The sequence below is a fragment of the Cygnus atratus genome, chromosome Z (genome assembly GCF_013377495.2).
Source record: "Cygnus atratus isolate AKBS03 ecotype Queensland, Australia chromosome Z, CAtr_DNAZoo_HiC_assembly, whole genome shotgun sequence".
Lineage (NCBI taxonomy): Eukaryota > Metazoa > Chordata > Aves > Anseriformes > Anatidae > Cygnus > Cygnus atratus.
The window spans coordinates 21,883,520-22,127,312 of record NC_066396.1 but is presented as its reverse complement, the minus strand read 5'-3'; the positions used below and the strand labels follow the sequence as shown (position 1 = coordinate 22,127,312).

Below are 243,793 nucleotides of genomic sequence, written 5' to 3'. Positions count from 1 at the left end.
CTCTGATATGTTAGGATTTTAGTATGATAAAATATCTATAGCCATACCTTCTCTCCAAAAACCAGCATATACAAAAATACAATAATCTCATAAATATTAAATAATACTAAGAGTTCTTGGACAGTGGTTTTAGTTACATTTAACTCACAGAACATACTCAAAGTAGCCTCAGAAAGCTCTTGCTGCCTTTCCAATACTGAAATGGGGTATTTTTCATAACTACAAACAACATTTGTTTTCTAGGAGCTGGATTCATGAAAGACCAGGATTAAGAGGGCTCAGGGTATTGCCATACTCAGATCTTCAAGTTAGGTATTTGCCAAGGGTACTGAAATTCAAAGTAGGGCTGAGATTCCCTCTATCCAGAAGAGAGATTAGATCCAGAAGGATGTGATACACTACAGTCATACAGTCATACATACATAAGCTTAGTATTTGCCACTTTTCCCCTTCTTGCATATACTCCCAGCTAAAGCATGTACCTTAAACATTGGATTTCTGTGAAAGAGGAACATAGAAATTCCATGTACTGGACTTGATAATGTATTTAAATACAGATATTAATATCTTTCTTTCATTTGACAATAAAGTGTTGCTACAACCTCATGTGCCTCCATAATCGCTTAGTGGTTAGGGCATTTGGTCTGGACAAGGGAAGCTTTGGTTCCAGAAGGATGTGTTTAAATCCTTTTCCTCGAAGTACTCTGGCCAATAAACTGTAGAAAAAAGAATACTGTGATCAGTGATAAGTACATATAGTAGATATTGCTGTTAGGGGAGTGCCAAGGACCTTGAGAGGATCAAAGTCTAATTCATTCTGCATTACAGTTCCTTCTGGGGAATAAAGGAGGAATATTTGGAGCAGCCACCGAATTCACACTTTTTGTAGCAGTCACCTCAAGTCTGTTCTGGCAGTGCATGGTCAGTTTGCATGGCCATGTGACAATGCTCCCTGCCATCTGTCTGATTTCCTAATGCCAAGTGGTTCTGCATGGAGCCAGCTATGCTGGCTGTTATCCCTGTGAGGATTCCTGTGCTGAAAGGGGAGTGGAGCACAAGTATCAGGTGCAGTACGGCTGGTGCAATGGTAGAAAAAAAAGATTAGCAAGAGATAGGATTTGTCCATAGCAGCAGGTTAAATACAAGGGCCGTTGACAACTTTTATTACTGAATCAGGACTTAATCCTTTCATTTGGAAGATTTATTTTCTAGGACTTGACATTTTCTTACTCAGCTTCTTGATTTTAGGTGCACTCTGACTCCTGTTACCGTGCTTTATCTTTCATGAAGAAACACACAGGAATTGTTGTTGCATCTGAAGATTTAAAAAACAAAACAAAACAAAAGCAACAATTCCGTTCATTATGTTTGAAATAATGCTAGCCTGCTTTTGAAATCTACCCACTGCTAATCTCTAAAAAAGTGAGTCATTTCAATACATTTAAAACAATTTTTTGTATTCAATTCATATCTCAATTGCACTGTCTTTCTAAAATAATGCAGTGTTATGCTTATTATGTTTTTCAAAGAGAGCTCAACAGTATTTACAAGCATTCTTTTGTACAAAAAAAGAATTGTATGGCTGCTATGATCACATTGCTGATCACTGATGATAATGATAATGGAAAGGTTTCTTGACACTGGATTGCTTTGCTGTATTTTATAAAAAGCCTAGATGTGAAATGAACTAATCTTTCCAGTGAGTGAAAAACATAATCAATCAAACAAAATGATAAATCACACTGTAATTTATATTTTGTTGCTCATTGTAACATACTGTCTACTCCATTTGAAGGTTTAGACATTTTCTCCTCTTTCTACTGAGGGTACTTGGCTAAGCAATATGTGGAGCAATGCTGTTAGTGGAAATCTTCCAGAAATCTCCTCCTTACCATCATCAAAAAATCCTGAAAAACTTTTAATATTAGAAGGATATGCTACAACAGTTTATTTTTTTTTTTAATCTATAAAAGAAGGTAGTTAATAACTGCATAACACGTGTAATTGGCTGTACTTTGACTTAAGTTATGATAATCATAACTAGTTACTGTTCCCCAAATATGTTAATTTGAATTTGATATCATCTTGCGCTTATAAAAGTGCATTTCAGTTAAGAAGCTCCAAGTGCTTTGCATGTTGAGCAATATTACTACTAAAATCCTCATAGAAAATTCTGAAGAACTTGTTTTTAGAGATTCAAAATAATGAGAACTCAGGCTGTAAATCACTCTAAAAATCAGGACATTGAAATAATAGGCATTGAATATCAGAATAATAGGTAAGGAAAGTGGAGGGTATAGTAAATTATGCTATTGTTACCATTATACTATATTTCTGTCTTAAACAGAATTAAGTAACTGTACCAGTACAGCTTTGTAATTTAATGGCATCATGATAGTTTTTGTAGTTCAGAATTTAGGTTATTTCTCAGGGGACAAACAGGTATGGGTCTGTGAGTATTAACTCCTAGGTGAGTATAATGCAGATTTATCAGACAATTTTTTTAGGTCATGCTATTGTTTTTAATGAAAAAATGAATTGTGTTCATGTGTAATATCTGTGCTCTTTAAGACATTACAAATAATTATTAACTTCTATGTTCATTTAACTCACAAGTCTTTAGAATAATAAAAAGTGGGGTACACTTCTTGAAGATGGAACCAGATAGGGCTATAAATTGCCTGTAACATTAACTTCTTGCAAAAATTTTCTACTTGATAAGATATAAAAGAAAATTAACATATTCTTCCTCCCCTGAAGTCTAATTCAAATTATTTTAGAACTAGTTTAACTTCTGACAGATGAAATGCATACATTAGCTAGCTAGAGCCATCTGCAAGGCAAACACTTTCTTACCTCATATGTTTCTAATTGGAATGTGTTGTCTTTCAGGCACCATCAGATGCCATACTATGACTGGTAATGTATTCTGGAATCATGTACATCCCAAAGGATTTATAATCACCAAGAATATAATCACCAAGGACAGGCTTTTGTGAGTTTATTATTTTCGCACTTGGATTGCAAGTCTAAACACTATTTCTTGAACAGCAACCTAATTATTCAAGGAGTTAGCATCCCCCAAACAGGGATTATTTTAGGCAGACTAAGATTACACAGGATTCTTTAAAGTATTATTTTTCACTTATTCATTGAGCAGGATCATTAGGTAGATTTTTACGTCAATATCTAATATCCTTTACTTTATACTAATGTAGTGTGGCTACATGCAAATTTCCCTTCTGCTCAGTTTAAATTCCTTTCTCCATCTCAGAAACAGAGGAGTACATTTCACCATTAAAATTTTAATATTCATTTTTTTATGACAGAGTAAAAAGAATTTTATATAATTAATTTTTAATACTTGTATCAATATCAAATGACTTACTATGATCTTTTTATTGATGGCATTTACTCTTTCTGCTTTATCATCTTGACTGAGGATAAAAGATTACATGTGCAATATATTTTAAGTAATTGCCTGATTATATTTTAATGCCTTACCAGAAATGTAGAAAAAATTAATCTGAAGAAAATGTTTGATGGAAAATGAAATATGACTATTCTTAAGTTAAAATGGTATCTAGTAAAGAGTGAGAATATAATTACTTCAGTTTTCTCATCCTAAAACCAAGCTGCAATCTTAAGCCATCACTAATACTGGGTAGCACTGAGTAGCAGCTATCACTGCTATACCAACTCCCATTGCACTGGGTAGCAGCTATCACTGCTGTACCAACTCCCATTGATTCTGTTGGAATCTATATCAATACTGAAATTTATAATAAATATGTGTATTTAAGGTTTATCAGGCTTACAAAGGTGATCTTTAGTTTTTCTGCTTCAGATTTCTTTTAAAAGAAGGCCTTATGTTGAGAATGCCAAATTAAATCACCCAGAATTGGAAATTTGTATATAACATCTTTACCTGTAAAAAGTTAGATTTTAGACTTTAACAAATAATAACACAAAAGTCAGTTTAAATTATAAATTCTGAATATCTATTTCCAACAGTAAGATGAATTGTAGTGGAATAATATAACTTGATTTCTTTTGAGTCTTTCCTTATTACTCGTCTGAACTTTGCTCTTAGAGAACTGCAGTAGCTACAGATTTCAGTAATTATGTGAAGAAAGATGATCCCTGAAAGTTTGAACTGGTACACAAACAGAGATTGATCATATTGACTCAAGATATGAGCGAGAGAAAAAAAAAATACCATGAGTTATTACAGCCAGAGAATTAAGGGTACAGAAAACAACAGAAATGAACCTAAATGTGGGCCAAATTCTTCCAGCATTATATATTCTACCCAGAACTGTTCGATTGATCTGTCCATTTTTGAAGGACGTAGTACTGGTCCTCAACCTTATGTAATAACTTCACAGAATTATTCATGTGTGAGATTCTCCACTACTTTCACCATCTTCATGGCCTGTTGTTGGACTCTCTCCAGTATGTCCCTGCCTCTCTTGCACTGGGAAGCCCAGAACTGGACAGAGTCCTCTAGGTGTGGCCTCACCAGAGCTGAGCTGAGGAGAAGGATCACCTTCCTTGAGTGGCTGGCAACACTTCTCTTAATGCAGCCCATAATACCATGAGCCTTTTTGCTGCAAGGGTGCACTGCTGGCTTATGTTCAATGTGGCGTTCACTAGGAGGACACCCAGGTCATTTTCTGCAGAGCTGCTTTCCACCTGCTCAGTCCCCAGAATGTACTGGAGCCAGGGGTTGTTTCTCACCAGGTGCAGGACTTTGCACTTCCCTTAGGTAAGCTTCATGAGGTTCCTGCTGGTCCATTTTTCTAGTCTGTCCAGGTCCTTCTAGACAGCAGCATGACCCTTTGATACATCAGCCTCCCAGTTTTGTGTCATCATCAAAATTGCTGAGGACATGTGCTGGCTCATTATCCTGATCATCACTGGAGATGCTGAACAGGATAGACCCAGTATTGGCACCTGGGGTACACTGATAGTTACTCACATCTAGGTAAACTTTGTGCCAGTGACCACAACCCCATAAGCCTGGCTGTTCAGCCAGTTTTCAGTCCACCTCATTGTCTATCAATTCTGTCTGTCTTATTACTTTTTGCTAAGGGCGTGTCCAAGGAGGGCTTGTTATAATGCTCCAAATCTAGCCCAGACCAATCCCCAGCATGTCTTGCCTCCTTTCTCTCAGTATATGCTGGGCTATGGGGCTGAACACCAGCAGAATACTCTCGTTGTCCTAGCTTCACATTTTCCTGCAGTCTGCATCTCCCCATGTACAGAGCTGGAATTCCCCATAAGGACCTCTGAAACCTTTGTGGGCAATCTTCTCTTCTTTATCAAAGCTAAACCACAGGATATTTCTTTTCAGCCTGCTGTGTCTTCCTTGAAGGATATGAGACATAACCATGTAAGTAGGATCTGCTGTTTAAACCAAGAAATGTCTCCTGCTACATCTGCTACCCCTGCTAGTGCATGGTGATGCTGCTGTCATGAAGGCAGAAATGAAACAGGAGCATCTCCATGTCATGGTCATAGAATTTTACTTAGGAAACAAGAGCCTTCTCACTCTGAAGGCAAGAGTGCTGCATTTAGGCTTTTTCTATCTTACGTTCATCCTATCCACTGTGCATTAGTGAAAACAGTCCTGTCATCTAACATAACTGGTACATCCTTGCAGGAGTATCCTTCAGTTTCCAAAGCAATGCTAAGGTGCGTTCTGTTTTTTTTTGCATACACTGTAGCACCAGGAAAATAGCAAATGTGTAATTTCAGTCTTCTCTCCTTTCCCCCTCTAACCTTTCCCTCTTACAGGGATTAACGTACTAATTTCACGTACTAATTTCTAAGCTATGAAGTAGTTGGAGTTGTCAAGGACAAAAGATGCTGAATATAAATTCACAAAAGCAGTGCTATGCAATGAGACCATTACTTGTCATGATAGCTACAATAGTTACTCTTTCTCCCAAAGATTCATGCTACCAGCTCTACTTTTCTCTAAAAATGACAAAATAAAACTAAACTCTGCTTCTTCATCAACCTTTTTGATCCCAGAATCAATAACTGTGGTGTAGTGGGTTTACGTGGCAAGGTTTTGGTAGCAGGGGACCATGGGGATGGCTTCTGAGAGAAAAATCTAGAAGCTGCCCCATGTTAGGTAAGGGCCCCACTGCCGACCAGAGCAAAGCCAATAAGTGATGTTGTCTGCGCCTCTGTGAGCGCATATTTAAGACAGGGAAAAAAAAAAAAAACAAAAACAAACGCTGCTCCTCACAGCAGCTGGGAGAGTGAGAGGAGTGCGAAACAGCCTTGCAGGCACCAAGGTCAGTGAAGAAGGAGGGGGAAAGGTGCTCCAGGTGCCGGAGCAGAAGTCCCCTGCAGCCTGTGGTGAAGATCACGGTGAAGCAGGCTGTCCCCCTGCAGCCCATGGAGTACCATGGTGGAGCAGGGTTCCATGCTGCAGTCTGTGGAGGAGAACACGGTGGAGCAGGTGGATGGACCTGCAATGACGGAGGCTGTGGCCTGTGGAGGACCCCCGCAGGAGCAGGTTCTGGGCTGGACCTGTAGCCCGTGGAGAGGAGACCACACAGGAGCAGGTGACCTGGCCAGAGCTGCTGCCCGTGGGGGATCCAGGTTGGAGCAGTTTCCTCCTGAGGGATGGGCCCTGTGGTACGGAGCCATGTGGGAGCAGTTCTTGAAGAGCTGCTGCCTGTGGGAAGCCCACGCTGGATCAGTTCATCAAGGACTGCATCCCGTGGGAGGGACCCCACAGCACAGGGGATGAGAGTGACCGAGAAGGAGCGGCGGAGAAGAAGCGCTACAGACTGACCATAACCCCCGTTCTCCCATTCCCCTGCGCTGCTCGGGGGGAGGAGGTGGAAGAGGGCGGATGGGGGGAAGGTGCTTTTGCTTTCTTTCCTTTGTTTCTCACTTCTCTAGCTTGTTCGTAACAGGCAATAAATCTTACTATCTCCCTATGCTGAGTCTGTTTTGCCCGTCATGACAATTGTTGAGTGATCTCCCCGTCCTTATCTCAACCCTTGAGCCCTTTGCATCGTATTTTTCTCCCCCTTTCCCTTTGAGGAGGGGGAGTGAGATAGTGGTTGTGGTGGAACTCGGCCGCCCACCTGAGTAAAACCACTACACTGTGGTAATACTGTTACTGACATACATAAATATTTCAGGTGTATATGCAGTGTACTGGTAAAGGCTTACTTTAGATCTCAGCTTTTGTGGGAAGGTACATGGTTGTGAAAGGATCTGTTGTGCTTCACAAGTACTACTTCCTGTGCAGATATGGTGCAGAGATTTTTAAAAAAAGCTGTGGATGACTGGGCCTCTGGCAGAGCTACAAATATACCCACTGCTAGGCAAGAAACTCTCACACTTCTGAGCGTGTACACAGTGCCTTTGCCAGTCATAGGCAGATTTATCAGTCTTGTCCTGCATTTATGCTGCCCTCAACAGTCAATCAGTCTGGACTAAGCACCAGCACTGAATACTCTGCATTACCAGAATGTGTAAAGATCCACACCTTGCCCCAAGGTAATTTCTGACAAAACCTGACCATTCTCTGGAAAGTACTGAAAAAAAAAAAAAGGCTGCTAATATGAAAAGAGGTAATCATCATAATAAAAGTTCAAAAGACCCCAGCTGCACCCCAAATAGAACAGACAGGACAGCAAACCAGACATTGACTGAAAAAAATATTAAAATTTAATTCCACCAAGCAAAAGCTAGTACATGGCTGCAAAATATTACAAACAACACAAATTTTATTGCAAACATTTTAATACCATTGTAGATAAGAAAGACAAGATTGCAGAGCAGCGTCTACTTGACCAGAAAATTGCTTATAGAAGACCTGCTCTTGCTCCCACAGATATCAACAACATTTTACAGGCAGACTTCAATGAAAACCAGGTTTGAACCTCGGAATTATTATTGTATTTTTACAAAAGGTATGTAGCTCAAAAGAGCAGTAAAAGACAAAAAAATGTGCCTCCTTTCTATGCAGTCTAGTTTTTTTATTTTATTTTTTTATGTCCTATGGAGGATGTCTCAAAGTTGCAACAGTCTTAACTATGTGCATTAACCCTTTAATTAAAGTTTAATTATTTAATTAAAGTAATCATCCCCTGGAATTAATAACAAACAATATGAAGTGAAACAGTATAGCCCAAGAAAGAGTTCACTGATTAGGTCTTAAAGAAAGGTACTGCTACACGGTTAGAAATGTCATAAAAAACTGCCACTCCTATTAAATTTAGGAACATGCAACCACTCCTCAGTCATCAACTCTTGCTCGTACAAAAGGGGCCAATATTACCTTGGATTTTTGACTCATCTTATTGCCTTTGTCAGAATAAATCCGTGGTAGCATGCTATTAAAAATTATATAAGTAACTCCTTTTTACATTATTAATTAGTATCTATATTATGTTTCTTATGTCTCAATATATTTCAAAATATTTACTTAAGGATATTTCTTTAGCAGATATCCAGGTTAAATTATTTTAATTTAAAATATTACTTCAATTTCAGACTACGTCAGTTAAGTTAAAGTAATTTTTCATTACACATCTCTTTATTCTAGTATATTCTGAGATCAAAAGGTAGAAGTAATTTTGGCTTAGCAGGTAAATCAGTCCCTCCCTTTGCTGAGATAGGCGCATGAAGTTCGTAAGATTAGAGACAAACCAAAAATGTAGGTAGAATCCCTGTCCTGGGATAGATGAGAATACTTTTAAAAATTACTGATAACATTTCAGCATACAGACCTACACATTTGCATAAAGCAAAACAGGAGCCTACGACCAAGGAAAACCTAGCTTTTTAAAGGCTTGTTTATATCAATACAAAGGGGGAAATTTACTGAGTGCTTTACTACAACCTTAAAGCTTTTAAAATGGTATGCCTAATGCCACCAGTAATAAAGCCAATCATTTTTAGGTAGAGATCAAACCTTAGGTTAAGATCAAACTAAGGGTACTGCAATTGTAGAAAATTTATTTCTGTGACGACCTTGTCTACATGGTGATGGTTAATTTCAACTATTGCATCTCCTTAAGCTTGCATATACTGTAGTTAGACTTGTAATTTTTAATTCTACACATATATTCTCAAAGATATGAAGAAATTATTTTATGCAGCCTGTAAGAAAACTAAACAGTAGTAGCTGTTAAAGTTTCTGGTCCTGATCACTGTATAAACTATAAGAGACTGAGCACGACGGCCCTGCTCCAGCAAAGATGCATAAGCACATGCTTAATGTTAAGCACACTGTTAAAACCTCTGATTTCATTCCATTCCATCACATTTGGCAGATGGCACCTTCCATAACACATTTTTCCTTGTTCTCTGCTAGAACAGGGGAGTACACCACCTACTGAAAAAAACACAGGTCTCCCACACAACTCCTGATACCAGAGCAACAATATACATGCTTTTTAAGATCAAACTACAGTGTGCTTTGTAGATCATGCCCTTAGAAATAAGAACTTCCTTGTACCTTCCTGAAAAGTAAGCCCTTTAACTACCTTGTACCATTCTTGGGCACTTGATTCCCACAATAGTTTATAATATCCTCCCTGTAATTTAATAGATGCTCTTTCACTTCCATTTGAAAATATTGTGTAGAGCAGCGAGTACAGAATGACTGCTGAACTCGCTGTAGCTTGGTACTGAAAAACAGCAATCTCTACATGGAATAGCTATAAAGTGCTTTATAATTCTTTTACATGAAAGGTGCAAATAAATACTGTGTCCTCTTACATGGTCTCCTTGGAGACACATAGTACTGATGAGCCCACACTTAAAGAGTATCCTGAAATTGTTACAGTCATTTAATAATGATTCAGTCACAGCTAGGTTGAATTACAACTGGAGAATGCTCCATTTCCATTATTTCACCATTATTTACAGGGCATCACAGTTAGCAGACCTGCTGCTTGCCCTCAGTAATTGTCTTGCTTGATCCATATGCACTCATCTGAATGGATACAAAAGGTACAGTGCTACTCTGGGAATGTGCGCAAAAAAGGTCCCTTTAATGTGCAGTAGTAGGGTTTGTTAGTCGATTTCTTCCGATTGCCATTTGCTGAAAAGATGAATTGTCAGCATGTGGTGCAGTATCATTTCTCTTTTTGGTTGATAGGCTCAAAATTTCAGGCACTAAATACATCACATCCCCACAGCAGAAAGCTGACAGTTCCATCAATTGTCAAAACTTTCTAGAATTTGGATTATGCCGGTGAAATTGCTCCAGTAAATATCTATATAATACATGGTGCAGCACTGCAGTGCTTATCCCCAACAGATCTGACTATAAAAGGCAATTTTTTTTTTTATATATATATACAATGAATTGAAGCACCAATGAGTGAGAAGACTTTCTTATGGTTACAATGTGTGTCAATATAGAGTCAACCCCCAAAATGACTCTATGGATCATATTCTCTTATAGTACACAGAGCTCTTCTAGGAACAAAAAGTACTGAATAATTCTACGGAGTAATTATTTTATACATTAGCAGTAAAATGCTGTTCCCACCAAAATCAAGGCAAAGCTCCCACTGAATGAAGAATGATCTGGATTTCACATTATTTCTAGAACCAAACTTGACTACTTTGTCACACGCAGCAGAAGTATCAAATAGCCTCACAGCATGCTTGATGCAGTCTATTACAGTTCTGAATAATAAAAATGCAACATCAAACAAACATTTTGCCTTCTTCAGTTTTTTTTTTCTATTCATATTATTGTATTCACAATTGTTGTTTTCCTTAAGTGTGATTTTTACAGACTAGAAAGGGAAAAAGAAATAACAAAGAAAACAGAACACAATAAATCCTATTACCCAGTTGACTGAATAAATGTAGATTATCACCATGTCCATATCAAACCGCCATCCACGGCTATCATCTTCAAAGTCCATGTAGTCCATCCTGTGAGCAGCATGTGGGAAATGCCTCGTTACAGTATCTGAGCGTCTTCGAAAACCTGCTGAAAAATACACCATGAGATAAACATCATCATAAAAGCGACTAGATTCAGTAGGACAAAAATACTCCTGACTGGGAGTATTTGCAACTCCTTCTCCCAATTATTTACAAATCAAATGGAAGCAGGAAATCTCACACCTCACTGCTAGGTTTTCTCACTTTGCTGGACAAGATGCTCCCCGTGGACTTGACTTTGAAAGATTTAAAAGCCAACTCCTGTCTTCCATGTCTGACAAATAATATGTTTGTCTGGATTTGGTGCTCCCTACTATTGTAAGGTAGCTCTATAGGCTTATCTCATCCAGATCTACGAACACCTCTCTTTTGGTGCCTTCTTTCACTGGATATGATTCAGTGATCTAGAAGTGAAAGGCTCCAAACACTGTAATTCAACTTGAGTAATTTATCTCTGGATTCCTTAAGTCTACTTCTGAGAATTCTTCAGGAATCTAGCCACATCCACATATGTACCCACACAGTTCAACAATGCAAATATATTTGAATTCCAATTTCTAGTATTTGAATTTATTTTCAAAACACTCTTCAAAGAAATCCTGCTTGCTTTAATACTATGTCTCTCTAAGATGCATACAAGAAACTGAGTTTTTACATTTCTGTTTGTGCCCATAGTAAAAGTATAGACGCAGATACAAACGCAGCTTTTCAAGTACAATTAAAATCCCCGTGTGAAAACACAAAACTCAATATACTTAATAAATCTAGACACACACTTCTAATTTTAAACTTTTCTGTTGTGAGACCAACCTATGCTAAGGAATCCACATAAAGATCAGCATCCAGCATGCCACTAGGAAACCAAATTCCTAATAATAAAATTTTAAGTAAATAACTCATTTGATTTCATGTTTTTGAGTTAGATTAAACTGCTAAGTCATGTATAACTTTCTTTGTAACCCACACTATTTTTGTAAGCAATTATGATAACTGTACTGGCAGAACTAAAGTAGAGAGGACATCCACAATGAAAAAATACAGGGACTGGTATACCACACCAGACCAGTGGTATGCTCCATCCAGCTTCTCTTTGTAACAAGTAACAAATGACACAGAAAGGTGTAAACAAACCTCTGTTCAACAGTTACACAACAATCTGATCTAATCTGAAAAAATCTAATTTGAAGAAAGTTGATTTTTATCCCCAAAACAAAAGGCTTGCTGTGTGCTCAAACAGGATTTCTGTGTAGTTACCCTTGGTTTTTAAAAAGGTTTTAAAAAGGTTACTTGTACCACACTTTCAAATATGCAAAGATGCAATCATAGTTTGAATTCTGTAAAGCTCTTAATGTCAAAGCTCTGAAGAATCAAGGGCTGGATGAGCAGAAAATGCTAGTTGAACATAAAATGTATTTCATCATTTAATGCTTTTTTCCTAATATCTTTGAACTTTTTTGAACTTTACTAGAAATATATTAAAAAGAAAAAAAAAAAAAAAAGGCAAGTCATGGTGGCCCATCCATTTTGCAGGTTTCATTACTTTGTCTACAATGTCAATCACTGCAACTTTTCTCCAAAGAAGGACTTTTCCATGTTTGATCATCTTTGCTGCATGTCTCCATGAAAACCCTCAATTTCTCTCTGTCACTTTGGAGACGTGTTATGAAATCTAAGCAGCTGAGTTAGAGACCTCCCAGTATTTCACAGCCTCCGTGATACTCCAAGAACATCTTCATTGCAGGGCCCTGTCAAATGGTCATTTCTTTCCATTCCTCCTGACTTCCCTATGTAGTAAGAGAAATACTATTTAAATGTATTACGTGCATACCCCAAGATAAGCTGCTCATGAGTTTAAAGAAGCCTTTAACCATCTGTGTGAGACATCAGCCTGTGGCACAGAAAAGAGTGTGGGATGTGAGTTGTGAAGGCTGAAGAACTGGCCCACCTGTGAAGGACAAGGAGGCAAGGCAGCTCCTGCTTGACTTGTTCTGTTTTCAGGTTGCTCTCAATCATTATGACAGGTCTTTGTTAAGCTGCCCAAACTCTTCTCCTCTAAACAGATGTTGGTTAGTGAACAACAGGGTATCTGCCAATAGAGCTGGCCCTGCCCAATCAAAGCTCTTACTGATCACCTTGTAGAGGGGAATAAATTCCCTGTCGTGCACATCAAGAACATGCTGGGGAAGACCACTTGGGTTATTCCTGCCTTGGGCAAAGGCAACACCATCTGTGGGATTGCTTTTGCTCAAGGACCTTGGTGCACTTGGTGGGTAATGTGGAAGGATGGGGAACTCCAATGTATAATACCTCATGGGGATTTGACATTGGGTGAGAATAGCCAATGATTTGAATTCTGTGATTCTGTGATTCTGTAATATTAATTGCTACATAATGCTCTATGTCATCACTACTATGGTTGGCATACGTCACATCAATGGTATTACTGTAGGAGTCACCCAGATTAGTGAAAAATGAATGTTGATGGAACCAAGCAAAGTGCAGTGGCGCTAGGACTGCTTAAGTGCAGCGGCAATGAAACCAGAGCTGGCCTCAGCATGCAACAATCCATCACCAAACACCACCCCTCCTGCCCTGGAGGACTGTTATGACAGACAGATCCCAAAGTCATGAACTAAGTGTACTCAGCAGACATTTTAGAGGGATAGCCCATATTCCCAGACTAAGGGAATGATATCTGTGTGTATATATCAAAGGACAGGAGGGTGGTGGTGATTAATTGGGATGTATTACAAAACATGAGACCTGGGCATGAGGGCATTACATAGATGGTATGGAATAAGGGGTGGGTATTGTCCTGGGTTCAGATGGAATTGAGTTAATTTTCTTCCTAGTGGCTGGTATGGTGCTGTTCTGGATTTAGGATGAGAATAATGCTGATACACTGATGCTCCAGTGGTTGCAAAGCAGTGCTGAAAAGTTAAGGACTTTTCTGTTTCTCATACTGCCTTGCCAGGGAGGAGGCTGGGGGTGCACAAGGAGCTGGCCAAAGGGATGTCCTATACCATGTGGCATCATGATGAAGAATAAAACTGGGGCTGTTGGCTGGGGGGAGTAAGTGGATGGCTGTGTGGTACTTAGTTGTCTACTAGGTTAAACCAGAACAATGTCATAAAATTCCTTGTTTTTTAACGTTATGATATAGATTATGTTAATTTCAAATTATGTTAATTTGAAATAATATCTTTGATTAATTAAAAATAATATTAGCAATTCAGTAATTGAATTCTGAAAAATGTGAGTCTTCTTTAATTATCTGTCAAGATGTAATTCACTTGAAAAATACTCATTAAAAAAACTGTCTTGATTTCAGTTTTCCTTAACTTCTTTTCTAACACTCGTTGAACATTATTGTAAAATACAAATGTGGATTTATGTTGTTCTATTTTATTAAAATTTAATTTGCAAATGACATTAGATTTTAACACTAGTGCTGTATCATTCGCTTTCCCTTTTACACACCAATTTTAGTGTATACTATCCTCTCTGGAGGGTCTTAGTCAAGACTGCTACCCGTGATTTCTTTTTATTTATTTTTATACTTACTGTAAAGATAACACAAAATACTGGAGACCGTTTTTGGATCAACAGTTTGGGAACATCTCCTAATCAGGGGAATTATGTAAACATGTAGCTGCATTAGTTTTGACGAGATATTCCTCACCTTCTAGAGGATTTAAACAAACAATATCCTTGATTTGTATGTCTGTGCAATTCACCTTAAGCAAACATGCACTGAGTTTATCATGGATTAGACTTTGTAATGTAATTATTCTACATTCAAGAACAGCAGTTTCAGTATAGGAAACTAACTATTCTCTAATTGCTCTTGCTATAGAAAGCCACAGAAAAACTGCTGGTGCTCTATTAAAGATATGTATACAGTCAGTAGCTGCTTAGTGTACAAGATGTGTAATCTCTGTGGTTTCCATAAATGTGAGTAAAGCTATTGAATGTTGACAGCTGGTTATATGGATAGATTTTAAATCTATTTACCATCTATTAATTGATTAAAATTCAGGTGAAAATGTAAATAGTACAACTCTTCTGTAAACTGAATTCTTGAACTTAACAGAGGCTAACAAAGGACAAGACCTTTCTTTATCCTGAATTATATTACAAAAAAATCTTAGCTACAGTACTGAAGCAGGTCAAATTTAGAAACCCTATATGATCATGCACAAAGTTTACTGCAGACATGATGATCCATACTGTGACTACTGTCTTCAGTAAGTTGTGACATGAAAATTACCTTCAGATGTCTCTCTCTCCAGCTAGAGTTGAAATATGCTGTCTCTGCATCTCATTCTAGCCATCTGCAGATAAAAACTGAGAGCTGTAAAGTTCCTTATAAACTGTAAAGCAACATGTAGTATGGGGTTGAATAAGGAAGCAGAAGAGCTGATAGAGATCCAAAACACTCCTAACATATTTTCTTCTTTTTTAAAAAGCAAACTCTACCCTATTTGGCAATTACATTCCCTAAATCATTTCTACATAGGCATATATTTATTAAAACATACACCTTCCTTAATTTTTTGTGCATGCCTGTGTTGCTATATCCTGAACAAGAATGTCCAGTCAAATCACATGCATATGCATGCACAGTGTCCACAGAGTTTGACAGACTGCTAGTGGAAACCTGTTGCTGGATAACAAAAGCAACAGTGTGCACATCACACTTTTATAATGAAAGTGTGCATATCAAAAAGGATTTTCACCAGAGCATGAACAGGCACATCTGTTGCATGTGTCACTGATGAAGTTTTTGCAGAATCTTGTTGAGGTACTAGCTCAAAATAAGGCTGCAAACAGTTTAAAATATCCTCCTGGTTTTATAAGCTGGCAGAACTCAATTTGCTATGACTGAAGAAGGTAAGATGTGAGAAGGAAAAAATTTACTTTAAAAGTGTGCATTTATAACCTGCAAGTTACATTAACCTTTTATCTTGTAAGTGCTCATGTAAGATTAAATTACCTGAGAACAAATGTATCAAATACCAAAGTCATTTTAACCCAGTCTCCTACTTCTAATATGACCAGCAGCAAACAGACAGATCTTCTGATAGGCTAAGAAAGAAGGCAAGAATGGATTGACACCTTCCCCTGTGCATCCTTGCAGAAACCAGCAGCTTAGGGCCCCAGTACTTCAGAAGTTGTGCTCAGAACAATGCATTAAAATATCATTGACAGGACTTTCTTTCCTGAAATGCCTGAAAGCATATGAGTACTTTTCAACCAGATCTCGCATTGACCCCACTTACTGCACTTTTTGTCCCTTAGCAGAGTAATCTCAGAGCAAATAAATTGATTTCACTTTGGGTGAAACTCAACCAGAAGATGAGCTCCAGGAGCTCTGATATGCACTGGTAATGTGCTCCAACCACTAATGGGCATTCATTCCATGGGATCAGAAGTAAGCAATTCCTCTCTTCCCTAAAATGCAAATGTAGATGTATGGTCCTCAGTGACAACGGTTTTGCCCTATCTATTATGGCTGATTTAATTGCAAATGTAAGAACACTTCTGAGACAGTGAACAATCTCTCCTAAAACATCTTTATGCCATTCATAATTTTAGAGACCTCTTGAACATTTCCTGTAATATCTTTTCCAAATGAAAAAGTTGAAGACTTCCTCTGCATGGAAAAAGCTTTCAAAATTCAGTGCATTCTTTCTGTATTATGCCTCACTCTGCATTATCCTTCAAGATAATGGAATTCAAAATTATATCCAAAATTAGAGATGTGGGATCACCACAAATCTAGGTAACAGCACACTGTTTTCCATTTTGTTATGAATGTAATAATTCCTATTTGCTTTCTGACTATGGCTATGCATTGAATGTTTTCAGAAAACTAACCACAACATTAACCAGATCTCTCAAAAGGCAATACTTTATTTACAGCTCAAGAGACTGCATAGCCTCTGCAGGCAGCTGCTCCACCACTCAAATGTCCTCCTAGTGAAAACATTTGTCTTAATTGCAGTCTGAACCTCTCATGTCCTCATCCTTCTGTCAGGCACCACTCTGAAGAAGTGGCTCTGTCCTCATGGTGGCCTTCTTAAAGGTATGGCAGTGTTGCCTTGGCATACCCCTGAAAGCCCTCCCTTTTCCAAACTAAACAACCCCAGTTCCCGCAGCCTCTCCTTGCAGGCCAGTTTGCTCCAGCCCCCTGAACAACTTGGTGTCCCTCTGCTAAGCCTGCTCTAATTTATTAACTTCCTTCCAAGGAAGGTTTCGTGCCCAACTGGGGGCACCAAAAATGCAGTATTGTAGGTGTGGCCTGCTGAATAGCGGGGGATAACAACTTCCCTCATCTATTGGCTATGCTCCTGTTTATACAGCTCAGGGTACTGTTGGGGTTCTTTGCTGCCAGCGCACACTGCCAGCTGGTGCTCAGCTTGCTCTCCGACAGGACGACCAGGCCCTTTCCAGAGCACAGCTCCTCAGTGAGTACCCAGCCTGTCTCATTGCCAGGGGCTTCTCCCTCGCAGGTGAAGGACAATGCATTTGTTGTTGAATTTCGCAAGGTTCCTTTCAGCCCATTCCTTCAGCCCATCTAAGTCTCTCTGAATGGCAGCCCTGCCTTTGAATCTGTCAAATGGTCCGTCAATTTACTGTCATCTGCAGACCTGAAGACAGGGCATTCTGCTGCCTCTTCCAAGTCACTGATAGAGAAAACTCTTAGATGTCAAGTTCCTATTTACTTCATCGGTGAACTACACAATTTTGTATCACAAGTAAACTTTATCAATTCACTCTGTATTCATTTTCAAAATCACCGATGAATGTCCTGAACAAACTGCTGTGGGATTCCAATAATCCAGTGCAGTTTGATATATTCTTCTATAGCATATTTTTCATCTTCTGTCTTGGTCTGTTTTACTTTCTGTGTGCTCTGCCTGAAAGAGGACTTTATTTCATGAAGCATCTGCTTCTGCTTCACCGTTTCCCACATGAAATTTCTCAGTGTTAGCCCTGTACTTTTTTTTTTTTTTTTAAGGATACAGTATTTTTATCTGCTTTCACAGATGAGGTATCATCCCAAACTTCTTACATTCGTACCAGCCTTCTCCCATATGCATGTGATGCAGTTTCATATTCTGGTTATAGCTAGTATAATAGCTAAATTGTAAGAATAAATTTAAAGAATTGTACTACTTAAAATTAGCGATGAGTTCTGTATTTCCAGTAAAGAAAAGAGCATGTATTGCTAGAGAGGTTTATGAGAAGATGGCAGTCATCCTGTGTAAATGCCCACAAGTGTGTCCCACTGACTCCCAATCTCATCTCTCAGGCTCTAAGTCAGTCAACCTCAACACAACATTTAGTTCCTTCTCCAAACCAAGGCCACTCACCACAATCATCATACTTCTCAGATCCAGAGTTTTAGGTTTTCCTGCATGAAAAGCTTGAACTTCCATACCTTCCTGCCTGAGATATTTCAGCTCTGCACACCTGTTGTCTCAGAGGTCAAAATATCATTCTTTTCTACAGAAAGCCCTTGAATTCCAAACTCCTTGTGCCCCAGGATGCACACTGGAACTTTTGATTTCCTACACTAAAATTTCTACCATCCTGCTTCAAGGCTTTTTTCACTGCTAAGTCAAATCATCTTCCCCAAACTCAACCCAATCTTACTCCTACCTTCCTCTCACTTTTCCTTTGCTCTCTTTTAATACTTCACTGCTCTTGCCCTTCTTTTCACCTGTGGGCTCTCACTGGCTGCCGCACCTTATGCCTATGTGTGACTGAAATTTTATGATGGCCTAAACATCCTGAATCAATCCTGTTCCATCCTGAAAAAACAAGTCCTGCTTTCTGCTTGCATCTGGGCTTTAAAAAACCTGGAAATAAGCTATACTTAAGCTGGACATAATCCTTATCTGAAACCATTTTTATATTCACTATGATGTCTGTCTTACTGGCTGTAGGGCTTTTATAGAGCTTTTGGTTTAAATGCTGAAATCTGTGACAGTCCTAGACAGATAAATTGTGTGTAAGCAGTTATATGCACATCCATAAAAGCTGATTTATTGAACCCACTTTGCATGTGATGCACAGTTCTTCCGTACACAAACAAATCAGCAGCATACAGGCAATTTAGCAGGCAGTATACAGTAACTACTTTTCAAGATGTCCAAAATCTTGTCTGCCAAGGGTATGGAAAAGAACCAATTACTGTGAAAGTCTGAAAAAGCTGTGGACTTTCACAAGGGACATAAGATTTCATTGTATAGTGAACACTCCTTTTTATAAGTCTGAGTGGTTAGGAACCACCGTTATCTCTCCACTGTTGTAACTAGATTTTTTTTTTTCTTGTGACTTTCATAAGTCATTTAGTATAAGAAAAAGAACACCATGTACAGACAAAATTGTGCAGAAATCCCAAAATGATCTGTTGGAGCAAGAAGTTTATATAAACTGTTGTCCTACAGAATCAATCTCCCGTCAAATAGTGTTCTTGCTGATTAGTTACTAGTGTAACTACTGACACTGCTATCTAAGAATCCTTTGTACTCTCTTAAAACTTTATAAATCCTACATGGATCTGGAAAAAGAATATACACAAATGAACCAGACATTACTTAGCACTTAGAAGAAAAAATAAACAAAATAATTTATAGAAGTTCTTGTAGCATTACATTTCTTATGAGTATTTCATGCTGCTACACCTCTCAAATTTTTTCTTCAAAATTCAAAATATGATAATTTATTCTTTTTTTTTTTAAGCTATTCTCTGACTTTTTATACAGATATATGTAATCTAGATAAATTAGGCTCTAGATAAACCTAGGCTCTAAGCTTGTATACTGCATATTAATTCTCAGAAGCCCTGCTTGAATTCAGCATTTCTTTGGACCATTTATTGTTAATCACTGAAGGTAGCACCTCTCAGGCCTTTTGGACAGAAAGGAAGAAATATCTCATTTAGAGTATTTTTCTGGTTTGAAATACTGTAAGTTTCATTCAATCAAAAATTACAAATATTTACACATCACAGAGAGATCTTACTCTGGATAGGAGTAGGAGAGGATATATATATATATATATATTTCCATTAAAATAAGGCTTATTGGAATTTGGTGGATATTATTTACAATTTAGGTTTTTTGCATAGCTACTCTTCATACCATTAATTTGAGTTGAAATATATAAATATAGTGCCTGTGTCATAAATTAACACAAATATTCTGAACCAAATTAAAAATCATGATGACAGTTACCTCTTACTATTTTATAGATAAAGAATTCAGCTCTTACCAATTAAAACACAAACCATAAAGCTAGCTGGTATATCTAATCAAATAATCAAATTATTGGAAAGTAAAACAAGAAAAAGCTCTAAAAACTAATAAGAAAATCCATAAAGCCACATTAAATGAAAGCAAACACATTTTCACATTGAGTATTATGGATAACTAAGATTTTTGTTAATTTTTTAATTTATTCTATTTACCAAATTTATGTAAAATATTCAACAACTACTGTGCCCAGTCACCTTCCTAAAAGCAAAGCTAGAATAACTTGCATTGTCTATCTTGGGGTGTTTATTTCCCTGGAAGTAAATGAATCAAGAAGCAAGAAGATTGTGGGAGGGCAGAATGATCTTTGAAAACATAGTCTGTCTCTGTCCAGACATCTGTGATTGTTCAGTAATTACCAATACTCACAAATACAAGCTAATTGGCTAGTCTAAGTGCTGGGATGCATACTAAAACAGTGGCAATTGATCTCACACTTCACAATGTAAAAGTCATTTGACTGTGTGAGTTGTGAAGAAATTTTGATAGCCAGTCTGCAAGCAGATTTTTTTTAAGTCAATAAATTCTTTATTTACTTGCTTTTTTTCCTTCCCCTAAACCATAACAGACTAAGTATCAAACAGGTAGGATATCATACATACAACAGCTTTTTAAAATGATTTACAGCAAAACCCACCCTCCTACTTTAAAAACACTTTATTTCAAAATTCAATTAAGGGCAATGCAATAAAAGTAATATGCAGTAATTGAAATGTATGTCCTTGTTTTTCAAGGTGCAACCGAGCTCTGTAAAATGAATCATTGGCTTCTTTAACTTCCTTTCCCTTCACCATCCTGGTACTTCTGACTGCAATCCATGCAGTCTTTGTAACCAATACCAAGAAATGAGGGTGTACGCTGTCTCTGTGAGATGATGTTATGGATCTAAATACACAGTTTACATATATTCTGGACCCAAACCAACATCTTCCTTTAATTTTAAAGGGCACATTTTCAAAGTAAGCTTAGATGTGTAGTTTTAACATACATATGATAGTCACCGTAATTTTTATATATTTGCCCTTAAGATGGGTATTCTTAATCCTTTTTTTTTTTTTTTTTTTTTTTTTTCATTTTCATGTAGACAAACTGTATCTTAACAGTGAGTTTAACTTGTGGACAACCTCTCTTCTTGCCATGACAGTGCAGACAACCCAAAACAGGGAATGTCAAACAGCAATTTGTAACATTTAATTTTCTGAGCATACGTATCAATAAACAACATGAGAAATTTATTTTAAAAAATTCAGAATATTCTGACTCAATAGAAATTTTCTTATAAATACCCTTGTATCTGTTGTTCATTTCTCTTCCCCTGTCTCTTCACAGTCTCAAACGCTGTTCATTGTTGGCACTTTTTTGCATTGCTCCTACTTTCTTATCACTGAACAGCTCCAAAAATCATATTGCAAGGTTTTTTTTTTTTTTTTTTGGCCACTTTTGTCATCTCCCCAACTGATAAAATACTATATTTCAGATATAATCAACTCTTGCTAAATTATTATAAGGCTCTTCAACCTTTTACATCATGTTGCTGTAATGATATCACCTTCTGCTAGTTTCACCCCTCCTTCCTCATTAGGTATAATACTAAAGATCATTTAATATAAACTTTGAAAAATTTTGTTATATACCGCTGTCCACAGGCTTTTCAGTGCTTAAGGCTTCAATGTTTTAAGCCAATTTTATTGGAAGACAATGAGGTAACAGTAATGCAAATACTTTCTTATAACAAGGTAATGAATTGGCTCTACTTGTCTAAAGACAGGGTTGATCTGACAGCAAAGGCCAGAGGCAACATAGAGTGTAGGCATTCTGGAGCCTCACCAAACCCTGCTTTAAGACAAAGCGTATATTTATGCAAAGCCTTTAGTTTATGTTCACAAATCTAGCTGTCTGGCAGCATGCCTCCCATAATTCCTTCAGACAAACTGGTGAATGACCTATCTTGGAGCCATGCCATTGTCTTCAAGCAGATTTATATTCAGTTTTATAACCAATGTCAATTCAGAAGATTCGTAATTCTCATTTGAGCAAACAAAAGCAATACTAATTTTTACAGAGAAGGAAAAATACACAACACGAGACCATATCTTGAGAAAGCTGGCGTAGTTTTCTGGAACTGAAAGTTTTCTGATACTGGCATTACTTAACCACTTTTTAGAAAGCTGGCCAAGGTTTTAAAGAACTAGCTGTCTGAAAAGCCACCATATTTATTCACTGGAAGATTAAAAATAAATTTTCACAAAGAGAAGTTACCTAAAAGATTATCAAGAAAGAAACTATTTAAATTTAAAACAGATAAACTCTTTATGAACTGTTGAAAAATTCTTCCTTTAATCCTTCACTAAATGTGCAATGGTAGTTATCTCTGACTTTTTCTGATGCCATTTCAAATACCTATCCTCATCTACTCAAGAAAAAGTATCTATCATCCTTATCTACTCTATCATCCTTATCCATTCTACATCCTTATCTACCCAGACTCACCAAAAGTCTCTGAGATATCCCGACTTTACTGTGCTGTTTGATCATCTCTTGCTCCTTGGAGAAGCTCCTTATCCCAGCTCTGATCTAATCTAAATATTATCACTTTTTTTTTTCTTATTATTCTCACTCCGCCTTGATTATTTTTGTGTTTCCTCTTTTGTACCTTCAACAAATTCAAATCTCAACTTTTGTTTTCACTTGTAGGGATCTACAAAACTCTGCCTATCCAAAAATATTTTGTTTCACTTCATATAGTTATGCTATGCACATACCAAATTCCTCCAGAAATCTTAACAGCTTTCTGTTTCTTTCAATAAGTGCTCTAGGATCAATCTGAACTCATATTCATGTCTAAATTTTGGAACAGAGTGGAACTGTCTGTTCCACTGTTAGAGAGGCATGAAAAAGAAATCAAGGGCATGTTAGGTAGCAGAAAAAGGTACATGTTCATACTCGTTTGTTCTCTGATAACTGAATGGAACAGGTTGCCCTGAGAAGCCGTGGATGCCCCATCCCTGGAAGTGTTCAAATTCAGGCTGGATGGGGCTTTGAGCAACCTGGTCTAGTGTGAGTTGTCCCTGCCCATGGCATGGATTTGGACTACATGATCCTTCAGGGTCCCTTCCAACCCAAAACATTTTGTGAAGCCATTCTCTACAACCTTTTGTCAGCCACAAATTCTTTATTCTTAAAGTAAATGGGATTTCTGTGTGGTATCAAATCAAAGCTCTGAACAGTGAGCAAACATAACTTTCAAGATGTGTTTACACCGGCAGATCTTCGACTCTTTAGGAGCTATGTCATTACAAACTGCTCTACTATGCAGTACATTTTAGTGCTAACTGAACTAGGGGAGTATAGTGGGGAAGCATGTTTGACATAACCACTACTAAACATAATTAGTTCACAGCTAATTATGAAGAAAATTAATTTTACTGGTCATTGTTCAGTCGTAACTATTTTTTATCATTCTACTAGGCAAAGCTGGCCAGGATCATTCTCCACTTCCAGTAAAATGCACATAAAGATACTTGCTAATTCCTGTTGGTGATGAAGACAGAAGGCATCTTTGCTTGCACTTGTTCACAGAGGCCAGTCGTAAACTGAACTGGTCTCAGCGGACTCCTATGCAAGGCATGAAAAGTAAGCCCATGAAATATATTATGCTCTAAACAGGCTCTGTGATGAAAGAGTACCGCTGCAAAAAACTAGTAGTTCCAAGTTTGGCTAGGGTGGTTTAACCAGGATTATGTACTGTTCTCAATTGTCTTTAAAGGACAAATATTAAATATTTATGTAAACTTATTTGATAAATACATGAAATCATTTTATGATGCCTAAATTAAAATTGTAACTGAAGATCCCATTTTCAGCAAATTATAAGATATCTCATAAGATTAGGTGTACTGGAATAGACTGAAGGTCTATCCTCCTATTATTTTTTCTCTGACTAGGTTAAACAATGAGGAATTGATGAATGGTGATGAAAGAGTATTAGAACAGGGCAAGCATATTGCTGTACTTTCCTGGTATATTCTCTCAGCATCCATAGACCTGTGGTTCAATGATATCTGTGGGCAAATGTGGTATCTTTGAGTTTACTTGACTTTACTGTATTTTTCTTCCAAGAATCTGATGTTAATTAAACATACTCTGTAAGTTTACACACTTTTTATGTGCCAACCTGGAACAGTAAGTTCCAGTGTCTGATTACAAGTCTATAACATTATAAGTCTAAAGATTTCCTTGACTTTGAATATGACACATGATAATTTTATTTAATGTTCCCTAGTTCTTTTATTATGAGACAGTGAATAGTAGCAGCCCATTCACTTCTGCCATCTCTCATGATTTTAATTAACTCTATTGCCTTCCCTCTTAGTCATCTCTCGTTCTGACTGAAGAACCCTAGTCTATTTACATACCTTCTGACTTCTTTATTTCTCTTCTCTCTACCTTTCCATTTTATTACTTTCTTTTGTGATGAAAGGAAAAGAACGCAAACATTGCTGAAGATAACTCAGTATCATGACACCCTTATGCAACTGCTTGCAGTTGGCTTTCATTTATTATCCTGAGTATTTTAATACTGTAAGCAAATTTGAACACCTCCATTTCTAGTTGCAAATAAGCTGGATAGTGCAAACTGTATGACAGCTGTTCTAGGATCAGACTGTGAATGTTCCTCCAGAGAGAAAACTGAATAATTTATTTCTATCCTTTATTGGTTATCCTTTAACCATCTACTGATGGCTGAGAGAACTTTCCCTCTTACTCTAAACACAGTTATGTTTTTTTTTTCAAACATCTTCAGAAAAAATCTTCCTCATTGTTTGACCTATGTCAGAGAAACAACAATAGAAGGATAGAACTTTGGTCTATTCCAGTACACCTGTTCTTATGAGATATCTTATAATTTGCTGACAATGGGATCTTCAGTTACAATTTTAATTTAGGTATCATAAAATGATTTTATGTATTTATCAAATAAATTTACATAAAGTCTTTTGGAAGTTAAGATCTGCAAGGTGAAAATCATGATGCCTCTAACTTCATATGAGTTCAGCTGGGTACCTCCAGTGCAGCTGTGGGACCACAACTGGATAAGAGGTCTAACTTCTTAGCTTGTCTTACAGGTGAGTAGAAATACTTGGTTTCCTGTGCAAAGTAACGATGCCACTCTAACACCCATTCAGAGACATGCCAAGAAATATACGAGGAAAGACTAAGGTATGGGATTGTGTTACAGCCATTCTATTACAGTCCTTGGTGTATAATTATACCTATTGATATTTCTGGCACAGCAGTCTTTCGATACCCTGGTTATAGGTAAACAAGTAACTCTGATGACACGTATAGATGACTTAGAGTTTGATTCTCTTTAATGCACTAAGACACCCTCAACCAGCAATGCTTGGATCCTGTGTTTTCTGTCTTGGTGTACTCCATGCATAGCAGAGGCTCAAAGACAACATTTCCCAGTAACGTGTGTCTCCTTAAGACAGAAAATTCACTTGCTGTGAAGACTGTACATTGTAAATTCATCTGGTGAGAAATGCATGTATGCAAATTGGCCTTCTGTGATTCCACAAGCTATACTGAAAAATCTGATGGATCCTGGCTAAAAAAGGCAAGCCTTCTGGTCAGGAAGCATTGCATGGTCCCACAGCTGCAGTCTTGAGTAGTATGACAAAGGAACAAACAACTTCAAGAAATGAGGAAGAAGGAAATTAACAGAAAGAAAACAGTACATTAAGAAAGGACACAGTAGTAGGACTGGGGGAAAAATAGCTTCTACGGTTAAGAGGAACAAAGGATTGTATAAGCTGTGCTATCAGACCAGAATAACTCTACAGAGACTACTGAAGTCTAGAATGTCAGCATGTTGAAAGCCATCAAAATGAGAATGGATGTGTGATCATTGCTTAAAAACAGAATATAATTTCCTGTCCTGTCCTGTCCTCTCCTTTCTGTACTTCAGCAGCAAAGGCAAATAGTTTATGAAAGTCTGAATAGTAATATAAGGATTATTCTAAGACACTTATACTCCAACATTATTATTTCTGGCTAAAATAAATGCTGCACCTTCTATTTTTAATAACATCTCTTTAGTTTCTATTCTCTGTAGATATCACAGAATCAGTAACTTGAAAAACAGTATCAATTTTTTCTTCTTCACTTTAAACAAAGAAATATGATGATTTAAAACCTAGCTGATATAATTTGATGGACATACATTTTTACAGCTGTTTAACATCCTTCCTTTATCATCTAACTGAAATCACAGTAAGAACCTTGAATCAAGAAAGTAGCTTTTAAAGTGTTGTACTCCAGTGCACAGTTTTAAAGAGAGAGATAAAAAAAATCTACCAATAGGTATTATTAAAATATTTCACAATATTTCTATTTTTTGTAAACTACATAGGAAATTGAGTGCCCTTTTCTTTAGAGAATGATTATGTAAGAGGACATGGTAGATGTGACCTGCTGTGGCAATAGGAATTTCCATTGGTATCAGAAGGAGCTGAAGACACTGTTGTGTCTTGCAACCCCTGCTTGATGCAGAAGCCAATAGCTTTTATTATGTTACTGAACAGATGAGACTAGTAAGAGATAGCACAGATTTCACTGTACGCAACACTGGGGGAATATTTTCTAGATTAAGCATTCAAAAAATATTTCTAAATTGGCTTTCCAATTTAATGATTATATTTTAAATAAAAATCTTAGCACAGGAACACTTAGAAGGAATTTCCTATTTCCTTGGCAAAACCTGTATCTTGAAATAGTCATCAAGGGCTGTAACTTCAGTGGTTTTGTAATTTCCATCTCCCATTCTGAACACCATGTGTGTTCATCTTCAGGCTTATCAAAAATATTTTTCTCTAATGAGGCAGCTTGCACCATTTTACAACATTAACATCACTGTCTTGATTATATCCTATTTCTCTGGTTTCACTAATGTATTTCTATCTCAGTTATATGCCAAAGCTTTTGAAATAACCCTTTTAGGCCCCATGCACTAACTGTCTCAGTCTGATTTTGATATTCCTGCTCTTGGCTACAGCAAATTCCCTATGTCGTATTATCATATCCACAATTTAAATGAACTTTCTCGCTGATTTTTTAATTCACACTTCTGGAATCAAATTACTTTTGGAGATTTACTAATTTTAGTTTATAGAGTGAAACTCCGGTTTGGCATTGCCTGCCAAAGGCTGAACTCATGATGTTATTAAACCCTAAGTGTTAGAAAACAAACTCCAGTGAGGCATATTTGCTACCTAACTATCCTATCCAAAATACACCATGTATTTTAAAAACTATTTAAGGAAATTATTATTTTCAGATGTTATTTTTATTGTGCAATTGCATTTTTAATGTTACTAATATTCAAGCAATAAGTAATGTAACATCTTTGTTTCTTTCATAAAAAATAAAAGACATTTTACAGGCAGACTTTAAATTAACTTGTTAACTGTCACATATATTAAGTATCTGAAAGGTAAAAGATGATTGGCTTTCATTCTTGAATAGCATGTCTGTTTTATCATTAATGTATCCTTGACCAAACAGAGCAATGAAAAGCAATGGCAATGTAACATTTATGAAGCAAATGGGCATTCTGCTACTGATTTTAACTGGGGAAAAGAAAAAAAAAAGGATAAACTATTCTGAATTAATTTTCATCAACTTAAAGCAAAGAAGTGCTACTGTGCTGTTGTTTCTTATTTTCTTTATAAAAACTCAGAAGCTCCGGATTTTTTTTTTTTTAAATTAGAAGAAAATATTACATTCCTTGTGGCAATTTTCATAAGAGAGAAGACCCATTTATTGATTAGAAAATCTGTCTTGGAGAATCAGTTTGGAAAGAAATTAAGGAAAAAGATGCTTGATTTTATCCAGCAGTCCTACTATATTCAGAAAGTCTGACAAATCTTCTATATAATCTAAGCTTTTCAACAACCATCTTTCTCTGCTTGCACCCAATCTAATTCTGAGTTCTAATTTTATCAGGTCTCACACCTCTAATGAGTGGTTTGTATGTTCAATATCTACCATTTTTATGTACAGAATGTTAAAAAAATATTCTGGAAATGCTCTTATCATGTGGAAAACTTGAATCATATGAAATCTGAAAATAGCTATCAGATTCTTAGTGACTGCTACACCTGCTGGATATGAACCAGAGAAAAGTGGATACGCATTTCTGATAGGGTCATTTTTTTTTTTTTTTTTTTTACAATGAAAGAATATGTTATAAAGAAGCAGTTATCCTCACATTTGAAAATTATGTATTTTCATCTCTTTCTAAACACTGTAATCATGTTCTTTTCTCTCCAGTCACTCCACTCATGTCACCTACCCTTTCAGCTCTTCTTTCTGTGTAGTATCTTTTGCCTTCAACTCTCATGTCTTACTACGCTGTCACTTTCCTAATGAAGCAAAAATTAACCTAAGTAATTTCTTTTTCCCTACTGTGATAGGGATACTTTTTTCCTCTCAGTGATGTTAGGGTTTCCAGTTAAAATGGCATCTATTATGGTCTCAGCAGGCTGTTGCTCCCAGTATGCTCAGCCTTCTAAGGCTGTAAAGTCCCCAGGAGCCTCCTGAGGCAGGGACCACAAGCGAAGTTAAGAATACCAAATATGGAGCTTTAGATGGTGCCAAGTAAAATTTAGATGCAAGACTAAAAAAGCTATCCAGTGAGAAAGTATTAGACACTTGCTTTTTGAACTAACACAAACCTTCCAGTAGCTTTTATTCAAATAAAAAGTCAGAGGAAAGATGTGGTTGTGACAACTGTATTTAAGAAGGCAAAGATAAAGTTTCAGAAAGCTACGTGATTTGGGTTTCCTATTAACTAGATCTAATTGTGTTCCTGTTCAGTGTGTGGGATTTCTAGGCTCTCATTTGGAGACACCTAATTCCAAGCACTCTAAATTACCACTGTGGAACAAAATGCCTTATATGCAAATAGTACCATATTTAAGCTGTATGACCTCTCCAGATTTTCCTTTTATTTTAAATTATTTTTAGTTTGTAAAAAGCTCAACACAGTAGCTTTTCACAAATATGAAAGACATAATTCTTATGATGTTATGGCACATGTATCAACTACGTCACATATATAAGGGAATACTACAATAAAGCAATAAGTTCAATATGAAAATCCAAACTATTTTAACTGCCATTAGAGAAAGCAATCATTCGCTTTTGTTTTTTTCTGCCAGAAACTTCAATTTCTGAATGATATCAAAGATGATCTGCCAGTCCTCAAACTTCTCAAGTCTGATAATTTTTGATAGCTAGGAGTATTTATTATTTTCAGCATCAAATCACCACCATGTGGGACACAGTTTTATAACTGAAAGATGTATCAAATTTGACCCACGGAAAGGCCTGAGTAGACTCATAAAAGGAATATAAAAAAATGTCCTGTTTTATTTTTTTTTTCCATGTACTTGTAGAAACAATCTATATTGTTTTTATAAACAGGAAAAATACATGTTATCAAGATGCAGGACTACAGAAAACTCCTATGTAAGTAAACATAAGAGGGGGCTTAGTGAAAAAAGGCCATTAGATTGAAAACAGTGAAACTTGAGTAAACAGTGAATCCCACATTTCTGTGCTCTAACTTAAATGTGTTTCAGTTAATAATCAATTAATAGCCATAGAAACACTTAAGTCATAAACTATCAAGAAGAGAACTAAGCTTTCTTCCTATAATAAACAGGAAATAAAGGAAAGCTAAAAAAAAACGCCTTTACTGCATTTCATATGTATAAAGCAAGCAATACAGAATAATATATACAATATTTTTCCAACTTTTATATGACTTTATCCATAAAAGGCTGATTCTGATTTTTTTTGGGGGGGACAGTCTTTATTGACAAGATTCAGAACTGGGTACTTTTTATCTGGTCATTTTCTTTCTTCAGCTTTTCAGACACATTTTTTATTTTTATTTTTTTCTAAACAGTAAACTACATAGAATTATCCTGATAATGTGCACAAAATTAAAGATTTAAGTATAAATAAAAAGGTATACACATAAACTGCCTTTTTACAATTTGCAGTTTATGTTTACATTCAGAGCACTGTGTATGAATCATACAAGGAGAATTTTACTCTCTTTTACTCCAATAATCATCCACCTCTGATATCCTATGACATGGACTAGCTAGAGACTAGTGTTCTCGAGTACTCAAAACAGAATAAAGTTTAGGAAAAATTTCAATAAATACAGATAATTAAATCTGAAAATTATTCTTGTCCAAAATATACATAAGTGATTTTCTTACCTTCAAATACTCTGAAAGCTTTCTTGCAGCTTGGTAGAGGCCATTTAGCAGAATTTGATTTTTGAAAACTTTCTTGTAACTTCAAATATTCCGTAGGGAAAAAAGACTTGGTAGAGTTGTTCAATTCTACAATAATTAATGGAAAAGAATGTTTGCATATAATTTGCATATGGCTATACTGCAAAACATAATGCCTTATCTACTATACAACACATTTTCGGATTAGAACACCTCTTAAAGATTTTTAAAATTCAATAAAAATAATCTTTTCCAGATGTAGCAAGAACAAGTCTTAAACATGCTCTTTTGATTTGATTCCTCAGAACTAAAGCATTTAGAAAAGATGATGTCAAATGCTAACAAAATGAAGTACATTATAAATCAGGCTATTTAATTTACAAGCCTATGATGACCTCTATGAACAAAACAACATCTATCAGTCTGACTGTGGAATTAATTCTCAGTTCATGTCGTTTTTTGTTTTAACACTGTCACTCAATAGAGAGGGGAAAAGTCTTACAATTATTTTGAAGTATTTTTTTTATACAGTGGATTAACTGGCTTTAAGAAGGTGTTCATAGAATGATGAATGATAGATTGCAGGATTTGATAATAACCTATAAATTGCAAGAACTCATTAGCTCCTCTGGATATAATTTGGACAGCTACTCAAAACTGGGAAAATTAACCTGTCCATAGCAATACAACAATGGCAAACAGAGCTTAGTAGTAACTATATTTTCCTACCACAGAAAAGAATTGATTTGATGGTAACAGGCAGAGTAGCCTAGTTAGCAGTTAGCGTTGGAAACTCCAAAACCCCCAGTTTTGCTTCTCCCTTCTAATCGTCACAGCTCCAGATAAATACTAATAATGTCAGCTGCTACTGCAATTTCTTGTATACTTCAAAAAGAAAGAAAAGACCCTTCACAGACCTTTGAATAGGCTTATGTATTATTACTTTACTTGTTTCATTGCAATTTTACATACGTTTTCAATTATCTGGATTTTATGAAAGGGACAAATCTTTTTCTCAAACAAATCTGAGAAAATTCACTTTATATAAACAGGCTCCAGAAAGAAAAAAAAAATTGCAAATGCTCTTTGGTTGCAGTATCTTTTTCTGTGTAACAGGAAGATGTTAAAAAAAATATGCTGGCCTCATTCTAAAAAACTATTGGGTGCTTTTTTGTATTTCACCATGTCAGAATGCAGGTGGAAGTAGTCTACAAAAGACATACAAAGCACAGAAATCCCCAAATCCTTTTGTCTCATGTGAGAACAACACTATTACACCAATAACCCTCTGTCAAGTGAATGGAAACAGCTATTTTTTCTCCTAAATGTAAATGGAACAAATTTTGTATTTTTCACTCATGTTTTTTAAGTTTTATAGAAGAACTTCACATGCTACTGAACATATTTTGATTAAGTACTATTCGTGTTCAGAAAATAGCCTCTTGCCTCTGACAGTATCAACAGAGAGTATTTTAGTTTTAGTTTCCTTCTACAGGCCTAAAAATTGACTCAGCTCTTTCAGCTTTATTGTTCAAATTTAAACACTGAATCCTCTGCTGAGGCATTGAATTCCTGTTTTTTTTTTTTTTTTTACTTTCTTTCCTGAAGAAAAGGTAGATGGGAGAAGGGAAGAAGGGCTTTCAAGAGTCTACAAGAAGGATAGGAAGTTCACTCTCAAGGTAACCAATAGAAAAGACTCACTTGATATGGGCAATAGGACAGAATAAGTATCCTTATTGGATCATGTTTTGACATATCCTTTGTGGATAGTTGATCTGTTTGCCTTCATCATTTTTGAGATGTTATGTGTATCCTTCTATTGTAGTTAGGTTCAGTTTGCAAAACTGTACAAACTAAAAAGTTATCTTCTTAAATGTTTTGTTTTTGAGATATCCTTGTGAAATAAAATGCAATTATACAAAAGGAACATTGCAGAAAGCATACAGAATAAATTAATGAGGGAAATGAGACATCCAGGCTGTAGCTATTAGAGAAGTAAATATAGAATACTAGCAATTCTGCTTCCTTAGCTACCCAAACCTATAACAACAGTGACTTTTGCATAACTTTTAAAAGGATTAATAAACCTCCTGAGTTAAAAAAAAAATTCACTACTTCTTATATTGGTCCAGCATCATCCATCTTCCCTAATGTGTTGATTTTATTAATTTAAGGATAAATTAAGGATTAATTTCAGGACATAGTTAAGGATATGGTATCATCATAGTGCGTGATGTTGGTAGTAGGGTGATGGTTGAACCAGATGATCTTGAAGGTCTTTTCTAATCTCGATGACTTTATGATCATCAATATTTCTTGGTTGACTTAAAAGCAGCCTGACGTGTTAGGCACTGGGAAATTACAAAATATTTTTTTTAGTATATAGTTAATACTAAACACATCTCATATACTGTTATTACTACTTACATTAGACTCTCTCTGTATAACACTGTATTTACACTTCAGCTGCATAAATCCATTTCCTCAATAAGACTAAATAACTTTTACATATTTTGACAGAATGGGTTAGGTTGGAAGTCACATCTTGAGATCAACTAGTCCAACCCAACTGCTCAAGCAGGGTCAGCTACAGCAGGTTGCCCAGGTGTGTCCAGTTGGGTTTTGATTCTTCAGGTGGAGTTTCCACAAAGTCTCTGAGCAACCTGTTCCAGTGCTTGGTCATCCTCACAGTGGAAAAGTGTTTTCTTGCATTCAGATGCAATTTTATGTGTTTAAGTTTGTGTCCATTGCCTTCTGTCCTGTTGGTGGGCACTACTGAGAAGAGTCTATTGGTCTCTGCTTTGCTCCCTCCCATCAGGTATTTATACACATTGTACATTAAGAACTCACAGACTATAAATAATCCTGAAATATTTCACTTAAACAAAAATACCTCAAAGATGTTTAAAAGTTTTCCAGATACATTTTAGCAAGTGTCCATTTCCCTCTTTGCACTCTCCCAGTAATATTTTACTGCAACAGCTCTGTTAAATAGCTTTTCTTTACTTAAAATCCCCTCAATAACTATAAACAATTATCTATTGGTGAAACACACTTTATCTCTAAATCAATTCCAAAGGAGCATCAAACATTAAGCAAATGAAATGAAATCAGCCTGAAACCTCTGAACACCAGCTAGGCATTTTCTTTACTCATGTTCTTCTCTGCTGCAGTGCTGGCTTAGTCAGTCCTTATCCATGGCCACCACCAACTCGCCAGTGAACCATCTTGTGGCAACTAGTTCAGCTGAAAAAATGCCTCCTTCCCATCCAAATAACTTTTTTTTTTTCCTTTTTAGTCCAGACAGTTCCTCAAACTCATCTGTCATAAAATTATATAAAATTGTGCCTGTGCAGTGGAGGAGTCTGTGTACAACCAGAAATACAAGCTGGGCAGCTCTGCAGATCCATGGAAAATCTCTCTTTAATCTACATCCCCAACCTGTCATCATCACAGCACTCACTCAGTTTAAATAGAATAGCTGCATGATCTCTGAAGCACACAAAAATAAACATTTCTGCATAGCTGAGTTATTTCCATCATTTTGTGACCAGTATATGCACCGTTTTAAGTGCTGTGAAGGGCCTAGCTCCAGTCATCACTCATATCATAGTGGAATTTTATTGTAGTGGAATTTTATCCATATGGATATCAATATCAATTCATAAATTTTATGAATTTACTTTTTATAGTTCCAGGTATAAAAGAGTGACTCATGCTATTCTAGGTAAACCACCTATGGCACTCTCTCCTATTCCTATATAGTTTCTGACATCAAAAAACACTTACTGACCATGTTTTCCTACTGCTTAAAGTCAGGAACACTAGAGATGAGGGTGGAAGAGGCCAGGAAAGAAGAATTTAAAAATAAGATTAGTTAGCAGAATTCTATAGTACTGCCAACCTTATTTTCAATTATAGCTGAATTAAAGTCACAAACCCAAAAGGTTTATTTTTTGCTAATTAAGTTAGCCATTTAAAAAATGCTATTCTGGTGAGATATTTTGAGAAAATGTATGTTTATAATGCTTGGAATTTGTAATTATTTAGCAAGAGAAAACCAAAAAATACAAAATATCAGAACCTCACTTCAAATGTCAAAAAGTTTTAAAATACATTCTCAGAATAGTTTCTTACAACTTAAGAAAGCTTGTGTGGCACAGCTCTAGAAAGAATCCTAGCAAATAATTCCTCACAATGGATAACAAGACTAAATTTTAATCTCTATGGATTCTGGACATACTTGTTGTACATTATTATTTCTTTGGACAAGAAACTAATTTTATGACTGTATTTGGTCAGCTTGGATTTACTATACTTTTAACTACATATTTATTCAGACCAGAAATACAGGAATGAAAAGCTAGAAAAATTTGTCTATATTATAAAAACTTTAATTTTTATACCTGCTTGGAAAAAGACTCTGGCTATTGTAGTACGACATAGTGGACATGGAGTGCTGGCTGGATTGTCTTTGGCAAGCATCCTTAAACAAGGTTCACAAAAGATGTGGTGGCATGGATAGCACATGTAAGGATTGAAATAAACATCCAGGCATACAGCACAGAGATAGCTTTCTTTATCTCCTCTGAGTTCAGGCTCATCTTCTGTATGCAGGTTATCATTTGCAGTCTGCAAGAAGAAAAAGAAAAAGAAAAAATCTCTTTACAGCTCATAACTATTTTGGATAAAACAATATGTAGGAAGGTGTTTTTAAATAACACGTTAAGAAGTCAGTACACACTGGTGATATTAATTTTTAATACAGGTTACTTTTAATGAGATGATGAAACATACAGGTTAGAGAGGAGTGCCACAACAGGCATGGGAAGGAGAACAAATATCATATGAGACAGTAAAAGAAAGAAATAACAAAACCAAAAAGGTTGATTAAAATGGTACTCTGGTCACATTTCTTAAAATAAACTTTACAATTTCTTTGTAACTTTGTTACCAAAATAACTGGTTACTTTCCTATGAAATGCAGAAGATAATAACAATCCCTTAAAATAACCTGTGGGTTGTTCTTCCTTTGAAAGGTCATTAGTGAAATACATGTTTCAGCATGAATAATGATTCACAATTTGATACAAGCCACAACTTTATTACTATAATGCAGAACCTTAGCCTTAAAGTAGACAGTCTAGGAAATCCTAACACTTTTGGAAAGTGCTTGATTTTGCCAGCATGTATGCTTTAAATTTCCTTGCACTGATATATTTGTAGGAGGATATAGCTGGACTTCCTGTATAGTGTTCATGCCATACGAACATAAGAATCTGGATATATTACCAGGTTCCTGCCTTGCTGCTGTAGGATGACTAAAACTTTCCATGCAATCTGAAGATTTTATATGAAAAGCAGCTAGTGTTCTTGGCGTAAAGAAAAAAGTATTCTTTTCATCTCTAAGAGAGCCACACAAGACACATTGGCCTTGCTGTAGTTCCTCTATCCCTGCTCTGTTTCACAGCTAAAAATCAGAACCCAACATATACCAAAATCCAAGAGACTCACCAGTTAACAACCAAGAAAGAGGAGGGCGTCAGACACTGCTGAGTGACAAACCCTTCCCTTATGCCCCTTGTTCTGAACTCCCAATCCTTGCCTAATGATCCTAATTTAAGCGTCTTATTTCTAAGCTCTTTAGTAGTATCAGTGACTTCTGGCAGGCTCCAGCATCCATACTTAATGCCTCTTGCTCAACCTGCTCTGTATATACCTCCTTGCTAGCCCTGCATGAGTCCTTACATGTTGACATTAAGCATATCTCATGATGCATTTCTACCCCATAAATACTACTTGTGCTAGAGCAGCTGCTTGATTTGCATATAATTTGCATGACTACCTGTGGAAGATATATGAATTGTATGTATGTTATGCAGGACATTTTTGACACTTGTAGGCTATGGCAGACAATGACTGCCTGATGCTGGTATACCAAACATTAATTATAATGTTACTCTGTGCCTACTGTAGAGATGGAAGTCTCTACATCTGTTTCAGGGATGATTACATTTCTAGCATCCTGGCTTGGATTTCTGTTGTCTCTTGTTAGTATTAGTCTGCTGCTGCCTGGGATACTAAACACTGCAAATAATGAATAAACCCTAATATGATAGGTATGGAATGCATTTAAAAACACAGAGCAGAAATATCTTTCCAGAATTTACTATTTCTGTATCAACACTTGTCCCACCAGTCTATCTCAGCCCAGGTATCACACTTTCGTTGCCAAAAGGGCTTAGAGATTCTGGCCTGCTGTGACTCAGGTGCATGCAGACAGCTTGGGTTTAGCACTGCATCCAAACATAAGCTCTTGTGCACCCCAGATTGTCAACACCTATGTGGCTCTTGTAGCACTTACCTCAGCAGTTATTACTCCAGCTCAGTTTTCTCCATGCCAGATCTGAGATAAGTCCAGAAAGCTTCAGTGTGTACAGAAATTTACTGCAGAGACACCTAGCTTGTCCTGACACAGTCAGTGTAGTCTGCCTGGGACTAGGAGCTTGTAGCTCCATGCTGCAGGAAAGCAACCATGTAATTTTTTGGGGCAAGCTTGCCCTGGAAAGAGTGTTAGAGCAGCACTGGATTGCAACAAATCAATAATTCTCTTTAATGCACTGTCTCTGCACCTATGGAACAGATAACCCACACCAGCACAGCGTGGTAAAAAGTCACTGGGAGTTGACCTAGGTAACTGTAGAATGAAGGAAGCCTCAAAATCATTTTGGACAAAAAACCAAACCAAACCAAACCAAACCAAAACAAAACAAAAAAAACCCTGCACCCGCACAGAAAGCAAGAAAAGTAGTCAGAGCTTGATACATGACTTCAGCAGAAACAGTGCAACCCTACTACATTGTAACAAAAATTTCCTCTGCCCCCACCACCTGCAACTCAGCCATGTAAGGACAAAATCATAATTAAAAGCTAGCACAAAACCAAAAGATATTGGGTTCAGGCAAGTATTTGCTGACTGGTTTTGATGAGTACTGACTGTAAAGGAAATACCTAATGTTCAAAGAGGAGCTGCCTCTCTTGCTGGCTGCAAGTTAAACATTTTCCGTGAGCCAGTTAAGCAAATGAGGGAGCTAGAGGCAAAATGGCTGAGAACTCAAGAGTAATTGTTAGTTCTGAGGTAGGTTTGTAATCAGGATAAGATGAACATACAGGACAATCTCAGAGCCATTTGCAATTAGAAGGCAGATCAAAATTATTCTAATGTGCCAACTAGACTCCAGTTACGAGTAATTTGATTAGTGGATCAGAGAAAGACCTATCATTTCTACAGCTTTGCACCCCTCCTTAAAAGACCTATCTGTGCACACTTCATCATTTAGTACTACAAAGTACTACACTAGTACTAGTACACTAGTACACTAGTACTACAAAGCTGATATCAGTGCAATTCCCTTATGCAATAAGATAATGCAAAAGATCTTAAACGGGTATTATTTTTTATCTGCAATTAAGCAGTGCCTGAATATTCCAATCAGAAGCAGAGTTTCAGTGCTTCAGAGCTTTACAAACATAAAACAGACTGTTCCTCTTGAAGAATTATAGTACAGACAAAATTGAGAAAGGCCATGCAGACACTGAGGACGGTGACAGGAGGAAAAGATAGTCCAAAACGAACAGCAAAACCTTGAAAGCAAAGCAAAACTATTACTACTAAGAAATGAAAGAAAGCTGGAGAGTCCTCAAAAGGTTTCATCTTTCCAAGTCACTTGGAAATTGCTAAAACTGACTTTATCACCTGACTGTAATCACTGATATTTCACTGGGTAGATGGCAGAAGGATGTTATCAAAACCAACCAACCAACCAAAAAAACCAACAACAAAAACCCAACACAACAGGGGAACAAAGGATCAACTTTTGCTTGAAAAGTATATGAATAATGTTAACTAACAGAAGGAGTCTAATGTAGTTTGGCCAGACTACATGAAAGTATTTAATTCAGTTTCGCATTCAGAGAGATCACAGGCACCAATGAGTAATATGGCATTTACTGTAAGATTTACCTTACACTATAAGCATGTAAAATACCTCAAAGTAGTGGATGTAGACATTACCATGAAAACTTTCTGTATGTGTACTGCAAGTAAAAAGAAGTTCAGAGTAAGATGTGGGAGTATGATCAGAACAGCACACCTAAGATGTGCACCAAGATGCCAAACTATGAAAAAGCCTTGCCAAAAACTTCATGTTAAACTCACCAATTCAGAATGCTTTCTAAGTTCAAAAATGTCCACAACTAGAGGGTTTGATAACCAAGAAAATACTAGTTCTGTAATTCATAAGATTACCTTGCAAAGATAGCTGCCCTGAAATAAAACTCAGAAAAAATACGTAAAACTGTACTTCATAGAAATATTAAGCCAGCAAAGTTTAATGATCAAAGGTGGATTTTTTTTTTTGAATGGCCCTGAAGTTAAGTAAATATCAGAGAATGTTTGCCATATATTTCACTTTTTAATCAGAAGAATGAAAGCATAAAGGTATGTGTGTATGCAGAACGCAAACATAATTCCAAGTTAATTAGTAGTTGACTTATTATTAGGGCATAATAATTGTACCAATACTTTGCCCTGAAATAAGAGTAGAATATGACAATAAATGCCTCATATGGCTGCATTCTCTAAGTCTTCCAACCAGGTCTTGAAACAGAAGAATGCTGTGGACTCTGCTTTGCAATCTAAATGAAATTGGTGTAAAGGCAGAACCAGGGGTAAGCTGTTCAGCCTTGACATGCCTTTATCAGGCAAGTGCTTTGTAGTGTTGCGTTGCTAATAATGAGAAATAATTTGTATATGGGATGTAATACACAGCATAGTGCTGTGCAATATGGAGGACTAGAGAAACACCTAGCAGTGTAAAGTGCTGACTTGAGTTTTAGAAATGTGCGCTATGAAATAGCTGGGCATTAAACACTGCATGAGATGGTATAGTAAATTGTGTATGAGTGATGGAGAGCCCTGTGGAACAGAGACTGGGAAAATATTACAGGTACATTAATACTGTGTGGCCCATCAAATACATCCAAAAGTTCTTGTGAGTGCTTAAAATGAGAAACATTCTTCATCCTTGCCATAAAACTCTGGAGACCCCATTCCAGACAGCATTCATAATATAATGGTGCTCCACTGGATAATGATCATCTTTTTCAATTATTCCTTACTAAAAGATATTGGCATATATGCTGATCAGAATAGATATTCTCTTAGATGCTACACAGATTGGCTAGGAGGGGAAAAATCTCTTTCTGTTCTTGAACGCTTAATATAAGAGCGGATAAACTTTACTCTCTTTGCAGTCAACACCTTCACTGCTCTTACACTAACAGTACCTCAAACAGCACCTCAAAATTTGAGCAGTGGCGTGGGAGGCTCAAGAATACATAAAGCCACATTTTCACCCTGACAAACCAGGAGGAAGATGTGATTTGCTGCGCATTTGGGTACCTCACATGAAAGGGGGCAGTATGCATATTCTCCTTTGTTATCCTGGAAGCTGCCCCTTGGTAGTCTCTTCCATGCTATTCACAAGCTGTACATAAATGATACAAAAATTGATTCACAGCCCTAAAATAGAAATTAAGCCTTCAGTTATATTATATAGTCAGAACCATACACTACAGGTCTGAAAATTTTGAAAGAATGAATATAGATCCTGTTTTGTAGAGACATGGATCAGGAAGACATAAATACTTCCTGCTTGCTGCTGGAAAAAATCATCAGTGGTTTGAGCCTTATTTCCTACAGAAATGCAGCTTATGAGATTGCCATGTCTATCCATCTGTCAGGTGGTCCCACAACAGCTTTGGAACCCATTAGTCAATTGTAACCAAATCTGACAGGATGGTTGAGAGAATTATATTGGCTTCCTGAAAAATTCATAAAAATTGACAGTTAGATTGAGTAGAGAGACTGAAGTGAGTGCCATCACTTTAAAACTATTAGAGAGTGTCCAAAGGAGGGCAACAAAGATGGTGAAGGGTCTAAAGGGCAAGACCTATAAGAAGCAGCTAGGGTCCCTTGGTTTGCTCAGCCCAGAGCAGAGCAGGCTGAGGGGAGGCCTCATGGTGGCCTGCAGCTCCCTCAAGAGTGGAGTGGAGGGGCTGGAGCTGAGCTCTGCTCTCTGGGGACAGTGACAGGGCCTGAGGGAATGGCATGGAGCTGGGACAGGGGAGGGTCAGGCTGGGTGTTAGGGAAAGGTTCTGCACCCAGAGGGTGGTTGGGCACTGGGGACAGGCTCCCCAGGGCAGTCAGTGGTCACGGCACTGAGCCTGCTGGAATTCCAGAAGCATTTGGACAATGCTCTCAGACATCTGGTTTGATTTTGGAGTGGTGCTGCGTGGAACCAGGAGTTGGACTCTATGATCCTTGTGGGTCCCTTCCAACTCGGGATATTCTATGATTCTACAATCACTATGGGAACGTCTGCAGAACTTGGAAGAGGAAACTGGGGAAAAGTGGAGTACTGTACGAAACTTTAACATCTTTAAATAACAGCTGGGACAGTTAGTGGTAAGGAAAGTAAAGAATGAGAAGAAAATCACAGAATAGGCATAAATATGGTAGTTATATGATAGGAAGAAATAGAAAAGCAGGGTCTACTTACTTGCATAACAACTTCTAGTCGTTTTCTTTTTCTTTCAGGTTAATGATACTGGTAACTACTGATGATAACAGTAGTAATATGTTGTTGGTTTGATCACAAATTATCTAGCCTGATTTCTGCAGACTAAGTTGGTGACTTCTGGAGTTTTACAAGCAAACAGAAAACAAATTCATGTACAATTTTAAACTGCAGTAGAAAAATTCCCAAATCTTTGCTAACTAATCTAGAAGTTTGTCCAAATCAGGCCATAGGGTCCACTGGGCTTTGTATGTCTTTAAGCACTCTGGTTTTGTTGACTGATATGATGAATGCAAAAGGACTTCTTTTCAGGCTTCTGGCAAACCTTGAAACATATAAATCATAATATGGCACTGGCACCAATGCCCATGGATTAAATATTTGTATAAATCAATAATTCACTCTGAACTACCTGCACTCTAAATTTCTCTCTATACAACATTTCAAAAAAATCCAAAAGCAATCTAAAAACTAAAAAGCATAGCAAAGCAACTTAAGCAGCTCTCTGGAGCTACCTACTGCTAGAAGCCATGTCCTCTCTTCAGAACCTCTCTGCTGCACTTGGGTTAGATAAATTGCTCAAGGGAAAAACAACTGAAGGACATTTTCTTCCACAGAGAACTTTTCTTTAAAGAGAACAGTGTATTTATTTTTATTTTGTGTCATTTAGAGGTAGCTTTAGGCAATGGAGTTATTCAACTCCTGTGATGAAGTGCTTTGCAGACCCTAGCTTCTAAGGCTAGGTACTGATGAGACACCTTTTTTGAGTACTTTTACTATATGAGGCTCTAAAGAGACAACAATAAATGAATAAGCAATAAAAATGAAAATTAGAATATTCTGAACAGATATTTGCACTCTAACCTCCAGTTAGCCTCTTCCATGTTCCAGAGAAAATAAATTATGTATCTTCCTTCTTTTCAGAAAAGATATCCTCCTTAACACTCAAATTCCCCTTCCTTTTCTATTTGTTTTTCTGAGGTTATGTTTATTCATGAAGGCTACTACTACACTGACCTGAAAAGATATTTTGACTCTCCATTTCTTTTTTTGCCATGTTCTAGCAGCCTGCCTAATCAAATATGCTTCATTTGATTTGTCTAATCAAATATATGTACACATACTAACTTTATCAATCTCAAATTGTTTCTGTCTTCATCTAATGATGACTACAACAGTAGACTACAAACTTTTCTTAATCATGAATGATCTCAAAAAAAATAAAACACAGGAAAATTAAATTACTTACCCAGTTGAAGTTCACTGAATTATTATGCACAGACCGTGGCTAAGAAACTAAAATTTTTAATGCTTACTATATCCACACTTTATACATCTGCAAATAGATCCATGTCAGTAAGTGTAAGTTTTCACTGAGATTATCATACTCCCGCCCATGATAATAACCAGTCCAGTATTTTGTTACCTGAGTACTTCACCAGTGCAACTCATGAAAGATTGTATGGTTAGCTGAAATTACTTTCTCTAATATGCGTTAACAGTTTTTGTACTTGTTTATTGTGACTGTACTATTGCCAGCCTACTCAGCTATGACAAATTCCTGAAGTTCTGCATAGCATTGTTTGGGCTTGACTGGGTGACTGCCTTTGCACAGGTCACTGGTGAATCTTTAAAAGGTCCAAGTCTGTTAGCCACAAATTAAAACACAAGATGAAAAACTGGATACTGTACAGAAAAGAAATGGGAGATTAAGTAAGGATAGCAGCCTGATGAGCTCTTCCTGGAAAGAAAGTAATATTTGCTATTTAAGAACCCTAACACATGAGCTGGCACTGGTACTGTTTTCCTCTGCTCAGGTGTACAGTATGACACAATTAGGAGCATGGATCAAAGGTGCTGACAGGGCTCTGCAAAGCAACAGCTCTTTGAGAGATTCTCTGAGTTCACTTCTCTCCTCTTGAGTTCAAAGAAGGTCTATTGTGCACCCTGAAATCCAAGTAAGTCTTCTCATATGCTGACCAGGAAACTTGCTATGGTTATAATCTCACTGGTGTTACAGAGATGTGGTATGGAGGTCAAGGGCAGCCTTGGCTGCAGTGAACATGAAATGGTGCTGTTCAGGATCCTGAGGGCATAAAAGATGGAGCATAGCAAGCTTGCTACCCTAGACTTTAGGAGAGCAGACTTAGGCCTCTTGAGGGATCTGCTTGGTAGAGTACCATGGCCCATGAAGAGGGGTCCCAATTAAGCTAGTTAATATTGAAGGATCACCTCCTCCAAGCTCAGGAGTGATGCATCACAACAAAGAAGAAGTCAGCCAAAAATGTCTGGAACCCTGCATGGAAGATCAAGGAGCTCCTGGCCAAACTCAGGCAGAAAAAGATCTACATCAGGTGGAAGCAAGGACAGATAAGCTGGGAGGGATACAGAGAAATTGTACAAGCAGCCAGGGATTAGGTTAGGAAAGCTGAAGCTCTATTAGAATTAAATTTGACCAGGGATGTCAAGGACAACAAGAAAGGCTTCTATAAGTACATCGGTGGTAAAAGGAAGACCAGGGAAATTGTGGCCCTTGCCAGAAGGAAAGAGGAGACCTGGTTACCTGGGATACAGAAATGGCTGAGGTACTCAATGACTTTTTTTGCATTAGTCTTCCCTGACAAGAGCTATGGTAACATAGACCAGGTCCCAGAAGGCAGGAACCAGGAAAATGAAGAACTGCTGTAGGAAAAGATCAGGTTTGAGACCAGCTAGGGAACCTAAAGGTGCACAGGTCCATATGACCTCATGACATGCATCCAAGGGTCCTGAGGGAACTGGTGGATGTAGCTGCTAAGCCACTGTCCATCATATTTGAGAGGTCATGGCAGTCCAGTGAAGTTCGCATTAACTAGAAGAGGGTAAACATAAGCCCCATTTTTAAAAAAGGGAAAAAAGGAAGGCCTAGGGATCCACAGGCCAGTCGGTCTCACGTCTGTGCCTGGCACCCTGGAGCAGATGCCATGGAGCAGATCCTCCAGAAACCTATGCTAAGGAACGTGGAAATAAGGAAGTGATTGTTGACAGGCATCATGGCTTCACTAAGGGCCGATTGCACTCGACAAAACTGGTGGCCTTCTATGATGGGTTTACAGCATTGGTGGTGGATAGGGGAAGAGCTACTGACATCATCTACCTGCACTTGTGCAAAGCATTTGACACTGTCTCACATGATATCCTTTTCTTTAAGTTGGAGAGGTAAGGATTGGTGGGTAAGGAATTGGATGGATGGTCACACTCGAAGTGTAGTGGTCAATGATTCAATGTCCAAATGGAGATAAGTAATGAGTGGTGTTCCACAGGAGTTGGTATTGGGACTGGTGTTATTTTACATCTTTATCAGCGACATGGACAGAGGGATTGAGTGCACCCTCAGCAAATTTGCTGATCATAACAAGCTGTGTGGTGCTGTTGACATGCTGGAAGAAAGGGATGCCATCCTGAGGGACCTTCACAAGTTTGAGAGGTGGCCTGTGCGAACCTCATGAAGTTCAACGAGGTCACATGCAAGGTCCTGCATCTGGGCTAAGGCAATCCCAAGCACAGGTACATGTTGGACAGAAAATGGATTGAGAGCAGCCCTGAAGAGAAGAACTAGAGCATGTTGGTTGATGAGGAGCTCATCTTGAGCCAGCAGCGTATACTTGCAGCCCAGTAAGCCAACTGTAACCTGGGCTGCATCAAAAGAAGCATTGCCAGCAGATCAAGTGAGGCAATTCTTCCCATCTGCTCTGCTCTTGTGAGATCCCGCCTTAAGTAATGTGTTCAGCTCTGGGGCTCCAGGCACAAGAAAGAGGTGGAACTATTAAAATGAGGCCAGAGGAGGGCCACAAAGATGATCAAGGGGCTGGAGCACCTCTCCTATGAAGACAGGCTGAAGGAGTTGGGTTTGTTCAGCCTGGAGAAGAGAAGGCTCTGGAGAGACCTTATAGTGGCCTTCCAGTACCTAAAGTGGGCCTACAGAAAAGTAGGAGAGGGACTCTTAATCAAGGAGTGTAGAGATAAGAGAAGGAGCAATGGCTTTAAAGTAAAATGAGTGAGATTTAGATTAGACTAAGGAAAAAATTCATTACTTGGAGGATGGTGAGGCACTGGCAGTCCCTACTGGCAGTAGGGTTGGAACCAGACAATCTTTAAGGTCCCTTCCAACTCAAACCAGTCTATGATTTTATGAAAATTCTTCTATTATTTATTGAATATCAGGATACCTTCATACCCACAGGATAAATGTGCATATAGAAAACTATTTGAAGAAAATAGCTTGTACCTACCCAAAAGGAGTGTCTTCTCTTATTCCTTACACAAGTTGATTTTAAAGGCTCTCCTGAAATTTAGTACAGGTTGTTACTGAGACCTCTTCTAGAATAAAATAGCTAAGTCTAAGCATCTACAATTTAAAATTGACATTGAAAACCAGAGAGGGCACAATGTATGCATTTAACAGCCTAAAATACACCTTACAACAGAAGGCAAAGGAATTCAACCAACCTGAATTTTTAAAATCTACCATAAGAAGGAATAAATGAGATACCACATCTTATAGATGCAATTAACACCTCAAAGTTAAAATAAACCATAAATTTTAAATGAGAACAGTAATAATTTTAATGAATTATCAACATGTCATTAAACTCTTCTCCACTTACAGGCTTCGTACATGGACTATTTTTTCCAAAACAGCTAAACTCATGGCCTATAAATTGATGGAGTAAGTATAAGACATACTGAGTGCAAAGCTTCTAAGAGGCTGTTTTTCAGTGGATGAACTACAGCCCAGCTGCATTCAGAAGTTAACTAAGAGATAATGGTAGCACTGCAATTAATGTATTAATTCAGCACTCTATGGAACATCAAGCCCATTTACTGCCGTCTAAGTAAGTTCAGTCTGCATTTTTCTTCTCTGGAGAAGCAGTTATCCTCAAAAAATATCAAGGTGATCTGGCAGTATCTTGAAGGATGTTGATATTTTAGAACAGGTCCAGAGGAGGACCACAAAGATGATCAGAGGGCTGGAGCACCTCTCCTATGAAGAAAAGCTGAGAGAGCTGGGACTGTTCAGCCTCAAGAAAAGACGGCTTTCGGGGGACCTCACTGCAGCTTTTCTGTGCTTAAAGGGTTCTTATCAAAAAGATGGAGAGCAACTTTTTGCTGAAGCAGATAACGACAGGACAAGTGGGACTGGTTTTAAACTAAAAGAGGAGAGATTTGGATTAGAGGTTAGGAGGAAATTCTTCACTCAGAGGGTGGTGAGGCACTGTCACATGTCACCCAGAAATGTTGTGGATGCCCCATCCCTGGAGTTGTTCAAAACCTGGTTGAATGAGGCCCTGGGCAACCTGGTCTAGTGGGTGGCATCTCTGCCCATGGCAGAGGGGTTGGAACTAGATAATAAGGTCCCTTCCAACCTGAGTGATTCTATGATTCTGTAATTCTATCTGACTTTCATAGACCTAAAACTATTAGGAAAAAAAACACAAACAAAACCAAACCAAACCAACCAACTAAACAAACAAAAACAACAACAACAAAAAATCCATGGCTGACCCAGAATAAATTTGAAGTTTTAGAGGGTGTATTTATCTATTCTGATTGTTCAAGGAACCATGAAACATGTCATTAAGTCTTACTCTTTCTACCAAAGTAATTAATGAACATTATTTAGACCTTTTAAAAAACTTCAGGTTAGAAATCTGTTTAGAGTTATAGAATCATAATAACCTCAGTAGCTTCTTAATGACAAACATTATGTAATGTTAGTTAAATGACCGTGAATGTGATTTCTTTTAAGTAGAAGGACAATCTGAGGACATGACTAGATTATGTTAAGAGAAATAAATTTATAAAATGGCTTGATACATGAAAAGTTAACCAGTTTGTCTCATTGAAATATTTTTACTTCAGCAGAGAGTTAGTCTTATTAATATCAGGAAATAGAGGATTATTTTATGGAAAAAGTGAAAAAAAAAACACCTCACAAATATAGGTAAAGGAGAAGAAAAGGATGCAATGCCTTCACTTTTTATTCCCGCAAACACCTCACAGAACTAGTAAAGTAATTAATATTTTAATGTATTACTGACTCATACTGTTTTCATCAGGTTGCAACAAGCCGCACAGGACAGAATAACCCTTGTGCTAGATACTGTGCATAGATACAGTATACATATCCCCTTTTTTACCAAGCATCATATATATTTCAGTTGCCTGTTATGATGGATTTGAAATTGTTTACACATCTTTTATTAAGCAGCTTGGATGATCTCTACAGTTCTTTTTATGGAATAATTGAGCTGTTAAGCTTTTGGAATATACATCTACATTGGCAGCTCTAGATATTATTACCCTCTTGGAAATTTTTCCTAGGAGAATCACATTTATTGTTAAAGGAACACCTGCAAACACAGCTTTTATGAAGATCTCTTGAAAATAATAGCAATTACTTCATTCAAAAAGATTTTTTTCTACTAAAATAATTTAATTTCCAAGATGAATTCAGATAGGCCACGGGAATAAATATTACTCAAAGTACTTGAATGACAATCACTTTAATGCTTGAATATTTATACTCACCCCTGAACTAGTAGAGAAGAAATGTGTCATGTTGCAAGTCTATCTTCATTTTTACTTTGATTTTGCATCTAATGAAATACACACATTACCGATTCAGGCATTTAAGCAAAGAGAATAATGTAGGCATTACAGATAAATTGGCAAATGAAGCTTCACAGCAAAAATTAATATGCAGAGAACATCCAGGCACAGCTATTAGTTAGGCTACACCTAACAATAAAGCAAATTTTAATAATAATTCATCATTATAACAGCTAGTATTTCAAACAATAAGGGGGAAAATTAATTCCCAGAGGTCTGCAAAAGCTTCTGTGAATTTCCTAGAGCCTTGATGCAATGAATAAATTACAGATAAAAGGCTGGGCTGGACCTTCTGGTATGAATTCCATGCAGAGAAAACACAGACTTTTTTTTTTTTTTTTTAAAAAAAAAACTTTTTGCAGAATCCCTTTGCACTTTGAAAATTAAAAAGTTACAGAACTGGCAGTAGCACATGTGCTAAACCTACTGTTGAGGTTAACAGATGCATTTTTGCTGAGAGGTTAAATGATAGACCTGAAACAGTAAAAAGGCTGTAAGCACTAAGACTGCCTTCTGCTAGATCAAAGCAATCACTATTTACATCTGAAAAGTTCTCCTCTGCTAGTCTGAAACATGGTAAAAAGAAAGAGTCCTGTTAATTCACATGTATAAAGAACTAGAAAATCAATAAATTATTTTTGTTGATATATTAATGTTATTCCTGTAAAAACTTTTTTTTTTTTTTTTTTTTTTAATGGATTTGCAGCACTGAAATAACAGACAATTGTATGTATTTATTTTTCCATTTTAATTCTAGGCTTTGTGGGAATGTATATAGTACTACCCTTTCGGGGCACGTGCTCTTAACAAAATGCCTATAAAGGGATGTCCGGAGCAGTGCTGCTATGTTTTGACAGCTTTGAATAAATATAGTCATTGCATATCAAACAATTCATCTGAAATTCTTCTTCAGCCTAAATCTAAAGCAATTTATAGTGAAGCATGACACAATCCCAGTTAATAGATAGTGTACAAAAGGCCCTTTTCTGCACAACTCCTATTGCTGTCATTAAAATAGGTCTCTTCTCCAGCACTGTATGGCAGAACATGGAGAAGACAACATGGAAAGAGATCTGTCTGGATAGAGCGTTCCACTTCTGTTCTGAACAGCATTTACAAACTGTTTTTATCTCCAATGTATCTCCACTTCTGGGACATAGCTTTATAAAAAACAACATCAATTGATAGACTTTAATTTCCTACCAATGTTTCACTGTTCATAGGATTTGTCAGCTCCAAGTGGCCTATGTAGTTGTCTACAGCCTATAGTCTCTCTCTCTATATATGTAGACTATATATTTTATTGCTTATATAATCTACAGCAACTGCAGAGTCATCTGCAAACAGCTATCAAAATAACAACACAATGAAAGCTACACAGATTTTCTGGCTTGGTTATATATGATGTTCACATATATATGAATATATTATACAATGATAGATATTACATGATATATTATATAGAATATATAATATACATTATACAATATATATACGAATAAATATGATATGGATATATAAGGCTTACTGATGTTTTGGACAGAAAGATGGGTTTGATAAACTTAATTCTCATCACAAGCTCTTTTAAGGAATTACTTTAAATAAATTTTACACAAATTCTACAGTCTTTTCATTCTTTTACATAAGCATGACCTTCCCTTCAGTCATTAATTGCAGTGTCTCTAATTTTATTGTTACAATGATAACACAGACTTCCAACACAGACCAGGGACAGGAGTGAGAAAGTTCTTGCATATAATTCATCAGATAGAAAGTAATTTAGGTAAGAACCATCACAACACTGACTTGAAACAGAAATTTAACCAATATGCATTAATCCATGCCTCTGCCTGCATTTACCTGGATGTGCATTATGGTATGCCCCAACCATAACCAGCTGGGCACCTGTTGAAATGTGACATGCTTCCAACTGGGCTGGTAGCCCAGGGTGTCGTTTCCATTGGGCTGGGGTATATCTACCTCTCACCCCAAAATCAAGATACAAACAGGGCACCTAGATTTATGAATCTGCTAGTACCCTTGGTTTTCCACAGTCAAGGCATAGCTTGTGACATATTACAGTAAAAGAAAGATTCACTGAGTGAGATGAATTGATTTAAAATATGTCATCCTAAAATTAGGAACCTATATCTATATTTAGACAATTAAATGACTGTTCCAGTTTTCAAATGTTTCCTTACCTGGATGGAGGAACTGGCGATTATTTTGCTTAGAACAATCAGGCCACCTATTTAAAGTGTCTTGCCCGAGTTTCTTAAACTGGATTTAATTATTTATTACATAAATAGACTCCATCTGCAAACAGTGTTTAAAGTAAAACATTCACTTACACTGAAGTAAAATAAAGGCAAGTGAAGCATTTTGAATGAGACTATATTTAAGAAACTTAGGTGAAATTTAATCATCTTTAATCACTCTTGGTTAATTCTTTATGCACAGTAAGATCACTACTGAATAATCCTAACTTTAGTAGCCTCGAATCTTTGAATTCACTTCTCACATAGTTCAGGAACAAATTGACAAAATCATAAAGAGTTTTTCCTTAAAATGCAAACAAACAAATAACTGAAATATAAAAAAAATATGTTTTTACTTCAACAACATCAGGAAAATTAAGGTAGATACTCTGTTACTACCAATATGCAAGGCCAAATCTCTGTGATTTCCTGCAGATCTTGTATTGCCTTCATGAGATTTTCAGTTGTAAATGATACTTTGAAAAGCATAGTGATTTAGGTTTAAGATACTAGGACTTAAAACCAACAAACATACCTGTAAACAGGCCAAGTTTTTAGTTATTTAGTTATTTTTTAGCTATTCCGGCTCAGCAAAATTTGAAGTTTATAATCCATCTGAAGTAGACATTTCAATACAAGATGAAGACAATAAACCACCAAAAATATAAAAGTGTTTTAGATGTCTTCATGTATCAATTGAAAAAAAAAGTTCCTTTTGTTTTTTCTTTTCAAGCATCCTTCTGAGTGACACTGAAATTTGATCCTGCTCTTAAAAAAAAAAAAAAATCTAGCTTGATCTGCAGTAACAAAATGCAATTCAAATATTCCATATATTTCTTTTTTGAAAAATTGAGATTGAGATATTAAGTTTGATTAACCAATCTCAACTGATTTTTTTTATAGTATTTGATCAGAAAATGTAAATTATGGCTCTGTGATGGCAGCTGTCAGCAATAAGCACTGTATTTATTCCTTGGAATTTTATTCAGTCGTATCCAAAGTCATCCAAACTGTGCAAAAGCTTGTTTAACCATTAAATATCCCAGTTTGAAAATGCTGAACATGGATATCTTCAAAGGGGTCAGTTGTCAGTATGCTGGTACTTAAATAAATCCTCTTTCCAGATACTCTAAACAGCTGCTATCCAAATCTTTTCTGTCTGATAAACAGAGCAGAAATTATTGCCTATTTTAATTTCTCAATATAAGTGGAAAATCTTGTATACATGCATGCACATTTTTTTGTAATAATTAGTAATTTAATACACAGTTCCATACAGAGCAAGCTACACTTCCTGTACAGGTATTACAACATTCATACTTTATTTTATGTAAAGGTGGATTATCTGTGTTGTGTAATCAGCATGTTGCATTCTACTTCATTTTCCCCATAAGTTATTTATAATGATGATAAGAACATTTTATACTTTAGGATGACAACTCTTCTCTTCTTGTAAGCTTTCCTTCAAAAGCCTTGAGGGGACTGAATAACACACTATAACAATTTCAATCTTTTCTCGTTGCTGTGATTTAACATTGCAGAGTTTTCTTCTAGTGATGTCTCTCACAAAGCTTCTCAGAAACCAAATATGAAGATCCGCCTTCTCAACCCCCCTCCAGAGAAAAATCTCAGAATTTAAAGCTCTGCTTTGGAGTGACAGAATGATGAAACAGAAAAATGGAGCTGAACATCTGCTATTTCACTATTAATGTTGGTGCAACATACTCATCAACAGAAGGATTTAAGAGTTACTGTGCTAAAGTGTATAACTGACTATAAATAGGATTAGTAGCAAAATGAAAGTACTACTAGAAACCTCAAAGTGGTTGATAACTATATGAGAGCCTACAGATAAAAAAAAAAAAAATCATTTACCTGTGGCCATCATTTCTCAAGCACCATTTCCTTTGCCATAACTTATTTAAAACATAAACTATACAAAAGGTCTAGCTAGTCCACAAATAGTAGCTTTCTGAATTTTAAGAAGCAGACTGATGACAAGGAGATCTTGTAACAAGCACTGCCAGCTTTCCACCTCTCTTGTAGAGATCTCTTCACCTCTCTGCAGTGGGCTAGGCATAATATATGTTACTTCTGTAACTGGTAAAAAGATGTTATGTGCAGTTTTATTTATGATACATATGCTACTCTGCTAATTGTCATGCCTTAAGTTTCTGTTTAAACAACACATTGCTACAAGACTGGGCCTTTTGATTAAAAAATTTAAAAGAACAACAATGCAAGAAGACTCTTTTTTCTGCTTGCATGGCTGATGAAATTTTATTAGCAAAGGAAACAAACACTTGACTATAGTTGCACAGGAATTATTATTTTTTTAAATCAACATTTCACTTGACTTAGCGTGAAGGAAACATGGTCCTGAATATGACACAGACATGGCAGAAAAAATCTTTCAAAGAACCAGATGGATGAAGAAACATGAAAACCTGCCTTGGCTCAACCATTCAGGGATGCACTGACAGGCAGTATTTAGGAGGTAGAATGAGACCTCCCTGTGCTTAGGAGATCTTGGACGCTCAGGTGTGATACCTCTCTTTTAACATCAGTTTCAGTCTTGATAATATCCACATCCACAATTCCATTGACCAAACATAATTCTTTTTCCCTAAGGAAATATCACAGGATATGGAAGAAGCCATTTGGCCCAAGACGTGCTCCCAAGTCTCTATCTTCAGAGGCGATGTGATACACAAAGACATGAAAGGGGGAAAAGTCACCATTGACCACTGCTATTGCAATGCTCAACAAAATTACTTTTCTGGTGGTCTTTTTGCCTGAACAACACTAACTTGCATTCTGATCAGCTGCATAGGACAGTGGTAAGAAATGTTTCTTTATTTTTGAGAAAGTGAGAATAGTATTAAGTTATGATTCTGCAACCATGTGTGTTCTTTCAATCAGATGCATTTTCTGTCCTTCCTGTAACATTTACACTCATACTGCACACTTATCTGGAATATATCTTTCCATTATTAGCAAAATATAAAACAGCAGTGTATGTTTTTATTAAAGGAATCTATACAGAAATGTTCCATGTTCTCGTTTTCACCTATAAGTTACTCTTTTGATAGTGTAATGAAAGAAAATACAGCTGATACAACATAGTAATAGACAGAATTTGAAAACAATGGTTGTACTTTTGGCTGTCACAGACAGAGAATTAAAGTAAATAATTTGGATATTCAGTTAACCAATTAGCTAGAATCTACAGAATATGTTAGTCAAATGAAACTAGCAGCCACACACAAAGTTAAAAAGTTAAAAAAAATGGAATTAACTTTGGGAAAAACAAACAAAAACCTTTATGGTAGCTATTGCTAAATATAACACGCTTTCCTCCTTCCCTCACTCTCTCAAAGCCCATTAAAAAACAAACAAACCACCACCAACAAAAAAAAAAACAACAAACCACAACAAACAGACAAAACCCAGAAAAGTCAAGTTTCTTTCCACTGCAGAGTGCCCTAATTTGGTCTTCCATATGGAAATGGTAATTAAGGAGCCCAAAGCAGTAATCCATGTTAGCACACTGCTGTGTACAAGCTAATGAACTTTTCCTCTCAACAGGGATAATTAGTGTGGGCAAAAGGCAGTACTAGTATGGCTAGAATAATTGCTGTTCCACAGATAAGTTGCGTGTATCTACACTATATTCCATTGTGAATTGCAGTCATAGTAAATGACATTTGCTCATGGTAGCTCCATTAACTTTTTTCAAGAACTTCGTAATACAGAAAAAGCTTTTCTTATGTAGGTGAACAGGAATTTAGCATAGAAGACTGTATTCAGACTTAATCACTATATAAAGCAACCTGCTACAAAAAGTTTCTTTCAAATTTTGTAGATTTTCCTCAGCAGTAGAAAAGTTGAGTAATTATGCATAATATCCCTATTCTTTTTAATACCAATTCAGCTTCAGTGGGCCTAGAAATTTCATGAAATCCATTTTAACTGGACAGCTTCTATGATTCAATGGGAGCTAAAGTCAAGTGCAATGGTGACTGTAACTGTCCTGATCAAGAACTCTGACACCAACTTAAAAAATAATTACTGCCAGTCGCTCTTATACCTTGGCTTCTTGTGAAGTCAGCATCTCTAAAGATGCAAGAGACACGCAACAGTGGGAATTTGCTCTGACTTTCTATGCTGGTAAAATGATCATAGGAAAATGCTGAAAATGCTGTGAAAGTACAGAAAAGTATGTGTACCAAAGAAACAGAGAAAGATACTGTAAGGCGTTTCAATAATAATTTAAAATTACTCCTGTTCTTTCATGAGAATTTAACCTGCATCACTGCAGAAGACAGGCAATGATGAGCCGCTGCCTGAGAAAGGGATACAATTCACTCTATTGCTTACATTCATTTCACATTTTTATTCTTTTTGTTTGTTTGTTTTTGTTTTGTTTGTTTTTGTTAATGAATTTACTGGGAATCTACTGGTCAAAAAGCACTTTTTTAGGAATATTAAAAAAATCATATTCAGACAATCTCTCACAGGAAGAATCCACTTCAGAGCCATGTTACAAATGAGCATTTTCATAGTTAAGAAGCAGATACAATGTCCATTGGGATTTTTTACTAATTGCCTATCCTTCAGGGCCCAAGAGGATATGAAGGAAATAATTTATTAGAACAGAAAAAAAAAAATCTTTTATTGCAAAACTGAAATGCAATTTAGAATGAGACTACCAGAGACAAAATGATTTAACTCCACCAAACAGCAAACAAGCTCTTCTGTAATTATAACAATGCATTTTAAAGCCATGATACTTTTGGCACTTTGGTGCCGATAGGGTGAAACCAATGTCCAATAAAGTCACCTGGACAGGTCTAGGATTTTGTTCTGCTGCATTAGTTAAGATGACATTACCATGAGTTTATTGCAGGAGTACAGTTTGCACAAATTTGGAACTAGTAGAAAAATGTGTATTTATAAATATATAGGTTGCAGCTAAAAAATTATGATATAAACAGAGGCATACAGTAAGTCTTAGCAATTAGTGATCTTTCGAAAAAGCAGAATTTTAACATAAAAAATTATTTGTGATCATTAGATGCAGGCTAAGACTCTTGTTTAAGTATTACAATTTTTGCAGTCCAGGAAAAAACACATTAAACATGACCATCTTCTTTCATCTAAAATGGATCACAAGCTTTTGAAGTTATCTCAGCACCAGTACACCTTATCTAAAAAGCTTAAATTTTCATGCAGCAACCCTCTCAAATATATATATTCACTAAGAGTCTCAATATATTTGGATTTACAGAAGTGAACACATTGCCCTACAATTCACATATTTGACTTAGCTTAGATATATGACAAAATAAATAGACAGATCTGGCTATGGTAGACAATATACAAAACAATTCATCATTAGTAGACAAGGCATCTCAAAAATTCACTGCTGCCAGCCTAAAAGTTCTTGCCAGACTAACACTAACAAGGTAAAAGAGAATTTGGAAATTTGTAGAAATATAAACAAACAAAATAGAAAACAGAGCTTACAATATTTTTATTAGAAGAACATTTGAAAATATGTTCAAGGAAAAAAAAGGAACATCAGAAAGGGTTACTTATGAATCATTGCTGTAAATTATACAAGATGAACTTTTTTTTTTTGCAAAGCACTGTATTTTAGTTTGAAATCAGAATACACATAATCCTTTTTGAAAAATTCAATAGATTTCAAATTTGAATGTGATAATCTAATACTGCCCACTAGTATTGACATTAGCTAAAGATGGTTTTATTTTTAATTATCTATACTGAAATGAAGAAGTGACTCTATTACCTACCTTGCATCTTGTAAAACTGGGGAGAAAAGAGAAAAAATCAAAATAATCTTATTAAACTTCAGCAGAGGACAGATCTCATATAAGAGCACCCCACATTACTCAAGACTCTCAAGCGAGGTCTTGCAAACTTTTTTATTTTAGCTAAATAAGAGCACTGAGCAGTGTCCCAGGATATATCACAGTTGCCTAGTTGTTTTGGATATGACTGCTGTGACACAGCACACTGGGACCTACTACCCACCTCACTCTTCCCCACATAAGACCCCAAAAATCAGCAATGAAAGAGAACTCTCTGGTGACCAAAAGAGGCATTCAGCTTCAGAAGCAAGGCTTTTGCTTAAATAGAAATACCAGGCTCCTGCCTGAGGTATATTTGCATTTTTTTATTTTTGATGAGTAGATGCGTTCAGAGTCTTGGTAGCTGAATGAGACAGGGCTTCCTTTGCTGGGAAAAGTCACTCTTTGATGCTGAGGTTAATGCATAAAATGAACCCTTCTTTAGTTTAGCATATTTTAAATATTTTAAACATTCTTAACCCTCCTAGATTTGATACATAAATGTTCTAATTTTTTTTTACAGAATAATTTGACTTATGTCCTTAATGCAGGCAGCATCCTGTGACCTAGTTTAGTAGAATGGAAAAAATCTTTCCTGATAAGGAAATGTAACAGTCAAAGACAAAAGACCCAGTACAGCAAAGCACACAAAGTAAACCAATGCCATTTAGTTTGATTGTGATAGGTTGGTTGCCTCCTTAATGTAAGTTTGTGGCTGATAAACTGTGATCATTTTTAGATGGATTATTTATGTCAGTTCCTCAGGCAAAACCAGGGCATGTTTGGAGCAATGAAGCTCACTTTTATGTTGTTCAAAGACCTGGCTATCTTAAAAGAATAAAACATGGTAACCTACATTTTATTTTATGGTTTTCACAGTGAATTCAGTCGGAGGCTGGTACTTTATTTTGGTTCTTAAAAGCCCTACAGCAGAAGATCCAACACAAAGCCTTTGTGAAGGGTAGAACGAGCATGAATACTTAGACTGCATATGACAAACTGAAATCCTCTAGCACCCAGTGTTTTGTTACTAAAAAGTAGTTCTTACCCTTGTTCTGCAGAAAAACCTTCAAAAATAATCAAATTTAACTGGTGGAGACAACCTGAAAGAAAAACTCAGTGATGCGAACTCTGCCCCTCTTAAGCCTGACTGCAATATTAGCTCTGAAGTCCATCAATGTCAATTTAAGTCACTTAATGACCGAAGTATGGGGTATGAAATGGTAACGAAACAGACTCAGATCTCAATTAGAGTTGCTGCTGGGAAGAAAATGCATAGAAAAGCACAAAGGTGTGTCAAACTACCTATCAGAGAAAAAATGAACTCTCTCTTTCCCCTCCACTGCATTTAGGTTGGATATGGGCTTGAGCCTGGGAGAAGACTTAGCCAAAAGAGATGATCCATACTGACCAAAGGTATATTCCACGTTACAAGACATTACCCTTAGTAACAATAGCTCAGGGAGAGGATGACGAAGTAGTGGCATGCATAGTTCTGGTATTTGTTTTTGCCAGCAACCGTTATAAGTGCTGAGACCCTGTTTTCCAGGCAGCAGATGGACATCTGCCTGATGATCAGAATTAGTGAGTGAATTCCTCTTCTGCTTTGCTTACATTTGCAGCTTTTATTTCCCTAATTAAACTGGCATTATTTGGTTCCATAAGTCTTCTTGACTTCCTTGTATTTTCTCTCCAGAGAGGTGAGAGGGGAGTGAGAGAGAGGCTAGGTGGGTGTTTGGCTGTTGACCAGGGTCAACCCAACGTAGCCCTGAAGGTACTAAGCAGGTATTACCAAGTAAGTATTTAATTATTCTTCCAATGGCAGTACCCTGTCAGGATCAGGAAAGCCTAAAGATCATAAAAAAATATATTAAAATATATGTATCTATCTATCTATATATATATAGAATCAAACAAAAACATGGCACCTGTTACATAATTGTGGAGGATAATCATACAGAAGATGAGAAGATAAGAAAGATAAATGCCACTTTCACACACTGAACCTTACATTACTATACGCACACTTCAAGTTTCGTCGGCTATTTTTTAAATACCAGAAGAGACCACTTAATATTACGGACAAATTACTTTAAAATATTATTTCAAAAGGTCTTGTAAGAGGCCCAAACAAATCCTAAGATGAAATAACTGTAAGTTTTATGCAAAATATTACTGTAAGCCCCCCTCAAATGCTGTTCTTAATTCAGTATCTCATAAACATAATCATCCACCTTTAAAAACTACAAGAAACTGTGAAAACAATTCTTTTGTAGTACCTTTGCACAGCTGCAGCAGAAAACTACAGAGTTAAACTACTTTCACATTCAGGGAAAGGCTGCCAGAAGTGACATACTATATACTACTAAAGTAATTTTCCTAAGTGGTAGAAAGTAGTATTTGTTAACTCCGAAGTATATATATATATGTATATACTCCTAGAGTAAGTGTATATATATATATACACACTCCTAATGCTTTATTGATTTTCAAGTATTTCTAAAAAAAATATTCAGAGTAGTTAAAACTATACAGCAACTGAATATTAGTTTGTTAGGTAATACCATACAAATGAAGTCCATATAGCAGCTCACTTTATACATCCCATGCTTCCAGTTCAAAACACACAAGCTCACTCTGTAAGACTTTATACAGAAATAATCAACATATAATGACTGCATAAAGTTGCCAACCAAACATAAAAAAAAAACACTGAAAAAAACTAGACAGCAATTAAGATAGTTAATTGCAAATATGCAAAGTTAGTTTAATTTGAAAAATCAAGATATAATAATTTATAATACCAAATATATTAGTTATATATCACCAGTTCTAAAAAGCTCAAATGTTACGGTATCTTCATGTGACAAGTGTTTAGGAGCAGTACATTCTGAATGTATATATTAATGCCAGAATTAACCTATAGGTAAATAAACAAAAAGAAATTGCGGTAAGAAAGGTAGTATATGGGAAAGGAGAGAAAGATACACCTTCCTTTACATAATTTAAGGTTTTGCATCCTATATGCTCAGGTCTTACTCTTAGCTATGCAATACCTACTCACAGTTTGATGTTGTAAAAATCACTGCACTGATATGCTGTGGAACCTGTAGTCCTTATATCAGTTCAGAGACTTTGAACTGACAGAGGAAACATCCAAGACCTGATTGCATCTTCAGACTGTGGTGCACCAGTTGGTTCTCTGACCCAGAGCCAAGCGATTTATAGGAGGGACAAAACTAGCATTCTCTGGGGGAAAAGAACTCTAAGCAGAGAGCACAGGACCATGGCTTTCCGGCTTCACATGCACGTTTCCTAAACCACATTCCAATATCCTGAGACAAATTTTAAATTTGTACTGAAAGGCAAAAGCAAAACCAACAACCTAGCAAACTAAGAGGAAAGAAATCAATGACAGATATAACTGGGCAGTATGAACTTGTCCAGAGATCTATATATACACCTGCATCCACCAGTTCAACGTGTGAAAATTTTTTTCCTGGCACCAAATCTAGTGATTAGGTTTACTCCTGGGAATACAAACACAGCATGTCAACCAAGCATCTGAGAACTTAATGCCAAAACACTCTGTCTACATCATCTCTAGCTGTGGCAAATTTGCAATGCTTGGTGACCTCCTAAGAGCCTAAGTCTTATACAAACAAAAACTAAAATCCAGAGGTATAAAAAATAAGTTGTGCAGAATGGTTCTTTCCTACCTCTGCCATGGTAAGAATGATAGTCTGAAAAGACAGGTTAGAATGGTTAGAAGGACCTCAGACATTGCCTTTGATAAAAGGTTTATTTAGCATACAAGATGACTTTACTCTTATTTTTCACCTCATGAATGCTTAATTTTCTGTATTTACAAGAAAAGCACATAACCTGACATTCTGAATGACACAATTTTCTTGCTTTGTATTTCAAAAGGACAATCTTGTAGAAGAGTGAAAGGCACGCACACTAACTTGAAGCAGATGCTAGTGTTTCATTTTTCTTCTTACAGAAGATTACCCTTTTAGAGCACAAATACCACAATTTAGTGCTTTACTTGTTGTATCAAAGGAGATTTGAGATCAAGATCCTGAACATTTTAATGGAAAATAACCCTGAACTATTGGTTTCACAAAATGTGTAGCTGTACACATGCTTGAATGGCAATTTAATATAATTCCTTGTAATAGAGCTGCAATTCTTTTGAAAATCCAAAGGCTAACATGATCCTTAAATTAACTATAACCTAACATTTCTGTTAAAATTGCAACAATTTTTTGAAGGCATCAAGATATTCTGGTCAAAAATCCAGGAAGAGTCTTCAGAGAACACAATAATTACCTCTGTTCTCCCAGGTTTGAGCATGACCTGTTTTAACCCCAGTTTTCAGTACAGCAAGAGAAATGTACTTTACCAACAGAAATTGCTTTTCTAGACAACTGCTGTAAACTGTGAATCTGTTTTAACCACCTTGAAAAAGGTTCATTATTTTTCAGTTAATTAAAGCTTTGTATGTATCTACTTATCCCAAAAATCTGCATCAGAACAATTCACCTCACAATCTCAACTCCGTTACCCAAACCAGAGCTCCTAACTACTTCTGATTTTTATGACAGTTTTCAGACAACTGTCCTTTGTCAAGCAGGCATTTTGAGTTTCAGATTATGCTCTGTTTTCGAGCATACTGATTTATTCAGACTTAATATTAAATATTCATTAATATCTTTAAAACATGGATAACAGCTCTGTAAAAGCATATATCACCTTTTATAACAAAATCAATTAAGAATTATTTTACCTGCCAAATGAAACTCAATGAATAATTCAGACTGCTCCATAATACCACAATCAATACAAGCTTTTAACTCAACTTAGAAAAATACTTTATAAGACTATGATCTGTTATATCGGAGATGATCTGTGGTTTGTAACAGGCATATACATGTATATGTATATACATACACATACATTTACATGTAAAATTTTTGCAACTAGGAAAGATGGTCATGTAAGAAAACAACAATTACCCACATGCCTTGCAAAGCAAACATGTAACTACTCTATGAAATTTAACCTTTTGTAATATTCTAACACTGGAAACACCTAATGAAAAATCACTTGCCACTGTTTGCTGCCATTGTTATATGGGCTAATCTTGCATTCTGCACTGGCAACCATCTGTTTCTGGAATGTCTGTCTGGATTGTGATTAATTGTCATCAGTGCAAAGACAAAGACTCTTTGCACATTCATTTGTATCTAGCACGTCTCATAGGACATATCGAGAATCACATGAAAGGTTATCTTAAGCTTTCAGGGCCAATTAGACATATGAGCAGTCTAACCACTTGCAGTCTAACCACTTTCATATGGTGTGAAGAAATAAAAATAGCATACCAGAAATGCTTCTGTGCAATGTTAACTCAAATACTTCTGCTCAATAGTCCCAGAAACAGGAAGGTATGATGAAGAAACGTATGAAGAAACTTAGATGTTTCCATCACATGCACTTTCTTGACAGTGCAAAGTCATGGCATCAACTTGTATGTAGCCCTCACTGCACTCATGCTAATTGTCCTGTGATACAGGAAAGGACAGTAAAGGAACTGAGGAACACTTGCAAAATTCAGCTTACTCCTGAACAGACTAACTTCTCCATACTGGAAAAAGTGACATGCTTAGTTTTGCATCAGATTCTATGAAAATCTGAAGGCATGGGGAAGCTCTGACTGCCCCTAGCATACCTAACCCCATGTATTGTATCTCACAGCACCTGGTTTGTCAGTGTTTCTAGCCTGAACATAGGATGTCTTTTTTCACCCACAGGTCTATAAACACTATAAAACACTGCAACCTCCAGAAATTATCTAACCATTAATCACCACAGCACCTACTTCAGCCACAATAACTAAAGAAAAAACAATTTATTTCTAATGTTGTTAACTAAATTAATTTGGTCATGTGCTTCTTGATATGCTATGTTTTGCTGAGAATTTCATTTTATTTCTCCAATTTTCATTTTTTACTTCAGCTGATCTTCAGCCTTCTAGCTGAATCTTCCACTGAATCATTTCTGAAGGTAAACTGCACGCCCTTGAGGCAGCGATTATTGATTTTACCTACAATGAGAAGTATCTAACACTTCTAAAGTTCTCTGAAACAAATAAAGATGTTAGCATACTCTACCTCCTAAAGCCTTCGTTAGAAAATGCTGCAAATCAATTCTACGGAAATGCTACACAACTAAATGGATGTTGTTTACTAACCAAATGATTTAGTATACTTAGCAATATTAAACTTACCAATATTAAAACTTAGCAATATTAAAACTTAGAACTTAGCAATATTAAAAGTAAATGGTATAGCAGTTCTTTGCAGTTCTTACATTCTTAGTCTCCATAACTGTACATTTAGAATGACTGCACACTGTACACAGGTAAATTTCTACATTTAACTTCATTTCTATCCTTCCAGAATGCTGAGTCCTTTTATTCCAATTTGTAAGTAGCAAATGCATGCTTATGTACCTCAAGAAGTAATGAATTTTGTGGGCTACAAATCATCTGTGATGACAGCTAGTGTCTTTTCCAAAACACCACTATTGAAAAAAAGAATATGAAATACTTTTTATAGTCTTTGGAAGGAATATATAATGCAGTATGAAGAAGCTAAACTAAGCCAGGTCCTCCTTATGGAGAGAATGAATCAAGCACAAGAATTAGCCTTAATGTACTGGCAAACTTTTTACTTTCAATTGTGTAATTATTGGTATCCATATATTTGGCATCATTATAATTTGACATTATTGCTAGAGCAATATTCTGTGAAAACTATGCACTATTGAAATAAGTGCTGTATACTTTTTACTAATCTATCAACAAATGTACTGCAGTGGATGATTTTTTTTTTTTAAAAATGTGATATTCCTAAGAAAAAAAACAACAGCAGGAAAAACTTTCTTACTGCTTCATATAACACAAGACTACAGCATGCTACTATGCAACATAATTAATGAGGCAGTGCAATAGCTGAAGTTACGCTAGTATTCCCAGAACACATTTGTACTTTCAGAGCATATATTTCTTTTTTTTTTTGAGATTCCTACATGGCATAAAAAATCTCCTAGAGATAAAACTAAAATGCCACTTAACTGAATTCCTCTACAACATGGATGAACTTTTTTCTGTTATCAAATGACCAAAATATAACTCTTGTAATTTCAGGTCAGTTTTACAAATATTGGTAGCAAGTAGTTGATTGTAACTATGTTTATGATGTACTGTCTTATTCAGTCAGGCTACATGTAGCTATCAAAACTAATAAGGCCATGTTTTCATGTTATAGCTCAGCTGACCTACTGGCTACCATTTCTTTACCTCTAACCACACAGTTCTACCTGTCCTCTTACGTTGGCTGTAGCAATCCACTGAACCCAGTGTGAGCTGACACTGCAGAAAGATCAACAAAGAACCACTCAGTTTTTGTTTTGTTTTCCACTCTGAACAGGGACACTGTGGAATCAGATGAGACAAGAGAAGTAGACAGTTGTGTCCAGAATCATAGGGGGATTCCTTTTCACCCACTGCAACAACTAAGCACTAAGTTGCCAAATCACACTAGCATTTAAAATAAAGATAATTAGGTACTGGAATATTTTGGTACTGGCATGTGGTTCTTTGTTTCTGTTTTGTACATAGAACTGTGCAAATTGCGCAGAAAATCATTCATAAAATTATGTGGCAATAGTATATCACTGACATGGTGATTCATATACCTTCCTTGCTGCTCATGCTTGGAAAAAGGAAAGCATGAAAAAAACCTGAAAAATTCTGGTTCAGTCACCAATCCAGTATGTCAATCCAGCAGTTCTGACAGGCTGGTGTTCTTAAAACGGACTAAACAAAGTCAATAGTAAGAGACCTGCAGAAAGGCATATGACTCAGTATTGTACAAGTGTCATACCTTTTGCTTTGTCTTGTGCCAAAAATTTAGCTCAGTTTGTAAGCTTGTCAAAGGGGCAATCCTATAAAGTACCAGGTACCTTGAACTGCTAGCAAGTTTCCAGCAGAACATGCCAGATAAGCTGCATCTTGCATCAACAGGGTCTAAATCAGGAAAGGTGAACTACTGGCATTGATAAAAAGTTAGAACATCAGCAAAAATTTTTGTTGAAACGATGTTTCAACATTGTTGAAACGATATTTCAACGAACCAACATGTATGTTTCTCTGAATAAATCAGGCACCATATAATAATAAAAAATGTTCAACATTACTGCATTACACTGGATTAGAGGTACTTCTTTAATGAAACTCCTAAGATTATACGAAAATACAAAATATGTTCTTGGATACACGTTGGAAATTGCTGCAATTTGCTTTTTAACTATATGTTTTAACTCTTTCTTAAAAAGAGAAATGCAAAGGCAAATGAATAAAAGATGCTCTCCATTTTGTGTATTCCACATCGTCATATCCTGCCCTCCTCTACCTCCCCAATTCTTTGCATCTTTCTTCAACATCCAAATTACAAGCATGAGTTGAGAGGCCTCACTTGTTTCCATCTTGCAGTAAGTTTGCAGATGACACCAAGCTGGGGAGAAGTGTCGATCTGCTGGAGGGTAGGAAGGCCCTGCAGAGGGACCTGGACAGGAAGGATCAATGGGCAGAGGCCAATGGGATGAGTTTCAACATAGCTAAGTGCTGGGTCCTGCACTTTGGTCACAACAACCCCATGCAGCACTACAGGCTTGGGGCAGAGTGGCTGGAAAGCTGTGCAGAGGAAAGGGATCTGGGGGTGCTGACTTATGCTCACCTGAACATGAGCCGGCAGTGTGCCCAGGTGGCCAAGAAGGCCAATGGCATCCTGGCTCTTCCCTTGAGGGAATGGCCTCAAGTTGCACCAGGGGAGGTTTAGGTTGGAAATGAGGAGACATTTCTTCTCAGAAAGAGCAGTCAGGCATTGGAACAGGTTGCCCAGGGAGGTGGTGGAGTCACTGTCCCTGGGGGTGTTTAAGGAAAGGCTGGCTTAGGGACATGGTTTAGTGGGTGACATTGGTAGTAGGGTGATGGTTGGATCAGATCTTGAAGGTCTTTTTCAACCGTAATGATTCTATGACTCTATTTTCTATTTACATTTCACTTCTATGTGTCTATAGAAATATTCTATAGCATAATAGAAGCAGAGAAGACGTGCATTTGCACTTCAGCTCCACCACTTTTTGTTATGCTTCTCTCACCTCCAGTTACAGTCCTATCCAACACAGCACTAGCATGATGAGACAACTGAAGGAAAAAACAAAACTTGTATTTTGCCTGCTCTCTTAGACTAAACAGTTTCTCTCTTGGACTCAAGATTCATAGTTTGTCAGAGAAATTCTCACTACACACCAGCCAACTGAGGTGTGCCTGGTCTGGGCCAGGTCTCTTTCCTTTCCATACAAAAAGGGTCCCTATAAATTAGTATCTGAGGCACACAGGAGTGCAGAAGGTCACATGAAATCTAGTTATGGCCCACTCAATAGCATGTTTAGTGCATATTCCATTTGGCTAGGAAAATACTGACAAACATTTCTTACACTGTCCATTCGCAAGTTTACCAAATGTTTTCTTCTATTGTGCTCAGAATCTCACTCTCTGCCTGATTTTCATGAGGAATTACTTGAACAGTTGAACTGGCAATAAATGACTGTAAAAAGCATATAGCATACAAAAATATAGCAAGTCTGTTCTCAAAAGACATGCACACCCGTATTTGAAAAGTGAAAAAGATTGATAGAAGATAAATAGGAAAAAAATGTTTTAGGGTGAAAATAAGCAAATGAAGATACGATGATGAGAAAATGCACATGAGAATTCATAAAAAGAACTGCAAAGATGCCAAACGTTTTGATTTGGTAACACGTGGAAGGGCAGAAGAGACAAAATGCTGTCAAGAGCCCAGGGAAAAGATTAGGTAGAGAAACTTGGGACAGACAAATGGATAATCTGAATCTCCATCTACCTGGAGCACTGGATTTGTAGAGATTCAAAATGCTGAGCAAAAGCTGCATTACAAGAAAGAAAAATGTGTCTTTGTAGCTGAAGGTGACGAAAAAGTGGTATAGATGAAGTTAAACAGAGAACTCGTACAACATGCTGCTAGAGATCAAATCCAGTAACACATTTCATTGCTATTGCCCAAGACAGGCTTAAAAGAGGTAAAGTCATGGACTCATACAATAGCCTGACTTGGAAAGGACCCACAAGGATCACCGAGTCCGACTTCTGGCTCCACACAGGTATACCCCAAAATCAAACCAGGTGTCTGAGAGCATTGTCCAAATGCTTCTGGAATTCCAGCAGACTCAGTGCTGTGCCCACCGCCCTGGGGAGCCTGTCCCAGTGCCCGACCACCCTCTGGGTGCAGAACTTTTCCTAACACCCAGCCTGACCCTCCCCTGTCCCAGCTCCATGCCGTTCCCTCGGGTCCTGTCGCTGTTCCCAGAGAGCAGAGCTCAGCGCCTGCCCCTCCGCTCCCCTCATGAGGGAGCTGCAGGCCGCCATGAGGCCTCCCCTCAGCCTGCTCAGCTCTGGGCTGAACAAACCAAGTGATTTGGGAGAAAAAGTGAAGAACAACTGTGAACCTATCCATAGGAGCCTGTTTGAGCAATCACCTGTTACATCAGCTCTCCACTGAAAAGTGAGACTACATGCTATGCATAGGGTAGTGACAATACCATTACTCCCAGAGACCCTCATCATATTCTTTCCCCACAGTCACAGGTCACATATTGTACTTTCCAGCATACCTCTCTAAAATTCAGTTCTGCTCATATAATTGTATAAAAGTAGTTTCAGTCAATGCTACATTTATATTTGAACTAAAGAGAAATAGGATATTTTTAGAACAAAAGAAATACTGAAGACAGACATCTACACAGTGGTTAATACCATCCTAAATACGTATATATATTCCATAGATTAACAGATTTCAGTCCAGAAAGATTCATCTAGTAGTAATTCAAATCTATTATTTATATCCTCATAAAACAGCTTACTGTTAGAAACCAGATTGGTCTGTTGTGCTGGAAACAACAACATATTATCACAGTGACTACAAAAATGGTGTTCTGCTTTTCAGTTTAGTAGTTCCCTGTACAAGAGCTTTGATCATCCAGGAAAAACCTGTTTCTGTTCACTGTTTATTTTAATGCATAGAACCAATATTCACTTTGCTAGTACGCCAAGATGAGAATTTCTTTTTATTGTAACAAAATTAACATTCTTACTTCGATCTTGATTTTGGACCCACCTCAAGGGGACCACTGCTTAATTAATGTGTCATTATACAGCCAAGAGCAACTACCATGTCTGCCTGTATCTAATCTTCAAACAGTCTCTGTACATTTTCACACACCCGTGCTTTTCCTGTAGCGAGACTGAACACTGAACCCTCCTAAAAGAGGAAAAAAAATAAAAATAAGAATTACATACAATTGCCAATATGCAATGCTACATTTTTTATTGCCTATTCCAGAAACCTACTTTTCCAATGTTAAGTAGACAAAACATATTGAGGAAATATGCCAAAATGAAGAATGTAAGTTTTGTTTCTATATGAATGATTGGCACATGGTTTTCACCTTTTTCCAGAATCTCAGGTCTAATATTATTTTCTAAACACCTTTTTATTTTGTTTTATTTATTTATTTTTTACAACAAACCTTCTGTTACTACCAACTGGAAAACATTCAGAATGCTCCAAAATCATGTATTTATGCCAGTTCTGGGAACCCAGTGAATGTAATACTCCACATTGCATGTTTTCTTTCACTGTTCAGTATTTTTTCTTCCCCCACCATGGCTGCAGTCGTGCCCTTTTTAATATTTTAAAGTGCTTTTTGCTCTGATCCTTATGAATTCAATAGCTTTCTGTGTCTTTTTTTTTCTTTACCAATGGATTGCTTTGTATGAAAATTAACAAGACAAGAATGATAGTGGAGTAAGTATGCAGTTGGAGTTTTGTTTCTTCAGTGAAATGCATTTCAGAGCCGCACTGTATTTTTAACTCTCCTCTTCCTGAGATATACTAATTTTAATCTGCAAATGGAAGTTGACATATTCTAAATTAGATCTACTCGGATCTACTTCTAATTTCACATTTTAAAAAAAGTACACGGAATTGTTTTTTATTTATTTAAAAAAAATGTTTTTTCATCTTCTATACAGCTTTCACCAAATGATGAATTAGAAATTTTACATTTATGGAAGAGGTTAAATTAGAAAATCATCATTCTTCACCAGTTGCTTCTTCATACTCTCTCTTAGCTAAGATCATATTTTAATGCAAAATTTGCTAATTATTTGCAATTTGCTTCAGAATCTATATTAGCACTGCACCATAGCAAATAGTCTAAATCACAATCAAAACCCAAAATGGCTTTCAAAAGTTGGGAGAAGAATCAAATGGTTTATTTCTCTAAGTGTTCATAATGTCAAATACTTATTTGATTTTCCACACCTACAAAATTGGTTAGTAAAAGTAGTGCAAGCTCTCCTCACCCTGTATGTAGAAGAAAATAAGATATACAAATTATGAAAATAAATTTACTTACAATTTTTCAACATTTTGAGCTACAAAAGATTAAGATTTGATTAATCCTCTGTCAAACTGCTGGATTTCTTTTTAAAGATTTTGGGGAGGAAGCCTTCCTTAATGAGGATGAATTTGTTTCTTTCTGTCCAATAGTATTTTCAAAAATGTGAGATCATTACTAAATCAGAATGTTTCTGCTTTTCATGCCCACTGTGTCTAAATGTTGTATTGTTGATTCTCCAGTACTCCAGTCTTTAGAAACAACATATCTAAAATCCTAATGATCAAATGGAAGGTGAAACATTCAAAATTTAGAAAACTAAATTAAAAAAACCCTAAATTTAGAAACTTCTTCAGCTATAACCGTAGATGCCATCTTTCCTTACATTTATTTCTGAAATGCAGCTACCAAAAAAAATCTCTTGAGTACTATATATAACAATTAATTTCACTATTTTTTACTTTACTTCTTCTATTTCTTAATAAAATCACTGAGAGCTTATCAATTTCAGAAATGGTGAGGTTGTATTAAATCTTTTCTGCTCTATTCTACTTGTGTGATATCTTTGTGATGCTTAGAGTGACTTCTCAGTGCATGCCTACAGTTTTACCTAAAATAGTTGAAAAACTGTAGAAAAAAAAATTCAGACAGCATTATTTTCTTCCATATGGATATGTGAGAAAAACAACAACAACAAGAACAAAACAAACAAGCAAGCAAACAACCCACTTAGATGCTTGATAGCATAAAATTGAAGAGGGGTTTTGAATGAGAAAAATTCATCGATACCTTGACCACTACATAGCATGAAGGATTAGATCTTTTAAAAACAAACTAAAAAATAATAATAAAAAACAAACAAACAAACAAACAAAAACCCAACTGTATGGAGATTTAATATTCCCAGATGTGAGGAACTTCTTTCCTGAAAAAAAAATATTTCTGGATTTTTAGACTCAAGCTGTGCTCTCTACTTAAAATTTCTACTTAAAAATACAAGCCTCTATTTAATTTGCCTCCATTTATATGTATTCAGAGAGTTTAGTAACATGAAAACCAATTAGAAATACAAAACTGACTCAAATGCATAGTCAGCAAGTCATTAGCAGAACAATTTTTAGAAGTGAAGGATTACAGGTCTAGGGCACAAAATTGTATAACAATTCATTCTTTTCCAATATAAAAACTAATCTTAAACTCTCTCCTTACTGTGCATGTGGTGTGGTCCTTCTGGTAATCCACAGTAAATCTCATAAATATGAACGTACTCCTATATTCTTGTTCATACCACTGTTGAACTTTGATTTTTATCTGCCATGAGTCATCCTACTTAACTGCACAATTTAGTCTGCTTTTCACTCTGTGTAATAAAGATCCACACTGGAATTATGGCATGCACCTAGCTGCACACCAGTATGACTTACCTCCATGAAAGAGCCATTGTCATTTTTAGTCAAGGGAAAGCAAGTCTCATGAATTGTTATTATCTAAGTTGTCTGTGGGCTTCTAGAAAAACTAAAATAAGTAGCAGATACCCCCCCACCCCGTCCTCCCCCCCCAAATGAGCATTTAACACAAAGCAGCTCAACTGTGGACTTGGCAGTGCTAGGTTAAAGGTCAGACTAGGTGATCTTACTGGTCTTTTCCAAACGAAATGATTATATGAATGTATGATTTCTGCTATGCCGAGGTTACTCTGCAGCAATTGTATATTCTGAAAGTATCTTATAGACAAACAGATTAGTCATATGTATTTCACTTAAATGAAGAAAAATATTCACAACACAGCTGACTACTTTGGCCTTCAGTAAACCTATATTACAACAGTGTACCTACATTAAATTCTACTCTATAGATTCTAGCTTCAAGATAATCATAAAAAAAATAGGATACATACTGATATACTGAGACAACCTTGATTTGTTCTGTTTGTCCAGTAGCTGCATGAGTAATTTTACACAGAGAGCACAACTGCAATTTAAAGAAGGGAAGTTACAGATTTTGGCATGAATCCAACATTGTCAGTACCACCTTGTTACTCTGGTTTATAATCTGTGACAGAATTAAACTCCTAATTACAAAAATCACCAGATAAGGGTTACAACCAAATCAAAAGCAAAGATAGACGAGCTTTGGCTCAGAAGCTACTCAGGTCTAAAATTTCCTAGCTAAATAAAGATACCGCCTCATGCTTAAAACCATGTAGCCTTGTAACACAGTATTGTTGCTGCTAGAAACAGACCATCAGCTTTGTACTTAACCTGCAAGGCCTCAGGGCTGAGGCTTGCTCTGCCTGAACTTTTCTTGACCTGCCTGCAGCTTTCTTGTACTTGGTTTAGCAGTTTCTCTATCTGACCAGGTATCTGCAGCCAATATGTTTCTTTACCTTTGCTATCTTTTTTATTTTTTTTGTTATCTTTGTACGGTGTAATCACAGATAGCCATAACAAGCAGTTATTCCATAGAAAATGTGATATTTATGACTGTAATTTAATGTAGTGTAAAGAAATACAAGCCTGGTAAGATAGCAGAGACCTTGCGAAACAGACACATGATGCAGTTGGGATGCCCAGTAGTATGTTTTTTGGATGGATCAGTGTCATGGTTGGGACAGAGTTATCATCTTCGTAGAGGTTCATACAATGCTGTGCTTTGGATTTTTGATGAAAATAGTGGTGATAACACACTGATGTTTTAGCTGTTGCAAAGCCGTGCTTGCACAGAGCTCAGGACAATTCAGCTCCTCGTGCTGCCCTGCCAGCGAGGAGGCTGGGGGTGCACCAGAAGCTGGAAGGGGACACAGCCAGGACAGCTGGCCCAGGATGGCCAAAGGGATGTCCCATACCATGTGGTGCTGTGATCAGTAATAACAACTGGGGTAAAGAAGGCGAAAGGGAGGGACATTTGATGATGTTTGTGATGGTGTTTGTCTTCCTAATAAACTGTTACTTGTGATGAGCCCTGCTTTCCTCGAAGGGGCTGAACACCTGTTTTGCTTCATCTGCATGTGTGGCTTACCTACGAAGCTGTCTATATCTCAACGCATGAGTTACTGCACTTTTACCTTTCTGATTCTCTCCCCCATTCCACCTGGGAAGAGTGAGAAAGCAGCTGTGTGGTACTCAACTGCCTGCTGGGGTGAATCCACAACAATCAGGATGATTTCCAAGAGGATACCACAGTTTTGAAGCTAGCTATATAGACTTCCTCTATGTAAAATGATTGTGAACAGAAACAAAATAAAACAGGAGGAACAACAAATTATATTTCTGCCTTTCATGTTTCAGAAAATTCATATGAGCTTTAGACCCTAATAAACAATGCAAATGTAACAAGATGTACACAAAAGAGAGTTTGTAATGTAAATCTTCTTAGCTATAGCAGCAATTACAAAAATGCTTATTAACACTGGCAATTCCTAGACCTAAGTACTTATTATTATACCCTACCAATATACCAGACAGCTAGAAATCCCCCATGAACACAAGCATGCACACATACGTGCACACAAAACATAGGTATCCTCTCCAGGCTTTAAGAGCTTTCTCTTGCAGAGCAGTTAGAGGAAGCTTGGGTCCCTCTGCTGTTAGCAGGGTATCTCATCTCAGTCCTGCACCTACTCCACAGAGACAGCATAAGTGCAAGGGCAAATGCAGGTAAGGAGCTCATAGAACTGTTCCTATTTACAATTTGAGGCTTATATACTTCAGCTTCACTACAGTGCGCATTCTGCCATGACACAACATTCATAGGCATATTTTAGTTTACTTAAAGACGGAAGAACAACTTGACAGATAGTTATCATGCTACAAAATAAACTGGGCTTTGCATTTGCAAAGCAAGTCCAAAGTCTGAAAAGGTCTCTCAAACTGCTCTTCAGAAAGGCTTTAATTAAAGATAAAAATAAGTTATACAGTACTTTTAACAGAGAGAACTTAGAAGAGATTTACTCCACATCACAATTTTGCTGTGTTGAACTGCCTCTTGAAAGAGCACTTAAATAAAACACTACCCAGTGTCATTTATCAAAACTCTTTCACTTCATCCAATCAGACCTTTAAGCTTCCTTTTTTTTTTTTTTTTGTGAGGTTTTACTGTCTGATTACTTTAGCACAGATAATAAGTATGTTGGAAATCATGGTTACAATGAGTCCCATAGCTCATCTTCCCATTCTATTTCTAAGCTGCACTATAATAATATGTATGTATTTACAAAGAAGGGTTTCTGAGAGCCAAAGAAAAATGGAGACAAAAGGAACTTGCAAGAGAAGGGAGGATACCTACGCTGGAAAAGCAGCAAGTAGTCTCTGGCAAAGTAGCATCACGTCCTGTGACACTGTCGGACTGTAGAGGGGATGTGATTTTATGGTCCACATTCTCGTGGGAAGGTATTTACAGTGATGGGAAGTGCAACTGCATTAGCCACACATGCTGACAGACAGTCTGAAAAGTATGGGTTTTTACGCTCTTTTTAATATTCCATGCCAAGGTCATAGACTTTCAGCACAAGTAAAGAAATCAATGTCCTTCAGGGAAACCAAACTGAAATAACTACCCCTCAAAACTACTATTTAAACCTGATTATTTATTTCACATACCTCTTAAACATATTCTGAATGCGTAAATTGTATGCTTGCTGATTAGACATACCAGATTTAACAACTGTATTCATTTTTAAAATTTGATATAGCAAATTCATGTAGCGGAATAGATAAGGCATTGTTCAACAAGAAGAACATTTGAAAGTATATTTTTTCTTTCTTCAGCTACCACAAATTAGGAAAATTTGTACAACATTTTACTCTTGAAAGTAGCATCTGGAGACACTGCAGATGACATGACTGTGCAAATGCTCATATAAGCCAGGCTTTTGCGTCCTTATTTCATTCAAGAAAAATAATATAGACCTGGAATTTTTAAAGCCATTTTAGGGATGCTGACATCTAATAATCTTTAAACTTAGTAGAAAATAGGCATTCAATATTAAGACATCCACGTCTTGGAAAGGTTCTTTATTCTCAGTATCAGTGAAGTATTTTACAAAATCAGATTTCCAAATATGACAAGGCCAATTAAAACCTCTCTTTAAATTAAACAAAAAACCTTCCCAAAGATAAAAAAAAAAAAAAAAGTCTGGTATACTAAAAAGTCTTATGATACTGGGTCCCCAGACCCAGCACATTCTCAAGTTGGTTCTTAAATTTAATTAAGAGAGACAGCCTCCAGGTAACTATCTCTTGATCCTGAATTCAGTGCTCTGCCTTTATTCTGTACTATATTCTAAAGGTTCTACTGGCAGTATGTAGGAAAGAGCCCAAAGCCACTCAACGTCTGAGCATACTGGAACTGTAGGAGGTCAGTGGAATATTAAGGGTGAAAACCATTTATGTACAACAGACTAATGCAAGATTCATACATGAACCATTGGTATCCTATTTATTAAATGAAAACCAACAAAAACGGTTTAATACCTAAGCTAAGCATGGTCTGTTAAAACAAGATTGGGATTTCTCAATAAAGCATAAATATCAAATTAAACTTTACTGATACCAAATGCAAAACAATCACATAAAAAATACGTATCTGTGAAATAAGGCTTACTGGAGCTTTGCATGTCACTGCACTTCACAATGACATACCTACCTAAAGTGGGAATGATTTCTGGAGTAGATATTACTTCTCTGGTGAGAGTATGTTTGCTCTCTCTAGCCACACGGTATTTTATAGCAGGAATTGTATGAGGAGGAATTTTCTTTTAAAGGTATACATATCATCAACCTTTCTAATTAATTTCTGAGCAAACTATAACTGTTATTCATGTAAAGATATACTCCCAGTCTCTGCCCCCCTCACCCTTCCAAATTTGCATGACCATCTATAGTCTTCAATTTTGTTTCATTCTGTTCTTCTTTAATGGAATGAAGAGGGAAAACATAGCGGTATAACTGAGCTGTATAAAAGCTTTATAAAAATATGTAAGTTTTTTTTCTAGATTAGTAGACAAAGTATTTAGCTACTAAAGCTATAGTAAACAGCAACAATCAGTTCTTTACTCAAAGAAAAAAAATTAGTTTTACAATATAGTAAATGCAAACATCTTTAAAAAATATATATATATTAATATATATATTTATATATTTTTATTTATATATTTACATTTTATATTTTATATATATTTTTATATTAAAATATATTTTTTTTAATGCAAAGATAACCCCAAATCTCATTACTTAATAGCTAAGAAGTTCTGAAATGCTACTGTTTCTGATTTAAAAGATTTGTATATTTAGGCCTCCTTTAATCACATTGATTAAATTTTACCTTCTGTTTCAGATTTGTTGTTACATCACAACAAAAAGGTCAACAGAAACGAGTTATGTATATCTACGAAGATCTGATTTTAATACACCAAAAAAAAAAGATTGGGTTGAATTAGAAAAATTACATGCAGGAAGAAGTTGCAATACCTTGTGAGAGCATCAAAAACTAAAAATTATAAAAGCAGGCAAAACAAAAAAAAGTAGCACAATTCACTTTAAGCACCTACTTGCTTCTGTAGCCACTGTTCTTGCCTCCTTTGTTTTCTCCTTAAGCTTTTCAACTTGTTTCTTTCTCTCTTACTCAGTTTTTGGTTGACGTAAGTATTTGTAGGCTGCACAAGACCAACAAGTGCAATGTATTGTTCCTCTTCTACAGCACTTGCAGATGAAGAAATGTTCATCACAAAAGGTGACCTGTCAGCAATGCCACTCCCAGAAGATTGTCCAGCAGCTTCAAAATCACATTCACTCTCTGTGCCTCTATGTACCAATGTGGTAAAGGAAGTATCTCGAATCCTCTTCTGCAGTTTGTCAGCATTTGACCTATATTGTTCCTGAAAAGCACTACTGTTGGACTCTAACTGCAAGCCACTTTGTGTGTAAACAGGTGGATTTTCATTTTGTCCATTCGACCATTTCATATGGTAAATAGTTCCTGTACTGGAAGTTTCAAATGAAGGTGACAAAGCAAGTCTCTTGCTGACATTTAAATCCCAACTATGTGATCTTCTGTGGAAAGGTTTTAGAGTGCATGCATCATTCAGAAGACAGGAAGCAGAAAGGTTTCCTTTTTGATTTAATGCCTTTAAGGGATGCTTTTTACTTTTCATCTCCAATCTGGGAGACCTTGCTTCGAGATAAAGTGCTTCTGTTAATCTTTCAGTATTATTATTTCTGGCCATGTATGAAAGCCTTTGTGGTTTGATTTCCGAAGTTGCTGTTACCACTTCTTGGTGGTTATCAGTGCTAAAACCAGACTTAATTTTGCAGAGAGGTAAGTGTTTTCCTGATGATTTTGCCAATTTAACAGAGAAAGCTGGCTGATAGTCAGTTCGACTTTTGCAGAAATGTATGTTTACTAACTGTCCACAGGAACACTTTGTGTTGCAGACAAAGTTAAAGCCCCCTAAACGGGCCTCACAAAACGGACAATGCAGTTTTCCAATTGTCCACTGTGCCTATTAAAAAAAAAAGAAAACAAACTGACATCCAACACATTCATTATAAATCAATGATTAAGAAATCATTACCAGATTTACTTTTCTCCTTTAATAAAAGGGCTTGTTTTTTGTTTTTCAAACACAAGAAAAGAGACTGCACAGCAAAAAGAAAATCCACCATAGAAAATGTTCCAGTGAAAACTCTGCTAGATGAAGTGAAAATTATTTGTAAGTGATAACTATCCTAAATCTAAGAAATCTAGAACTAACACACATTTCAAGATGTAGAGGCTTTAAAGTATTTTAATTATTTGTCCACAGATAGAATAATGCTGCAATGCCAACGAAAACATTAGATCCTTTAAAATAGTGAAATCAATTTACCATGTTAATCTGGAATTGGCAAGCACAGTTTCTCAGCTGAGTTTTCTGAGTGCTAATACATTTCTTGCATACTAAGTACAGTGGAAGGAGATTTCTCACAAAGAGAATATAGCTTTTACTTTGCTTACCCACAAAAGGTTTAAAATGGTACTGGCATTTTGATTTATGTAGTATTACAACATAATCTGTGTGCAAATGCCATCACAAATCTTTAATACTGTATCATTAGGTACACACTTATTTACATTATCTGCATTTTTACGAATCTCATATCAATCCTAAAGTCACTCTTTGAAAATAAAATACATATCAGACAACTATAAGCTCCTACATACTTGCACAACTATTACTGTTTTTACTAAACATATTAATCTGTTCAGCAGAAACTTTTTTGAGGATTAAAGTCATGCGAGTGTTCTCATGATCACAGCCCATAGGAAAAACAACATTATAAACTCCAGTCACAGATTACTCACTAGTGTGCCCAGTGTGGGGTTAAGGCATGAATACAGAAGCTATCCAACGTTTCTAGCATTGCTTTCAGTTGCAAATGTCTTTGCAAGGTAGTTTGGGAAAATGATTCTATGACTGATGCTCGTCTGAGTGAATGCTCTGGAAAGTTTCAGTAAGACCACTTTTGCAGTTTCAGAAAAATGCTGGTGTGGATGAAAGGTTATATTCCACATGCAATACTAGAAAAAGTTCTGGAAACACTTCTATAAGAAGCTTACGTGTGTGTTGTGGGTTAAAAACTCAAAATTTCACAAAGTATCAAAGATGTGCCTCTCATGGCACTTATGAGAATCTGTTTAAATCCGGACATGTTACTAACTTAGAGAAAAAGAAATCTGTTTACATATGCCCCAAACACTTTAAAATCCCTGAAAACTCCTTAAACACACATAGCCTTAGTTTGTAAGGCTGACAAATTTGTGTCTATGCCATTCCCTAAGAAATATTAAGCTGGCACAGAGGTTTACTCTAAATCTCCCACACTCTGTTTCTCAGATGTTATGGACTAGGCACTAAAATTCAGGAATAAGCACTTAGTGTCTTTAGTGAGTCTTGCAGGCACTCAGCCACTATGGAATAGTAACCTAGATTGCCAAAGGGGGAGGAAAAAATATCCACAAAAGCTGGGGAAGAAGGCTAACAGTCTGGTAAACTGGAACACAAAAGGTTCCTCCTGAACATCAGGAAGCACTTCTTTACTGCGCAGGTGATGGAGTACTGGCACAGGTTGCCCAGAGATGTTGCAGTCTCCTTCCTTGGAGATCTTCAAAAGCTGCCTGGACATTGTCCTGGGCAACCTGCTCTGGGTGACCCTGCTTCAGCAGGAGGGTTGGACCAGAAGGACCCTGAGGTTCCTTCCAACCTCAGTTGTTCTGTGATTCTGGCAAAAATGGGAAAGCAAGAGTTTGTAGGGAAGAAAAAGGACAATGCTACACCCTATGTGCAGAGAGACCAGGCGATGAGCTGCAGTACAAGGAAGTCTGGGATTGATTTAGTATGAGCTTGGCAAGGGAGTGTGGAAGCACTGATTCAGGATAAGAAGTAACAGCCTACTAGTGGAGGTGGTGGCAGCGGGAAAATCGGCTAGATCTGAAAAGAAGCTGAGGGTACACAAATTTAATGATGGTGTGCATAAAGAGGCAAAACTAGGAAGGGTTAACTAAAGAAGCTAAATCAAGTGATGAGTAATGGGGCAAAGAGAATGCAAGTCAATAAAGGTCACTAACAGCGCTAGCTAGGTATTTATAATTACCAAAGATTCTCTATACACTAATTTGTGCATGAAACCCAATGAGATTGGTTAAGAACAGGGACAGATGGCAAAAAAGAACTGGCTGGGAAGCAGTGGGCTGTTACAGACTGCAAATAGACTTTGTGCTTATGTAAAATGTTTTAGCCTTTGATTCAGGAGTCATACAGGAGAAAATAACACATGATCACAAAATTATTCAGAGCCCAGGAGGATCTGGGGACAAGCCAAAATTGTTTAAAAATGCCACACATTTATCCGTAAACCTGCAGCATCTTTCCAGAGAAGTCAGAAGTGAATGAGAAAAGACTTCCCAGGACACGAAAGGATGAAACAAACATTATGACACTGAAGGCTTTCAAAGAGTGTTGTACTCTCTGCCTCAGCCACCAGAGGAGCATTGGTCTTCTGCAATCTTGAGAAATATGCTAAGCCTTTTCTTAGCAGTCACTGTCTACAGGTTTTTTATCTCACAGGTTTCCAACTTGACCTTTTAGGCTTTCAAATGCATAAGGCAGGGCATTTACAGCTAAAGGTGAAAAGAGATATACTAATATCAACATTAACTCCAATTGTACTGAAATAATATAACAAACTACTATAAAAACTGTGTATTCATGATCAGGCATTCAAGATTCTGCAATTCTGTAAAGCAGGAAAATAACTCATCACCCCTATTTTCTCCTCAAAGATTAGTATTTCTGCAACAGATACACTATTCTGTCATACACTATTGTAGTCTCCTGTAGATCTGTAGATCATTAATTTTCAGAAGGGCTTAATTAATGTTTAACAAAATAAAATATACAGCAAAACTCCGAAGGAAGATGAAAAAAATTTTCGTAATTTTTGAATGATTAGTTTTACAGTCATATTTTTTTTTCTTTGTGTTGTCATTTTCAGAGTGGATTTGCTTAGATCAGAAGTTATTTGCAGTATAGAATAGAACAGAATAGAACAGAACAGAACAGTTGAAAGAGACCCACAAAGATCAGTTCCAACTGGCTGACCACTTTGACCACTTCACAGCAAATCTAAAGTACATATATATACATATACATATATGCATATTCTTTTGTATACAGTATATAGTAAAACTTAGACACAAACCTAATTAGAAAGCAATGCAAAGAGCATTTGCTTCTCAAAATCAAACACTAATCAGAGGAAATCTGTAAGGCAAACATTAACCACTGTTGCTGCTTGTTATATCCATGCCATAACATTAACTTCTAGCCCTAAAACAAAGTATATACTCAACAGAAGCAATAATTTCAACAGGAAAGTTGTGAGATGCTTTGTAATTTAAAATGGGCAGTTAAAACTCAAAAGCAGGGACACCAGCTTGTCATCAGATGTTTGAATCTGCAAGAAAGCAACTATTTTCTAGCCACGTGCCAAAACCATCATAGAATCATAGAATATCCTGAGTTGGAAGGGACCCACAAGGATCATTAATTCCAGCTCCTGGCTCCACACAGGAACAAGCCAAAAACAGACCACGTGTCTTGAGGGCGTTGTCTAAATGCTTCTGGAACTCCAACAATTTGGTGCCGTGACCACTGCCCTGGGGAGCCTGTCCCAGTGCCTAACCATCCTCTGGGTGAAGAACCTTTTCCTAACACCCAGCCTGATCCTCCCCTGTCCCAGCTCCATGCCGTTACCTCGGGTGCTGTCGCTGTCCCCAGAGAGCAGAGCTCAGCGCCTGCCCCTCTGCTCCCCTTGTGAGGGAGCTGCCGGCTGCCATGAAGCTTCCCCTCAGCCTGCTCTGCTCTGGGCTGAAGAAATTGAGGGACCTCGGCTGCTACTCAGATGTCTTTTCCTCCAGACCCTTCACCATCTTTGTAGCCCTCCTTTGGAAACTAATAGTTTTATGTCTTTCTTATATTCTGGCACCTAAAACTGCACGCAGTACTCGAGGTGAGTCTGCACCAGTGTAGAGCAGAGCAGGACAATCCCTTCCCTCCACCAGCTAGCAGTGCCGTGCCTGATGCACCCCAGGGTACAGTTGGCCCTTTTGGCTGCCAGGACTCACTGCTGACTCATGTTCAGCTTGCCATCAACCAGAACGCTCAGATCCCTTCCCACGAGGTTGTTCTCCAGTGCCTCGACCCCCAGTCTGTATGCACATCCAGTGTTGACCCATCCCAGATGCAGAATCAAGCACTCGCTCTTGTTAAACTTCATATTATTGATGACTGCCCAACCCCCTAATTTGTCAAGATCTCTCTGCAATGCCTCTCTACCCTTGAGGGAGTCAACAGCTCCTTCCAATTTAGTGTTGGCTGAAAACTTACTTTGTATGCTTTCAAGTTCTGTATCCAAGTCATTTATGAAAATGCTGAAGAGAACTGGCTCTAAAACGGAGGCCTGCAGAACCCGTCTAATGATTGGCCACCAGCCTGATGTTACTAGGACCCTCAGCCAATTGTTCACCCATCATATTATGAATTTGTCTAGCTGTATGCTGGACATTTTGTCCAGAAGGATGCTGTGAAAGACATTATAAAAAGTTTTGCTGAAATGCGAAAAGATTACATTAACTGGCTTCCCTTGGTCAACTAGCAGCGTGACCTTGTAATAAAAGGAAATTAAGTTTGTTTAGCAGGTCTTTCTGCTCATAAACCCATTCTGACTGTTACCAACGACTGCACTGTCTTTCAGGTGATTTTCAGTAACTCCCAGAATAATCTCCTCCACAATTTCACCAGGCACTGAAGTGAGACTGACAGGCCAGGGTCTTCTTTCTTACCCTTCTTGAAAATTGGAATGTTTGCTAGGTTTCTTTTGACTGGGACCTCTCCAGACTCCTGAGACCATTGTGAGAGAGGTCTCACAATGGCATCTGTCAGCTCTCTGAGTACCTTGGGAGGAGTCCCATGAAGCCCCATACACTTATATGCACCCAGCTGGAGCACCAAATCCTGCACAAGTTTGGGGCTGGCTGGGAGTTTATTGTTAGAACAGTCATAGTCCTCTAACTCAGGGCTCTGGGGGTCCCAAAGCCCACCACTGGTGTTGAAGACAGAGGCAAGGAAGGCACTAAATCATAGAATCATAGAATGGCCTGGGTTGAAAAGGACCTTAAAGATCATCTAACTCTGCCATAGGCAGGTTTGCCATAGGCAGGTTTGCCAACCACTGGCTGCCCAGAGCCGCATCCAGCCTGGCCTTGAACACCTCCAGGGATGGGGCATCTACAATCTCTCTGGGCAACCTGTTCCAGTGCCTCACCACCCTCTGAGTGAAAAACTTTCTCCTAATATCTAACCTAAATCTCCCATCTTAATTTAAAATCATCCCCCCTTGTCCTATCACTATCAACACATGTAGACAGAAATAAATATCTCTGCTTTGTCTAAGTCCCTATTTATGAGGTGACTGTCCCCAACAAGAAATGAACCAATGTTATCTCTGGTCCTTCTTTTGCTGTTAACATATTTTAAAAAGACCTTTCTATTGTCCCCCACAGTACTGCCCAGCTTCATCTCTGAGCTTTGGCTGTATGAATTTTCTCCCTATAATGGTAAACAGCATCTCTGTAGTCCTCCCATGTCACCTGACCTTACTTCCAGTGGCCACACACTTTCTTTTTCTGCCTAAGCTCTAGAAGAAGATCCCTGCTCAGACAAGGCAACCTTCTGCCCTGCCTGCCTGACTTCCGACATTTCGGAATTGCCTGTTCCTGTGCTCTTACAAGGTAGTACTTAACATGTGACCAGTACTGATGGAGCCCAATGCTTTCAAAAGCAGGTTCCCAGGGGACCTTAATAATGAGTTATCTGAGCAGCCTGAATTCTACTCTCTCCATATCCAGGGTTGAAGTTTTGATGGCACTTTTGGTGGCATGATTACCAAAGATTTTAAACTTAACTACTTTTTGATTGCTATGGTCAAGATTGCCACCAACTGCCACTTCACCCATGAGACACTCTCTGTTCACAATCAACAAATCCAGGAAAGCAACTTTTCTGGTCACCTCCTTTAGTATCTGTACCAAGAAGTTATCATTAAGGTATTTTAGGAATCTCCTGGACCTGTTTGTATCAGCTGTATGGTATTCCCCGTTCATGTCTGGCAAGTCACCCATAAGGACAAGGGCAGCTGATCTACAGGTATCTCTCAGTTCCTTAAAGAATAATTCATCAGTGTGATCATCTTGGATAAGTGGCCAACAGCTGACTGCCACAACAGCATCCACTTTATTTGTTTGTCCCCTATTCCTTACCTAGAGGCTTTCAACTGTTTCATTGCCATCTGCAACCTCTGTACATTCAGGCCCTACTTTACATACAGTGCCACCCATATCATGATATGTAAAAGAAAGACATCACATTGTATTCTAGCAACTGATCTCTAATAAACCTTCACTCCAGTCTTAGAGAAGCATTTTCTTTACTGTTAGTGTCAACATATGTATTAATACTGCAAGATACAATACTCAAGACAAACCAAAACCCAAAGCCTAGATAATTCATGTAATTTTAAGTATTGTCAAGATATGCAGTGTTGCCCTTAACAGTCATTTGGACAAATGTATATACATTCATCTATAAATGGGCAGGAACAGAATTCATCAATTCTAGGTTTTGAACACACGTTTAAAAAAATCAAAAGGGGATAAAGATTCTACGAATGGTAATAATAAAACCTACTGACAAAAATTCTCTCAATTACAAGGTCTCTGTAATATATATGGACTATGTCAGAAAGGTACCCTTGAAATTTGTTTGCCTTACTAATTTCACATTTGCTTGAATGATAAAGATGTAAGGAAAAAAAATCTACCTTCTCAATGACGCATTTCACCCACTCTGGAATGGCTTCTAAGTTCACATGCCATACATTGCAAGACTCCTGAGCAGCAGCTGAAGGTTGTGATGTCTGTTAAAAAAAGAAATATTGTATTGATATTCAACATTCATGTAAACTTCTGTTGTTTGAACATATCTAGAAATCAGTCTCCCAAATTCAGTAAATATTTTTATTAATAAATGGTAAATCTCAATGTTGTTGGTGCATTCTTTAAGCCAAAAATCAGGTAGCTGCTGTCAATAATACTCTATTTCTGGATCTAAAGACATTGGACAGACTCCACTGTGGAGATGGAGGCGTTTGGAGGTGTTTTTGTTTTGTTTGCAAGAACAGAAAGTATGCAATGGCTGATCTTCAAGTATATTAGGAAACTGATTTCACAAGCACTATCACCTGGCACAATTTTCCAGTAAAGACAGTAAAAATTTAAGTTCTAGTTTATATGAAGACTGTGGTCAGTACTGGATAACTATTCCACAAATAGTTTTAAATTTATTTTCTAAAATGTTTGTTAGAAAAACAATCTGAGAAACCAGGGACTTTTAGGATTTTTTCAATTTTAACTGCAATTGTGTGACCAAATGAAGACAAAATAAATCTGAAAAAGTTGTTAATTAAGAATAGCATAGCATTTCAGTAACTGATACTAAAATAAATAAAAATATCTAACTTCCCTTTAGCACAGAAGTGATACAAGTGTAATTAAAACCTTTTAATATAGTTTAGAATGTCAGTAAATTTATAAGGATGGCTACAACATACGAAAACTCTGTTGAGTGTCAAAGTCTTAAAATCAGTTGTAAAAAGTGATGAACATCAAAAAACAAAAAACAAACACTGACTCCTATGTTATGGAGCTCATGGTAGGAAAAATTTTATTATTATGAAAATTGAAAGGGGGGCTATATACAGAAGACAGAAACTTCCAAAAATTTTCCACTTAATGACAGAAGAACTTAAAATATACAGATAGATTCATTTATCATACTCATGCCACATCTTCCTCCTGTCTATGGAGACTGCCTGTACTCCAAATTAGATATAATTCTGATATAAATTTTTGATAGTGCATTCATAACTTCAACATTTGTCTTTTCGGTTTCTTCTAAGAACCTTCTTTTACTCATAGTCCAGCTACATCTTTGATTGCAAGTAAAAAATCCAACAGTGAAAAAAATATACTAAAAACATTACTCTTCTCATCTGAGTACATTCTTGCCTCCCACTGCCTTAGAAAGCAGCACTAAGTTACATTTTTTATCTTTTATCTACATAATTAAAGAGCGCTTTCAGTCCTGTGCACAAGGAAGGTGGCCCTCTGCTAGCAACTAACGTTCAACCACATTCTTCCATGAAAGGATTGAAAATCCTCCCCAGTAAAAAACAAACAAACAAACAAAAAAAAATTAAATCATGCATAAAACAAACAAACAAAAGTGTTAAGCATGAAAAATATTCCAGAACCTCAAGCTCTGTAAGCAAAGGGAGTGCGCTGTTAGAAATTCAATCATTAAAAAATGTTAAAAAATGGCAAGGAATTCATCTTCTCTCTAACAGTATATATAGGTTAGGACATTTAGATCACATCTGTTATTATGGGTACCTGGCTCCACCCATGTTAACCATAAATCCTGAAATATAAGACAGCATAAAGCAGTGACAACTGAGTCACCTTGGACCTACAATAGCATATGCATGTTGGTACTGAATGTACAGCTCTGCTTGACAGGTGTGTCTTACTACTTCGATAGTGTGCCACAGGACCCCCTGGAACCAACTGAATGTGTCTGCAGAGCTATGATGGTTTAGGAAGTCTACACTAGACTTGATTTCCCAAAGACATCCCCTTCTACAAAACAAAATAGAAGGTGAAAAAAATTGCAACATGAACTGAAATTGAAAATACAATTTGTGTACTTTGCAATCTGAGGAAGACAAGAGCATATTATGTGAGTTATTTTAATGACAATGTGTCCCCATAGCCTGTACAGAAAAGTGGAGATTTCTAGTATGTATACAACAGGTCAGTCTTTGCCTACCCTCTAGTAGGTACCTTCTCGCATGCAGGCATGACATCCACTGACATGTATGATCTCTGTAAGAACAGTGATGTACTGGAACTGAAATGTTTTTAAAAGTGGGCTTTCATTTTACAAATGGAGTAAGTCCAGTAATAAGGCACTTAGCAATTATACTATTTAAGTACAAGTTCAAACAAAAAAATTAAATGCATTAAATGTGAAAAGATTTTAGTTTAAATAAAGTTATTCTTGTCAAGAAATATCTGCAGTTTCAGATACTTAAGTTTTCAGGTGGTATCTATGTATTTGTTAGGTCCAAATATTGCTGACTTTGATTGCATTATTTATTCAAAAGGAATAATATTACTAATAAACTTTTGCTTCAGAAATTTTACAAAACCATTTAAAAGCTTTACTTTTGTATTGTAAGAGAGTTACATAATAAGTAGGGACACTACATTTTAAGAAAATGGAGCTTTTAACTTTAAAATAAATATTATTCTGTACGATCATTTCTCTCTTTATTTTAATGATCATGATGTGAGTCACTAAGTCCTATTTTAACCTGTCAGGGCATCCCCCATCATGGCAGGCAAATCTGAGTGATTTATGTGCACAGACTATCCCCCATTTTTTTAAAATAAGTAGCAAGAGTATCTGAAGTAGGTAACACTGTACATATTACAGGAGCTAGTAGACAAATGAATACCAGTCTTCATGTTGCAGAACGTAAAGGTGATTGTTTCTTACTTGGCTTCAGTAGCATTACTGCTTACATTCTTCTCTATATTTTAACTACATATATTTTAATTTCTCCACAGGAAAAATTAAGTGAAGGCAAATCTAATAGTTCTCCTTTATTTAAAACCAATGGCACTGGAAAAAAAAAAGTAAAAAAAAAAAAAACAAAACAAAACAACCAACAACAAACTACAACAGACATTATACTTACATTGGATGGTTCTTTTCCATGACATTTTGCAAGGCAGTTAGAATTTGCTATGTATTTTCTACATCTCCAGCAACGTAGCACGTCAGTCTCTTGGCTATTCATTTCCACTTCTGATTCTTCAGCTCTGTTTGTCTAATTGAAAAGACCACAAAAACATACAATTCAGTCACCTGTTAAAATTACGTATGGTTTCGTCTTGCAACCTCAAAGTCTATCAGTCATCTCTTCACGATGGATGAGACCAATACTCTGTTTATAAGCATTCTCTAATCATGTACAGCACACCTTCTAAACACTTTAGCTAGCAAACAGAAACATCTGTTTTTGTTTTCAGGCTGCACGTGAAACTGAAAAAAAAAAAAAAGCCTAGAAAATAAACCAACTTCCTCAGTGTTTACACAAAAGACGAGAACTTCAGCCTTCCCATTTAAAATCGCCTCTTCCACAATATACTACTTCCCAGCCTATGTCCATAGAAACAAGTCATTGTTATCCCACACATTTAATACACACACATACACAGTTACGTGATGTCACATAACAAAAGTGAATGTTGACATAAAAACAAAGGTTGTTTACTCAGGATGTCCCAGGAGGCTTGCTACAGGGAGGTGGGAGAATCAGTGCTACAGCTGTAACAGAGCTTTTCACAGACCAGAATCAACCTTCTTGTAAAACAGATTCAAATTAAGACTTAAATTAAGAAGGGCAAGATGAGTATTTTTCTTTCGTTGTGCCTTGCTATGTTCCAATGTTTCTTTGGTCTACTCTAACCTTTTTCCAAAGCCTTCTCTTTTGCCATGCTTTCTCCAAATGTCCCCCTCTTTTCCACATACTTCTTTCTGTTCCACCCTCTTGTGCTAGCTACATGGAAAAAAGCTAAAAATAGCTTTACATATACACACTCAACTGGATGGGTATGCCAACTCACAGTGCTAAATTGCACCGTCCTTACTAACAAGGAGGCAGTAGCATAAAACTCAAACCAGTATTAAAAGAATCTCTATTCTTCTATAGTCCAAACATCTGGTTTAGAAGTTCTTTCAACAATTTCATTTTATTATATTTTTCACTGAGGTCATCAACACCAGATGCCTGTACAGCTATGTGGCTTATACACATAAATCTGTGCTCTTCCCCATTTCTGTCTTGCCTTCTCCTGCCTTGTTTTCTGAATGGAAGACTAGGAAATGAACACACACATTGGTTATTCATTGTTTCTCATTTATATCTGAGTTCTTTTCTCATGGGATATCCTACTTTTTCTAACTATGCAGACGGTCTAGACGGTATGGTTTGACAAGGAAGAGCTAAAACATCACATGCATTCAGTAGACTCTTAGGTCAATGTACACACAACTTTTTGTAACGAGATCCACACTAAGCTTAGAAAGTGAAACGAGGGCAATCATTAAGTCTTTTCTTGCAACGTCAAAATAAATTAAGATGAAATTTTATCAAGATTCCATTTTTCTTCCTTTCCAGATACATAAACATACGTAGTTAATGTAAGTTAAGATGGCCAAGCAAAAGATCATGGACGAGACACTTGCAGAAAAAGCAGAATTTATGCTAGAAGCCTGTCTTGTTCATGACAAAAATTTGATGATTCATATGCCTTAAGCAGAATCTCAACTTTTTATTAACCTTGCTCTGTGAAACACTGTGAAAGTGAGTAACATTAAAAAAAAAAAAAAAAAAAAAAGGACAAATTTAGGCTCTGAAAGATTTTACAGGTAGTGTGCATCACTTTACAGTGATAAATGCAGCATTAGACTTCACAGGTTATTGAAGGAGTGATTACCAGTTATGAGTGTGTATCACTCCCACACCTGTAAAGCTGTTGTAATTAATTTATTCTTGGCAGTTTCATAACATACTTCTAAAATTCATTTAATCTTATAACAGCTCAGTGGGAACCTCAGATCTAAGACCAACAAGGAAGGCCAGACAGACTTTTTGCCTAAGGCTTGCTCAAATAGGCATTTCAGGTACAGCCGTATCCCCATATGCCTGTAAAGATACTGCAGTTAGTGACATCCATCTCGTATACCATATATCCTGTGTATTCAAATGGTATATATTTAAGTCTCTGTATATAGCCTGTTCTCCTTATCATAACTGTTCTAGAAAAAACAAACAAAAAACCCTGCTTTGCTATCTGTTCAACAGCTGCTTCATTTGAGGCTAGTGATGCTTTCTGGGTGTGAAGTGATCTGATTCAGATATCTGAAGATATCTGAAGTGATGTAAACATCTCCCTTTCCTGAACATTATCTAGCAAGCAATCACTGTTATACTGCAAAATGAAAGCTCCTTTGTTTTTTTGATAAACATTTTAAAAGTATTTTCTTAGTTCTGCATAAGGCTTTTATTTAAAAATACATTTTAGTAAGAGAAATGAATGTATAATGTATTATAGATACAATAATCTGCATACCATGGGTTTCATTTTGTATGACCAAAAATGCTGACAGTGAACTGTATGAAAAAAAAAATCCTTAAAGTGCAAATACTTTTTAATACAATATTACAGTAGGCTTAGGTATTCTTCTGGCCTAGCAGAATTTAAAAAGGAAAGTTCCTGTTGGTCTATTAAAATTCTGCATTTATGTGCCCTTTTACAGGTCTTACCGAGGGCAGAAGAAATGCTATAATTGTACATTAACACATTACAGAGGTTTCTACAAGCACCATGTTAGAAAACAGCAAATGAGACATTTCTGATTTTTTACATGAGCGTTCATTCCTCTTTTGATTTGCATATAATTTAAACTGGAACTCAAATGAAGGCGCACACACAAAGAATTGTGAAGTGTTTTTATTATTCAAATGCAGTTTAACCATAGTGTTCTGGATGTATTTTAGCAAATTTTCATCTCTCGCAGTTTGCATTTAGAACTGTGAAAAGGCATATGGTTCTCACTTTGGGTCGTCTTTCAGCAAAAATGCCGACATAAAGGCCAGAGATTCCATTTTGAGAGGCAAGCATGCAGAGACTAGATAGCGTCACTCTCAGCAGGCCTTTTCAGCTTGGCACAGGGCCATGTTTGTTGTGGCTGTACTGCTTTCAGATCAGTTGCCTTGTGAAAGCTCATGTTTTCCTCCAAAATAGCATGCAGACATATACGAGTGTAAAAAAGCCTACTCTGTTCTGTGGCTTGTTTTACGTCCTTCAAACTTTTTATGTACTTCAAACTCTCCTGTCATTATAGCCTTTCCCCTTATATCTAACCTGAATTTTTGTGCAATTTAAATCTTACTCTTTCTCTTATTTGCTGTGAATGCAGAGGACAAAATGTCTCCTTTTCTTCTGTGCAGCAACATTTTACAACTTTGAGCACTCACATAGCTTCTCTTCAAGCTTGTCTTTGGGCTAAATAAATTTAATTCTTTCACTTTCTCCTCACAGATCATGATTTCTTGATCTCTGTCACTACTATTCAGCTATTCAGTGAACTTTTTCAAATGGGTCAGCTATTCTTGCACAGCAGTGTTCAAATCTGGCTGCAGAACACAAAATGAAGTAGTACTAGCCCTGAATTGATCATACAGATGATAAAAATTTCCATGAGGATAAAAAAAAGAGAATGCTTTTTTTAGGGTTGAAAATAATACAAAATTCACCAGATCTTTTTTAAAATGTTGTTTCTTACATTTATAAGGACAGGAAATACTGTAAGATTAAATAACTATTCCAATCACAAGTAAATTTCACATGCAATCTCTGCATAAGATCTTCAAGATTTTCAGATTCATACATGCTCATCAATATGTTAAGGGAAGAAGAAACAATAATCACATTTTTTCCTTTCTCTCACTCCATCTGGAAAACTTATGAGCAACAACATCGAAAGCTAGTGGGACTATTTGCAAAGAAAACACTAAAAATGAGGTGAAGGATCAAGTGGCAGACAGCAATCAAAGAAATGGCACAGAGCTGATCTGCTTCCTGTTTACTTATTTCATGAATGGGATGCTTTCCCTTTTGGCATCTTCTCGTAAGTAGGAAGTCCCCTTTGATATCTATATCTATACAATTTGGATTGTGTTAAGAAACAATGTATTAAGCTCTGACCATTTATAACGAAAAAGATTGCTGAAAAATATGAAGCCTCCCCCCCCCCACCACGTTTTTCAAATGTGCAAAGTGAATGACTAAACATAAAAATATATTTCTGTTGAAAGCCTGTTCAAGGATTTCTCTGCAACTAGCTTCACTCACCTCTCAAAAACATAAAATTAAAAGAATGGATAGAGCAGAACACATGTTTTTTGATGCTTTTTTCTTCAAAATCATCTATGATCCCTTCAGGATGCCACAGCCACAAGGATGACAATAATAATTAGGTTGCAGCAAGGAATTAGGGCACAGAAACTTGAGTATTAGTTACAGGGAGCATTGTAAAAAACAGTAGATGCATGCCAGCTTTGAGGTAGGGTGACGAAGACAAACCAGATGAGCTGTCCTGGCTGACAAGTGCCCAGAACCAGAAGTTCCTGCTCCCAGGAAGGCAGGAACGGACACTTTGCTAAACAGAGAAACAATCCTGGAAGGCATTCAGGCACACGTGAAAACTAACTGCAAACTTCCAATGTCTGAAGTTTTTCAGTTTTGAGGAGACACGTCTAAAAGGACACTTAAGGAGCATTTCTCAATAAAGTAACTGTTATGCAGGGAGAAAGAAAACAATGTTTAAGGAACTGCCTCCAAGCTGCCGGAGAAGCAAAGCAGCACAGCGGGTTTAGTGTCATCCAGGCTGCTCCTGTGTCGGCTCCTGCTGGATTGTGAACTGTTTTGCCAGTTCAGCTGTTGTTGTGGGACCAGCTCCCATAACATGGTCCACTGGTTGATGAGACAGGGTGACGAGACTCTCTCTTGCAGCAAGAGTAGCCCACATAAATTAGAAAGCAGTTAATGTAAAAATGGGAAAGAACGTGTTACTTGTAAGGTGTTACTTAATTGCTAACAAATCCTACTGCATGCTGGCTAAATGGATGGGTGTAGAAGATACAGCAAGAGAACGCGGAGTGCTTAAATCGCTTTGACAGGGAACAGACAAAACAGGTCAACGGGAAGCCAGGGATCAGCGCGTACACTCTTTCTCTCATGCGATCCCACAGGCTGTCTCACGACTGCTCTCTGCTTTTGCACGCACAAACACCAGCCTCTGCACAAAACCAAGGACCAAACAAACACGCGCACCATGCGGGCGTCCCGGTGCGAGGCTAGCACCCGGCCACAAGCCGCCGGCCGCCACGCGTGGCCTGGCCCAGGCCCGGCCGCAGGGCAGCGGGGCGCGGACCGCAGGGCACCGGCCGCAGGGCAGCGGGACACCGGCCGCCTCCAGGCCGCCCTCCGGGCGATTCTGGTGCTGACAGGCGGCGGCAGCGCCGCTAAGTTCACTGCGAGGAGGAGCCGGGGCTCCCCGCGGCTCGCAGCGCCCCCCGCCCCGCCGCCCCGCGGGCAGGTGTCGGCCCCGCGGTCCGCGCCCCACGCCCCCGAGGCGCCGCTTACCGGGGCCGCGCCGTGCGAGGGAGGCTGCGAGGAGGAGGAGGAGGCGGGGAAGGGGTTGCGCAGCGGCAGCTGCTCCTGCGAACGGGAAGAGACGGGAGACAAACGGCAGCGGAAAGCGCTCGGCGAGCGCCGAGACCGGCCCCCTCCCCGGCGGCCTTGCCCGCCGTGGAAGTCGCCCTGCGGCCGGCCGGTTCCCCTCGGCCGCTGCCTTGCCCCGTCCCTGCCGCGGGGGGCCGGGGAGGAAGGCGGCGGGCGGCGGCCGGGGCGGCCCGCGCCGCGCCGAGGCCTGGGGGTGGCACGGCCTCTCGGCTCCTGACTGGCAGAGGGGGAGCCGGGGTGGGGTCGGCCCCGGCGGCAGGGTGTGACCGAGGCGGTGGGCGAAGTGAACTGGAACGTTTCAGTAAAAATTGGAAGATTTGAGTGTGTGTGTGTTGGGGAGAAGCGGTCCCTGTCCGTAAAGAGGGGAGTACAGGTACTCCCTGTCGCGTCAGGCTGCTGCTTCAGGTGCGCAGCGCGGTGCTCACCGTGCTTGGGGCTCTTCAGGGCCAAGGAACAAGCCCTGGCCCAGCTCACAGCCAGGGGCTGGGGCCAGGGCGATCAGAGGACACACAGCCGCCAGCAAGCAGTCGTGTGCTGCTGCCTGTCAGCTCATCAGCAGCCTCCGTGTATTTTAATAGGCACCAAAGGAAAGAGGAAGTTTTAAACTAAATACGGAACAACAACAAAGTAAATTCGTGAACTTTTACACAGAGTTGCTGTAAATCATGTAGGGCAACATGGGAGAGAACCCAGACACAAAAGTGAGTTCAGTAGCAGATGCACCAGAGGGTCGTGCTGCCATCAAGGGGAACGTTGAAGGGTGAAGGGGTGGAGAAGCAGGCTGACAAGAATTTCATGAAAATCAACAAGAAGCGCAGAATCTTGCACCTGGGGGGGAAAAACCCCAGGCACCAGGACAGGCTGGGGGCCACCCAGCTGGAAAGCAGTTCTGCAGGAAGGGACCTAGCGGTCCTGGTGGACACCAAGCTGAATGTGAGCCAACAATGCAGCCTTGCAGTAGGAAGGTTCATAGTGTCATGAGCTGCATTAGTAGAAGTGTCACTGGCTGGGCAAGGGAGGTGATCTTTCTTCTCTATTCAGCACTGGTAAGGCCACAGCTAGAGAAGTTCTGCATCCAGTTCTGGGCTCCCCAGTGCGAGAGAGACATGGATGTACTGGAGAGAGCCCAACAAATGGCCACAAAGATGAAGGAGCTGGAGCATCTCTCCCATGAGGACAGACTGAGAGAGCTGGGACTGTTCAACCTGGAGATGCTGAACAACCCCTCTGGCTTGGGGGAATCTTCTCAAAGTGTATAAACAACTCTGCAGGGTGCCAGGCTCTTTTCAGTGGTGCCCAGTGGCAGGAGAAGAGTCAATGGGCAGAAACTGGAAAACATGCGGCTCTGTCTGAACATCAGGAAGCACTTCACTGTGTGGGTGATCAAGCAGTGGTAGAGGTTGCCCAGAGAATTAGAATTAGAATAGTTCAATTGCTAGGGACGTACAAAGATTACTGAGTCCAACTGCCAGACCTATTCAGGTCTAATCAAAAGTTAAAGCACATTCCTAAGGCCATTATCTTGAGCATGGGTGGGCAAAGATATTGTGGAGTGTCCCTCCTTGGAGATACTCAAAAGCATTTGGACATGGTCCTCAGCAAACAGCTCTAAGTTGGTCCTGCTTGAGCAGGGTGTTGGACCGGAAGACATCCAAAGGTCCCTTTCATTCTCAGCCATTCTGCGATTCTGCGATACCATTGATGTTTGCTATTTGCTATGCTGTTGTTCTAATAGACTGCCTTCTAACAGAGGAATTATTTAGTCTGTTGTTTCTTGGCAGAGTGTATAGATTTATTCAGTTCCAGCTATCTAAAGTTCTATTCATGTGAAGAGATTTCAAAGAATAGCATGATACAAATAACAATAAACATTCATTCAGAAAGTCTTATGTTTTTCAATAACTACAGTTAACTAAAATACTTGATGCTTGTTGGTTTTGTGGTTAAACACTATAATTGCTTGTGTCTGTTAAACAAACAACAACAAAACACACAACCCCCTTCCCACCCCAAATTACTCTGGATTATGTTCAACTATTTACCTGTTTTATTGTTTTCTTTCTCCATGGTTAGAAAAGCTGTTGTCTATATTTTTGAGAAAAGGATTGTTAGGATTAATCACTAAATCCTTTTAGTGAGTAATACATTTGGTGAGATGTTGTGCTAATTGCTTCTTTTTCCTGTTTTATGTAGACCCAGTAAAGAGGGTCTACATAAAGATGTTCACAGGTAGCATGCTCAAAATAATTAAGTTCTGTTGTGCTCTGCCATGATTGCCCAATAATCTTAAGTAGAATAGAGAGACTTATTTTGAAGTAATTTCCAGTATGGTACAATATGTTCAAATTTTAACTAAAAGTACCATTTAGAAAAAGCAGTATTTGTCAGTAATGAAAAGGTATAAGGCATTGTATAGCAGACAATTAGTAAAGTCATGTAGAACAAGCAAAATAAGGAAATTAATGGAGTAAATAAAAGAGCTGCTGATTTAGAACTTCATCTTCAGAGTTAAAAGAATATTAAATCAGACCAGAAAGCTTTTGCTATTTTAAAAGTTTGTCGTCTCATTTGATTCTTCTTAAGGAAGATGTAGGGTTGGATTAAGGGGATTCATTGGCATCCCATGCTTACAGAGAAATATTGAAGATGGCACTGGGGAAAGAAATGAAAGACACTGTATGGCTTTTGTCATAGAAATAGTAAATAAAATGAGGAAAGATAAAAGCTTTCTTCTACTTATGAGATTATATTTTGAGAATTTTTGTTCAGCATCTTTGACTTTATTGAGCAAAGGGAAAGTGTGCTCAGCTGTGTGGTTAGCTGTATTTATTGTCTTACAGGTAGTGTTTGTCTGTCACAGGATGAGGACAAGGCAGCTGGCCTGTGTGAGGTTAGAGAGGGTAAAGTGATCAGTAAGAAGGTTAATGGATATTGCTTGTGTTGTGGCTTTAGCATACATGACAGTCTGGTACAGAAGTTAGCTCTTAAACATGTATAGGTATGAAGTGCTTTTTTTGTTGGGATGACCCCTTAGGTCTACAGTGGGCAATGCAAGGAGCAGTACCAGTCCCAAACTGAGAAACAATAAAACAATAAAACAGAATATTTTTGACCTACTGTTGAGACAAGGGTGGGATATCAGGAAGGCTATAATGAAGGCTGTATGCAGAGAATTATTGAACACTGCAGAATGCACTCCAGTGGTGCCATGCTTTGTGCATGTCTGGTGGCACATACTGCTTTCACCTCCATGGCACATGGATAGTATGTTCGGTTCACAAGTGCTGTAGGAACATCGCCCTGGCTTCTAGCAAGTGGTGGTAGCCACAACAGGGACACGTTCTCCTTGCCAACAATGATGCTGAACTGGAAAAAAAATAAATCTTAGCTACTTAGGAAAATGGATTACTAGACTTTTACTCCTGTAGTGTTCATTTCTTTACCAAAATACATCTACAATAGAAGAAATTACATTTGGGCCAAATATTCAACAGTGAACTAAAGATTACCCTAGGCATTAACCCAGTTCTGTAATACCTGGCCCTTTGACACATTATGAGAACTATCCCAGACATGAGTAGACTGGGAGAAGAACTTATTAAGAGCAGTCTTGCAGAGAAGGATTTGTGGCTTCTGGTGGACAAAAAACTTGACATGAGCCAGAAGTGTGTGCTTGCAGTTAAGAAAGCCTCCTGCATCCTGGGCTGCATCACCAGAGGAGTGGGCAGCAGGTCGAGGAAGGTGATTGGGAAGGTGATTGTCCCCCTCTGTTCCACCCTTGTGAGGCTTCACTTGGAGTGCTGTGTCCTGGTCTGGGGCCCCCAGCACAAGAAAGACATGTACCTGTTAGAGCGGGTCCAAGAGTACCATGAGGATGGTCAGAGAGCTGGAGCACCTCTCCTACGAAGCCAGTCTGAAAAAGCTAGAGAGCTTTTCTTTTACAGGCTTGTGCAGCCTGGAAAAGAGAAGGATCTGGGGAGACCTCCTTGTGCCTTTCAGTACTTAAAAGGGGCTTATAGAAAAGATGGAGAGCGACTTTTGCTACGGGCAGATAGTGATAAGACAAGGGCTAATGGCTTTAAATTAAAAGAGATTATTTCATTTAGATTAGATATTCAAAAGAAGTTATTTACTGTGAGGGTGGTGAGGCACTGGGAGAGGTTGCCCAGAGAAGCTGTGGATGCCCCATCCCTGGAAGTGCTCAAGGCCAGGCTGGATGGGGCTTCGGGCAACCTGGTCTGGTGGAAGGTGTTCCTGCCCATGGCAGGGGTTTGGAATGGGGTGATCTTTTATATCCCTTCCAACCCAAACTGTTGTATGATTCTATGTGATTATACTGTCCCCATCAGCTGGGTTTGTTTCTAACACACGCATATCTATTATTTGACTAATTGTGCTGGAGGAAATTATCTTAGGAAATGGCCAGAGACTCAGCATTAGGAAACATGAGTGAAGAAATAGAATCAGTTATGCAGAACTTTCAGGACTTGATGCTGAGCACAGGAAGAAATTTATTGTTGCCCTTAACTTCTTTTTCTTATTCTAAGCAGCTTGCATATTTGAATATCATTATATTAGCAGAACAGCATTATATTAGCAGAACCGCAGTGAGAAAACCCCTGTTTCACCTTTCACCATAGGATTCATTGTTAGAAAAACTTAGGTGACTCTAGGCATTTCAATAACCATAAAGCACAACATTTCACTGTGTGGAGATTACCATCTTGCTCTTTATAGTCCTTTTAAAAATACACCCTGATTTTCAATCTGATTTACCATTGAAGAAACCTTACTATTACAAAGTAAATTGTAAGAAAATGACATTTCTTTCCCTTTCCCTCGAAGATAATGGTTTATATTTGCAGTTAAATTTCCAAATCTGATTTGTGAAGCTCATCATACTCCTATATGAAATCTCTAGACTATACAGAAAATCCATCTTTTAACAAACCATAAACTTTATTTTTGCTTCCCTTCAAAGGACAATCAGATCAGTCTAAAATTGCTGTGTATGGTCATAGGCCATGTTAGAGCTAGGGTAAACACTTTTAAAGCGTCTAAGTCACTCAGGGCTAGATCTAATAGAGCAACTCTTGATACCACTTTCTTTCCTGGTAGTCACTTGTTCATTGGAATGGAATCTTTAACAGTGTTATATGCAGGAATCTCCTCAGTGCTTCAGAATCCTGATGATCTAGGAATCCTGTCGTCCTGAGTTAGGGAAAAGAAAATGCCACAAAGATTATATGTTCTGAAAACTGTTCAGGCTGTTGAAGTTTATTAGTTTGTGTTCTGTTTATTACCTGTTGGGATCTAGTTCCTGCAACTGAAGGCACTTAGATGGATATAGAACTAAGATTACTACTCTCCATAGCCTGTTCATTCATCCCACATTTCCTATAATCTGGGAGAACATACTAATTAACCGGGTAAAGATAAAAACACTCTGTCTTTTGCTCTGTGGTGTCCCAGCTTCAAAGAAGTTAAGACCTGTGTGACTATACACAATGCAAGAGAACATGCCCGTGCCCAAAGGACTGTAGTACTCACATGGGAAAGGGAATTTCAGTGATCTTCAAGGACTGACTTCTGTGTTTTACTCTAAGCAGACATGGAGAAATTCATTAACAACCCTTTGAAGAAGGTTCTGTGCTATTTTATATTTAGTTTAGGTAACCAGGTAAAAAAATAGTGGCATTACCAATAAGCCTGTCATTGTGAATTTTCATAAGGGTTTTTGATTAAGTTGTTTCATTTTAAGTTAAATGGAAAGATAAACAAAACTATATTTTCAAGTAAAGTGCTTGACTTGAAGAGTGATCTTAGATAAGCTAAAGAAACTGATATCAAACTGCAGTTTCATTAGCTCAGCCGGTCTGAAATGCTCAGGAATTTGAATGGAGAGGTTATCTGGAATTACAATTTATTTCAGCTACAAAGAATATATATCCAAACAAGGAAAAGACTTCCAGAAATAATGCTAGACCTAAATGGACAGTTACCCAAAGAAGGATTTAGAAGTATATGGATACCTACAACCAATAGGAAGGAACAGAAATGAGTAAAAAAAGCTGATCAACAAAATTATTCCTTAAAATGTAGAGTAAGAATAAAAATTGTTTAAGCCACAGTTGAATTAGAACTTGCAAAGAATATGAAGAAATGGAAAACATACGAGATTCAGGTGAATAATATGCAAGATTATGTGCTTGGAATCTGCTAGCAAGAGTTTTTCCCATTGACGGAGGACTAATTAATAAGAAGGAGAAGTGTTAGAGTATAATAATTGGTCACAGGATATCAATGCCTTGAAAAGGCAAATTGTGACTTAGACTTTGGATGTATTTCCAGTACATATAGAGGAATATCAGTGCTTTGGTAATTCTTAATTTGAAATCATACAGATAGTTTTAATCGCCCATTTTCAAGAAAGAAATTAAAGATAGAGTAGATAAAAGAAGTACTAATAGGAAGATCAAAATGGAGAGAGCTAGTCTTATTGGAAGACAAAATTAGCTTTGCTTAGTTCAGCAAAACAAATGTTGAGAAAGTTTTTTCTTGCTAGGTAATCAGTGAGAAAATAAAAGAGATTACAACAACTCAGAGAACTAAGTAAAAAAATAGTTATGAATTGACTGTTAAGAAATATAGGGTGGAAATTAAAAAGTTGTAGCTGTCTCAGTAGGGAAATGAATGGAATTTTTCATGGAAGTGTTATGGAAGTATTACAGAAAAACAGTAACTAATGTGAAGATGAAGTACAGCTGTGTGAAATCAAGCTTACAGTACTTGGTTGGAATTCAAGATCTGGAAGGTTCTGGAAGTGTTATTACACACACTCTCTCTCTTTTATCTATCTATCTATCTATTTATTTATTTATGTATTTATTTATTTATTTAAAATCTTACACTTTCTGGGAAAAGTTTGTCTTTGATAATTTGCTACCTTGTGACGGACTGTGTTTCTGTGTACTTAGATATGATTTTCCTGTCCTGGAAGAGGCCTCATCAGTGCTTGAATATAAAACTAAAATTTCTGAACAACTGTAAAAATATATTTTTATATCGTTTAGAAAGGATATAAAGCCTATTTTATTTTATTTTATTATTTTTTTTCCAATGCTGCTCTTATTCAAAAACGCTGAACAGCTCTCTGCACAATAATTTTGATTTGGTGAAGTTTAAGCTTTCATGAGATTCCACAATCACATGCTGTTTTACCATTGCCTAAATTATTATTATTATTATTTTTAAATTATTTATTGAAGTGTTATATAGCTTGTAAGAGCACCCTGGGATTCACTCAATTTCTAGAACTGTCAGTTTCACTTTTTCGTAGGAATCAGTAGAAAGCAGTGAAAGTTTGTTTCGCTCATTATTACTAATATATGCATGTAACAGGGTTGTTCTAAGGCTGAGATACACATAAATAAATCACTCTATTAAACTGAAAATTGTTTTTAGTGTATAGTATCATCAAAAAAATTCAGCTTTTAAACAGTGTTTTTCTTTTAGATAGATTTATGTATGCATGATATATTTAATCTTATATTTTATGAATATTAAATAGAGAGAAGCAAGTTGTCTGACTGCTGAAGAAAACAAAGTGATCTGTTTTTCTTTTTAAAAGTCAGACTAGGTTAAAATATCTCTTTCTCCTTGAAAGTAGTTTAAAGTCTTAATTTTATAGGATTTTTTAAATGGACATATACTATGAACAAGACATTTTTGCATAAATAATGATTTACAATGATTTTGCGGTTGTTTTATATTCTTTTTTCTTTTCTATTAGTGTATTTCTCACATCTGTTTTCAGCCTATTAAATTGCTGGAATTTATCAACTGAAAAAGCGTGGTATATTACAAGTAATCACTGGGCAATAAATTCATCTACACATTACTTCAGAGTTAGCTTGTTTACATACGTGTTCCAGTTATGTTCCATAATTAACGGGTTTAGTTATGAAAAAACTTTGTTTTACACTCAGAGGATGATATTCTCATTCAGATACCAATTTTAATTGACATAAATCATTCTAAGATATTTTCTGTCTTTCCTTTTTTGAAAATGTTGTTGATTATTTATACTTCGTGGTTTCTGAATCAAGAATTGTGGTCTGATGTATGCTATTTTGTGCTTGGGATATGCAATTTGAAGGTGTAATAAAATATAGGACTTTGAAGCTTTATCTTTCTAACATGATACTGTGTTCAAGTATTCTTTTGTTGTAGTCAAAAGAACCACCTACTCTCATGCCTGATTACACATAATATTTTCACTATTACTGAAATATGATGCCTGTGAATTCTGCTGCCAGATCTTACAGAGATCCAAAATTCTCTTCTTGTCATATAATCATCTAAAATGTGTAATATAATAAGTCACTACATTAAACAATGTTTTCACTTTAGTTATGTATCTGTTACCAGTCTTTATCTCAATTGAGAGTTACTGTGCTGCTTTTGCTGTAGAAGCCAATCTGTAATCCTTAAATGTAAACTTTGGTTTATCCCAACAAAGGTACCTGCTAAAGCAACCATTTCAGATGCCAGAACTAAGTACTGATTTGCTGAAAGGAAACTCCCTGCTTTAGTGAGGTGATTCAGGGCAGCTGCGTGCCTCACAGAGGCAGTGAAGGGTGAGATCCCCAAAGGGCGATTTTCTGTTCCAGCACTTAGCAGGATGCTGCCAGAGCTAGTGAGTAAGAACTCACGCCCATGCAGTCATGATGCTCAGCTCTCTTCAGGTCAAAGCACTGTTGCTAACAGAGCAGTCATTTTTATGGCCTTTGATATGGTTTAGTCACATCCCCACCTCATACTCAAGGTGCAGTGGACTTAAGGACAAAGCTATGGACGCATGACTTCTGAGCAAGACCCTAGGCTTAAATGTTTAGACAACAGTGTGGTTCATAATGTGGACATCTATAAGCTGCAGGCACTTAAAGGACTAGTTGGCCATCAAAAACTGGTATTCTGAGTGTTTTTTATGATTTTGGCACAAAGCTTGGTTTAGATACCCACACATACAACTTCAATGCTACTTAAAATGCTCACATCTTTATAATAATGGTAAGTATCACATGGCCTTCCAGAGCAACAGCAGCAGACCAGGTTAAATACCTGAGAGCACCTCAAATGGCACTACAAACTTTGTCACTCACAGCTGAACTGAGTCATAACAGTCCATAAAAATGTACCCGAGATGCCCCCCAAAGTAGCTGTTCGCCCCCCCCCCCAAAAAAAAAGTATTTCAGTTTTAAAGGGCTTCAAATTCTGATGCCAAAGACAGTGTAATGCTTAACGCATTGCATCTGATCTAGAATTAGGTTCTTAATTACTCGTTTGCTATAGTTGCTCATATGTCCAATTAGGTTCATGTGTTTACTTTCATAATTATGCTAAGACGTTCATACATGTTTATAAATGTTTGATTTGTGTAGCATTTTATTATCTTCCCTATGTGGTTTAAAACAAGGGATACAAGAATGGTATGAATATTAAATTCAGTGTTTATGAATATCCAAAGGTTTTAATCATGCAGTACATAACTTCAGAGTAGATTTTAATCTGAACAAGAACAAGGCTTGGAGAGAAATTCTAGACGATTAAACACTGAATCTGTGCCATTTTATGGAAAACACCACATATAAAGAGAAAGCTCCATGAGAAGGATGGATGGAATTACCATATTAAGACGTGGAGCTGATCTACACTCATGGTAAAGATGCCATTCAGGTGAAAGATACTTACAGTTTAACTTGAGTGGAATGGAATAAAGATATATGGGTAGAAATAGATAGTACAAATTATAATTCAAGCTGCAACAGGGGAGGTTCAGGTTGGATATCAGGAAAAGGTTCTTCACCGAGAGGGTGGTTGTGCACTGGCACAGACTCCTCAGGGATGTAGTCACGGCACCAAGACTGTCAGCGTTTAAGAAGTGTTTGGACTGTGCTCTTAGTCATATGGTCTGAATTTTTGGTAGACCTATGTGGAGGCTAGGAGTTGGACTCGGTGATTCTTATGGGTCCCTTCCAACTCAGGATATTCTGTGATTCTGTAATAGTATGAGGAGCAGTATATATGATTGTATATATACATTTATAGGTTGTGATTCAGTTTACAGTGGGATAAAGGACAGCTACATTCTTGTTAAAGCTCTACAAAGTCAAGAGTACTTTGTACAATGAGTTATGGGATTAAAAATAAGATGGTGATTTACAGAGATATAAAGCTTTAAATTGAAGTACAATCAGTAAAAAGGATAAAAATGTGATATTTATATTTTCATATTTATAGAGAGCATACTGATTTTAGAAGCCTTTATGCATCCATCAAAGCTTGGCTGGTGGCTGTGAAACACACCATCTTTGCAACATAACCTTTACAATCAACATAATCGTTACAATCTTTATAACATGATAGTACACACAACATCTCCCACTCCCCACATCTACTCAGATGATCCACTTGCATTCCTCAAACTGAAAATCCTTAGGGGAGGTGCAGTGGATTTTTGTGTATCTTCAGGGATTAGCATGAAAGAGACTGGATCTGTGATCTGTGACTGGAAGTCTTAAATGATGCCACAGTGACAATGCAACACACAGTTGGCATGTAATTGTAAATTTTACATTAAGCAGCAGTCTTCCGCCAATGCTTTGTCCTTTGTTCCATATCATAGTTTCAGAATATCTGAAATACTAGCCGCAGCAGCTGTTCTCTTCTTCAGGAATCTAAGGTCTGTGATTTTGTATGTTTCAGGTTTCTGTTTTGATGCATCTCTTCCCCCCCCCCCGCCCCCCCCCATGTCATTAATATTAAAGACATACGAGAAACAATGGTACAATACTGTGCTGATTTCTATGTTAGCACTGTTGTACTTTGCAGGAGAACCTGTGGCTCCTCATGCTAAGTGCAGCAATGCAAAATCGTTGTAAATTTATATACAGTAGAAATAATGAAAGATTAATAAGAAGCTGTTTTTTAATTTTAATGAGTGGTAAATTCCATCTATACCTCTGCAAAAATACTTAATTCTTATTACCCATTCAAAGGTAAGTTGAAGTGGTAAGGTCTATTAGTATTCTGCAAACAAATTTAGTTTACTTCAAGAATCTCTGTCCCGTTGGTGGGGTTACAGAAATGTATGTAGTAAAATTTTACTATCTTTTAAAGCTGAATTTTTAAAAGTGTAATTCTCATTAATAAAAAGGAGGAATGAAATATTTATGTGTTAGGTTGCAAACAGAATTTCATTTACAATATCAGAAAAAAATTATACATCTGTAAAAACAATATATGGCTAAAGGAATCTCAATAATGTCAGAAAGTGTTAGTGTTCTGCATGTTCTCACAGCCAGGTAATGTGCCAAGGAGAAGCACGTGTGGGTCATAGAATGACATTCCCCACCTGGAGTATGATGGTGGGAGCCTACCTGGGTTAGTGTTTGGAGAACTCCAGGGAGAACAGTTGGAGACATCTATGGATTGGAGTTCTCCCTCCTGGGCACACACTTGCTCTTCATTTTTCTGGTTCTTGTCAGTCAGTGTGCGTACAGCTGTCACTGCTGTGGTTGTTTCTGTATGGTCCATGGACAAAGGAATCTGCCAGAGCAACTCACATGCGGTGGGCCATTAAAGTGTCACATCACTGACCAAATGAGCTAAAGATACTACTTCTGCCTCTGAGAGAAGGAACAACTAGACATCATTAGCAGACTCATGTCCACAACCGTATTCTCCTGTCTTCCAACCTGAGAAATCAGATTCATGCTCTGCCAGCTTTTTAACATAACATTTTAAATATAAAGTAGAAATGTCAGTAAAATTATATTTTCAACTACCCACAAGAGGTTAAACTGTCAGTGATCAGGAACAATATTGCCTTGATTTAAACTGATGGTCCTGCACAGGAACAATCCTATGCTACAGAGGATGAGTACATTTGTCACTGTATCTTCTAGAAAGTGCATGATTGGGATAGTTACAGAATCCAGGTCTAGGTATCTACCTTTGTATTTGTTTGTATTTGTATTATGTTCCATATTTCTCCTAACTGCATAGTTTATATACTTGTTGGTAACTGCTTAGCCTCCATAAATTTTCTGCAATATTAAGTTTAAAAAATGTTTTTTTGTCTCCTTTTCAATCTTTTATCTCTCTATCTTGTTAAGGTATTGGTTTTCTTGTGTTTCGTTTTTGTCTATCCTTTTCTTATTTGCATTCAGTATTTTTTCATCTGGAACTGTTTTTCTTCTTTTGTGTTTTTATCAAACATTGCATTTTTCCATTAAAACTCTCTTTCTCAATTTTCTGATTTCAACAGAAACGTTTGACAAGTACATACGAGACTGCTTTATGTCAAGCAAAAGTACTGACTGTGCTTCTAGACAGTGGGACACCAAACAGATAGGAGAAGATAAAACCAGAGGTTAGATCTGTCTGGTAAATGCTGAATTGATATTGTGAAACGCAAAAGCAAAAGGCTCAAAAAACCAGTAGAGGGAGCGATTTCCACAGTCAATGCCCCTCTGTTAGGAATGCCCTGACTCCAGCCCCAAAGAGCAAGTGTCAGAGTACCAGCAGATGCACAAGCATAACGTTTATGAGGAGATGTGCAACAAAACGAGATGGCTAAAGCAGTTAGTGCAGAATATGTCAACTATCTAAACAGAAGGCTCTATCTTGAAATGGTTGCAATTCTTAGTTAACTAGTTAAAAGCTTGAGAAATTTAGGAAGTAAAAATACAGAAATAATGGTTAGAATGACTAGAAGTGTGAGACTTTAGGGAAACATTTTAATTAATGATGGTGACATTTATCTTCAAGTTTGCTACAAATAAAATATTGATGAAGTGAGATTAAGTCTTTAGCAGGGAAATTTATTTCATTACTGGAACAAGTAATTTTTCAAATCTGTTCATTAGAGTAAACTGAAATGATACATCTTGCTGAAACAGTTACTGGTTAACATGAATTTCATCACTAACTATGGAAAATATGTAAATAAATGATTAAAACAAACAGCTCATAAAGGCTGATCTATGTAAAGAACAATTAATTCACTGGTTGTGTCTGGGACTTTAAGAATCTAATTTCGATCACTATGTTCTGAGCAAGTAACAAGGTAGAAATCTTTATATTTTTGCAGAAGGTTTGTTCTTAATTATTCTAAAGATTTTTCTGAATTACATTCCTGGGATTGAATGGGGAAAGCTTGTTGACTTATCCATGAGCCATCAGCATTTTGCAGGCCTTCACTGATCTTTAGGTATAACAAGCCCTGAGAAGAGTGTGGACTGTGCTGAAGTACTTAACTACTGGTTTCTCTAATTTTTTACTGACAACAGAAAAGGAGGTGGGATATAGACAAAGTGGACTGACCTGAATAACAGTACAGGAGGAATTAAACTGACCCAAAACCTAACTTGTAGGTAGGTTTGGTATACCTCCTTTCTTCCATAATTTACCGAAATTTTCAGTTCCATTAAAAATAGCACTGTTGGGGAACAGCCTTCTTCTCTTCAGATTAGAAACAAAATTAATGGGCTTGGTTATTATGTGCTAAAGAATAATTGTTCAAACTAATTGTGAGGAGGTAAGTGTCAGGATTCAACAAAAAAGTCTGTATTTGGGACAGTATCAGTTAATGTGCCTTGTTAATGATTCAAGTAACATTTTAGTTAATGAATTGGCATGGTTTTAGGATGTCCTTTTAGCACAAGATAAAGGGAAATTATAGAATAGTTTGTAGTTTTCGGAAAGCATACTGTGATAAAAATTATTAGCAATAGGAAAAGCTAAACCACAACTTAAAAGACACCCAAAGAAGTTCTGGGCAACTAATCCAATCTGTAATATGTAGAATAAATAAGCTTGTTTGAAATTTAGGTAAAGTAAGGAAGCTTACTGTTGTTGATCTTTAGGCCATAACAAACATCAGAGTAATGTTTACTTTTTTTTTTTTTTTTTTTTTGTAATTTAATTTAATTTGTAAATTATAATGTTTACCTTACAAGTTTTTATCGGGATGGATAGTGAAAGGTTACTTTTTTTTTGTTAAGGTTGGGTTGTTTTGTTATGATAGCATTTTCTCAATATATAGAAGCCATACTATGAACTGTGCACATAGACTCTGCACATTTAATACAATGTAGTATTCAATAGAAAGATGGAAAAAATGCAGTAGCCATCTGAAAATTATAAACTTACTTGATTACTTACTGTAATTTGTACAGCACTTGTCTCAATAGGCCTCAGCATGGCTTTGGTCATTAGGAACTGTTTTAAGAATATCTAGTAATAACTTCCAAAAGGAGACTACACAAACATCTTCCTCACCAAAATTAATTGCAAAATATGCTAATTTCACAGTAATTGAAGCTGAGGGAGGGGGGAATATTGTGGTAGGTACCATACTGAGATAGAAGGCTTCTTGTAAAAATCCCATATCAAGCAGGGAACCAACAATGAATAAAAACCTACTGGTATTCTCATCTAATAAAATAGAAGCTTTGAATCAATCATTATTGTCAAAAGTGATGGACACTTGTGATATATCTGAACAGTCTGTTACAGTCTGAAAATCAGGCACTGAATTTGCACTTTGATAATATCAGCCAAATTTATATTCTTCTCAGAAAGGGAGGTGACACTAGGTAATGTTTTCATCACATTTTTTTTCTTGACTGGAATACGTGTAATTCAGTTCTTAACAGAAAGTGAAAATATCAGAAGATAAAGATTTAAGTTGTTGACAGTGAAGAACGTAACACTGAAGAGTTAAGGGATGACAAAACCTGTATACATTGGCACTATTAAAAGAAAACTAAGAGTAACATAAAGATTTCTACATTATGTCAACATATTGTATTTGGTCAACGTGATATCCACAAGAGGAAACTTAAGCATTGGAAGGGAGATGATCGAGGAGTGACCTACTAACTATTTTTGGCTCTGGCTGTTGTCATTATTTTCATATAGAATTAGAGAAGTCAATTCTTGTGAATAGTTTATATAGATAAAGGGTTTGAAAGACATATTATGGTATTAAATATATGAAAGAGTATTTCTGACTGACTGAGTGTTCAGAAATGTTTTGCCAGGAAGTGTCATTTTTAGGATTTTTTTTTTTTTTGAGTCAGTTTCTTCTTTTTTGGGGAAATATCCTTTTAGTGTGGGATAGTGTTTTATGGCTGACTGACAGGATTTGAAAAAAAAGCAAGCAGAATTTCGGAAGGCATACAATATCGCAATGTCATGATATAAATGGCCTTAAGCATTTGTGAGAGCAATCGCAGAATCATAGAATGTTTTGGGTTGGAAGGGACCTTAAAGACCATCTAATTTATGGAACATGTCATCTTGAGTGCAGTCACACTACATGTGCAAGACAACCAGGGGATCAGGCCCAGTCAGCATGGGTTCATGAAAGGCAAGTCCTGCCTGACCAACCTCTTTTTCTTCTATGACCAGGTGACCCACATGGTGGATGAAGAAAAAACTGTTGACGTAGTCTACCTAGACTTCAGCAAAGCCTTTGACACGGTTTCCCACAGACTTCTGGAGAAGCTGGCAGCCCATGGATTGGAAAGTACACTCTATGCTGGATTAAAAACTGTGGATGGCTGGGCCCAGAGAGTGGTAGTGAATGGATTTAAATCCAGCTGGCGACTGGTCATGAATGGTGTTCCCCAGGGGTCAATATTGGGGTCTACCCTCTTTAAGATCTTTATTGATGATTTGGACAAGGGAATTGAATGCACCCTCAGTAAGTTTGCAGATGATATCAAGCTGGAGGTAAGTGTTGATCTGCAATGCTACAAGCTTGGGGCAGAGTGGCTGGAAAGCTCTGCAGAGAAAAAGGATCTGGAGGTGTAGGTCGATGCTCACCTGAACATGAGCCGACAGTGTGCCCAGGTGCCAAGAAGGCCAACAGCATCCTGGCTTGTATCAGGAATAGTGTAGCCAGCAGGACCAGGGAGGTGATCATCCATCCCCCTGTGCTCTGCTCTGGTGAGGCCACACCTTGAGTACTGTGTTCAGTTTTGGGCCCCTCACTACAAGAAGGACATCGAGGCCCTGGAGCGTGTCCAGAGAAGGGCTACGAAGCTGGTGAAGGGCCTGGAACACAAGTCCTATGGCAAGCAGTTGAGGGCACTGAGGTTGTTTAGTCTGGAGAAGAGAAGGCTTAGGGGAGACCTTGTTGCTCTCTACAACTCCCTGAAAGGAAGGTGTGGGAAGCTGGGGGTCATCCTCTTCTCACAGGTAACTAGTGACAGGACTAGAGGGAATGGTCTCAAGTTGTGCCAGGTAAGGTTCACATTGTAAATTAGGAGAAATTTCTTCTCAGAAAGAGTAGTCAGGCATTGGAACGGGTTGCCCAGGGAGGTGGTGGCATCACTGTCCCTGGGGGTGTTTAAGGAAATGTTGGATATGGTACTTAGGGACACGCTTTACTGTGTGATATTGGTAGTAGGGGGATGATTGGACCAGATGTTCTTGAAGGTCTTTTCTAACCTTAATGATTCTATGATTCTTTGATTCCAACCCCTTGCCATGGGCAGGGACACCTCCCACTAGATCGTGTTGCTCAAAGCCCCACTGTATCTGGCCTCGAACACTTCCAGGGACGGGATATCCACAGCTTCTCTGGGCAACTTGTTCCAGTCTCTTACCACACTCTGTGTAAAGAATTTCCTCCTATTGTCTAATCTAAATCTACCTTTTTTTAGTTTAAAAAACATTGTTTAAATTCTACAAGACCAAGACAGAGATTTTATTCAAACACGTTGCTACACTTAATTGCTTCATCTTCACCCACGGCAGTATTTTCATCAGTGTTACTAATTTTCTGTGACTTTGATCAAGAAAAAGCATATACTACATGGACTGCACCAAAGATAATAAACTTTTAGGTAATTATCTAATGAAATCTCTCTCTTTTTTTTTTTTTATCAGTTATCTATCAATGATGCTTTAATCATGTATAGTAACTCCCATTATTCTCTCATCATCAGACTGTCCTCAAAATAAATATCCAAAATACTGAGTTCACCTGGTTTTACTTGTATTCTGGAGACATTTCTCCATGGAAAATAATGTATGGTGGGAGAGACAGCTAATGCAAATTCACTCAAAAGCATAAATACAACATTTTCTTTTGTTGAAAGGGCATCAGGTTTAAGATAACAGAACAGTCAAAGTGACTGGCACATAGTTATTCTGTCCTTCTTCTTGTCCTCAGTGAAACTAAACCAAATTAAAAAAAAAAAAAAAGATTTTTGTAGGTCAGCTTATGGCACTTTATAGCTCAACACAGGGGAAAACACAACTATAACTGTTTTTTAACGCTATATGCTGACCATCCTTTTCTTCATTATAAAGGTATGCAGGAGAACGCTGAGCCATAGGATGTCAAACAGATCCTCTTGTCAAACTTCTAGAATTGATGCTGGAGTCTCAGATCTCTTCTGGACTACTTTTATTGGGAAAATATTTCTGACTTCTAAGTAGGAGATACTAATTCTCTTTCTTATAAAGGTACGTTTGACTTCATCTTTGAATGTTTTTACCTTTTCGTGACTCCTCTCCCATCTGTTCAAGTCAGCTACCTGAAACATTGCAAGAGAGAGACAAAAAGGGAATGAGGGGATGGAGGAGGAATACAAATAATGGTACTGCAGCTTGGAATGAGGAAACACAAAGTAGACACCTGTCTAGCAGTCCACCCAAAGAGGCTCCCAGAAGTTCCCAGCTGCCTTATGGATGCTTAGCCAAATGCTAGTAATAGTGTAAATTAATACTAATTAAGCACTGATGTTCTTAAAAGCATATGGCGGCCTTCATCCCCTTCTTTACAGTGTTTAAATCACAGAATACAGCATATAAAAAATGGTTAACCATCAAATTGACAATTTCTTTCATATCATTTTATTTTTTGATCTAGTACCATCTTTACATTAAAGATGAGTGTGCCGCTTATTGCTCTTTTGGAACCTGACTTGGCTTCATTACACAGAGCCCTAATCCTCCTTGCATTCAAATAGAGTTGTATCAGTAATCAAAACAGAAGGATGGTAAAATAGAAGCAGCACATATGGTAATAAATCCCATGAAAAGAACACAGACTGTAGCATAAATCTACCATCTGCTGTAAGATTTACAGACTCCCTTTTTGCTTACTAGATGACAAACAGATAGATCACCCACCCTGTTAGCCCACACTGAAAGGGATTTTTCTACTGTCTAGTAATACAATTAGCTTGGGCTGAAATGTGCCTCATGCCTGGAGTTGCACATTTGAAACTCCTGAGTGTATGGAAGAATTCTAACATTCTACAGTCTCCCTTCCCCAAAACTGAGATATTACTCAAGAGTCATTGTAACACCTAGTGGTTCCTCCAAGCATACTGAAAGGGAAGGCCACACATTTCTACTTATATAAAGCAAAGCAGCTGTAAATCTGCATTTACAGTTTAGAAAGACAACAGGATACAAGCACAACAATATCTTCTATAGCTGAAAGCCTCACCTTGCTATGGCTATTTTTTATGACTACACAGTGGTGCCCTTTTTTCCCAGGGGTTATCCAGTGACTTAGTTGCTTCTACATATAAATAAGATTTACCTCTGTGTAAAAAGGGGTCAATCAGGACTTTGTGTTTTCCAAAACTCGAGTTTAAAATCCTTCCTTTTGAACTGGAGTTTCAGGCAGCAGAGTAAGACTGGAAGGAAGCTATTTTCCACTTCCAGAAGTTGCAGTGATTTTCTTGCCTTTCACAGAAGCCTGCTCCATGCCCATGCATTTGCTGCCAGGACTCCTGCAAACATGGGGAAGAATCTCAATTTCTGTGGGAAGAATCTGAATCAATATCGCAATGGCTTAACTCTTCTGTTCCTGCCCACTGCTGTCATTAACTGGAGGACAAGAGTCCCCAGTGGTAAGCAAGAACAACAGTTTAATATCTATACTGCCTCATGTTCTGGAACTAACAATTGTGCTCTTAGTAAGGCATAACACCCTCAAACCCTCATGCTTTGTCATCCCCTTAGAATGTCCTTTCAGATGAATTTTTCACCTCTGAATATAACATAATTGACAGTATTGTTATTTCAAATGTCTACATTTGACTCCAGTGTTAGGACCTCAGACATAAATGAAGCACTTCAACTATATTCTCAGAACTCTTGTTCCACATCACTGATCTGCATTCTCATTAGGATCATACACAGGTTTCAAGCACAGAGCCACAGCTGCAGATAGAGGAATTAGAATCTGAAAAGCCCGATCTGCAAAACTGCTGAACACACAAAACTTAAGCAAGTCCTGATAGAAATCTCTGAAACTCAGAATACACAGGGAAAATTATACACCTCCAGAAAGAAAGCTAAAACACAAAACAAAACAGAAAAGAGAAAGAGAAGGTTTAGGTCATAATTAAAATTATAAAAGATATTAAAAAATTCATATATAGCATTAATCTGTTGAGTTGAACTGGATTTCCATGACATTTTATGCTTTTCTTTCTTGTAGTGTGGTCTCACTTGTTAACAAGTCTTGTACACTTCCAAAATGAAAGCATCTTATGTAACTAAGTATGTCAGTTGTTCTTCTGCCTTCTTGCAGATTTCTCTTAGAAAGCATGTTTCTTCTACTCTTTGCTTGTTTGAGAATTATCAGGCTCATATGAAGCTAGAATATGTTCAAGAAGATCGATGGGAATAAATGTTTTCCATTCTGAATACAACCTTTTGTTCTCAAAGATACATTTTATTAATGCAGATTTAGCACTAATGCTCCAAATACTTTTAACTTCTAGATACACTTCTCCTTTGAAGTCAGGCTGAGGGAGTTGGGATTGTTCAGCTTGGAGAAGAGAAGGCTCTGGCGAAACATTATAGCTGTCTTCCAGTACCTAAAAGGGGCCTACAGGAAAGCTGGGGAGGGACTCTGTCAGGGAGTGCAGTGATAGGACAAGGAGTAATGGCTTTAAACTAAAACAGGGGAGATTTAGATTGGATATAAGGAAGAAATTATTTACTGTGAGGTTGGTGGGGCACTGGAATAGGCTGCCCAGAGAAGCTGTGGATGCCCCATCCCTGGAAGTGCTCAAGGCCAGGCTGGGTGGGCCTTTGGGCAACCCAGTCTGGTGGGAGGTGTCCCTGCCCATGGAAGGGAGTTGGAACCAGATGATCTTTAAGGTTCCTTCCAATCCAAACTATTCTATGATCCTATGATTCTATAAACAGCAAGGCCATAGATATCAAAGACACAATTAAGTTGGTTAGTCTTCTCTAGTATCTGTTATTTTCTTTTGGTCAGAATTTCCTTGAGAATTTTTTTTTTCTTCCTCTTTCCTGTAAATTTTGAGGAAACTCATAAAATTTCTGTGGCATCACAGACTGGCTTACTCTGTGGAACTTTTAAGAAGTGTGATTAGGAATGTTAGAAAAAAACTCTTAATGCAGTTTACTATTCTTATTTTTGCACAGAAATGGTGGGGAATTGCTTACACAAGGGTTAAAATTATACATACATTTTCTTGTGGAGAAAAACAATTAGCAATTCCATTTTTCTTTCATTGTAACGACTACTTAATGCATCTCTTCTTTTAACAACTGATATTTTGTTACAGGAAGTCAATGTATGCTTCATGTACACAGACTTTTATGTCACTTTCTAGATTATACAAATGCTTAACTAAGCAAACTACCTCAAGCAGTCCTAAGGGGCAAACTGAAACCTGCTAGCAAATTGAACAGTGCAAGGGAATGTCCTTGGCACTGAAATTCAATTGTACATGATGTGAAATTTTTAACGTGGTTCCTAGTGGCACACATGTGCTCCTCCAAACAATTTCCAGGCTCAGTTTGCTATACACTGTGGACCATTTCCACTACTCAGTTTGCATGTGCCCATGCTGCTTTACAGTATGAGATAATTTAATAACAAGGAAGTGAGCTGTTCTCTCGTGGTTGTTATCAGAAAGAGCAAATGGTCTCAGAAACATGTACTAAACTTATTTTAGGCCTATCAAGTGACATAAGAGAAACTACATAATTTTGTTCCTTGGCATACTGAAGACCTATTAACAATCTCACTTTGTAAGGCTATCCTATTCCCTTTTTCAGAGTAGCCATCCAACATGTTCTTGGCTTCTTGACATCTTGATGGACTGACTGACTGATACCCAAGTCTGCTTATCTCCTTGCCTCAAATCTCAACCAGAAGTGATGATGCTCACTGTAACAGAATCTTTGCATACTAATGCATGGATAGTCTTGCCAGCTCTCAGTCACAGGATTTACTAGTGTGAAAGCATTGATCCTGGTTTTCAAAATACCTCTGCAAATGCATTTTCTCACTCAAATTAGGCAGGAAAAAAACAAGCTGAAAGTGCAAATGCACACTAAAAATCATAGACAATATACGCTACTACAGAAAACTTTATTAGTCATTATGAGATAAAAGAGAAATCCCAAAGACATAAACCAGGCAGAGTAAAAACTGTGTTTCTGAAAATCACTTTAAAACAGATGCCTGTTCTGTGTGTACCCATCGAGTTTAGGCCAACTAGAACAGATGCTAAAAGTGCCGAATCCTCTGTCTTAATGTATTCCCAGAAGATAATTTAACTTTGCTTGAAAACAAATACTAATACAGTGAAGTAGTTGAAGGAAAATGATTAACTCATATTCTCAGAAGCAATTTCCTACTTGTTTAAATATAAAGATATCAAAGAAATGCTTGAACACATAGAACACATAGAAGGTAAGATACCTAATTTTAAATCACACTTGTCTAAGTTAAATAGATTCTACAGAAGACAGAGGTAAGTCGTCAAACATTTCATGTCCTCACTAGTGATGGAAATGGAATTCCATGTTTAAAACCAATTGAAATATATTCTGCATGAAATCCTAGGCTCTGAAGCAGAGACTGAAGTCTTGAGTTTCATATCATAATTGCTAATTGTTAGACATTCATTATCCATTATATTGATGTCTTCTTACACTCTGGAGTGGTCTCGTTCTTCTTCCTGGATAATGCAGTATGCTGCTTGTCACATACTGTGTCTGTGGTGCTGCAGATTCTAGCCGAAAGAATCAAGAAGCCAAATAATGAGGGTACAGAATCAAGAGCAGATGAAAGTTTATTGTCACAAATGTAGGAAGATCTGGTAGTACTTCTGTTTTGAAGATTTCTGTCATTTCAAGGACTATCTGTTTTAAGACTTCAGTTTCAAAGTTCTCTTTCATTCCTGCTAAAGGTAATTAGTACAAAACATAAATAAATCCTGAATGTGTATTGTGTGTTAGTATACTGTCTGTCCATTGATAATATCTGTGTTTGCTTTTAGGCTGCTAATTATTTTTAAAGCTGCGTATATTTCCTTCACACAACTGCAGTCATGCCATACAATTGTACAGGGATGATATATAAAAACACCTGTACAATGCAATCAGGTTTTGCAAATTTGATAGAAGGGGAGGCAAAAATTTCTAACTGCAAGTCATGTATTCAGCAATGAATACATGTAATGAAAACCTCAGAAAACATATACTTTTCTTAAACAGCCTTGGTTTTTTCCATAACACCTCTTGCAATCTTTTCTTGATTACATTTTCCCATCATCCCCAAGTTAGTGTGCCCTGAATAGAAGCTATGAGCAAAAACGGTTGGAATCACAGAGAAAAAAACTTCAGAGATTTGGAATATAAGGGGAGCTTTCTGCTCCTTCTCCTCATATAAAGTGTGCTGTATGGGTCTGGAAAGATGCACAGAAAGCTGACTGATCACCACAGGCTCAAAGTCTTAGTAAGAGGTATGAGAATTGCCAGACTAAAAACTTTCAGTATAAACGTAAATAAAGGGCAGTGGATAGAGAAAGGGAATACTGTATATAATCACAAATCATAATTTCTGTATTTGGATGTATGGATTATGAATTGTAATAAGAAGGATAGCAAGTTTGTCTCACTGCTGACTTTTAACCAATGTCTTAAAAGCTGATCTTGGTCGCATCAAAATCTTTTATTATTATTATTATTATTATTATTATTATTTTATTTTTTATTTTTTATTTACATCTGTAGGAGTCAGGCAGGATATATGGTCTATGAAGTCTAATTTAAAAAAAAAGAAAAAAAAGAAAGCAAACATCCTCCTTTGCTTTTTTCTTGTAGTTAAATAAGGAAGCAGTAACAATTATTAGCAGAATCCTAATAACTATACAGCACTCTCACACAGAGCAGCAAGAGCAGGTCTCTAACAAAAGTAGTATTTTGACAGTTTTCTTGGAGCTGGGCTGTGACTTTCTATATGAATTCTTATATTTTTAAATGGATTTCCAGAGTGGACTGTTCAAGCAGTTAAATCCAGGCACCACATTATGGCCTCAAAACAACCTAAGCAATACAGATACAGGCAAAACATTCTTATGAGGACAGTCTTTGGAATAACAATAAACCAAATTTGTTATTACAACCTTGACTTAGAACTACCTTATCTAAAAACTTCTTTGAAGGTCAAATAATGAAGTCACAGGTAAAAAAAGAAATCTGTATTCAACCTGCTTACAGTCTTAATGTGTTGGTGTTGAAGTGTCCTTTTTGTTATTCCATTTAAGAGATTATCTATGAGGACGTCACAGATAATAAGCAACACCATTCCATCAATGTTACTAATTTCTGATGAGGTAACTACAAAGGAGACAAAAAAAAATTGTAGAATGAAATGAATCATTAGAGAAATAATGTACAATATTTGTAAATAATTTGTAACTGGTAAAAATATCAACCATCCAAAACCAAAAATGGTGTGAGAAAGAAAAACAATATCAACAATCTGTCAGTTTATATCAATTAATTTTAAATATTTATCTGTATTAATCCACAATTTTTTTATTTTTAATAGTAAAAGCAAGATTTTTTTTTTTTTTTTCAGATTTCTTTTCATACACATTTGATGGAGTTTTTCTGCTTTTTTGATTAAAAAAAATGTTTTCTCACCCTCTGTTCCATTTAAAAATAACATTTAAGGAAATGGAAATGGTAAGTAAACTGTAAAACAATAATTTCTGGGAATGTATACTTGCCTAGGGCAAATCCTCTTCCACTTGCTCAGAAGACCTATCTTCAGTACTTCAGCAAAATTCCTTCTGTAAACAAGGAATGCAGGATTCACTTTTTTTAAGAGGTTGCATTCTAATATAAAGATTCTCTTTGGTAAGACTCTGTATGTGATCTTCTGTAGAACCATTAGGATTTTCATATAAGCTACTGTACTTGACTATTCTACTATCAGGAGGTGTGGTAATTACAGCCTAGCTGGATATATCCAAGCTAGCTTTAAGAGAGCTGGCTTGAGTAACAATAATAGTAATGACACACTTCCGTAGGCTGCTGACAGTACAGATGGTCAGCTTGCACTGAAGCCTACAAACTCCTGTCTTCTTTGGAGCTGTCACCTACGCTAGCTACATTTCTTCATTCAGACCAGCTCTCTACCTGCAGTGTATTGAGTATTCTTTCCATACCTACAGATATCCTTCTTCTGCATCATATATGATCTCCATTTATGCAAGCTTAGCAATAAGATACTCTGCTTCTGCAAATTTCACCTTTTTCATGGCAGAGAGATATAGACAATAATGTCTCTTTTCAAAGTTCTTTTGAACTTTGAACATCACTCATTTCTCCTAGCTGAGCTAAAGACTGATTCCTTGTTTTCTTCACACTATTTTAATGTCAGGTTCCTGTAAGTACAGTAGCATAAACATACTATTAATATCCGTGATTCAGTGTTTGAGAGTGATATTTCAGTAGTGGAATAGTTGTCCCAGAATTACAGAAAAATGGTTGAGGTTGGCAGGGTCCTCTGGAGGTCATTTGGTCTAACCCCCTACTCAAGAAGGGACACCCAGAGTCGGTTGTCGACGACCATACCGAGGCAGTTTTAAAAATCTCCAAGGAGGGACACTCCACAGCCCCTCTAGGCAAGCTGTGCCAGTGCTCAGTAAACATCACAGTAGTCAGAGTGTCTCCCGTGTTCCAGCTTGAACCCGTTGCCTTTTGTCCTTGCATGGGGCACCACTGAAAAGAGCCTGGCTCCGTCTTCTTTACAACCACTCTTCAGGTATTTATAGACAGTGATGAGATCCACTCCATTATTGCCCCCTGAGCCTTCTCCAGGCTAAACTGTCCCATTGTCTTTGGAAACAATCATGCACTTAGGATCATGAGGGCATATCATACAAATAAGTATTTTTCACCTTCAGTGAATGTGAATCCTTTCTGAAGATTGTTTTCTAATGAGAGGTTTAATTAGAGAAGTGCAGGTTTTTGGAGAAGACATTTATGTGTGGGATTTTTGACAACATTGATTAATCTATTTTCTATTGATTCCCATATGAGTTAATACAAACCATCTTTCCCTTTTCAAAAAATTACAGAGTAAAATTTACACTTCTCACAATAAAACCTGAATAATCTGTGATTGTCTTCTCTTCAGAATTTTATTTCCAGCAATGTGATTAAACTCAGAATAATATAAATAAATAAAAATCTGATTTAAGATATTCCAGAATACTCAAATATGTACTTACTTGATATGATAATTCAACAAAACTTCCACTATCTAGAGTAATTTTTAGAGTTAGACAGTCTGTTTTTGCCCATTCAAGTGTGTAGAGAACTGAGTATTTTTTTTCTGTTTATTTTGCTCAGTTCACATTGCCATACAAAAATCTGATAGCAATTGAGAAGTATACTATTTTTGTTGGTATAGTCCACTGTGTTCAATGCACTGTTATTTCAAACATCAGTGAGCTCTTAATCAGAGAAATGTCTAAAAATTTCGTAGTTTTTTCTGTATCAAATCTGTTAATTAAACTTTATATATATATATATATATATATATATATATTTAATTGCAAACACAGCTGGGATGAGTTGTATTGTATTATTTTCTCCCAAAATTCAGAAAAGATGTAGTTCTATAGTCACATTTGATGGATAAGGGATTAAATCCTTTTTTCTCCTCTATAGCTGGGCAGCTCCATTGCACTAACAAACACAGGAGAGATTTATTATCATTTCCTGTATGGCAGGTTTTCCAGTACTTCAGTAAACATGACACTGGGCAATGAGGACAGAATTTAGATATCAGACTAATAAAATTTTTGCTTTGTACACATCAGACACTGAAGGAGCTATGTTCTTTTAACAGTGTTGAAATAATATGGAACAGTAAAAGACAGTGGTTTGTAATTGATTATAGAAGTTTACTTCCAGAAACTTTCTACAAAGCTGTCCTGAAATAAAATTTGACTTTTGATAGTTTCAGTTGAGTTGGTACAAGCTAACAACGTGTTCCACAAGATCCCTGCATAGAGCCTCTTGAATAAACTCATTCCAGATCCAAATGCGATGTCAATGCAATAAAGAGGGTACACTAGGTTGCATGGAAGTGCTTTCCTTAGTCCCCATAAACATCCAAATAAAGAAATGGAAGGAAGGAAGGAAGGAAGGAAGGAAGGAAGGAAGGAAGGAAGGAAGGAAGGAAGGAAGGAACACACTTCTTATGGTCAACCTGTCGTTCACCAGAACCCCTAGATCATTCTCCGCAGAGCTCCTCTCCAGCAGGTCATCCCCCAGCCTGTACTGATAAATGCGGTTGTTCCTTCCCAGGTGCAGGACACTACACTTGCTCTTGTTAAACCTCATTTGGTTTCTTCTTGCCACAAGACAAAGATGATGAGAGGACTGGAGCACCTGTCATATGGGGAGAGACTGAGAGAGCTGGGCCTGTTTGGCCTGGAAGAGAGAAAACTGAGGGGAAACCTCATCAATGTGTATAAATATCTGAAGGGAGGGGTGTCAAGCGGATGGGGACAGATTCTTTTCAGTGGTGCCTAGTGACAGGACAAGAGGCAATGGGCACAAACTGAAACACAGGAAATTCTGCTTGAATATGAGAAAACAAAACACCTCTTTACTGTGAGGGTGACAGAACACTGGAACAGGTTGCCCAGGGAGGCTGTGGAGTCTCCTTCTCTGGAGATACCCACCTGGAGGCAAACCTGTGCAGCATGCTCTAGGTGACCCTGCTTGGCAGTGGGGCTGGACTAGATGATCTCCAGAGGTCCCTTCCAACCTCAATTATTCTGTGATTCTGTGATTCTTGCCTGTCCCTTCAAACCATAGAATCATGATTTCTTAGCTCATACTACAGCAATTTTAAAACTTCCAGTTACAGAATTCCCTCATTTTGTCCTTTGTGCTGAACAGGAGACAGCCTTTGCCAGCAGATTTCTTTTGGTGAGAAACAAAAAAGTCGTTGGCACACATATACAAAAGGTTGCAATGAGATAGACAGAAGCAGCTTACATAGAGCAGTTTAATGGCCTAACAAAGATGTGCATGATCTTTTCTAATTCTTTACCTGACTTGAATCAATAAGTCACCTATACAAGCTGAATAATTTTGTTGTTGTTGTTGTTTTAAACTTTTCTTTTTTTTTTCTTTCTTTCTTTCTTTCTTTCTTTCTTTCTTTGTTTCTTTCCATTTCTTTCTTTCTTTCTTTTTCTTTCTTTCCCTTTCTTTCTTTCTTTCTTTCTTTTTCTTTCTTTCTTTCTTTCTTTCTTTCTTTCTTTCTTTCTTTCTTTCTTTCTTTCTTTCTTTCTTTCTCTTTCTTTCTTTTTCCTTTCTTTTTCCTTTCTTTCTTTCTTTCTTTCTTTCTTTCTTTCTTTCTTTCTTTCTTTCTTTCTTTCTTTCTCTTTCTTTCTTTTTCCTTTCTTTCTTTCTTTCTTTCTTTAAGAGTATAATTGATTTAAGACTCTGCAATAACTACTTTTTATAGTTCAGTGAGCATTAAGGGAAAATCTGTAAATGCTCATCATGAGAATCTCAGAATACAGACCTAGTACAGACCTAGTAAACCAGTAAACATGATTTTTCCTTTGGCTTTAGAAATGCAAACCTTATTTGGGCTACTTGGCAGGAGTACCTCCAAGTAAAATATTTTGCAATGAAAAATGATATCCTTTTTATTTTGCAATCTGGTACCTAAAGGTTATATGATTTTGTTTAAGACTGATAGTTAAAATTAAGATTTCCCTGTGCTGTTATCATAGGCAACATTTTGATAAACCGTATAAATCACAGCTTGTGTTGACACAGTTTACCAATTATGTTGTGAACAATTCATCTATAACCAGGTGTTTTAGATAACACCTTGTTGCAAAATATTTTATTATTGCAATAGTCTTTGATAGAATAGGATCACAGGGTATTTTTATATTGGTTCTCCTCTCTGTGTACATGAACCCTTAGGTAAAACTGAGATTTATTACTATCACTATTACTACTACTATTTATTATTATTGTTATTATTATTATTATTATTATTATTATTATTATTATTTGTTATTTATTACTATACCAGCTGTGATATACTTGGGAAAATAAATATGCCCTCAGCCTGTGGTTTCATGATGTGCACAGGATTCCTAGTAACAGACCAAAATCACTACCATTGCATGACACAAAAACAATGACCCAATGTAAGCTCTTTGCTGCTTGAGATGTTTTCACACTTTGAATGGGCTGACATTCTACCATGGGCCTATCATCTGACTTCCTGTATCTAACTTTTGGCATTAGGCCTGTCATGAATTTCACAGTATATTCCAGCTAAAGCAGAGTAAATACAGCCATAAACTGCATGCTTGATTTGGATCATTTTCTTATAAATATGTGATTTGACAATGTATTAATTTGGTATTGATGACTGTGGAACTATGGCCTCACTCTGGAGTAATATGGTTTAAAAGAAAAGCTATTAAAGATGTGTCAGTGGTACAATTACTGCACTATTTTGCTAACCCAGATATCTGATGTGAATTTCCAACGTGAGAAGCTGGTTTCCTTTCTATAGAATGGAATTTGCCCTCCTAGCTGCCAGGGTGCACTGCTGGCTTATGTTGAGCCTGCTATCAGCCAGCACCTCAAGCTCCCTTTCTTCTGAACTGCTCCCCAGCCACTCATCTCCCAGTCTGTACCTGTGTCAGACATTCCTCCATCCCAGGTGTAGAACTAGTCATTTTCCTGTTTTGAACTGCATGTCATTGATGATTGCCCACTGTTCCAGTATCTCTAGATATCTCTCAGCAATGCCTCATCTCCTTCCAGGGAGCCAACACCACTTTGAAGTTTAGTATCCTCCGCAAACCTGCTGAGGATGCATTACACTTCTGCATCCAGAGCTCCCACTAAATTACACAGTTTTGGACTTCAGGATTGTGGTCAAGTCAAACATCACCTCCTCTATATATGCATACGTATACTACCAATATTCATTCCTTTGCCTACTCCTGTACAGGTTGTCTGTAATAGGTTGGAACCTTTCTTTCAGTTAGGGATTGAGTACACAGGGAAAAGTTCTGCTCCATACTTTTTAACTTTTCTTACTGTTAATTTCAATAACAGATTCTTTGTATTATGTGATTAAGAGTTCTGTAATCCTTTTCTGCTAACTGTTGTTTACATTATTCATGAAATACAGTTGTTGCACAGTGGCTGAAGGAAGGTTTCCAGGCACATAGCTTTCCTGGTCTGAAGTACAGTCTTCACATTCCTCACAGGAAGACTAGACCAAGGATTACCACCCCTTCCTCCCCCCCCCCCCCCCCCCCCCCCCATAAGAAACCCCTATGTATCACAGCCAAATCTCTGGAATTACACCCTGTGAAACACCACATCAGACTGTACTCCTCCATTTCACAGCAAATGGTCAGATGTGCCTGAGGCTCCGCTACTGGATTCCCAAGAAGTAATATAGCTCCACTGGGGTAAAACAGAAGGAGTCAACAGACTGCAATACCAACATACCAAGCATAGCTCAGGAAATACACTGAGATGGTGCATCATAGTGCATCTCATGAGAAGTTCACAGTTCATATCAGGGGTCCTTTTCCACACAGAAAGGAAAAAAAAAAAAAAAAAAAAAAGGAAAAACAGCTAACAGGAGTATCTTGGTTTGCTGTGATGAAATTACTCTCCATCTGTATACACTGGTGTTACCAGTTCAGGCATCTGCTGTTGTGTTTATGGATTTTTCCCAAGTGTTAATTTCCCTAGTGTTAATAAGATGGCCTGTTCTGTACAATATTACGTTAACTGTTGCTTTTTTTTTTTCACTGTAGTTCTATAATAATAGATTCTGTCAGATTTGTTCAACTCAGTATGTTCCATTCATATCTGCCCTCAGAGTACCCTATTCTGTGATTTTTCCCCATGAATCTTATATATGATTCTGCTCGACTGCTTATTTCTAAACCACAGTTTATCTCATCTATCCAGCCTGGTTTGTTCCTGTGGGTTACATAAAAATAGCTTCTAATCTCATTGGTTGCTCAGTGAACTATGAAATTCTTGCTTATGTATTCATCTAAAAATATGTACACTTCCTCTGTCATTTTGTGGGTTTTGGAGTAGTGTTTTTCAGGGTCAGTCAATTTTGCAAAGATCTGTGAATGTTTATTAAGATATTTTCCCCTAGTATCTATACACTCCTATGAATTTAAAAGAAAAGTTAACCTTTAAAAATATACAAATAAAGTGAATATTATTTGCATTCATTTTGTGATTGGAATTCACAAAAGGAAGTTCTTTTGAGTTTGGACTCATTCTTATAGAAAGAACACCCTAAATTTCAGTCCTCCTGTCCTTCATCCAAAGTATTCAAATCTCACTGTGGTCCCATGATATCTGCTTACTCTTCCTTCCTTCCTTCCTTCCTTCCTTCCTTCCTTCCTTCCTTCCTTCCTTTCTTTCTTTCTTTCTTTTTCTTTCTTTCTTTCTTTTTCTTTCTTTCTCTCTCTCTCTCTTTCTCTCTCTCTCTCTTTCTTTCTTTCTTTCTTTCTTTTCTTTCTTTCTTTTTCTTTTTCTTTCTTTCTTTCTTTCTTTCTTTCTTTCTCTCTCTCTCTCTCTCTCTCTCTCTCTCTCTCTCTCTCTCTCTCTCCCTCTCTCTCTCCCTCTCTCTCTCTCTCTCTCTCTTTCATTATTTCATGAAAATCTTGAACAGAAGTATGCCCTAAACAGAGTTGTGTAGGACTCTTGAAATTATTACCCAGTTTGAAAGCTCACTGTTGAGAATCACTTTTGTGTTTCTCCACTGGATAACTATTTTGTCTGGACTATACTTCCTTCAGTTGGAAATTAGAATGTCATTCAAGTCAGTGACAAAAGATTCACTGATGCCAGAATATCACATATTCTGCTTCTCCCTCACTTACTAGGCTGTTTCTCTTAACAGAAGAGGAAATTACATTGGCTTCCACATTTTGTTCTTGACAAACCTACACTGGATACATTAATCAGCGTTGTTATCCCTCAGATGTTAATAAAATTGATTGTTGTAGCTCTTTAACCAATACTGACATTAAGTTGGATCTATAATCCTTTATGTCCTCCCTTTTGTAAGATATGTGCCATGTTTGCCTTATCCTTTTCAGATTCAAAGTGATAATCTGTACTGATTTCAAGGTTGCTTAGGATTTCTTCATTAACTGAATGGCAATAAATGGCTCTTTGAGAGAATGTTTCATCCTTCTCTGCACCTGTGACTGATCACCTCTTCCCTTTACAGAACTGGCCTGTCTGTTCCTTTTTTACTTACAGAATAATGTCTGTTTCTTGATGTTTTTATGTCATTTACTCTCCAATTTTGCCTTTTGAATTTTGTCCTTAGGTACTTGTGCTTGCTTGTCTATTAAATAATGGCTGATGCAGCCATATTTGTAATTTATTGCGTTTCTCAATTGTTTTTCTCCACAGCAAGTCAGTTTGCCATTCTGATTTTGATATTTATTTCACTAATTACTTTCTCTCACACATTCCTTGAAATGATTTTCCTAAGACCTCACTGACCAGCTGTCTGCATTCATGCAAGTGGCCTTGTGGAACATAAGAAAGCTGTATTCTGTTCTGTTAGAAGTTCACCCAATTTCCAAAATAAGGCAGACTTTTTTTATACCTGTTTTTGCACTCTTACTTCTGATGCATTTGAGTGACTACTAAATACCAAGATTTAATTTCTACTTCCTATTTACAAATTTCTATTCTCTAAGCAATTTTCATTTTCTTCAATAGTCTTGTTACAAGATATTATTCCCATTAGTCCTCTGATACATTAGCAAACACCTCCTACCAGTTTTCTTCTATTTCTCTACTGGTGCCTCTGTGATAAACCTCCAGCCTCAAATTCAGGGTAGTATCATGTTCATTTGAGACATTCTGTTGGAAAGAAACAAAGGAAGTAAGAAAACAAATGGTTTTATCCCCTATACTCAACAGTCACTGATGATTCCACCCCAAAAAGCAATAGATTTGCAGGGTGTGGATTATGTATGCATTGTGACAGAAATTAGGTGAACAATTATATGACTCATAAGTAGGAAGCTCTGATGTGGTGTCTGACATAGGCAATATTCCTCTTGTCTGAGTGCTTGTATCTCTGTGAAGTGAGATTTAGTTTTGTAGGCTGAGCTAAAAACCATATCCATATTCATCTGTGAATGAAAGGGTGGTTTCACTTCAGAGGCAGCAATATTATTAAAGAGCTAAGCAGAGAGGCTAAGGTAGTAAGATTTTTGGTCTTGCTGTGATAACAGACATCTCACACAGCCCAAAAAAAGTCCACTGTGGCAGTCTTGCTCAAGAGTGCTACATGTTTCAGCTATGGAGTTTCTAATGGAGCCACTAGATTAGGACTACAGTTAGCAGTAGTTTGGTTGAAAAATCCATATATGTTTGTCTTCCGCAAGACTAGTTTGAACATTAGCTACACACAAGCTTTAACTCATCTCCAAGATAGGCCAGCCGGTGGAAACTTAAATCTACTTATTTTTTTTCCAGAGGCTTCTGAGCTCTGCTCGTGCTAAAAGGATGAACACAATTTTTTATACCTTTATGTTTTGTTTTTATGTTATATAAATCATACATGCCCATTGTAACAGTAAAGAATGGGTTGACTTATGCTCAAATATTTCAATGGTAAACATATAACCTTATCCACCTCATACAAGTAAGTCTGTAATACATAGAACTGTTTCACTTCTTATGCATGATTTCCTCTTGTATTACCCATAAAATTTCCTACTTTACAATAATACACAGAAATATTATAACACTGCTCAGATTAGACGATAGTGTTTTATGCTCCCTTTGCTTTGATGCGTATCACGTTATGCAGGGTAATAGAGATTTCAGACTTATTCTTGTAAGGACATAATCTTCATATAAAATGTAACAATAAAGATTTTATTTCAGCATTTCTTAAATGTGAATAGAAAAATGATACACTGAGCTTGTAATTTCTGTCCACCTAGAGGCTGTCAATAACTCCTGTTATGCAAAACCTATGCAACAGTTAAAATCACAATAGAAAGAAGAAAAAAAAAAAAGAAAAAAAAAAGAAAAAGGAAGGGGGCAGTGTAAAATATTACTGAGTCTGACTGCAATCTAATCCTCAGCCCTGAGCTTTCCAGCTCTGGAATTGTCTCAAATGACCTGTACTCAACATATGACCCAAAAGCCTGTGCTTTTCAGTGGAATCAACATAACTGAATTACTTAACATTGCAGATTTAAAAAAAAATGTTCAGAGAAGTGCTGTGTATTAAGCATGTGTTTTTCATACCCTATCAGTTTGGATGTCATTTACAAGTGATGATAGCATCACACACTGAAAAAGGTTTTAAGTTTGAAAATATGTTAGATCTTGTTTTTCCTTGAAAAGAAAAAGTATTTTGATTTTTTTTTAATTCTATTTTTTGAAATACATGAATGATTCTGTGTTCAAACAGATGATGCTCACAAACAGATGCAGAAACACATCCAAAACTGCTAGTGAATATGACTCTTAAAGGGAGAAGTACAGTGAGGAAATATATTACAATTTTCTGAAGTGTTTTTCCAGCCTGGGGGAGATGATTGCTCTGAAAGTTAATACAAACACTTTAAACTTTAGTTTGAAATATCCTATAGATAAAAATTTCTTCACTGACTATAAAGAGCAAAATTAAGAAATACAATCACTATGAATTAAAACTGGAAGCTGGAGTTAGACTAATTAAAACAGGACATTAAGTATGAGCTTGAACAATGAGGGTGCAAAATTTTGAGAAAAACTATCAAAAATATATATTTTTTTGTGACTGAATGTCTTCAAATCTAGATTGGATAATAAATTATTTGGGTGAAGTATGCAATGCATACATGAAGCATGCAATTGTTACTCTTCAAATTTGTACATTCTTGCAGGTTTGCATGCACATATGTGAAATCAGACAGCAAAATATAAGAGTGAAAATACACCTGAATTCTGAAACTATATCTAAAACTACAGCTTATAGCTTCCCATATTGCTAAGCAGTAGACCGGATGTGCCCATGAGCTGGAATACCTTCCCTTGTACTGCATGAACTTTTCTTGGGATGCTTTCAGCTCGGGTCAATTGCCACTTCCAGTCAATTCTTACACCTTTGTCTGGGACCATCACTAAAAGGCATATTACATGCACCTAACGTCTTTTGGCTGCTAAAAGAGTTTGTTAGTGTAGTGGGTCTTTTCACATATTTCACTTCAGGGCCCAAGAGCATTCTCATTTAATTTACTGGAACAGACAGCATGAACTGCCTGCCTGCCTCAGTCTTTATTGTATCCAGTTCCAGAACTGATTGCTGTCGATGTCTGATGCTTCCCAAGCTGCTTAAATTATTAATAGAAAATAATAACTGAAGCAGTAATTAAATATATTAAAATGCCTACTTTTTCTGTTAGTACCTTCTTTCCATTAGGGAAACATTTTCAGATGTACTCAATGTTAGCCTGTTTTTTTCCTGCTAATGTCCATGAAATTCCCAGCCCATAAATATGCAACATCTACTAAAACGTGTGTTTTACTCTATATCAAGCACAACCCCATATCTCAGAGCAATAAATAGGGACTATACCCCACCCCCCAAAAAAACAAACAAACAAACAAACAAAAAACCAGACATATTTCTGTCTAATTTCTGGCCATATATCAAAACCAGTCCAGCTTTCTGAGGGAAGATAATCCTGGAGGGTATGTGAGCTCTCTGTCCCTTGGTTGCTCCACAAAGCCATGACGTACAGCATTAAACCTCTATGCCTACAGGAATGAGAAAGGTACTAGGTGTGAACAGAAGGAGTTTCTGGATGAGAGACTGTTAAATGGCCATGGGTTGTCTGCTTTTTGCTCACAAACTCCAATACTTGCATATATACTATATGACAACTATAACCTAGATATAGTCATTTTCCCTTTAAAAGAAGTATTGTTCTTTCAACTACTGATTTCTTTGATGGTGGAATTTTATTCATTCCAGCCAATAATTTTTATTGTGCTTCTTTCAACTCTAGCTGTAAAAAGTATGTAACATCAAATCTTGACTGGTGTATTAAAAGTTGAGCTACTAACAATTTAGTGACTAAATTCTCTCCAATCCCATTCTGTTCAACTGTAAGAGATTTATGCACAAGAGATTTATGTGGTAACAACTTATATTTGTTCATTCATTCTTTTTCAGCATTTCTATCTGTATTGTATATGAGGAACATTTGACAGCTTCCCAGCTCAACAATGACTTTTAGCAGCTCCAGTCAACCAGGACACTCAGTTGTTTGATTCAAGTGATGTTCAGTTTTGTCTTTTACAATATGAAAACTGATCTTGTTCTTTCTAATGACTTTGCATGATGGACTTCCTGAGGTTTGTAGTCAGTTGGTTAGTTTTGTTTTTAAACGTTCAGTAAGCTGTATAACCCGAGTCTTATATGCTTACTTCCATGCAAGAAAATTCATCACCAATAAAATTCCCCTCAAGCCCCAAGTCAGTAAAAGGTCCCTAGAGAATAATAAATAAACTGGAATAATTTTATGTTTAGATATGTTGCACATATGGTGTAAAAGTATTTCACAGGTATTATATTGCTTGGATCACTTTCGTTAAAACTGAAGCAGCATGTGAAATTACCCACACCGATTTCAACATCTTTTAGTGTTTTGAGCTGAAACACTGAGGGTATTGGCATCCTTTCTGGCAATTCTTTGTACCTCACTTCCTTCCAATCTGTAGCCGAGATCTGGTTTAATTTTAGGATTGCTAACCTGAACTGGAATGACGACTAAGAGCCAGCAAGCTCTATCTGAAGCTTATAAAATGCCATTTGCAGGGCTCAAAATTGAGTGGTTTCATTCTGGGATGCTGAGGATTATATATGAGATACTCTAAGGCTTCTTGCATTTTGCCAATTAACTGATTGCCAGTCACAGCTGGCTGAAAGAAAAATTTAGAGATACCTGTCTACGGTACCATCTCATGCTGGTTCATTCTGACCATTGCTCATATGCATATATTTAAAGGGCACTCTCACCAATCCATGGTTTAAGACTGCATGCTCTAGTAATTCTCTCTTGCGTCCATATCACCATTTAATGCATTAATCTGATTTAGAGATTTGACAGATTTATCTGCTTCCCTGAGGCAGAAATGCCACTGAGTAAGGAGTACTGACAGGTGTCTTAAAGCAAACATGCAGCTCTGTAATTTCATTCAGCAGCAATATAGAATGTAAATGTCTGCTAATTTCAACATTTTTTTCCAAGTTATTTTGCTGATTCGGGACTTACCTCTAAGTGTATAAATAGTTCCACTGAGTTCCTTGAAACCCCTGGAAATTAGGCTAGCTACTGTAATTGTGGGATTTAAACTCTTCACAAAATGACTAGCCAACAGAACTTTTACCAGTTCACTTTACTCTGCATCGTAACCCTTTTTGATGAGAATTGGTACAGCTTTTGCTGTTTTTTTCCTCTTTGTCATAGCTATTAGCAGACTTCTGAATGAAATTTTCAAGTTTTGGGTTGCATTCTTGCGGCTGAGTTATATTTAAAAATGAGTCAGACTGATGCTCTGACAGCCAACTAAAATACATTTAAGCACAATTTCATTTAATTTCAAACAATAGAGATTTATTTTTTTCTTTCACATTTTTACCTAATGCATTCCAGCAGTCCAATTTATTTTCAACAAATAAAATATATTTTATCTTTGTAAAGATATACATTGATCTGATTTACAGTGTTCATGCAGGAAATCTTGCCTGGCTCTGTCTAGGAGAGCTGCTCACATCTATACTTTTTGCATAATTTCGCATACATGGTGAAAGTGGATGGAAACTTAGAATTTTTGAGGAACAAGTATTTAATTCACAAGCTTTATACTCTTATTTATTCCTTCCCCTCCCCTCCCCTCCCCTCTCCTCTTCCTCTTCCACCAATGCAGAAAAAACATTATCACTGATAATGACTTGTGAATTACATTGGCATGTTCTTTGTTTAGGAGAAGAAACAACAGTGGCAAAACTTTACTGTAGGATAGTGAACTCTAAAGCCACATGTGCACATCTCAGGGAATGCACAAAACAGCTCATTGAAGGAAATATGTTTCGGGCCATTAATGAATAAAATGACAAAATAAAATAATTAAATATAAATAAAACTAAATAAAATTAATATTTTTAAAAGTACTTATTTTATTTTTATCTGTCCTTTCAATTTCTATTTTTATGTATGTTTTATAATGTACATAATATGTTAGTACAGTAGTACATGTATATAATTTATCAGTAAATACATAAAATATATATATTTGGGTATGTGATCAGGAATGTTTGGAGACCACTGTTCTGGGACACAGAATCTTAGCTGGATGGCAGAGTGGTATGCAAAATATCATATATCTTATTTTTCTCCTACTTATTTCATTTTTAAACCAATACATTTCTAATTGTATTATTTCTGATATATTCCAGTATGATATCATTGTCCTGATATTTGTAATTGGAAAAGAGAGGGCCTGATGCAAATGGAAACAGTACCTTCGCTACAGAGCTGAGTCATGTATAGAAAAGTCTTAGATCTCTTCATTCTGTGGGCTTGGTTTTCATCTCCTTGTTGTAATTGAGGAGAAAATATACTGAATTATACTGAAGTAAAACTGGTGCATGGGAAAGAAGCAAATGCCTAGTCACTCTTATGCTGTCTGTGGATAAAAGCCTCTAGAGGCTTGGCAGAGTCTGTGTTCCAAGGAATTCATTTTGGAGACTGAGAATTTGTAGGACAAGCTACGGTCTGTAGCTGGATATTTTTGAAAAATACATATCCAGGTACAGTTAGCACCCAGTTCATAGATAAAGAGCCACACTCACGTACCTGCACTTATGGAATATTAGCTATTAGGAATAATGAAGGATCCTATTGTGAAAGAATATTCTGTCTGCAGGTATCCACAGCTTCTGGTCTCTTACAAACCTCATGGTTTGTTAACCTAAAATCCTGAATGAGTAGACAAGTGCTCATCCTTAGCCTTTGCAACCAAGCTGCTACTGTGACAAATTCGAAGACAGATGTTGAATTTACCAAATATACAATGAGATCTGAGGCTGTAGGGAAGGAAATACCCATCTAGTCTGCATTCTCTCAGCTTTTTAGGAAAACTCCCTCCTGGTGCAAAATGCAATTGACTGATTAACCCAGAACATGAAGAGTCCTTCATTCTCGGTCCAACCAACTAACAGTATGAACTTGAAAACAATAAAGCTGTTTACTACTTAAATAAACTACCATGAAGATGTGGGAGATCAATGCCTATCAAGAAGAGGGTCACTACCCGCAGTTACCTTGAATTATCATTCATCAGAGTGCTGATAACATGCTGATGTTTTAATTGTTGCAGAGCAGTGCTTACACCAAGCCAAGGACTTTTCAGCTTCTCGCTCTGTCCTGCCAGCAAGCAGGCTAGGGGTGCAGCAGGAGCTGGGAGGGGATAGACCCAGGACAACTGACCCAAACTGGCCAAAGGGGCATTCCATACCATCTGACGTCATGCTGAACAATATATAGGGGTGGCTAGCCAGGGGAGGGGGGACCGGCTTCTCGGGGATAGGCTGGGCATCAGTCAACGGGTGGTGAGCAATTGCATTGTACATCACTTGTTTCGTACACATTATTATTATTAATACTATTATTATTATTATTATTGTTGTTGTTATTGTTATTGTTATTGTTATTATTATTTTCCTGTCTTAATAAACTGTCTTTATCTCAACTCACAGGCTTCACTTTCCCATTTCTCTCCCCCATCCCAGAGAGGGAGAGGGGAGGGTGAGCCAACGGCTGTGTGGTGTTTGGCTGCCAGCCGGGCTAAACCACAACAGAAGGAAACCATGCCCTCACTGAAATGTAAACTTTAATGTGAAAAAAAAAAAAATCTTTGTTTTTGGCATGGCCTTGCTTCTAGTCATTATTTTCCTCTGAGTTTTGAATATTTGTACGGTAGTTGGCCTTCCTGTATATGACAATGAAACATATCTATGCCTGTGGAAAAATACCAAGTATTTGCTGAGCATTACATAAGTGCTTATATTAGCTTGCAAAAACTTCACCATCAACTTCTCCTGGCTGAGATGAATTAAAGACATAAACAGAAGAAAATATTTGTCATTTTATCATTTAAACAAAGGTTCTTTTGTAAGAGTCCATTTATAGATGGATTTGTGCTTGCCATAATCTTTATTTTCATGTAGTTTTAAAGAAAAGAAAGTATTGTGAAGCTGTCCATATACACTTGGTAAACCTGTAACCCTTATGATTGCAAAATTTTTATTAAAATCTGTGGGGATTTTCTTGAAACAAGAATAGCTTTAACTTGACTGTCTTCATCCCGTGGACATCATCCTATGGAAAACTGGGACATCCACCACAGGTATGAGGGTAAGCAGCAGCTTAATATAAACGGAGAAGAAAGAAGCCAATGAAGATCCATCTGCAGCAAACCTCCAGGGAAGACAAATGAAAAGTGGAAAAAGGAGTTAGAAAAAGTGACATGTATAATACCAAAACTTCTCTTAAGGTGGTTTTTATTATAATAACCCCCAATAAAGCGGACAAACTGATTTGCTGTACAGGTAAGAACTATTATAGAGAGAGCACTTGTTAAAGGCTCATTAGAATGGCGTGATTAGCGTTGCAAGAAAAACAATTGGAAGATTCCCAAAGCCAGGACTGTAACCCTAAACAGTGGTGTTCCCAGAAGTGAAGACTGATGGGTGCAGGGCTACAGCTGCCATGCAGTGGTGGAGATATTCTGGCACTGTCTCACAGAACAGTTTACAGTTTTTTTATGGTAATGGATGTATGCATTTCTATACTGCCTCTAAAGGAATGGCACATCTGTATCGAGTTTCTTGTGTCTGGTGATATAAACCTCATCTGCATCTCATTAAGAAAAATGCTTTATTAGATGAAAAAGATGCAACTATTGTACAGAGCAATCAAGAAACGATTGCTTTTGAACAGCAAATTTTTCAGCACACCTTCTTTACTCATTCATCTACCTTAGAAACACACAACACTGTAATACTATTTATAATGGCCAAGATCTGTAACCTACATATTGTGACCAAGAGCAATAGAAACCAGTGTTACGTATTTTATCTGTGCTTGTGTGACAAAGGATTTTCTACTTCATATGTCACAGAATTTTTTTTTTTTTGAATCTTCCTGTGTTCTCAGCTTTGGTATAATTTGTGGCCACTGATAATTACATTTTGATTTAACTATCCTGATTTACAACAGCTGGGAAGCCAATGCAACATCTTTTAATAGTGATGTTAATTCAAACTGATTTTCACTGTTGTTAAGGCACGAAGTTTCTTCAGATTTTTAATTTAAGTACTGATTATTCATTTCTAACAGCGCTCAAAATTAATAATATGGCCAATGCTATTAGTTGCTGAAAAGGCTTGAAATCTATTTTTCTACCTAAACTTCAGAAAGAAGGATGCAAGTGAAATCAAATACTATACAGAAATAGTAGTTTTCTCCTATTGAGTAAGGTAGGACAATGACAGAGAAACTCTGCTTATAGAACTAGTTACTGATAGTGCTCTTCCAAATATTAAGATTAGAAGCAATAAGGAAATTGCTTTCCCAAGTGAAAATTTCACATCTGATGAAATGAACCTTCTCAGGAAAAGAACTTTACAGGTTCTCTTCTCCTGGGAGGATGCTTCCAAGAGATATAAAAGGCAGTCTGGTTTTCAGAAGGTCTTAGAAGGTTAAGAAGGCTTCCCTACAATATGAAGACGCTGTGGTAATTCTGTTCAGGCAGAAATTTGTTAGAAAGTGGTAGAAGATGTAGACAATGTAGATATACAGAAAGTAATTCAGGGTTTTCTTAATACACAAATAGAAGGCTGGCTAATAGAATGTAAAAGAAAATCATTTATTGAAAAACAAACAAACAAACAAACAAACAAAAAACTCATAGCATCTCTGCTTGTGGCAGGGGAGTTGAAACTAGATGATCTTCGAGGTCCCTTCCAACCTAAGCCATTCTGTGATTCCATTCTATGATTTATAATTCTTTACACAGCACATAATTAAACTATTCAACTTGTTGTCAAATATGGAACAAATGTCAAGAGCAAAATATTTTCTTTTTGAACCTGACATTTTTGTGCCATTAATTACATTAGGGTAAAATTTATGTAAAGAGATATGAATAGATGCCCTTTTGTTTTTGAATATACATTAACCGTGAACTGTGTGGGGTTTGGAAATATTTTGGTAATTTCTCCAATAGGCATATTGTACGTAATTTTCCAGTGGTGGTTTATGCTTTCCTGTGAAACTGCTGTTTCTGTCCACTGATGGATAAAGACAGAAAACTGGTCTCAATAAGTGTAACCTTTCACAGCTGCAGGTTGCACTTAGCCTATATGGACTTCCGAATAAAAGACAAAAGACCAAATCTCCCTCTGAGTTACCCTAACAAAGCCCCTTGTACTTCAGTAATTTCAATCCAGTTGAACCGACTTTTTGTAGATTAAAAGAAAAAAATGCACTTCTTTGTTAGAAAGAGGAAGACAGTGTCCTGATTCATCAAGACTTGAATGGCAGAATTTCTGGTGACAGAAATAAAGGACAGATTTTTCTCCCTGTTTTTTTTGAAACTGTTACCTATCACTTAGTGAGTGATCAGATAGAAGTCCCCCCAGAGGAGGGATGTAGCCAAAGTTTAAAATATGAACATTCAGGATTTGAGCTGTGTAAGGAATAGCATGGGTAATTTTTTCCTATGGTGCTCTGTTGCATGTTTTAAAGCCAGAGAGGTTATTAATTTGAATCATAATGCCAACACAAAGAATCATAAATACTATCTTCCTCAGCTCTCTCATTGTCTTGTAATAATCAAATACAATTAAATTTATCCCCATGATTGCTGCATTACTCTGACATCAAAATAAACAAAAACAGATTTGTGCATTTATGCAGAAAACAATTTACTCCCTTTTCCTTTCAAAAACCTTAGCCAGTGTAATTGTTTACCAAAGTCCTAGAGAAATACAAATGGTGAATAAACAAAATGCAATCGAATTTAAGGGAAATATCATAATATTGATTTCTTACCAAAAAGGGAATATGATACAAATTAAATGGATACATGAAGTATATATATGACTGAAGTGTTAATTTTCATGGAAGTGTTTTATTTTGTTAATGGATTAACTCTGGTGTGTCTTGGTTCACATAGAGTGCTGGGTGGGCAAAAGGAGAATGTCTCACAGACTGTCACTACCAGTATTCAAACAGGAAGGAGAAAAGAGTTTTCTGCCATACGGCATTTTCTTCTAAATGACATGAACAGAATGTGATAACAAATGGCTGTTTACTCTCCCCCCGCCAACCCCCCCAGCAAATGGAAAGGAGGAAATGAGTTGCTCCTCTCAGAGGGATAGTTCTATGATTCTTTGCAGTAATGCAATTATACATTGCAACAGAGTCCAGGTAAAAGAAAGTTTATCTAGCCTTTCAGGACCACCAAAAAAGTATGTCTTAGCAAAACAAAACAAAACAAACAAACAAACAAACAAACAAAACAAACAAAAAAACCCACCACCATCAAAAAAACCTGTGAAGACCTTGAGGGATACATGACGTATTGGATGCATAAAACACATTGCTACACATTTGTATGAACAGTCATGAAGATAAAATTTTTGAAAAGAATGGAAAGGAAGGGATTGGTTTGTTAGAACATTCTTTACATCTTTTTCTGAGATTTTGCTTTATAGTAGTAAAGATACTAGTGTTACAGTACTGAGTTCTGGGATATAATATAATATAACTGAAGGCAACATCTAACAAATGTAACAAGGGCTTTACAACAAACTTCATTATTGTGATGTATATGCCTACAGGCAAATTTTAGATCCTCACAAAGTATGATTCTTGATAAAGCCAATATGGCTTCACTAAGAACAGCTGTGCCTGATGAATCTAGTGGCCATCTATGATGGTGTTACAGCATTGGTGAATAGGGGAAGAGCACCTGATGTCTTCTACCCGGAGTTGTGCAAAGCATTTGACACTGTCCCACATGATATCCTTGTCTTTAAATTGGAGAGACATGGATTTGATGGACAGACCACTCAGTAGGTAAGGAATTGGCTGGATGGTCACACTCAAAATGTTGTAGTCTATGTCTCAGTGTCCAAGTGGAGATCAGTAATGACTGGTGTTCCTCAGGGATGGGTATTGGGATGGGAATTTTTAAACATTTTTGTCAGCGACATGGGTGATCAAGTGCACCCTCAGCAAGTTTGCCATTGACACCAAGCTGTGTGGTGTGGTCAACATGCTGGAGGGAAGGGATGCCATCCAGAGGGACCTTGACAGGCTTGAGAGGTGGGTTCATGTAAACCTCATGAGGTTCAACAAGTCCAAGTGCAAGGTCCTGCGTCTGGGTCAGGGTAATCCTAAGGCAAAAATACAGGCTGGGAAGAGAATGAATTGAAAGCAGCTCGGAGGAGAAGGACCTAGGGGTGTTGGTTGATGAGAAGCTTGACATGAGCCGGCAATGTGTGCTTGCAGCCCGGAAAGCCAACTGTATCCTGGGCTGCATCAGACGGAGCATGACCAGCAGACTGAGGGAGATGATTCTCCCCCTCTAATCTGCTCTTGTGAGACCCCACCTGGAGTTCTGTGTGTTCAGCTCTGGGGTCCTCAGCAGAAGAAAGATGTAGAACTATTAAAACGAGTCCAGAGGAGGGCCACAAAGGTGATCAAAGGTCTGGAGCACCTCTCCGATGAAGACAGGCTGAGGGAGTTGGGGTTGTTCAGCCTGGAGAAGAGGAAGCTCCGGGGAGACCTTATAGCAACCTTCCAGTACTTAAAGGGGGCCTACAGGAAAGCCAGGAAAGGACTCTTTGTCAGGGATTGTAGTGATAGGACAATCCAAAGTATTCTATGATTCTATGAAGATTCCTTAAAGTTTTAGCAGGACACTGTGCATTAAAATTGCACATCACAGCCTCCGCAGAAGGCACTGTCATTCAGGTGGCATTGAAGGCCTCAAAATCTGACTCTATCTGGTCAGGTAAGACTGAAAATAAGAAAAAGTTATTGAGGTAATCTTGGAAAAAAAAATGTTTTACTTATTTTGGACATAATTGAGTGATAACAGAAAATGGAAGGAGTGAGTAGTTGACCATGGCAACTAGAAAGGGAATTTTGACTGTCTGGCAGATGTGATGAAGCCCCTGAAAGCACAGAAATTTTGCATAGCGCCTAGAAGCTTAAAATGAGTGATTAATGATATAGCATAACAGAGAGGAAAAAAAGCATTGGAAAAGAAGGTTTTGAAATAATGTCATCAAGGAACTGCATCAGAACCCAAGAAATAACACAAAAAACTGTCCTCTTACAATGATGTTTGTAAGAGGATTTTTTTTTGGCATGTTTTTAAGATCTGATCAAATCTCACTCAAGTGTAACTACTTTATTAGCTTGTTTTCTTTGTAGTAGGCATAGTCTATTTGACTTATCTTGATACCAAATTCACATCTTAGGTTATATAAATATATTACTCTCTGTGTGTTTCCAAGTGTCATGGTGTGCCAAAATATCTATTCAACTTCATTGTATGTTTTCCTTTGCTTGTCTCCTTTAAGAGTCATCTGGTGAATGGACTGAAAGTAAGGTGTTGGGCAGTCACCTGCAGTGAGCATGAACTGCCACTGACCCATATTCTGGATTTTACTACTGGTTTGTTTTCCTCTGGTGACTTTTCCTGGTCAGCTCAAGAGAACTAACATTGTTACTGCAATGAATATATGATTATTTCCTGGCAACACCAATCTCAGGTCTGAATGCCAGCTGGGTTCACACACTACATGTTCTGTGGCCCCTGGGGCTCAGTTCAGCAATTTCATTTTGAACTGGCCTAATCCAACACACACATAATCAAAAGGAATTGGTGAACTGAAAACTCAGTTCTATTAGAAACTATTAGAAACTATTAGAAAACAGCAGCTTCCTGAGTTTTCTAGCTCTGCTGGTAGGATTAAGTATCTGAACTACTTTGGTGAGAATAGGCTAAGTAACACTCCTTAACATTTGCCACTGAAAGGGTTAAGAAGCTGCATGCACAGTAAACCAACTTTTATGAATCATTAATTTGGGGGGATCTCTGAACTTCATTTGTTACTTGGGAATCCTAGGTGTTTAACCTAACCTGAACTCAGTTGGTAGGGCACTTTAAAGTTAACGAACAGTCACAGTGAGTAGTATATCCTTATAAACAAACATCAAGTATGGGCTGCAGCTAAAAGGAGCATTTCTGCCTTCCAGCGTATCCTTGGCCATAGTCCAGCTGCCTCCAGCACTAGCATTTGGGTATGGTACTAGGCAACATATTCATAATGAAAAAGAAGAGGTTTGCAGCTGAGTAATTCCTCAAGAGCACATTGACTTCCAACAAAGACAACAACCTTCCACCATGAGCAGGGTCCCACATTCCTGAGAAGACATGGTGGTTTAGTACTGTCACAGCTAATGCCATAGGCAAAGGAAATTAATAGATCAGGAAATGCAGCATCCTCATGACCTTTGTCAAGGTCACTCTAAATGCAGAGTTGGTGAGGGCCTCTATGACTAGGTGTGACTTGTCTCTGCACAGATAAAATCATTTAATTTTTTCATTTAATGGGATAAATTTAGTCTGAAAAGATAAGGCAGAAATTTAATTTCTATACATCAGCTTTGTTTTTCCAAACAGTGTCTTTTAAAAAATAGTATTATATTCATTTTAATGTAAGGAAATTAAAATTGGTTTATAATAACATCTTAAAAAAATATTGTGCTTGGATTCACATTGAACTGCAGCCAATACTATTGAGCTTGCAGTTTGCATCAAGAGTTTATACCCTTTATAAGCAGTGATGTTGAAACTGTAAGTGCCATCTTTATTGACTGAGGAAACAATGAGAGCATGGACTTTACTTTTGAGCTCTGGTGTAGTATGAAAATCTCACATGATGAGAGCAGAGGAAGTCATCAGCTGCTACACTACAACTCAGCTGCAAGATTCAAATACCTTAACATTATTTTGTGAAAACTGATTTAGATCATTCTGATATTTAAAGCTGAGACTTACGGAAGATTATCTAGAGAAATGAGAAAATGTTTTTTCTTAACTTCCTTTATTGCAGAATAATTTCTCTCTTTGTCTCCTTTAAAGTTAAATTATATATGTATATAAAAGCAGAAAAAAAAAAAAAGCCATCGCAATAAAAATCTTTGGAGAATAATTCCCCCAAAGCTATATTCATCTGGGAGTCCTGTAATGCTCATTGTATAAAATTCCTTTCATTTGGAAGGTATTCCATATTCTTGGGGTTGGGTAAGGTTAGGGAGGGGAGGGTGGAAGGGGGCCGGAACAGAAATGCTTGAATATATCCACTGAAATGTATCCATTAAATACATTAAACAAAGCAATAAGTAAGTGAAAACATAAAGTAGCAGATTTTAAAAATGCTTGCAAAGCTTACATTGCATTGGCAGTCCTTGTTTAAGCAATCATGCAAATATAGTTTAATACCTAGAAAAATTGCTTAACATCTAGAATACTACTGGAATCTGGTATGTATTGTCAGCAAATGTTTTAAGCTGGCTGTATATTTTGCTATAAGATAAATGTGAGAGTGAAATATATAGATGGAATAATCTTAATTAACTATGAGAAACAGCCTGATTTAACCAGTCAGCAATTTTAGAATAGTGTAACAGGTGTTATTAGAATGATTTATTTAGCAAACTTCAAATGGGAAAGAATTCCTTGTGATATAGTATTTTTAATGCAATTAAAAATATCAGACTGTAGCTTTTAAGAAACCATTTAGCCTGATTCTGGATTCTCAGGACTGCATTGCACCACACAGGTGACTCTTAACCAGCTACAAATATTTCCTCACGGAGACCGGCTCCTAGTGCACCATCTCTGTGCACTGTTCTCCCTTGTCTCTGACACAGGAGATGTGCTGATAAAAACCTCTGCGTAGCTGGAACATTGCTTTGTTCTCCACAGCATGATTAAAGTCGACTGAATAGATTTTCCTAGTGTTTCTCTGGGATCAAATCCGTGCTTAGAAGCTTAATTATCAAGAAAAAGCAGAAACGGTTAAGAGACAAACTTCCAGGTCTTACTTCATCACAGCTGCACTGCATACAGAAGGGGCAACACAGAAAATTTAGTCTAATCTTGAGTTTTCCCAGAATATCAAAATTCTGAGATGTTTCTGTAAAATTATGAAAACCTATGTTTTAACAAATATGCTCAAAAGTCTTTTTCCTTCACAGAGTAGTAATATTAAAGCAAACATTTTTCAAAGTTTGTCTTAAAGTTCTAGACCTGCATAAAAGCTGTCCCATGATTTTGGTAGCAGGAATCACTGGTAACAGATTCACTTCAGTAATGCTACTTGAATGTACACAGCATTTACTCATTTTGGAAGAAATGACCACTTACTATTCTATTACTTCCAAGACTGTGAGGTGGAATGAATTATTCCCTCTTGTGGCTTATGTTGAGTTAAGCTATAATTTTAGTTAGTTCTGTAAGCTCTTAAGAAGTACTTGTGTACCTAAACAATCTGTTTCTGTTCTTAATAAAAATGATGAACATGAGAGCTGTGATAAGGTAACTGAATGGAATGAGAATAAGACAGTGGAAATTGCAGTCAGCTCATTATTATCTGGGATGACAGTGGAAACTGGGAGATCTCAGGTGATGGAAAACATAGTTAATAATAGGCAGATGCTCCAGCATTCTGAGATGATGGTTATTCCTGAACATTCCCAATTATTCTTCTGGGTTATTGGGCAAAAAGAATTTATCTGGCTCAAACAAAATAAAAAGAGCAATGAAGAGGGAACAGAAATCTGCCTGGGCTCAGTGCAGAGCTCTCAGAGACTGCATTAGCAGCATGTAAACATGGCTCTACTGAGACCATGATCAGGCCCCTGAGACCTGATAAGGCAGATTTAAACAGCACTGCTGTTTTGGCATGACTGGCACCAGACTAGCAGATCTTGCCGGGTCTGAGCTTGGGTGTACTCTTCTGCATCTGCAAAACTGGGAGTGTTACAGAACAGGCTGAGAGACATCACTGTACCGTGCAGGACAAAATCCAGATCTGAAGCTGAGAGCTCTGCTGATGCTGTTACTTCTGTTAGACCCAAGATGATTCTTGCAGAGCTACTAGAATATCTGGGCACTCTTGCTGGGCCACAGCTAGCCAGCTCTGAGCTGGCAGGAGAGGACTGCATGGAGAACTAGCCAACTCTATGCCCCCGAAAGTGGCCTAGACAGAAGGTAGTGTAGAAACAGCCAAGTGGCTCAGCAGGAGTTAGCTCAGCTTCTCATCTGCTTAGTGACAGCTGTGACCCAAAATAAAGACCTGAGATGTAGAAAGAACTGTACAAATTAGATGAGGAGAGTGGTATAGAAAGACTAAGGAGATATGTTATAAATTGAAAGATTTCTAGCCAGTAGCCAAGTTTTTAGATAGCCATCTGAAAATAGGAAAAAATACATAACTGTTTAAAGAAGAAACCTGAGAAATTTAGGGAAAACATATTGACAGGGCACAAAGGTGATACAGAAGTCGGAAATGTAGTCTTCTCCCTCCCCTTCCCCTGCCCATTCTGCTACTGCACTAAATGTGTAGTCTATTGTTTCTGAAGAGACAAATTGTAGGATTCCAAAAAGATTATACATATATATATATATATATATTATATATATATATATGTTGAATGTGCAGGGCTTCAGGGACTGGCCATAGCTAGGTAGAAGACACAGGGAATAGATCTACTGGTGCTGGTTCATCTTGCCCACAAAGTCAGGATTAAGTAGATTGCCAAATTCAGACTCAGTTTGCTCTAGACCAGTTTGTCTGAGAGCTCTGCAGCAATGGCTTTAAACATTTCTGTGCTATTCCCACAGCTTTTTGCCTTTTACAGTACAAAGCTTAAATTTGTTCAAGTATTGTGGTACGTTTTGAGGTTTATGAAAGATCAGAAATATGCAGCAGGTACCTCACAATGTGGATCTCACAGTGAAATGCATAAGCTTGTGTGGAGGGGACCTGTTTCAATTATACAGTCACTCCAGCCATGAAATTCCTGTTTGCTTTTCTGTATTTTAAACTTGTAGCTGTTCTTCAGAGATTTTGAACAAGGAAGAGTAGTACTAATTCCTGTTGGCTGTATTTTCAAGATACCTAATGAGAAAATTCAAGTTTGTAGTTGGTAGGTTTTCTCTTGGCACATCTTCTCTTCCACCTGTTTGGAACTTCTCCCACAGAAAACTGCATATACTGGATCACTTTCTGTGAACTGAAAACATTAATTTCCTTAGCTCTCTGGTGAAGCCCATTTATTTTGAAACCATTACTTAAATACGTTTTTTTTTTTTGTATAACAGAAGTACTGTCTTATCCTGCTGAACGGTAGAGGTACAAAACCAAAATGGTTTTCAAATCAAAGCATTGTATGCAACCACGTGAACAAAATGCTATGATCAAATTGTAGCATTTCAGTTTCACCTTGGCAAATAAATAATACAGTCAAAATCTGAGAGCATCGAGGGTATGTAGCTCTTCCTTTTCCTGAAGTGTGTAAAATGAAATTGGTCAGTAAAGCACCTCCTACCATGGTTATCAATGCCTTTTCTTGTTGTAGTTACTGAGGCACCTCTTCTTTTACTGCAACTGTATCATAACCGAATAACATTAATATTTCAGTTGGACTTATGTTGTGCAGTGATACCGTTTCATTTTCACTCAAGTCAGTGTGGATTTTATGAGGTTATGAATTTCCTCAAAGAGTTTCCCTAGGTGCTTGACCTAGGTTGTCTAAACACATTAGCACCTCATTTAGTTGTTTGAAAGTTTAAACATCATCTTGCTGTTTAAATGCTTAGTAGGATTAAAGGCGCTATCACATCAAAAGAGGGAGTCTTCCCTTCGTCTACCTCTTCCACCTCCTACTCCCTCTCATCCCTCCATGGTTGCCTAAATTGCCTCGCAATTTAATTCAGAGGGAAATGACTTTCGGTCTCTGAACAAAAAATAAAACCAAAGAGTAAAGCTGATTTTAAATATTTCAGTTGGAAAAGGAACCTAACGATTCTTCCGCGCTGGAAGTTATGGGCAAAAAGCGGCTGAGATTAACTTCTCTTGGCCGTGTCAGTGTAAAACACCTCTGTAAAAACAACTTATTTTAGAGCCCTTTGTGGATTTCTAAAGCCTGCATCCCCCGTGGCTCTGAAACACTAATTTCAGGCTAATCTAATTAGGCTAATGACTTGCCCACCACCATGCAAGAAAGCTGGGACAATCTCCTCGTGATTTTCCTGCCTTACAGACTTGCACTTTCTTCGTTGCATCAAGTTGTCTCTGAACAGCAAGAAGCACAAACTTTAGTTTGCTGTGGCTTGCTATCCAACTGCTTAGAAGCCAACCGTGCCGTGCATTTGAGGAGACATTAAAAAGAGAACAGGTTTTGGTACTGAAGAAGCAAAGCATACTCAGATATCGATTAATAGACAGGTTTTGTTTTGCCTATGTCTCAACAACATAAATCTTCTTTCAATAGGACACAGAGCATGTAAGTGTTACTACGATCAGCTAACACAACGGACAGGCAGGGGTACAGCTCTGCTCGGCTTATCCAGCCTTAACCAGTTTATATTTGTGCCTTGATCATTTAAAGTGGTAAAGATTGAAAACCTGGAGGCAGAGAAATGTAGCCTGGTCCCCTAGTAAAGAGGAATTGGCCGAAATCCATCCAAATGTTGTGAAGTTATGAACTCAGCCTTATTTTTAAGTGCTGACTGAGAGAAGATGAGGAAACTTAAGTGCGTGAAAGCCAGGCTCTGTGATTCTCACCTCAAGTCTGATTAAGTTAGAATCTGGCAACATCTTCCTGTTAAGCAATTACTTATTTGGCTTTCTGCGTTTTCTCAGCTTGCATGGCACAATTACAAACTAGAGTGAGAGATGTTCTCACTCTAGTTTGTTAAAAACACTGAGCCGCAGAATCTTATAAAGCCTGCTGCATAAGTTACGTCCAAAGACTTTCTTTTACTTTTCACAGACAGGTAAAGTTAAGCCTGTCAATCACACTACTTTTTTTCTTTTTTTTTTTTTTTCTTTTTGTTTAAATTACAAGTATTTCCCAGGTTTACTATTCTTTTTATATATATACGGGATATTAACGTATTTGCCTACATGTGCCAAACTGACTTTTTTTTATTTTTTATTTTTTTTTTATTTTTAAACTCAAGATTGTTCCCAGAGATATTTTTCTCATTTCACGTTCAGACTCAGCATTTCCCCTTCTTTTCGGGAGGAAGTATAATAGAATTTGTTGATGTTGTTGATGTTTTTATTCGGAGAATAGTGATTTCAAAAGGTGTTGCACCGAATTTCCCGTCTCAGTGGCCCCGAGGTGTGAGTTTGGTCAATGTCGTGTGTCCAGTTGGGCACGGGGGAGCCGCGCAACTGGTGCGGAGCCCCCGACGACAGGCGACCGCCCCAGGACGCTGGGGCGAGGGCATGAATCATCACGAATGGGGCTTTCCCTGCTCGTAAGCGACTGAGTAGGAGCCCTGCCCGGCACTGAGATGTAAAGCAACCCCACCCGAGACACCACGCTATAAACCACTATAAACGCTGCCCATACGCCCTCTCCCCGCACCAGCGGCTAGGCTGATATTGCTCCCCGGGCACCCCCGGCAGCACCGCGCCCACAGCGGCCGAGCGGGGGCGAGACCAGAGTCCCGCGGGGGTCAGGGGTTATTGGTGCGGCCCCTCAGAAAGTGCAGGCGGCCCCGCCACCGGGAGAGCCCGGTAGAGCCGCCCGGGACCCCGTGCCCTGGGGCCGCCGCCCCCTGCCTGCTGATAGCGATAAGCGCCCCCAGGCGCCCCCAAGCGCCCCGGCACCCAAAAGGCGGCGGGCAGCGCTGGGGTATGCTGTGTCCCCCAACCCCAGCCGGCAGCACCTGGCCGCAGAAAGCCTCCCCCCGCCTCGCACAGCCCGCACCAGCTCCGGAGCCGGTCCCGAGGGGAAGACCAGAGTCCTCACTGCCCGGGGCGGAGCTGCTGGGAGGAGATTTGGAGGCAGAATTGCGGGGGCGTGGTGGGTGTCCCTGCGGTGTCCCCTCAGCCGGGGAGGGGCGGCGGGGAGTCGCGGACACCCCTCCGGCCCGGCCCCCGGGAGGTACGATGGAGACCCAGCGAGACCCACCCCCGTGACAGGAGGGATGGAGGGGGAGGACGGAAGGGGAGGGGAAGGAGGGAGGGAGAAAGCGAGGGGGGAGAAGGGAGGCAGGGCAGCAAGGAGAGGCGCGGGAGAGCGGCGGAGCGACGGGCAGCAGCGCGGCGAGCGGCGGCCGCGGGAGGGCCGCCCCCGCCGCCCGGGGCTGGGCGCTGGGCAGAGGCAGCGGTGATGGGCGGGCTCGGGGCGGCTCCGCCAGCCGCCGTCCTCCGAGCCTCGGCCGCCTCCCGCCGCGCTATATAGGGGAGGGAGGGGTGTCGGGGGGGGGGGGCCGGCGTGGCCAAAGCACACGGGACGGCGATGCCTCCTGCCAGGGGAGCGCACAAGTGACCGGCGCCTCTTCCCATGCCCGTCTCCTGAAGCGACCCCCCCGTCCCGGCATGGATGTGGCCAACAACACTACCTCCCCAGAGCGCTCCCCCGAGGGGGCAGGTGGCCCCGGCCTCGCCGAAGTGACCCTGGGCTACCAGCTGCTCACCTCGCTGCTCCTGGGCACGCTCATCCTGTGCGCCGTGAGCGGCAACGCCTGCGTGATCGCGGCCATCGCCCTGGAGCGCTCCCTGCAAACCGTGGCTAACTATCTCATCGGCTCGCTGGCCGTCACCGACCTCATGGTGTCCGTGCTGGTGCTGCCCATGGCAGCCCTCTATCAGGTGCTGAACAAGTGGACGCTGGGGCAGGTCACCTGCGACATCTTCATCTCGCTGGACGTGCTGTGCTGCACCTCTTCCATCCTGCACCTGTGCGCCATCGCCTTGGACAGGTACTGGGCCATCACGGACCCCATCGACTATGTCAACAAGAGGACTCCCCGGCGGGCCGCCGTGCTCATCAGCCTGACCTGGCTCATCGGCTTCTTGATATCCATCCCGCCCATGCTGGGCTGGAGGACGCCCGAGGACCGCTCGGACCCCGACGCCTGCACCATCAGCAAGGACCACGGGTATACCATCTACTCCACCTTCGGCGCCTTCTACATCCCGCTGCTCCTCATGCTGGTGCTCTACGGCCGCATCTTCAAGGCGGCCCGCTTCAGGATCCGCAAGACCGTCAAGAAAGCGGAGAAGAAGAAAATCGCCGACACCTGCCTCACCCTCTCCCCGGCCACCCTGCAGAAGAAAAGCAACGGGGAGCCCGGCAAGGGCTGGCGGCGGACTGTGGAGCCCAGGACCGGCGCCTGTGTCAACGGCGCGGTGCGGCAGGGCGAGGACGGGGCAGCCCTGGAGATCATCGAGGTCCAGCGCTGCAACCGCTCCTCCAAGACTCACTTGCCGCTGCCCAGCGCGGCGTGCGGCTCCCCGCCGCCCCCCTCCTTTGAGCGGCGCAACGAGAAGAACACGGAGGCCAAGCGGAGGATGGCTCTGTCCCGGGAGAGGAAGACTGTCAAGACCCTGGGCATCATTATGGGCACCTTCATCCTCTGCTGGCTGCCGTTCTTCATCGTGGCGCTGGTCCTGCCCTTTTGTGACAGTAAGTGCTACATGCCTGACTGGCTGGGGGCAGTCATCAACTGGCTGGGCTACTCCAACTCCCTCCTCAACCCCATCATCTATGCCTATTTCAACAAAGACTTCCAAAGTGCTTTTAAGAAAATTATCAAGTGCAAATTCTGCAGGCAGTGAAGCCCCCCCACCTCCGGGACGGGGCAGCGGCGGCTCCTGCCCCTGGCTCCATCCCGCCTGCCCCCCGCTGCAGTGCGCCCTTCGCCCAGCCCCTCCCCAGTGCCGGCAGGAGGCCGGGGGGCGCCTGGACCTCCCTCTCAGGGCGCCCTCGCCCCTCGCCCCTCCGCCGATCGGACAAGGGCCGTGCCGGGCCGGGCAGGGCAGAGCGGGGCTCCGCCGGGAGCAGCGAGGTTTCAGGATGCGGCCCCCGGGGCTGCGCTGCCGCCTCCTTCCCCGCCGTCGTTCTGGGTAGGCTTTAGGGTTTTGCAGGTCGTTGCTTGTGGTCGCTGTAAAACCACGGCGTCTGCCCGAGTAGCATCGGTAAAAATAAACCACCCTATGCAGAACACCGCCGTGTCGGGCTTTTTTACTGGATTTAATTGGAGGCTGCGGTGGGCTCCGAGTCCGACCTCGCTCTGGCGCTGCGAGTCAGGAGGCTGAAGGCGACTCTCCCAGAGGAAGGGGCTTTGGGCTTGAAACCGCCAAGGGGATTTATTTACTTGGGGGAACTGAGACCGTGGTTTGTAACCTTGCAAGGTACTTCCAGCATCATTCCCTCTGCCTTATGTGTGTGTAACAGCTCTCCTGCTCTGTTAGGACCTTCCAGTTCATTGGGCTTCCCTTGGTTACATCGCGGGGAGGGAACGGGCAGTTCCCACTCCTCATTACATGGAGATGTACATTTTTTTAAAATGCCTTGGAAAAGCTTGGCGCTGTGAGACCATCTCTGAGTTCACCGCGCACGCGGCGGCACAGGGAGTTTGAGCAGCCGGCAAGTAGCATTTCTTTTTATTTATTCTTTTTTTTTTTTTTTTTTTTTTTGAAGCCGCTTGGAAGTTTCTCCGGAGACGTTGCTGTTGTTTCGGAGGCAGCCAGCTGCGGCACACTTTGCTCGGGAAAACAGAAAAGAAAAGAAAAGAAAACAACAACTACAAAAAACTAAAACAAACACAAACACAGCAGAACTAACCAAACAGGTCAACCAAAACACTGCCATGTGCTCCGTGGCAGTAGGGGAGGGGCTGACAGCATCCCGGCGGCAGCCGCAGGTGGCGAAAGCGACATCTCTCAGCGCAGCACGGAAAGGGGCAGGTTCTCTCCTCCCCCGGGCCAGCCCCGGCCAGGGTAAGCACGACCACCCCCCAAAACCAGAGCTGCGGCCAGAAGCAGGCAGTGCCACTGCGGTGCCAAGGGCAGGGAGAGGAGAGCCCTCACCTGGCTGCTCCCCGTGGCGGCTCAGCGAGCCTCCCCCCGCAGGGGCTCCCCCCTCTCCCCGTAATCCCAGCTGCTTCGCCCCGGGCTGCTTCCCCGTCCCCTTCCCCGTCTGGCCCTGGATGGCGGCAGGACGGCAGGACGGCAGGACAGACGGCCCGGCCCGCCCTGACACCTTGCCGGGACCCCTGCGACGGGCCGCCTGAACGGAATGCTTCACCAAATATATATACACATAGATATTTTCCTGTTTAGTTTGGTGTAATCTATGTTAACTGTAGGTAAAAGGGAATGTTAAGTCTGCGCATCGCGTGAATCCAAGTGTCCAGTCGTTTCTGAACTTTAACCGCTTACATTAAACGGCAATAGTGCTTTTAACAGCCTCGGGGATATAGTTGACTTTCTGAAAACCTTATTCGACCTCATTTTCGCAATTAAAGTGGTTTCTGCTATTACCTCCGCTTTGATCTTTCCTAACCACGTGCATCCCGGGCGTTCTCGCAGTGTCACAGCGCCAGCAGCCTGCACAGCCTGCAGCGGCTTAGGGAGACCAGACCTGGCCCGAGTGCCAGTGCTCGGCTATTTCGAGGTCAGGAGAGGGGGCGGGGCTCGGCGGGACCCCCGGGGCGGCCGGGGGACGATGGGGAGCCTCCAAGCTGCGGTGCTTGTCCTCCCGTTGCCTCCTCCCTCCAGCCCAGCCGGCTCCTGCGAGCGCGTTTCTGCTCCGTTCCGCACCTTTTACCGCAAACCTCACCGCGAACGCACCCGTAGAGACCCCCGCCAATCCCCAACAGAATGCCCCTTCCTCTGCTGCCCCCCACCCCGCGCCTAAGGCGACAGACGGCGGGGACGGGTGGCGAAGACCCCGAACTGGGCCCGCGGGATCCGGGGATCCCATCCATCGGGTGGAAACTGCGGGGATGGGGGGCGCAGGTCCCTTGGGCTTGCACAGAGAGGCGAGGCGTGCTTTCCCCCGCTGGCTTTGCCAATGGGGATGGCACAGGGAGGGGTGGGCGGCTGAGGCCGGGCCGGACCCCCGGAGACCCCGGAGACCCCCGCAAGACCCCGTCGGCTGCCCCCCGGCACGAGCCACGGCAGAAATATCGCCCCTGAGCTCCCTGGGGACCTGAACAGTTTTAAATTGAACCCTTTTTCTGCTTCTGCAGCGTGGGGGAAACAGCCTGCTTTCAAAGATGGGGAATTTTGTTTCTGGGCTGCGGTTTTCACATTGCTAATTTGATTTCCACTAAGATTAAAACAGAACAAAGCAAGCAAATAGAGAATTTAGAGTTTTTAAAAGGAGACATCAATTGTATATTAAATCAATATGTGTGCTTGGTTGCGGTATTGGATTTGCTCCACTGATGACCAACCTCCTCTCTGTTTAGAAAACTTCATTTCAGTTTTAAGAGGTCTATGGAAACTGAAGCAATGAATATCTAAAAATCCAAATAGAAAGCAAAAGGTTTTATGTTTCAAACAGAGCCACAGAAAATTGAGTTTTAACAACTTGGGTCAATTGTGAATCCAAAGGAGAGACATAGATACAAACGCTTTACCCTTTTCTTCCCTTAAAAATGCTTCTTTAGACTGCTGTAAAATGAGAAGAAAGTGTCATAACTTTGAATTTCCTCTGCTCTGTGGCTCCTGTCCAGGCAAAGTTGGGGCCTGGATCCATGTCTGACGAGAGGTACTGGCAGAGATCTCTGAGCACACTTACACCAGCCAAATGCACTTATGGTTAGGGCAGGGTAGAGGAAGGGGTAGGAGAAAGGGGAGCATATCCTGGAATCATCTATTTTGGATCAAACCACAAAGTGACCATCTAGTCTATTAGTCTATTTCACCCATTTATATATATGAAACAGTTTCATTTTTCTTTTTAAATAGAAAATCTCCCTGTGAAATATGTAAGGCTGCCCACTGTCTTCTGACATTCCTATTCTGGCAGAAACATGCTATAGTCTGCTAAAAACAACAATAAAATCCCTCAAAAGAATGCCCCACAGTATCTTCACAGTTAAAACAAACAAACACACAAAAAACCCCACAGTCTTTGGAGTCTGCAGTTTCAAACATTGCTCCAGGCAACATTGTGAATCTTGTATTAAAACACATAACCAAGCAATTCAGCCTGCAGACAGAAGAAATGGAAAAGGGTTCTGGGTGAGAATTTCAGTTTCATGGCTGCTCAGAGAAGGATTTTTAACAGTATGGGTAAATATTACCTCTTAGATACATCTGGAGAAAATCCAGAATGACTATCATGTAGCACGGGAGCTATCCTAGTGGGGGCTCTGTGAAATCTAAAAATGATCATACCTCTCATACTTTCAAAACAATGCTTGGTGTAATTATTGCATCTTCTGAACAGCTGGATCGCAGCCCAGTTCACCCTGCTGGGTCTATGTTGTTGTGAGCCTCACCTTATCTTGCTGCCTACAGCTGAGCCCTGTTCACTAAGAGTAGTCAGCATGACTTCCTGCCACAAAAAGGGGCAACTCCATGGTATGAAGTTCCCTCTCTTGGACTGGAAAAACAACAACAACAACAACAACAAAAATTGTTGCAGGAGCCTTTCCATAGCTAGAATGTAGACAAAACTGTTTGGCTTAATGAAGTGGCTTCTTAACTTGGGCACTGGGTGAGAGAATCATTGGTATTTTCATGCATCTTTCAATTAAGAGTAAAGGAAAATGCTCAGACATGCAGAGGACCACAGACACAACCCTTGCAAACACTTACATGTGGCCACAAATCCCAGCCTTGCAGATGTCTGTGCCAAGTTAGTTTGGCAGGCTGTCAGTATTGTCCTGCAGAATGTAGATGAGGGATGGGAAACAGATGGATTATAAAATATTTTAAAAATTACTAAACCTGAACAAAATTTGATAGGACAAGAAAATGAGAAAAAGACACATGACCATCCAGATGGTTCTCTCAAGCTTCACAGATCTGTTGAAAACAGCAAAGGTCTTAAAAAGAAAAAAAAAATCCTTCAAGCAAACAAACAAACAAGCGGACAAATGAAATATGCACAAGGGTCCTATAATGGAAATGTTGGAAAGCACAAGCAGAGGTCAGTATCTGCTCCCTTTGTAATAACAACTTGTTTTATTGTTTGTACTAAACAGTACTTGAGGCATATTTTGCTATTAGACAGGGTCAATCCTTACAAGTTGACTTTCACATTTCAGAGCTATTTACACCCACTCTGCTGATTTGTAACACACACACAGAGGAGATGATGTAAACTAAAGGTGTTGTCTGTAGCCTATTTTAACTTGCACCTTGTTCGTCGTTCTTGGCACTCCCATTGTGGCTGGTTTGGTCAGTGAACATAGGCCTAAGGAAGTTTGTACAGAAAGGACTTGAAGGAATACCATACAGTACAGACCATAACATTTTACACATATAATCTCTGGAAAGTGTTGTGTACAATGTGATCTTTTAACTGAAATCCAAAGACATCTTCTAGCTTCATAAAAGAGCTGGATTATACTGTAATCTTTTGCTCAAGTGGCTCAGAAGGAAAATGTCATTTTTCAATTTGATACCTAAGTGCCTGGTTATGATTTTAAAATATCCAGTGACAGAAGAAAATAGATATAATGGTTGTCTGCTTGAACTGCTATAGTCTAAGCACAGGGCTTTTGAACCAAAGTGGGTTGTGAAATATTTGGGAAGCCATTAAATTTGACACATAAATATGTCTTTGAAGTCGGGATCTCACTAGATGTTAATTTCTAAATGGGCTTTGAAGGAGTGATGCCAGGTGAAGGGAAGCAGGCTTGCATCTGAAGACAGACACCTGCACCATCAGATACAGCACCTGGATCACACTCAGAGGTGCTGGCTGGACTTGGGCTTGGCCAGCTGCCTGTCCGCCCATCCTGCTGCCGATCTCAGGCAGAAGTTGTGGGAAAGGTATGTCTAGTGCAGATGAAAGGGTAGGCTAGGTGTTTCCTTCAAATTGGTGGCCATTTGATCTCCATCATCTTCCAGCCTTCTTCTCTAGTTTCTTGTATGTGGTGGACAACATGGGTAATTCACATGAGGCTAAGCAAGGCAAAGGCCCTTGGTGAAGGCAGAATGCCAATGATAGCATTTAAGGTTTGCCCTCGAGGTAGCTTCTTTGCACTTGCAGTCTCCCAAAGGCAGGAAAGGACCAGTCAGTGAGTGAGAGCATCCATGACAGTGAATTGACCCAGTCTGCTTTGGAGAAGAGGCCTGACACTGAAGGGCAGTATCAGGAAGTTCTTCTTCTGAAGTGGAAATGACTACTCTCTTCATGCTGGGCAGGTTATGGTAAATGTTAGGCCAGGCCCACTGCTGAGCCAAAGATGGTCTGATCTAGTCAAACTACCTGTTGCAAAGTGCCTTCAGCAAACTTTATTCTTTGCCTTTATTGTACCCAGTCGTAAGAGCTACTGCCAGCTTTGCTCAAGCCAGGCAGGTGGCTTTTTCTTCTCCCTTTGAATGCTCTTCTATGTGCTGTCTCCCAGACTCTGCCTCTAAAAGGGGACATATCTTTGTCCAAAACAGACTTGGCTGTCTGGGCTTGCTGGAACACCTGAGGTTCTGACCAAGAAGACCCACAAATTGCTGGTTGTACCCAAAAATATTTTGCATGCTGTCAAGGGAGCTAACATAAGGCAGAAGCACAACGGTGGGTTGTGCTCCGTTCACTACTTTGGATGTCTACGGTAGTATGCAGTTTAAAGGCTCTGCCTTTTTCTCACACTGTAAGAGGGGAAATTAGCTCTAACAAATCAGCAAAACCTATTTAAAAGTAAAACAGGTGCAGTGATTGTTCCTTTTTGATAGGAATTGTATTTAGGATATAAAGCTATGTTCCTAAATATCACATTGATCTTTGTTCCTATGGTGTGGCTCAGATAGCGATCTGTGGTTAAACTTGGTTGTAACATTGGGAACTCCCAGGTTCAAAGCTCTCCACACCAAGACTAATACCCTGTCTTAACCGTCTTTTGTGCAGAGGGAAAAACATTCAGACAACAACCAAGCAAAGCAGGAAACTCACTGGATCAATTCTGTTCCTTGAAGATTATTGCTTTCTTCAGAAGAATTGCATAAGGCATGAATTTAGTTTATTATGCCTTGAGCTAAGGTTATGCTACCTTATTTTGTTATAGTTCAGTGCACATGCATTTAATCAAAACACCATACAGGTCAAAGAGGCAATTTTCCCCACTGTATTTCAATTACAGGCACCTATTGTGAGCACCCTTGGGCTTGTTGCCTGAAAATGCCATCTTCAGTAGCCTTCAGAATTTATTTCCCCCTTTCCTGTGAGCAAGCCATACAATTACTCAAAATTGCTGGGCAAAAGTTCTCTAGTTTTTCAAAATTACTACAATGAGATTACTGTATCTGTATTTAACCTCACTATCTTCTGCAGTTCCATAAAAAGTTCTAACTTAAAAAAAAAAACAAATTTTCTCAAATTTTAGTGGAGCACTGGTTGGCTTCAACAAGGGAAATAGAGGGTTACACAATCTATCTTTACATCAACCCCCTTACATAGCTGTGGCTTTTTTAGCAGAGGCAGGCAAAACAGTGTTTCCCTCTGAAATTTAAGTAAACATGTGTGGGGGATATTTCAGAGAATGTTATAAGTTTTCAAAGTATTACAATAGTATGAGATCTGTTCTTAAAAGTCACTGTAATAATGTAATAAGAATACTTAAATTATGAAAATTAAAGACAGGTAACATGTTGTCTTTCTTTGATTTATTATCTCCTTTTATGAGCCACTCAGTGGAGAAAAATGTTTCAAGCAATACAAAGTAGCAGCTGTGTTTAGTGACTTATGACATAGCTACTTATGTCCTATAATACAATGCGAATATTGACATTATGAAATAACCACATAGAAAGCATTAACCTTATTCAGAATTGAAATAATTTACAGATGTCTTAGGATTTTACAATTCAAAAAAATCGATTAAAAAAATCGTGCATTTTATACCAAAATGGTGTTTTGGCTAAACTGCTTCCATTTCCCATCAGGTTACTGCCTGAGCACAAGAATTTCTGAGACAGCAGTGCTACTTGCCAGAGATGAGTGCTTCTAGATGTGCCCCACCACTCTCCCACCCCTCAAGCGTGCAAGGTCTCAACCCCTTGCCCTTCCAGGGATATCACCTTAGGCATGGGCATCTGCATCAGGGCATCAGGGACCTGCTTTGAGAGCACAATTTCTGGTTCAGTTCCCATCTGACTGTAGGATATTGCTGTTCTTACTGCTAATCATTAGTGCTCTGATGCTGTCTTCAGAAAAGTTCATCGATCTCACTAATAAAAGAGATTTACATACACGGACATGTAATCATTGTAGTAAGGAGTGGTATTTATAAAAAGCATGTGAAGGATATTATTGGAATTGAAGTATTTTGTATTTTTATATATACTATATATATATAAGTAAGACTGTTTTTTACAAGTTTTTTTATTTACTTGTAATTTCAAGTCAGGCTAATGTTGCTCTATGAAACATTACTACATTGCTGAAGGCATACGTGATAATTTGTTTAGAGAGAAAAATAGCAGTGAATTATGGAGCAATCAGAAATGCCCCCACATGACAACAAACAGAGAACTTCCATTGTCTTCTGACATATCACACAGATATCTTATGATTTTGCTCAAATACTTAAAGACTTAATTGTGACTAAACTCTCCAGTTGGAATCATTTTAATTTTCAGTAACTGTATTCTATTAGAAACATTAAGAAAAACGGGATAGTGATATATAGACTGGAAGGAGAAACAATCATATTTTATTCTGAGAATTTGCTTCAGATTTTGGTAAATAGAGAGAAAAAAATAGTAATGATGTATTTTCACCCACAATTCATTGAACTCTTACTGCTGTGTTTTGGCAAGTAAGGATGATTATGGTCAGCACTCTCATAGCAGGGAAAGCTTTCTGTTTACTGAGGTATTGAATTACTCTTTTTCTTTTCTTGGTGGATTTTAGGATTTATTATCTGCAGAAGATTAGTAACAGTAGTAGTAATGTGAAATAATATAATACAGGGTAGATTATGATAGAAAGCAAAATAATTCACATATAAAATGCCCAGTAGAAGTCTTTACAACCATAATAAAAATTTGCATTTTTTTCTTTTGTGGATTTGTGAAATATATTTGTAGAGTTTTAACATTTTAGTTTTGTGTTACAAAGTAGCCTGTTAAGTCTTCACTTCTAAAGCCAGTTATTATAGTTATTATTCTGGGAGGCTACTGCTTTTTTGGCATCACTTCATATGAATAGGGATAGTAGTTGCTGTAATGAAAATTTGTCATCAAGATGGTAGAGTGGATACATACCACATGCTGCTTATTATAAACTTGTCTTGTTGTATCTTCTGGATGTCATTCCCCAGAAAAGTGTGCACAAACATCCTCACAGATTGTAACTTTGCGTTCCTGGTATTCTAGTCCCAAAGAAATCACTTTATTAATTTAAAGAGTTTACTTTTGAAACATAACAATGTGGATTCCTTCCCAGAGTATTGCACATGGAGTATGTATCATTATACTCATTGCTGCTACATCCTGGGCCAGAGTGACTTGCTCTTGAGCTCAAGGGCACTGATGACTGCACAGCTGCCTGTCATTCTCCTGAAAAATCTACTTTTAATAATACCAGAATGTAAGGGCTATTCCGGTGAAGACATAGATATGACAGCAGAAGTACCCTTGGCCCTGAAGACTACAAAGATCTGTATTAGGATGCACCTTCTGTGTGCCATTAAATGGAATGGGAAGAGAAAAAACAAAATGCTTCTTCTCTCTTGTAACTTCATCCTCCTTTTCCTGAAGAAGCAGAGGGAAAAAAAAAAAAAAAGAATCACTTCAGAGGGATCTTAAATTCAAATCTAAATTTAGCTATTTTTGCTATATATTAAAATTGTAATTTGAAATTACAAAAAAGAAAAAAAATCATTTAGTTCCATCAACATTGTTGAAAGAACTATTTGCATTACTAAACAAAATCAGCTAGTTTTAATTGACATATTGCTTCATCACAAACATGGTAGCACTTTGGATGCCTGTTGGTGAAGGCTGTTTGACTGTACTGTGGGTCTGATTGGACTGCAGAAGGCAGTCAGAAGCTGGAGAGACCAGCAGCAGTTCAGTAGAAAATGGTTTGATTTGAGCTTACTTGAAGACCTAATAGACTGACAAAATTAAGGTTGTTGCTGAAGTTATAAGATATCCTTATGAAGAAAATCACAAGGCAGAAAGCAATTGAACAATATTTATTCCTTTGATACCAATAATGGCCAGTTCTGTGTATACGGTCTCCTTCCTTTCCCATCAAAATAGAAAAATTGAGAGGAATCACAATTCCGTTTTTTTTTTTTTTTTTTTCCATTTAAAATGCATACAAAAGAAGCAGGAATGAATGCAGGAGATTATCAGCACTTAATCCCTGTCCCCAAGCAGACAAATGTTTAATAAAAAATGCATTGCTGCAGGAAGACATTCACATGTTAAGCCTAGGATATAGTCAGCCTCTGGAAGAAGGAATGTTGAGGAGGTGAAGGGAATTCCCCTCTTGCACTCACTGCTAGAATTACGTGAAAGAAACATTAATTATCCAACATATAATTCATGCTGGCTTTTAAAAAATCAGAATTAATTTTTTAAAAACTCTTTGACAGTGTCCTTCTTCCATTCGTATTACATGGTAAGAATGTAACATTAAAAATTATGAAGTTAATCATGCATTAAACAGTTCTTAGCAAAGATGCCAGAGACAAAATGCTTGTGGCTCAGTGCACCTGTGGATACAGAAATTTGTACACAGGAATTTTGGTAAGAAATTTCAGGGGATAAGATGGAGTAGGACACACTGGAAAAAAAAATCACTATGTTCTTTCCTCAGAGCAAACACTTTCATCTGAACATATAGCAAGTGTGAGTAGCAGAAGGTTTAAAATACCACAAGGAAGGCTGTTCATATTCTGTTGCTATATCCTAGGAAAGGAATTATTCACATGCACTGCCCAATCCACTCCTTCAGCCAAGAAAAAGTCACATAGTTTAGTTAAACACCAAATAATGACCAAGTGCTGGGCTATCTGCCTGCACTGAACCATGAACCTATAGCTCTGTAGGTTCCTCTCTTTCTATTTGTCAGTCTCATCCTGGTTTTGCACATTGATTTTTACCAACATAGCTGGGCTGACTCTCAATCACTGTTTTGGTGAAGTGGAAGCTTTGTAAAACCACGTACATACACATTTCAGCTTACAGTATATGGCAATTGTATACATGCTCATGTTTCTGTTCTCTGCAACTGTGCTATCTTGAAGGTTGAAATACATCCTGTGGAGACAAATGGTTTGTGTCTGGAGCTGGATCCAGTTAGTCTTTTCCACTTATCGCAGTTTGGATGAGGGTTTATGACTGCAATACTTGGCAGACAAGCTGTCAAACCACATTAACTCAAATGTGTTCAATATAAGGTTGGCTGGACTGCATGGCTAGCTGTATGCCAGCAGACATGGACTCTGTGATGAATGTGCTACACTGACCAGTGCTGAAGTCTTCAATTGTCAGTAAAAAAAATGCTGTAACTGTAAATTACACAAGTCAGAACCTCAATCTAGGGGAGATCTCTGAAAAGGAAACCACCAAAGGGATTATTTCCCACCCAGAACAGCAGGTGAATGTAGACCTCACTTGGTTTTATTTTACCATTTTGTTGCCAGGAACCTTATTCAAGTAACTGTCTCATGTTGCATTAAAGGCTTTTTAATGACTTTAAATCAAAATAAGGAAGAGTTAGTTTGGATGTTAGGAGGAAATTCTTCACTCAGAGGGTGGCGTGGCACTGGAACAGGTTGCCCAGAGAAGTTGTGGATGCCCCATCTCTGGAGGTGTTCAAGACCATGTTGGACAACCTGAGCAACCTGATTTAATGAGTGGTGTCCCTGCCTATGGCAGGGGGTTGGAACTGGGTGATCTTTAAGGTCCCTTCCATCCCAAGCTGTTCTATGGTTCTATGATTCTGTGATTGCTGTATTCAAATTTACTGTAATGTGTTGCAGCTGTATATTTTAAAGGTTTAACATTACTTTAAAGGTCCATGTGCCTTAACTTTTATCCTTAGTAAGGCTAATTTACAGTTTAGTGAAGTTCCTTTGTATGAGATCTGCAGCGTGACGTAACCAGGAGTCATTTGCATGGTATTCATTCTACAAGAAGGCTGGTAAATGGCCAAAAAGAGATGTCAGTTAAAGTGACAGAAGTTGGTCAGAGCACAGGTCTCTTCATGCTACTTGCAGCTTTTGGGGTGGAGAGGTAGTTTCCAGAGGACGTCATTCTGGAAACTGAGAACCTGGAGTGCTTTCTTTCTTTCTTTGCACCTTCATACAGAGATTGAAGTGGAAGCATCTGTATCACTGCGAAGAAAAGATTGTAACATTAATTGTGAATGATCTATTGAGAATTTTTTTTCCCTACTCACAAGCTGTTCATGAAAATGCTGCATGCCATTTTGATACCTACCTCTTCCTGGTGCCATAGCATTACCAGCAACTTTGGAAAGTTACCTGGGGCATTCCCTATTCAGCACTTGGTGAACACATTCTGTCTGTGAATGCCTATGGACCATGTTGTTGCCCATCACACGTTTTCATCTGTGGGTATGGCTGTTTATATCGGCTCTGCTCTGGGTTTAGAGGAGACTCTTTCACAGCAGCAGAGATGGGTCACAGCCTGCAAAGTGGTGGCAGCAGTAGACAGGCAGTTGTGGATGAAGATGCTCTTTCCTCAGGTGCAGTGCCCACTTTTGTGGGAGGAATCATCTTTCCACAAACAGTCACAAAAAAGTACCAATGATGCAGATGTTAACAAGAGCTGATTAAGATGAATTTCTGATGTGAGCTGCATTTCAAAGTAGGACTAGTTGTGGAAAATATTTTTGCAATATTTAGCCAGCTCTGTTTCATATGACTCCGTATTTATATTAAATCTTTCTGCTGTCTAAAACATGCTTAAATAGAATGTTACATTTCTGTATGATCAAAACTATAAGAACAAACAATGGAGTTATTAGTTTTTAATTGTAGTCTATAGATATATCATCTAGTCATGTCTGATATTCATGTCTGATTCTTGTAATGTAACATTGAGTGAACTGTTAATGATTTCCCTTAATCAAATGCAGATCTTTGTACTGTTAGTGACTTTAAGCAAGCAAATATTTCTCTTAATTTAGTCTCTTTTCCTGTTTGCAAAGCCTTGTGCTAACTTTCTCTGAACAGTCTTATAAAAAGATCTTGATAGAAATATACAAAGAAAAGCATATAAGAAAAGGGAACAAAATCTGATTTTACACATTCAAGGCTATGTTCTTTTTTTCATAATATGTTTCATGTGCTCAGTATGTTTGCTCAGCTACTGAATCCTTTCCTGTGGGTACTGTTTAAGGCTGCTTATGGCCATTTCAAGTCAGCTAAAATAAATTGTTCCATATTGAGGAGAGACGAGCAGAGAGAACAAATATGTTCAGCAGTCTGTCTTTCAATGTGCCCCTCTCACGCCAACATCCTCCCCTGTAGCAGATGTAGCAAGACCTGAATGGAGCAAACACCTGAGTGTACCTTGTCTGAGTTACCCTTTGCCTTAGTGTATGGGCTGCTCATGTCAAGGCTGTGATATCTACTTGCATTTCACAGACTGTATCAATCAAAGAACCATCTAAGACTTGCAAAAAATTAGACTATGAGGATAGTCTAATTATTTTGAAAATAATCCGCATAACGTTTTTGCAATGCCTGCAGAGTACTTTTCAGTTCCAACCAAATACAAGCTGGCAAGCTTTCAATGCTTGTTACTTTTCATCTTCCCAAATTTTATTCCTTTCTTATTCACAGAGAGTTTTGTGTGTTTTCATAACAGTCTGAAGTTGTAGCATTTCATAATTTATGGCCCACCAGTGATTCATTGCACACAGATTGATAAATTGCTAGACACAGACAATACAGGGGACAGTCAGTCAGTCTATTTTTTTTTTAATAGTCTCATGAATATATTCCTTTGGCTTTCAGAAATATGTGGCCATCAGAATTAATTATTAAAAAAGTAATAGCCTCAACTCTCTGTAGATTTCTGAATACAGAATACAAAGTTATTTTGACTTGTTTTTCCTGAAAAAAAAATCAACTCCTTTCTACCATAAACATTAACTGACAAAATGAAGCAATTTCTCTTCTGTGCAAGAAAGCATGGAACAAACAGGAAAATCAGTGGTGTCTACTATAGCAGGAGAAACTCATTTAGCAGCATAGTTGCAGTCCTTGATGTCAGATGAGATCATTGCTGATATGAAGACAATAAGGCTTATTTAATGATGCTGGTCTACTTTCATTTTATTGTAAGGAGGTTATGTACAGTGTGAAAGCTTACTCACTTTGCATAATACAACAGAACAGGGTGTCATCAGGAAAAAATGTGACAAAAATTAACCAGTGCAAAGCATGTAACTCTTATGTTGTGGTTGTACAGTGACTTGAACATGCATGTTAGCTTCATACAATGGCTGCAGCTGCTGTAAAGCTGGTGACCAAGGTGATTCATGTTTACTGCTAAAAGAACTGCTCAAGAAAATTAACCTTTTGTTCCCCCTCCCCCCTGCCTATTTCACTTTTAGAAGAGCTTTGTGCTATGACAGCAGTGGACAGCTTGGCTGTGTGTGACACCTGGCACGTGGTAGCTGGCTCACATCAGCCCGCAGCACACCAGCAATGCCTTCTGCATCTGCATGGGTCAGAGGATGGGCTTTTTGGGTTGGGCAGGTGGTCTGACTGGGCTGTTTTAGTAATTTTATCTGGCTTTTGCCAATTGCATTGGCAGGCATTGCTGTAACGCAAGAAACATGACTAGATAGCATTAAAACAGTGTTCCAAGTGTCAAGATGGATTTAGAGGTTCTTCTAATCTTGGGGTTGGGATGGATTATTTTTATAGTGTGATGTATTTTTTAAACAGAAGCAAAAAAGGGATCAGATGATGTTCAGACAAGTTCAATTTTCCTGACACTAACTAGAAATGGTCAGGTCACTGCTGTGAGCCACATATTAATCTCCTCAAACCAAAGAAGCACTATTAATGACCATTTCCACCCATGCCTAGGCTTTGTGGCCCAGAAATTGAACACATTTTCCACTTGAGTCATTGTAGCACTTTTTTTTTTTTTTTTTTTTTTTTTTCCTGAATTTACTGAAAACACAGCTTATGGAAGTAAAGCAGAGAACTGCAATGTATGCATCTGATATGTAAGAGACAAATGCCTCATTTTAAAATGTTGTCCTGTCTGAAAGGCTTTTACTTACAGTTGTTGCTGCTTGTCTCCTTCAATACATTCAGTGTAAGAATTAGCCTTCATCCTCTTATCCCTTTGTTATTCCTCCTTTTTTTTTTTTTTTTCCTCTTTCCTGAATCTGTAACAAGTCTGGTGTTTGTCTTCGAGCCAACTGATTAAGTTAAAAAGAACTTTTGTAATGCATTTAATTGGTTCTGTCTGGCATGCCCCTTGGCAAGAGCAGGTGTATGGTTGGTTGCTCTCCAGATAGGCATTCTTTGCACAGACAAAATATTCTGCCAAATTATAAGAGAAAAGTATGGTGGTCTCATATGTTTGTCTCACTCCCTTTCACCACCAGCCTGGACTTCATCAGTTACAGGTTTTAAAAGAAAGAGAGCCTTCTGAACAACATAATAAATTATAGCTATAGTTTGTACATGACTGACTAGCAGACTCCTGATTCTTTTTCTTCAAGAAAATTTAACTTTTCTTAAAGATTTTTTTTTCCTCCCCTGCTAGTGAATCTGTATAAATAACAAATTATCTGAAAGTTCTCCCAGTCATAATGCTATGGCAGCATGTCCTGTGCTGGGTTTTGGCAAGCCAGCTATAAAGCATAATTGTACCTGCAGGAGTGGGGCTAGATGGAAGAAAATCTTAAGTTAGGATAACAGCTTTCATTGGTTTATCAAGAAAAGAAGGTCATACATATTATCAAATTACTGTAACTGACATTTCCAATTATATCTGTCTTATATACCTATGGATTCTTTAGTACCATTGAAGCAATTTAGAAAAGACCTTAGCAGTAGAGGGATAATGATTCTGGAGTAAATACTTAGGACACTTAGTTTCTCTTTAGAAAGACTGAATTCAAGGAAGGTGATAGTAAGCCAAAGAAAGGATGTAGTTTATATTTAGTGCAAAGCATATAAATATAAGGACAATTTATGGTTAACAATCATCCATTGCCAAAGGATTAAGGACATAGTGTAGTAGCTTTGAGATAAGACTACAAAATTGAAGCAGAATGTTGATGCATGACCTCATTTTCCCTTTTTAAAATCAGGTTCTTAGCAATCCACTGTACACTGCAGATTTAGCATGGACAAACCTTTTTGGCTGATGAAAAATTAAGAACCACTTAGAAAATTCAGGGATCAGGTGGAGCTCTGGTAACTCTTCCCTGAATATTGGATGGGTTACCCATGAAGGAAAAGACTTTAAGTTAAATGAGGAGAAAATAATAGCAAATTAACAAACAAACAAACATACAAAAACAAAACCACAAAACTAAATCCAAGTTTGGTTACAAGCTAGTTAAGAGGAAATAGGTGGGCCATTCAAGGTGACTCATTTAGATTCAAGTGATTTCAAATTATTGATTTAAACTGTGACTGCAAATCAACAAGCATAATCCCTAAAACTGGTATATATCATATATCCCAACTACTTCCTCAAAAAAAAAAAAAAAAAGTGAAAATAGTCCTGTTTAAAACATGGTAACTGCATATAATTTGTATTCTTCTTGTTAGTTTTTGAGTAACTTTGAAGTCGTATTGATACATAAAAGCATAAAAGTTAACTTTAAAATGTTAACATTTTTGTTACTTTAAAATGATGGAAAACATTACTTTTGTAGAATTATATTCCTCAGCTCAAGTTATACTTGACTGAAAATCAGAAGGTAATTAAAAAGCTCGTGACAGAAGATTGTCAGTTCAGTGAGTTTTCTGATTGCACTAAACTTTTTTTTTTTCAATTTTCAAAAGCAAAGAGAAGCGTATCAAAATATTTTGCTTTTAAAATTGTTCAAAAAGATAAAGAAAGAAAAAAAGACAGGAGAAGAGAAGAGAAGAGAAGAGAAGAGAAGAGAAGAGAAGAGAAGAGAAGAGAGAAGAGAAGAGAAGAGAAGAGAAGAGAAGAGAAGAGAAGAGAAGAGAAGAGAAGAGAAGAGAAGAGAAGAGAAGAGAAGAGAAGAGAAGAGAGGAGAAGAGAGGAGAAGAGAGGAGAAGAGTTGAAAGGGACCTTTGAAGATCATCTAGTCCAACTGCTTGACCTCTTCAGGGCTTCAGGTCTAACCAAAAGTTAAAGCATGTTATTGACGGCATTATCCAAATTCCTCTGAACACTGACCGGTGTGGGGTATCAACCACTTCTCTAGGAAGCCTGCTCCGTGTTTGACCATCCTTATGGTATAGAAATTTTTACTTATGTTCCGTCTGAACCTCCTCTGGTGTCACTTTGTGCCATTCCTGTGCATGCTGTCATTGGTGACCAGGGAGTACAAACCAGCACCTCCCTCTCTGCTTCCCCTCCTCAGGAAGTTGCAGTGTGCAGTGAGGCTGCCTCTTGGCCTCACTTTCTCCAGACTGGGCAGCCCAGATGTCCCCAGACCCTCCTCATAGGCTATGACTTCCAGCCCTTTAACCAGCTTTGTTGTCCTCTTCTGTATGCTTTCAAGGATCTTAACATCCTTTTTGTATTGTGAAGCCCAGAACTGCACACAATATTCAAGGTGGCACTGCACCAACAGTAAACATAACAGAAGAATCACCACTTCTGACCAGCTGGCTATTATGTATTCAAGGCACCCCAAAATGAGGTTTGTCCCCTTGGCTGTCAGAGCACACTGCTGGTTCACCTTGAGCCTGCTGTTGACCAGAACCACCAGAGCCCTTTCTGCTGAGCTGCTCCCCAGCTACTTGTTCCCCAGTCTGTGTTCGACATTCCTCCATCCCGTGTGCAGAACCTGGCATCTTCTTTTGTTGAACTGCATATCACTGATGATTGTTCAATGCTCCAATGTCTCTAGATCCCTCTGCAAAGCCTCTCATCCCTCCATAGAAGCAACAGCAACTCCCAGTTTAGCATCCTCAGCAGAATTACTGAGGATGCATTCCACTCCTGCACCCAGATCACTGATAAAAATGTTAAACAGGACTTGCCTTAGAATTGAGTCCTGGGGAACACTGCTAATGACTGGGTGCCAGCCTGGGGCAGTCCCATTCACTATGACCCTTTCAGCTATACCGTTGAGCCAGTTCATCCACCAGCACAGCATGAATTTCTTTATCTCACAGCTGGACAATGTGTCTAGACGGCTGTTGTAAGGGACAGTATCAAAGGCCTTACTAAAGTCCAGAAGGATTACATCCACTGCCTTTCCTTCATCCATGAAGTGGGTGACCTTACCATAGAAGGAGGTCAAACTGCTAAGGTAGGATCTTCTCTTTTCCCTGATGAACCCATGTTGACTACGCCTGATAATTGTATTTTAACAAGCTGTGGTTCTAGGCTGTTGGCAAGAAACTTCTGTGAGTCCAATAGATTGAATTCTCCAAGTCTTCTCTGATAATGCCTTTGAATTAGATTTAATAAGATATTGACATTTTAGGTCTGCAGGCAATCAATATTTTTTATTTAAATTATAAATATAGTGTAGAAAGTGACATTTTAAAGCCAGTGAGGTACTGTCACTTCTTTCAGTTGTCTGAAATATGTTACAAAGTATTTAGCTCTTTGTCTATAGTAAAACATTAAAACTCTGTAAAAAAAAAAAAAAAGTGAAGAAAAAATGAGGAATAATGAAAATACTGCCACCCTAGTTATGATATCATATCTGTAACTACTGCTTGTGATATACCCAAACCAAAAGGCCCCAAGGACTTTGCATGCTGTAAACCCAAACAGAGGCATAGTGTATATAAGTAACTGGAGAGGTCATAAAGGCAAGGGAATGAGGTACAGGCATGGAGCAGCAACTGGACTTCAGGAAAGAAGAGGATATAAACATAATAAATCAAAGTTATAACCGTTTTCCATATGAGACTGAAGGAAGAATGATAAGGCAAAAAACTTAGGGAATGAGATCTGAGAACTGGCTTTCACATCCCAGGAGGCTCCAAAAGGTTTATCCAAAACTGGCATTTTCCTCAAGCAGCCAAACCTTTGTCCCTCACAAGGTCTGTGGACCTTACTGTGTCTTATAGGTGGTAATATCAGACCAATGCCTAGGTTTTGCTTATTTGTATACAAGAAGAAATTTTTTTTTTTTTTTTTAATATATGGGTTTTTTTTGGGCCACATCTCACTGCCCAGAGGTTCGTGACTCTGACAGGGTCTTTTACAGCCTGCATTGCATCTTCCTCAGCCCTGTGTTGTCACACCAAGCCGCCACCTCACGGAAAAAAAGCAAGTCACTTGTGTCTCTGCAGGCACCGAGGGGGAAGGTCCCTCAACAGCACTCCTGGGCAGTGCTCAGCCCTACGGACCTACCTAGGGCAGCCTCCCTGGTGTCCCCACCACCATCACCAGAGAAATCATCTAGACAGTGCTCTTCAAAAAGGCAACCTTACTTTTTTAAAGAGCTGGTATCAGCTTTTGTTAATACTTGCCCTAATTAACCCAGCAGAAAACAGTTACTTTTTAGGCTTCCTGAAAGGCAGAGTATCTCCAGGCCTCAGAGTGGCTCTCGAGTCTGTGTTCCTCTGCTGAATGTGCTGACAAAAACATCACTAATGTTAACTGTGATGTCCATTTTGAAGATCAACACTCACCCAGCAGAAGCTGGACTTGCATCCCTGGTTTGTTTGCATTTATTTTTCTTTAATTTTAAACCAGTGTCTGCTTATATGGCAGCCCTTTTGCTTGCATAACTATGGGTGATTCTAAACTGTTTTCCAAGACTGGCATTTGTTTGCCTCTTCTCCCTGTCTTCGCTTTGTATATTGTCTATATTTTCATTGTTTTGGGAGGGAGGTGAGAGGAAGGATTTAAAGGCTGGTGGAGGAAAATGGAGGGCATAGCTGTGCAGCGGGGAGTTGGGGCAATCACTGACTCCATTGCTGCTTGAGGAGAAAGCAGTCACTCGTGGGTTAGTCAGCTCCAACCTGCCAAGTTATCCTGCATCTTCTCCATGAGACATGTTCCAAGACAAGTGCATCTGAGCCTGTCCCAATTTGCAGTCTCTATAGGCCATTTTGAAAGTAAAATCTTTATGAAGTGTGAAGGACCATAAAGCATGAGTAATGAAAGTCTGCCCTTCCAGAAGTCAAGAGCACACTTACCACGAGGGTTAGGTTTTTTTTTTTTTTTTTTGATTCACATGCAGTAAACAGCATGCATTCTTCCCCAGCACCATTGCTTTTTGCTGAGGAATGTTTCCAACTCTCTTTTTTATTTTGGTGGATGATTTTTCTCAGTCAAAAATTACAGGCAACCAGCTCAAAATCAGTCTTTTTTTTTTTTTCTTTTTTTCCCTTCTTCATTGAAAAGATATAAAGAAAGTATTGCTGCTGCATTGTGTGCAAAAGGAAAATATTGCTATGGCAGCTATCATTTAACTGCAGCTGCAAACATTATGTTGGCAAATCAGCTCTCTGCTCTCATTGAAGTTGCTCTCTACAGCCCTATGGTTTGGGAAAAGTTGCACCAAAATGTGTGAAACACTCAAAAGCAAGAAGCCATTTAGAACAGAAACAGCAATAGAAAGTAATTGACCAGAGCCAGCAAAGTCCTGTATTAAATTACCAGTGACAGATCAAAGGACAACTGCACAGCTTTGAATAATGGAGCTTTGCATCTTCCTCTGACATTCAGGCCAAGATTTTCAAAGCTGATTTAAAAACTGAGATGTCCAATTCCCGTTAATGGTATCTTTGAAGAACTCCAGTTGCATTTTGCTCCAGAGTTCAAGGGAATAAAAACCTCCTCTTCTTTACCCTAAAAACCAACTGGAGTCAGCAGATAGCACGAGTATTTACACCAAAAATTCAGAATAGTCAAGATTGCTGAGTATTGCAGGAGAAGTGAAAGTATACTCGTTCATTGCCACAATAATGAAAAACAAGGAACAAAAAAAGAAAAAAAAAGGAAAAAAAAAGAAAAAAAAGAAAAAAAAAAGAGGAAATTGCTATAATTTCATCTAACTCTTTCTTCTACCATCCAGTGTGGGCACTGGAGTGTCCCCTTTCAGATGCAGCAGCATGAAGACTCATATCAGTCAAAGGAGGCATTTCCAATAGTTTCATACTCCGAAGTAAACCCAGAACAGGATAGTCCCTGTCTTCCACTTCCTGCAATTCATCTGAATGACATGCATCATGGTCCTACATGGCTTTATGTTTCAGACAGCTTGAAGAAGTCTCTGCCACCCTCTGTGAGCAGACAAAGCGTTAGGAAGTCTCTGTGCTATGGAAAGCACAGCAGTTGTTTTCTTCCTAAAGGATGGGATGGGAGGAAAAAAGAGTAGAGGAAGTCCTCGTCTGTCTCAAGACTGCTAATTAATTATCAGGAAACAGATATTGCACTCAAAATAGTGATAAAAAGTACTAGAGTTAAAAAGTTCACTTATGCAATCCCGCCTACAATTCTTTCATAAAAAGTCTTCAGGAAAAAAAATCAAGTTTTCAGGAAAAAACTGCAACGGTCCTTTAGCTGACACTTGGTAGCATTTGGCTTTTTCAGCTCTTCATCTTCTCTACATAAAACCCCAAAGAGATCCTTCAGTTAGTGTAATTTGGCACAGAGACATTAATTTCTGTGGAGCTATGACACTTCATGCCAGAGGAAGACCTGGTCTCAGGACTAATAAATGCTGCTGTTGTTGCTACAGGATCTGAATGTCAAAGCTCCTTCCTTGCAAAACACCTGCTGAGAACTGCTGAGCTTAAAAAATGGCTGTGCCAGCTGCCTTCCTGAGACCCTGGCTGGTAGCCCTTGGTGTCAAGTACCTTTATTGCTATGTTCACAAGACCACCTATGAATGAACATTTCAGCTGGGGCTTTTAAAATTCATATTCTATATGTTCTCAATTTCTAAAAAATAGGCTGCCATTATGTTCACAGAATCACAGAATAGCTGAGGTTGGGGAGGTTGGCACTGTTAATCAATAGAAACAGTCTCTGTTTTGTACACAGAGAAGAAAAGATGCTGAAGTAAAACTTCAGAGTCACTGAACTCCTTTGCTGAAAGTTTTTTTCTTTTTAATATATATTTTTAATATACATATTTGAAAAAGGACTATGTGTATGTACATATCCATAGGAAGCAATGTAGCATGTTAGCAGAATAAACTGATTTTTTGGGGGGACTTCTACTTTACTATTTTTAAATAGGTAGTCCACAGAAACGAGTTATGCATCAAGAGAAAAAAAAAATAGTTACTGAAGCCTCTAAGCCAAACTCTGTATTCTTTCTTTTATACTTTTGTATTCTTTTGGGTATGTGTTCTTGCCAGTTATATATACCTCTGCACAACCACAGCATAAAGAAAAGAGTAAAAAATTTGCCAGCCCTGAGCATTTTTCGTCAGTAGTCAAAATACATGTTTTTTCTGATGACTGAGGAAGGCTTTGGCTATTGTGCGATTAACAGAAAAAAAAAATAAAGCTTTTCTGCCCCTGAAGAGTAGATAATTTACTTCTTCTTCCTTCCTGTTTTTTTTTTCTTTTTCTTTTTTTTTTCCCATGTAAGAAGAAATATGGTATTTAATGTATGTAACCTGTTCTTACCTTGTAGGCTTGAAAAAGATGGAGGAAGGGGGAAAAGGAGTTTAGCTTAGTTTACAGGAGTAAAACACTTTTAGACAAGTATTTGACAAAGTAGACAGACACACTGTAACATCTGAGTTCACAGAGTATTTAGGAGAAAAGATTTGCTGTGTCAGGTTTCATAGATTTAGTGTAGTCTGGATAACTTTAGCTTTCAAAATATGATGGATTCATCACAGACTAAACTGATCTGTCAAAGGAAATAAGCTTGGCAAATCCTTGAATACAGGTAAAAGAATAAAGCTGTGATAGTTGCTTGAAACTTTAAACAAACAAAGAAAAGATTTCTCATTGGTTGGATATTTTGATATTTTTCTCATTTAAAGAAACCTGTGATCATAAGAAAAAGCAGATAGGTCTGATAGATAAACTGTTCCAAGGGAGCTAAATACCAAGGGTTATATATTGGATTTGAAGCACCAAGGCTCATATGGCTGTATGCAGAGAGCTCCAACTGAAAAGAAAACTCATTTCTGATCTGCTCTCTTGCTGATAAACTGTAATTGGGGGCTGATTGTATATGAGGAGTCTTTCATTCTTCTGCACCCAGTCTGACCTGACAGCCCTGGTCATTTCCTGCCAGAAGCTGGAATAGGCTTTCTCAATCACCAGCAAAATGCATTTAGCTTGCTGAGAAAAAGCACTTGAGTAGTATCTTGAAATACTTCTCATTTACTAAGCAAAATGGGATGCAGCACATGAGGGAAGCATTTGAAAGGTGGACCAGCATTTTAAACAGGGATTCAGCAGCAGATCATCAACTAATCAGTGCCGCTTATTTGATTATTTTTCCAATATCTTTTGTGCAAATGCTATCCAAAAGTCCTCTGACACCATCAATGTTAGAATCCCTTGCAACTACCTCCCACTCTCAGGGCATAGCAAAAAGCTCTGCGTGGGCTTCTTGTATCATGCAAACAGAACTCAAGCAAATAGGCAGAAAAAATGCAAGCACGGCATTGGGTTTGCAGCTTCAGAGAGTGACACTTGGTGGGTTACTGGGCACAACACCTGTACTGCTCCCCAGCTCTGCCAGCAATAGCAGAGGGAAAAAGGGGAAGCAATGCAGTAAGTAATAGCAGAGGCAATAATATCACATACTTCACGGAAGAAGTCCGCATTGATTCTGACCTCTGTAGGTGTGTCCCTGCTCTGGTTGCACAGACTGCCCTTCCCAGATTCTTGATTCCAAGGTCTGCAACTGCTTAACTTTCTTCACATCTCATGGCTTAACTCCCATGCTGCAACGTGAGAATAATGCTTGTGGCCTTCAGAACAGAAACATAACTGAACAGTTTTCATGATTTAAAAACCATTGCAAATTACACAGTACTCTATGCAGTCCTTTCCTGCAATTTGGTAAATCCACTGCCGGTTTAATGAGCTCTTCCTTCAACATGAAAAGAAACATTGAAGACAGTAGAGACAGTGACATTATGGTCTCAGGACACAAAGCCAGCATGTGATGGCACTACCTGAAGTAATAATTGTGGGGATCTTTTTCGACACCTTCAGTGACTGCAGCTCAATTCTAGCTCTCTCTTGCTGCTTTTCAATACCGAGGAGGTAACATAACAGTTTAATTTTTACTGTACTTTTTTTTTCTTTGAATATTGCTTTATTAACATTAATCTTCTTGTTAGCTGAAACTTCTTTCCTTCTACCCCTGTCTCCTCTTCATCCTCTGTTATTTGCTCTTTTTGAGCCCATTTCAGTGTGGCAAACCCCACAGCACCATCTCTTTTCACTTCACCCTTCTTTGTACTAAATCTTTTATGACCTCAACTACTTCATTCATGCCTCTCTTTTGGTTGGGACCTCCTGCCATGTAAAGTACCCCGCTGCTCCATCAAAAACACTTGTGAAAAATCCATCTGTTCAGTAAAGAAACCCATTATCATTAACCACTGTGTTTTCTTGCTCTGCACTGTTATTAGGGAGCCTGCATTGTACAAGCTTTATCCTTAAATCGAAGAGAGTCTTATTGTATTTGCCTTCCATTTTCCATCTACAGCAAAGGATCATGTGTACTTATGTTGCCCATAAATACCATTCAATACAGTTTTCTTTAGCAATGCAATACAGTGACTAATTGGGAAGGTAATTACTCAAACTCAGTGAGAAGGGGTTGAGCATTGGCAATTTATTCACATCTTTATGCATAGCAGATAATACTTGAGATTCCATTAGCTGCAGGAGCACAAAGAATTTTAGCAACTTGGTGTTGTGTCTATTGTTCATTTAGTCTTGAGGCTGAGTCATAGAAACATGCATTTTGAAGAGGAGGTGTCTGGTTAGAGGTGGAAGAATGATCTGTATGCTTAATCAGCTTGCTCTGTTCTAACAAAATATCATGTTACAGTATACAATAAGGTATAAATTTTATTCAAAGTTGGAAGCAAGCTGGAAGAGACAGATCTAGATTCCCTTGTCATTGGGAGGTGTGGGATTTAGGATTAATAATGAATTTTATATACCTTGAAAGAAAGCTGGATAAATATTTACTGAATCTGAACACCATGTAGTCTTTCTAAATTTTAAGATCACTAGTATGCATGGAGAGAGGGAGTGGTAGAAGAAAAAAAGGTACTCAGAGCTTGTCTCCTCTTTTATATTTTAGAAATCATCAACAAATAAATCTGTTCTCTTGAGATATCTGATATGGATAAAGTTTACAGCTCAACAACATTCCCTTGCAATGAAGATTTGACCTGAGAATTTAGTTTTCTTAAAATTTTCTAGCCTACCGTTGTACTTGCTAAAATGTGCATATTAAAAAATATACCGTAGTACAAACATTGATATTAAGTCAACAATATCAAACATCTGTAGTTCAAAGTTATTTGTGCATACACATGACTGGCCTCTCAAGTCTGCCTGGTTATCCCTGGATTGCTCTCCCAATAATTAACACCTGATAATGCTATCTTATGAGTCGGAATCATTTGGATAAAGATACATGTAGAGGCAGGAAAACCAGAAGCAATTAAAATGCTCATTTATACTATCAGTAGCTCCATGGGAGATCAGTCCACAGTCTTGCTCAGGATGACCTCATTACCTCTGCGGTTTTCACTAAGTTCAGCAGGAAATGTATATGCTTTCCCACCTTGAAATATCCTTGTATGAAAGCACTGAAAACTTTCTCACACAAAAAACAAACAAACAAAAAATCATGACGAGAAAAATCCCACTCTCTATCTATTATTTTTTTGGCCAAAATATAGCTATGAAAAAAAAAAAGGATTAAAATGAGGTACCTGCCACTTCACTACTCTAGTATATAAAGAAAAATGTGGAAAGAGGGATGTTGTGGTTTAGCCCAGCAGATAGCTAAGCACCATGCAGCCATTAGTTCTGTCCTTAGTGAGATGAGGGAGAGAATTAAAAAAAAAAAAAAAAAAAGAGAGAATTTGTGGGTTGAGGTAAGGACAGTTTAATAAGAAAGAGAGAAAGAAAGAAAAAAAAATCAGAAAAAAGAAAAGAATACATAAAATATGTGATGCACAGTGCAATTGCTCCCCACCAGCTGACCAAGGCCTAGACAGTACCCAAGCAATGGCAGCACCCACAGCCAACACCCTGCAGTTTTGTTTCTGAGGATGATATTACACAGCATGGGATGTCCCTGTAGTCAGGTAGGGCCAACTATCCTGGCTGTGTCCCCTTCCCAGCTTCTTGTGCACCCCCAGCCTCCTCACTGGCAGGGCAGTATGAGAAGCCAAAAAGTCCTTGGATCTGTGTAAGCACTGCTCTGCAAAAACTAAAACATCAGTGTGTTGTCAACATTATACTTATCCTAAAACCAAAACACAGCACCAGCTACTTTGAAGAAAATTAACTCTACCCCTCTGAAACTAAGACAAGGGACAAAGAGAAAGGCTGGGTGTACCTGACAACCACAGAAAATGGTGATGATGAGAGTTATATGCATAAAACCAAGACTACCTCCCAGTGCAGCATAGCTACTGAGGAGAAAACTTGACAGCAGTTAAACAAAATTATCTGTATAAGCAGCAAAGCAAAACTAAAGGCATATATCCTCTCTAGACAAGAAAATAAACAAACATAAACCTCTGAAGGCCAAAAGTAGAGATAAAACAGAGTATCTCCTCAATACATGCTTCAGATCCATTCTGCCCAAACTTGCAGCCTTATTTTGAAGAGCCTGTCCCTTGCCTTGATGCCCTTTCTTCCTGAGAGCATCATTTAGCCCCATGAATATGTGTTCTGCTCCAAAAAGTTGATCTTATTTATCATTTTTACAGTGGATTGTGAGCTCTGCATTTTCAAACAAAGGATGTGAGGAACCTTGCTGTTTAAGACTGTTATCCAGTTTGGCATTAAGGAATTTAATCCTGTTCTAATCCAGCTGCTTCTCAGTGGCTGACTGCCCTTTGCTGTGGTGCAACAATAGACCAGGACAGTCATACATCTACAGCTGAATTTCTTTCAACTAAACAGTGTCAGCTTTTGAAAAAAGATACCACTGTTATATAATGCATCATACTCCTTCATTTTAAATGTATTGTGCAGCCATCAGAATGTTGACCTAAAACAGATTGACAACAGCAAGAAAAACTTTGAGTTCTTCTCATTTTTCATGTTATAGAAACCTGGCTTTGAAGCAGTGGTTTTTTTACACTGCTGGGCAGCTAAACTCCACAACAACCGCTCTCTCACTTCCCTACCTCAAAGGAAGATGGGGAGAAAATATGATGAAGGGCTCAAGGGTTGAGATAAGGACAGGGAGATCACTCACTAAGTACCATCACAGGCAAAACAGACTCAGCATAGGGAAATAAATGAAATTTATTACCTATTACTAACAAGCTAGACCTGTGAGAAAAGTAGAAGCTCACTAAAAACACCTTTCCCTCTTCTACCTCCTCCCCCCAAGCAGTGCAAAGGAATGGGGATTGGGGGCTGTAATTCCTTGGCGATTCATCTCCACTGCTCTCCCTGATGGTCACTCTCTGCCCCTGCTCCACGTGGGGTCCCTCCCATGGGATGCCGTCCTTCCCCAAATGAGCCTGCGGGGGCTGCCCACAGGCAGCAGCTCTTCAAGAACTGCTCCCACATGGCTCCATACCACGGGGTCCATCCCCCAGGAGCAAACTGCTTCAGCACGGGTCTCCCACGGGTGGCATCATCCCGCAGACCCCCTGCTCCTGTGTGGGCTCCTCTGCGCGGGCTGCAGCTCCGGCCCGGGGCCTGCTCCTGCGGGGGCTCTCCACGGGCCGCAGCCTCCTCCAGGCCACATCCACCTGCTCCACCGGGGGCTCTTCCACGGGCTGCAGCGTGGAGATCTGCTCCGTGTGGGACCCATGGGCTGCAGGGGGACAGCCTGCTCCACCAGGGGCCTCTCCACAGGCTGCAGGGGAACTGCTGCTGCGTGCCTGGAGCACCTCCTGCCCTCCTGCTGCATTGACCTGCAGGTCTGTGGGGCTGCTTCTTACTCCTCTCTCCCAGCTGCTGTTGCACAGCAGTTGTTTTTTTCCCCTTTCTTCAATCTGCTCTCCCAGCAGCCCAACCAGTGCTGCTCCCTGACTCAGCTCTGGCCAGCGGTGGAGCCTTTTGGAGCCGGCTGGAGCTGGCTCTGATCTGATGTGGGGTAGCTTCTGGGCTCTGCTCACAGAGGCCACGCCTACAGCCCCAAGACTATCTACTAAACCCTTTTGATGTAAACACAATACAGATGTGTGGCTTTTTGCTAGAGGGACAATGCCAGAAAAACAGAACAGTTTTAGTTAGTGAGTTTCTACCTGGTAAAACTTGAGTGTATTATTTGTTCTATTATTTAAGTAATTTTTTAATTTTAACTTCTAAATAAAAGGCTCTGTTACATTCAAACCACCATAGTGGAAATCAACATTAAAAGTTAAGTTCACCTGTATATCAGTTTTGTTTCTACTGTATCGCTTAACTAAATCCAGTATTTGATCTCAACTTATTTTGTTTTCTGCTGATCTTGGATATCAAAGGAACATCTGGCCAGTTGTTCATAGACCTTACTTACATTTCTGCATCACAGGAATTCAGTGCAATGAACTACACTAAGGTTCTGAGATTTATGCTTTAATTTCCTTGCTTTAATCAGCATAAGCTAGATGCATGAGTTTGTTACTGTAATGTATGTGTACTGCTTTCCCAGTCCGGTGGATGATCCTTTTTTATACCATCCACGATGAAAGCAAAACAGGTAGCTGTAGGCAGGAAAATGTGGTAGCTCCAAAATGAACATATGTATTAGTAGATTTATATGAAATGCATCTATTTCTTCACAAACATGTTTTATAATATACCACTGTTTTCTGTAAATAAAACACACTTCTATGGTTCATAAGAAGCTTTTTTTCAGGTGGGAGAATATGATGGAAAGCTATCTGCACATTAACTGTCATTTCAGAATGACTCTAGAAAGCAATCCCGTAAATCGCCGGTGATATCCTTCTGACAGACTTATAATCTCTGCAAATTGTTGGTAAGAGCAGTGAACAAACCTGTCAGCAATTCTGGCTCTCACTGCTCTAATTTTAAGGAATATGCAATGTGCTGGAGAAAACGAGAAAGCTGCAAATAGCTTGTTAAATACAGCTGATAAAATACAAACTGTAGTGATGCACAAGTGCCCACCAGACCTTAATGCTGCCTGTGACTGAGGAGGTGAGAAAATTTTGCTCCTAAATATGCCTTGGTTATCTTATCAAAATTGAGACACCCATTACAAAAGGAAAGAACAACTGTGAAAACAAACAAACAAACAAAAAACAAACAAAACAACAAAAAAACAGCATTTATGTAAATGGCCTGTGTCCTGACAATTTCCTATCATTTGGAGGGAGAGTGACAGCATGTGGCTGTGGTTAGGGACTGCATTGCCTAAGAGGGCTCCTCTGTGCCCAAGGCTCTGCTGTGTGCTGGTATTCTCACCTCCCTGGTGGAAACCCCATGTGTCATCCCCCATCCCACTCAGGTTCTGTGCACCAGGTATGGTTGCTGATGGGCCACCAGTGAAGTGAGAGAACTGGGCTTGGCTGTGAAATCCCACAAGGAGGCTGCTGGACTGCAGTAAAGGTCTGAGAGATGCAGGTATCCTGGCAGGGGATCAAGTAAACACGACAAAATGAATCAAAGGAGATCTGACAGGTCTGAAGGAATCTGCTTAGATGTCACTTACAGAGCAGCCAGAGTTTGTGTGCACTAGTCTGATAACATAAGTGCATATGGAACGTAAGGAAATAATAAACATAAGGAAATTATATTTTAATATAAATAATAAACATAAGGAAATTATATTTTGTCTAGTCAGCTAATTAGAAATGTAAGCTATCCATTTGAACAAAACCAATAATTTGTTGTCTTATTCAATATTAACTAAATAGCGTGCAGCAGATCTGCAAACGTTCTTGTTATTTAAGCAGTGGAGATGGCCGTGTCTGTTGTCTCTGTCAAACTTAAAAAGCGGAAAACTTCATTTAAATAGCAACATTCTCTTCTCCTTACAGTACTTCATCCTTGTCGTTTCTACATTGGATCACTGCAAGGCTTAGTGTATTAGCTTTAGTCCCCAAAGTACCCAGGCTCTACCTGTTTCCTATGGTGATATTCTGATATTTGCAATCAGCAGGCATTATGACAATCAGATGAGCTATTTGAACTAAAAAGCTTCTCATACATAAACTGAACTTGTGTGCTGCTTAAGATAGTCATGGACTCCAAAATGTGTCAGGATTCATTCATGCAAATCAAGAGATTGCACCACAGCAGGTAGCAGACAGCATGGGAAATGTCTCTTTAAATTTTGAAAACCAAAACAGAGCAACGAAGGGCTCTAGATGTAAATTATACAAAGATTATAAGAATAAAGCTGCTTTCTTAACTTATTAAGTATCTTACCTAATTTCAGGCTAAAATAACATTCCCTGCTGGTTCTTCACACTCTCACATGATAGTGTTTGAGTATTCAGTATTTGAATAACTGAAGAAGCTTTGAGAACAAATTTATTGTCTACAAGAAATACATTGAACGTGTGTAACTTTCTTTGTCCGCATGTTTTTGTGATAGAAAATTCAATTTCTAATCACATTTACTTCCTCTGTCAGCCTTCAGATTGGAAAAATTTAATGCTGTCATCAGTCCCAACTTTGTTATGAAATGCTGAAACAAAACTCTAATTAGGGAAAATTTTGCTTTGAGTCAGAATAGTTTTCTGCAGAGAACCCCCTGTTTGGAGCTTGGTTGATAACCCCCATTCTCATTGCAGCCCCCATCTTGGTGCCTGGGGACTCTGGCATCCCTCCCTGCACAGAGCAGTATGGTGCCCAGGGCTGTGAGCTGCCAATTTACAAAGCACTGCAGTGCTCAGGGTAAATGGTGCATCTTCACTCCATTTCTTGGCTTCCTTGGTCCCCTTGTGAGTGGAGCTCCCCAGCTGCTGACTCTGGCTAGCTTGTATTCTGCAACCAGTGCCATTACTGCTGCAGCCCCAAGGACCAGCTCCTGGACTGGCTTCAAAGAGCAGCCTCACCTTGTCTGGACAAAGGCAAATGGTTTGTCTGCAGCAGCCCACTCTGGGAAGATTACTTTTGGATGCCTGACACCAGCAGATGATCAGACAAATGTGGGCAATTGTTTCTAAATTTTGTTATTAACAAATAATGGGCAAAAAATGTTAATAAATAAATAAATAAAATTCATGTGTTATGAGTTGGCCTGCATCCAGCATCTTGAGACTGAGTGCAGCAAGTCCAGTTGTCTTGGGAAATTAACATAAACTAGAGGGGCAACTGAGGAGCTTCTCTGCCTAGATGTTTAGTGACAAACTTTTATTTTAAGCTAATAGATTTCACAAATTTGGAGCAAATCTTAGTTCTCTTAATCTTTTTAGCCTGGCTCAACTCATCACTGACAGTTGCATTGCAGGAATGAAGAGCAAACTGGGAAAATCCAATTTATAAAACCTCTGAGCTTAATTTGAAAGGGCTCATGAAACAAGAATAATCAACAGTGATGAGGTATTATGAATTTCACATATTTCCCCCCCCCCCCTTTCTTTTTTTCCTCCAGCAAGACTCCTATTTGTAAAATTACCCAGAAAAATGCCAAAGCAAATTAACAGTAAGGGACAAGCATTCTGAAGTAATCTGGCAAATCTTTTCTATTTTTATTTATTTATTTATTTAGTGAAGAGGAAATTTTCTTGGCATAGTACATTATTGACTTTCAATATTTTCAATATTTATTATTGACTTTCAATATTCAAAATTGACAGGTAAAATATACCCCACACACTTTTTTTTTTTTTTTTTTTTTATTTCCTGAAGAATTTATAGAGTTTCCTTTGAGTGGTGGTGGGTGTTGCTGAATCAAGGTAAAAATGGTGATAAAGTGCCTACCTTGGCTCTTGGGAAGGTACTGGCTGGGCCTAGGTCCTGGATTACAAGCCATTTATGTAGGAACTTCTTGTGAATGGCTGAGATTGGCACTGGTCCCTACTATGTAATGATACTGACAAACATGCTATCCCATCCCATACTGTGGGATAGGAAGAAGATCACAGAAATTTGGTTTTGCATCCATCATATTTTGGAATGTGACTGGAAGAATTATTCCACTATTAAGAATGCTGTTTTGAGAAAAAAAAAATATTAATTAATTTCCTTAGAGCCAAGATCTTCCTATTTTTCTGAGAAATGCTGAGATACCTCTGCAAGGGAATTTGCTTATTTAGTGTGGCTAGCCTGATGTTTGTGGTAATGTTTGAGTAGTTATTGGCCTAGATGATCTTCAGAAGCCCCTTCTTAATGTTTTTATGATATTCTGCCATGCTACCATTTCAAAAGAAATTTACTACATCTGTCCAACGGAATTTACACAGTCACCCTTCCTGTGCTGTCCTGTCTGTCTCCCTCTCACATATCATACCGTTCCTGCTGATATCAAGCAGCTTGCTTATAAGCAGCACTTCATGCAGTTTTGCAGTCTCCTTTTTGGGGTGAATTTACTGTTATCCATGGCAGTTTTATCAATTTCTTAATGCCAGCTTTATCCTTCTTTTCAAATAGTTTTTCTCTTTCACTTGTGTTTATCCATTCAATGTATTTATAGATCAGTCACATTTTTTTTTCAGCTTTTTCTCTAGGAGATTAAGCAGGCCAGCCTTGTTTTGTCTTGTTTGCACCCCAGTGGCCATTCCATGTATCTCTGCTAGCTTGAGTTAATCTTCACATTCATAACTGACACGGTACACAAAATTAAAGAAGTGCTGCAGCTAATGTCTGCTACAATAGCATTAATAATTCTCTTAGGAAATATATTTCCTGGTGTATCCTAGGAGAGCATTTGCTTTGTTTCATGGCTGCATTATACTGATTGTATAATAGAGAGTCTGGCACCAGCTAACATGTCTTTGTTATTTCCAAATGATCATCTGTGAGCTTAGAGGAGAAGCTCTTCCCGTTATTTTTACATTTATATTATTTTGTACCTTGTATGAATTCATTAGATCAGTCTCTATTACCCTTGACCTTGAGGTCAAATAGTAATTTCTGCATATTGCAATCTTGCTTTGCATTGATAATGGCTCCTAATATTATGTCACCTGTACTTTTCATTAGCACACCTATGTTCTCAGTTGAGGTCTACAATGACCTTGTACTTTATAATTTTTCTCACTCATTTCCTACTCAGTATTTCTTGTAAACAGCATGCTCGATAATTTTTCACCTCGCTTCTAATATGCTTCTTTCTCCATTTTATTTGTGAATAGATTATGTCCCTCTGCTGGTGGGCTCTCAGCTGTTTGGATACACTCTCCAGGCAATTTCAAATGAAGGAAATAGTGCTAACAGCAGAGGAGAAAAGTTGAGAGAGAAAGCAAGCAACAACCTTCTCTTTCTCTTCCTCCACCCAAACAACCGTAATGCAAGGAATGCTAAAAGCTTAAGAGTCTACTCTGTGGTCACATGCTTTTGGCCAATCAGAAGCTTGTTTTGGGACAGAAACAAAAGAACTGCAGAGAAAAAAGAAAAAAAAAAAGTGATATTAGTGAGTTGCTGTTATGTTTTCTCTGCTTGTCTGCTGTATCCCTTTCCTCCAATACTCAGCCTAAGCTATGCAGTTTGCAAGCTGTTTGAGACGGGAACATCTTCTGATGTTAGTGTCTGCATTTGTATATTACTTTAGTACGGTTTTGAGAGCTGTTTTCTGAAGATACCAGAATACAAATTACAAGGCCTGTATCTCTCCCTATACTCAGTGGTTAGGAAATCCTTCTTAGGGTAGGTTGCAGTATACTCAGCAGCTGTAGAGTGCTTGGAGCAGGGAACCTGTTTTGGTTCTTGTACTTAGCTTGAAGGTGGTTCTCAGGAGCCAGCATCCCTAGAAAAATGTATTGAGAGGTCCTCTCTTCTCTTAGGACCTGACTGTGATGGGACAGTCATGGGATTAGTCTATTTTAAGTATGTGAATACTCTATTGCCCACATTAATTAAAAATATAATAGAGACTGAACTGTTTTGTTTTAAAATTTAGTCAGATCAACAAAACAAGTGAAAATCATTGAAAAAGACATCCTATGCACTGTTTCTGAACTGTTCTGGATTTTTGCTTCCTTGTCATAGAAATACTCAGGTTGCAAGGGACAACCTGAATGCAATGGCTGCATAGAACTTGAGAAGTCATACGTTATATATATAATGTAGCATACTAAGCTGAGAAATAAATTCCATGCTTTGACTCAGAAGCTTAGTGGCACCCATCTTCCTCTGAATAAGCAGTGCATATCAAATGCCTTTTCCAGATGGAACTTAATTGCTCAGCAGAAGCTAGAAACTACAAACATATATATATATATTTACTAATGGTTTATTGACCAAGAAGCTTCTATCAGCACAATGTCAGTGACAAGCAGTAAGACAAATCAGAATCCTGGGATATATCCCCTAACTTAGTCCAGGTGGTTTCCTTGGAGAACATGGCAATTTTTGTTTTAATAGGAAATCTTTAATCCTGAAACACTTGTGAAGTTCTCATGGGGACAATCGTGATACATTTAAAAGGATCATTCTGTCTTCTTCAAGGATGAAAGGCAGCTTCTTCTTTATCAGGATGGGATTTTTGGTGCAGGGAGACTGAGGAAAATGTTGCTAACTTTCATTATTTTGATTCCATAGAAAGTGAACATAACTGACTTCATTGGGGCTGTCACTGAGTTGCACCAAGGTAATGACATGAAAGTCAGTCCTTCTCTAAATTTCAAACATGACCAATGTGCCATTATGTTAAATTGTTCAAAGGAAAAACAAGCATTCATGTTAAGGAAGGGTCAAAGGCTGCTTGTGAGAGCAGGATGCACAGTGCCACCTCTCCTGCACCCAGTCCTGACCTCCTCCCTGAGCCATTCTGTCAAAGCTTGTCCTCCTAGCACTAGGAGTCCCTGCCCCAAAACAGAAGACTGATGGGAAGCCCTGAAACTTTTCCTCCTCTGGAGATTGCCACAGAACAAAACAAGCTTGCTGAGAAGCAGGATGGCAGAGGGGTTTACAAGGTGCTGAAATTTTGATTAGTCCATGTGAAAAATGGCTACCAACAACTTCTTATTGGAGAAAAGAGGGTGTTTGTTCCTGCTGCACTGGGAAAGAAGTACATTGCTTTTTCTAAAGAGATTTTTCAGTTCTGTACCAACTCCTACAGAAATGATGTGGCATACATGTAGTGTGTTATTCACTGATTGCTGAATCCAGCTTTGGGTCTCTAATGGACTTGCTGACTTTTCCTTGTATATTTTTTTAGCTCATTGGTTAGATTGGAAGATGCTGTCCTTTCCCCGCAGAGTGGTATTTACTTATCAGCAGGACTGCATAGACATTCAGACCAGTCAGCTTCTTTCAAGGTATGTCAGTCTTGCAAGATTCAGTTCTTAAAACTTTGTATAAGCAGAGATCTGCTGCAGAGGATCTGGACCTGCCAGAGGACTTACAGGTAGATGTGAAGGACCAAGGGGGGGATCATGTAAGGGCAGTGGGCAGCTGTCAGTACTTCATCTGGGGATTCTAACTTTAGGTGTTCCCCCTTTTACAAAAGGAAAGAAGCTATGCAGGTCTGAGTGCTCCTACCCAGGTACCTGCTGAATAACACTTTACTCATGAAGTAGGGGGCTGTACCATATTCATAAATATTTGGTAGCCTGAACCCTATGAAGGCATCTAACTGATGGGCTATAGCCACTGTTGCTGGAGAATTTTTAAGTCATTTTTTTCTGTTTCATTAGTTCAAGAGACAGAAAAGAGTGACTGTTGGGAATGGCTTTAAAGGGCAGGATTATTCTAAGATGAGAGTCATTACAAGTTTTCCCTCCAGCTACTCATAGCAAGGTAATTTGGACAAAGCCTTGAAAAATTAGAAAGCAGTATAGCACAGAAGGAATAGAGGGAGGTTATGTACATAACCACATAAGCACAAAACAGTTCAAATTAAATTTTCAAGGAGGTTAATACATCTAGCCAAAGTCAATCTTATGTCTCCCATGTTTTCTTCCTACAGCTGATGATTAGAGTATAGGGTGAATTCAGAATTCAGGTGAGGTGAACCTTATTATATTAACTTTGTAGCTAAACATGGCTTAATGAATTAAAACTGTTTTAAGGGACTGTAATGGGTTTACGTGGCAAGGTTTTGGTAGCAGGGGGCCATAGGGGTGGCTTCTGTGAGAAGGATCTAGAAGCTTCCCCATGTTAAGGGCCCCACTGCTGACCAGAGCTGAGCCAATAAGTGATGTTGTTTTGCGCCTCTGTGAGCACATATTTAAAACAGGGAAAAAAAAACACTGCTCCTCACAGCAACTCAGAGAGTGAGAGGAGTGATGAACAGCCTTGCAGGCACCAAGGTCAGTGAAGAAGGAGGGGGAGAGGTGCTCCAGGCGCCGAAGCAGAAGTCCCCTGCGGCCTGTGGTGAGGACCATGTTGAAGCAGGTTGTCGTCCTGCAGCCCATGGAGTACCACGGTGGTGCAGGGTTCCACCCTGCAGCCCATGGAGGAGAGCAGGTGGACCTGCACTGACGGAGACTGCAGCCTGTGGAAGACCCCTGCTGGAGCAGATTCCAGGCCGGACCTGTAGCCCGTGGAGAGGAGACCACACAGGAGCAGGTGACCTGGCAGGAGCTGCTGCCCGTAGGGGATCCAGGTTGGAGCAGTTCACTCCTGAGGGATGGACCCCGTGGTACGGACCCATATATGGAGCAGTTCTTGAAGAGCTGCTGCCTGTGGGCAGCCCATGCCATATCAGTTTGGGAAGGACGGCATCCCGTGCGAGGGACCCCACAGCACAGCGGACGAGAGTAACTGAGAAGGAGCAGTGGCGGCGAAGTGCTATAGACTGACCATAACCCCCATTCCCCCATTCCCCTGCACCGCTCAGGGGGAGGAGGTGGAAGAGGGTGGATGGAGGGGAAGGTGCTTTTGGTTTCTTTCCTTTGTTTCTCGCTTCTCTAGCTTGTTAGTAACAGGCAATAAATCTTACTATCTCCCTATGCTGAGTCTGTTTTGCCCGTCACAATAATTACTGCGTGATCTTCTCATCCTTATCTCAACCCTTGAGCCTTTTTTATCGTATTTTCTCCCTGTTCCTCTTTGAGGAGGGGGAGTAAGAGAGCGGTTGTGGTGGAGCTCGGCCACCCACTCGAGTAAAACCACCACAGTGACCAATGTGTATTTGGATGGATAATTCATACAGCATAAAATCTGTCTGCCTGATGGAATTTACAATTGCTAATATTGAGAACCTCATACTACTTATAGAATCATAGAATCATAGAATTATAGAATGGCCTGGACTGGAATGGAAGTGACCTTAAAGATCATCTAGTTCCAAACCTGCCACCATGGTCAGGGACAACTCCCACCAGACCAGGTTGCTCAACCTAGCCTTGAACACTTCCAGAGATGGGGCATCTACAGCTTCTCTGGGCAACCTGTTCCAGTGCTTCACCACCCCCTGAGAAAATAATTTCTTCCTAACACCTAATGTAACTCTCCCCTCTTTTAAACTATTCCCCCATGTCCTGTGATTGTCTGCCAAAGCAAAAAGTTACTCTCCATCTTTTTATAAGCCCCCATTAAGTATTGAAAAGCTGCAATAAGGTCACCCTGGAACCTTCTCTTTTTCAGGCTGAACAACCCCAGCTCTGTTAGTCTTCACAGGAGAGGTGCTCCAGCCCTCTGATCATCTTTGAGTATTAAGCCCTGAACTTTGGTGTGAGCTGTCCTGAACTTTAGTGTAAGCAGAATCAGGGGATAACACATGAATATTGCAGTCTAAATTGGAAGTTTTTTAAAACTAGGAATAAGGTTGTGCAACACAGGTCCCTGGCAGCAGGCAGCCTGTGGCCTAGGCCAAGACATGGGCTGCTTTGCATCATTCTTATCCAAAGGCGGCATGCTTTGTGTCAGGGAAGGGTGCCTGCACTATTCTTGTGACTGTCCTTCCTGATGGGTGAGCTTTCTTCTCTGATGTGTTAATGAAACAATTTTTAATCTTGCCTCTCAGGGGTCACTCATTTAGGAGAGAGGTGAAGCTGGCAAAAAGAGTCACTCGCTGGCTTTAAATCCAGAGTAGTGTATATTTCTTAGGACTTGTTGCAAATTCAAAGAGGTGGTTACTAGAGCTGCTGCTGGATGCTTGGTGTGGAAATACCACCTCAGTTCTGTCAGGGATGCAAGGATATGTATGACTGGAGTGAGTGATTTGCTAGAGATGGGAGCCCTGGCACAGGGCGCTCCAGGCTTGCTTTAAAATGCCTGCAAGCTCACCCATCTTCATGAGGATGAAAAGCCAGCTTGCAACCTGGCTGCTGTTTGATTCACTTGTTTCATGTGAGAGCCATTCCCCTTAGGAAAAGAAGGGAAGAAAAAATCTTTTATAAACCCAGAACAAGAACTCCTCTGTTTAGAAAGTCTCTCCGTTTCTCTAATTGTTTTATTTAAAGCACTACCTGGACCAAGAATGTTTTCTAAAATTCCCAAATCCCCTATCAAAATGAGATTTATCTAATGTTCAGGGCACTATCTGACTAGGACAGTGGAGAAAGTGCAAGGAGAAATGACTGCACAGTCTTTACTCTCAGACAGCCGAAGACGAAAAACTCCTGAAGGATTTTGCTTTAAAATATTTTCAAGAAATAATGAGAAATGGGAGAACAGCACAGAAAGACACAGAGTGCCATTTAACTCAATAGTTTTTGCAAGCTTATTTTGCAGTAAATAGCAATTGCATACTAAAGCACTACCCAGAGGGATTGGTTTACTTTAATTTTAAGGTAGGAGAGAAAGTGACTCTAAAGCCTCTGCATTTTAAAAGAAAGAATACTTCAGGAGGTTACATCTCTCACCAAGGCGGACAGAGAAGGAAAAACAAAGTGATTTTGCTTATAAACAATCTTTAACCATAGGGGCAAAATAATAAATAAGAGCACTTGGAAATGTCATCTAAAACTTAAGTAGCCATGCAATGACGATTTTTGTTTGTTTGTTTGTTTGTATAATATTTTCTTTAAATGAGTGCTAAAGGGTTACAGTAGTCAACTGCAGGAACAATGGAAAATTGCAGATTGTCAGAGAATAAATTTCTAGCAAAGAAAAGGCCAGACTTTGTGCATGTTTTCAGTCAGGTCTGAGGGACATATCATGAGATCCAAAAGCAAATTAACCAACTGTAACTGTGCTGGATGGTATTTGAAATCTGTATCTCTGAAATCCAGGAGGAAGCAAACAAATAAACAAACAGGCAAAAATAAAACAAAACTAAACAATAAAATAATCCTACTCAGAACATTTCTTCCAGAAAAATCCCTGAGTGTAGAAAAAAAAATATAAGTACAATGAATTGAACAATTGAACAAATATGTACAATGAATTGAACAATAAGTTCAATGCAAAAACTTTAGGAAAATAGGACAACTGTCTGACCATTTTTGGAGGATATTCTATGGAAAGGAAAAAGCTCCAAGAAAGCTCAATGCCATGGCTGTGGGAAGGACTCAGCTTGTTTTGTTCTGTGTGAACCTCTGGAGGTGGAAAAGTTTCAGAGCTACCTGTCAATCTTCTGTTTTGGGAGACGGACTCCAGGTGCTGTTAGGACAGGCTTTGGCAGAATGGCTCACGGAGGAGGTCAAGGCTGGATGCAGGAGAGGTGGCACTGTGCATCCTGCTCTCACAAGCAGCCTTTGTCCCTTCCTAAATGCCTTGCTTTATTGTAAATACAGAGAAATAAGAACAAAATTTGAGTATAAATTCAGATAAATAAGAATGAAAATGGGGAAGGCAATAGCATTTTTAGACCTAGGTGAACAATGTTAACATGTATGATTTTGAACTGGTCTCTTCAATTTATTTTAGAATTCCTCTTAATATCTGACTGCCCCACCATACTGCAGAGAAATAGGGACTCATATTCATTTTGTATACCATTTTTTATTAGGTAAGTATTCAATTTTTTAAATGAACCAGTCCACTAAATGTCTCCTGCAAATTATGTATCTTGGCACAGTTGCAGGTCAAGAAGAATTCACCTCTTACGTACACATCAGGGTGCCCAGTTTTGTTCTATGTTGGAAATGTTTATAGGCATACAATATAGGATATTTTTCATAGCAGCCTGAGAACTTTAAATTTATATCCGGTGCACTTTTATAACATCTCTCCAATCCATTTAACCTATTTAATGTTTTTTTTTTGGTGTGATTTACCTGGTCAGCCTCTACAATTCTTATTGTTTTCCTGGTAGGATAGCAAACTATTAAAATGTCTTTCTGCTTACTGACATTTGAAATCTTCTTTTTTTTTTTTTTTTTTTTTCACAGAAATAGTTTTAACATTATTGTTTCACTTAGAAAGGTCTTAAAAGTCTGGCAGTGATTTTACATCTAATTTCCAAAAACATCAACTGTAGCTGTTTTGACAAGTGGTCCAATCCAACCTTCTATTCATTTTGGCTAATTTATTTATTACCCATTTTAACAGAAAATGATGCTTCTATCATGTAAATGTGAATATTAGATAATTAACAGAGGACAGCCAAGTAGAACAGACTGTAAAGGAACCAATCACACTGCACATTGACCAAAGAAGAAAATTATGAGCTACAATGAAAACAAATCCTTTATGACAATTGTACTGCACTAAAAGATGTGAAAACCGATTACAGTCTTGCTTATCCCAGTGGAATAGTAATATCCCTGATTTTAAAAAGGCATGAAGCTGACAAGAGACCACAATCATGTCAGAATAACCGTTTGATATACATTGATAACAGAACCAAAAACAAATCAGAGAAAGTAATATGAAGTGATTATCATATCCTGCAGATTATTTTTGTGTTCATTATTATCATTTTTTTTCTGTACAAGAACCATCAAGTCAAGCACTTCGATAAAAAAAGAATTGAATGACTCTAATTCTACAGGACACTTCCAATGTTAGTGTTCCATTTCCAGTACATTATTTAAAGTCTATGTATACTGAACAAGGCCTCAATAAATAAACATTTTATGTCAAATTAATATTTTATTTTTCAGGTTGTTATCTTGGTGACCAGATAAAGCTATGCATACAAATTTAAAGTTATATAAAAGGGCTACAAAGCACTCATATTACATACCACGGAGAGCCTCAAACAGTGCCATCTCCCATAGCAGCTTCCTGTTGAGAAATTAGGAGGTGACAGATGAGAATTTGGAGGTATTTTGCTTGCATTCATGTTTGTTATTTTCCATGCAAGTGGTCATAGTGTGCTTCCCATTCCTTCCTCTTTGCTGAACAAAGCTAGTACAACGGGATACCATAAAGCTCCAGACTCTCAAATATGTGTCCCAGGGGCTCAGGAGAGGGAAAGGTGAATGAAAATATTTGAGGGAAAAGCAAATGAAAACATTTTGGAAAGGAGGGAAAACTGACCTGGAGAAAGAAGCATGATGAAGCCACATTTTAGTCCACTGCTGTAAATTAGGTCTTGGTGTTGAAGTTTTCAGAATATATTTTTCAGGTCTCAAAGACAATTAAAAATATTTCTTCTTACGTTTTCTTTTTTTTTTACGTTTTTACTTTTTTTTTTTTTTTAAATGGGCTCATTCAGGTATCATTTAAATGTGTCATTCAGGTCATCACTGATTTATAACTGCATTGCCCATGTCTCTGTTGTGGTAATCCTATAGAAAGTTTGGAAATGAACCAGTTTTCATTTGCTTGCTTTTTTGTTTCTGTGTGTTACTAATCTAGGGCCAAGACAGTACATCTTTATGTATGGAAAATAGGATCATTTAGGTTGGAAAAGGCCTTCAAGATCATCAATTCAGCCATCAACCTAACCTGACCAACCATGTTCCATCACTAACCCATGTTATGGAAAGTACCATGCAAGGGAATCTATTGAAATTTAAACTAGAAGAATGTCAATCAACATTACAGTCATCTGTTTCCCACACATCAATGGGATTTAAAGGTAATATAAAAGTTACTCTTTTGGAATGAGCAAAACTGCTTATTCATGGGCAGAACATTCAGCATAGTGATAACACTACTTGTATTCCAAGGCTTGTGTTTTTTGTATTGAAATCAATGCTCCACCCCTTGGATTTCCTTTTAAAATTTCATGTTGCTAGATGTGCTAATTTTCTGGTTTGGCAATCTAGATAAATGTTAGTTATTGGACTAAAATGTCAAGATCCTATTGGCAATAATTTCAAGAGTGCAGGCAATCCAGGTCAACAAGATGCTCCTCTGGGATGCCCTGGTCTGCAGGCTAATAGCCATCACAAGCACTATGTTATTGATTTTTATTTTTATTTTTCCAAATAAGTGAGGTAACAAATTGCATAACATTATACATTCCTGAAGGAGTGTGTCTTTAAACATGGTACCTTGAAGGACCAAATAATAGTCCTTTGAATAGTGATTACAGAAAAAAAAAAAAAAAAAAAAAAAAAGAAAGAAAGTGAGAGCCCTTTTCATCACGAAAAAATTCTATTTACCTCCTAATAAGAAAGTAAATACTTTTCTCAGAATAATTTGTCTGAAAAAAAAGCTATGTTATAAGCTCCCGTGACTCTCTTTTTCTTTATTGCATTCTAGATTACTTGGATTTTTGTTTTTAAATCACTGTGACTCATTTTCCGTCAGAATGGGATGATCTCAGTTATAACGCTATCTGTGAAGCTAATAGATATTTGCTGTGAAACTGGTGGTGAAATTTTCAAACATACCAACATTGGACTTAGGTATAGATGTGGCAACATCATATCTGTTATTGTATTCCATTAAAGAGTTCATTAAGACTTGTGTAATTAAATGCTGAGACCAAAATGTTAAACAAACCAACCATTTCACAGTCTTTTATGAAGTATTAAGATAACAATAACTTGGCTTCGGAGTTAGCTGAGGTGAACAGTATCCTTGAAAACAAGAACAAGAAAATCACCCACAAAGTAAAGAGAAAGGGTGCTTTCAACATCAGACTTTAACAGATTAACTCTACCATTTGCCATGGCAGTCAGAGTTTCCATTCTCATTTGTCTCCCCTGTCTCTCTGTCTGAGGCAGGAGGAAAAGCTAACATTTTACCCCATCTCAAAATTACAGCTATATGTTATAGGTCTCACCCAACTTTATCGTCACTTTAAGCTAAGGTGGCAGGCTAAGATGTGTTTGCACATTTCTTCAGCCATTCCTGCTGTGGGGTAAGTAACCCAGTAAAGGTGAGGATGAGCAATTGAGGGCAGTAGTAACTTAAACTTTATTAACAAGAATGTCTAAGGCTTGCCTTTCAATGCCCTTCTGGAATAAATACTTCCGGAGAAAGACTAGTAAAACATCAAACTGAGATACTCCAAGATTTGTCATTCCCTTTTCAATATCAGGCTGCTGAAAGTATTATGTTTTATCTCTCTGGTCAGTAAGTCACAGTGTTTGGTGCTCCAGAGCATGTGGTACTGTTGGAGCAAGCTTCTTATTAAACAACAGGAGGGATGCACTACAAAGTGGCAAAGGAAAAGAAGTAAGGAATAAATTCCCACATTTGAAATATTTTTAAAACTAGGTGGAAGCAATGTTATGTGGAGGCTACTTTCTGGCTTGGTTTGGTTGAGACTGTGAAGATGAAGGCTCTGGGGCATTGAATGTATTTCAGCATCCTGTAACATAATGACAGTAAGAAAGATGGTTCTGTCCTGCTCTCCCTTCTTCCAGATACTGAAGGTGAGTTCTGGAACATGACAGCAGTAACTCACACCCATCATTTTGTTTGCTACTTAGGATTATTCCCAGACAGGCTACTGGGGTCTTTTGATTTATGGTTCCAGAGTTCTTGCAAAACAGACGAGATCTTAGTACCATCTGTGGACAATAGAAATTCATGTTATTGTTTGGACAAAATCAGCTTTTCTACCTAAACCAGTTTATTTTACAGGGGACATTGCATTTTTGCTGTTTGGACAATTCATATATCACTATAAATAAGCCAGTGCTGAGCAAGTCTGGTAGACAAAATCCTTAAATGTTTTAATAAATCACACATTTTGTGAGGCCAGAGAGTTGCAAAGAGCTACCCAAAGAGAAAAATATAAGATTTCTTGTTAGAATTGAGATTTGGGGTACTACTTTAAGCCAGCAAGAACACATTAAGTCACTGCAGCTTTGAACAGTAAAATTTAAATAATTTTAGCTGTGGTCTGCCAATTATAACTTCATGTAGGAATAGCATCCTGTGTAGCCTCAGGGGATTCAGGCCAAGTGGTTATGCTGTGGCCTTATTTTTTTTAAGGTCAGCTTTTACCAGTGGGGATGTATTACCCAAAATGTGTAAAATATTTCAAACTACTCAGAAAGCAACACAGAGAAGGAAAACAGCAATGATAGTAATGGTAACATTCAACACCTTTGGTGTTGCTGGTAGCACCATTGCTACAATAAAAAGGTTTCAATAATAATAATAATAAAAAAATATTAGTCCCAACTCTAATGAAAACACAGTCAATGTGTGCTTTTGTAAAGACCCCGGTCTTGTAACGTGGCCCTGAAGAACAAAATATTGTCTTTCATATTGAATCCCACTACGTTAAATGCAAAAGTGGTTTCCAAATATGCTACATTATTCTCAAGTAGAAGAAAATTTCCTTTAGTATCTGCTTTGGTAAATCATTATTCAAAACTTACATTGAGATCTCCCTGCCTACGTTTTCGTTGTCATACAGCAAAAAGCTTGAACTTCTTACCTGCAAAGGAAAAATATCTCTCTGCTACACTTAACGTGACATTGACACTATAAATCAACTATCCTCTCTCTTCAGTCCACTAACCCTTTCTAGAGCTCAAAGACTGGGTATGTCAACAGCAGGCAGATGATTATTATCCGATGTTACTTTTGAAAGAATCAGGAAATAAATAACAGTACCAGCACCTTCTCACCTTCTCCTTCTTCATCAGTTGCACTTAACAGTAACAAACAGCGCTATATTTCTACTATTTCTAATGTCTTTGGAACAGCTAGACACTGTCTTCTTTAACATACATTTTTGTATGAAGACAAAAGTTTTATTTTAAGTGTTCATCTAGTAACCAGAGCTGCTTTCATTCTACCATCCAGTATTCAGATTTTTCCCCAGTTTTTTAATCAGATGTTCTGAAAATGTTAAAATAACTCTCTGATCCCTGGTCTATAAAATATTTTTTTTACCCTTTTTATTTTTATTTATTTATTTATTTATTTATTTTTGTGTAGGATTATAGGAAATGTGAGACTCTGAAAGATCCTGTGTTTAGGTTTTCTTACTCCATTTTTCTTAATCCTCATTTCAGCTGTTGGTCCAGGGTTTGGATAGAGAGTTTTTTTTCTGAAATTGTCTTTCTTTCCCACAGCCTTGGGCAGTCCCAATTCTAAAGTAAAATCTCACTAATTTGTACTCTCTCTGCTTCACTTACACAGAAGACTTCACAGAAGTACAGCTGAGATGGCATCCAAATATTTGATAAAATCAATTATGAAACACTAGGAAATATTAATTATTCTGTTATGATGTATTATAACTCAAAGTTAATTGTACCTATCTAATTTAAGGACATTTTGCACTCTGATGCAGTATCCTCATCTTTGTACTGTCTTTTAACTGCTTATAATGTTTATTCCTGGTCAATCAGTCAGACTTTGTTTTCTTGAAAGTAAATTTTTGGACTACATCCTTAAAGCAGGGATTTCCAAAGCAAGGGACATTATATTACCAGCAGGATGATACTCAGTGTATGAACAGGCACTGCCACTACCACTTTTCCACTTCCTAGCCTTCTTTGTCCTGATGGAAACATTACATCTGGAGGAGCTTCTGTTAGGCTCCCACCCTCTCTTTCCAAGGCAAGGTATTAACCATTTTACCCTGTTCATTTCTAACATCACTGTGTGGGACATGGGGTGTAGTGATGGTGATAAATTGAGTAAGATAGAAGTAAGGTTATTTAGTAATAAGCTTGTGTTCCATTGACCATTAGGTTCTCTTTTGAAGAGATTGTGCCCTTATGTACACAATTTCTTCACAAAGGAATTGATATAAGACAAAAAAAAAAAAAAAGAAAAGGAGCAAAAGGTGGGACCTGTGAGCAGGCTTCTCTTAGGCCAGTCAGTCTTATTAACAATGTTTTATTCCTGAGAATAATAGCTGTTCTTTTGTTAGAGATGCTGATGCTGTTCTCCCTTGTGGAGAGGTAAAAGAGTATCTGAACCAGAGTGCAGATGTTCTTCAGTATACAGGGGCTTGCCTGTAAAATATAGTCTATTTGGTTTGTATTTTCTTTCCTGTGTCTGTGAATCAATATGCTTTCTTTGATTAATAATGTTCCTTACGTGTCTCAAATAGCACTCTCTGTAAAGAATAGTTCAATTGAATTGTGTTTTAGGATGTATATTAATTTGCTTACCTGAATTAATATATTATCTGGTAGTCAGCTGCTTTCTAGCCAGCGTTACAAATGCTAAATAGGTGATTTTTCAAGTATTTGCTTTCAACCTCCTTCCCCCTTACCATGTTCTTATTCACAATGTTATAAAGGAAATGGCATAAATCTTTAGAAATTATTTTTACTGAGGTGTTTTTCTTTTTATTTGGTATTTTAAAATGGCTTGTCCAGCTGCTTTCAGTTTATACATAGTCATTTTTTTTTTGCTGATTATTTCTTATACTGTACTACATTTAGAAAAACTTCACTGTAACCATGGTAACTATTTTTGCTTAAGCACAGATGAGCATGTGGGTTCATTTTAATTTAGCTGAAGAAAATAGAGAAATGCTCTTGAAAGCTCCTGAAATAATTTGGGTTATTATTAGCTTTCATTTCAGGTTCAACAGAGATAGAATTGCTCATAGCCTCTCTCTTTCTTGCTTTCAGTGATTTTGAAATCAGTAGGCGTGGGCTGTAAAAGTTTATATAAAAGTTTTGGGAGGTTTTTCGTGGGCAGCTTGCCTTTCTGAAGAGAACAATCTATGTATGATGAGAATTGCTTAAATAGGAGAAACACTACAACTTTCTTGTCTTCTCTGTTACACCAGAGGGAATGTGATCCTCTGTAATCTGATTTACCTTATACCTGGTGCTAGCTTGAATCCAAATCTTTGCAAGCCAGATGACTTTGGGTTGTGATAACCCAAAGATGAACCAAGACGCCCAGAGGTGGTAAAATACCAGTGCTACATACCTCTTCCTTTAGGTTTATGGAGATTTTGAAGAATATCCACTAATGTCCAATTCTGCAAGGTGTTTTCCTGGACAGCCATATCCAGGAATCAATCCTGAAAATATATCTATGGCAGATATTTCTGTGCTATTGACAATGTGGTAGCTCATCCATCCTAGTGTCAGAGAGAGGAATAGAAAATAACTATACCCTTCATATACCTAATTCAAAATAACTATACTCTTCATATACCGTGATGCAGCACACAGCTGGGAACTGACATATCCCACTCTGATCCAAAGGTCATCAGAAAAATTCTGTGGGAGACCAAACTAAAATGTGAACTTCACTAGATTGTCTTTGTTGCAGGAGACCCCAGTAACTCAGGAGCCCTATCTGCATGTCAGGTTGTCTGCCTCACATTCAGGAAAATCTCAGGAGACCAAGACACAGCTTACAACTGAAAGTTTTTATATCTCTGTGATTCAGAGTCTCAGTGCAAGCTAGTTCATATCCAGCTGTCTAGCCTGCCAGCTGTGATGGGAACTAGAACAAATCTGAACCTGAAGTACTGAAGTACTTCTGGCTGGTGGTGAGCCCAGTGTGTGAAACCTGATAGTCTCCCTCATCAGAGTCATTGTGCTCGGGTTTCTCCTTGGTTGTTATGTGATATAATATTGTTATTATCACCATAATTAGCTGAATAATGTGTGGGAAATCTGTCAATATTTTTTGCTTACCAATTGGCAAAACATATGTAGTGATTTGACTGCCTCTGCAGAAGATTGTAGTACATTTTACAAATATTGTGGTTCGTTGACTATTTATTTATTTATTTATTTATTGTCTGTTACAGCACTATTTATTCAGTCTTTTCAGCACAGGAATGAATCTAATTATTAATACTAAAGCTAATAACAATCTGTTTGCTGTCAAAGGGCAGTGTTGCATATCAACCTCCACAATGAACTTTTATATCAACAGGGGTCTTTCTATGGAGAAAAACACTTTTCGCTAAAGAAAATATGTCACTAGAGAGAAACAGAGGCTAGTTTTTCCTCCATAATGTTGTTAGTAGTGACCAGCCTCCGCCTCTAATCACCAGTCCCTAATTTTTGCTGTTGTCTTATCACCTGTGGTGCCTGTAAAACAACAGCTGCCTGAAAGAGGTTCTCCGTCTACCTTCTCTCATTTGTATACTTTGAATAGCTGCTCCCTTGCAAAGAGGTGGGGAGAAATCAGTAACTCTTCACTCAGTTGTGACTAGCTTGCTTCTGTTGAGTGACAAGTGATTGATTTGCCTCATCTTCCACTCAAACTCAGCCACAGATCTTCTATTTGTGTTGTATGCTGGGAAGAGAAAAATGAAAAGTTTTATACAAGAGTCAAATCTGAGGGCAAATGTCAATCCACATAGTTCAGATGAAGATTGGCTGATGCCTTAATTAGAATGTTTGTGGAGCTACCAGGGAATGCAGCCCATACCATTACCTACAGAGCTTTGTCTCCAGATGTTCATTTTATCAATGTCAAAAAGTGTGTTAATGCTCTGGTATCAAAACCTATAAATCCATTAAAAGGATTCATAGGTAAATTAATACAAAGGTTACTGGATTCCCTCCACTCTTTAACTTAGAGGACAGAGTAGTTGTCAACACAATTAAGAGAGTGGAACACCTTCCTGAATGTGGAGAGGCATTATAATATTTTTTCTTCATAAAAAAAAAATGCAGGTTGAAGATGAAAACATGACATCTTTTGTACATGCTACCCATCGTGCTTTTTGGAACCTGTTTTTTGTTTGTTTGTTTTTGTTTTGTTTATTTTAATAACATGCTTCATGCTTTCTTTTGTATTATTCTTTAATTGAACAGTTGAGTAAGAATATACAGAACAATAAGTAGGGAAGATTTTTGTCTGTGTCTAAAAAAAAGAAGAAAAATGTTCAGTCGTAGCAAATTGGAGTACTGTTAAATAGGTTCACTACTGTACTTTATCAGAGACTGGTGTAGCCCATCAGACTAACAGGAACATATGATACCTATTTTTAACATTATAAGCCTGGCTGATAATATAACGGTGTAATTTGAAAAAGGAGAGGTTAACTCTTGATGTCTGGTAATAAAGTTCTAAGTATTAGGACAGAAAATAATCAATGATAAAGATTAATAGCAGGACTAAAGAAATACCTATTTCTATATGCCAAAAAATCACAAGGGTCTAAGAAAATTCAGATGCAAATATTGAGAAATTATATTAATTTTCATTAGGATTCTAAAAAGTCAATATATAATTTTCTGGGAAGTGCAACTTCCCAAAACAAAGCAGTGCTATCTTGTTAGAGATGATTGGATTATTCATAATTATGCATAGTGAATCATTTACTGAATATTTTTAGAATTATCTTAAATTGTTTGTAAACAGTGTGACTGGTGAAAGTTTTCAAGAAAACGTCTTCTGGGCTAAGATTTTCTTGTATGGCATTCCTGTGATTTTCACACAATTACTGAGTACTGGTCTAGTTAATTGAAATTCTGAATACTGATGTGATGACCAGTTGCTTTGACTGTGTCTTTTCACTCTTCGCATCTGTGGTGGTTTTACTATAGAAATCCAACATAATGTCATCACAACACCAATAAAGTGGACAATTTACAAACACTCCACCTCTCGTCCCTTCACCACATCACTACAAAACATATTCCTCACAATTATTATTTTCTTAAATTCTTCACAACTATTGCATTCATAAACAATATCCAGGACATGCTTTGCCAATTACTTCTCTCAGCTATAATCCTTATCTCAAATTCCTCGAGCCCCATGTTGGGTGCCAAAAAGGACTATGATGGTTTTACTCAGGTGGGCAGCTGAGCTCCACCACAACCACTCTCTCACTCCTCCTCCTCAAAGGGAAAGGGGGAGAAAATGAAATGGACTCAAGGGCTGAGATAAGGACAGGGAGATCACTTAACAATAATCGTCACGGGCAAAACAGACTCAATATAAAGAGATTAATAAAATGTATTGCCTATTACTAACAAGAAGTGAGAAACAAAGAAAAAAAATAAAAACACCTTACCCCCATCTTCTTCCTTCCCTCCCCTCTTCTACCTCCTTCCCCCAGGCTGCACAGGGAAACGGGTGAATGGGGGCTGCAGTCATTCTACAGCACTTCTCTGCCATTCCTTCACGGTCGCTCTCTGCCCCTGCTCCACGTGGGGTCCCTCCCACGGGATGCCATCCTTCCCAAAATGAGCCTGCGGGGGCTGCCCACAGGCAGCAGCTTTTCAAGAACTGCTCCCACTTGCTCCGTACCACGCGGTCCATCCCCCAGGAGCAAACTGCTCCAGCACGGGTCCCCCACATGTGGGCGGCAGCTCCCCCCAGACCCCCTGCTCCTGCGTGGGCTCCTCTCCACGGGCTGCAGCTCCGGCCCGGGGTCTGCTCGTGCGGGGGCTCTCCATGGGCCGCAGCCTCCTCCAGGCCACATCCACCTGCTCCACCGGGGGCTCCTCCACGGGCTGCAGCGTGGAGATCTGCTCCATGTGGGACCCATGGGCTGCAGGGGGACAGCCTGCTCCACCAGGGGCCTCTCCACAGGCTGCAGGGGAACTGCTGCTGCATGCCTGGAGCACCTCCTGCCTTCGTGCTGCACTGACCTGCAGGTCTGCGGGGCTGCTTCTCACTCCTCTCTCTGAGCTGCTGTAGCTCAGCAGTATTTTTCCCTTTCTTCAGTCTGCTCTCATAGAAGCACAAACACCATTGCTCGGCTCTAGGCAAAGCTGGGTCCCTTAGCAGCTGGGTGAAACTTGCCCTTATCTAACATGCGGTAGCTTCTGGATTCTTCTCATAGAAGCCACCTCTGTAGCCCCCCTCTACCAAAACCTGGCAATGTAAACCCACTGCACTATTTTCAGTGCCATCATTTTAAGCAGGGCACCCTCACAATACAGGATAACAGGAGTTATGCCAGGGGTTGGACCATGAGTATATAATGAGAAAAGAGGCATAAGCCATTTGTTGTTTGCATGGTGTTTGTAATTTTGCCTGGCTGATGTTTGTGCAGTTAACTTCAGAATTAAGGTTCTGCAGGAAACCTTACACTAATATCTACTTGTATATTAATTTACAAAGAAAACGGCTTTCCGAGTCAGTCTTATGCAACAGTTCCTATCTTTACAGGCATGCTGGCAACTGAACCATAGAATTAAAGGCTGTGTAATTGGTGTGTGAAACAAGGAAGAATCATTAAATGCATTGTACATTTCTGTCCTTGTCTTGCATTTTCCATTGCATAAGCAGAGACAAAATCTTGTTCCCTTCCATTTTCTTCTCTTCTAAGCTGATTGTCTTCCACAGCCAGGTCGTTAAGACTCTCTAACAGGGTGTGAGTATACCCTTGGTCATGTAGCAGAGGTCATCCATTGCTCAGGAACAGGTTATCAGCACCATCTTTCTGATGGCAGCCTCTTCTCTGGGGCCTGGATGAATTAAGGTCCTGCCATATACAATGGGTAGGGCTAATGATGTCCTGGTCCTACTGCCCTAAGGTACTGGGGGGTAAGGGCCTGCTCACTTCAATAATCCTTGCTTCTGCTTATTTTTTCTGTGGGGCCCTGCATAACTGCATGTTGTGCAAAACTTTCTTCATCTGCTTGAAAAGAGACTAATTTGGTTTCCATGGTTGAAAAATCATTTTCTGTGGACTGGACACGGAAAAGGACATACCAGCAAACAAGATTAAACACGGTCCAGAGAAACTCCTCTAATCCCCCCAAAAAAGCAGCAGTTAGGTGAAAGCACATATTTTATTTGGAGAACGATGAGTTAATGGCTTCTTGCATTATTCAGTCTTCTCTGCAGGTTGTAAAATTCAAGCAGTACACACTGAGAGAGAAGAACAATGGGACTACAAGCCTAGTGTTTTCAAGACTGTTGTGGTTTAGCCCGGCTGGCAGCCAAACACCACACAGCCGTTTGCTCACCCTCCCCCCTCCCTCTCCGGGATGGGGGAGAAAAACGGGAAAGTGAAGCCTGTGAGTTGAGATAACGACAGTTTATTAAGACAGGAAAAATAATAACAATAATAATAATAATAATAATAATAATAATAATAATAATAGTAATAATGTGTACAAAATAAGTGATGCACAATGCAATTGCTCACCACCCATTGACCGATGCCCAGCCTATCCCCGAGCAGCTGGCCCCCCTCCCACCCTGGCTAGCCACCCCTATATATTGTTCAGCATGACGTCAGATGGTATGGAATACCCCTTTGGCCAGTTTGGGTCAGCTGTCCTGGGTCTGTCCCCTCCCAGCTCCTGCTGCACCCCCAGCCTGCTCGCTAGCAGGGCAGAGCGAGAAGCTGAAAAGTCCTTGGCTTGGTGTAAGCATTGCTCTACAACAATTAAAACATCAGCATGTTATCAGCGCTCTTCTCATCCTAATCCAAAACATAACACCCTGCCAGCTACTAGGAGGAAAATTAACTCTGTCCTACCTGAAACCAGGACAAAGACAGATTTTTTTTTCCTTATTTGGCCATGTGCTTCATCACTCCATCTTCCTACCCTCAGTTTTTCATTGCTTCTGGTCTTCAGATAGATGTTGTGAGGATACATACTCTACAGTATTCTGAGTACCTTAACTGGAAAGGAAAATTTTTATCCTCTGTGTAAATGCCTGGATGGCATTATTATTTGTTTTCGATTGTTCTTTTTCTAATCTTCCTAATGGGTCAAGATTTCTACGAGGGTGGGAAAGAATCCCATACGAATTGTACAGCAATTTGCTAGCTGATTACACCCCTTTTCAAATGTTACAATTTAGGTGTTATGATAGTTGGGGGTGGTGGTGGTGGTGGTGGTGCAGGGAGGAGTTGTCTTGTTCAATGGTAGCAGAAACAACTCTTTCGGGACCTGACTCAAAAGTTTTTTACTTCAGCAGGACTATTTACTATGTTTTCAGTGGTCACCGAAACAGGCCTTTGGGAAGAGGTGTCAAGTTAGCAAGGGTTAGTACTGAAAACTTTTATTTAGCAGGCACTAGCTTTACACATTCTTCCTGGTAATAAATAATGTCAATATGAATATCTGGTTGTCTCAATCTATATTATTATATTTTCATGGTCAAAATGGTGCCTCCAACCTGTCCTGCTCACCTTGGATGGGTTGACAGTACCCCAGTGGAAGGCACTGTATTGTTAACAAATACTCGCTGGTCTGGTCCTGGCTCTTGCACCCACAGAAGCAGCCACTCATCCACAGTGAGGGTGAAATGAAATAAAATTTGGCTGAAATCATTTGCTAATTGCTGCTGCCTTTGGTTCTTCTTCTGTCATTTCTTTTGAAAATTCAGTATTTTTTTTCATTCTGCATCCTGCAGAGTTCATCATAGGAAGAATCCCTGGAGCATTACAGATGAGTCAGGTAAAAGCAATTAAGGAAAGAGTCTATTGGCATAGCCTGTGTGAGCTCCTGGCATTTGCTAAGTGGTGGCCTCCAGCTGATGGAAAAACTGTAAGGTGTTCACAAATTAATAGAGGTTGGAAATGATTTGTAAATCATTGGCAAAGCTCTCCCAGGTCAGAGAGTGCTGTGTCAGGTTCTCTGTATGATGAACCAAATCATTATTTTTCATATGCTACAAAATTGCTTCCACCGTAAGTAACTTCTGACTGCAATGAGATGATACCAGCTCTTTCTGCACTTGAAGAGCATTTCTACACTTGGAATTGTCCTTGCCTTTGCTCCTTTGATGCTCCTCTGTATAGGCATGTCTCTTTGGCCAAGACAACACACATTAGATGAAGTGAAGTAGTTGCAGGATCCAATTCAATTCAGTGTGCTCAGGACCTGGTCTATATTGCACTTTATGCTGTAACTGCTGGCAACATAAAACTAAGTCTCTGGTGGTGCATGAATTTGATAAATATTTAATATTGAAAATAATTCCTTTCTCATTAGTAAGGAGAATAAGAGGAATAGTTTGTGAATGCATCAAATATGTTTTCCTTTTTGAGAAGTAATTTTTCTTGGACTCAGTGCCAATTTAAATTCTATGTATTTTGCTAAATACTGCTGACAGACATTTGATTTAGTAGTTTAACATTATATGTATGTGGAGAGTATCTTCATAACGGTTTAGGAGAGCAGTCCACCTAATAATTCTTAAAGTCCTTGTTTGATGCAACTATTGACTTGATCACAAAGAATGCAGATCCCAGAAGAAGTTATTAAGGTCACATATATATCTTGCTTGGGTCACGAGAGCATGTATTTGTTTCAGAAGTTTTATGTTCAAAAAACAGGAAAGTAATCCCTGGCAATTTCCATCACCATCAGTTCTGAGGATGTCTTTGTAATGAAATTCTGCTTTCCAAAGTTTTGTATTGGGCCTTCTTTCCTGAGTGCTGAGCTATAGAATTTGCTCTGATATACATATATCTTGTTCCTGCAAATACATATCTCTAGAACAGAACTGGCCAAACTTTCATATTGCAGCACTGGAGAAAAATATTGCTTTGCTTCTGAAATTCCTACTTGGTTAAGTTTTAGTTGGGACATGTTGCGAGGGTTGTAATTTTATCAGGAACTGACTAGATTAGGGCCTGTGAGACAACAGCGCAGTTGAGCTGAGGCAAAGAAAAATGTTAAGGATTGTTTTCAGTTCTTAAAACTTCCTAAAGAAATATGAGAAGAAATATGAGAATGTGAAAAAAAAAGTGTTTTTTTTTTTTTGTCTCACAGAAACGTTGTGTACTTAGGAAAGGACAGAAAAGACATTTACAAATGAAACAACCTAACTGTATCTCTTTGAACAATGTCTGATAATGGACATTTCAGTAGCAAAAAATACCTTATTTTGTATATTTATAATGATGAGGCTGGAAAAGGATTATTTTCTTCTAATTGAAGCTTGTATATGATCAACATGTCCTGTAACAGACATACATATCTCATACATTTCTATCCTATTAAGCATCCTAAATACAGGCATCCTAAATACAGGTCTTATGAGGAGCAGCTGAGGGAGCTGGGATTGTTTAGTTTGGAGAAAAGAAGGGTCAGGGGAGACCTTATTATACTTTACAAGTGTAAAGTACTCCTTACCTTAAACAGAAGGTTGTAGCAAGGTGGGGATCGGTCTCTTTTCCCAAACACCAAGTGATAAGACAAGGGGAAATGGTCTCAAGTTGTGCCAGGGAAGGTCAGGTTGGATGTTAGGAGAAAAGTCTTTACTGAAAGGGTCGTAGGACATTGAAACAGGCTGCCTGGGGAAATAGTTGAGTCACCATCCCTGCAGGTCTTCAAGAAGTGTGTTGATGTAGAACTTAGTAGCATGGTTTAGTGGTGGACTTGTCAGTACTACGTTAAAGATTGGACTAGATGATATTAGAGGTCTTTTCAAAACTGAATGATTTTATGATTCTATGATTCTAAATAACTGGTGATGAACAGTTGATTTGAACATAAAAAGTTTTTTTTAAGCAGTGATATGAGTTCTGATACATGAACTTTGGCCAGATATTTCATGTCTGATTTATTATTCTTGATCTTTCAGTGAATAATATTCAGATAAATGGAATAACAGAAGTGGTCTGTGAATCTAGGATCTGGTAAATGCCTTTATCATATTGATCAAAGTACCTTCATCTTTGCAAGTAGAACTCTTAGTCTTGCTAAGAATAAACCAATGAAATATCATATTCAGGTATATATTTTCTCACAAGCTTGTTTGTTTCCAACCTCTTCACATCTTATTCTTCCCCATAGGAAAAATGATTACAGTAAAAAATACAAGAGTCAGGATGACAGAAGTATTTTTAGAGCCTTCACAGACTTGCACATAGACTTAAAATTTAGAATGTTTCAGTTCCATGATTGTTTTTAAATTTTAATATTGGGTGCTAAAGACCTCCTATAAAGTATAAGAAAATATTTTCTTTATTCTACGTAGTGAAATATTTTTTGTTTTAATCTTGACTTAAATTTTAGTTAAAATATTACATTTTACTTATACAAAGTTTGCTAAGATTGTTGCCCATATATTATTGCAAGTTAAAAACACCATTTACTGATACTAATGTATACATAAGCAAAAGACTATTTATTTCTTCCTTCAGGTTAACCTTAGCAAAAATAAGTTTGTTTTTATGGGACTACTCTCCAAAGCTCATTTTCCCAGTAGAGTTCTTATTAAAGAAAATTGATTTTAGAGGGTAAAGAAAGATCAAATTTCAACTGATAGAAATTCTAGGCATTATGTAGGAATTAATATACAGTGGCTTTAAAACTGCTACAGATTTTTGTCAGGTGTAATCACACAGCCCATGGCATTTCAGACACATTTTCTCCAAATTAACTGTGAGACTGAGAATTTGTGGGGGACTTTTAAACTCTGCCCTGAACTGAACCCACTGAGCAAAGAGAAAGATCTACTTTCTGCCATTGAACATTTTTGAAAGAGGTGATGATGATAGGAGTTGCCATATCAATCCAAGATTATATAATATATAAATATATGAATATATCATATATTTATAGTATAATTCATAATATACACATATATGTATATATATTCATAATACATATATATATATTCATTATATATATATATATATATATATATAATGAATAAATACATATTTAATGGATAAACAGAATAATGGAGGAAAGAAATCCTTACCACAAGCTGAATATCTCAACTTCATCTTAGATATTGTAAGTCCCTTCAAACAAGACCTCACTTGTACTCAAAGCTGCAACCAAAACTGTGTTGCGATATGACATCCTTCTGGGTTATGCCACAAAAAATGCCTGATGAGATTCAAAGTTGAGCCAAAATGGGTCTCAACCCCAAGAGTCTGGATGTGTTTAAGAAGCCAATATCCCATTTGCCAGCTGAACGGATTTGGCCCTCAGTGTGCTCTAACTGCAAACTTTTGTTAAGAGCAGCTCTGGCACCTGCTGCAAAGAGCATTTTGAAACAGCAGGGCAGTAGTGGGTTTTAAGGCATCTGCAGATCTGTGCTTTTCTCAGAAATCCTGCCTCCAGTCACTCTGAGGAAAAACAAAACGACCAAAAAAAAAAAAAATCACAACCAACAAAAACCAAAACCCATTATTTTTCTGAAATATGTTACAACTGATGTACTGGGAAATAATGTTAGTTATAAAGCAGGCATTTTGGAGCTTCAGGCACAGAGAACATATAAGGCCTCTTTGCTTTCGTCTCTAAAAGTGCTTTGACTGGATTTTTTACTTTGGGCTTACTGTGTACATTATGCAGACCTTAACCTGCATTCGATGAATTCTGACAAAAGAAAAATGATCAAAGTCAAAAATGAACAATGCCAAATTCTTTTGTGGATTTGACTTACAATACTGTCATACTTCTTTTCTGTGAGCCTTGCTCCTTTGAATTCAAATGCTGTATTTTTTGTTTGTGTGCATGCATGTATAGACATTCATTACAAAGAACAGTTTTAGAGTAATTTTCAAGTTCTAGCAACCATATTGTGTATTTGTGCCCTTGGAGCAGGATGCGATAGTTGCTGATGTCCTAAGGCAAACCAAATGCATTGAACTAGGACAGCTTTTTCCAAAAATGATACCAGGCTGCCAGCAAGCAGGAATGGGAATGTTCCTTCCTAGCCCAATGTAGGATGTTTCTCCAAAATGTTCCCCTAGTGTTGGTCTGGGTTATGCTGTATAGAGAGGGGTGTTGCCTGACTCATTACCCGTCTCCCTCACCCAGGTGACATCTGGAGATCTTTTCTTGCACCTTAGAAGAGTGAAAGGCAAGGGATGAAGGGAGAAGCAGCAGCAGCACCCAGCTCAGATGAGCATGTTACTAAAAAGGTGACAGCTTTGGCCCAGTAGTGCCAAGAATAGAGGAGTCTGAGCTGAAAGGGATCTGATAGAGGAGAAGCAGATAAAAAAGCCCAGGAGTACTGATGTGGAAGGAAGAAAAGAGAGGGGATGTGAGAAAAGCCTTGTAGGCCCTTGAGGGTGAGAAGAGCATGAGAAGGTTTTGCATGACTTGTGGGAGAACTGGTGAAAGAGAAAAGGAAAGGGTGAGTTTGAATGTGTCGGCAGAAGTGGGCCCCCCCATCTTAGCTTGTTCCCATCTTTTTCAGAGTTCAGCTGACTGATGATTTTCTGCATCTAGACACCAACAGATGATATTTTGATCATGTATTTGGTATGATTACTGCTCTTAACTAGCTCATGTTTATAGTGATTGGTTTATATTTACTATAACATTTGCTGCAGCCTCTGCTCTAGGACTTTCACACAGAGACAGACTTTTAATAACTTTGAGTCCATAGTGAAATGACAGTGCAATGCTCTGGGAACAATTTCTTTAGTCATAGATGGTGCTGACAAAATATTTCATAATGAATAATTTATCCAGCTGTCCTGGTTTCAGGTAGGACAGAGTTAATTTTCCTCCTAGTAGCTGGTAGGGTGCTATGTTTTGGATTAGGATGAGAAGAGCGCTGATAACATGCTGATGTTTTAATTGTTGTAGAGCAATGCTTACACCAAGCCAAGGACTTTTCAGCTTCTCGCTCTGTCCTGCCAGCGAGCAGGCTGGGGGTGCAGCAGGAGCTGGGAGGGGACAGACCCAGGACAGCTGACCCAAACTGGCCAAAGGGGTATTCCATACCATCTGACGTCATGCTGAACAATATATAGGGGTGGCTAGCCAGGGTGGGAGGGGGGCCAGCTGCTCGGGGATAGGCTGGGCATCGGTCAACGGGTGGTGAGCAATTGCATTGTGCATCACTTATTTCGTACACATTATTATTATTATTATTATTATTATTATTATTATTATTATTATTATAATTATTTTCCTGTCTTAATAAACTGTCTTTATCTCAACTCACAGGCTTCACTTTCCCGTTTCTCTCCCCCATCCCAGAGAGGGAGGGGGCAGGGTGAGCGAACGGCTGTGTGGTGTTTAGCTGCCAGCCGGGCTAAACCACAACACCAGCAGACAAATTTAATGTTCCCCGTTAGTTCATGAACAGATCATGAAATTATTTGGTATTCAAAATTATTCTTTTTTATTATTTATTTATTTATTTATTTTTTCCCCAGCAAATGGTCCTCCGCATCTGGTACATTACCAGTTTCTTCCAGTAATTGTGGTATGCATTTTGTGCTTGTTTGGGATTTTTATCAAATACTAACTGCTCTTTCTGTTCTCAGTCAGTTGGGTGGTGTATTTACTGCCTTGAAATATACTGTATTCAGCACCTGTCTACAGGATGTGGCTAGCTGAGAAGATTAGATGAGTATGAATCCAAAAAGAAGATGCAAGAAAGTCCCACAGTACAAATGATGAGACTACTTCCTAAAATGCTAGGTAAACGTCATTGTAAAACAAATTTTGTTCTCAGTACGCACTATGTAAGAAAAATTAGTAGCCCCATGTCTTTTCACAATGGGGATCATTGTTGAAACAGATCTTTAGTTATTAAGACAGATTATCTCAGTTTTCAGAAAATGACTTGATAGGCTCAAAGTAATGCTATGCATGTCTGGCTTCATGAGGGAAATCTATTCAGAGTAAAATGCTTATTTCCAGGTATGACTCCCAGGAGGATGGTCTGTATTCTATGTTTAACATTCTATTTCACTGACTACAATAGTATAATATGTTAACCTCTGAGGCAGGATGTCACTGGGGTCTCATAGATGAAGTTGCAAAAATTTATGAAAACATATAAAAATAATAATAACCTCACAGCCACTGTTGAAAAACTTGTTCTGGAAATGGAAAGCTCCTTTCAAGGTATGTAAATAGGTAGCTAATGGAGCTTGAGTTTTTGCGTAAATATAGACTAAAACCATACAGTGAAAAGGATTTGGTGCACATTGTAAACCAACATACCCTAAATTGTGTCTGGGGCTATGCTTTTATGATCCACAGCAGCTTTGTTCTGGCTTAGTCCCCAGATCTGTCAGATTCCCCCAGTAAGAAAAAATGATATTCTTTTATTATCCCTGTAAGGTTATCTCACTTTCTTATTTGGGTGGTGTCTCTATGAAATCCATGGGAATGAGCTGCTGCTTTTTACTTGGTTGAGCTGGTTTAAGGTTTAAGTGCTAACTAGCCTATTTTCTTGGCTAAGGAACTTAGATATTGCCATTCTGCCATAGTTCCCTTTGTTCCTCTGTGTGCTGGAGAAGAGAGACATTATTGCACCATTTGACTGGGGTCAGAGCAATTTGCTTCAGAGCACTGTGGCGAGTAGAGGCCAGGGAGTCCTTGAGTCTCATGGGTACATCATGGATGTGGGAGTCCTCTGGGTGTGCACTCGCATTAACTGTGCAATGAAAGCACGCCCCTTGAAATCTGATGTATCTCACAGAGAATTTGTTCTAGTTGCATTTACTCCCTGGGATAAAACTGAGCCCTACTAGCTGATGCCAGAATGACAGTGAGGTGTTTCATTGTGGCAGTGACAGCTATTTTACGCTGCTTCAGATGCTCCACAAGCTGGAAGAAGACTCTGTGACCTGGAGACAATCCTAACAAAGCAGTGATAGCAACAATATATACGTTCATATACAGAATGCAAATGATACTGTTAAAAGGAGAAGTACGTAAACCTCCAAATGGATGACAGTGATATCTAGCACATGAAGACCATACATGAAGACCAAATTGTTTTCTAAATTAGTTCCCAACAAAGCTTGTGATAAATTAGAATTAGGTGAAGACTCTAGTCAATGATAATCTTTTCCAGCCACATTACAGGCACAAAAGATTATCATTTGAAACCTTCTACAGAGGATGTCTCCAAATTAAGTAAAGCAGATGATTTTAGTAATGTTTGTACTACATCAATGAAAAGTTAATAGAAAGGAGCAACAGACTCTTGTCTGGAATAAGTATTTTTAAAATATACCCCATTTCAAACAACTGGGTCTGGGAAGGCGACATCTCTTGGCATATCTTTTGAAGAATTTTTTTTTCTCCAAAAATTTTTGGAAGGAAAAAAAACATGACAACTGTCATGCAAAAAGACCTGCTCCACCTGCTTCTTTGTACTTTGGGACATGACGAGTTTATGTGCTAGATTCAGTAAAAGCAATTCTGGGGCAAGCATGCCTTTGAGAAGTGTGAAGAACCAAGACATAGTACACTGGGGCAGTAGATAGTAGTTCAAAGCACTCAAATCTGTAACTATGTCTTATTTTAACATAGGAGTGGAAGGATAAAAAAAAAAATAAAAAAAGACAAAGCAGTTCCCAGGTGTGTCAGAATTGATTTTAAGGCAGAAAACTAGTGGTGAGCACAAAATGCTCTAAAATGAGGTAGAGCAGAAATGATAAAGCACAGCTAAAGAAAAAAGCAGTTCTAATTTGGGGACATGAACACTTGTCTTTTCCTTTAGAGAGTTCATTTATGATTGCCTGCAAAACTGCAGAGCTCTGTTTGGAAGCCCAGTGTAGAACAGCCGAAAACAAATTAGGAAGGGACTGACATTTCATCACTGGTATGGCACAGGAAACAACTGTATAGAAAAAGTAACACTTCTGTAGACTTCTGCAGTTTAAGCTGATTCTACCCTCTCTGGCTGAAGAACATTATGTCAGTACATATCTGGACATATGTCTACCATCCAGGAGTACATCTAGCCTTAGTTTTAGACCTGTAGCCTAATAAGGATGGTTTTCCCATTGCTTGTCAAGATGCAGCAGGCTCCAAGGTAACCCTGCAAAGCCATGGGACTTACCAAGCTTTGCCTGGACTTGGGCTGCCTGGACCTTAGCTTTACCTTGTTTACCTGTAACTTCAATTATTTTAGTTATCAGATGGTTATTGTCTAGCTCGTTTTACTTTCAGCTATAATCATACAATATAACTGTAAATTTTGTATAGATAGCAGTGATACATAGTTATTCTATGTGGAAAGGAATATTTATGTGAGTAGCTGTGGTGGTTTTACCGTGCTAGGCAGCTGAACGCCACAACTGCTCTCTCACTCCCCCTCCTTAGATGAGGAGGGGAAGAAGTAAAGGAAAGAACAACTCACGGGATGAGATAAGGATAATTTAATTAAAGGGAAAAAAAATAATTATTAAGGAAAGATTATTATTAATCAAACAATTTAACTAAAAGGAAAAAAGGAAAAGGGGAAAAGGGAGGGGGAAAGGAAAAAAACAAAAAAAATCAAGTAAAGGCTATGTGGAAGTGCAGAGGAAAGAAATTACTCTCTACTTCCCACAAATGAGCGATGCTTGACCACGTCCTTGAAGCAGGGCCTCAACACACGTAGCCAGTGTTCGGGAGGATAGATGTTTTTGCAACAAGAGCCCACCCCTTCTCTCTTCTTCCTTTTTCCACCTTTTATTGCTGAGTGTGACATCATATGGTATGGAATACCCTTTGGTAGGTTTAGGTTAGCTGCTCTGGTGATGTTTCTTTCTCACTTTTTTGCCTACCCGCTAGGAGGGTTAGAGAGAGTCCTGATGCTGTGCCAGCACTGCTCAGCAGCGGACACAACACTGGTGTGATACCCCTGCTGTTCTAGCTACAAGTACACAGCACAGCACTGTATGGGCTGCTGCAGGGAAAGTTAACATCCCTGCCAGACCCAGTACAGTAGCACGTAAATATAGACGAATATAGATGAATGCAGGTATGGTGTGATAGCAAATGCCTGGTGAGTAAGGACATAGTGGAGACACTCCATGTAGGGTGAAGTGACAGGGTGGTTACTGAGGAAGCACAGTATCAGATTGGCAAGCTCAGTCCTTTTTCTTTTTTTCCCCTGTAATATCTGCCTAAAAATAATTCTTTTATTTAACAATTCAACAATTGAGTCTTAAATTACCCTAACAACACTTTTTTGTGCAGTTTTTCCTTTTGCCAATGACAATAACTTAGTAGTTATTTCTAAACCTGAGCAGGGCTTAACTGCACCGTTGAATGTAAGCCATTTTTAATTGAGCTCTCCACTTACAAATCCTTTCAATTACAGCCCCTCTACTTTCTCAGAAGGGCTGAATCCAGGCTTGTTAACTCTGCCATATAGCTTTGCTCCTTTCCTGATTGGATTTTCAGGATGCTGCGACTTAGCCATGTTGCGGGGGTGCTGGGTAGGAAGCAAGGACCAGAGCAGTGGGGATAGAAAGGTGTTGGGGTGACACGGTGAGCTGTTGAGTCTCTCTGGGATCACTGCAGACATGGGTGCTGAGTTTTTAAGCTCTACCACCTGAAACATGCTGACCTCCCTGTACAGCAAGCAAGTACTTGTGAATTGTACTTGTGAGTTTGGCTCATTCCAAAACTCAAGTCGGTGTTGGGGGGAACAGGTGGTGGCAGTTTGGGTGATGGGGCCATTTGAGCTTGAGCATCCATCCCAGCATTGACATGACAGTGAAGATGTCATATAAGGGCCCATTCTGCCAACCTTACTCAGAACATGTCAGAAGCTATATTGGACTATTACCACAAAGCCACGAGGGCAAGCACTCACCATGGTAGAAATAACTGCATGGGTGGCTGGAAACATCCCTGGTAAAACATGCCACTGCCAAAAACACCATATTGGGTCTGGAAAGGCAAGTTCTATGGCACCATGGTACCCCAGAGAGGATCAAGTCAGACAATGGGAATCACTTCTGAAATAACCTTCTGGGCCAAGAGGCACAGCATTGACTGGGTGTATCACATCCCCTATCACCCACAAGCCTCTGGAAAGGTAAAAAGGTATAATAGACTGTTAAAGGCTATGTCATGGGCATTGGGTGTTGTGGCATGAAAACTCGGGGATGAAATTTAGTAGAAGCCACTTGGCTGTTTGACACCAGAGAATTTGACAGCCTTCCTGGTCCTGCTGAAACAAATCTCTTAAACACCATGGCAGGAGATACAGTCTCTGTAGTGCAAGTAGGGAAGTGGCTGGGGAAGGCAGTGTGTGTTGCTCCTACTTTTGGAAAAGGCAAACCCATTCATAGGATCATCCTTGCCCAAGGACCTGGGTGTACTTGGTGGGTGGTGCAAAAGGGTGGGGATGTCAGGTGTATGCCTCAAGGAGACTTAACCTTTGGAGAAATTATATGGGTTATATGCTATAGGAATACACTGCAGACCAACAACAGGTCAACTTCAAAAGGAACCAAGGGTGTGCAGCAATGACACAAGCTAAGCTGTTGTTGGCATCCAGAAATCATATCCTGAGTGACCACTTTGGCAGATGAGGTATGAGTCATTGCCAGTTCTTATGAACATCTTGAGAGAGGCTCATAGAATGTGAAAAGCAGTATATATATATATATGTTAAGGGACAGGGAATAGTGATGACAAGAACATATAAATCTATATGTTGGATGTAACTGATGTTCAGAAGATATAAATATCCTTAATTATGTGGAACCTGAGTGTGACATAAATGTTGTGGAATAAAGGGTGGATGTTGTACTGGGTCTGGCTGGGAGGGAGTTCTTTCCCTATAGCAGCCCATAGAGTGCTGTTCTTTGCACTTGTAGCTGGAACAGTCCTTATATCACACCAGTGTTGTGTCTATTGTTGCAGCATCAAGACTCTCTTCAGCCCCCAAAGCTAGAAGGCTGGGGATGGATAAAAGGTGGGGAGGGGACATGGCCAAGACAGATGACTTAAACTAACCAAAGGGATATTCCATACCATGTCATGTCACACTCAGCGATAAAGGGTGGGGAAGGGGAAGGAGAGGGGCAGCTCTTGTTGTGAAGATGTTTGTCCTCCCAAACAACTGCTATGGATATTGAGCCCTGCTTCCCAAGACATGTCCAAATATTTCGCGTTGATGGAAAATAAAGAATAATTGTTTTCTGTCTCTCCTTACTTCCACATGGCCTTTGCTCATTTCTTTCCTCTTTCTTTTCCCTTTGATTAAATTATCCTTATTTCAACCCATAAGCCTTTTTCTTTCCCATCATACTTTCTTTCCGCCATCTCCCACTGAGAAGGAGTAAGAGAGTGGTTGTGGTGGAGTTTAGCAGTCCATAAGGGTGAAACCACCACAAGCTGCATTTACTTTGGCCACCTACATGAAAAAACAAAACAAAACAAACAAACAAACAAAACAAAACAAAACAAAAACAGCATAATACTGACAAAACTTCTAGTTTCTGTAAGTGGACAGAGGTAAGGAGAAAATAATGACATTCTGCATTTTGCTTGCTGATCTATTTACAAATCAGAAGCTTTGCCATGATTTACCTTTTCAAATAATGTGTTGTGTAATGATGGAGAAAATACCTTTAGGGAGCCATGAAGGGTAATCAGAACATGGTAATAGAAATAGATCAGGGTTATACACAGAAACCCACATGTTTATTTGCTACATATGAAATGTGAAATTTGATCACTTTTTAGATAATTTCTCTTGTTTATGTTGTTAAGAAGAATTGCTAAATATGCAAAATATTAAAATATTCAGTCACGCATGAAAACATTATTAACTGAGCTTTAGGTTTGTGTTTATAAAACTCACTAGAGTAATGTCTTACAATGGAAAGGACTGGAATAGAACATGCCTGGGATAAGTAAACTGATGATTTTTTATTCTTTTTAATTATATATTTCTTATGGATGAAACCAATGGTTTTGACATCAAGTAGTCTTATTTTGTGCTTTTGCAATGAATTTTCTCCTCAGTTAATTTTACATTTCTATTACCTTAGAACAAAAAAGAAAACATTAGTGTGGTCATTCTTTCAATCTAGCAAATGACTATTTTTCTTTGCTCCTATTAATACATTTAATCTGCTCAAAACCCAACAATATTTCAGTCAGCATTGAATCAGGACAACAATCTTCATGAATTTCAGATCATTTGCCAATCATGTGCATTTTAATAAAATCTTTGTGGCTTTTTTCTTTCACTCTGCAGCCATGATTTCAAATGCATGTGAGTGATCCCAAGCAACTTCCCTATGTTAGCATTTTTTGATCTCATCCGAATTTCAGTACCAGCATTATGGTTGGAATCACCGGTAGTTGTATGTTCACCTTTCTGAAGGAAGGGTTTCTGAACAGGACAAGCCATTTCACTCCATTTTACCTTTCATTTCACTCCATTTCAACATGCAAGAGACCTTGACTATTTACCTTTCTTGCAGCAGGTATGAGGGACACATTACCTGACCTCTGCAGACAATGCAGTTATGCCTCTGGTTACGAGAACTGATTATTTTTATCTTTCACTGTCTTCAGAGTGTTTAGACAGATAGACACATAGAATCATAGAACCATCTATGTTGGAAAAGACCTGTAAGATCAAGTCCAACGGTTAACCTAGCAAATATCAGATTTATGCATCACACAAAACACCACAACCATCAACAGGTATGCAGGTAAGTGAATTGAGCCAAACCTGAGCTTTTGGCACATCATAACTCATCCAACAGATGAAACTGTGGCTTATTGGAAGGAATGAGCTTTGCCATTGCTTTTAACATCCAGTAGCTTTCCAGTTGGGAAGCACTTCCTGTCAGTATCCTATAGACAGCTGTTTGTCCCATGCATACAGTAATATACCACTTGGCCTGATCCTTATCTCTTCTTAATGTGGATCCTCATCAAAAGGAAGGTCTTAACCAGTCTGTACTCTCCAGGAATATGTACAGCATATGTACTCTCCAGGAATCCTGGATATGTGTCTAGTTTATATTGCTTACATTGAATAAAGCCTTTCCCTCCTCTTTGCCTTCACAACTGGTTTTACCTACATCAATGAGACTAAGCTGGCACAGCAAAGTAGTATATGCTGCAATTACAGCTTTTTTTGCGGGTTGCGTATAGCTTTGGACATAAGCCTGTGTACTGTAGGGGTTACTGGGTTCACTGCCTCCTGAGGCCTCACTTCTGAGGCAGAAGAAGTTTTCCAGAAAAGCAAAGTGAGGAATAGGTATGTCCTTCATGGTTAAAAACAGGGCCTCAACTGGCAAAGGGCAAATCTTCACCAGCGCCTGATTTTCAGCACTAAGTGATCAGTGTTTCCTGAAAATAGGTGTTTTGACAATTCCTCAGACTGGGCAAGAGAATATTCAAAGAAAGATGAGCTGCATTTGAAATTTTATTTTCACTTATTCAGCACATCTCTTCCATGGTTCAGCACATCCAGAAGTTATCCAAACTTCAGTGTTACGGTTTCTGAGTTAGCAGTTTCATCTCCATTTGCATTGTACAATAGCTTGTAAAGGGATGAAAGTGGTGGATTTGTTTTATGGCATCCATTCTTCCAGCTGGACTGCCATTAGGCTGATAGCACTATAAAGTCCCAGTGCCTTTACAACATTTAAATATTAACATCAGGGTTATAGAAAGTGTCAGGTTTGGCATCATAGACAGCTCCAGTTTCTTCAGAACAGGCACTGCTTCTCACCTAGACACACATTTAGCTTGACAGAGTTTATATGTGCCACTTTTATTCATTTTTAGTATTTTGGCAATGATTTCGAGCAGCTCTTATGGACTGAGATCTTACTTTGTTGTTGTACAAACAGAGAAGGCAATTCTGATTCTGCTGCAGCTGCAGCTTGCAACTGAAGTAACAACAAGGTAACATGTAGAGACCAAATAATTGTGGATATACAAGGAAGCACTGAAACAACGTTAGGCAGCATGACAAATAGCCTAATTATTAAAGCTGTTGTTGTTACTGTGTATAGAAAAAAAAATGAATTTTTCTTTGAAGAAGATTAATGAGTTAATTTTTAGAGTCTATTTATAGAAGCTTTACCTAAACATGTGCAACATTGCTGGAGGAAGCACAAAGGTCTCTTGAAAACATAGCATGTGGGAGGAAGTGGTTGATAGTGTTGGTCCTTGAGTGGAAGCGAGGATATCAAACTGGAGACAGATAGGGGATGACCTAACCAAAAGACCGACTTGAACACAAAGTAGAAACACACTTCATGTGACAAACATGAAGGAATAATGGAGAGATGCTATATGGGATTTTCATGAAAGGGTTTGGTAGCAGGGGGTACTGCAGGGGTGGCCTCTGTGAGTGGAGCCCTGCAGCTGCCCCATGTCAGATCAGAGCCAGCTCCAGCTGGCTCCAAAATGCTCCACTGCTGGCCAGAGCTGAGCCAGGGAGCAGTGCTGGTTGGGTCTCTGGGAGAGCAGATTGAAGAAAGGAAAAAGTACTGCTGTGCTAAAGCAGCTCAGAGAGAGAGGAGTGAGAAGCAGTCCTGCAGCCCCCCAGGTCAGTGTAGCAGGAGAGCAGGAGGTGCTCCAGGCACACTGCAGCAGTTCCCCTGAGGCCTGTGGAGAGGCCCCTGGTGGAGCAGGCTGTCCCCCTGTAGCCCATGGGTCCCACATGGAGCAGATCTCCACGCTGCAGCCCGTGGAGGAGCCCCCGGTGGAGCAGGTGGATGTGGCCTGGAGGAGGCTGTGGCCCATGGAGAGCCCCCACAGGAGCAGGCCCTGGCCAGAGCTGCAGCCCGTGGAGAGGAGTCCCTGCAGGAGCAGGGGGTCTGGGGGGAGCTGCCGCCCACATGTGGGGGACCCGTGCTGGAGCAGTTTGCTCCTGGGGGATGGACCGCGTGGTACGGAGCCATGTGGGAGCAGTTCTTGAAGAGCTGCTGCCTGTGGGCAGCCTCCACAGGCTCATTTTGGAAAGGACGGCATCCCGTGGGAGGCACCCCACGTGGAGCAGGGGCAGAGAGTGAGTGAGAGGGAGTGGCAGAGATGAAGCATTAGGGACCGACCACAGCCCCCATTCCCCTGTGTTGCTCGGGGGGAGGAGGTAGAAGAGGGTGGATGGGGGGAAGGTGTTTTTAGTTTGCTTTTGGTTTCTCACTCTTCTGGTCTGCTAATCATAGGCAAAAATCATACTAATCTTCCTATATTGAGTCTGTTCTGCCTGCAATGATTATTGTTGAGTGATCTCCCTGTCCTTATCTCAACCCTTGAGCCCTTTTCATCATATTTTCTCCACTTTCCCTTTGAGGAGGGGGAGTGAGAGAGTGATTGTGGTGGAGCTCGGCTGCCCAGCTGAGAAAAATCACCACAGATGTAAAGAGAGGAAAGGTGCAGTCAAAGCAACTGGCTGTTACAATAGAATATAGTGCAGACATGAGCAAGGCAAAGCTGCAACTGCCGATGTCAGAGAAAAGGTTGCTATAGTTTTGGAAAGACAATCAGTATCAGCTATCTGCTTGCGCCAGTTATATCTGTATAGGTAGACGGAAAAGGCATAGGCAGAAATAAAATACAAGGTTGATAGGTATCTGGGAAAAGAGAGAGACATGGAAAGGCCTGAGTCAAAGACCCAGCTTATGGACCTGATGGGAAGCAGGACTGCAGCATTGTCCTGAAGTATCAGGGTGGACTGAAAAATATTAAAAGTTCTTTCTTACCAACATGAAGTTTGAACTTACCGTCATGTTTCCATGAAAACTGTCAGAGAGGCAGACCAGGATTTCAGTTGTGCTGAAGGGAATGGGTGAGGAGCAGAGAGGTAGATCTGAGAAGCATCTGTGGTTGAGATGAGAGCACTTCTGAGATAAGTGCAAGGGAGAAAAGAAGGATGGCAGGGAAAAAACTCCCACAGAGGGCCAAAAAGTTATGAAGAAGATCCTCTGAATAACATGTCACAGGAGTGGCTGGGCATGCAAGAGGAAAACCAGGAGAATACAGAATACTGGGCACTAAAGAAAAGTAGGATCCTGGAGGAGCTCAGCTTCTATTGCTGAAGGTAGATGACAACACATTGACTCAGGATACTCATGAAAAAGAAGTCATTAGAGATCTCCTGATGATACCGGGTATAGGTGAGTATGGTGGGAAAAAAGTTTGCTTTGTAGTAAGTCTGAATTTATTCCATTACCTTCTCTGATAAACCAAAAGTAACATTGAGATTGGGTGCTTTATGGATATATCACAAACCTTTGAGTAGAGTTAGTAGTCTTATTTTTGAAGTAGAAGGTAACTTACTGACTGCTTTACAACTCTGATTTCATAAGACACTTCCCAATTTTATGTAGCGTTTTGTGTGGGATTTAAAATTTTTGTTTCTGATTCTACAGTAATTATATACATTAAATATTCATCACAGAACAGTATCTAACATGAACAATCTTCCATAAGATGTTTATAGCCATTTTAAATACTCAGAACTTAATTAAGAAAGTTAGATAATTAAAGGATTAAAATAAAGTTTTATGACATGGCCAAACGGTGAAATTGTGAGAATGAAATCATATTAAGCTTTCATAGTGTTAAGGCGAAGGGAGAAAAAGACTGGTAAAAATAAAGACTAGCTACAAATAGAATGTCAGGTTAACATAGAAATTACACCTGTTTATCTAACTTGTAATTTGTGTGGCTTATTGGCAGACTACATTTGCCCACTAAGACATGGCCATCTTGTGCAAGTGGTAATTTCAGTAAGGATGTTACCATTGTCTTCACTTAATTTTTCATTAAGTTCCTTAACCAAAACAATTATTTTGAAAGTTCTGTAAATTCCAGCCTTTTAAGAGCAAAACCCAACCTTTTTTGCCTTTGACATGACACCCAGATGCATGAAGCTGGCCTGAGCTACACCCATGTAGCTTGTGCTAGAAATTAGTGAGGTGATGCTGTCTGAATTACCCTAGCACTGAAAATATTAGCAAAAAACTTTCACTCAGAAATCATGGTTATATTTTCTTCAAGTAGTAAGGTACGTATGCAAGGTGGTATAGGAGGAGCATGCTAGGAGATTTGGCTTCATTTGAGATGAATCCTTGACTCTAATAAATCAGTTGCAAACTTGTCACTGATTCACCAGGGACAAGAGTTCATCCTCCAAAGATACTGTTTGAAGTGTTTAACTTCATGCTTATACTAAATGCTCATAACTGCTTAGCATACAGTTTTCTCCTGCTGCTTCTAAGCACTAGAATCTATCAGCCCAAAGGTTTAGCTGAGTGTTTGGCACTCTCTAAAACTTTATTAAAACTCTTGAAAATACGTATTGCAGAACTAGTGATTTCATTGAAGAAGTCAGTCACAGAAGTACATGGGGTTTATCTTATTTATCCTTGTTAGAATACCAGAAGGTTTGATATAAGAAATAGGGCTTGTCTAGAAACCCACTATTGCTCTCAATAGAAAGCTCCACTGCTTCTCACTTGGGTTAACCTGCCCAACTCTGGAAGGGCAAGACTTCAGTACCCGCAATTTTTCACCTTCACCTTTTTTACCTTTTACAGTGCTTTTTCACCTTCAGTCATCCATGAGAACCTTGCATACAATGAGTCGGTGTTTTGTTAACTTCTCTGTTAATTTGATTGTAGCTTTAATAAAAGTGATAATTCCAGGTCTCAGGTACTTGCACTGAAGAAGTTTGATATAGGGTGTGTTACAGTGCGTAAAACTTTGCTTCAATACCAGTTTCTATTGAAATGTGTCAAAGTTCTTAAGGAAACTAATGCAAAGTTTTTGAAGCCATGATACACAATTTCATGTAATTCTGCTCCTTTACATAAATACTTCTCCTACTTTGGCATAGCTGCTTCTTCCCCAGTGAAAATTCCCTACATCAGGATTTAAATGATGTGATTCAAATTGCTTATACCTTTAAGTGACAATGAAGTTTACAGATAAACACTATACAACTGACAGCAGAATCTGGCCTTGGCTTTTGTAGCAAATCACATTTGTATCAAAGAGGCAATTTTTCAGAGCTTAACACCATATCATCAGATAATGGCCAAGTGGTTTTCCTGTATCCACACCACTGCTCCCAGAAGGGTTTTGAGACAGGAACTCATTGTGAGCTGCTTTATTGAAAGGCTGTGGAAAAACAACAGCAAACAAAACAACAGCAGGTCTATCCGAGTAAGATGTGTAGCACAGCACCCCCAGCTGTACAAACAATGATGACTGCTCTTCCAGCTGCAACTGATCTTGAGAAAAGATCACCAAATAGCTGAGCAGTAATGTGTTTTGAATATATAGCATGCTACTTTGGAGAAGGTAATAGGAATTTCATAACAGATGCTCCTTGTTGTAAGTAGTATAAGCTTTTTGTGTTTTTCATGTATTTATTTATTTTATTTTATTTTATTTTATTTGGCAAGGTCCTATTGAGAATTATGCCCGTAATACTGTAATATTTTTCTAGTTGAAAATATTTCTGTGGTTTGGGTTTTAGGAATTTGATTAGAATCAGTTTGTTTTGATTGGAATTACAGTTCTTCAAAGCAAGTGCTTCTTTCAGACTTAGAAGAAATAGGATACATTTTAGCTATGGCATACAGCAGTTGAAACAGTGGCACTATTTATTCTATCATTGCAGACGTAATTTCCATTAGTTTCATTGAGATTGATGTGTTTCCATCAAAGGAAGTATTTTCTTTACAGTTTCTTTAAAGCATTGCCTTAAATAACTTGGGAACTAATACTGGAAGAGATGTCTCATGACTTCTATCCACAGAAATCAATGTCAAGCCTCAATAAATGTCTAAGAAAGCTTACTGAACACAATACAGAACATATCCTGGCTCTTAAATGTTGAGGAGGTGCACTCTGACTCTGCAAAGGGACTGATTTTCTGAGTCCTGCCTACATATGGGCTGCTGGTCTCTAGAGTCCTGCCATAAATTCTTTTGTGACACAGTTTGCATGCTGTCTGGGTCAAAACAGTTTCTCCTAAGTGAAAACAAACTGAATTTCAAAATAATTTGAATTATCTGCAGTTGTGAAAAACAAAACCAACCAACCAAAAAAACCACCCACCACCACCAACAACAAAACAACAAATGACCACGGAGACAAATTAAAGACCCATTTTTGCTTCCATTGTCTGCAGTAAGTGGACTGAATTGACTGTAACTGTGATATTTTGCTTATGAAGAAGTACATTGATATCTGTGGCTTCTTAGTATCACAAAATGAGATTTTTTACAGAACACACGAAAGTAGAATTCACACTGTACTGAAACCTTGATTGTACTTTCCTCTCCTGTGTCTAGAGAAAACTCTTGTGCTCCTAAGAGTTTTGGGCTAGCATCTGCAGTCCTCAGGAAAGCTACAATTACCTTCCTCAAAAATTGTCTACATAAAGACAGTCAAAGCTGGAGGCACAGGCTTTCGTTGTAATCATGCTCATTTACTAAATTCTTCATTTTATCACAGAAAATAAGGTTTTTATACTCTATATGATGCAGATTTAGAGACTGGTCCTTTGTTACTTTACTCTGGATATGGTGATTTCTAAGAGTTTAGTTATGCCTTGTACCTTGATATACATGTCCATGATGTGGATAGCAATACATTGTAAAGGGGAAGGAAACCCATGGTCTGAGCATTTTGTAGGAACCATATACCACACACGAAATGAATAATGTTTCTTTGCCAGAGCTGTGATTATTTACGAATGTAACCCTCCTTGTGATTTGGCATGTAAACAACTTTTACAGTGAATTTATGGTGCTGCTACTATTTAAAAAAAAAATCACATCTCAATTATGACTTACCAGTGTTTCTCATGGCAAATTAGTATTACAGAGTAAAGACTTAAGACCTGGTTCCTTTAGTTATATGGCTTCAGATCAAAATATTTTGATAGAAAATGTTATCTATTTCAGAGAAAGCTGACACAAAAGAGAATCTCAGTAAATCATAACAGAAAAACATTTTCAGTGACTCTGGACTGCTTTTGTGACTCAGAAAACTATGATAATTTTGAGAAGTACTTCATAAGTCCTAGTTTGGTGTACTGAAAGTTGCTTTCAAAATCTGGAAAGTATTTAAGATTTTCTAGTAAAACAATTTTTGTATTAACCAAAGCATATGCACTAAAATATTTTTGAACTCATTAACACTGGAAAGACATGAAAGAAAACAGAGTAATTTCAGAGCCTCAGCCTTGGTGGTTGTTATTTTTCATTAGAACAATTTAGTATAGATCGTCTTTCTGATTTACATGTAGGTAATGAGATCATCAGCATCTGCCCCAAAGTATTACAGCCCCAAATTCTAAAGATCTTGTGCAGTGGTCATCAAATACACAGCCTGACCTGTGGCTTTCTGCCCATATGTTTCAGGCAAATCATTGGAGTCAACCACACTGGTGGAAAAGTGCAGTTCCAGTCACTACCTCTCAGGAAAAACCCTATTTTTAAACTAAATCAGGGCACAACAAGACTAACTTTACTTTTTACGAATATTTTCTCGATTCTCTGTTTATTTGTGCAGAAATGCTTTTCAATTATGCTGTACTGAAGTTATGCAAACTCTTAAATGGAGGGCTAGAAAGCTCAAACCCTCAGCCTCTGTGGCTCTGACTGTGGTTACATCATGACCATAATAATCAGAAACCATCACAAACAACATTTTCCTTAGCTCAAAGCAAAACTACTCCTGATTGCCATCTAGTGAACTAGACTTGTACATTCTCTGCTACATTATTACTATTCTGATTATTTGCCGCCCATAAAAACTCAAAGTAATGAGATACATCCCCTCTCTGTGCAGCCAGTTCTGAACCCAGGTAGAGCCCCAGTGTCTCCAACAGGGGATGAAGAACAAAGGGGAGGAGAACCAGGTCCATACTCCTGCCCTCCGTGCAAAGAAAACCAAAGAGCAGGACAAATAAATATTGGAGAGTACCTCATTCTGTAGCGATATGTAATTGTGAAGCATACTGCCTACTGTGCCAGGTCTATCCTTAAATAAAATTGGTTGAAACCTTTTTACTATATGTGAAGAATATTTACTTTTAATAGATAACTACCTTTTAAGAACTGAAAGCCCTATGACCGCTAACAGTTCCTTTTGTAGACAAATTCTTTCATTTTCTTTTGCTTCAAGCATCTTTGCTTGGAGCACATCTTTCAAGCAAAGAGAATTTTTTCATAGAAATTTTCAATCTTACTCTGTAGCTGATCTTACCCACAGCCAATCATTTCCTTTCATTGCTGGTTTAAGACATTGCACAGTCTAGGAAAGATGCATCTATCTCCAGGGTTCCTAATTCATTCATTGAATCATACTGTGAAGTCAGAATAATAAGGATTCAAAAGCATTTTAAAAATCTTGTTCCTGTTTGAAGCAGAGACCAACAGATCATTGTCTGATAGATTAGGTCACATTAGTCACAAACAAACAGCACAAACAGTTTCTTCGAAATCGGGACTCATAGTTCCTGAGCCATCTGCAACCAATCCATATGCTGTGATTTGCATGGTTGTCTGTCAGATCATCCTGAGGCAGTGTACTTCAGAACCACGCAATGATGTTTTATATCTTGGTTGTCCTGGATAGTTTTCCCTTCCCTTCCCTTCCCTTCCCTTCCCTTCCCTTCCCTTCCCTTCCCTTCCCTTCCCTTCCCTTCCCTTCCCTTCCCTTCCCTTCCTTCCCTTCCCTTCCCTTCCCTTCCCTTCCCTTCCCTTCCCTTCCCTTCCCTTCCCTTCCCTTCCCTTCCTTCCCTTCCCTTCCCTTCCCTTCCCTTCCCTTCCCTTCCCTTCCCTTCCCTTCCCTTCCCTTCCCTTCCCTTCCCTTCCCTTCCCTTCCCTTCCCTTCCCTTCCCTTCCCTTCCTTCCCTTCCTTCCCTTCCCTTCCCTTCCCTTCCTTCCCTTCCCTTCCCTTCCCTTCCTTCCCTTCCCTTCCCTTCCCTTCCTTCCCTTCCCTTCCCTTCCCTTCCCTTCCCTTCCCTTCCCTTCCCTTCCCTTCCCTTCCCTTCCCTTCCCTTCCCTTCCCTTCCCTTCCCTTCCCTTCCCTTCCCTTCCCTTCCCTTCCCTTCCCTTCCCTTCCCTTCCCTTCCCTTCCCTTCCCCTTCCCTCCCCTCCCCTCCCCTCCCCTCCCCTCCCCTCCCCTCCCCTCCCCTCCCCTCCCCTCCCCTCCCCTCCCCTCCCCTCCCCTCCCCTCCCCTCCCCTCCCCTCCCCTCCCCTCCCCTCCCCTCCCCTCCCCTCCCCTCCCCTCCCCTCCCCATCCCCTCCCCTCCCCTCACCCTCCCCTCCCCTCCCCTCCCTCCCCCTCCCCTCCCCCTCCCCCTCCCCCTCCCCCTCCCCCTCCCCCTCCCCCTCCCCCTCCCCCTCCCCCTCCCCCTCCCCCTCCCCCTCCCCCTCCCCCTCCCCCTCCCCCTCCCCCTCCCCCTCCCCCTCCCCATCCCCCTCCCCCTCCCCCTCCCCCTCCCCCTCCCCCTCCCCCTCCCCCTCCCCCCTCCCCCTCCCCCTCCCCCTCCCCCTCCCCCTCCCCCTCCCCCTCCCCCTCCCCTCCCCCTCCTCCCCTTCTTTCTTTTCTTGTAAGTCAAAGTAAGCCAAAGTGTATTCAGAGATAGAATAACAAAAAAAGATGTCAAGCCTGAAAATATTTGTGCTGGGCTACTTGTACGCACTGCTGAAACAGGTGGATGTCAAATTGGCCAGGTGATAACAGCATGGCCTGGGCCTTTGCCAGAGTCCCATATGGATGTTTATAGCTCTTCCTGCCACCAACAGCAGAGAAATGGGTTAAGGCTCTGTGTGCGTGTATGTGTGTATGGGTATATTTGAGAAAAACAGCTTTGACAACACCTCTGAGGAGCTGCCAGATGATTCAGTGCTCAGGTGTTTCTCCAAAGACAGACAAATCCTTTTTCAAGTGGCAATGCAATGCCATTTGAATGGCTGCAATCTATCCTGCTTCTTGTTGGGCCTGAATCTCTTGGGTAGATTTCAAGTGGGAAATGGGAAGTAACAGGCATTTCGTTCATCTCTAAAATACATAGAAAATATATTCAGTTTGGTCTAGAGATAGGGGTAGAGATGTAAAGGAAGAGTTTTTATTTCTTTCTGACACTTTGTGCTGGAGGCCAGCAAAAAGTACACGTAACTAGAATATGCCTTTGGGATGAGGCTGTCACTGAAATTACTCACGAACACTCCCAGAGACTGGTTTAGATTAACTTCTGGCCAAAGTGTCCAGACCTGCCAGTGTTACTCACATTAGTATGGTGCTGAAGAGCTGCGTGTGCACCCTCTGGCCACAAACCCAGAGGCTCCCACTGTGGTCAGAGGGAGGGGTGGATGGGAAAGAGCCTGATGCAGAGGGCAGGGATGATGTGTCCCAGTCACTGTCAGACATAGCTTCTTTAAATCTTTCCCAGTGGCACAACAGAAAGACAAGGGAAAGAACTGGGCTGTTCAGCTTCTCATCCTGCTCAAAGTCTTGTGGTGGAGGCAGAGCTGCTTAGCGGGTGCAAGCAAGTATTATCCTCTTCCCTCCAGTGCCAGCGGAGCCATTTTTTTGCAAGTTCAAAGTGAAAGTACGTTCACTTTTATTTTTCTCCCCGACTGGTGTTTTAATTGTAGGTACACTAACTTGGATGTAGTTTAGCATCTCTTTTTTCCATCTTGGTACCAGGAAAATGCCTGCTGGGGCCTTAATGATTCATTTATACCCACTGCTGAGAGGAGTCATGGTTTCTCTTGTAAATTTGTAATGTGTATGCGTGCATGTGTCAAAATTTACTGGAGTAAAAGATGATACAATTTTAGTTGATAAAATAAGCACTGTTTGCAAAGCCTAGGAGTTGATTCATATCAGTGTGGTTTGGATAATGACCCTGCTTCTCCATATTATAGTATGTGCCTTTGGTTTATAATACAAATAGAAGAACAACCCTTCTGTTAAAAATTAAAGCTTTTCCTTTGCTGGAGGGAGTGGTGTAGCTTACTTGAAGTAAACCTCAAAGCTGCTGCTGTAGCTGTGTTTCTGGAAGGTCTTAATGCAATTAAGGCTTGTTCATTCATAATAATGTAATGGCCTGCGGTTTAAAAGCAGTTGCTTACTCTGAATGAAGCTGAGACTCCCAGAAATCACTCTTGCAAATGGTATAAAGCCAGTTTCTGTTTCCAAGGTTTGCTCAGCTGACAGCTGAGGAGCTCAGAACCTTTCAGGATTAAACTCTATGTCAAGCTAGAAAGGACAATTTCCCTATACTGCTTCCATCTAATGTTGGCAGTGGGAAAACTAGTCCCAGATACTGAACTGATATTTTACTGGACGAAGGAAATGAAACATATCTCTAAAAATATAGTTTTAAACAATTTGTATAAACTGAAACCTGAAAAAAAGGTTCAGCCCCCCATGCTAGTGATACAACTAGAAGAATTGTTCTCATTTCCACACAGAAACTGGGGCTTACAAAGATGTCCAAAGAGATAAAATCTATTTCTTTCTGTAGCATTCAGATACGTAACAGCTTGAGACACCCTCAAGCTAGACATTAAGCACCTAAGTGCCTCTTTGATGTGAGTCTATTTTTTGAAGTGTCCAGAAGCTTAATTCTGTGCTGGAGGTACACAATGTCTCTCTCTACTTAGGAACCATGATTTTAGGCACCCATGTCTAAAGATGTTGGTATGGGTCTCTGGGTGACCTCATAAAGTTGCTAGCTGTCCCTCTTTCCCAAGATATAGGATGGCTGAGGAGACAGCCTGGTACATCCATCAGCTCACTCCCCTCTCTGCGGCCTGGGTCTTTCCTCCTCTATCTCCAGCCCATTTTAAGGCTCCCCAGGGTTCCCCTGTCCCTGACAGCAGTAGTGGGTCTTATGAGGTGCACCAGCCCTCACCACAATCAGAGGGAAGCTGCTTGTCTTGATGCACAGGATTTCTTACAAATGACAGTAGCACCCTTCCTTGCCTTCAGGAAATCTCTTGGATTTCAGGCATTAAATCACATCCCATCTCCAGCTTCAGTGTTCTGAAGCAATGGAATACTTTTACAGTAAATCAAAAGTGAAATTCAAATTCAATCATTTTTGCCTTCCCATCATGCAGATAGGTGTTTTTATTTTTATCTTCATTGTTTTTATTTTTATTTCTAGGCTGAATAAGAACATTAGGGAATTTTTTCAAGAAGAGGGACTAAACCTCAGCATGCAAGAGCAAGACCTCTTTATTTGCACACTATTATATTTATTGGCTTTTACACAACATGGTTTTGAGAGCTGGTAAATAGAGAAATCATTCAGTAGGTTGTCATGTTCTTCTGCACTGCTGCACACTGGAAAATAATATAATGAACCTTCCCCACTGGATCCATAATATAAAGGTTTCTAAAGCATAACCTATTTCACAATCTGTCCATTATCTTGTTCTGAAATGTATCCATAAACATGGTGCTGGTGCAGCCCTAGTCATTTCCGGCACAAATGTACTACTGACATGAACAACTACCAGAGGAAAAAAAAAAAAAAAAGGAAATATTTTTGGCTATCTCTGGAAATGAGCCAGGTTAAGGAGGAAAGGTTATAAAGATAGGTTAACAAGACTTCCAGGGTCATGCAGGCATCAAAATGTTTGTGACTATACCAAACATGACTCCAGAGATTTAAAGTGAAATTTAAGTGTTTACATACACATCCACAGACTCACACAGATAAACGTTTGTATGTTGTCCTGGAAATCAGACCTCACCTAAGAGTACAGATCTGTTAGATGTGATATTTCAATATCATTCTTGTTGTTCAGGTTTTTGTCTGCACATGTAGAAAAATACCTGTGGTTCCCGTTATTGTCTACGACACACGCACACACACAGACACACACACAAAAAGACGCACATCTGAAATATTACAATGGATTTACCATACAAATAAATTAAACCCTTTAGCCTTAGTTTTTCTCCTCAAACGTCTTGGAAGGTAACACTAGGTATCAGAAATCAACATACTGGCTGAGCTGATAATAACTTTTCCCCAGACTTGCTGTATAGATCTGACAGGTGGCCATGACAATCAGTATTGACAACTTAAGAAGTCATTGGCCTCAGTCTTGAGAGCACAAAATAACATCTACTCTGAGCACAGCACTGTAATGTTGCTCACTTGAGGAGTCCAACAGAACTTGCAACACTATGGATGCATTCGGGTCATAGCAACAGACAATTCTTGATGGAAAATCAGTCTATCTATGAAGGCTTTTGTTTCTCACAGATCTCTTTATCAACAAAATAATTACCATGTGATATACTACAGCAACATCCTGGTGGAATGCAATGCAGGAGCTTTGCTCTTCAATTTATAGCTTTTCACATTTTCTGTGTTAAAAAAGTATTTTTGATGTGCATCATTTCATGAGATCTATGGGCATACACTACTTTCTTCTCTTAGTTAATACTCTGTGTCCTCAGTTGATACATGAACATTCACTGTCGCTTGGTGTCAAAGCTTCTGCATGTCTATGCTTATAATTTTTATTTCTGTGATGCTTTTCTTCTGCAAGCAAGGTGTAACTACACAGCTCTCATCTGTAACATCCGCATAAGCTTGAGGGATAAGTGGCAGAGACTTAAGGAAGGCTGCTGAAAGGAGACATGACAATCACTTTTCTGGTTACTTCCTTATGTTGGAAAGGGGCTGGGACTCCTGCATGTAGACCTAAGAGAAGAATGAACAAGTTAACAAGTGTCAGAACCAGAGTTAATATCATCACTACTCCGCTGGTGAAAAATTAACCTCTGTATTTAAATGTATTAGCCAGAACTTAATAAAAGAGACTTAATAATATTAAGTGGTGAAGTGCAGCTTCCCTGGGGATGATTTAGGGACTTCTCTCATTATTAATATTGTGGTAGTATGTAAATGAAATTACTGGAAGTCATGGAGTTGAACAATGGAATAAATTGTATTACAGATTTTTGCTTTATGTTTTTCCCTTTTCAGCAATGCCAACTCTCCCCACATCTTCTCTAACTTCCCTGTTGCTGTTCTTCTGTTTTCTCCACATCCCCAACTTCATTGTTTCCTCAGTACCTCAAAGGATCTTTCTCCTTCACCCAAATTTTCATGAAATGCCTGTGAACATAATGCCCTAGAGATCTCAAATATGAATGAAATTTGCCAATAGATTAAAAAAGCTGTTAGGATAATACTAGCAAACAGACCGAGTGATTGCGTAAGCCTCATCTTCTTAGAAGGCCAAGTTAGAAGGTAGTAATATATCAAAGAGATACAGTTGGTGTAAATGTGAGGACATAAATTATTCTGAACAGTGCAAATAAACCAGGAGAGATTTATAGTTCTTAATAACTTGTGTAGATGGAAACAAAATTTTATATAGCCAAACAAGTTTGAAGACAGAGAAGAGATGTGACAGAGCTGTGGTTACAGTCAAGGAGATTTTTTCATAGAAAGTCCTAAAGGGATTTAGAAAGTAAAAATGGCATTCATAAATAATGGTAAGGGAAGATAGAGAGGGATACAAATCGCTAAATTCTCATAAATCACTAGCCTTATGCAAGCACAAAAATAAAAGTATATCATTTAACATACACACACACACAAGAAAGGTAGTTAATGCAAATAAAATGAGACAAGTTACTTTATGAGGTATATAGTTGAATGCCATTACAGGACTGCAGTTAATGTTTTTCCCATCTTAAAGGCAGTATATTATATAACTATATGTCTAATACTTAACTTTAAGGATATACTTTATAGAAGAAGGCTAAACATACAAAACACATTAGAAAGAGTCTAGAGGAGGATTACAAGGATGAACAAGGGGCTGGAGCACCCCCCCCCGTGAAGACAGGCTGAGGGAGTTGGGGTTGTTCAGCCTGGAAAAGAGAAGCCCCAGGGAGACCTTACAGTGGCTTTCCAGTGCCTAAAGGGGGCTTCAGGAGAGCTGGGAAGGGACCCTCTGTCAGGGAGTGGAGTGATAGGACAAGTGGAAATGGCTTTAAACTAAAAAAGGGTAGGTTTAGGTAAGATATAAGGAAGAAATTCTTAACTCAGAGGGTGGTGAGGCACTGGAAGAGGTTGCCCAGAGAAGCTGTGGATGGCCTGTCTCTGGAGGTGTTCAAGGCCGGGCTGGATGGGGCTTTGAGCAACCTGGAGTAGTGGGAGGTGTCCCTGTCCATGGCAGGGGGCTTGGAATGGGTGATCTTTAAGGTCCCTTGCAACCCAAATCATTCTGTGATTCTATGATTCTATGAAAAGTTGGGTGCTTAGCTTTTTAGGTTAAAAGAGTACTCCAAGCAAGCTAACTAAGCATGAAAGTGTGATATCATAACAACACAATGTAAAAATGATATTAGTGTCTGCTTCAGCAATTCAGCTTTCTATGGGTAAAATCCTGACCCAATCAGAAGATAGAATACTAAAATTCAAATTTAGAAAAGACTATTATCAATCTCTTCTAAATGATCTAAATATTTGCATAATGTAAGTTATCAAATTTTACTCAGTAATTCCTGCAGAGAAGACTATTATTTTCATCATTATGTAGTTGAAAACTACCAGCTTCAATAATTTGTGACTGAAATACAGCACATCTTTCAGAAGGACATCCAATTTAAAGCTGATGACTAATAAACCACTTCCCTTGTGTTCCAATTATTCATTACAGTCACTACTAAGGAGCTGGATTATATTTGCAATTTATTTTTATTTCAAACTTCATTTTTAGTCATGGGTTCTTGGGTTATTTTTATTTCTCCCAAAAGTTCTTTAGAATGGTCTCTGAAGTTGGACACCTGTGCAGGTATTTGGAAACTGCACTCAGATCATCTGTTAATCTTTATTAGCAACTGGTTTCAGCAGGTTTGATAGTCTAGGTACTTTGATCTGTCTTGACTGAAAATAGCTTTTTTTTTTTTTTCTTTTTTCTTTGTAGTAGAAGCAGAAGCAACCCAAGTAAAAGAACACAGCAATATAGGCTCTTCTTTACTTCCCACAGCTCCACAGATCTAAATCCTGCTGTTTTCCTTACAAGTTGTGATGCATGTGTAAAAAAGGGTTCAGCTTATGATTCAAATATTGCTCTGAGTTCTCATGGTTCCATGGTTACAGTTTTCATCTGAAGGGCTACCTTGATGTAGAAATGTACAACTTTTAAAATTTTAGAAATTTGCTGGCAGAGGTTGCTTAAGAAACATAAATTTTTAAAGCGGAACAAATAGTAGGAAGCCCTTTCTATGCATATTCAAGACCAAATTTTTGAGTCATCTATGCCCATGAACCTTCTGTGTTCTGCTTCGAGAATACTGGCATACTCAAGCATTACTTTGCAAAAACTGGATTTTTTTTTTTTTAAGGTTAAATGTGTCAATATTTGCTGAAAGCATATTGTGACAAGACTATTGCTGTGTGCAATTTTAGAATCATATAGCATTGTTCACTTACATAATTTGCTTAGAATTTGTCCACTGAAAAGAAAAGGATATTTGTAAGGCAGAAAACAACCAGAGGACAATTTGCCTACTTCATTTTCGCTTTATTATACATTGCAACTGTATAGTCATGGTTCTTTGCCTAAGTATGTCACCTCCAGTCAAGTCCAGAAACTGGATGTAAGGATTAGAATCACCAGGGAGCTGGGGTAAAGGCTGTCAACTGGGATTTCTCCTTGTGGAGCTTTATCCTGCTGGGCTTTCTCCTTCACTTATAAAATCCATAAACAATAAATGTTGCAGATGCTTACTTAGAGTTTTATTTTTTTTTCCAATACAAAACCATAGAGTCATTAGGTCAAACAAAAATTATTTTCAGATGTTCAATACATCCTGACCGAGTGAGATTTTACACAATTAATCAAAACACTTTTATGAAGGGAAATGTTAAATCAGAAATAAGCAAACCTCTGTCTAGGAGAATGGAGTAACACATCTATACAGTCCCTGTTAAAGAAGAATAACAGATAAGGCTAGTGAGCTTTAGATTTTATTGCTCACAGTATGAAAGCACCTTTGCAATATGCATCATGGATGTGCTTTATTACAGCAGATATTGAGACATGGGTATTCTAAAAATTGGCCCAAAATCCAGTTATACAGCAAACAATGTTCTTTATATGGAAAATTTATCTTCATCTGTGAATTGTACTGCATTGTAGAGAAAAATTTAAACATTAGTCACTAGAGTAATAGGCTCCTACTACTAAGATGGTTAAGTCAATCCTAAACTTCTTTGTTGGACAGACTAGTTCTTTTCTATATTTTAACATTGTGGGCTAAGAGCTATATTAAAAACAAAACAGAACAAAACTGAAAAATTAGTGTATATCCTGCTAAAGCAATAAAACACAAGAGAGTGGAAGGTAGTACTGAATGGTATTACTTTTTTAGCCTTTCGGGTATGGTTGTATTACTGGTAACACCTAGAATGATACCGTGAATGCCCCAATTATTTCCAAGGCATCTGTAATAAACTTTAATGACAACCTCTGCATCTAAGCAGATGTTGACATTTCATTTGATTGCTATTTAATGCACACTAATATAATTGATATAATCAGACCTTGAACTGTAGACATGCTCAATTAAAAGTACTATTCTTACTTAAGACGAAGACTTTCTCTCTGTATGAGTTATTATCCTAAGAATGATAAACATTAATTAGCTGTTGTTTGTGGTAGAATTTGTTAAATAGCTGTGGCCAAGCAGTCGTACTATTTGGTTTGTGGAATGGTCAAGCTTTTCATATCTGCTGAAAAACAAGGCTGCCATATTTCTCCATGCTTTACCAAAAGCTTCTTGCCTGCCAGCATCCCATCAGCTTCAGGGACTTCCAGAACACTTCTCAGTCCATACTTCATGGTCCACAAGTCTCCTGGGTCTGCTTTTTCCTATCCCAGAACCAGTAGAGTCGTGCCAATGCAAATAAATTCCTGGATGCCTGGAGTTCACTCGTCTGTGTTATAAAGCTGTTAAAACCATAAACTCCACATTATTTCAGCTCATGCTGACTAGCACTGTTTTAAATAATTCCTGAGATTGGGCCAAGGGACTGTGGCAACCCTTTCCTGGTTGGCAAGAGTGTTTAACAGCCCAGACACCATCTTTGTACCAGTTGGCCTCAGCACTTGTTCTTACTTACATTTACCTTACTGCTGTAGATTTAGCTGACATGATGAGTTTTTCTAAATGAAGAAGCACAGTTTGTTTAGGAAGCATGGAAGAAGATGGCCTGGCAGAAGTGGGCTTCTCAGGGAACAGTCAACACTGAGTAGTGCAGGGGCAAGGCTGTATGCTGGCCTGGAGGAGGGGGCTGGAAAGAAAAGGAGAGGCACGCTATGCAGGTGTGCTAGCAAAGCAAACAGTCTTCTTTAACACATAAAGGGTCAATATCACTCTTCATTTTAATATTTATTTATCTATTTATTTTTGCAAGTCAGACCGACTGAAACATAGTGCAGCTTCTAGGTAAGCTGGTAACAAAATTATGAAGAATCTTAAAAGTAATAGCTGCTTTCTTGTAAAGCAAAAGGGAGCAGTGAAGCAGTATGCATAATGTTGATGGTTAATAATTGTTATTAGACAGAAAGTTGTTATTTTCATTTTAAAACATTTCTATTTGCTTTAAGAAAGGAAATGGTGAGTTTATATACAAATGACTGTTCCATAACATTTTTTTAAATGAAGTGTTTGTAATTTTCCACAGTAAAAAAGAATTTTGTCTATAATTTTCTTTATAAAAGGAACAATATAGTACAACACAATTTCTTCAATGTATGTCCCATTTCCCTTGCATTTTCTTTCCCTATGGCAGGCTTCTATCACAGCTGTGATTCCTTCCCCAAGGAAAACCAGTACTTGCTGCAGGTGATGTTGGAATAGGTGTGCTGATGAGCCAGCCAATACTTGTTAACTAACTGGCCATCAGCTACCACTAGGCGTATGTCATTTCTTGTCTCCTTTTTCCACTGTAAGACAAGAACTATTTTTTATTTTTTTTTTCTTTTCTACCCAGGTACTGCTTTTCACAGAATTTGTGTGAAGTCACTAATATTGAAAATCTCTTTCTCATGTTTTGAAATACACATGAAATTGTTAATAATTCAGAACTTATAGCAGCAGAAAAGAGTGGTCAATCAGCTAATATCAGGCAGGAGTTATGACTATACAGACTTCATTTATTTAGAAAGCTAGATAAAGAACTACCAAGCTGTATGTGCCTTTCTTTCTTTTTGTTCTTGTTACTATCATTCTATATGCTTTATTCCCCCACCCCCCACCCCACCCAGCCATTTTACTGTTTTGCTAGCACTGTATTTTAGTCGATAGACAGATGAGAAATTTATTTTTAGAAGATTTTTATCAACATGTCTTTATTTTCTGTCCTGTAACCTACATAGATTTGTCTGAACTTTTTAGGTCTTGTTATGGGCTGAAAACTGACAAACATTTTTTATTTTTGCTCATAATAAAAAATCTACTTCTCTTACTCCCTTCTATTGTTTGTTCTGATAATGAGATTTTTCTTCTATGCTTCTGGTAATAAAACAAATTTGAGTAGATTCCTTATAACTCTAAACAACCCCATAAACAAGCATGTAAGTTTTACTTCTCTGTATTTTACTCTTTTAGCAGTCTGGGACAGATCTGAGTAGAGCTGATGTATTCAAGGAAGTGAATAACGCTTCGTACAGCAAAATGACATGCATCACTCACAGAAGACGCCATTCTTGAAATGATCCTTAGCCTGCTTAGTTGGGCAAATGTTGCCCTGATATTCAAGCTGAAAATACTTGCAAAGCTGCAAATGAAAGGAAGGAATAATGAACAAATTGGTAGCCCTTCTCCAAGTTTTAGAGGAACAATCATGACGTGGCCAGTGAACCTTACAAGCCTTGGAGCTGTCAAGGTGCTTCCAAGCAGTACCAGGCAGAAATAGTAATGGCTCTCTCATTATCTATTAACAAGCAATGTTCGGTAAAATTTGCTATATATTCATGGGGAGAATTGGGGAAGTAATTTAGACATACTAGCGAAGTAGTGTACCTCCTACTTTTTAGTGTTTGCAGTGTGACCGTAAAGATTTTTCATCAAAATTAGGCGGAAGTCTCTTAGTTCACATGAAAGGGGTCTCAGTCAAAATTTTTTGGGGGAGTGCCACATCTTGTTTACTTGACATTGCCAAAGGGCTAAGTTCAGCTTCCTTTACGAATTAGTAAATAACCATCCCAGCAAGCTATGTGTGGGCCGTGCAAAACTTAGCCCAAACCATCTTGTGTAGAGTGATGAACTTGGAGGCTGGTGTTGTAATGGACACATTAGATTGTTCTCCAAAAGACCATGTTGACACAGGAATGCTGTCTTAGTTGGACAGAAAAGTATGAGAAAAATCTGGATGCTAATAGTTAAGATTAAACCACAGGAACAGTCATTTTCTTTTCAATTTCAAGAAAGTAAAACAATGTTTTAAGGACTCAAACTGAGTCTTCCCAAGAAATTAGTTTAAAAATTCAATGTTGAACATAAGGTATGTAAAAAGCCCAGCAGTGAATCAAACTTTTTTTTCTTTTTTTTTTTTGGTTGAAGTCACTTTTGACTTTTGAGGTACCAATTAATCCATTGTACCCAAGAAAACACCAGCAAAACGGAACTGTAAGTGCCTATAAATTAAGTTTTATTGTAAAGCATTGTATTTGAAGTGACTCATCCAACTCATGGTGACTTCTAGCAAGTGTAGTACTAAATTAGTGAAGTAAAGTGGCATGAAGTTTTGAGACTGGATTGGCTTAAACTACAGCTCTGGTGTGGCTTTAATTCAGCAAATGGACCCCAAAACACAACAGTGATAGAATTAAAATGATATAAGTTGAAAAGCTTTTGTTTACTGTGTTTGGTAATGCAGGTTTCTCCTGTCTGTCCAACACAGGGGCAGAACTGTTGCTGTAACAGAAAACAGAAAACTTTGTTGTTGTTGTTGTTTGATTGCTTGCTTGCTTGCTTTTTGTAATAAGTTTCTATCTTGCTTAGTTTCTAAATGAAAGGCAATAATTTGGAAGAGCTTCTATGTTTGTATTGGTAGTATGCATAAAAAGCTATTGAGGATTTTCTGGTTTCACTTGGGGAATTTTGCAAGTTTCCTGTTATTATTTGCTTTGTAAAATGCCTTGGCCACTGCTCTTGTACAAAGAAAGAAACCTTTAAACTTGCTGAATCTGAAGGGTTGCTGCAGATGCGTTGCAGTGTATCAAGATTCTAGGTATTCTGGTGTGTCTATAGAAGTGTAGATGCATCTGCAGGGGAGTAACTATTTTTATAGACATGCAGGTGCATTGCATGGAGAAGGGAACAAGGTGAGGGTGGATTCTCTAGATGCTGAACATGGAATTGAAATACATTTCTCTCCTTCAGAAGTAGTTTAACTGATTAGTTTCTATGGGTTTGATGCACCTGAATGCATTTAGTTCTTCTTTACCCCTTGATACTTTTGAAAAGTGTATACTATTTTGTGCCTCTGTACTTTGCCAGCCAGTCTCAGCAAGCAGTTGGGCCCTGGGGATCCAAAGCCATGGATGAGTGGAGGAGACCAGTTCTCCTAAAATTAACTTTCTTTCTGTGGGGTGGGATTATATGTGGATATGAGATTTTGCAGTGGAGCTGCCATTTTCAGCAAGGTAGTTTATTAATCAGCTATGTGTGAGTTTGTCTGAACATCGCTGCCAAACCAGCTTCTCAGCCTGAGGGAAGAAGACTTGACACAAGCAAGCCACAACTCTGCCAAGCTGCTGTGATAGGTTTGCTGAATCTGCCCCATGCAAACACCATGTCTCGCTGTCTTTCTGTCTCGCTGAGAATAAATGGATCGTACAAGGGAGTAATCATTGCTTAAAACATGCTTGCTGGTATTCTGCATGGCTGGCTGTAATCTCTGAGGCAGGAGCCATTCATACTTGGCTGGTTGCTATCCTAAAAACTGCAAAATGTCAAAGCTGAAGCTGCAGATATGCTGCCCAGGGATCAGTTGCTTGCTGCAGTTTTGATCTGGTATCAGCTAGTAAATGTTTGGCATGTCCACAGTAGCTAAGTATAGGGAAATGCTTCATTAAGTTAAAAGCTGTGGATAAAGAACTGAAATCACTGTGGGCATGGGTGTCCATGCAGCTTTGTAATTAATTGAAGTATCCTTCCACCATCACTGTAATGGTCCTGCCCTTTTCTAATGAAGTGTCCTTTGCTACCATGCTTTAGCTCTGAAGATCATCCACACTGAGGTGCAGTCTCCAGGCAGGTGTTGCTGAGTTCCTGAGGGACATAAGTCCCTGATTCTCAGTCACCTGGTCCAACCATCATTGGAGCATGAAGGAAAACAGTTATCCCACTCTGTGCTGGTGGGCAAGATTTACATGTCACCAGGGCTATCATGCTACAGATCAAGTTATAAAGGGACAGGATAAATATTTTCTTCTTACGCTTCTTCTTCTGTCTTCTAGTTCCACAATTTGGTTGATATTCCTTTCCTTGCACCTTCCCTCACAAACACCACCACGCTTCCCTCAGCACAACAATCCTTCAGCCACCTCGAAACACTGCTTCTTCTGTAAGAGTTGCTCTGCCTTTTGGGCAGAGCCACTGGAAAGCCAAACACATGGTGCTGGTCGGTGTGTGGCCGGTGTATGGGTCAGAAAGTGTCTGGGGTTTCCAGTGGAGATTTCAAGATATTGCTTTCCAGTTTCAGCATGAGATGAAAAATGACTCTGCAGCAGAAAGCCTTTTGTAATCAAAAGTAAGTTTATGAAAATCAGAATTCTAGCTTCTCACTAGGAATAGCTGAAAAAATAAAATTCTCTGTGATAATTGCAGGCACCATAAAATGCCTGGAAAGAAAACACATTCAGCCTGGTGCCTCTGGGATCATATAGTGTGTACTTGCTCAGTCTTATGAACTGCATCACACCTGATTGACATGGCTTCTGTGTGCTCATTAAACTATAGAAATTCATTAATTTTTCAATTTTCTCAAAAAAAAAAAGTCGTAGCCTAATTTATTCCTCAATCATATACTGACATTGTTGGAGAAAAATAGCTTTTGAATGTCTGTGTGAAAGACTCTGTGGTCAGTCAGGTTTCTTCTCCTGCTACCCTTCCACTTTTGCACACAGATGTGCCCTAACGGATGCTTGCTCTCCATGATGGTGTGAGTCACCAGTTACCACTGACATGCTGCATCTCTACTTATTTTCCTGAATTCCTTATTCCTTTGGCTTTAGATTGTGCTATTTTAGCATGGAACAGACACATATGAGCTTTTAAATAAATTATTTGGTTTATCTGAATCAATGTGCTAATGCTCCAAGCCACAGTACAAACCTACCTATAAAAGCATTATGATAATTGTTCAGCAGTCCAAATGACTATGGAACATAGAGGTTTTACAGAAGCAGTGTGAAGAGGTGACTGGTCCCTGCTGCCTCCAAAGGCAGTAACTAGAAACTAAGCAGTATATGGAGATAATAAGCATAGATGGCAATGAATGTGGAAAATGTACAGTGCTTCAAGGTCTCTTGCTTCCCTTCTGATACTGTCTGGACTGATGTCAGTCACCATTGAATGGTGAATTGATTGAAGTCAGCAAAAGTCTCTAGACTTCAGATTAATTTATTGGCTGATGGGTTGGGCCCAGAGGATTTGTGTAAATGGGGTTATGTCAGGCTGGCGACCTGTCAATAGTGGGGTTTCCCAGAGCTCCTTTTCAGGACCAGTCCTCTTCAATGTTTACATAAATGTTTTGGATGAAGGACTTGAAGGTTTTTTGGGCAAGTTCACCGATACCAAATTAGGTAAAGCTGTTGACTCTGCCAAGTGTGGTGAGGCCTTGAAGAGAGATCTGGACAAATTAGAGAGCTGGGCACTCTCCAACAATATGAAATTTAACAAGAGCAAGTACTGGATTCTGCAGCTGGGAAGGGGCAACCCTGGATATATGTACGGACCGGGGGACGAGATGATGGAGAAAGGGATCTGGGGGTTTTGACTGACAGCCACCTGAACATGAGCCAGCAGAGTGCCTTGGTGGCCAGGAGGGCCAACTGTATCCTGGGGTGCATCAAGCATGGCACTGCTAGCCAGTTGAAGGAAGACATTGTCCTGCTCTGCTCTGCGCTGGCGTGGCCTCACCACAAGCACTGTGTGCAGTTCTGGGCATCACAGTTAAGAAGGATAAACTGTTGGAGAGTGTCCAAAGGAGGGCAACTAAAATGTTGAAGGTTTTGGAGGGGGAGACATGTGAAGAGTGACTGAAGTCACTTGGTTTGTTCAGCCTGGAGAAGAGAAGACTGGGGGAAGACCTCATTGCAGTCTACAGCTTCTTCCTGGCAGGGAGCGGAGGGGCAGGCGCTGATCTCTGTTGTGGGGTGACCAGAGACAGGACCCGAGGGAACGTCTTGAAGCTGTGACAGGGGAGGGTCAGGCTGGGTGTTAGGAAAAGGTTCTGCACCCAGAGGGTGGTCAGGCACTGGGACAGGCTCCCCAGGGAAGTGGTCACAGCACTGAGCCTACTGGAGTTCAAGAAGTATTTGGACAACGCTCTCAAACACATGACCTAATACATATATATATTTTTGAGTTGCCCTTTGGGGACCCAGGAGTTGGACTCCATGATTCTTGTGGGTCCCTCCCAACCTGGATATTCTATGGTTCTAATGATGTCTATTATTAGTGTTGCTTTTTTTTTTTTTTTTTTTTTTTTTTTTTTTAGATGAAGATGCTGATTCTCACCGTGCAGCTGGCTCCCAGGAGAACTGCAAGCTAGCAGTTCTGAAAAAAAAAGCAGCTTCCTGTTATCTGGCCTTTCAGGACAAGTCTCTTTTTTCGTCACAGGCATCAGCCCATGTAAACACTTCCATTAACTTATTCTTTGTTCTTTTGATCTACCATTTAGCCTTCCTTCCAAGTAAGGGTTATGATAGCTTCAGTGAGGGTTTATATAGATGCTTTATATCAAATCATGGGCAAGTTCCACATTAAAATATACTTTAACAGAAGTATTACATCGTTGTAAGGACATAATTTGTGATTCAAATTTCGTAGTTCTACGTGTACTAGGAAATACTCCGGATCTACATGTGCTGCATCTTTTGAAAAGTCAGCTTCAAAGATGTTCTTGAATCAGGGACTGTTTATGAGTAAATATCTGGTGGGAATTAATAAATTCATTTAGAAAAAGCTTATTTCTGCTGCAGTGTAGTGGGAATAGAGCTTCTGTCTGAGCATTAATACTCATAATCAGGAAGACTGAGAAGGAATCTAATCCTTGGCACTTCTTAGGAACATTTGAGTGATCAAAAGGGATTGCAGAGATTATGGCTTCCTTGTGTCACGCAAATCATGTGAATTAAATGAATTAGGTGTCTGAGCAATTTGAGTAAGTATAGAACAGCCTGCCTGTGTACTTAACCTATAGTTATTTAGAAGGCCACAAGAAGATGTGCCTGCAGCGACAACAGTGGTAATGTGAAGAATAAGTTCCTGAGCATGGATTTGGATAACTCCGGACCTGACTGTGGTCCCTGTACAAGTGTAAGTGAAGATATACTAGCACTAGCAGCTTTTGTAGCCAGGATCTTAATCAGATGGTTCCTGTTTACCAGTGGAGTAAGAAATAAATGTTCCAACCAGAGACAAGAAGACTGTTCTATCCCTATGAGGACATGGGATAATGCTACTTTGCTGTTAACACCATGTACATTCAAGATGTTTGGTTATGATCATTGTGGCATGGGAAATTAAAACACTGCAAAAAATAATTTTGAATATTTGGAGAGCTGAAAAAACAGTAATCCATACTTCTGTGGAATTTGGTTTGTTATGTGACTTAATGAGAAGTCAGCTTTGGATCCTAAACCCTGTGGACTTTTGACTTTATTTCCAATCTGGACCCTCCCATTCTCAGCACAGTAATTTGCATGAATCAATTAATTAATTTATGGCTAATATGTTTCTTTACATTTATATCTAGTCCAAACTTACAAAATAGTCTTTGAGTAAACAACTAAAAAAGTAATTTGCTTGAATTTTAAAACTTCATGGACTTGAAAGGTAAAAGCCTAGGAATACAGGGCTATACTACAGCAAAGAAGTATCACATGGGTGAGAATTGCTGGGCTGTAGAGTCCAGCCCTTGCTACAACAGATAAAACTTTGTATAATCCTTTTCACAACTTTTTGTAGCCATATCATGAAACTTAGTATGTTTCCATTTGGATGGCACTCTTACATATTATATCTTTGATGATTAGAAACATTCCTAACTTTCAGACTAGAGTTATTCATACCATTATATACACCAACAATTAAAGCAACATCTACAGTAAGATAAATCAGGTGACTCAACTGCAAATATCTACATTTAGCCAGGTAAAGTTCATTTAAGGCCTTTGGTTTTATTGGCATCACAAGTCAAACCCTGATCTTATATTCTCAAGAGATAAATGATTATTTTAAAGAAAATAAAGACTTCCTAAATACATTACAGAAATAGCAAAAATGAGAAGGGAAATAACAAGATGCAGGGAAGTAAATATATTAAATGCAGCTTAAGAGGAGACCTCAAAATGGAAATATGCATTTGAGTTTAGTCAGGTGATGTGATATGTCCATATACTAGTTAAGCAAAGTGAAAAGTCAAATTTCTTTGCACAGTAAGTGCTCAGACAATGTTGAGACACACAACTTCACGATCTAAGCTGGAAAACTTAATATATTAAAAATGGATATATAAAAATATTACCTCAAACTACTGCATTTAAAAGGCATGCCACAAAAGCCTTTAAACTAGTAAGAGATTATGCTTAAGCCACTTCCATATCAATTTAGCATCTGGAAAAGTGGAAACAAAGCACATTTAAACAAGCTTGGATACTTTGTCTTTATTCATGCCTTTGTTAAAAAAAAAAGTTAAATGAAAGCAAAAAGAGAATTTTTGTTATGGTATGAATACATATGGATAAAAATCTTAGTGATGATGCACATGAAATTTTGGAGACAGTGCACAAAGTCTCTGATAATATTTTGGTGAACTTCAGTTCCTCTGTGGAAAATCTGATTACATGCCTCTTCTGGAGACTCCCAAATGAAGACAGACTAGAGAAAGATCTTTTCACCGCGTTTTTTTTTTTCCATCTGAATTTAACATATGTGAAAGTTCCACACCATTAAGTCAGGTTGCTGAAATCTTCTTCAGCACAAATATTTAATGGGCAAAGTAAATAGACTTTTTTTCTGCAAAAGTTTCCTAGCCTGCTTTTTGGTGCAGAGGTGGAAGCATGCTTTGGGATCTATAGCTAAGTAGTTTGTGGACTTCATATTAAGATTGGTAACAAAGATGCTAATTGGTGCTGATGGCAGGCAGGTTTCTGAAAACCAGCAGCTAGCTTGAGATCACATACCTGCTCTTGTTTAAAAAAACAATCAATCAAACAACAAAACTAAAACAAACAAACAAATCAGATACAAAAGATTTCAGGCCCTATTAGCAATCCTTTGTACCAGCTTGTCTTTCTGGCTTGGCATGGGTATAATTCATTCACTTGAGATATTACTTGAGAATTGTTAACCTGGAACAGTTAGGTAACAGAATCCAGAAAACAGATGGCCAGCATATTCTAGATTTTGGTCTTTAAGTCAGGCCCTGAAATTTGGGAAGTCTGGGACTGGGTTTCTTTATTTTAGGGCATAGTTGGTGTAAATCCACAGAGCACATCCTGGGACACAAGTAACTTGACATTACAGTTGGCTAGTACAGGATGCATCTACTGTTCATCTAAACAGCATCTTAAGAGATGAAAGTATTCAGTGGTATAAATAGAGGCTGCAATCTAGAGCAGTCGCAATTTGCATTTTTTCTTTCTTTTTCTTTTTGACAAAGTGGATTATTGATCATATTAATTAGCTTTTTTTGTCCCATTTCCTTCCACCTGCAATGGAAAAGAAATCCAAATGTTGGTCTGACGTATTTTCTTTTTCTTTTTCTTTTTCTTTTTCTTTTTCTTTTTCTTTTTCTTTTTCTTTTTCTTTTTCTTTTTTTCTTTTTCTTTTCTTTTCTTTTCTTTTCTTTTCTTTTCTTTTCTTTTCTTTTCTTTTCTTTTCTTTTCTTTTCTTTTCTTTTCTTTTCTTTTCTTTTTCTTTTTCTTTTTCTTTTTCTTTTTCTTTTTCTTTTTCTTTTTCTTTTTCTTTTTCTTTTCTTTTCTTTTTTCTTTTTCTTTTTCTTTTTCTTTTTCTTTTTCTTTTTCTTTTTCTTTTTCTTTTTCTTTTTCTTTTTCTTTTTCTTTTTCTTTTTCTTTTTTTCTCTTCTTCCCATTACATTCAGCAGATGTCATTCTTGGCACTCTGAGGTTCATTTGGATTTTCAAAGGGGCAGCCCATCACTGAAAGCTTTCTGCTCACAAGCTGCATAGCAGAAAAGTGAAGAAGACTGTTGCAATACCCTTTGACAGAGAAAGGTTTGACTAAATTAATACCTTCAATAGCCATATGAAATTTCTAATTCCATAGGTCAATGCACACCATGTAAAATTCTGCATGTCTGACCTTCTGTTGCCACAGAGAGATATTCTGGTGAGCAAAATTGCTAATTCTTTTCCTGTGCACTGTTTGCAAGTGCTGTTGAATTGGATGACACTTCTAGCTAACAGGTGGAGTGTTCGCTCTGTTGTGGTGCACTCATTTGGTGCTGTAGAAAGAATAAACAATGTATTCTCCTTTGGTGATAGTGAGGGACTCCCTATATTATAAAACAAGAAATGGTGTGGGAAAAGGCAACATGAAAAATCTGCTAAAAATGACTGAGTCACATAAAAGTATAGGATTTTTAAATAAACTGTGTTTAAAACATAGTTTAAACATAGTTTTTTTTAAACTTTTTTTAAACATAGTTTAAATAAACTATGTTTACTGTCTCCTTCAAACTGGTACTGAGGATTGTTGACATACTAAAGGAGCCATGATTTTTCTTTTTGGTAGCTGAGATAATCTGTTTCTAAGGGTTAGTGTATCCTTCAGTACTGGTACTACTAGATATAGGTAGAGTATTAAAATACTGGAAGATGTTCACGGAAAGAGGAAACCTCTTAGCAGACCACTGATTGCATTTACTTGATGCAAATGATCAATGATAAAACTATAATTTCTGCAGATTTTGGAGATTTAAATTTCTTTGGCCAGAATGGTTTGTCACTGTGTTTCTCCTGACAGTACATGCAGGCAGTTTAACACTTTTTTAACAGTAAAAACTGTCTCAGTTTTTTTTTTTTTTGAGTACATGGTGCAGCAGCAGGGTGAGAATCCCTTGCATTCAAGTTGTTACGCCTTTGTTGTGCCAACGTGAGCTAACTTAATCCCTGGTGAACTAAAAGTAAACTACATCAAGGTTACAAGGGGTAAGAGCCTGCATGTGAGAAGTTAACACAGGGTAGGTAGTCTGAAATCCCATGGTAACTTCTTGATGTTTTCATAACCAGTGTCAAAGGCTGCTTGATGGACCTGACAAAATAGCAAAGGTTCTCGACCTCTGCATACCACCAGGAAAATGCCAGTGACTGAAGGTACTGATGAAATCACAGTAGAGTACCCAGACTTAAAATGTGGTCAATAAGAAACTAGGAAACTGTCTGTATCCAGAGACACCTGGACACAAGCATCACAACCTACTGAGGAGGGAAGAGATGAGTGAGCACCATGCATGGCTTGTGCAATCAGCTGGGACCAGAATTCTAGTGGCTCCCCCCGTGCTTCTGGCTGCTGTAGCAAGGGCACAGCTTCAGCAGCTGTGACGTGCATCAAACCACACCTTTCTGAGCTGTGCTACTGCAAGAAGACCCTTGCAAATCTACATTATTATTATTATTATTATTATTGATAAAGCAGTGCATCTTCTACTGTCTGTCAACAGCTGTAAGTGTTAAGGTGAAAAAGTAACAAAGTAACAGTGGCTTACCCATGAAATGAGATCCAGCCTACTATTTCAACACTGTAGAGTTTTGTACATGTGAATCATCCAACACATATGGATTTGGTTGCAATTTTTCATTAGTTTACTGTTTATATTGAGAAATAATTGTTTGTTTTGTTTTGTTTTGAATACTTGTGCTGAAACACGTTGTTTCAACATGTGTGAAATGACTGCAACAATGCAGTCACTGATTTCCTTCTTCTGTAAACTTTTAAAATATATTATTTTCCAAGCCATTTTATTTATGTTACTAAGAATGGGAGAATACCTGTTTCAGTTTTTCCTTTGCTTAGTGTTTCACAGTGAATTTTTTTATCTTGAACATCATGAGACAAAATATAAAGCGAAAAGTTTTGTTAAAGTTTATTTGTCAAAAGTTATTTTATAGTTACAAAAAACAAGGGAGGTATTACTAATACTAAAAATATATTTTATTTAACTTTAAAGATTTATGTAACGTCTTTGGATTCAGGATTTTGTTAAATACCCGAGAAAATGAATTTCAATTTTGGGAATAATGATAGTGCTTGAAAGAGGAATTCAAACAGTTTCTCTGAGTCTTTCTTTCTTTCTTTCTAGTTTTAATTCACATAAAGAGGTAAAGGAGAGAAAAATCACCAACAATATAGCAGCTCAGAGAGAGAGAGACTACAGGGAGGAAAGAACAACAGATAGACAATATAAACAATAAAAGAAGACAATTGAAACATAAGCAGTTATGCTTTTGGAACTGTTCTGAGTCTGGCTGGGATTGAGTTAATTTCCTTCACAGCAGCCTGTAGGATGCTTTATTTTAGGTTCGTGACTGAATAGCAGCTGGTAACCACTGACTACTGAACAGTGCTTGCACAGCCTCAAGGCTTTCGTTGTTTCTCACTCTGCCTCCAAGGGAGCAGGCTGGGGGTGAGCACAGTGGGTACAGCTGACCTTACTTGACCAAAGGGGCATTCCATACCCTAGAATATCTTGCTCAATGGTAGAACTGTGGGGAATCTTTCCATGGCATTTGTTGTTTGGAGACAGGCAATTGCTCTGCTGGTAAGAGATTGCCTTTGCATCTCATTTGTTTTTGCTATTTTATTTATTTATTTATTTATTTAAGTGTAACCTATTCCTTTGAAGTTTCACATAAAAGTAGAGAAGGTTGCTCTGTGAAGAACCCGAGAATGAGAAAAAACTTACACTGATAGGAAAACATTCATTAGTATACAAATGAAGTAGAGTAAGTATGTTACAT

The 243,793-nt window shown here is 38.7% G+C and overlaps 2 protein-coding genes across 2 annotated transcripts; one reads left to right on the top strand and one right to left on the bottom strand.

Annotated features, from left to right (window-relative positions):
- Nucleotides 1–602: 602 nt before the first annotated feature.
- RNF180 (ring finger protein 180) lies at nt 603–143,681 on the bottom strand. The gene is made up of 9 exons (XM_035553688.2): nt 143,539–143,681; nt 91,514–91,961; nt 85,996–86,127; nt 82,996–83,091; nt 75,129–76,079; nt 34,993–35,218; nt 30,569–30,694; nt 10,845–10,990; nt 603–716 (listed from the first exon to the last, which is right to left on the bottom strand). Exons 1-9 carry the CDS (start codon nt 143,679–143,681, stop codon nt 681–683), a joined length of 2,304 nt encoding a protein of 767 aa, XP_035409581.2. The 3' UTR covers nt 603–680.
- Nucleotides 143,682–144,735: 1,054 nt separating this feature from the next.
- Nucleotides 144,736–146,146, top strand: HTR1A (5-hydroxytryptamine receptor 1A). The gene has a single exon (XM_035553573.2). The coding sequence runs from the start codon at nt 144,774–144,776 to the stop codon at nt 146,013–146,015; it is 1,242 nt and encodes a 413-aa protein (XP_035409466.1). The 5' UTR covers nt 144,736–144,773; the 3' UTR covers nt 146,016–146,146.
- Nucleotides 146,147–243,793: the final 97,647 nt, after the last annotated feature.

What these genes read in the sequence shown, in the direction of transcription:
- HTR1A (XM_035553573.2), top strand. Translation starts at nt 144,774, where the DNA reads ATGGATGTGGCCAACAACACTACCTCCCCAGAGCGCTCCCCCGAGGGG.
- RNF180 (XM_035553688.2), bottom strand. Translation starts at nt 143,681, where the DNA reads ATGATTCATGCCCTCGCCCCAGCGTCCTGGGGCGGTCGCCTGTCGTCG. An exon ending in CCACTGAGACGGGAAATTCG is followed by an intron (nt 91,962 to 143,538) that starts GTGCAACACCTT and finishes CTTTACGGACAG; the next exon opens with GGACCGCTTCTCCCCAACAC. An exon ending in TGAAATGCGTCATTGAGAAG is followed by an intron (nt 76,080 to 82,995) that starts GTAGATTTTTTT and finishes TTTTTTTAATAG; the next exon opens with GCACAGTGGACAATTGGAAA.